The following is a 230074-nucleotide window of genomic DNA, read 5'->3' as shown; positions in this document are numbered from 1 at the left end:
TGGACATGTTAGTTAATATATATACATATATAATGTGTAATAAAATATAAGACAAATATATTCAAAATATATGAATATTAGATTTAAAATGTAAAAAGCATCAAATGTAAACGTGTATGTAAGCAACAATCTTCAATTTTATGTTTTAATCAATTTGTATGAAGTGAAAGGGGGTGTTGGCGGTTTAATTTAAAAAAAAAAATTGAAATTATATTAAATTCATACTAATATATTATCAAAATTTCAAGCTTCTATCTCTTCAGGGACAATTAATGCCAAAATATCGACGTTTTTTACCCATAGTGCATTGATAACATATAACAAAACATAAAACAAACTTTTCTTCTTAAAATCCGATCTAGGATATACAATACTTTATGGGGTCGCAAACGTCTCCTCCTCTACAAACATCTCAGCAATTTGAGGTATAACAAAAGTTAATGACAATATCAATCATAAGTAGTGAAATGATGAAAAAAGTCAAAGTCGCCACGATACCCTACCAACAAGGCCAATTCGCCCAACTACTGTGCAACTAGTTTTCACTTTTGAAACTAACCTTGCATTAAATGAAACATAGGGGCGCTTTACACACATTTGTCCGCGTGGCGCCACAGTGGCATTGAATAATTTTGCACACTGGCGCCAGTTCACCAACACGAATTTTTCTGGGCTTTCTATTACTCGCACCCTTAGGACTATTACTCGCACCCTTAGCACTATTACTCGCACCCTTAGGACTATTACTCGCACCCTTAGCACTATTACTCGCACCCTTAGGACTATTACTCGCACCCTTAGCACTATTACTCGCACCTTTGCGGCGAGAGGGCAAAAAGTTGCGGCGAGAGGCGAATTGGGCTCGCCGAGCGAATTGATTTCGCCATGTTGTTGATTCACCTGTTGCGCCCGCGTTTGTTTGTTTGTTGTTGCTTTTTTTTCTTCAGAATTTTTTTGGTATTCATGGTGAACGGTTGTGCGGTCGGTCGATGTCGGCGAGATTGTTGTTTAAAAATTTGTTAAAAATATTCTAAAATCTTGGGAGATAACAATAAACGGAATTTTCGGGATTTGTTAAAAAAAATGCACACACGTGTGTGTATGTGAATGTGTTTGTGTGGATTGTGAAATACCGTTTTATTTATTAATAATAAATAATAATAAAAAGTGTTTTTGTGTGTGTCCATGTGTGGGAAAAATGTGAAAAAGAAGAAATAGAAGCAACAAATAAGCCAAGAAAGAGCGTGCAAAGCAAGAACGAGAAGCGGTCGCGTCGGCGCAGCGTAGGTAAATAATTTAATGTGTGTGTGTGTGTAAGTGTTTGAGTGTTTGCTGTGTGTGTGTTTGGTGGTTTTTTGGAATAAAGCAACAATTTAATTACGAATCAAATCAGTTCAATTACAAACAATTACAAATATGTGTAATTTGCTTTCAATTGCCGTTTGCCATTTGCATTGTAACTGTAATTACATTTCCAAATGGAAGAACCAAAGAGACACACTCTGAATGTGTGGGCCAGAAAGAGATGAAGATAGAGAAAGAGAAGAAAAAAGTTGTTGTGCCATATTCTGCTCTCCTCTAGCTAAATGGCGTAATCGTAATCTTTTGTGCCCTCTTTTAATGATTTAATTAAAAGTGTAAAATTGCAAGCCGAAATTCAATTTAGATCCATTGACTCGTAGTTTGTGTGTGGGTAAAAGAGAGAACGAGATAGAGAGAGAGAGTGAGTGCTATGCAATGCTGTGGGTGTTGGGGGTCATTCTCATATACACACACACATACACATATTTGTACGGCTGACATTGAAGGCTTTTTACATGTTTATTTTGTACGTGCAACGCGTGCCGACCCAGAGTATTCATTTTATTTTTTATGCTTCATCAATTTAAATTTAAAAAACAAAAAACAAAAAACCAAAATGTTGACCATCTGCATTTGTGTTTGTTTTGATTTCATTGTTAAAAATGTGAAAGAGTTTTTTTTTTTTTTTTTTTGCTGCGTTTTGCCCTTCATAAGTTAAATGGCAATTTACTTATTTATTTATTTGCAGTCGAAAAGAAAGAGAGAGGAGAGAGAGAGATAGAGTGAGACAGACAGGTGATAGAGATTCAGCAAAAATCACTGTTAAAACGATTGCGTCGGCGTTTGGATCACATTCCGAAAGAGGCGACCTTTAAGGCGACCAATAGTCTCAGTGGTCCTGTGGCCACTGCCAATGAGCTAGAGCAACCCGCTCACATTATGGTTGGCAGTTAGTATCAGTTTTAGTAGGCAACAACAACAACAACAACGACAACAACAACAAAAGCGAAGCGCTGGTCGCGACGCCCCTACAAAAACTGATTACCAAAAAAGTCTTAAAAATCTAAACACAAAAAAAAAACGAAAAAACTATTAAGAACAATTCCAAGCAGTATTCAAAATGAGAGAAACAAACAAAATAAAAAAAAATGTGGAGGAGATTGAAACATAATTTCGAATTATGCTCAGGTTGTGAACGTAAATGTGTGCATGAAAAATCATCCCAGAATATGGATATATCCATACATATACATACATATATGTATGTATATTCGATTCAAGCAATATCCACTAAAAAACAAAAAAAAAAAAATCATCGCCCCAAATACAAAAACAAAACAAACAAAAACCAATTGCAATTTTTGTCGTCTAAAATATTAACGACAAGACAAGAAATGTAGTAGAAAAAGAAGCATTAAACACGTAATGAAAATCGTAAACTATTAGCAAATTTTTTAAGTGTAAATATTGTAATAATAAAAAAAACAGACAGAAAAATAAAACAAGATACATGAACTCTTAGTCAATAAGTTGAAAAATTAAAAACAAAAATAGAATTATATATAAATATATATATATAACTTTAGCTTTGTTAGTTGCAATTGTTGCAGTGTTTTTCGATCAACCCCAACAACAATTTAGACAGATCAATTAATGCAGAATACAAACAAAAGCAAAAACTAAACAAATTACATTAAAAAAAGTGTTTGGCATAACAACAACAACAAGAACAACAACTACAAAATTAAAGCAAAGTCGAAAAACGTTTACTATAAATATTATTAGCCATAAGTATTATTATTTATATACAAAACAAGAAAAAGAAAAAAACAAGAAAAACAAAGAACAACTTAAAACAAAGTTTTATAAAAAAAAAAAAATGAAAAAAATTAAAAAAAAATCTAAAAAAATCATAAAAAATCCAAGCAAATATAAAGAATTTGTTGAAAAAAAAAACACTCACTTGATTTTGTTATTAACAAGAGATTTGAAAGGTTTGGAATCGGCCATCAAAGATCGTAACAAGGAAGAAATTTATGAAATCCTGGAAAATTTAACGGATTTTGATAGATGAACATTGCACTGTGGTTAAAAACACCAATATTTTGGCATTAATTAAAATATTCCAAACAGGATAATTAGAGTGCCCTTAATGACTTACGCTTTGCCAAAGTCAGCTGCTTCAGGTTTGCACTTAGTTATTGAAAAAAGGCACGAAAGCTTCTTCGATTTTCAGCGTTCATTAAACTTTATATTTTGCAATTGTGACAAAGTTTAATTATGGAAAACATTCAAGAAGGTATGTCAAATAAGGTATTTACATGGGTTTTGTGGTCATTGTGATTTAGTGCCCAATGTGTTGCTATGTGAATTTCTAAATCAAAACTAAAACTTATTTCTGCGTTTCGTGAATTGTAACTTTAGAGTCGAGAAAGGTATTTAAAATGTCTTCGCTAAATCCAATATTGAAAAGACTTCTTGCTCATTTTTGCCCCTTTACGAAATAATCGACATGTTGCACGAGTTCTGCAACTCCATTCTGCTAAAAGTGCGGAGCAGCAACAGTCGCCAAGACAACGCATCGGAAGATCAACTTAAAGTAATTGAGCTTAAAGTCAAATAATTTGTTAGATTTATTAATTATAATTTGCCAAAATGCAATCGAGTGCTGGAACGGCTTAAAGATAAGCACCCACGTATAGTGGTTCAACCGAAAGCCTAGAAAAGGAAGACGATTCTGAAGTCACTGATGAAGACTCTTATGATTCGAATTGTATTGAATTGGAAGGAGAAGAAAGTGATGACTAAATTAACATTTTTGTCCAGATCTTGAAAGCAAATCGAGAAAAATAAAATTATCTGTGATAGCCTATGCTTATCTGTTACATTTTTTAATGTTTCCTGCAGCAAATAAGATGGATCAAAACTAACGTTATTGTGGACATGTTAGTTAATATATATACATATATAATGTGTAATAAAATATAAGACAAATATATTCAAAATATATGAATATTAGATTTAAAATGTAAAAAGCATCAAATGTAAACGTGTATGTAAGCAACAATCTTCAATTTTATGTTTTAATCAATTTGTATGAAGTGAAAGGGGGTGTTGGCGGTTTAATTTAAAAAAAAAAAATTGAAATTATATTAAATTCATACTAATATATTATCAAAATTTCAAGCTTCTATCTCTTCAGGGACAATTAATGCCAAAATATCGACGTTTTTTACCCATAGTGCATTGATAACATATAACAAAACATAAAACAAACTTTTCTTCTTAAAATCCGATCTAGGATATACAATACTTTATGGGGTCGCAAACGTCTCCTCCTCTACAAACATCTCAGCAATTTGAGGTATAACAAAAGTTAATGACAATATCAATCATAAGTAGTGAAATGATGAAAAAAGTCAAAGTCGCCACGATACCCTACCAACAAGGCCAATTCGCCCAACTACTGTGCAACTAGTTTTCACTTTTGAAACTAACCTTGCATTAAATGAAACATAGGGGCGCTTTACACACATTTGTCCGCGTGGCGCCACAGTGGCATTGAATAATTTTGCACACTGGCGCCAGTTCACCAACACGAATTTTTCTGGGCTTTCTATTACTCGCACCCTTAGGACTATTACTCGCACCCTTAGCACTATTACTCGCACCCTTAGGACTATTACTCGCACCCTTAGCACTATTACTCGCACCCTTAGGACTATTACTCGCACCCTTAGCACTATTACTCGCACCTTTGCGGCGAGAGGGCAAAAAGTTGCGGCGAGAGGCGAATTGGGCTCGCCGAGCGAATTGATTTCGCCATGTTGTTGATTCACCTGTTGCGCCCGCGTTTGTTTGTTTGTTGTTGCTTTTTTTTCTTCAGAATTTTTTTGGTATTCATGGTGAACGGTTGTGCGGTCGGTCGATGTCGGCGAGATTGTTGTTTAAAAATTTGTTAAAAATATTCTAAAATCTTGGGAGATAACAATAAACGGAATTTTCGGGATTTGTTAAAAAAAATGCACACACGTGTGTGTATGTGAATGTGTTTGTGTGGATTGTGAAATACCGTTTTATTTATTAATAATAAATAATAATAAAAAGTGTTTTTGTGTGTGTCCATGTGTGGGAAAAATGTGAAAAAGAAGAAATAGAAGCAACAAATAAGCCAAGAAAGAGCGTGCAAAGCAAGAACGAGAAGCGGTCGCGTCGGCGCAGCGTAGGTAAATAATTTAATGTGTGTGTGTGTGTAAGTGTTTGAGTGTTTGCTGTGTGTGTGTTTGGTGGTTTTTTGGAATAAAGCAACAATTTAATTACGAATCAAATCAGTTCAATTACAAACAATTACAAATATGTGTAATTTGCTTTCAATTGCCGTTTGCCATTTGCATTGTAACTGTAATTACATTTCCAAATGGAAGAACCAAAGAGACACACTCTGAATGTGTGGGCCAGAAAGAGATGAAGATAGAGAAAGAGAAGAAAAAAGTTGTTGTGCCATATTCTGCTCTCCTCTAGCTAAATGGCGTAATCGTAATCTTTTGTGCCCTCTTTTAATGATTTAATTAAAAGTGTAAAATTGCAAGCCGAAATTCAATTTAGATCCATTGACTCGTAGTTTGTGTGTGGGTAAAAGAGAGAACGAGATAGAGAGAGAGAGTGAGTGCTATGCAATGCTGTGGGTGTTGGGGGTCATTCTCATATACACACACACATACACATATTTGTACGGCTGACATTGAAGGCTTTTTACATGTTTATTTTGTACGTGCAACGCGTGCCGACCCAGAGTATTCATTTTATTTTTTATGCTTCATCAATTTAAATTTAAAAAACAAAAAACAAAAAACCAAAATGTTGACCATCTGCATTTGTGTTTGTTTTGATTTCATTGTTAAAAATGTGAAAGAGTTTTTTTTTTTTTTTTTTTTTTGCTGCGGTTTGCCCTTCATAAGTTAAATGGCAATTTACTTATTTATTTATTTGCAGTCGAAAAGAAAGAGAGAGGAGAGAGAGAGATAGAGTGAGACAGACAGGTGATAGAGATTCAGCAAAAATCACTGTTAAAACGATTGCGTCGGCGTTTGGATCACATTCCGAAAGAGGCGACCTTTAAGGCGACCAATAGTCTCAGTGGTCCTGTGGCCACTGCCAATGAGCTAGAGCAACCCGCTCACATTATGGTTGGCAGTTAGTATCAGTTTTAGTAGGCAACAACAACAACAACAACGACAACAACAACAAAAGCGAAGCGCTGGTCGCGACGCCCCTACAAAAACTGATTACCAAAAAAGTCTTAAAAATCTAAACACAAAAAAAAAAAAAAAAACTATTAAGAACAATTCCAAGCAGTATTCAAAATGAGAGAAACAAACAAAATAACAAAAAATGTGGAGGAGATTGAAACATAATTTCGAATTATGCTCAGGTTGTGAACGTAAATGTGTGCATGAAAAATCATCCCAGAATATGGATATATCCATACATATACATACATATATGTATGTATATTCGATTCAAGCAATATCCACTAAAAAACAAAAAAAAAACAAAATCATCGCCCCAAATACAAAAACAAAACAAACAAAAACCAATTGCAATTTTTGTCGTCTAAAATATTAACGACAAGACAAGAAATGTAGTAGAAAAAGAAGCATTAAACACGTAATGAAAATCGTAAACTATTAGCAAATTTTTTAAGTGTAAATATTGTAATAATAAAAAAACAGACAGAAAAATAAAACAAGATACATGAACTCTTAGTCAATAAGTTGAAAAATTAAAAACAAAAATAGAATTATATATAAATATATATATATAACTTTAGCTTTGTTAGTTGCAATTGTTGCAGTGTTTTTCGATCAACCCCAACAACAATTTAGACAGATCAATTAATGCAGAATACAAACAAAAGCAAAAACTAAACAAATTACATTAAAAAAAGTGTTTGGCATAACAACAACAACAAGAACAACAACTACAAAATTAAAGCAAAGTCGAAAAACGTTTACTATAAATATTATTAGCCATAAGTATTATTATTTATATACAAAACAAGAAAAAGAAAAAAAACAAGAAAAACAAAGAACAACTTAAAACAAAGTTTTATAAAAAAAAAAAAGAAAAAAAAATTAAAAAAAATCTAAAAAAATCATAAAAAATCCAAGCAAATATAAAGAATTTGTTGAAAAAAAAAAACACTCACTTGATTTTGTTATTAACAAGAGATTTGAAAGGTTTGGAATCGGCCATCAAAGATCGTAACAAGGAAGAAATTTATGAAATCCTGGAAAATTTAACGGATTTTGATAGATGAACATTGCACTGTGGTTAAAAACACCAATATTTTGGCATTAATTAAAATATTCCAAACAGGATAATTAGAGTGCCCTTAATGACTTACGCTTTGCCAAAGTCAGCTGCTTCAGGTTTGCACTTAGTTATTGAAAAAAGGCACGAAAGCTTCTTCGATTTTCAGCGTTCATTAAACTTTATATTTTGCAATTGTGACAAAGTTTAATTATGGAAAACATTCAAGAAGGTATGTCAAATAAGGTATTTACATGGGTTTTGTGGTCATTGTGATTTAGTGCCCAATGTGTTGCTATGTGAATTTCTAAATCAAAACTAAAACTTATTTCTGCGTTTCGTGAATTGTAACTTTAGAGTCGAGAAAGGTATTTAAAATGTCTTCGCTAAATCCAATATTGAAAAGACTTCTTGCTCATTTTTGCCCCTTTACGAAATAATCGACATGTTGCACGAGTTCTGCAACTCCATTCTGCTAAAAGTGCGGAGCAGCAACAGTCGCCAAGACAACGCATCGGAAGATCAACTTAAAGTAATTGAGCTTAAAGTCAAATAATTTGTTAGATTTATTAATTATAATTTGCCAAAATGCAATCGAGTGCTGGAACGGCTTAAAGATAAGCACCCACGTATAGTGGTTCAACCGAAAGCCTAGAAAAGGAAGACGATTCTGAAGTCACTGATGAAGACTCTTATGATTCGAATTGTATTGAATTGGAAGGAGAAGAAAGTGATGACTAAATTAACATTTTTGTCCAGATCTTGAAAGCAAATCGAGAAAAATAAAATTATCTGTGATAGCCTATGCTTATCTGTTACATTTTTTAATGTTTCCTGCAGCAAATAAGATGGATCAAAACTAACGTTATTGTGGACATGTTAGTTAATATATATACATATATAATGTGTAATAAAATATAAGACAAATATATTCAAAATATATGAATATTAGATTTAAAATGTAAAAAGCATCAAATGTAAACGTGTATGTAAGCAACAATCTTCAATTTTATGTTTTAATCAATTTGTATGAAGTGAAAGGGGGTGTTGGCGGTTTAATTTAAAAAAAAAAATTGAAATTATATTAAATTCATACTAATATATTATCAAAATTTCAAGCTTCTATCTCTTCAGGGACAATTAATGCCAAAATATCGACGTTTTTTACCCATAGTGCATTGATAACATATAACAAAACATAAAACAAACTTTTCTTCTTAAAATCCGATCTAGGATATACAATACTTTATGGGGTCGCAAACGTCTCCTCCTCTACAAACATCTCAGCAATTTGAGGTATAACAAAAGTTAATGACAATATCAATCATAAGTAGTGAAATGATGAAAAAAGTCAAAGTCGCCACGATACCCTACCAACAAGGCCAATTCGCCCAACTACTGTGCAACTAGTTTTCACTTTTGAAACTAACCTTGCATTAAATGAAACATAGGGGCGCTTTACACACATTTGTCCGCGTGGCGCCACAGTGGCATTGAATAATTTTGCACACTGGCGCCAGTTCACCAACACGAATTTTTCTGGGCTTTCTATTACTCGCACCCTTAGGACTATTACTCGCACCCTTAGCACTATTACTCGCACCCTTAGGACTATTACTCGCACCCTTAGCACTATTACTCGCACCCTTAGGACTATTACTCGCACCCTTAGCACTATTACTCGCACCTTTGCGGCGAGAGGGCAAAAAGTTGCGGCGAGAGGCGAATTGGGCTCGCCGAGCGAATTGATTTCGCCATGTTGTTGATTCACCTGTTGCGCCCGCGTTTGTTTGTTTGTTGTTGCTTTTTTTTTCTTCAGAATTTTTTTGGTATTCATGGTGAACGGTTGTGCGGTCGGTCGATGTCGGCGAGATTGTTGTTTAAAAATTTGTTAAAAATATTCTAAAATCTTGGGAGATAACAATAAACGGAATTTTCGGGATTTGTTAAAAAAAATGCACACACGTGTGTGTATGTGAATGTGTTTGTGTGGATTGTGAAATACCGTTTTATTTATTAATAATAAATAATAATAAAAAGTGTTTTTGTGTGTGTCCATGTGTGGGAAAAATGTGAAAAAGAAGAAATAGAAGCAACAAATAAGCCAAGAAAGAGCGTGCAAAGCAAGAACGAGAAGCGGTCGCGTCGGCGCAGCGTAGGTAAATAATTTAATGTGTGTGTGTGTGTAAGTGTTTGAGTGTTTGCTGTGTGTGTGTTTGGTGGTTTTTTGGAATAAAGCAACAATTTAATTACGAATCAAATCAGTTCAATTACAAACAATTACAAATATGTGTAATTTGCTTTCAATTGCCGTTTGCCATTTGCATTGTAACTGTAATTACATTTCCAAATGGAAGAACCAAAGAGACACACTCTGAATGTGTGGGCCAGAAAGAGATGAAGATAGAGAAAGAGAAGAAAAAAGTTGTTGTGCCATATTCTGCTCTCCTCTAGCTAAATGGCGTAATCGTAATCTTTTGTGCCCTCTTTTAATGATTTAATTAAAAGTGTAAAATTGCAAGCCGAAATTCAATTTAGATCCATTGACTCGTAGTTTGTGTGTGGGTAAAAGAGAGAACGAGATAGAGAGAGAGAGTGAGTGCTATGCAATGCTGTGGGTGTTGGGGGTCATTCTCATATACACACACACATACACATATTTGTACGGCTGACATTGAAGGCTTTTTACATGTTTATTTTGTACGTGCAACGCGTGCCGACCCAGAGTATTCATTTTATTTTTTATGCTTCATCAATTTAAATTTAAAAAACAAAAAACAAAAAACCAAAATGTTGACCATCTGCATTTGTGTTTGTTTTGATTTCATTGTTAAAAATGTGAAAGAGTTTTTTTTTTTTTTTTTTTTGCTGCGGTTTGCCCTTCATAAGTTAAATGGCAATTTACTTATTTATTTATTTGCAGTCGAAAAGAAAGAGAGAGGAGAGAGAGAGATAGAGTGAGACAGACAGGTGATAGAGATTCAGCAAAAATCACTGTTAAAACGATTGCGTCGGCGTTTGGATCACATTCCGAAAGAGGCGACCTTTAAGGCGACCAATAGTCTCAGTGGTCCTGTGGCCACTGCCAATGAGCTAGAGCAACCCGCTCACATTATGGTTGGCAGTTAGTATCAGTTTTAGTAGGCAACAACAACAACAACAACGACAACAACAACAAAAGCGAAGCGCTGGTCGCGACGCCCCTACAAAAACTGATTACCAAAAAAGTCTTAAAAATCTAAACACAAAAAAAAAAACGAAAAAACTATTAAGAACAATTCCAAGCAGTATTCAAAATGAGAGAAACAAACAAAATAACAAAAAATGTGGAGGAGATTGAAACATAATTTCGAATTATGCTCAGGTTGTGAACGTAAATGTGTGCATGAAAAATCATCCCAGAATATGGATATATCCATACATATACATACATATATGTATGTATATTCGATTCAAGCAATATCCACTAAAAAACAAAAAAAAACAAAATCATCGCCCCAAATACAAAAACAAAACAAACAAAAACCAATTGCAATTTTTGTCGTCTAAAATATTAACGACAAGACAAGAAATGTAGTAGAAAAAGAAGCATTAAACACGTAATGAAAATCGTAAACTATTAGCAAATTTTTTAAGTGTAAATATTGTAATAATAAAAAAACAGACAGAAAAATAAAACAAGATACATGAACTCTTAGTCAATAAGTTGAAAAATTAAAAACAAAAATAGAATTATATATAAATATATATATATAACTTTAGCTTTGTTAGTTGCAATTGTTGCAGTGTTTTTCGATCAACCCCAACAACAATTTAGACAGATCAATTAATGCAGAATACAAACAAAAGCAAAAACTAAACAAATTACATTAAAAAAAGTGTTTGGCATAACAACAACAACAAGAACAACAACTAGCCATAAGTATTATTATTTATATACAAAACAAGAAAAAGAAAAAAACAAGAAAAACAAAGAACAACTTAAAACAAAGTTTTATAAAAAAAAAAAAAATGAAAAAAATTAAAAAAAAATCTAAAAAAATCATAAAAAATCCAAGCAAATATAAAGAATTTGTTGAAAAAAAAAAACACTCACTTGATTTTGTTATTAACAAGAGATTTGAAAGGTTTGGAATCGGCCATCAAAGATCGTAACAAGGAAGAAATTTATGAAATCCTGGAAAATTTAACGGATTTTGATAGATGAACATTGCACTGTGGTTAAAAACACCAATATTTTGGCATTAATTAAAATATTCCAAACAGGATAATTAGAGTGCCCTTAATGACTTACGCTTTGCCAAAGTCAGCTGCTTCAGGTTTGCACTTAGTTATTGAAAAAAGGCACGAAAGCTTCTTCGATTTTCAGCGTTCATTAAACTTTATATTTTGCAATTGTGACAAAGTTTAATTATGGAAAACATTCAAGAAGGTATGTCAAATAAGGTATTTACATGGGTTTTGTGGTCATTGTGATTTAGTGCCCAATGTGTTGCTATGTGAATTTCTAAATCAAAACTAAAACTTATTTCTGCGTTTCGTGAATTGTAACTTTAGAGTCGAGAAAGGTATTTAAAATGTCTTCGCTAAATCCAATATTGAAAAGACTTCTTGCTCATTTTTGCCCCTTTACGAAATAATCGACATGTTGCACGAGTTCTGCAACTCCATTCTGCTAAAAGTGCGGAGCAGCAACAGTCGCCAAGACAACGCATCGGAAGATCAACTTAAAGTAATTGAGCTTAAAGTCAAATAATTTGTTAGATTTATTAATTATAATTTGCCAAAATGCAATCGAGTGCTGGAACGGCTTAAAGATAAGCACCCACGTATAGTGGTTCAACCGAAAGCCTAGAAAAGGAAGACGATTCTGAAGTCACTGATGAAGACTCTTATGATTCGAATTGTATTGAATTGGAAGGAGAAGAAAGTGATGACTAAATTAACATTTTTGTCCAGATCTTGAAAGCAAATCGAGAAAAATAAAATTATCTGTGATAGCCTATGCTTATCTGTTACATTTTTTAATGTTTCCTGCAGCAAATAAGATGGATCAAAACTAACGTTATTGTGGACATGTTAGTTAATATATATACATATATAATGTGTAATAAAATATAAGACAAATATATTCAAAATATATGAATATTAGATTTAAAATGTAAAAAGCATCAAATGTAAACGTGTATGTAAGCAACAATCTTCAATTTTATGTTTTAATCAATTTGTATGAAGTGAAAGGGGGTGTTGGCGGTTTAATTTAAAAAAAAAAAATTGAAATTATATTAAATTCATACTAATATATTATCAAAATTTCAAGCTTCTATCTCTTCAGGGACAATTAATGCCAAAATATCGACGTTTTTTACCCATAGTGCATTGATAACATATAACAAAACATAAAACAAACTTTTCTTCTTAAAATCCGATCTAGGATATACAATACTTTATGGGGTCGCAAACGTCTCCTCCTCTACAAACATCTCAGCAATTTGAGGTATAACAAAAGTTAATGACAATATCAATCATAAGTAGTGAAATGATGAAAAAAGTCAAAGTCGCCACGATACCCTACCAACAAGGCCAATTCGCCCAACTACTGTGCAACTAGTTTTCACTTTTGAAACTAACCTTGCATTAAATGAAACATAGGGGCGCTTTACACACATTTGTCCGCGTGGCGCCACAGTGGCATTGAATAATTTTGCACACTGGCGCCAGTTCACCAACACGAATTTTTCTGGGCTTTCTATTACTCGCACCCTTAGGACTATTACTCGCACCCTTAGCACTATTACTCGCACCCTTAGGACTATTACTCGCACCCTTAGCACTATTACTCGCACCCTTAGGACTATTACTCGCACCCTTAGCACTATTACTCGCACCTTTGCGGCGAGAGGGCAAAAAGTTGCGGCGAGAGGCGAATTGGGCTCGCCGAGCGAATTGATTTCGCCATGTTGTTGATTCACCTGTTGCGCCCGCGTTTGTTTGTTTGTTGTTGCTTTTTTTTCTTCAGAATTTTTTTGGTATTCATGGTGAACGGTTGTGCGGTCGGTCGATGTCGGCGAGATTGTTGTTTAAAAATTTGTTAAAAATATTCTAAAATCTTGGGAGATAACAATAAACGGAATTTTCGGGATTTGTTAAAAAAAATGCACACACGTGTGTGTATGTGAATGTGTTTGTGTGGATTGTGAAATACCGTTTTATTTATTAATAATAAATAATAATAAAAAGTGTTTTTGTGTGTGTCCATGTGTGGGAAAAATGTGAAAAAGAAGAAATAGAAGCAACAAATAAGCCAAGAAAGAGCGTGCAAAGCAAGAACGAGAAGCGGTCGCGTCGGCGCAGCGTAGGTAAATAATTTAATGTGTGTGTGTGTGTAAGTGTTTGAGTGTTTGCTGTGTGTGTGTTTGGTGGTTTTTTGGAATAAAGCAACAATTTAATTACGAATCAAATCAGTTCAATTACAAACAATTACAAATATGTGTAATTTGCTTTCAATTGCCGTTTGCCATTTGCATTGTAACTGTAATTACATTTCCAAATGGAAGAACCAAAGAGACACACTCTGAATGTGTGGGCCAGAAAGAGATGAAGATAGAGAAAGAGAAGAAAAAAGTTGTTGTGCCATATTCTGCTCTCCTCTAGCTAAATGGCGTAATCGTAATCTTTTGTGCCCTCTTTTAATGATTTAATTAAAAGTGTAAAATTGCAAGCCGAAATTCAATTTAGATCCATTGACTCGTAGTTTGTGTGTGGGTAAAAGAGAGAACGAGATAGAGAGAGAGAGTGAGTGCTATGCAATGCTGTGGGTGTTGGGGGTCATTCTCATATACACACACACATACACATATTTGTACGGCTGACATTGAAGGCTTTTTACATGTTTATTTTGTACGTGCAACGCGTGCCGACCCAGAGTATTCATTTTATTTTTTATGCTTCATCAATTTAAATTTAAAAAACAAAAAACAAAAAACCAAAATGTTGACCATCTGCATTTGTGTTTGTTTTGATTTCATTGTTAAAAATGTGAAAGAGTTTTTTTTTTTTTTTTTTTTGCTGCGGTTTGCCCTTCATAAGTTAAATGGCAATTTACTTATTTATTTATTTGCAGTCGAAAAGAAAGAGAGAGGAGAGAGAGAGATAGAGTGAGACAGACAGGTGATAGAGATTCAGCAAAAATCACTGTTAAAACGATTGCGTCGGCGTTTGGATCACATTCCGAAAGAGGCGACCTTTAAGGCGACCAATAGTCTCAGTGGTCCTGTGGCCACTGCCAATGAGCTAGAGCAACCCGCTCACATTATGGTTGGCAGTTAGTATCAGTTTTAGTAGGCAACAACAACAACAACAACGACAACAACAACAAAAGCGAAGCGCTGGTCGCGACGCCCCTACAAAAACTGATTACCAAAAAAGTCTTAAAAATCTAAACACAAAAAAAAAAACGAAAAAACTATTAAGAACAATTCCAAGCAGTATTCAAAATGAGAGAAACAAACAAAATAACAAAAAATGTGGAGGAGATTGAAACATAATTTCGAATTATGCTCAGGTTGTGAACGTAAATGTGTGCATGAAAAATCATCCCAGAATATGGATATATCCATACATATACATACATATATGTATGTATATTCGATTCAAGCAATATCCACTAAAAAACAAAAAAAAACAAAATCATCGCCCCAAATACAAAAACAAAACAAACAAAAACCAATTGCAATTTTTGTCGTCTAAAATATTAACGACAAGACAAGAAATGTAGTAGAAAAAGAAGCATTAAACACGTAATGAAAATCGTAAACTATTAGCAAATTTTTTAAGTGTAAATATTGTAATAATAAAAAAACAGACAGAAAAATAAAACAAGATACATGAACTCTTAGTCAATAAGTTGAAAAATTAAAAACAAAAATAGAATTATATATAAATATATATATATAACTTTAGCTTTGTTAGTTGCAATTGTTGCAGTGTTTTTCGATCAACCCCAACAACAATTTAGACAGATCAATTAATGCAGAATACAAACAAAAGCAAAAACTAAACAAATTACATTAAAAAAAGTGTTTGGCATAACAACAACAACAAGAACAACAACTACAAAATTAAAGCAAAGTCGAAAAACGTTTACTATAAATATTATTAGCCATAAGTATTATTATTTATATACAAAACAAGAAAAAGAAAAAAACAAGAAAAACAAAGAACAACTTAAAACAAAGTTTTATAAAAAAAAAAAAAAAAAAAAAATTAAAAAAAATCTAAAAAAATCATAAAAAATCCAAGCAAATATAAAGAATTTGTTGAAAAAAAAAACACTCACTTGATTTTGTTATTAACAAGAGATTTGAAAGGTTTGGAATCGGCCATCAAAGATCGTAACAAGGAAGAAATTTATGAAATCCTGGAAAATTTAACGGATTTTGATAGATGAACATTGCACTGTGGTTAAAAACACCAATATTTTGGCATTAATTAAAATATTCCAAACAGGATAATTAGAGTGCCCTTAATGACTTACGCTTTGCCAAAGTCAGCTGCTTCAGGTTTGCACTTAGTTATTGAAAAAAGGCACGAAAGCTTCTTCGATTTTCAGCGTTCATTAAACTTTATATTTTGCAATTGTGACAAAGTTTAATTATGGAAAACATTCAAGAAGGTATGTCAAATAAGGTATTTACATGGGTTTTGTGGTCATTGTGATTTAGTGCCCAATGTGTTGCTATGTGAATTTCTAAATCAAAACTAAAACTTATTTCTGCGTTTCGTGAATTGTAACTTTAGAGTCGAGAAAGGTATTTAAAATGTCTTCGCTAAATCCAATATTGAAAAGACTTCTTGCTCATTTTTGCCCCTTTACGAAATAATCGACATGTTGCACGAGTTCTGCAACTCCATTCTGCTAAAAGTGCGGAGCAGCAACAGTCGCCAAGACAACGCATCGGAAGATCAACTTAAAGTAATTGAGCTTAAAGTCAAATAATTTGTTAGATTTATTAATTATAATTTGCCAAAATGCAATCGAGTGCTGGAACGGCTTAAAGATAAGCACCCACGTATAGTGGTTCAACCGAAAGCCTAGAAAAGGAAGACGATTCTGAAGTCACTGATGAAGACTCTTATGATTCGAATTGTATTGAATTGGAAGGAGAAGAAAGTGATGACTAAATTAACATTTTTGTCCAGATCTTGAAAGCAAATCGAGAAAAATAAAATTATCTGTGATAGCCTATGCTTATCTGTTACATTTTTTAATGTTTCCTGCAGCAAATAAGATGGATCAAAACTAACGTTATTGTGGACATGTTAGTTAATATATATACATATATAATGTGTAATAAAATATAAGACAAATATATTCAAAATATATGAATATTAGATTTAAAATGTAAAAAGCATCAAATGTAAACGTGTATGTAAGCAACAATCTTCAATTTTATGTTTTAATCAATTTGTATGAAGTGAAAGGGGGTGTTGGCGGTTTAATTTAAAAAAAAAAAATTGAAATTATATTAAATTCATACTAATATATTATCAAAATTTCAAGCTTCTATCTCTTCAGGGACAATTAATGCCAAAATATCGACGTTTTTTACCCATAGTGCATTGATAACATATAACAAAACATAAAACAAACTTTTCTTCTTAAAATCCGATCTAGGATATACAATACTTTATGGGGTCGCAAACGTCTCCTCCTCTACAAACATCTCAGCAATTTGAGGTATAACAAAAGTTAATGACAATATCAATCATAAGTAGTGAAATGATGAAAAAAAGTCAAAGTCGCCACGATACCCTACCAACAAGGCCAATTCGCCCAACTACTGTGCAACTAGTTTTCACTTTTGAAACTAACCTTGCATTAAATGAAACATAGGGGCGCTTTACACACATTTGTCCGCGTGGCGCCACAGTGGCATTGAATAATTTTGCACACTGGCGCCAGTTCACCAACACGAATTTTTCTGGGCTTTCTATTACTCGCACCCTTAGGACTATTACTCGCACCCTTAGCACTATTACTCGCACCCTTAGGACTATTACTCGCACCCTTAGCACTATTACTCGCACCCTTAGGACTATTACTCGCACCCTTAGCACTATTACTCGCACCTTTGCGGCGAGAGGGCAAAAAGTTGCGGCGAGAGGCGAATTGGGCTCGCCGAGCGAATTGATTTCGCCATGTTGTTGATTCACCTGTTGCGCCCGCGTTTGTTTGTTTGTTGTTGCTTTTTTTTCTTCAGAATTTTTTTGGTATTCATGGTGAACGGTTGTGCGGTCGGTCGATGTCGGCGAGATTGTTGTTTAAAAATTTGTTAAAAATATTCTAAAATCTTGGGAGATAACAATAAACGGAATTTTCGGGATTTGTTAAAAAAAATGCACACACGTGTGTGTATGTGAATGTGTTTGTGTGGATTGTGAAATACCGTTTTATTTATTAATAATAAATAATAATAAAAAGTGTTTTTGTGTGTGTCCATGTGTGGGAAAAATGTGAAAAAGAAGAAATAGAAGCAACAAATAAGCCAAGAAAGAGCGTGCAAAGCAAGAACGAGAAGCGGTCGCGTCGGCGCAGCGTAGGTAAATAATTTAATGTGTGTGTGTGTGTAAGTGTTTGAGTGTTTGCTGTGTGTGTGTTTGGTGGTTTTTTGGAATAAAGCAACAATTTAATTACGAATCAAATCAGTTCAATTACAAACAATTACAAATATGTGTAATTTGCTTTCAATTGCCGTTTGCCATTTGCATTGTAACTGTAATTACATTTCCAAATGGAAGAACCAAAGAGACACACTCTGAATGTGTGGGCCAGAAAGAGATGAAGATAGAGAAAGAGAAGAAAAAAGTTGTTGTGCCATATTCTGCTCTCCTCTAGCTAAATGGCGTAATCGTAATCTTTTGTGCCCTCTTTTAATGATTTAATTAAAAGTGTAAAATTGCAAGCCGAAATTCAATTTAGATCCATTGACTCGTAGTTTGTGTGTGGGTAAAAGAGAGAACGAGATAGAGAGAGAGAGTGAGTGCTATGCAATGCTGTGGGTGTTGGGGGTCATTCTCATATACACACACACATACACATATTTGTACGGCTGACATTGAAGGCTTTTTACATGTTTATTTTGTACGTGCAACGCGTGCCGACCCAGAGTATTCATTTTATTTTTTATGCTTCATCAATTTAAATTTAAAAAACAAAAAACAAAAAACCAAAATGTTGACCATCTGCATTTGTGTTTGTTTTGATTTCATTGTTAAAAATGTGAAAGAGTTTTTTTTTTTTTTTTTTTTTGCTGCGGTTTGCCCTTCATAAGTTAAATGGCAATTTACTTATTTATTTATTTGCAGTCGAAAAGAAAGAGAGAGGAGAGAGAGAGATAGAGTGAGACAGACAGGTGATAGAGATTCAGCAAAAATCACTGTTAAAACGATTGCGTCGGCGTTTGGATCACATTCCGAAAGAGGCGACCTTTAAGGCGACCAATAGCAGCAGCAACAACAAGAACAACAAATTCAACTGCAACAGCCACTAGGGGTGGTGCGGTACGGTGGTGCCGGCGGGGTAAGTGAATTTCCAATTTCTTTTACCTTGTGATAATGATGACACGCCTCCCCCAGTCCAAACGGCACTCATGTGAAAACATTTTTGCGTAGAAATTACATATTGTTGCCGTTCCTGCTTATTTTATGGGTCGCCGCTGTCGTCTTCGTCTTCGTCATCATCAGCAGCAGCAGCAGCAATAACGCTTTTTTTATTTTTTTTACTCATCAAAGCACAAAAACATCCAAGGCGGGCCTCAATTATGTTAATTATGAAAAAGAAAAAAGAGGCCCTCGAAAAGAAAATAAAAATCAACAACAACAACAAAAACAAGTCAGCCGCTAAAGTGGAACGCGTACAGGTTGCCTTGGTAGTGATTGCTAATTGCAAAAGAACACATACACTCACACATTCATGTGTCTGCTTAGAATTTCATATAACGTATTTACCATCCTCCCAAATCATATGATTTCCCATATAAATTCAAGCCAATCTGATATATTTATTTTTGGACTTTTGCTCTCCCATAATGATCATAATGATCTTTTAATGGGGCGCCGCCATTCACTCTATCGATTTAACATTTTTAGATCTTCTCTTCGCTCTGTATTTGATTTCCTTTAATGATGTGTGTCTTATGGTTTTGAACATCAACATTAAATTACATAGACGAAGAGTAAGACAAAAGTTTACGAAAACAAATGTGATTATGATGGAGGAATTGGTGTTAATTATGATTGGACGAATATTGTGTGACCCAGTTTCCATTCGAAAGAAACCTCTCAATATGGGAATTTGTATACAATGTATGTATGTATGTATGTATGTATGTGTATGTAACTTTGTAGATGGGCAATATTTTGACGATGCTGGAACGTGATCAAATGAAAATCGAAGAAAACACTTACTAAATCATCTTATACTTCCGTTCTGTAACAAACACACTCATTTGAAATTCTTCCGGTTTCGAAAGTGATGAATAATTGACTTACAATGTCATAATTTCTCATCATTAAAACATTTTGGTTAGACAAATTCTGCACAAAATTTCCAATTCCCCACTAATTCTTATGAAAAAGATATTTTAGAGTTTATATCTTTATTTGTATTTATTTACCGATCTTATATTTGCAATTTAAAAAACATTTTATAAAGATACATATGTTAGTCTGTTAGTTCCCTTTTAGAATTTTGGACAGGAAGGTTTGTTTGTGTTGGGATAATGAATGATGTATGTATAGTGTGTTTCAAATAGTTCGCAACATATCTTATAGCACCCCAGTAATGGAAACCCATGTACCCTGGAACTTAAAGGAGTTTTATAATGTTAGGGTGGCGAATTTCATCACTGGGCTGTCCTGTCCACATCGAATAAAGTTGATGATTGCAGATGACAAACTTCCGCCATACTTGAGTGGTGTATTGGATTGCTCTAAGTATGGCAAAAGTGTGTGGGGAGTAATCCATTGTAATATTATGAAAATTCTGACATTACTGATATCCATCCAACCTGGCTCATGTCTTTATTACTAACCATCAATACAAAAACCTAAATTCTTGTTTGACCGATGATCACTGCAGATTTCTGCTCAGTTTTGAAATATTTTTTATAGTTTAATGGAGAAAATTGAACAATTATTTAATTTAGGCCTTTTTGATTTTTAAGTTTCGCTTACATGGCTTTTTTCTTCTTTCTTCTTTTTGCATGATTTCCAAATCTACATCATATTTTTTTCAGTTTTCCAATAAAAGGAGACTCTAAAAGATAAAGTTACTACACAAGAGAGTGTGTATGTATGTGTAGTAAATTGTTTGTTTGTTTCATAAATAAATAAGTGTATGGGCCAGACTATGGGAAAATAAATTGAAATATCTCAATCCACAGTGTTTTTTTTTTTTTTTTATATTCAACACTTTACATTCAACAAAATATAAACGACCATTCCAACAGACCAGCCCACAAACAAACACACGCCCACCAGTCCAAAAAGACAGCCGCCTCCATGGCATATCAGATTTCTTTATTTCTTTTCATCCTTCTCTCGTTTTAACCCATTTTGAAAATGTGGTTTGGGGCCAGACTGGGCTGGACCGGCCTGAAATGGGCTGAAAGAAAAGCGTTAAGTTTCACAAAATGAACTTCCTTCCTGCTTTTGCTGCTGGCTGTGTCTTCTTCCTGTCGCGACTGACCAGACCCAGTTCCACTTTCTTTCTTATAGCTTATCCTTCGGGCCCGCCGCCAAAAATGTTTGGTTTGAAAACTTTTTGCTAACGTACCTAGAGAGAGCGGTCCGTGCAAACTTTAAGCGCATTTTTGGCTTTTTTCACACATACCCATACACACATACTACATACATACACATATACGTATGTATGTATGTACATGTGTATATAAAGTTGTCTAGGCGCCATCGAACAATACAGTTGGGCGGTGGGTCGGTAGGTAGGTTCTTCGTATGGGCGGACATGCAGCCAAAACAACCAGTTAATTTTCAAATTGTGCAGAGTACCAAAAAGTGCAACAACACCGTAGGAGGTGCAGAAGGGTGGTATGAGGTGGGTGACTTGATTTGATATGCCACAACTAGTTCAAAACTATAGCCAGGGCCTGCGCTGAAGCACTCTGGGGAGTTTTCGATCTGGTTTGTTCGCCTGGCCAAGAACCAACAACAACAATATCGAAACAACAACAGCTGGCCACAAAACTGGACGGTCGACTAGAGAGAAAAAGAGAGAGAGACTCTAGAGAGACCTCCACCAAATGTGTTAGCTTCGTCATTGCAAAAGGCATAAAACTTGTTTCTGTCTAAACATGGAGGCTCGCAGAGGCCCCGTCACCCACTCTTCTCCACCTCAAAGCGCCCCACTGCAATGGAAGCCAGTCTGAACTATCTTCCGGCTAAGCGCGACTATAATAAAAACAACAACCAGCAGCAGCAGCAGCAACCAGCAGAGTTTCAACGCAGTTCCGTCGACGGTTTGTGTAGATTTTCTATTGTTAAGGCGTTTCCCAAAAAAACAGAGAAAAGAAGAAAAACAGCCGACGTCGCCGTCTTCTTGCTCTTGTTGTAACAGCGTCGCCGTCGTCGTTGTCGGCAATTGCCATTGTTTGGTTGCATTAATGTGGTGATTTCGAAATTACGAAATTCTCCAGTATTTCAGTGGGTCTGAGAGGCGAGTGATGGGAAACAACAGAGAAAGATATGGGTGGGGAGAGATTACTGTTCCTGATCCATTGTGGCATTCGTTGCGATAAAATTGATTGTAAAAGCGCGGTCAGACATGCTGAGGAAATGAACACGGCCAGCAGAATTGCTTTATACCCTAGTCAAATTGGCACTATCGAAAACTATATCAGATTATATACAGAGTTACATCAAGAACGTCAATTGGGACAACTAGTTAAAAACTTAGTAAATCAGATTATATATAGTTTGACTAAGTTTTTAACTATTTGTCCTTATTCAAGTTCAAGTCAATTTGATAATGATATGTACATATGTATATACTAAGATGGTCTTGGCTTGGCTTGGCTAAGTCATTAACTTAAAGTAAGAATATACAATAATTTCTTATTTGTCATTATTCTGTTTGAGTCCTCTTCATGTATCTTTTACATGGAGAATTGAATGGTATCTAGTGGACATAGTCGCCTTAAATTGTATGTCAACTAACGACAAACTATTCAACTAAATAACTACATGTGTTAATCACTTACTCTAATTATTTCAAACTGCATAATAATTCTTAACGAAAAGGAACTTTGTCCCAATTAATTTCATTCCCATTCAGAGAAGCACTTCCAAACGTTGTGATTTATTGGTCATAGTTTATCTTGAAACATAAATCAAAAACCCGTAAACTATAAACTATAGACATGTGATGCAGCAGTTATAGTCGTTCCGGTATGTCCACCATTTGGCAATTGTTTTTTTGTGTCTTCCTTCCTTAACGCTTCCTTCCGCTGGTTGTTGCTTCTGGTTAATGGCCAAAAACTGAAAGAGCAAGTGGGCAAACTGCACACACACCCACACACAGAGAAATTTTTAATCAAGCAGCCACCCACCCTAAAACAGCGGACCGTAACCATGCATCAGTAACAGGAATATCTGAAGCAGCATCTGCAGCAGCTGTGATTCCACTGAAGGGGAAAGGGCCACGCAGCCCAGAGCAAGTGTTTCGGGAGCCCTGGCAAAAAATGCAATCAACGTCAAATGTGCTTGGAAACTTTGTGCAAAATAATAGAAAAGCCATTAATTTCACTTCTCGTCGAAGAATCCAATGCCGCTCCAGCTCCACTAGTTGGGACATATGGCGGATAGAAAGGATAATGAAGAGAAAAGATGGGGGAAGAAAGCAAAGCAAAGAAGACAAAATAAAAGTAAAGTAATTTTTAATTATGCGCATAACGTGAGAAAACTTTGATTTGATTGGAATTACACTTAATGCGATTATTGGCTGGACCCATCACAATTAACGTTTTTTTCTGTTTAGTTTCCAGCAAATTCTCATTAGTATAAAAAAAGTAAAAACCCCCAAAAAACTCGTGAAAAGTTTTGCAACATATGCAAAGCACTTTTCATTAGTAACAACCGCTAATTTCACTTAGCGGTATACCAACAGCAGGCAGTGGAGAGGGACTAGACTTTGCCCCTTTCACCCATAACAAGTTTAAAATTTAATTTCATATTAAAAACATTCAAAAAATTGAAAACAGGTTGGAAAAATACACAAACAGAAAAAATACCAATTCCAATTCCATTTTGATTTAAGAAACCAAGCACGTTAAAGAACTAATTGATAACTCATTGAACTAAATGTTTAATTAACAATTATCTACCACTTTCCTGAAAAGTTTTCTCAACTTTTGATCATGTCGTTGTTGTTGATCATAATTAAATGTCTCTGGAATCGATTTACTTTACATTTATGAATGACAATGACCTCTTCCCCTCATCCTCCTATCCACCAACTATTGGCCCCATCGTCGTCCATGGGTCATCGTTCACTGACTTTTTGCAGAGTTAGAAAAAAGTTTAACTAGCCAGCTCAGCCAGCAGCTAATGCAATAAACAACTTTACTTTTTTTGCTGTTGTTAGTTAGTCGGTTAGTTGGTGTACTGCATTAAACTTGTCAAATGAAGTCGCTTTTGAAGTTAGATTGGCAACTGATGATGACCCAGGGATGATGAGTTGCCTCCGGGGCAAACAGATCCCAGACCCTAGACCCTAGACAGACACGTGTCCCCATTGTAGACATGGATTAGAGTCAAATGTTGTGGAAAATGTTTTTCCAGTAAATGCTGTCGAAAAAGTATTTATAATTGCCAGCCTTAGGGGTCTCAGACTAAAGCTAAATCCGGTTCAGTGTTGATATTTCGTCCTTAAATTGTTTGAATAGTGAAACGAGAGGTGGTTGATAAGTTGAGTGAAGTATAAAATAAAAGTGAGTTAACTAAAACATAATTTAGCAAGTATTTTAATTGTTTCAAAGATACCCATAAACTTTTCAGTTAACCCACTGACATTCGTTCATGTTGCCCTCACACACAAAATGCCATCATATTTTGCTCCAACGGTGTCTAACAAAGCAATTAGAGCCACGGATACGCCAACACCGTTGAGTTTGTTAAGTAAACGACACACACACAGACAGAGACAGAGGCGGAGAGGCGAAGGATGCGATGAAGAGGAGGTAGAGCCCTTGGGGTATATTCATTAGGCCGGGGTTGGAACGGAAGTAAGTTGGGTTTGGAGTCCGTTGCTGGCAGGCAACTTATGGGTCACTTGTTCAAGGAGAAGAATATTTTCAAAAAGTTTTTTACCTCCTCCAACTTGTTGTTGTTATTCGCTGTGTCCAAAAGTTGTCCGTTGGCATTCGGTGGGTGGAGCGGTGTGCGAGGGGTCCTAATGAGCGCTCGCTTCTTTTACAATGAATATAATTAAATGCGTCCAAGGTGTAAACTAGCGAATTGTTTGATCCCATTCAGTCAAGCTTCGTCACTTTTGCTTTTTCAACAGTTTTTTCCACGTCCATTTATTCTCCGCTGCTCCTTTTTAGGTAGCCCTTCATCTTTTTTCTCCTTTTGTGCTTGCTCAGCATAGAATATTGTGAAAGTTTTCTTTTGGGCTCAGCAGTTTTTGTTTTTGTTTGTGTAGTTGTCTATCTTTTGCATTCGTGGGTTGCTTGGTGAGTATTAACAAGTTGATTTGGTTTAGGGTTAACAAATTGTTGTTTTTTTTTTTCACTTAGAGAGATTATGATACACAAAATAATCAGAAAGAAAAAAGAAGAATACAAATTTGAACTCTGTTCTTCACATTAAACTCTTGCAGCGTTTCTTTAAAAATAGCTCAAGTTAAAATAGATTACAAATTGCTTGTAAGAACAATGAACTTGAAAACAGAAATTTTGAATACATTTTTGTATATGGTTGTTAAACTTTTGTATTAACCCCCTTACCTTTCTCGAGGGCATTCTTGAATGCGTTCTCCTACTCTAGTTTCAACAGGAACTTGATCGGTACAAAACATGACATGGATGAGTCCTGTTTCGCCTGAAGAGAGAGCCGAACTGAATTACTTAAAATTGCGAGTTGATTTGCTTAATGGGTTAGTCTATTACTCAGTGTGTTTTTTGTTTGAAAACTTCTTATGCAACTTGATAATGATTTTAGGTGGAAGGGAAAGAAAGAAGGGAAATGTCATGGCATCCAATTACTTTCACCTTTTGGCTAGGATGTTGTTGCACTATTGCTGATGTTGCATCAACTGCAGCTGCTTCTTAATCAGCGGGATAATGAGTCTGGCAAAAAAAAAAGAGAGAACAAAAAGGAAAAGGACTATGTCCTACTGACTGCTGACTACTGACTGTGTTGTCGCTGTGTGCCTAATTAAAAGAGTTGTTGCCGGTGTCAAAGAAGTGAGCTCGAGCAGCAGCGTTGGCCGCACTGAATCAACTTTCTATGGCACCACTTTCGCTGTCCCCCTTACCCCTCTGCTGCCGTCAACACCATCCTCTTCATGTCACATTCCACTCCTCGATGAATATTCTTGTTCTGCATTAGCATTGAATGAGAGACACAGAAACCAGTTTCTTTGACTTTGGTGATGCTGGTGAGACACAAAAACAAAAAAAAAAAAAAAAAAAAAAACAAAAAATGAAGAAACAACAACAATTTTGTTTGCTTTTTTATTTAACCAATGCTTTAACCATAAAAACAAATAAAAACCACTTGGTAGATAAACAAACGACTGACACTGTGCCACAATGGCACAAATACTTCATTTCACTCCTTGTTGTCTTCCTCTTCTATCACCCATTTCTTAATTTGTTTTGCAGGTGTGTCTTTAGATGATATTATATTTCTTACTTTTTACTTGCAATAGCCCTGCAACCACCCACCCACTCACCTGCCTCACCTGCCCCTTTTCCTGCTGCACTTTGTGGCTTTCACTTCAATTTCAGATTCTGCTTGCCGCTTTTTATTTTATTCCTTTTCATTTCTCGGCATTTCTTTTGTGTCAGAGTCAGAGGAAATATATTTAATATTTTGTCTGTATATTGACGATTGTTTATGACAGTCAAGTAGAAGATTCGAATACTAGAAACACCAAAAATTGAGTTTTTTTTTAAGTTTTAGGACAAAGATTAAAAGAGAAAATGAAGAAATTACCCAAGTAGTTAAAAAGGGCTGTAACATTATTTGAAAAATTATGAAATTATAATTATTATTTTGAATGTTAATTGAATAATTAATCATAACAATATTCAATAATTTAAACCAAGAATAAATTAAAGCTTAAAAAATGAAAGAGCAAAGAAATTAAAGATCAAAATGGTTATTATTCATCTAACTACATTTTTTCTTAAAGTATTGCCAAATGAAATTGAAATTCAGGAACAACTTTTTTTTCATCATCAACAACTATATAATTATGTAAATATTTAAAGCACCTTTCTGGCAGAGATTACTAAAGCTTATTGAAGAGGTAGAAATGTAGGTTTGTGTGTTGACTCTTTTTTTCTTAACCTGTGGTTCCGTTTTGTTGACCATTGAGAATGACGTTTTTTTTGCTTCGTGACGGCGTTAACTTTTGCACACGCATTGATGACGAATGGCCAACGGAAAATGATGAATGTTTAATGGGCCAATGCGACAGCAAACATGCGGGTTGAGAGAGTGGGGAGCGGAGAGCTGGAGCAGAAATGGGAAAAACATGTGCATCTCAGAAAGGGGGTTACATGAAAAGTTTGTCAAGAAATAAAGTTGGCAAAAATTAAATAAAAATAACTAATTTTATAAAAAATTCATTGTTTTCTGGAATTTATTTATTGTCCATGATGTTAGTTTGATATTCAGTTTTAAAAACTATTAAAGTAGTAGTGTAGAATATACATTAAATACTTTATGTCAGACTTATTAATAAACTACAATATCGTCTATGGTTTTTAGAACCTGTCTAGACAACTTTGGAATGTGAAATTTAGCAACTTTTTAAATGAGCCTCGTCGAGTTATAGTATTTATTACATTTTGTATAAAGTAAACCACATTTTGTTTTGCTTTAGAGCAACTCGTTTATCACCCGCCACACCAAATGGACCCACTGAACACTACATATATGTATGTGTTCATAATTGTGGCACACACACACACACGCGTATCAGTCATGTAGATGAGACGTGGGGCAAGTGTATTTTTTTTCATTCTTTCCTCACAGAGGTTTTTCTTGTGTGGAAAAAGTGACATTGCGTGGTGGCTGTCGAATGATGTCATGTTGACTATCAGTCTGTCTGAATGTCTCTTTGGCTGTCCGTGGCTGTCTCTGTAGTTGTCTGTCAGACTGTCTATTTGGCCATTTCTCTCTCACACACACATTTACTTGCTTGGCTGCTAACCCGCCTTTATAAATCAGTTACCAAGGCGCTGATGCTGCAATAAAAAGGTGCGATTTATCATAATGGCTGACGCATGTTGTAGCTCTCCTCCATAGAGTTTCCTCACTCTTTCTCTGTCTCTCTCGCTTTTCCCACATCTCCAACAACTTTCTGGAGAGGGGGTTGGTGTTGGGAGAGTTGTGAATTCCTAGCTATGTACATTTATATTTCGCAATATACGCAATGGATGCTGCTGTCGTTGTGAATCCATCGATTTCATTTTTGCCATTTTCCGCATTTTTCACAAATCTGTTTTCTACACACACACTCCCAAAGTTAGAAAGAGATGTAGATAGTGTGTGTGTGTGTGTCTGTATGTGAAAATATGTGAGGCAGCCTTGCGTCGCCAGTTCATATTGATTACAACAAATTTTCCTTTACTTCACTTCACTTTACCGTCGCCGTTTTGTCGTCAACGATAAACTGCGAGCAGGGAGAGGAGTGCTGGGGGCGAAAAAGACATAGAGTGAAAGAAAATTTATGCTTATGTAACTCGTATTTATTTCAAGAATTCCATCTATGTATTGTAAGATGAAAATCATTAAAGAAAATTGCTAAAATACATATCTCCATCTATCTATGTCTATCTCTCTCTAATATTTACTCTATCAACTATATTCAATTCGAAACGAAATTCAAATGCAAATGTAAAAGTCAAATAAAGATTTTTGCAATGTAAATTAACAGTGAGAAAAGTGAGAGAAAAAAAAATGATGCCAAAAATATGCACAAACAACAATGAACCAACAACCAACCATCCAACCTTCCTTTGTATCTCTTCTCTATCCCAGTCCTGGCCCCAGTTCCAGTTGGGAGGAATTGGAGGCTATGAAATAATCCAAAACGACAAATATGCGCGCTGTTTTATCCATTGAAAGGTCCGTCCGCCGTTGTCCCCATGTTTATGTGTGTTGTTTGTGTGTCTGTGTGTGTGTGTGTGTGGCCAGTTGGTTAGCCAAGCTTCACACAAAGCCGTTTTCTGTGTGTGTGTGGTGGTAACTGTTGGTATTGTTGCTGATGTTGTTGTAATTCTTTTTTATTTTGGAGCCAGTTACCCCGACAGACGCCAACAACAATGGCAACAACTGAGCAAAACCACATACATAAACCGGTTCAACGAAATTCCAGACACAGCAGCCACAACATCAGCAGCCGGCATACCCTACATCCCCTCAACCTCCCTGTTCCCTTGCCAACAAGATCAAGTCTCCATCGAAGACTCGAATACGACAGGCAACAGCAGCCGGCACTAAATGTCAAGCGAGTGAACGGTTTTTGGTACAGCAGAAAAAAAAAAAACAAACTGAGTAAGAGTGAGGGAGAGGCAGAAGAAACACACCAAGACCGAGACTGAGTAGGAGATGGTGAGGCAACCTCCCATATATGATATGAGACGGCGATGCGATGCGATGCTGTGGCCCCCAAACGGTGCAGAAAAGTAAAGAAAAACGGCTACAACTATAAGAACGCGACCCGCTGGTTCTGTTCTTCTGGCCTTTTGCTATATATGTATGTATGTATGTGTATATACATTAGTACTCCACTCGTAACTTGAAGGCAAAGAAATGTGAGCAAATTGGTAGTGCGATTAGTAAAGGAGAAAGAGAGAAAGAAAGAGTTCGTACACACTCACAGTAGTGCAACAAAGGAGCTGAGGAGAGAGGAATGATCTGGGGACGACTTGCATCAAAGGGAAGACAACACATTATATTAGGATGCGGGAAATTCAAAGTGAAACTCTTGTGAAAGAAGATAAATTTGAAGCGAAGAAATTGTCGAAGAATAATACGCAAAACAAAAACTACAAGTAATTTAGATTTTCTTGAAAAATACCCACATATTAATGTGTTTGATTGAAAAAAAGTCTTAAGAATTCAGGATGGAATTCATTAAGGAAACAAACGAAGTTTCGAATAAATATAGGCATTATAAAGCAGCTATAAAATCTACTATAATCTCTCTTAAATCAAATTTAGTGTAATATACCAACTATCTAAGAGTGTAATGTAATTTTATTTTAAATTTTATTGATGCAATCATCAAATGGATTTTGCAAAAACAAACAACAAACAATAAATGGTTAGAAAAGTTGGCATTGCCAAAAGGCAAAGAGACAGAGGCAGATAGAGAGAGAGGTAGAACTTTCCAATTCCCAAGATGCACACTGGCTTGACCATTATTAGAACCAATCATTCAATAAATCTAATCAGTGGAAATGCATTCTCGACTCGAATTTTGTAGAAAGGATTTGCGCAATACGAATGACGATGACGTTGACGCTGAGGACGAGGCATGACGATGCCCGCAGCGGGGCTAACACACAACAACCAACCAAAACGAAAACCAATTGGTTTTTCCGTAGGGCAAACCCTTTCTCTCACTCGCCCGTCCCCCGCCCACTCCAGACCAGAAATGGTCATTTGAAAATTCATTTTAATCCAAATTGATAATGAAATATGGTGATGGAAAATGCATGTGCCAGTTAAACGGATCCATTGACATTGGTCATTGGCTGCCACCAAATAGTTCAATAGGAACAATTAGCGGAATCTGACTATTGTGGTTGATTTCGTTATGAAGGAAAATGGGAAAATTATTATGGCAAAATTTAAAGACTTTTTGTCAAATAATATAAAGCAAAGTTATTTTTTGAAAAAAAAAACTTTATTTTCTACTTAAACAAATTCCAAATTCTATTTTACTGACCCATGACATATTTGTTGTCTATTTGCAACTTCCTATGAATAAATTATGCAAATAAAATAGCAAAGAAATACCAAACAAAACAGGAAGATATGAAAATGACAACAGAAAGAAGAAGAAGAAGAATAAATGTAAATCAATGACATATTTTCATCTTTCAGTATTTATTATTATGTTTGGCTTGAGTACTTTAAATTTGTTCTCAATAGACCATAATTGCTATTAATTTGTACATCTTGACATTTTGCCACATTCTGAAACGCACATTTCGCTGCAAATCAAATTTGCTAAACATAAATTTGGCAATTACTTTCAAGAGAGTGAGAGAGAGAGAGAGAGACAGAAAAAGAGCGAATGACGGAGCGAGAGAGTTTGAAAGTTTTTTGTTGTTGCCTAATTTATTTCCATTGTGGAAAATTGTTACAAGGTTGAATAAGTTTTGTATTTATTGTTGTTCAATGGCCACAAGTAAACATTTAAATTATAACAAGACCACAAACAATAGAGAGCAAGTGCCATTAACAATTGCCCATTGCCCAAAAAGCTAAGAGTCAAACCGAAATCAACCGCATCGAGTCTGGAAATCAAAATTGGCCAAAATTACATTTCTGTTTGTTGTGTTTTTGGTCCAAATGAATAATTTGCCGGCCCTAGTTAGACAAACAAAATCAATGTCCTGCAAATGGGTAAACTTTACTTCACCCCATGCCTACCATTCTCTTCTTTCGTCCGGCACCCAAAAAGCGAATTGGCAACAGCTGCTGGCGTCTCCCTATATATATGTGTGTGTGTGTGTGTCTCTATGGAAACTGGTTACTTGTTATTGAATTAAAGCGACTTGATTTACGATGGGAATGCATTTGCCAACTGCTCTTAATGGCATTGGGAATCGGCATCAGCATGGACATCGACATAGCCAACTATGACGTCGAAGAGAGGAAAAGAGATCTATGGCAAGGTTATATCTAAACGTATGCGTAATATCACGCATACGCAGCGTTCAACTCGATAATTTAAGTTATCATTCAACTTGTTGTTGTTGTTGCAGTTGTTAAACTAAACTAAACCCACTAAATGACAACAGATAGTGATAATAATTTATGCATGTCTCTCATGTTATGTGTTGCAATATCAGCTACGCCCCAACCCCCCGCCAAACAATCTAACCATCTATCTAAACTACTCCCTCTGTCTCTATTTGTCTCTATTTCGCTCTCTCTCTGTCTTTCGACCCCAACACATTGGCCACATATAATTTAATTAAAATGAAATCTCACACGGGCGCTGAACAGCAAACTGTGAATGCAAATTATTATTAATTACAGCAGAGAGGCAAAGCTATGACTACAAATGTTCATCTATGTAAGTGTATGTAGGTGTGAACATGGGCGTAGTCAATGTCTAAGTCTAAGGATGAGAACAAAAGCCATCCTGTTTCATTATTGTTAACTTGAAATCCAACAATTATCTCACAGACTATTAACAAAGCCCACCAATATCTAGAATAATGAATCCTAATTAATAATAAATAATGAATTACTTTTGTCAAATGCAAAACAAGAATCTCAAACAAAAATTAAGCTGCTGTTTTTTTTGCCATGACCCATGATAATTTTATATGGAAAACCTTTATCGACATAAGGTTTCTTATCTTTGGTTACGCCCATGTGTGTTTTGAGTTGGTCTCTGTTTGTGTGTGTGTGTGTGTTCTTGTAAGTGAAGACATAACGACGCCAACTGCTGACAGTTTATTGCTTAACAGCTTAATGTGTGTGTGTGTTTTTGTGAGTGTGTATGAGTGCCAGTGTGCGATTGTCTCCCTGTGTTTGTTTGTTCTAACTGTTGAAGCTTTTAAATCAAATTAAAAGAAATCTAAGCTTATTTTGCACTCTAACCCATCTTTCTCCTTCTCTTTTACTCTCTCTGGTAGTGGTTTATCTTCCTATTAGCATAGTTTGCAGTTGTCGTTGCAAAGCTCAACTTCCTTTTTCTTCTACTTTTGTGTCATCAAAATGAGACAATAGCAATAATAACACCCCAGATAATAACGCAGATGATGACGATAATAATGTCTGTATGGCATGCCTGGAATGTATTTGATTGTTCTACTTGAGTTATAATTAGGCCAAACATAATCTCGAAGTACATATTTGTAAGCTTTGGCTAAAACATTTAATTAAAGTGGTTCCCAGTAATCAAAGTTCAAAGTTAATGGAAAGGAAACTGGCATTTCTTATGGATCATTTCTAAGAAAAAGCTTCAGTTTATTGCACAGCAATTTCAGTTTATTTGACAAAGCTCTAAAACTTATAAATCGGCAATTATTCTGAAAATTCTATATCTCAGATGCTGTAAGCATGTACATGTAATCCATAATCATTTAAAGTTGGAACTTGTTTCATTTTATATTTAAAATATTTAGAATAAGGCTAATAACAGAACATAATCATCTTATTTGGTTTGATTTTAATTGAGTCTTAAAATAAAGACAGTTAAAAGTAAAAGAAACATTTAATATGCCAATTACCTAACCGTGTCATCTGGCTTTTTAAGGCATTACAACATTTATTTTATGTAACCGGATCCATGCTACTTTTCCTACATAGAAACAGCGAGAGCGAGAGGGAGAGAGTGTCAAAAGGAGGATCAAATTTCCATTCCTCCTCATGCCAGTCAGGGGCCTTTGGTATACTCATCCGTTTTACTCTCACATTATTTTTTGGTATGATGTATTTTAACGCTTTCCGTATGTGATTTCGTTTGGTGTTTTGTTTTCTTTAATTTTCCGCATACAGGCAAAGTGGCGACTTCCTGGCATCCACCCACAATACAAAGTCACCACATGCCCCCCTCCTTCTCTCTGTCTTTCTGTATTTTGCTCCAACATCCTGTGTAAGAGATATGCATACATTTATTCCCATACATTACAGCATTACAATATTGCATTTGCAGAAACATTTTTTCTGTCGGGTTTATATTCATTTTCTTTTTTTTTTTTTTTTTTGGTATTTTTTACATTCTGTGTGTTGTTTCTGTCTTGTTATACATGAATCTCGCGAATCTTGTGAATCCTGCAAATCCTAGAGCGTTTCGCGCACACCTTCGTTAGCTTTTAGCTATGAATACGGCTACATAAGGAGGCCAGGTTGAAGGAGTGGAAATTCAGTTTTTGGTTTTAGCTACGGTTTACCTTCGTTTACTTGGCGGTAACATCCTTTGCACCAGTTTCCCTTGTCCTCGGCTTAAAAGCTGCTCCAATTACTGTTTGCATAGTTGAGTGTCGTCTGCGGAAATTTGTTTATTTTACGCGCGCTGCGTTTTGCCGTGCTACGTTTTGGCTTTTCTTCCTTTTCCCTTTTTTATTGAAGCCCATCAGCAAAACGGTAGATAGCAGCAACACGACGTGGCGGCAACGAGGCAAGGATACTTCTGCTTGTCAGTCCTAAGACAAACTGACAGCTAAATGCGTCACAGTCGTTGCAGATTTCATTTCATTTTATTTGGTGCAAATATTTCGATGTGTTTTCCATTTTGTGCATTCGGCTTGAAACTTTCGTCGTCTTTAGGTTTCCAGTTTCCACCAACTTCCTGTTCTTTTCCATTTCTCCCACTTACCTCTTCTCTTATCACATGTACATCGGATCGGGTAGGTATGAAAAGTAGCAGTCGGTAACATAAAACAACAACTACAAAATTGAAAGACCGTAAAAGGTAAAGGTAAAGGCAAAGGCAAAGGCAAAGAGCTCTCTACACTCAACAAATGTCATCTGCACCCGTTTCCCAAGCTGGCCAGCAGGCAAGAATGCAGATTTTCTACTTTCCTGTAAAAAATCAAACTTAATGCTCTTTCTCTGACATGTGGAAATTGAGGATGGGAGGGGTGGCCTGGACGGGTAGAACAGACTTCCATTTGGTAATTATATAAATTATTTATTTTTCAAGCCAACATTTGTTAACCCAGGTATTGGTTTTGTTGGCAGGTATTGGATCTTCATTGATCTTAAGATCATAAAGATTCTTTATCCAGAAATTTATGAAAAAGTATTCAAAAAACAAACTCTTACCTTCATCAATTAGGCCACGTGGATAACTTTCACTAATTTTGCCTATTCTCGCAAGTCCAACTAAAGAATCGATGCTGAGACAATTCAATTAGTGCTTAAAATGTGCAATTTCTGTAGCTAGGTGAATTAATCCAGTAATTGGTTTCGATTGCCGGTCAGTAAATTGAAAAATACAAGTCAAGAGTAGTAGTCGTAGGAGTTAGTAAGTATCCCACCCAGTAATTGGGTAGAGATGGATACACTCAGTGTTCAAGCAAAACACAGAGACTCAAGTCAAGTATTGCAAAAGAGGAGGAAGAGTGGTTTGGGGGGGATGTTGATTCGACTTTTAGCCATGCCAACTATGCCAAGTTTTGCAGACATGTTGCAAAATCCTTTTCCCACTGGCCGCCAGGTATGCCTTTGTGAGAGACTGACATGAGGATGGGCCTTAGTCCTGCTCCTGCTATCCATTGTCCATTCTCAACTATGCGTTGACAGGGTAGCCCGGGAAACCAAGTACAACCACTTGAACAGTTAGGGAGAGGGGCAGAGAGGCCAACAGAGAGGAGCAGCAGTTAACAAGCCGTAGAGCAACTCATGTGGTCAGCTTTCTCTGGGTCTTCTCTAGGCAGGAACAGTAGGTGGGTTTTTGTTGTTTACTCTCGGACACAATATTACTGGACTCGGTGTTTATGCGTGTGTGTTGATGGCTATTTGTTGTTTGCGCTTTTTGTGAGGGGTGTGTGTGTGTATGTGTGCGAAAACTGGGGATAGAAGACTTCTAGCTAGTAGCTAGTTGCCAATAACTCAACTAATTTTCGCTGCGAGGGGCCCCAAAAATGACTTACTACACGGATTGTTAATTTCGTGCTGTCGTTGCTATTGACGAACGACGCAAGTGGCAACATTATTAAAGCCTAGTCAGCAACAGCAACGGCTCTGGCACTGGCAACGGCATCGGCATCGGCAACACGTGGAGCAAATTGTGGCATAAAACGGTGGCAAAAGACACCTGCTGGCTGCTCTGCATATTAATAAGCAGGTTGCCTCTCCAACCATAATAAATATATTTTAGCCAACCTAGGCGATAGCGAGAGAGAGACAGAGAGAGAGAGAGAGAGTCCTGGTCAGGACTATTTTAGTTGGTTATCCGGACAGGGCGGAGATTGGAGGAGGCGGTAACATCTGCAGCTGTCAGTGGCCAGGTTTGGCACAGAATGTTGCGCATATTCATTAGCAGGCTTTTTGTGATAGGATCACAGTGCGTATACGCTATATACATAGGACATGGTTAGGGCAACCCGATAGCGTTTTTAAGCCTTAAACACGCGTTTAACACAAAGGGTTAAGTGACATTTAATGAAACTTTTTGCCAACCGCATGATAGCTGAACCCAACTATGTCAATTCTTTAACCATAGACACAAAGCAGGCTAGCATCATAATTGAGTTAACTTTAGACTGTCGTTTTCTCTTAGCCATTTCTAGGCCATATTAACCTATCTTAGTCCATAATTTCAACAACAAATATTAGAAATATTTATATGTCAGAGATGTCCCTAACAAATATGTTCCCAAACTCAATTTTTTGGATGCCTCTCTTTTTCGAAGTGAATAAATTGCATTTTTGAATGAGTTTTAATGTTTCTGATTACTTTGCCTAAATAAAATTGATGTACTTTTTGCTAAAAACCAATTGCTCGTTGATTTTATTGTTGATTAACTTTCATGCCAATCGATTGAATTTTTCCGGAATCTATGAATCTTTCAATTAAATTCCATAAAAATGAATGTTAAAAAATGTATTTTATCACTTTTATTTTTGGCTTTGCCTATTTTTTGTTTCCTGAATTGAACAAAAGATTTATGCAGTAAATCAATATGTATTTGACAGAGACATGAAAGAGACCAAAAACAAGTGAAGTATGACACTTGTGTGTCCCAAACCCAAAACCAATCTCATACTCCTTTTCCCGCCACTTAGTTCCAGTAGTTCTGCAGTATTTTATTTTTGCTGAGACAAAAAACGACAAACTAATTCAATCTCTGCCGCTTGTCCACGTTTATCACTGATTTTTCTTCTCACTCACCCCTCTTCATCACTTTATCTCCAGCCATGCCGAAAAAAGTCCATTTTGTGTGAATTGCATTTTCATTTGTATAGAATTTTCATTGCCAGGACGAGTCGAGCCCTTCTGGTACTTCACACATGTCCCCGATGGGCAGAGTTTTGACTTTTTGGAGAATGGGAATGTATAGCAACGTACCCCGACAATATAATGGCGGGCAGGGTAAGAGACAGAGCGACAGGCTAACAACGAGGCATTGTCTCGTGTTGCTTTGACAGTTTTTTGGCAAACTGCCAACCAACCATCCAGCGAGCATTTTACAGAGTGCTGCACTACTCGTTGTCTGTCTGGGCTATGGAAATGGAGAGGAGAATGGTGATGTACTGGTGATACAATCGGAGGAGATAGAAGAATGCGTGCGGAAAATTTAGCACGCTCTACGTGCCATGGCGGCAAATAAAAAATTGAAGTAAATTTGGCAACTGGCTACACACATACACAGTCGTTAAGGATATCAGCATCAGGACCCGAAACAGAATAGAACTAGGACCAAACGTATTGGAAAAGAGAAAGAGGAAATCATGGCGTCAGCATTCGGTGTCGTCAACGGAAAAAAAAAGAACAAACCAAACAAAGAACAAAAAAAAAAAAAAAATAGCCAAAATGAGAAATAAAAAAGCAAAGTGCAGCAGTGCGGCAATGCATTTAGACAGACAGTCGACAGGCAAGAGTCGACACTAGACAGCAGGTCGCCAGTTGCCACTTGCCACAAGGCACTAGCAGAAGCAGCAGCAGCAGCAACAGCCACTCAATAAAATATTTAACTCTCTTTAACCCATTAACCGTCTACACACATTGCCGATGTGTGCGAAATGGCATAAACGGAAAAACACATTTTCCACTCATACAAATTCGTTCAGAATCGTAAACGATTGCAAAAGCTTCTCTTTAAGAGAACTTCGACTGCTTTTAGTTTGGGTTATAAAATTACGAAGAGATCAACTCAAAGTCCATGCTATAAAGACTTTTGGCCTTGTATTCAAGCCACTCATATTCCAACTACATACATCACGCTAATAGAGTCGAACAAAAATAGAGTTTATTGCAAAAGTTTTTAACTACAGAACAGCAGTCCATAGAGACAAGAGACCTAATTGAATTTAAAATGTTTAGATTTGTTGGTCTCTCTTGACTTTTAAACTGGCATCATGAAATGAGGCTAATTTAAATCAATTGAAAATCTCAAATCACTACTTCCATTTCAATGTTTGTTTGACTCTTGGTCCGTTTTTGGGACGCACCCCAATTCACTCGCTTTCAGGTTTTTGGCCAGACTTAATTGCTATTCAGGCAGGCAGGAAAAAAAACCCCGTGACCATGTCCATGGCCATCAATGTTTTAGCATTGCAGATTTAATTTCATGAAAGTGGAAAAGTCAACAGAAAAGGTCATCTAACTGACGACGCACCAAACGAATCGTCGACACCCTCAATTCAAACAGTAGATAGACAGAAACCGGAGACAGATATGAAGAAGAACTCAACTCAACTCATATGAGACACAGAGTGACCCAAACAGATGGCAAATATCTACAAACCTGAATGCTAATGACGTTTCGTATCTCAGCTTTTCTCCCATTTTTTTTCCACTTTTTTTCGTTTCGTTGCTGTTAGGGACGTCAAAAGGGTTAAGCGGTAACTTTACCAATGCTTTTTCGGTTAACTAACCGTACTCGACACGTTCCACTTGGCTGGGTCAATATGCGAGACATCGTCGTCGTGGTCGTCGTCGAGGGTCTCAACGTTTTTGCTTTGCTTTGCTTCATTTCTTTGGCTGGGCGCAAAAGCTTTGTAATTAAACATTTTTGGTTTTCGGGGTTTTGGAGTATCTGGTGGTGGATAAAGGTGAAGGCGATTTAGTTGAAAATTAATGAGTATCTTTCGTTGTCGCTGTCTGTCATCGCCTGCGGCGGGCCAAGTTCATTCCACTTCAAGGCGTCTTCATTGTTTGGGAACTTAAAGACCAATTAGACTTAACGTTAGTTTGGACAAGAAAAAAGCAGTTTCCAAATTTAATTGACAACTGTAAGCTATTTTAGACTAATTGATGACTTAATACGTCTGCTCAGTTTCTCAAACAATTTATTTGCCTAGAACAAATAAACCAAAAAATACATACATACTTATTATATGAAAAGGCTTCTCTATTGTTTTTCCTCGCTTGACCTCTTTCAATCCGATACACTCTCAACTTTCCAGCAGCCAAGAAGAAAAAACACCATAAAAAAAGGAAAATTGCATTTTGCAGACTTGCCAGTTCCCACTTCACACACATCCACATACACACAACAAAGTCTCGTGTGTGTAATACATAAATTTTATAAATAAATTTTCAACAGCCCATCAGTCATGGACTTCACTCTTCATGTGGTACTTCTCGACGTCCTTCTGCTACAGTTCCCCTCGGCCTTTTCCATGATGATGGGCACACACATATGTGTATATGAAAAATCATAGTGTCATTTCTCTGTAAATGCAATGAATTTATATAACAGGCATTACCAAGGCTTTTTTGGGATGCCCAAAAGAGAGATAGAGAGATAGAGGGGGAGAGACAGAGTGCAAGACTGTATCCAACATCAACGTCATGTTATATGTGCGAAAATTTGAATATTTATGAAAAACTACTCTGCTGATGATTCCTTATTTTTGCTTTTTGCCTCTGTGTTACATAGTTCAGGGCAAATCGAATGCAAAATCAACATGTAATGCACAGAGCGTGTTTGTGGAATGGCATTAAAAACAAGCCCAAAAATATCTACGCCTGTCTCTGTGTTCTGGCTTAAGGGCAAACATAAAATGAAGAATGAGATTGTTTTCAAATGAACTGACTAACTTGCAAAGTTTGAACGAGAATTCTACAAATATGACTGAGGGCAGCAATATTAATGTATTTCTCTATTCCTTTTGCTGTTGTGGTATATTCAATTTATTTGCAATAACAAAACTTTGTGCGTGTTCAACTGTAAATTGTAAGGATTATAATATTGACAAACAAAACGAGAGAAAGTAAAGTTTGAAAAATCGAATCGAAACGAACGTATTTCCTACATTTTCCTAAGCTTAATAGTTTGAAGATTTAATTCACTTTCTTTTCATGTTTCTAAAAACATAAATTCTTTTTATAGTTAATTCGCACGCGTTTCTTTCATTTCTGACGATTTTAAGCTAATTAGTGTGTGTGTGTGTGTGAGTGAGAATATTTCCATCATGATGTTCTCTGATTTTTCACAGAAATCCGCTTTGAGTTGCTTTTAAAACTCAGAGCACACAGCTTACCTAACATTTGGTTTGAATGCACATTCTCATCTCTCTTCTCTGAGCTCACATCTAGTCAGCCCTTTGGATTGGTTGGACTGTCTATCTTTCAGTTTTTTAAACAAACTAATATCAACCGCTTGGCATTTACTTAATGTGCAAGTCCGGCAAGCAACTTGCTTTTGGCTTTAGAGTTGGGAAACACTTTAGTAATTGGTAGCTTATTTCCATCAGCGAGTGTTCATTCAAACTTTGTTGGTGGAATGAATACAAGTTACAAAAAGGGAGGCGTTTGGGGGGCATTAGGCAAAGCCATGGCTAACAGCATCACGATTATGCACAAAAGCTCGACTGTCATGGCTTAATGTGAAATGTCGCACACAAATGAAACAAATGCAAAATGTGGAGAGTGTAGGAGGTGGGCAGGCAGGAGGCAGGCGGAGGAGGTCTAGGGTTTTAGGAGAATAAGGTACATATACATATAGGTGGGTTAGTGGGTGGTTGGATAGGTAGGAGGTCGACTCTCTGTTCAGGGATAAAAAGGTCCTCCTAGTCCCTTTAGCTTTGACATAATTAAACGCATTTCCAAGATGAAGATGTCATCTTCCAGTCTCTATTCACCAACCTCCTGCTGCTGCTCCTGATTAAATGTCTCTCTCTATATATATATATAGGCTATGGCAAAGGCAAAGGTATCGGCATCGGCAAAGGCAAAGGTATGGCCATGTCGCCATCGCACTGATGATGAGGCTGATTATATTACGACCCTGTTCTTTCCGTGTTCGATGATGATGCTGATGATGAAGATAAAGTGCCTGGATTTATCAATATATATATATACCTTACATACATATGTATATATAGTAGAAAAGTAGAAGACAGACAACTTAAAAAGATTTGTGCGGCATCTCAGGTATTTCATTTGAGTTATTTAGTTGGAAGACCTCATCATGATGATAATGATGATGGTTGGAGGATGCTGTCCATTTTTCTGTTGCCTTTAAAGTGTGTGTGTGTGTGTGCGTGTCTTAGATTCGTTGTTCTGCTTACTGTTGTTGTTGTTGTAATAATAAATTATGCAGACATTTAGCAGGCGGCATTTGATGCTAGCGGCATTTTCATTTGGTCACGGTGACCGCATTACGTATACGCCGCATGTGCTCTCAATTCTTTCTCATAGTCTCCCTCTCACATTTCTTGTTTGTCAACATGGCCCAGGGTGTTGGCAGCCCAGCGACTAGTCATAGTCCGGAGAGAGTCTCTTTGCCTATGAAACGGTATGGCAGTTGTCATTGTTGTTGCTGTTCTTGGCCTTGGTGTTGTTATTCTTGTTGTAGTTTTGCCGCCTGTGGGCATGTTGATAACTCGCCTGATGACGTTGATGAAAAACTTTTGATTGATGTGGTGGCAAAAACTTTATGTTTGTCATTAGGCGCACACACACACACACACACACATAAACAAAAACACTCTGCAGGAGAAGTGTTGGCAGACAAGCTACAGGAAAAGGGTTTTTGGAGGCTAAGGCAAACATAATGTATTGTACATACAGACATACATACCAACATATGTATGTATATTATTGAAGGAAACACCAAGTTTTTGGCGTAACAAACAACACACGGGCCACAAAACTTCTCTGTTTGCCATTTTCCATACCCTCCCTCTTTCTCTCTCTCTCTCTTTCTCTTCATATCTTGTCTCACCCTTACCACTTGAGAGTGCCTAAAAGTTTTGTTTATTAATTAATTGAAGACTCCACTTGGTTATAGAGGAGCCGCCAGATTGTGCTGAGAATAGTTGGCCGTATCCCAAAACTCTCCAGGGTTGTCATGTTTTAGTCAGATTAACAATACGAAAGTTCGATATCTGCCAAAATGATTGTCGAAAGTTTATTAAAGCAATTTATTCAAGCCTAAAATAAAGAAAATGAAATCGGCACCGATAGTAAACTGAGATTTGAGAAGTTTTAGGTTGGCGTAGAGAAGAGAAAAAGGTGTTCTCCACTTAATCTTTTAAAAACGTTTAGATATTACATTCAATTACATTATAAAACGCCCCAGTTCTAAATAATAATAAATAAATGGGTCCCATTGATATATTCGACAACTCTGCAGTACTGGCCACTCTCTTACTTACTCTGTTTAGCAGGCAGAACTTTTGCTTCTGGTACTCTTATACTTTTCCAACAGCCCTCTTCCGTCTCTCACCTGTTATGGTAGGATTGTCGCCCCCGTTCAAGCCTTTTTCTGAGGCCATTCATTACAACGTGTTTGCCTAGTTGCAACCAACAATGCCACACAGTTTTCCTTTTCTTTTTTTTTTTGCCACTCTCCATCCACTCTGCATCCTTCTGCAGCCATGCATCCTTTTCCTGTGCTCTTCTTTCGCATTTTGCTTGGCACTTTTTAAACTTTTCTCGTTATTTTTGCACATTCGCTTGGTTTTTATGGGCACTGCTACACTAATTACCTTGTTTTTCGGAGAATTAACTTTTCGATTACTGTTGCTGCTTGTTTGCCGCTGTAGCAAAACTACTCTCAAGTGCAGTTTGGCCAAAAGTTCCAGACCATCATCGACTAAAAATGGTAGGAAAGCATCCAGCAACTACACACAACTATATATATATGTTATTTTCTTCTTTTTTTATGAAAAAGCAAAAGAGAGAGAGTAGGAATTATGAAAATGTGTGAAAAATGCGAGCACAAATCACTACACAACATACTCATAGAGTTGAACTTGTATCCTTGTAGTGCCAGTTCATTGTAGCCTTGTAATGGGAAATGTGTGAAAAGCAGTCATTATCAATTCATAGGCTCAAGTTGGAAGTTGCCTAAGCATTGGTTAGTATAAGCAACTTAAGGGCTTATGTACTTTAACTGTTGCAACTGTTGCCGCTGCTGCTGATGGCTTTCTGACCAAGTTGTTTAGTTTCGAACAATCTTGTAAACTTCATTTTTAAGCTTCTCCTTTTCTTCTCTTCTCTCCTTGTTTGGTTTCCCTATTTTGGATTCATAAAGTTGATTTTTCCTAAATTTTGTGGTAATTGAATAAAAATTTAATGAAAAGACATTCAATTTGAAGAATCCTACAATGAAAAACAGTTGCATTTATTATTTATAGAAAAAAAGAGAGAGTTAACAAAAACAACAAATTAAAATGTCTTCCTTCAAAATAAGAAACTGAAGATTCAGAAAAATAAACAAGGACATTTTCTTTAAAGATTACTTTCCTTCATTTTCAGTCTGCAAAGACTTTATTAAGAACATCTGTAATTTAACTTTTATTTCTATTTTTCAGAATCATTTGCTCGACTGGCTAAAACCTTAGGGGTTAACGAGGTATGCTTTTACTGCAAATAATTGTATTTAGTTTAATCTGTAAAACACATTTATGATACATATGTTGTCGGTGTTAGCATTTTCCGGCCATTTTCCAGGCTGTCACAAATCTGAACATTTTCATTTTAGCTAATTACATAGCACATTTTTGGCAGTGATTTTTGTGAAACTCCGGCAAAGTGCTCAACAATTCTAGACGTATGTATAAAACATACACACACACACACACACACACTCTGATACACACAACACATTTCTGCAGTTTTCAAATGTAATTACATTTCATTTTTCTCTCCCATCTTTATTCCTTTTTTCATTTTCTTCTGTTTTTGCTCCGTTGGCCCTAGTGGCCGGCATCCATTATCCAGAGCTGTCCATAACATTTTGTTGCACAGTCGTCGCTAATCTTGGTCGACAAGCTTTCGGGCTCCCTTTCATACTCTCTCTTTCATTCTTTCTTTTTGCTCTCTTTAGTGTTACTTGGCGACTGTTTAAATGTCAGTTAAAATCCCATAAATTCTCCTTAAATGACTTCTGTCTGCCGCAATTTTGTAGCCAAAGCAAGAAAGAGAGAAACGACTCGAGAAAGCGAGAGCGGACCCTATCCGAGAGGACAAGGACACTAAAGCGGATATGGAAAAGGCTAAGACAGTCAAGGAAATAAAAGAATTACAGTAGCCAAAGCCAGAGAATTAACTATTAGTAAAGTAGGCAAAAACCCAAAAGAGGGTGAAATACTGAACCGCTCAGTCGCTCAGTCTGCGTTCCTTTGTCGTAAATAAAATTTCATTTTTCTTCTCCCTTAACTTTTCATGCCGGAAGATAAGAATATTTCCTGTTGTTGTCCTGTTGCCAAGAATTTGTTGCAAACCGAAAAAAAGAAATTGCCCTTATGTGCGAATTGCATTGCACTGCATAAAAAGCAGGACATGCCAGGACAATGCCAACTTGCTAGATGTTTGGCAAATGACGCAACTTTCAGTAACTTGTGCAATTGGTTCAATAAACTCATTAAATGCTCTCGAACCTTTTTCAATGCTTTCACCCATTTCTTTACCCTTACATTACTTGTCTTTTCCAAAGACAAAACTTTCTTTTTTCTCAAATCTGTCACACCAGAAGAAAAAGAAAAGAAAAAATATCCAAAATCAAACAAAAAAGAACAAAAAAATATAACCGTCATTTGGTCGACTTTTGCCTCGTTTTCAACTTGTCGCATTATCCTTTTTATTGTCGCTGACATTTGCAACGCATTAGCGCTGGGATTTTTTGTCAGCTTTTGTCGAGTTTGTATACCCTACTGCTGACAGAGCTTGTCCCTTTTTAGATAGGACTATCAGAAAAATATAAAAAAATATAATTATTTTATTATTCAGAGCTTTAGCTTATTGTCGGTCAATTAACACTCACCCTGAGGGTGATATCATAGCTTTTTTTTATAACGTTCAATCTCATCAAAGGAAGCGTAAATTAAATTGAAAATAAAGCTGATGGAATCGTGTGACTATTTAAACTGAAATAAAGTCTCTCTTTAAGTGCTCAAAAGGCAATCTTTTTTATTAACAATTTAAATCATTAAAGTTTATGTTCTATATAGATTATTTACATAAGGTAGATTCCGTTGCCTTTTCTATAATTCTTTGTTGTCGTTTTAAATCATTTCTGAATAGAAGTAGAGTTAAAAATTTTAATGAAAAACAATTGAAAATTCTCATATTGATTTATCAACAATTTTGCATCATTTGTCTGCTTGAGAAAGTGTATCTTTATTTGTTTAACATTTATTTTATATAATCATCTTTTGTTTCTCGTAGCCAAATATTTGGCCATTAAATGGCATTTAACTTATTTCCTTGGGGGATTATTGCTATTTATTGATGTTGATGTTGTTGTTGGTGTTGGTGTTGTCGTTGCTGTTCTCGCGACCAAAACAATAAATTTTGTGAAAATTTCAATGTGGCCAAAATTTTAATTTGTGGCTGTTATACCCGCCCATTCCACCCTGCCAGCCAACCAGTCTTTGCAGTCAAACACTTTTCTTTGCCTACGCTTGGGCCTAGGGCCTGGACTCATGGCATGTTAAGTCTAACCGCAGAATTCATCTCCGTTTATGGTTACCCAGGCAACCAGCCAGCTCCCAGGCAGAATCATGGAGCAGTAGTAGAAAGCCGCAGCATTACATTCCTCAAATTGCACATAGCAAAAACCCCTGCCACAATTACAACAAAGACTAGAAACGAGTATCTGTGGCTTTGCCTGGTTTTGTATGTGTCTCTGTTGGGTGTGTGTGTGTAGAAATTGTCAATTTATATTTTATGCCTTCTTGAAAATTTACTGCGATTTTCCCATCTTTCCATTCCCTTCCTTGAAGCTCTTGCCACTGCTCTAGTTTATTGTGCAACCGCATCCTTGCCACAGCTGCTTGTGATTCGGTTTCTCGGCTTCTCGGTTTTTTTTTTTTTTCGAGGTTGCCAATTTGTCAGTTGGCAGTTTTTCTGTTGCTGCGAAAAATTTCTTTATGAAAACTTTGTTTACAACAATCAACTGAACTGAGAGTCAGCAAGTGAGAGAAAGAGTCTTGTGGGAGAAAAGGAAAACTAGAGTGAGACTATGAGCGAGTTAGTTCTGCCTGCCATTTCTGGCCTGGTTGGTGTATTGAGTTGACAATATTTTTAATAGAAACTCTCCAACGTTCACAACGCTAGAAAACTTTTCTTTTAGCAAATTTCCCTCAAGCCGGTTGGCATTGTCCTTGTAACGAACGCCAAACCAAACGACGACTACGTAGAAGTTGAGCAGAAATGAATACGAAGAGTTTGGGGTTTGTTTTTTTCTTCTTTTTTTTTTTATTCCTGTCTTGTGTTTGTGTTTCAATTTGTGTGGCTTTTTATAAAATTATGCACTTTTGTCAGTTTTTGCGCATTTTCTTTCTCTTCTTCCAAGAAACTATGTACGCCTAACAATTTTAGCCAATTGAGTTGAACTTTTGTTTGGGAAATGTGCATAAATATTTATAAAAAACCAAGATCAATGGAAAAGTGTTGTGAAAAATTTAAATGAAATTAAATTGAATGTAAGAATACAACGATCTATTCTTTATTTCCAATAAGATGTTCAGGCGAGTAACCAGAAAAACTCTAGATATAAGAAACTTGCAACTTCCTGTACATAAGCATATACATAGTTAGGATATCTATCTGCACCTATCCATCTAAGGGAGGTCTCAAAAGTGAAAATGTGAAGGTCTAAAGCCAATCTAAAGTTTTTGAATGTACTTCAATTCAATGAAATCCAGAGAACGAAGGCACGACCATTGGCCTGGTCTCTGAGCACCATTGATCGCACAGTTTTTGCCACATTACAATATATCATCTGTACTTTATTTTCCACACTTCTGTTCCCTGCAATGCTCCCATTTTTCACACACACACACACACTCAAAAGGTGTTTGCCGTAGTTGCCTTTCTTTTTTGCCTCCCATGCTGCAATAAAATGAGCACCAGGAGTGGAAAGTACAAATTGCCGAAAGGGAAACAAAGCGAATAAAGAGAATAATAAGAAAGAAGTGTAAAAGAGTAGTAAGTTTTATTGTCGTCGCACAAGTGAATTGCAGTAGAAGGAGCAGGAGAAATCGCAGAGGTCGAAGAGATGGGAGTTGGGAAAGAAGGGCGAAAAGAAGCTTTAATTCGAAACCACTAGCAAATGGATTTTTATTTTATGCACCACCATGGAAGACTCTTTCCCTTTGTGACCACACACAGACACAAGCGCACACACATGGTAAATGGTGTATATTTAACTGTATGTTAGGAGCGAATCCCTCCTGGTTAAGGAGCTTGGTTGTAAATTACAATGAGAAACAATTGACAGGTTTTAATGAGAGTGGCAAACAGGAATTACGAGAGTAAAATACTCACAATGCTCAAGCATATTGAAATTGCCAAGTGGCGCGTATTCAAGTTTTTATTGCTGTTGCTGCTAGCGGTAAGGGATCGCTACCATCCTCCACATCCGCAGCCTCCTGGCTCCGCGGCAGAAAGCTGAGGAGGCTTAAGGAAATTAATGGGTGGATGAGCATTTTACTGTTTACGCAAAGATTAAAGCAAAAGTACATATACACAAGCATACTCTATATGTAGGGCAATATTCATTTTTTTCTCATTTTTAATGCCCAATGGAAGTGGAAAAGCTAGTTAAAATTGCAAAAATTGTAAATGGAAAATTAAATGAAATTACAAAACTCGTTAACTGGTAATGCTGCCAAGGAAAGTAACCACCAGGATTTGTTCTCTTGCACAATTTGCTTTTGCCTGATTTACTTTGAAATTTGCATAGCTGCTAACCATTTATTGCTTTATTGTGTGTTTATCTTATCTTATCGCAAATGGCAAATTTTACAGGGTCACAAATTTGATCAAAGAGATTATTAAGCCCAGTCCCACCATTTACTTATTTAATAGATACTAAAGCAGATAACTTAAGACCAAATAACATGGCAACTAGAGGGGGAGTTGAGGTAAAACGGCAACGATCGAAAACCTACATCTGTCAATGAAGATGATAAGCTAAATCGTTATAAGAATATCCATGACAAAATTGCCCTATGCACTTAAACATTATAAGCTTTTTGCCTTTTGCTTGTGTGTGTGAATGTGGTGGGGGGTGTGTGTGATGTATCCTTATAGTAAGTCAGTAAGTAGTGGCTGCTTTTCCACTTCAATTGTGCCAATCCTTAAGCTTAGTGTTGCCACAGATACACACAGTCACAGGCAGAGGAGCACACACACACACACACAAACTCATATGAAGTTCGATGCCCAAGCCCAATCCATTGAAACCACACACACACACACACACTGAATCAGACTTATTGTGAAGTATCCCTAAAAGTCATTAGACTTAAAGTTTTCTTTTTAGCATCTATGTAAAAAAGGTTGGCAGACAATGACTTGAGGTTAACCTGAAGTGATTTAGAACATGCTTCCAGCATCAGGCAAGTTGCAGCTCGGCCCCCTTTTATTTTTTACTCCGAATAAAAAAAAAAAAGGAAGAGCAGGACACAGACTGGGCAAGAACCCAAGAGGGTGGCACATACATATGAGCAACTCAATAAATCAATATTTGAGCATCTTTCGCTCTCGAAGTGAAGCCAAGCCAAGCAAACCAAACGGAACCAATTTAACCAAGCAACAACAAATGCAATTGTCTAAAAGATATTAAATGGGAGTCGAAATCAAGTGGAGTTACTACTGGATCCTGGTTCCGTTTAAGGAAATGACAAATAAATTTGTTTTTAAAGCGCTTTAACTGTGCTCTGCCAATATGTCTGTACAATATAAGGAAGAGGGGCTGGCCTTATCTCCACTGTACTCCTCCCTGGGAGAAAAAAAAAAACAATCAGTGGCTGGGTTGACAAAATCCGGAAAAGGACGTTACGCGAGCTTCGTCTGACATCCATCTATACAGACACACACACACACACACAAACACACAGATAGATATAATATATACATATGTATTTGTGCCAGATTGGCCTGGTCCTGTGGACTGAGAATATTTTGGCAGATTGTGAGGGTGTAGGCCAAGAGAGTTGAGTTGAGGGGGCGGTGATGGGGGGTTAAGGACATTGTGGACGGCGTCATGCGTTTTTTTGTGCTCTCATAAAATATTTCAATATTGTAACAGATTTTCCAGTGGCCTCATGGCTGTGGCATGTGTCATTATTTGCGTATTTGCCAAAAAATAAGTTGAAACATCAACACCAACAACAACAAGAGCAACAAAAATAAAATGAAAATCTTTAAAGGCTTAGCGAACAATTCTTTCAGTTGATTCTTTTATTTGTTGTTTTGCTTTTTTGACATAATTCAGCGCTTTTGCCGCCCACTTTGTGTAAATTGAATCGAATGAAAAACAAAAACCAAACCCAAAAACCAAAAAAAGTATAAAAAAACATCAAACGAAAAAACAACATACGATAATGCCACGCCTCCAGCATGCTAGGGCCCTCAAATGTATGCTACACATATTATTTTTACACACAGCCAAACGCATTTTGAATTTGCATTAAATTTCAATTTCAAATATTTTTACATGATTATTTTTCTCTCCTTTTTTTATATTTTTGTTCTTGTTGGGTTTTTCTTTTTTTTTTTTTTTTTTTTTTTTTTGGATTCCTGCACCTCCTTCTACTCGAGCATTTATAACTAAATCCCCGACATAAGCAGTTGGAAATCCAATGGCATTTGCAATAACCGGCATCCTGCTTTTTAGTCCCCTTTAGCTTCCTCTGTATCCCTGTATTCGCTCTAACCATTCAGCCAGCCGGCCATATGTTGAATGCCAGCTAAATCCCTCGTAATTTGAATAGAATTTGCGCAACAAATAAAATTTAAACGAACGCTAACGCCAACGCATATAGCTAAAGCCTATACCAATGCCAATGCCGTTGCGATGGATTTATCCAGAATCTGTTTAATGACATCCACAGAACATATTATCCATGCTCGGTCTCGTTATGTATGTATGTTTGTATTTATGCATGTGTATTCCTTTTTATGCTCTTCAAATGGTTTAGAAATGGTGTAAAAACTCAGTAAATAAAGAATTCCTTTCAATCTCCAATCAAGCAAATTGCTTATTAAATTAATCGTCAATAAATAAGCTTAACCTAATGTATAATGATATCATTTTCCTTTGACTTGAACAACTATTGTCCTTAATCCTTAATACTTATTATTATTTTTCATTTTAGCTGTTGATTTAATCTTAAAATGTTTTTAATAGTACTTATTTGTGGAGAGTGTATACAAAAATGTTTTTACCATCTTTTTGGCAGATTATATTGACAATTTGTTTTTTGCATTTATTTCCGTTGCATTTCCGTATCGTATTTAAGCTATTGTTTATATGCTTTTTAGTTATGCGTGTGTGTGTTTTTTTTTTCACTAAGCCTTCGATTTGTTGGGCTATACTAGGAAATATATGCATCTGTTCGCCATGCAATTTGGTTTGACAAATGCACTTTAACTTTATGTTGATTGTTAGAACGTGTCTCCATTTCCGGTTGCCTTTTACCATACATATAAATAAGTATATGCCACTTACAAATATATATTTATCTTGTGTATATAAATATAAATAGTAAGCAGTAAAATGGTTGTGGCATAAGTGCTTCCTAAAATCACTTCAAAGCTTTCGAAATCTTTCCAACAGCAGCAGAAGAACTCGTCTCAGTTGCCCACCAAGTGCAAGTAATTTTTTTCTCTTGGTGACTTTGTCGTTGAGGAGGGTCATCATCATCATCATCATCATGATGGTCTTTTCTTCTGTTTCGTCTTCGGTTTTTGTTATTGTTTGTTAATATATACTATATGTATATACTCTATACTAAAGTTCCCCAGTTTTTGTTGATGTTGTTATTGTTGCTGTTGCTGTTGTCTTGGTTGTTGTTCTTGCTACTTACTTTCGTTGGCTATTTTGCTCACGTAATAACGATAATAGCGCTTATTTCTTTCATTTCTCTATATATTTTGTGAACCACTTCCGAGCTGCTTCTTCTGCTTCTTCTTCTACTACTTATTCTTCTTTGTCATTGCTGTTATTGTAGCTGTCATGTAATTCTCTTAGGGCTTTGCCAGACAAAAATTATATGTTCACATTTTCTCAAATTTCAGCTGGAGGGGAATGGAGTAATAGTTACCACTTTCTCACATCAGTTCAGCTTGTTTCAGTGATTTTGTTTAGGGTATCTCTCAAGTCGATCTCATCGTTGAGTCTCTTGTTGTCTGCATTAAATGTTCTCAACTGATTCGCGTTTGCTCCCCTTTCACTCAAGTTGAGTGTGGGCAAAACAAGCAACCGGGAAAATTGATAAAAAGTCACAAAATGAAGTCAAATCTCAAGCAAAGCTTTGTGCAATTTGTGGTATATATATATATATGTACATATAGATATAAATAATAAAATCACGCGCCATCTCGCAGTATCAACGGAATATAAGTATATATTTGTATATCTACGTGATTGTTTTGTCTTGGCTCAATGATATGGGTCAGATCATATTTCATGATAAATTTATAATTTTCTATTAACCAACAAACAAAACAATGTGAAAATAATGTCTGTACTTACTAAATGGGTCGAAAAGTAGCCTAAAATTTAGATATTTCTAGCATCCTTTAATCTCTCTTGCTGGGAGGGGAGAGGGAGGTCCCCACGATTTTCTTTTAATAAGCCGATTATAATTGGTGTTGGATATCAAATTTAACTATTTGTAGAATGCTTTCAAATGGAATAAATATGTATTTGTCATAGTTTAGCCACGTTTGCTTTTTGCCAGTTGAGCCGCATTGGAGCCAATTAATTCTTTGACTTTTACAATGGCATTTCAGTTATTCGAGAGTGCCTGTATGTATAACTATGTAGCTCTGGTTTTTGCGGGCATACGACGTTCAATAATTTTACAAGGTAGATGAAATGAAAATACACCAGACTCGAGTCAAGGCATAATTATGTGGGTGGTATTTGGGGCACGTACAATAAACAAACAAACAAACCAACCGAAGAGCAAACGCATAAAATATTGTATACACATATACATATGTACATACATACTAACAAATACATATACAGTAGCTACATACATGTATGGATGTATGTACGAGTACTCCTCCTCAATGAACTTGTATCTTGCTTAAATTCTACACCATGCCAAGCCCCATTCCGCCTTTGCCCACTTTTCGAAAAACTCTAGCATCTGGTAGGAGGCGAGCCTCCTCCAGAGAGGTACGTAGTCCCATCATCAGTCATGCGTGCACAAATATTTTAAGTGCTTCCTGAAACGTGCCCGCTTCACTGCCTGGAACTCATGCCTGCCGTCTCCTATCGACCAGACCCGACCAAACCAGACCACCAGACCAGGCCAGGTGCGTATGGTATATGTATGTATCGAGTACATAGAAGGCTGGAATACTCCTCCATCCACACATACACATTCATTATAATATCAATGCCCTAAAGTAGATGCAACCAAAGTCTGTTTAATCTCCATGTGCACCACTCTAGATTAACAAATATAATGGCAGCAACCAAAAGGAAATCGATAGGAGGCAAAGAGGTGGCGGTCAAGCCCATAGGCTTATAAGTTTTGTGTTTGTTGTCAACTCGATAGGGTATTTCAAACAAATGCTACAGTGCTATTTTGGAAAGAATCTATTTCTATACTCATGACAAATTGTAAATACCCATAAAATGTATGAAGGGTATGCAATAGACGTCTTGGTTGGTTCTTGAATTGCATTTAGTTTGTCATGTTATTAGTGGCCGCCCACTACCACACACCTACATACATATATATGTATATAGTGTACCCTGTACCTATCCATTATCTTAAGCTCCATCTCGTTTACTCTTATGCACATTACGAATCCAATTGCATTGTTGTTAGTTGGTTAGATTTCGCTTACCACCCACAAATTCAGAGACAAAAGTGTTGAAGCGGCAATGGTTAAGCCGGCAGTTGCTGTTGTGTTGCCAGTTGCTGGTAATGGCATTGCGATTTAGGGCTGTAGTTGCCGAGACTAAAACCTGAACAAAGCTGTGAAATCTCAATGGTGCCCCCAAGAGGAATTTGCGCCACAGAACAATAGGCTTACAATGTAGTTTAAAAAAAAAAAAATGAAAGGAAAACCAAGGAAGGAAAGCGCTTGCATTAGAAATATGAGGGAGCCCGAGAGTTTGGAACATAAACAAACATTTAACCTTGCAAATGACAAGCTGGCTGAGAAAAAAAGTTACAAAATATATAAAAGAAATGTGTGAGACTGCATGGTGTGCTCGGAAAAATTTATGTTTAACCATTTTTATCAGCATTAATTTCATCATTTCGTCAATTGGATGAAATTTTAAGATACGACCAAAAGCCGAACCCCGCCTGGCCTCCTGGCTGACAGTAAGCTGGCCTAATATATAACAGTCATTTATTTTGAGCGTCACCCATCTATTTCGATGGGGCCTGCTGGGTAAGGGCTTGGCATGGGCCTCGGCCTGGGCCTGGGCCTGATCCTCATCCTCGGACAGGTTCAACTTCTGTGCCTTGGATCTAAAAGAAGGCCCTCTTAGCTCAGCCCAGCCCATCTCAACTCAGCATCGTTCAGCTTTCTTTCTCTCATATTGTCAAGTACTTGAAATATATCAAAACATTTGCTGCTGTCTTTGACAAGCAGTCAAACTTAAGCGGTCCACTCGTCAAAAGCAGTTAGCAAAGCAAAGAACAAGAATAACAACAAACAATAATAATAAAATAAAAATCAAGCAAAATATAAAGAAAATGAAGCAAGTAAGTCGACTCGTCGACTTGGGTATACCATACACCTGGTGAAACAAATATTTCAAATTTCGAAGACCAAATGTATGTCTATTAAATTGTTTTTACATGTCTTATACTATGTGCTATCTCGCTCACTCTACAAACACACGAGCACTCTAGCGCCGCTACTAGCCAACGTCCAATTCTGGCCTTGTGGACCGCGTAGTAAAATACGTTCATACGCATATTTTACATGTTTCTAGTCCGATTTCAATAAAATTTGGTAGTTTGGTAGAAATAGATAAGATAAATTAGTCTGCCAAATTTAAATGCGATAGTCAAAAAACTACAGGAGGAAATCGGTTTTTTCTAAATTATGGAGGCGGAAGTGGGCGTGGCAAAATGTGAAAATATATAAATTCTCCGCGCATACTATGCCAGTATACATACTAAATTTGGTGACTTTAGCTTTGTTAGTTTTTGATAAAATCAGTTTTGTTTAATTTACAGGGGCGGAAGTGGGCGTGGCAAAATGTTTAAATAGCCAATATCTGCGCGTCTATTAAGCTAGTCTACATACTAAATTTGATGTCGGTAGCTATCATAGTTTTTAAGGAAATCACTTTTATGTAAATTCCGGGGGCGGAAGGGGGCGCGGCAAAAAGTTTAAACAATTAGTTTCTGCGCGCTAACTAAACGAGCATATAAACTAAATTTGATGTCTCTAGCTATTATACTTTTTAAGAAAAACAGTTTTGTGTGATTCCTGGGGGCGTAAGGGGGCGTGGCAAAAAGTTTGAACAGTTAATTTCTGCGCACTAACTAATCGGGTATACAAACTAAATTTGATGTCTCTAGCTGTCATACTTTTTAAGAAAAACAGTTTTATGTGATTCCTGGGGGCGTAAGGGGGCGTGGCCGAAATTCCAATTAATGCTGAACATGTGCATACTACACGAGTATACATACCAAATTTGGTGGCTCTAGCTCTTATAGTCTCCGAGATCTGCGTGTTCATACAGACGGACGGACGGACGGACGGACGGACGGACGGACGGACGGACGGACGGACGGACGGACGGACAGACGGACATGGCTAGATCGACTCGGCTGTTGATCCTGATCAAGAATATATATACTTTATAGGGTCGGAGAAGCTTCCTTCTGCCTGTTACATACATTTTGGCGACTTTAATATACCATTTCACCCTATGGGTGTATGGTATAAAAACCCGTGCGTCGGCCTAAAATTTGGTCGTGTCGAAGTATTTATACCCTTGCAGGTTTTTAGTTGGTCTTAGTAAAGTGGTTTAGTCAAGCAATCATTAAGGAATCGTGTAGCAGTTCTTAGCCATAGCTAACTGAAGGATTGTTTCTTAATTTGTAATTTGCTCTGCAAATTTATTTACCCTCTAAGCAAGGGTATAAAAACAGCCAGTGTGAGTGTTGAGTGGGTAAAGAAGAGGCTAGGGGAGAAAAAAATAAGAATTCAGAAGAAATTTCATTTCCGGGCGCTCAACTGGCAAAAAAAAAAAAAGAATTCATCTACTCATCCTTGCCTCCCGATTGACGAAGCCGGAGGAGTCTCACTCATTTGGCTTTAACATAAAACCAATTTAAACTTCTACCAGAGAGGGCGGGGCTAAAGAAGCTGCAGGAGCAATCGACGGCCCCAACTGTTTAACGTTCTTCAATATGCAGACAGACAATAACAAACTACCCCCAGCAAGGGAAGAAGAAAACAGGAAAAAAAAAACACAAAAGAAAAAAGATAAAAAGCACCAGAGCAAGTGAAAGAAAAAAAAAAACAATTTTAATTTCATTTTGGCACAGCATTTTTAAGTTCCAGTTTGGAGTATTCAGTTGGCAGTTGCCAGTTTGGAGTTTGAGTTTCTACAGGCTGACTGACTGCTGGCCCACCTGGTAGGTGGGTTGGGTCTTTGGTTAGAGTCCTGTGCCCACTTAATACGCGTGGGAAAAACAACAATGGCTTCGGGAAGACAAAAACAGAAAACAGAAGGGGAAAGAAGTCTCTGGGAGACTGCTGAAAAAAAAACTTGATAATAACTCGCAACTCGTGGCGTTGCTTTTTTGGCTTTTCTTAAGCTTTTCCCAAACAAGCAGAAGAAAAGTTTCCGTCACGTTCTGCTTTGCTTTTGCTTTGCTTTGCCTTATAATTATGAAGAGGATTGCGAAAATTAAGCGACTGTCATAACAAACATGAGTAAAGCTCCCCAAAACTCGACGATAACGATTAACAGCTTAGATACGGCGCACACACGTACACTCAAACACTCACACACACACACACACACACACACAGATTTATGTAGATACTTAGATACCGATTCATGAAAGTTACAGATTTCAGGCCAACAGGTGCCACACACCACAGAATCAACTGAGGGGATCCTGTTTGCCTCCTAGGTAGGTAGGTAGTCTCCTCTCGCCCTCTTGTTCCTTTTGGGCTTAGTTAAGTGCAAGTGCAATTTAAATTCCGAATTTGTTAAACTGTCACAAGTGTTTTGAATGCGTAATGAGTACACTGAAAGAAATGCTTTCAAAGTACGTTCGATAATGTTTATTGTTTTGTTTTAAGCAAGTTATTCAAAAATATTATAAAACACCTTTATTCAAATGTTTGATAAATAATGTTGCACTTGTTTTCATTTCGTTTAAGTAAATAATAAACGAAATTTAAATTTTACAATAAAGGTTAAACGAAAAACTCAAAAATTTCTTCTGATGAACGCAGAATTAATTAATTTTCTGCGTGTATGTGTATTCGGAGGCTAGAAGAGGAAATGTTGCCTAGGCATAATTATGCGGCATGGTGTGAGGTGTGGCGGCAAGTGGCGCGAGCCAGAAGGAGGAGACAGGAGGACAGGCAGGAGAAGATATATGTATGTAAGGCAGTGGGCACACACCCCATAGAATTTGCTTCGGAGAAGTTGACTTGGTGGGATCCCAAACAAACAGGCGGCACAGGTTGAATTACGATGGTTGCCGCACGCACGTGGTTGCCACGACAGGACTGTGGGGGGCAGGGGCAGTCCAGGACAGCAGCATGTGTGTCTGTGTGTGTGTGTGTGTGCCCTGCATGGGTAATAGTAATGATGTTGCCCCACTCAAGAAGTGGGCCATGCCAGGCTTGCCACCAGGCTTATGAATAAATTAAGAAAAAAGCAAGCCAAACCAAAAAACAACTGAAAAAAAAAAAAAAAACAGAAAAAATGCACAAAACGTAAAGAAAGGAAGAAGGGGGGAAATGGGAACGAATAAAACAGACGGTGTAAATAAAATAAGCAACAAAAATGAAAAAAAAGAGCAATTTAAATACGAGCGAAAGAAATGTTGAAGAAGATTTCCAAGGTGTTGCCACAGGGATGAGCAAGGAGCAGCAGGACAACAACAAGCCGAGCGCTGGAGGGGTAAGAGAAAAGAGGTCGTTTTTTTTTTTTGATGATGGTGCGACTGAAGGCAAAGCTGCGATAAGGCCAAGCAGCAACTGGAGATATTTAATGCTGTTTAAATAGAATCTGGCAGAGCCATGGCTTGACGTCGCCTTCATCGGCATCGTCATCGTCGTCGTCGTCGTCGCCTTGGGTCGTCGAACAAACTGCAAGACATAAAGCAAATGACGCCACTGACACGCACAACTGAGGGGATTCTATACAGAAAGAGGCAGCGAGAGAAAGGGAGATGGGTGAGGCAGGTGATTTACATAGCATATTTAAGTGGAGCACTTTGTGAACTCGCACACGATATCATCATCAGCCATAACAAATGTTGCACACACACACACAAAAACTGCCACGCAGAATAGAGCGACGAGGAGCCCAGAGGAAATGAGCTAGGCCAGAGAGGACGGGTAAGGATGGGGACAGGACAAAGCCAGGATGCTGTAAGTGAAATAAAAGAAAGAGGGCAAAGCAGAAGAAAAAAACACATACCAAAGGACATTTTATGAATAAGATGTATTACAAGCGACAGCATAAGGAGTTTGACATTTTTATTATGCCAAAACTTGGCAAATAAAATAGCGGAAGCACCAAAAGCTACACTCCAAAGCATTCAAGATTATAAAGTTACTCTTTCTCTCTCTCTCTCTCTCTTAGTTTCTGTCTTACCTCTTACTTTCTGGCTGAGTCTGTTTATTGAGTCAACAAAAACAGAGATTTTGTGAAGGAACGAGAAACTATTATAGCTTTCTCCGACTAAAAGGTAGACTTTTTATAACTAGATGATAATACTATTGATAATTAGTTTCTTTTGTTAAACGCAAGACGCATTGGTTTTCGTAATAAATGTTGCTAAATGGTTAAATAATTATTGTGTAATGATAGAAAGTACAAGACCATCTAGGATATTATTTTAAAGGACTTTTCAAGTACACTTAATTCGCCTTTTGAGAATGAAACTCCTTTTAGCATGAAGGGGAGACAAAAGCAAATACGAGAAGTTTTTCAATGTTTTATAAAGTTTTTGACTTAACGCGACAGTCAGTCAGTCAGCCAGTCAGTCAGTGAGTTATTAAGCCAGTAAGTCAGTCAAGTGAAGTCAAGAAAAATTCTTCATGGATAAAGGACAAAACAACTTTTAAGCATTAGCCCCTTGACTTGGGGGCAATTTTTATATTTTTAAGCGTACATAATTCAATTATTATTTGAACTGGGCACAGATACACAAACACACACACACATACGAAAACAGACAAATACCAAGTGAAGGAATACAATTTACTTTAAATAAATATGATTTATTATGTTTGGCATGGCGCCCAAAGTGAGTTGAGTCAAAACCCCAAACGAAGCGAGGCCAATATGCATCAACGATTTGCCCGAGCATAAAAAAGTTTGCTCAGCACTCCTCAGCATCATCCTTGTGCTCGTCCTTATGCAAAAAGAATGAAATACACACATCTGCATAGACATATATAGATATATATGTACATATATAATATAAAAGAGAATAAATTTGACAGCGTTTTATGACTTTTTTCACCGACCCTCCTCCAACCAACCAAAAAAAGGGTTAAATTTTTACTTTGTTGAATAAAAGGGGGCAAATATCCATCAACAGGTTGCGTTGAATCGACAAACATGAGAGGCAAAGAGGAAAGATAAACAACATATACGATATATCCTCCTATATGTTTTGTGTACATGCCAAATAATTGAAATGAGGCCAAATTGATGGATGGAAATTGAACATTGACATAATAAACTTGCAAAGGAAAGTGATAATAAAGTGTGGGGAATATTATTTTGTTGCTGATTTTCAAACTTATTTATGCAGCATATGAATTACTTTTGAATCCAATTAGTTTGATGAGGTTTTCTAGACACGTTTCTACACACATAATACCCTATGGATTAACGCACACACACACATGCATACAGACACACCACAAATCTGAATATGTATATGAACAATTTATTCATGTGGCAATATGATTTAAGCTTATGTATAAATATAAATTTACTTTGCATAGTTTTAATCAACTGTCCATTGAATGTAGGTCCAGTAAACTCATGACATGGTTCATACATCAACCACACAGGGCCAGTAAACTAACCATAAACGATACATAACATACATACCCACATCCAACACACACAAACACACATGTCAGTCCCATGGAAACAACAACAGAAACTGATGCAACCAAAAACTAACAGAATTCACTAAACTCAGTGGCAACCAGTTGAATTTGTGAATTGAATCTATGCATAAAATGACCCAACTGGCAAGAATGTTAAGGGTATTTCTCTTTCTATAAAAGTCCTTACAATCAAATGGACCATAACTATAACAATAAATAGATATTAAAGAACCTCCAATGTCAGTTTTAGCATGTCTTCCAAGATATAGCAATCCGATTTTACATCCAATCTTTCACTGATCGCATACTAAATGAAAGAAAAACCTTTCTGATAGAGATTTTACATGTTGGATCTAGTTTTAGGTTTAATTCGCATTTTTAAAGATAGCACAAAACGCTTCAGATTATACTTAAGTGAATTTAAGAATTCAAAATTATTTTTTAAAATCTCTCATAAGATTATTTTTTTTTTGTGATGACCTCAAAATATGTCAGTGAATAGTATTTCATAAACGTCGCCAATGGCCAGTAAATTGTCACGTTCATAACTCTCCTAGAAAGTTTTTGCAAAAAAAGGTGAAAATATAAAAGTTTAGTGTATCAGGGTATTTGAAAATTAAATTGGGGCATTGAGCATTACTATGTAGGCAACATGTTGCCCCATGGATTCAGGTGGGGGTCATAAGTTGAGCTCTGGCATAGATAAACCGAGAGACTAAAAACAAAAACCCGTACGAACCTTAAAATCGGTTCGGTTTATGGTCACGCAACCGACTGGGAAATGGGTTATTTATGGACACACACACACACAAAAGGATATCTGTATACGTCACCCACACGCACACACACATATACAGAGACAACTGGAAAATATTTAGTCGAGCTTTTATGCATAACTAATTGGCTTGTGCTGCTCCTGTTCCTATTACCGTTTTGTTTGTGTGGTTAAATGTAGTTCGGCCTGCTGGTTGCCAGATACCAGCCAACAGCTAACAGCCAGCAGCCAGACTTGGCTCTGGTCCAGTCCCGCATGCCGGTTGCGTTTGCTCCTCTACTCCTGCTCCTTGCTGCTGCTGATGCTGTTGGCTCTTATTTTATGCTGCTGGGGGGTCATGCGTGCGTGCCGGACAAGGCGCCTTTAAGCGACGATTTACTGACCCTTCCCTCCAGTTTCTCTTAGCGACCATCCACACCATTTGCCACAATGTTGCTGTTGCTGTTGTTGGTGTTGTTGTTGCTTGTCATCATCGTCGTTATATTGTTATGGCCATCATCATCATGGTCATCATCATTGTTGTTGTTCCTGTTGTTTTGTTGTTTCTGGCCCCCCAGCATTCTATATACATTATATATTTTGTGTGTGTGTGTGTGTGTATGTGTGTGCGTTGTCAGCTAATTGAATTTTCAGCATGAAATTTAATTTATCTTTGTTGTTTGTTTACGCAACAAATGACCAACAAAACAGTAACAAAATCACATAAAGTTAACAGGATTTTTTTTTGTTTTTTAGTAATTTGTTTGTTTTTTTGAACGCCGTGCAAAAATCAACAAAGTTCTTAACACAATTTTCAAATTTCCTATTAATTTCGTTTAGCCTTCAAAATGAGGGAATCTTTGCAAATGATAAAGATTATGATCTGCATCTACATCCTGAGCTGCCTGGCCTTGGTCAGTGGAATACAAGACGAATCTCCATCCACAACATCCTCGACGCTTGGCATGACAAATTTGCCACCTGTATTTACCCAGAGACTCAATAATATTGTCCTGTACGAGAACGTTCCGGTGGGCACTGTGGTCTTTCGTCTCGAAGGCTACGATCCCGAAGGTAGTAATGTCACTTTCGGTGCCCTAGGGTCGGATCGCTTCAGCGTGGACCCAGTATCAGGAAACATTACCCTAATCAAACCCTTGGATCGCGAAGAAACTGATAGTCTATCATTTCTGGTTTCCATACGGGATCGTGTGAATCCTTCGGGGGAATCAGAACAGGATAATAAGGTGGAACAACCCATCACATTTATCATCCTCGATGAAAATGATAATCCACCAGAGTTTCAGAAAGTAAGTACACTAAATCGTGAATCGTCAATTGAATTATTGCAATTTGTCTGTGGTCACATCTCTAGACACCCTACGAAGCTGATGTTAATGAAGATGCCAAGGTGGGTACGACCATTTTCAATGGCATATTGGTTAAAGATCGCGACACCATTGGAGACAGCTTGGATTTGAAATGTTTGCCCCAGCAACAAAGTCCCGAGGCCTGCAGCAAGTGAGTCAAAATAAAATTTAAATATAATTTCTGATCTAATTTTGGAAATTTTATTAGATTCCGCTTGGAGTTGCTAACACGTGAGGCTACAGTTTTAACGGCGGCTGTGGTTCTCAATGACACCTTGAACTATAATCAACGGATGATCTATCATTTCCAAATTGAAGCTACCGACGGTGTGCATAAGACCCAGACGACCTTTGAGGCCCGTGTTAAGGATGTGCAGGACAAGCCACCAGTTTTCCAAGGATCACTGTCCACAGTGATCAATGAGGACAGTCCCATCAATACTTTGGTACTCACAGTGCATGCCAGAGATGGTGACACTGGAGAGCCACGAAAGATTGTTTTTGATTTGCTTGAAAGTAAGTTCATTGTTATTACTTTTTGTGAGCTTTAATAACTTTTGTTGTGGTTTTCCTTAGATCCAAATGATTACTTCCTATTGGATTCACACAGCGGGGAACTGCGTACGGCCAAGCCCTTGGACCGTGAGGCTTTAGAAGATTCCACTGGCCTGATATCATTACTAATTCGTGCCCGTGAAGTTGTTAATGGAGTGCCCAGCGATGATCCTCTGACAAGTGCCACAGCCAAAGCCACTGTGACCATTCGTGATGTGAATGACTCACCGCCGCAGTTTAACAAAAAGGAGTATTCAGTGTCATTGCTCGAGAACACACCGATTGGCACTCCCCTGGCCTTGGACATGAGTGTCAGTGATGCCGATGTGGGGATCAATTCGAAATTCGCTCTACGTCTCGATGATGTTTCCGGAGTGTTTGATGTGGAACCGAAACTGGTCACCGGTTACTCACAGGTCAATATACGCGTTGCCAATGGCACTCTGGACTATGAGAATCCCAATCAGAGGAAATTTATCGTTTTGGTTATTGCCGAGGAGACCGATACCAATCCAAAACTCTCATCGACAGCCACTATAACCGTCAGCGTGATGGATGCTAATGATAATAAGCCAACCTTTGACCAGGAGAGCTACTCGGCTACTGTGTCGGAAGCAGCTCTGCCGGGTCAGTACATAACAACAATAACAGCCAAGGATGTGGATTCGGGCAGCTATGGGGACGCGGGCATACACTATAGTCTCTCGGGCACTGGAGCCGAACTGTTCCACGTTAACGAGCAAACGGGCGTTATTACATTGGCCAATTGCCATGAGGAGCAGCCACAGACCAGCAACAGGCGGCAACGACGTGACCTCATAGGTGGAGATGTTGTCGGTCTTGCTGGACTGGAAATGCTTTCCATGGAAGCGGAGCCAGAGACGCGAGAGATTAACACAGAGCCCACCGTACAGTATACGTTAATCACGCAGATGCCGGAGGCAACATCGGCGTCTGCTAATGACGACAAAACCGCCAGTGGCAAGGCTATGCCACAGACGTGTCTGGACTACGAAACGGAGACCACGTACTTTTTGTCCTACAAGGTAATTCCGTGCGTGTGCGTTTTATGAGAAAAAATGTGATGAATTTCTTAGAAAAGAGAGTAGAAAAAAATATGTATCACTTGTATACTTTAAAAACCATTGCATACTTTTGAGTCACAATGTAATTTTGGAAAAGGAATTCCTTCTCTTTAATTAACATTGTCTAAAGTAATATAGAATGTGTAGGGTATTCAGATTTCATTGTTTGATTTCAATGTTTTTGCTGTTTACCTAAATCTTTTATTTTATCTTTCAGGCCACGGATGACAATGGACAGGGTCAAACATCTGTTGTCTCGCTGCGTATCTCTGTGAATGATGCCAACGATTCGCCGCCCATTTGCGAGAGTCCTTTGTACAGGGCCAGCGTAGATGAAGGCTCTGTGGTATTCGACTCACCCCTGGTGGTCAAGGCACGCGACGCAGATTCCTTATCCAGCATTAGTTACAAGATTATTGGTTCACCACAAATCGAAAGTATATTTGCCATCGACAAACAGAGCGGTCAGATTAGCATACGTCCGAACGCCAGCCTGGATGTTACCAATCTGCAGAGTGATCAACTCATTTTTATGGTGGAAGCCAATGATGGTCGTTTCACGGCCAATTGTGGCGTTAACATCACTGTGCGTGATGTCAACAACCATGCGCCCAGCTTCCAACAGCTTAACTACAGTGCTATAGTCGAGGAAAACTCCGAAATAGGTACGAGTGTGGAGCGTGTTCAGGCCACCGATTTGGATACAGGCAAGAATGCCGAACTACGCTATCGCATCCAGCAAGGTAGCTTCGATGATTTCGGTATTGATGAGCGTACTGGTGAAATTTTCGTGTCGCGGAAATTGGACTACGACAGACGGAACACTTATCAGCTGCAGGTGCAGGCCTCCGACTTGGGAACACCGAGTCTGACGGGTACCGCAACCCTGGTCATTAATGTTCAGAACAGCAATGATAAGGATCCCTACTTTGCGCCGCCTACTCAACATGCTGAGGTCCGTGCCGATGCAGCGACTGGGCAATTGGTCTACACTCTAATTGCTCTTGATCCGGATGTGCCCAATCACAACGCCTTGGAATTCGCTGCCACCGATGACATCACGGCCATCGACAAGGAGGGCAAAGAACTGCCACATAATGAACAATTCAAAGAATACTTTGCCATTGCTCGCAATGGCAAGGTGTTGGTCAACAAACAACTTGATCGGAATCTCTTTGCTGTGATGCGCATCAATGTCCTGGTCACCGACAGCACCGCGCCCAATGTGCAACAGGGCAAAGGTCTGCTGATCATTCAGATCATAGATGTCAATAAAATACCACCGGTAGGAATCATTCCACTTAATTTAATATTGCTAAAAATTTTGACTGGATATTTCAAATTCATTAATGCTGTCCCGCTCAGTACTATTCCCATCTTGATTAGGACCCGCCAGATCAATCAAACGTGTCTGCTGATCTGTATAAATATTTCTAGAAAGATATATTAGAAGGTTTGAATTATATGTAGTTCAACTTACAGGATTGATAGGCTGCCAATTATTTTGATTGACATCTTGGCAAGAAACACTATGAAGAGAGACAAGCTATAGGGATACAAATAGGTTAGACAGCCATAGCCCAAAATGACCTCATAGACGTTAAGAATAACATTATCAATGGACTGCACAATGATGGTGGGCAGAAGCATTTCAGGTTGAGCATTTGTCAATATGGGATAGCTAATTAATGAATGGTGAGATTAATTGATGCCTTTAATTGATCTCCCATTCAAAACTCACATGGCTACAATATTCGAGGCAAGGCCCACAAAGCACAAAACGAAACGTAACAGTATGAGACCCATTAACAGAAATATGAATGCCTGTCGAATCCAAAGTTCTTGCTTGGAACTGTTGATCAATGTCTTAGCTTCACGCAGATCGGCATATAGGCGGTATATATTTAGAGCGGCTGCCTTATATAACATGCAGAAGACATTGATGAATAGGATCTTTAGTTTGCTATATGAAATGTCAGGGTTCATGGCGGGGAATATCAATTGTATGGCAATTTAGTAAACTATTAAAACAAAAGAGAATTTAAAATAGAAATTAATGTTCGACAGAATTTACCAAGCTAACTATCCATCTTTGGCTTCATCTTTACAGAGATTTAATGCCCCTTGGACGCCTGAGCAGCCAGTTATTAAGCTACAAATGGTTGAGGAGCAACCAATAGGTACAATCCTCACCACTCTTCAGGCCACCGACGATGATTCTAGTATTGGAGAGTTCAATATCACAGCGAATGAATACTTTGCCATTAACCATACCACAGGAGTGATATTCACTACCGCCCGCTTGGACTACGAGGCCATCAAGGAGGTGAAATTCATGGCCACTGTTAGTGATACAGGAGTTCCGGCATTAACAGCCACAGCGGATATTGTGGTGGACATTATCAATCTGAATGACAATGAACCGCATTTCAGCCAGGCGGAATATTTCTTTAATATAACAGAGAATTCACCACAAGGGACTGTGGCCGGCAAAGTGGAAGCCCATGATGCAGATGTGGGTGCTTTTGGAGAATTGACTTATACCCTAATTGGAGAGAATAACAAATACTTTACAATCGATACCTACACTGGCAATGTGATGGTGGCCAATGCCTCGATATTGGATCGTGAGCAGTTGAAAGAGCTAACGTTGTCGGTGGTGGCACAGGATAAGGCTCCAGCAACAGTACAGAAATCAGCTACAGCAACGGTAGGTCAAACTCTCCTATACGACTTTCAAGACAATCAATTCTTCTGCTTTGCTTACAGATCCACATCAACATACTGGATGTGAATGATAATCCACCCGTTTTCACGCGTCCAGTCTACAATTCCACAGTTGCTGAGAATGCAGCTTATCAGCCACCCGCCGCTCTGTTGCAAGTGGAGGCTACCGATCTCGATGAGGGTCTTTATGGTGATGTGCGCTACATTATAACGGCAGGAAACGAGTTGGCTTTATTCAAATTGGATGCTCAATCGGGTATCATATATCCAGCTCAGAGTTTGTCTGGCAAACATGGCATCTACGAGCTAACCATCTCGGCTCGCGACACCCAGGGATCGGGCACAATGGAGAGCATTGCCAAAGCCATAATCACAGTGCTTCAGGTGAATCGTCATCGACCGGAATTTGTGATACCAGCATTGACCAATGCCACCATTGAGATACCCGGCGATATTGTTCAACCGGACTATCTGCTATTGACTGTCAAGGCTTTGGATAACGATACGGATGAAAACAATGGCAAAATCAGCTACCATCTGCAAGTCAACAATCAGAATGTACAAGAAACGTCTGAATTCAAAGTCAACGAGGTCACCGGAGAGCTGCGAGCCAGGCAGCAATTGAATCGCAAGAATCGTGCCAAGTAAGTGGAACCGAGATAGAATTCCCTTTAAAAACATTAATCAACCATTTTTTTTTTTTTTTTTTTTGGTGTAGCTATGACATAATACTGGTAGCACGAGATGCTGGTAATCCGCCCTTTGAATCTCTTCGCCTGCTCAGCGTCAGCATTGTGGATGCTAACGAGAATCGTCCCGAATTCCCCGATGCCTCTAATCCCTACAAAGTTTCTATCAATGAGAACAGCGGACGTGATGTAAAAATTGGACATATACAAGCTGGATCACGTAGCAAACACAATCGGGATATATTCTACTATATGTTGCTTGGCAATGAGGATGGGGCCTTCTATGTGGATAAATTAACTGGCGATATATACACAAACAAGAGTCTTGATCGAGAGGAGACTGATTCCTATACTTTGTATATATTGGCAAGCATTAAATCTGATTTGCATATATCGGAGGAGGAGCGTGCCTCTTTCTCCATCAAGACGCTGAACCGTGATAACACAGTGGCCAAAGTGGGCATCACTGTGCTGGATGTCAATGATAATGCTCCCGTATTCGAGAAATCAATTTACTATGCCGGCGTCAATGCCAATGCCCAAATGAATGCCGCCATAACGCTAGTCAATGCCACAGATGCCGATGCCGGGAAGAATGCTAAAATAGAATATATGATTATTGCCTCGAATCTATACAAATTTGGTGCCAGCAAGTCAACAGGTTCCATTGTGCCCAGCCCATTTGCCATTTCACAAGACGGACGGATTTCGGCAAACACCATAATGGCAGAATACAATCAGGATAGGTTCGAGCTAGAGATAATGGCACGCGAATTGGAAGCACCTCAACGTTCGGCTAGCACAAAAGTTAATGTGAGTAGATCAACATAGAATGATAGAGAATATCGAAGAAGAATTGAAAAATATTTCAAAATCCTTCATAGATTTGGGTATTTGATGGCACTCAACTGGTGCGTGTCATACTCTCTCGTCCGCCGGAGGAAGTGTACAATGAGCAGGAGGAGATTATTGCTGAATTACGTAATGCCACACAGCATCGCATCATTGTGGATGAGATTCGATTCCATTTGGATTCAATTGGACGCATACGCATGGACTGGTGTGATATGTATTTCCATGCCGTTGATCCACAGACCCAACAAATTGCCCCTGTCGATGAGATTCTCAAGGATATTGATCGAAACTACGACTATCTGAAGGTAAGTTCTTTTAACTATCTGTACTAAATGTTTTTACAAATTGAATTTGAATTGCTTTTGCACAGGATTATTATGCCGGATTTGCCATTGAGAATGTTGTGCCCGCCTATATAGCCATTGTGCAGGATGAATTCGATTTAGCTGTTGCCGGACTGGTAGCCCTGGTCATTGTGCTCTTTGTGGGTGTCATTAGCTTCATAGTGCTCTGTTGTTGTCTCAAGCACTGGAATTTATCAGTGCCCGTTGAGACACGTCGTAAGGAGGCGCTGATTAAAAAACAAATCATTGAGGATCTAAATACAACCGAAAATCCTTTGTGGATAGAACAGTAAGATTTGCATTGCTTATTTGTTGAACAGATTAAAAATCTGTATTTTTAATTATTTAGGAAACTAAAGCTCTACGAGGAACAAGAGCTGACCATGCAAGTCTTCTCAGAACCCGATCATATTTCCAATTCGGATGCACCTGGCCATTTGGATCATCGTAGCTCATTGGAGCAGGTGCATCATCATCACCATCACCATGGCCAGTCGGTGGATAATACATATGCCACTATACAGCCAAGAAACAATCAAAATCGAATTGGAGCTGGTGGCGGTCTTAGTTCAGCGGGTGGCGGTTCTCTACGGAATGGTGCCGGTGGAACTGGTGGAGTAAGCGCTGGTGGTGTTAGTGGAACTGGCCTTCTGCTGGCACGAATTGATCCGCATTCAAATGATTTCGCGGACTATGCCACATTACGCAATAATCGAGCGCCATCGGTAAGTTTACATTTATCTGTCTAAGTCAAATATTTGGATCACTAACTTTTCGCATGTTTGTTTTGTCAGCTGTACGAGTTTACTGGCTCCACATTTCAGGCTCCCATACGAGATGGAGACGACGCCGTAGCCGAGCTTATTTAAGATTATCGAAACAAAATTCCTCTAGCATCAGCAAATGTATAAATTATATAGTAGCTATTCTGTGTGTCTAGACAAATCCTGATCTAATCTATTGCATTTCCTGAGTTTGACAACATTATTATACACAAACTTACACACGTATTTAAATATAGCCTATATATACCATATATATGTATACATATATGTATAGTGGTAGTATCTTGTATGCCAACGAATATTTAGAACACAACTAACCGAGAACTTACAAAAGAAAACAAATGGAAAAATACCCCCATAGAGGAATTTGTCCCGCATCAATAATGACAATAATATATATATTATTATATATTGACAATGTCTAGCCGTAATCAATTTAAACAATATATAAGAAGTTACTAAATTGTATTGTATGTATGTATTTACATCTCCACACAGTTTAACCACTATGCGATATTAGTTTTGTATTTGCCTTTAAGTTTGCTCTACTAGAAGAAACAAGAAAAAAGAAGACTAAATTATTTGCTTTTCCAATTCCGTATTACTTTTAGTTCCCTTTTTGCTGCTAACTTAGTTTTAAGTTTATAGTATAATTAGCCAAACTTGCTCATATACCTAAGTTTATTAATTTTAGTTGAGAGAATTGGAATAGTGCAACGAATTCATTTTTTTTACAGTTGAATTGAAATTGCTCAAACGACAAACAAATAATAGCACAATCGACATTACAATTTGTGTTTGCATTTATCATAATAAATAAACGTAAATATTATATAAAACAGTATTCTCAAATGAAGACTTCTTTGATAAACATTTCTTTTGATTGATTGCTATGACTAACTCTCTTACAAAAATATTTACTCTGAAAGATCAGAAAAATATGTTCCGAAATAGAAATTCTAAGGTTATGACTTTTCCCAAAATAAAAGCCATTACCAATAGGACGAGGGTGAAATTGCTTAACAACCTGTTGATATTTGTTGCTCAGCTCTCTTTCGGCGTTTCCCAGACTATGTAGTCTGTTGCTACCTTGGGAGAATAACAATATCAACCCTATTTGACTTTTTGTTTGAATTTCCCTAACATAGGCATTTCCAATATTTCAATCAAATCAAATACTAAATTATTAAACACACAAACACAATAAGATTTGCAATTGTTTTAGTTCGCCGATTGGCAATTAATTAATATTAGTCAAATCAAGATGGAAGATATGGAGATAACCAGTGTGGGCCAGTTTCAAACCCTGGTCCGCTACAATAATCCCGTCCTGGTGGTAAAACACCCTGAAAAGAAGGGAGCTCCGCTAACGGAGCTGGAAATGAAAAGGCCCCAAACTGCTGGCGCTTTACTAGATACCAAAAAAGAAACTGAAGAGATATTAAATTCAATATTGCCGCCACGTTGTTGGGAGGAGGATGGACAATTGTGGCAACAATCTGTGTCTAGTACTCCAGCTACACGCCAGGATGTCATCAATTTGCAGGAAATGCTGGATACGCGTTTGCAGCAGACACAAGCCCGTGAGACGGGCATTTGTCCTGTACGTCGTGAACTGTATTCCCAATGCTTTGGTAAGATGGTCGAATCTGAAATAGTTTGAATATTATTTTATGAGACCACACTAAATTGCAGATGAAATTATACGTCAGGTGACCATTAACTGCTCTGAGCGTGGGCTTTTGCTTTTGCGAATTCGCGACGAGATCGCCATGTCAATGGAAGCTTACGAAACCCTTTACTGTAGCTCTGTAGCCTTTGGTATGCGCAAGGCTCTGCAGGCTCACGAAGAAAAGGAAATGCTTCGTGATCGTGTCAAGACTTTGGAATTAGACAAGGAGGCACTGGAAGAGATTATAGCCGATATGAAGCTTAAACAGGAACAGGCCGAACGTAGAAATGCCGAGTTGCGTGTATCCGAGGAGAAGAAATTCACCGAGGAGATCACTTTCTTAAAGAAGACAAATGCCCAGCTTAAGGCCCAATTGGAGGGCATTACAGCGCCTAAGAAGTAATTACATTGTGGTCGTAATTAAAATGTGGTAATGCATTTCTTTTGTTTCATGATTTGTCAATTGATGATTTGTTGGAAATTAAATTTAAATTATTGATTATCCTCAGCAGTTGGCTCAGTCGTTTCGTCGGCTGATTTGTCTTTTTGATGAAGTCCTTCCTTTTGCTCGATTTCAGCTTCATCTACATTGATCTCATTCTGTATGGGTGTTGGCTTAAATGTGGCAGAATTATCGCCGCCCTTCTTTTTATCCTTGGCTAACCGCTTTTGAGGTGGCTCATCGCTGGTGTTAGTCTCAACCGGAGGCACTACTTCAGGATCCTCTTCATCGTCATCCTGTGGCCGCATGGCTCTTAATTCCTCCTCGCTAGGTATTTTACCTTTCAGCTCAGACATTTTGGCCATGTAGAGTTCATACACAAACTGGGCCATATCCGACATGTTTTCTATGCTTCGGCAAGATTCCTCGGGTACAGCCTCACCGGCCAAGCGTTCTGTGGGATAACTGTCACTTGGCACCAGACTCAGTTGTAGAGGCCTTTGTGTAAGCTGCAATAAAACAAATTATTATCACCCTTTTTTCTCTCCTCTCCGTACTTACCACTTTGAATGTTTGCTGCAATTCTAGACAATTCTTAAAGAGCGAAACACGTCCAAACACATAGAGACCAAGTCGAGCTCGACTCATGGCCACTACCAAACGACGTACATCCCGCAAATGACCCACAGCTTTGGTGCGCACCAGCGAGATCAGAATGTAATCATTTTGCTGACCCTGATACTTGTCCACTGTGGTGATTTTGTGGGGCCAGCCGATAAGTGGATTATTGCCGCAGCGCGCATTTATAACGTCGCGGATCAGATGCTTTTGACCATTGTAGGTTGTGAGAATGGATATTTTGCTGGCCGGATATCCCAAAAGACGCATGTACATAAACATGGCCACAATGTATTCGGCTTCGGCCAGATTCTGATAGAAATATGGATTCGGTTCGCTTTCGCCCACTCCCTTGAAATCCTCCACATTAATTAGCTGATAGTCATGAACGATGCCGGCATTTGCCCTCTTATACTCATCGCGCTCAAATATGTGCTGAAGATCCTCTAGTTTCTTGTATCGCCATTTGTACAATGAACAGATGCTCGCACGGGCACGACCCTGACCATCCAAGTCTACAGTGGGCACACCTAGACGCACCAAGCGCGTAAACAGACTTTGCTCCATATTCGAGTACTTCTGAAAGGCCATGTTCTTAATGACAGGCGGCAGCTGATGATGATCTCCGATCATAATCCAACGTTTGAGACGGTTCAGACCGTCCAGAGGATTCTGCAATAGCAGGGGAATAAATGTCTCAATCTCTAGGATCTGGGCGGATTCCTCCATTAGGATATTGTCGTAGCGGAAGCCCAAATTCACCAGCTCTTTGCGCTTGAGGGCGGCATGTGTACAGGTCATGGCAATAATTTTTGCCTCCTTTACCAGCAAATACTTTGAGCGATCCAAGCCCGTGCGTAATAGTTCAAAGGCCCGAAACTCTTCCAGTTCCGTAAATATATCGGATATATAACGGAAATTTGACTGGGCAATGGTCATCAGTTCATCAAAGGGTTTGCCAACTTTGAAAAGGGGCTGCGGTGCATCGGCAAAGAACTTACTAAAGGGGAATCCCGTTTCAAATAGTTCACTCAGTTTGTTCAGATCCGATTCGTCCCTGTGTGCATTAATTTGGCTCTGGAACTTCTCCCAACGGGCCATCACATTGTAAAGATAAAAGTAGCCAGCTGTCTCACACGTATAAGCATTGTCCCCGCTCACTCCGAGGGCTTCTTGCAGCTGTTGCACTTGATTCAGCAGATCCATTCGCTTGGCTAAAACATAATTCACTCGCCCATAACGACTGTAGTCCTTTTCGGTCTCCAACGCTTCCTCGCCATGACCGAGACGCAGTAGATGCCGCTCATCAATGTCCAAGGCCATAATCTTTTCGAATAATTGATTCAGAGCCTGATTGGAATGGGTAACAATAAGCGTACGCTGCTGAGGTTGATTGTGATAGATATTCGATATGATTTGAACGGCGACATCGGTCTTGCCGGTGCCTGGAGGACCAACAACCAGTGTCAAGCCAGGTTGCATGCCCGCCCGTATAGCCTCCACTTGTGTAGGCGTGAAGCGTATAGAATTCCTGTCAAAAACAGAGATTAGAAAAGAGATTGCATTCAATAACTAATTTAATTCTTACTCTTTGGGCTTATCGCTGGGATATGGGCCTCTCGCTTCATATTTGTATGGTTGCACTTGAATCGATTTGCTAATAGCCGATATCATCTGCTTATCTCCATTGTCATCTTCCTCTAAATCGCTGTCCCGTTGCTCGGGCACGTCTTCAAAGATCAGACGATACGGGGGCAATGGACTTTCTTCATCACACTTTAGCTCATAGTTGGGAAAACTGTCCTTTAGGTGTTGATAATCCAAGAACGTGTCATTGAACTCCAGACTGCGCTCCTGATTGGGCATATTGCTGTAGTGGGCTGCAGCGGGATCACCATATCCCAGGAGAATGTCATGCAGCCAAGGCGGCACCACACATTCGGTGTTCATCAGATGACGTATGGTCTCCAGCACTGCCTTAAAATTGTTTTCCTTGGGCTTGCGACGCATCAGAATGTTGAAACTTTCATAGACATCGTCGGCCCCCTATGAAAAAAAAAGAAGGGAATCAATTAGCTAACCCCATCTAAATCAATGGCTACTTACATCCTGCAACTCATCCATGTCGAGACGATACTGATTCGAATCCAACCACACACGATAGGATCGCTGCTCGCCCGGCAATGGCTGACGTGGTTCGGGTCCATCTTCAATTACACGACCGTTGGCATCTAACATGCCTTCCACTTCGCATCCTCGCACACTGACCAAGCCCACTTGCGGGATGAACGGCTCACGAGAATTGTATTTGGTTCCAAAGGGTTGAGTTGGCTTAACAGTGATAAGGAAGCAGACATCGTGTTTCCTCAAATTCTCCCACTCTTCCTTGATCTCGCGACGCACTGACAATGTTACGCCGACATCTGCTCTAACCCGCGAAGGCTTCTTCTCGCCCAGATGCGGTTTGGCCACCTCGACAACGGCAAAGCTAGCTATAGGCAAAGCCATCCGTGCCCAGCCACCAAATACAACATCTCCATCTTCAGATTGCCATGGTAACATGCGACTTACTGCATCCTCAATATCCTGACGTATTTCATAGGTGGACTCTAGGCGGAACAGGTTAAAATTACGGAGCAAATAGTCGTGCAGTGTCAGAAACTGCAAATTGAGTTTGGGCAGAGCCAGACAACTGTCGCCGGTGTAATAGTCCGAGGGTACAATATTCTCATCCCAAATGATTTGCTCTGTGGGATACAAGGGCATCTCGTTGAGGGCCTCCAGTTGTGAGCAACGTTTCTCATGGCGCGTTATCAACAATTCCCGCAGAAATTGTTCATCTAGGCGATGCCATTGAAAGGGCTCCACTATTTCATCGGGCACCAAGTTCAGGAAAGTGGCAATTTGCTTCAAACCCTCCGCATCCAGGGCACCAAAATGTTTCTCCAGTGACACACGGTTATCCACGGTGGCCACATTCGATAGAGCAAAGACCCGAAGACTGGGAAACTTGGCAAAGACCGCTCGCTGCAGTGAGGTGATCTTCTTATAGTGCAATTGGGTCATGTCGTGATCTGTGAGGGAATTGCCAGTGACGTCGTTGATCTCGAAGCGAGTGTAGAAATTTAACATGTCCAAGAGCTGCAAAAGGATCGTAAAATACATATAAAATCCACATTTTCTACAAATTGACTGAACCGCTCCTGTCTAGTTCCGCATTGGCGTGCAACGAATGGAACGTGTTTGTTTGTTTTTTCCTACCTGTCGAGAATTCTACAATATTCTCTCCCATTCTCTCTCTCTCTCTCTCTCAGATCTTCTCTTTTTTGAGCCGGTTTATCTCTTTAAGTTGAATACGTCATCATTTTTGGTAAGTTTACCTTGTTTCGTGCGTGAGTTAGTATTTCTAGTAAGTCTACAAGCTGGCAACCTCTAACTTGAACCTCCAAGTCAAGAGTAATGCAGGTAAACGTGTGAGAGAGAGAGAGAAATAAGTAACAGGCTAATTTAGCGAGAGAGCGTAACAAATGTCCTTATTGGACAAGCAGAGAGAATGAGAGATATGAAACCTAATAAGGTCAGCTGGGATTGGTTTTGGTTTAAGGTTAGTTGAAGGATATACGTATAATGTAACTAACTATAAACACAATTGACAATTGTTTTGATTTTAGATATATGTATGTATATAGTTATTTTTATATACATGTTTCCTCAAACGTTTCAAAGGGTGTGATACGACAAGGGGCAGGCGTCAACATTCCCTCGGTTGAATCCCCTCGAATGTGCTGACAAGTGCCTGGTGAAAGGAACGATACTGGGCACACGCTTTGTTCCAAAACGGGGACAGCGTGGGATGGTTGGAGGAAGTCTTATCATATCATCTGCGACATCACCATCATCATCATCATCAGAGGGGCAACCAACCATTCATGCATCTCAGAAATAACAGAAAACAAACAAACAAGCCGGCTGGCTGCCTGCCTCTTGTCCCAATTGATAATTTCCGTTTGAACCACGAGAGGAACACAAAGAAAATTTAAACATTCTCAAAGCCCTGCTTTAAATTTTTCCCTTCGCTTCATCCGCCGTTGATGGTGGTGTATCTCGCATGTGTGTCTCTGTGTGTGTGAGTCAACTCTCCACTTGGTCTGCTCCCTCATTCACTTGGTTCTCCTCTCTCACACTCCCTCTCTCTCTCTCTCTCTCTCTATGGCCTTTCTCTCTGACGCCTCTCTACTGTTAGTGACTAGAAGTTAAGAGCTCGTTCCCTGGACTCAGAGTCAGTTCTGTTCCGTTCAGTTGAGTATCGTCGCTTGGTTTCGCCAGTTGTGTGTTATAGCTAGTTTTAGCCGTCGAGCCAAATTATTGTGTTTAATTGAATGAAATCAAGTGAAATGTTTCATTTATTGAATTGAAAATTCCAAACACTAGGAGGAAAGAAAAAAGTGTTGACTTTTCTTTAGTCTCAATTCGTTTGCTATGCCAGTCATGATCTTGGCTCAAAACCGGCATCAGACTGACGCAACTAAACTGAACTACCTTGATGACGCATTTATTGGCCAGCAACAACTACAACCACAACTTTGTATCTGTATCTGTTGTGAGTGAGCGATCAAAAGATGCTCGTCATTAAAACAAAAACGCTTGGCGCGCGTTTTTCCAACTCATCATCAAAAGCAAAACTGGCGCAATGTGCAAAAAGTAGAAGCAGCTGCTCCGTCTGCTCGGTCTGGTGCATTGTATTAACACTGCTATTGTGCTGCTGTGGTCCAACAGCTGCTCATCTTGGCAATTCTGTTGGATCGCCTTCATCATCTGTGGATCCAAACAATCTGGTGCGAGTGAATAAATGCTGCGAGAAATTTGAAATCCAAGTGGAAAATGCATGTCAGCTGGTCAATGAGACGGGTAAGAAGAGTGTGAGCGGAGGAGTGTAGCTTCCTAGTTTTGGAGTTGGCATGCCAACGCAATCACAATCGAATGCCATGCGTGACACTGGCCAATTCGATGGTGTTGGCCATTGAACTCTATGGATTTTACACATATGCATATGGCCCATATTTTATGGCCCATTTATTAGCTATCGGTGGAACAAAAGTGTTCTCAACCGTTGATTATGATGCTACATATTTATGAGATTTATGAGAAAGGGATGGAAGGTACGCTACTTTCCCCTCGAAGTAGCCACTTGAAGTTATTCAAGATAAAGGAAAAAGGGGCAGCACCATTATAGTTTTCAAGATCAAAGCATTCCAACAGATTTCCTGTGATTTATTTGTTTAGTCTGTGAAACATAATAATGACTCGTTTTCTTAATCTTTAAAAGCCGCAGTGAATCAAAACAATAATAGCAACAATTCGCCATGCTAAATAAATGAAATGATTGTGAAATTCAAGTACATACAAGTGAAATGTCGATCTCCAACTTTACTCTGTGTTGATTTACTTGATTTATTTTGGTTTCAGATCAATTTCAACCGAAATTCGTTAGTTTAGATGGTAAAGATATTGCCAATGTGCAATATAAATTTGTCATTGGCTTGCCAAATTGTGGTTCTCTACAAATTTGGGATATATATGATAATGGCAAGGATGATAGCAGCGACAGATTGCAACTGTTGGACAATGGCAAACTGAGGCATTACACACGAACTCTATCAAATGTGGAGGGAGAAATCAGCGAGACTAAATATGATTTGGAGCCAGGACAATACTGTCTGGATAAGGTACATAATGGAATTCAATTTAAACCTCACACTTCAAATCTATCGTTTTGTGGTTTCTTTTGCAGGTTGAGGCAAAAAATCATAGTAAAGAGATATTATTTGCAAAGATTTGTGTGCCCAAAGCATTGGAGATGGAATGGGACGATTGGCATTTTGTTCTTATGAAAATACTTGATCCCATTTTTCATATAATCTCATTGATCATTTTGCTGGTCATAGCCATTGTCTATTTCATATTACCCACATTGAGGTGAGTCTTGGAGTTAATTTGATTATCTCATATAATAATTTGGCTTTCCTTAGCAGAGATCTGGTTGGTAACATTGTGACAACAATTGCCATGTGCCTGATGATCAGCCAGGCCTCAGACCTGGTGCGGATCTTCACCATGTTCTCCAGTCATGTGAGCTTCATTGTGGCCGACATTATCCTAAGTTCCAGCCAATTGGCAGCCTTTGTTTGGTTAAATAGTTTCGGATTCTACATTTGGAAAACATTCCGCTCGCGAAATGTATTTCTAAGAGTAACTGATGGTCGGAAATATTGTTATTACTCGGCCTACGCTTGGAGTTGTGCTGGGATCATGGCCGCATTGGCGGTCTTTGCACATTTCTTTCTTGATGTGGATCTGTATAAACAGGAGCACATGGTGGCCGAGCAGCAGACAATAGGTCTGTTGGCCATGTGCATATTCTTTGCTCCAATCGCCTGCACGATATTGATAAACATATTCTTCTTCGTGACGACAAGCAAGTTAATAAATCGGCGGACAGTCTATGGACGCATCGCCCACAAACTGAAGGCAAAGTGAGTATACAAAAGAAGCCTAAATTATTCTTATTAATGGCTATTTTTATTCTTCTCTCGTTTGACTTAGTTTCATCATGTTCTCGTTGATGTTTTTGGTCATGTCAGTGGTTTGGTTGTTTCATTTAATGACCTGGCTAGAGCTCGATGGCCTCATGTATGCCTATATTATTGTTAATGCCCTGCAGGCTCCTCTTTTGCTCTACATTTGTGTATTGCGGCAGCGTCACGTCACATTTCTGCTAAGGAAAACCTGTTGCTACAATGAGCCACCATCGGCAAATGACTGGGGTGATGAGTTGCACTATATGAACGGCAACGACTATTGACATATCTACATATAACCTAATCTATTAAACCTAGATATAAGCTTTAGCTTTGCTAAGTGTTTTAGTTTAACAATGTTAAACATTGAGAATTGTACTTAAAACTTATTTAAAAAACAAAAAATATATCGAACTAATAAGTCTGACAACACTCACTCACCTGGCCAAAGAGTTTACCCTCCTCGCGTTGCACCAGCGGCGATAGCAGAGCGCGCACAATCAAATGGCAATCATCCAGGACTGTGTTGAAGAACCGACGGGTGGGTAGCAACGCTTCCAGATCAATGATGAACTCGAGAAAACGTTCGCAATAGTGGACCACATTTGGATTGATCTCGCCCTCCAGGGGAATCGTTTCAAGTATGTGTAAAAAATCGATTATTAAATTCTGCATGAAATGGCGCTCCCAGAGAATTTCCGGTTTAAGGTCTTTATCCTTCTTTTGCAAGCGTTTCCAGTATTTTCGCCACTCTGGCACATCCTTCAGCTCTTGCTCGCGACGTTCTAAAATTTATATAGAAAATTAGTTTCCTGATGTAAATTGACTTTTATTCAAACTCACTTGGCTGAAGGCAATGCCACATGGTTAGGGAAACCAGACGCTTGGCCTGATCGCGGCACAATCCGATTTCCATGCTATTGAAGCAATGATTGAGAAACATTAGCAAGGCTGTGCGTTCCCTCAGCGTACTGCTGGCCTGCTTCTTTTTGGAGTCCACCTTGCTGGGCAGACATGACTCCAGGACATGACGAAAGAACGCCGGATATTCCTCGGGCAACTGTTCAAACACATTCCACACTTCCACACGTTCACGAAACTTCTCATTTGCCATTATTACAATCGACATGAGGTGAGCATGACTAGCTGTCTCTCGCTTGTAATTTGGCCACAAAAACTGTTCCAAATACTGACTGAATTCCAGCATGTTGATTCGTCTGGCACTGTGTTTGCTATTTGAAATTTCGTCATTGTATATGCGTTCTATTATAGATGGATTGTATGGCAAATGCTCCGACTTTGTGTCCGGTGACCAATACTGAGACGCCAGCTAAAGAAACAAGAAGAATAGAATAAGTCGAATGTAAATTGTAAACGTTTTCCCGGTCTCACCTGCCAAATGACATCCGAGCTAAACTGATCTAGTGTAAGGGATCCCGCCTTGTCCTTGAACTTCTTATTGGCCTCCTTGGACTGTGCTGCAGCTGTTTGACTTCGACGCTTCATTTTTAAGTTAAATATTTAGCAAAATAATAAGAAAAACACACAAAAATAATCCGCGAAAACAACAATTACAGCCGGTCTGTTTTTTCTAGTGATGGGCAGTTTTATAGAGATGGTAGCACTGTTAAGCGCCAATGGTAGGGATGCCACCTCGGACATCTGGCAACGCTGTTGTTTTGCAAAATTTCACAGCGTTTAAAAATTATTATTGTTTATATCACACAGAAACACAAAAAGCACGCGCCGTCAAAGAAAATGGCCCAGACAATGCCGTCGGAAAACTTAAGCGTAAGACGCATTACGGTTATTTGGTCATTTTGAAATACAATCATTTGAATCTCTGCAGAGTCGCGTCCTTATGGTGCTGGGCATGCCGCTGCTGGAAAGAGTCCATGAACTGACTATTCTCTTTGACAGCTGCACTGGGCGGCAAATACAGACAGTCTACCCGCACATAGTTCACTCCATATTTGGTATCAATGGCAATCCCATAGGCTGGGGATTGAGGACAACAACTATGGAGAATTCGGCACATTATTTCTACATTCTGCAGCAGTTCTTTGGAGTGCGTGGTCCTTGGATGCACATGTGCCACAAGATATTGAATGATGCCACCAAATTTGAATTGGATGTTAACCTATTGCCCGTAAGATACAGCCACGCCAGTGATAGCATCTTAACCATATGTCTTGCTTTCAAATTTTCAGAGGAAATTCGTTAGCATGCTACAGGCGGGCCAGAATCCCATGTTTTATGCAGATCTTATTAACATTGACACCTTCAGGCATCAAGTGGTTTCGCTGTCGCTGAATGCTTTTGACTTTTTCATTTTCCATTTTGTGTTGTATGCGTTGAATCCGCTGCACTCCATTAATCCCATTGCCATGCAGATACACAATGGACGCACCAAGACTGTTTACCATCAATTGGTGGAGGAATATTTGAATAATTTTCTAACCCCCTATCCAGACGCCATTATAGAGCCGGCCAATTTCTGTGGCCCAGTCAAGACTGTTCAACCTCTGCCGGCTCAGTCATTGCAGCCTCAGCGTCAGCCACGATATCTTAAGATACCAAGCTCCTATCGAAATGGTGGAGGCAATTCGAATGGAGGAGGAAGTGGTGTTGGAAACACTTCGCCTCAGTCAAGCAGCGGTGCAACTTCGCGTGCCTATACCTGGCGCTCCGAGTCGGTGTTGCATTTCTTTGTGGACATTTGGTTGCGGTATGACGTGGAATCGGAGCACTATCTGCCTAGCAGTGACTTTGTGCGTGGTGTGCGAACGCTTTGCAAACAAATTCATTTCTTTGCCAATGCCTCGCCACATGATCTCACCTCGTTAAACTCACTTCGAAAGGTCTCTCTGGGTATGGTTAGGTCCAGGATATATGCCTTTCTCTGTGGTCTGATTGATCGGTGGCCTTTGGATAGCTCTCTGACAGTTGTCTTGGAGCTCTGGCTAAGTTATATACAACCCTGGCGTTATACTCTGATAGCGGCCAACAACCAAGTGTAAGAGATTACTTTTAAAATCATAAACATAAACATTCTCTAACTATCTCTCTCCCCCCTTTTTACAGTGGTGGTAGGTCGTATGATCCACCCATAACCAATCTCTTTGATGGCTTTATTATAGAAAATCTAATTGTATATACACACATTTTTATGCAATTATTGCCCCGATTTGAGAGGCTGGATTATACAGTTTATCGTAATGCCCAGATGTTACTTCGTCTGGCCAAGACATTCAACCAGCCAGAGCTGGTGGAGCGTCTCCAGCGTTTTGAGCGTTTGCATTCGGGCAATGCTTATGGCTTTGATTCACCCCAACGTCAAGTGAACATAATGAAGTGAGACAATTCAAGTATTTCTTAAAAGACGATTCATAACCGAATTAATCCTTTCAGCAAATCAAACTCATTCAATGCCCAATGGAACCCGATGTGCAGTTCAAATATACCAAAACTGTTTAGCGAGTCAATGATAATGCAAATCGAGGGTTTCCTCTTTGTTATAAGTATGGCCAGAAATTCGGTACTTAGTAATATTTGTTCACTGCGCAAAGAGATTAGCGAACGACAACGTTCCGAAGGATTTCTCAAGAATTTTTTCAACAAATTGATGGGCGAGTCTACGCAAGATGAACTAATGCTACGTGAACTTAGCCGTATTCCCGAGATGTTGCGACAGAGCATCGATGCCTTTTGTCGAACTTTTGGTGTAAGATGACAAATCAATGATCCATTTCACGTTATTCTGAATTATATTTTTTTTTTTCACAGATAAATCCTTCTAATTTGTCAATGCAAGAAACATTGCCAGTGGAGCAGCCTAGAAGTCCACCACCTTTGGAATCGCCCAAGAAGTTTAGCTTCTTCGATAGCAGCGATTCGTTAGATACCTCAAAATTAACGCCTCATCAAATGTCATTGAATGCTTCTAATTTTGAGCAAGTTGTTGATCCTGCCCTCTTACCCATACAGAAAAATGAGATAAAGCCAGTGGTTAGACTGCTGCATATGATATCGGAAAAAATGAATGAAAAGGTAAGCGGCATAGATTTCTAACCGAAGTGGATTTTGGAGTATACTACATCCTCTTCTCTTTTTCCGCAGTATGGAACTCAATTTCAAGCATATTACTTACGAAAGGATTACTTTGGAAAATTGACACGTAAATTACTGTATGCGCCCATGACTGAGCAATGGTTTGCTAAGCAGTGTGGAAATGTAGAGATTTGTAAAAAGGACTTGCCTCCTCGACTTTGTCTGCGACCCTTGGCCTCAGTACAAATGGGTTTCCTGGTGGGCTTTGCCATGCTTGTGGGAAAATTTTACTGGGGCTCATCGCTGATTGGATTCTTTTGCTTGTGCTTGATTTTTGTAGTTTCCAACTTGTTCCTTGCTTTGATTTCATAACATTTTAAGGAAAGAATCTATTTTTTAATAATTGTGAAATTTATATTGTTTTTTGTATAAAACTAAAAAAAGGACTACAAATACGTCTAAGCAAAGTCTATCGTTATGTGTATTAGCTTGATCGCGACTGTACGGATATGCGCAGTTGCTGATCGGGCACAGTGACCATGCGCAGTATACAGTCCACGGGTTGTTCGTTGAGGCAGTGCATCTGAAATTGATTTGCACATTTTCCGAGCAACGAGTGCAACTGCTTGAGGGCCACACGTCGCCCTATGCAGGACCGTTGACCAATTGCAAATGGCAAACTGGCATGAGCCTGATGCACTTGCTCCGACTTACCTAGGAACCATCGTTCGGGTAGAATTAGCTGCGGCTGCTCAAAATGTGATGCATCGCGTCCGGCGGTATATAAAGAGAGCAGCACCATGGTCTGTAATAGGATAAGGTTAAATCTTATTTTAAATAACCCGAGATTTCGTTGAATCCTACTCACATCCTTTTCTATGAAATAACAACCCAATTGGGAATCCTGCGGTAAATACCGTCCTATAAAGGGGGCTACAGGATAAAGACGCAGCGACTCTTTAATAAGGCCATGCAATAGCTGGGATTCACTGGCCGACTGCTCCTGAGCTAGACGTTTCTGCAACTCCGGCTCCGTAGATAGGACGTACAAGGCCCATTGGCTGCTAAAGGCGGTCTATTGGCAAATGCATAAACAGAAAAGGAGAATTACAGCCGATTGCTGATAATCAAGATGGTTTAGATGTTTTACTGCTGCCACACCGTGTCACCTGCTGCTATCACCAGATCTACAAATATACGTTTGATCATCTCGCCCGGGACATCAGCGGACTGTAGCTTGTGGAAAAGTGTCTCCTCTTGCTCATCCAGATCGCGCATACAGAGCTCAATTATTAAGGACGCTTGTCGTAGAACCTCGTCTACATTTCGCTCAAAGTCTCGCCAGATTCGCAATCGAAGGATCTGGGCCAATCTAGGTGGAAATGTCATCAGTCTAGAGCTATGCTCGAAGACTTTGTGTACGATTTGAGTGAACTCATCCAAGATTGATTGAATTTTGGGACAACGAAGAACATTAGTGCCGAACATGATGCAGCAGAGGACTGCAATGAGAGGAGCGATGTTACTTCTATATATAATCTGTGGCCTTTCATCTTACCTTCAATGGACCAGCGATATAATTGTTGCTCCAGCTGGGGCAATTCATAGATGACGTTGGGCTGCGTATTGGCTCTCCACTTTTCCACTAATTGATGCGTACAGCTCTCAATATGCACATCCATCCAGTTCAAATTGCCGTTGAGAAGCAGACGATTGAGTATACGCCTATTGTGCAGCCATTCAACGCCCTCCCTGTCTCATTTGATATGGATTAATACAACGAATTTACAATGCAAAATACTCTCTGCTTACATAAAGAACAAACCACGTTGACAATCATGAAGCTGATTGTATAATGTCCAAGCATCTGGCAGCGGATGCTGTGGATATTGACCCTCGTGAAGAAAGACACTTCGCATGAGATTTGCTGAAGCGACAAATACAGCATCCTGAGAGCCGCCGCCCAATCGTTCGCGAAAGATCGGACCATATTGACGATGTCGGGCATCGATGTACTTATGCAGACTATGAAATGGAAATCGATCTGCTAAAGTGTTGTGCCACTACAATTTAAACAAATCTACTCACTGTGGAGCTCCACCAGCGGCTATTAAATCCAAAAGTGTGCCCACTAAGGGCAACTCCTTGACTCTGGGTATGTCCACATATTTTGTTTCACCTGTTTCCCCTATGTTGCTGCTGCCATTCTTAAATTCTATGTGAAAAATCCTTAATAACCAGACCTTGAGCAGGTGCGTTAGCCATCGCACTAGGCCGCACGGCTGTTGCCTAACTATCTCGGGCAGTCTCTGCATCCCAGCGTGAAGCCACAAAAACCTACGTCCCTACAAGGGTAACTTCAGCGTCAAACTGATTCGACATTGTGTTCGGGTAGCGCCTTTTAACCATCGATTCGATTGTTCGAAATGAAAATTAAAGGCGTTCGTATTTTTTTGTTTTGTGGGAGTTTGAGTCTACCGATAAGATCGAGATTTCGAACAGCACCTTGGGTCAAAGCAGTTGGCAAAAATGTGCAGCTACCTGGCACAGTTGCTCCATTGTTTATTCCGTATATCTCAGCCCTTGCGCCAATGTGTATATGCCTTAATTGATATGCGCTGAGTGGACACTTAAAATATGCTGGCCCATGCAAATTACGTCTCGTTTCCCCTGGCGGAATCGGAAGGTTTCTTAGTCTAGAAATTATTGAACGAACAATTTGGCTGATGGTTGGTTTTGTTGGTAGTCCGAATTCGTAATTCCAAATTATGATGTAAGTCAAAACAAAACAAAACATTAATGGCGCAAAATTCGAGATATTATTAATGAAACTGCAAGAACTAAAACCAGTTGCCATCTAAAATATGTATTTAAATAAATTTTGTTATTCATTAAATATATTCAATTATTTTCCTCCCATATGTGTTTGTTTGGTTTCAATTTTTGGGTTTTTCAAATCATTTAGATTCCTATTGTGAAAATTCTCATTAGCACCATCTGTCGTTGGGTAGTTGTCAGACAGAGGGAAAAATCTCTGACTCTAGGCAAGTATGTGGAAAAACAGGGAAAATTTATTTTGGAAAATTTGAAATTGCCGCCAATTGTGAGCGTTATTAATACTCCTTCATGAATTTATCAATCAAAGTTAATAATGGCATAACATCAAGTGACAAAAGGCACACCATAATCTATTCACCAGAAGCCAATAAAAACTAGTTTATTCATTTAGCAGTCACTCCTCTCTTGTAATTAAATTTAAGCCTCATCTGGGAACATTAAAGTACTGTGTTATGTATCACATCGTTGACAGCATAAAACTGAATGACAGACACAGAAACATATATTTTTTATGTTTCTTTTACCAACTCGACCAACAAATTGCTTTCGTTTCGGTTTATTTCTATGTGTCGAACAAAAAGCAAAGAAACCAAAGCATTAATGCCGCCATATTTCGCATGCCAGTTTGGTTTGGCACTAAAAATAAATCAAAATTCATGATAAACCAGAACAGACAGCTCTTCACATTGACGACTATGAAATACCCGGTGATAAAAACTTCTACTTGATTTGCCTAGAAGATTATAAAAAGATAGAATTTGTGGACTTTTACTGATAAAAACTTTTCAAGATTTTTCTTCCCAACTCTTGCCAAATATTTAGACAGTCTTAGTATACCCTCTTAACCCTTGTTGTACGAGGTATACAAAACTTTTTGACGGCAGGGAATAAAAAATGAATCGTGTGATTTAGGCATTAGTTATATTTTGTTTTGGTTGGTTTGGTTTTTGTTTTGTTTTATTAATGTCAAGTTTTTAAATAGTTTCGTGTCTCGAAGTTCGGTTTGCCACTTCTTGATGGGGGTTTGGTGTTTCCCTTTTTAAGGACAAGATGTCACAAGGCCAAGAAAATTGCTTCGATATTTATGGCATATTAAACAGCAGGCTCCATGGAGCACAAAGGGTTGCGAATAAATAAATATTGTTTTTGCTTTGTTGCCCTTTGTACTTTTTCTTGTTGTTCTTTTTCTAGTTCCCTTCTAATGGGGGGTACATTCGCTTTGGTAAATCAGTTTGCAATGCTTAGAAGAAAGTAACTTGCATTAACTTTGGTATCAAAAAGTCGAGTTTTTGTTTACTGCTTAAAATTTTAAATGTTTTGTAATGTTTTATATATTTTAAATTTAGTTGAAGTTTCTACCTAATTGTTTTGTTTTCATTTCATTGTTAAATATGGGTATTAGCCATAAAATGCAATGTGTAATATCATAATTTCGTGTTAGGAACGACTTAGTTAGAAAATGTCAAGAATGTTAGAACCTTCTGAAATTTATATATTAGGGCGATCTAGAGGGAGAGAAATTAGGGAAATGTGTCCCAAAAGTATGCAATAAACAGTCAAAGAATCTGTTTTTCTGAAACTTATAAAGAAGTTTTGGAATTTTCTGTGAATCATTATAAAAAAGCTTGAAACATACATTATTTTTAGACGATATTGAAGTTATAAGGTTAAAAAGTTAAAAATTTCCAGCCAAGTGCACACTTTAAGGAGTAAAGTTCATCTTATTGGGTAGTCGTATGTTAAATGTGATATCTACAAACATAAATCTCTGTAACTGGGTAGAAAGAAATGTCCAAACAGTTTCATAGAAAAGGTAAAAAATAGTAAGGGAACTCAATGGTCGGCACTTTGGAAGCTAGTAGGCCTTCTGATTTTTTGATTATTTTTATGCCCTGCAACGCGGCAGTACACACGACATGCATAATAATATATATGAGTATAAGAAAACAACAATTCATACATATAATAATAAAATGAAGAATAACAAGAAAAAAATGTAATACAAAATGAGTCCACCAATATACCGACATATGTACATACACACAAATATATATATGTGTGTGTGTGTGTGTGCCATATGGAGGAAACTGCCGGAAGAGAGGGAAAAGCGGAAGCTAATGCAATAATAAGAGCAGCGAGAAAGGAGCATAAATAATAAAAAGTAAAGGGAGAAAGTCGAACAAATCTCAAAACAGCATGACGCCATTTTGAAAGTGACGCCTTCCGCCCTTTATTGCCAAGACGGTAGCAGTAGGAGAATCAAGAGCTGGAACCAAATGTAAGTAGTGCGAAGCCACTTGGTGGTCGACCCAGCTGAGATGATGATGAGCCACTTACTTATGTGGCACAAGATATCCCCCGCACAATAAAGAAGATATTCCATCACTTATTAGTAGTTTTCATTTAATTTGCAAGGCAAAAACCTCAAATTATCCCAAATGATGACATTGAGTTAGGACAAAGCAGTAAACCATAACAGATTGGACTGTCCTTTTTGTAACTTATGCGTAACATAAACAACTTAAACCGAAACTTCCCCATCATTATTGTGGACCAGACACCAAATTGCCAATATAAATTCAAGTTTATTGGTTAGGTAACAGAAAACCGTTTAAACAAGCATTTGAGATTAATGCCAATAAAAAGAAAACACATTATGTACCTTAAAATATACCTAAAGAGGTAAATTATATGCATAAATGGGTAATAGAAATTCTAAACTTCCTCAGTGTATACATAAATTTAAATTGAATAATTTGGGACAAGCTACTGCAAGGCCAAATCTGATTATTGATGACACAATTGAAAACCTGAATCGCCCAACTATCTCACACTCTGCCTACTGACAATAGTTCACACAACACACACACTCACATATCGATTCTACGGATGTTCTTGTCGTATCTCATATACTTCAACCTCCTAACTGTCTATGTCTGTCTTCCTCTCCCTCGATCTCTTTCTCTCTCTGGTATGCGGAAGTGCTCAAAGCTTTTGCATATCCTCAAGTGCTACTAAGTGGAGCTATCATTTTATAAAGTAGAATGTTTGTGATGCTTATCACACTCACACTTTTCACCATCCTATCTCCAACTCCCCTCGGCATTCCTCACTTCTACCGTGTCCTGTGTCAAGTGCACATGTATTTTGTTGGTATATGTTAGTTCATCCTATTCTTCTCCTGCTCCTAAAATTGCTCTAACGGTTGCTGCGGTTGTTGTTGCTGTTGTTGTTGTTGTTGTATCACTGACCATGACAGTTTTTTCCACACTAAGGGTTCTCATGTTTCCTTCCTTTTGGCCTCCTCTCGCTCGCTTCGCTTCAAACGAAAAAAGTGTCCGAAACATAAATGACATTTATATTGGTTATAGTATTAGAAGAAATTGCTATTGCTGGGGTTGTTCTTGTTGTTGTGGATGGTACGTGCCAACATTTTGGGGTCATAAAAATATATGTAACAATAACAACAACAGAAATCCAACAATTTTTACGACACACAGCACAACAAAACAAAACACAACAAAAAAAAGGTCAAGTTGTGGAAAAATGAAAAATTATAAATAGATTTGAGTCAAAAAAAAGACCAAAAAAGAAGGAGAAAAATCCAAAAACAACATCCAGTCAAATGGTCAAAGCTCAAAGACTTTAAAAGTCTAAAATTGCGTATACGCCGCTTTAGCCCAACAGCAAATGTCAAACAACCTAACCGATGGTTGAGTTGAGCCAAATGTGAGTGGCTTAGGCGGCATATGCGTGGCTTTGGCATATTGGTGTGCCATGCCATCTCTTCATGTCTCTACATCCCTCCCACCACCCACTTTGGAGGAGCATGGCACTGCACGGCATTCAAAGGATCGAGTTCAACGGCTTCGGCCATAAATCCCTCACCGCAGCAAATACAAATAAACAAGACGGACAAGTCGGTGTGATATAGTGTGAACGGGATGGAGAGTTGGGTGCTGGGAGAAATGAGCGAGCTGGTCATGGCAGGCAATAGTTGGCCCAATAGATAGCTGCACACACACACACACACACACACACACATAAATATACCACAATAACACACGTTTGTAAAACTTGCGGTCTAGTTTCTGGTGGATGGCCGTTTGGCATGTGCCGAAAATTGTTTTTACCCCCCATTGATGAGAATTTTTGCTATCTATCTGCATCTCTGTCCCTAAGGTTAACACGTAATAATATTATAATTAAATGTGTATTTAAATTTAATATTAAAGAAGATGAGATAAGCTAATATTAGCACACTCAACAAAGAGAGAACGATATAAACTGAGTAATAAATAAAGTTTATAAGAAAAATAAATTTATAATTTCAAATATCCGTTGTATTATCATAACACGAAACGATAGGTACTTGTTTGCATTATGAATCCACAAGATTTATGCCACATCAATTTTGACCCACTGTCAAGGACAAAACTTTGTTAAAGTTTGTGTTCTTTTTTGCCTTGTTTGTTTCACACTCCTTTTGGCGAAAAAGGGTTTTCCTCCATGCCTTTTTATTTCGGTTTTCTCTTTCGAATATACAAAAAAAATCAGTCATGCATGGCCTAAGCGACCCAAACAAACACATAAACAAGTTGGCTTGGGTATATCCAGTTGCCATTGCCCATCTTGGGTTGTTGTTATTGTTATTTTTGTACTCTGCCCGAGGGGCCTAAATCATATTAATGAATTTTCTTTCGGTCATGTTTATTTGTTGTAGCTGTTTTTGTGCGCTACTTTCGCCCTGCGACATTAATTACGCAAAATTAAATTTTATATTGTCGCATTAACTGGGCATATACAAAAAAAAAATAGCAAAAATAAAAAATAAAAACTTTTCAATTGCATTGAATCGACGAATTGAGAATACCCTGTATGCTGGTCTTGCTACTCCGGCTGAGAATTCGATTGTTCAAACTTCTATCTGTTGACTTGAGTTATAAGTCCATTATCTATATTAACAACGACTTGACCAATAAGTCAAATCAGAAATGCACATTAAACGCTTTCTCTGTCACTTTAATATACCCTTTGACTTAATTTGTAAGTGGTATAAAAAAGGTTGCTCAAACGACTTTTTTAGGGGTTTATTTTCTTTTTCATTTTTATTTGGCGCAGCTTTGTTGTTATTTATGATTGAGCAAGAATTGTACAAACCTATATATATATATATATATATACATACTCTTTTGTAAATATATTTATAAAGAGAGAGAGAAAGGGAAAGAAATGCCAGCGCATTGCGAAATCCGCTTTTGGTCATTAGCCTGTGGCATCACAGCCACATGAGGCTGGTTCGGATCGGTTTCGCTTGGTCCTTGTGTTGACCCTCATTAGCCCGATAATAGTTTTTGGTTTTGTTTGTTTAATGTTTGCTTATCGAGGAGAACGAAGATAATAAATCATTTACATTGTGCACTGACAACGCCGGCGTCGATGATGCGGCTCGCGGCTGATGTCGCTATGCCATTTTTTTGTTGTTGTGTTTAGGACAGGTCCTGGTGCTTTATCAGGACCCAAACACCAGTGTACTGACTAAGTTAGGCAACTGAACTAAACAGACTAATTAGCCCGCAAATGGACGACGCCCTGACCAATAAATCTCTATAAATGTGCATAAATAATGGTTTCAATGTGGTAACGGGAATTGGATATGCAATTGGGACAATGGGGCGTATGGAAATTGTCCGAGCGCACCACTCATTTGGTAGCTGATGGAATGCTGACTTAATTAAGTATACTAAAAAATTAATGAATTTTTAATTTGCTAAATAGAAAATTTCGTTTTTGCTAAGTTGTTTAATGACATTTTAAGCTAGAATTAAATTTAACCAACAAAAGATTTTGCTCAATACTAAACAAAGCACATGAAATTTTAATCCACAAAGTTAATAATTTCAACTTGAAACATTGAAAATTGGACCACAACTTTAATGCAACTTAATACAAATACTTGTTTAACTTTAAAGGCTTCAAGTTATTCCATTTCCCAGAATATATTCTACTTTCAGAATGAGACAAACTTTTCCAGCATAAAAAAGGCTAATTTATGTTGAGTTTCTTCCGCATATATCTTGTTTTTTGTTTCAATACAAAGTGCAATGTTTAACACCTGTGTACACCTCACAAGTTTTTGCTCAGCTTCGAGAAGAGTTTTTATCATCTTCATTATGAACCCCCTAACACCCATTTGTAACTCAATGAGCTATCTGATTTGGTCACAGATAAATGCGGGTGTTCAAAGCAAAGTTAAGGGGTGAAACCGATGTGTGGCAAACACATTGAGCTGAAGCTTTTGTACGATTTGACCCCCATTACGACCACCCACACAAAACTCACTGACCTGGTGTGCACCTGAACCTCTGCTATCTAAGCCCGTTTGCTTCTTTTTGCCCTTGGATGGCGTGTTAGCCCATTTTGTCTTACTAAACGCTTGACAAGAGGTAAAGACTACAAGGAGAAACGTTCTTCTGTTTCACCTTTTTGGGTTTTGTCATTGGAAATGGAAACGGGATTGCGTTGTGGGCCAATCAACCTGCATGAGTGCATCCATTTCTTCTGTCTGTGTGTGTGTCTGTGCGTATGTGTGCTTGCATCTGTGGCATCATCATTAACGGTGCGGCTGCATCCTTAGCCTGGTTGTTGTAGTTTTTTGTTGATTGTCCTGGAAGTTTTGAAGTTTTAATCTTCTGAGAGATTGCATGACAAGATATTTGAGATCTTAAAGCTTCATAGTTGAAACTGAGGTTTCAGCAGAGATACATACATGTATCATATCATTAGATGAATTGATTATTTTAATGTTTTCAAGTGCTGTCTGAAATTAGTTTGAATATATGTATGTACAGATTTACATATGACAAGGGCAATTATTGAATATTGGCATTATCTGCTGCTATGGTTTTTATTAAATTTATGGTAATTTCAATTGAAGCATAACATAATACGATTTGGCTTTGTAGCCAAACATATTCAACATATTCTAGCATATGCATTTATGTATTTGGATGTGTGGTAATTGCATATTGGCTCATTGGCAGTGGAAAATCACTTTATCCTTGGCCAAAATGCTAATGCAATTGTTTGTTTAGTTTGTGTGCCTGCATATGTGTGTGTGTGTGTGTGTGTTCAACAGAGCATGTATAATTCAAATGAAAATTAATTTGTTATTAGTTTGGCCAAACACAGCCAACAGCCAGGAAGAACAGCAATAAACCCAAGCAACAGGCAAAAATCTAAAAACAAGAGCTCAATAAATCGAAAACATAGACGTGAAAATACCTTGTTAAAGAGTTACAAATTATATACTTGAATCTTTTACAAACTCCTAACCTACAGATCCTTAAAACTGGCTAACGGTTTAGGGAGTAAATTATTGACTTAACTGAAGATTACGCCTTATATATTCTAATCAAAACTTCCTCAGCCTCTGATAGCTTGATAACAGCAACGTCTATCCGATTAGAGAGTACAAAAAGTCTGTTCCAGCATAAAGCCAAGCTTATTAGCCTTAGGGGCGTAGAGACGACAAAAAATAAATTTACATAAAACACTAAAAAATAATAGCAACAACAAAATCGAAGAAAAGCAACCAACAGCCAACAAAAACCAAAAGAGAAAGATAGAAAAAAAAACATGAAATTCAAATAAACCTTAAAATTGACTTAACGACAAACGTTAGCAGCAACGCTGACTTCGACGTTGACGTTGTCGTCGTCATCGTCATCGTGACAGCCGGCAGCACAAGAAATTAACACAAAATCAGAGAACATGAAAAAGGAAAAAAAAATTGGGGGGATAAAAAAAGTTATAAGAAAAAACCATCAACAACAACAAAAACACGCGGCAATCGTTTTGGACTTGAATTTACATTCAGTTTTTCACTTGCAACGCAAACTTGTTGCAAGAAAACAAATGGACGAGGGTTGATCGACTAGTTGCTCTTATCTATGTATTTATCACTTTTAGATTGGATTCTCTTAGATTCCCATTCTGGCCTGACCTAATAGGTCTAAAACTTAATGATGGACGTGAAAGAACCTTCCAAACAAACGACAAAAGAAAAACGTTTCCTACCACTTTTTAGTGTCACCTTTGAGATCATTTTTTATCCATAGAATATCACAACTCTTTTTTATATGTTTTACAAGGCGAATTCTTTGACTGCTTATTGCATACTTTTGGGGGCAAATTTCCCTATATTCTATCATTTAGATTAGACAAACTCAAGTTATGATAAGCAGAAACACAATTTTTTGACAACATTTCTTATTTATCTCTATAAAACGAAGAGATATTGCTTTATTTTTGCTCCATGTTTTAAAGATTTTACTTAGATATTATAGTTAGCATTAAGATTCAACCTTTTTTAGTCTGAGAGAGAACGGAATTTGAATTTACCATTGAAATTTAACTTTTTAAAGAGAGAAAAGAACTTTAAGTAAAAAGCAATCAAATAACGTGACCTATCCAAGGCATAGAGGTTTGTTCCAGTAATTTTCAACCACTGTACAAAAAGACGCCTGCCGCCCACTCACACACACACATACATACGCACCGAGACTACCAAAGCAGGCAACTGAGACAAGCTTCGAACAAGTTCTACTGGCCCCAACGCAACTTGTTCCGAAGTGTCGTTGGCTGCCGGCTGTTGGCTGGCTCCCCATTGAAGTTGACTTTGGACATTGACGTTGGCGTTGTCGTTGGCGTCGACGTTGTCGTTGCCATTCCCGCTGCTGTTGCTGCTGCCGCCGCCGCGCTCAATTTCAGTTTGTTTATAAACGTTAAGCGAAGCGGACGTGTGTGTCATTTGTTAAGTGTTCTCTCAGCCACCAACTAACAAACTAAGTAAACTCGTTGCCATTTTTTGTCGCGTTAACCATAGCCGCTGTCTGGGACCCCCCGCTGGCCCGTCTGTGTCCGCCGTTAACTGTCCCTCCCTCCCCCCACCGGGCCAACCGATAACGACGCCTACGCCTAGTTGGTAGAAGTCGCCGCGTCAAGTGAAGCGCACAGGTTATTTGTGTTTGTATTGGAATTTTTTTGTCGCTATTAACTTTACCTCGTCCCCTGGCATCGGCATTCGATACGTTCCACCACCCCGCGGTCAGCTATCGGAGAAGATTATTTGTGTGAGCGTGTGTGTTTGGTTGTGTGCAACGTTAAGTCCATTTGTTGTTATTGTTGTTTATTTTGGCCAATTGTTGAGGGCTTAATTGAAAGCCGAGAGAAAGAGTCGCCAGTTGCCAAACGATACGAATATTTCGCAACGCCATAAAAAAAAGTTATTGAAATACAAAACCAATACCAAGGCAAAACCCTAAAGAAGAGAAGCAGCCAAGAAAAGACGAAACCAGTTTCATAGCAGCGCAGTCGCAGCGGCTGACTGAGGTAAGAGTGTGTTTGTGTGTATCTGTACATGTATACGTGAGCGTGTGTGTGTGTGTCTGAGTCTGAGACATTGTCTGAGCAACGCTAACCCGCCCACATGCCGCCCGGGTCCCATACGTTTAAGTGTTCTTCAAACTGGCTTTTCAATATGTGAAAAAGTATCTTTAATTTAAATAAAGAATCGCCAGCGTTTCCCCAGGCTCCCTCACCTCCACCAAACCCTTTGTTACTAAAGCAAAGCAACAACAATGAACAAGAAATGTCATTTGACAACTTGTTGAAGTAATTTTCTGTGTTTTAATTTGCAAAACTTCTCTAATTTCTTCGTCTCTCCATTTTGCTGTTTTTCATTGAAATCATTTCGAAAGTAAACTAATTTAGCACTGACAAACTTTGCCTCTATCTCTGTTGACGAAAAACAACTGACAAAAACTGCAAAAAGAAAGAAATTCAAATTTAAAAGGCCCTGCTAAGTTTCATTCTAACTATGCCACTACTTGTATACCCTTAAAACACTAGTTTATGGCCAAAACTATTGAAAAGTTAGCTTAGAATAAAAAGACAACTCAATTTTACTTTAAATAAGAATAATTCATCATTTGTCGAGAACCTTTATAAGAACAATCATAAATGCAACTCCACCATGGATTAATTTAAATTTAAAGCTTCAACTATTTCTAGAACAGTCTCCGTGGTTGCTCGCCAAATGCCATCAGTCGCATATAGGAATCGAAATTTATAGATTCCAGTTGGAAGCGGCAGCTTTTCAAACATGTTATCACTTAAGACCAAATTTTTTAAACGCAAATCGTGCTGCAAAACGCAATTACAATAACTCGATGTTTATTTCTTAATACTGGCTACTTACCTTATATGGACAAGTGTGATTAATGTTAGTAAACTTTATGAATGCCTGTTCTACTAGATAGAAATATGAATAACGTTTCGGATGTCTTTTAAAATCACAAAAATCAAATGTGACATTAAACAAAAATGGTTTATAGCCATTGGCACGCTTATACAAAGCCATATTAACCTGGAAACAGTTTAGAGAATCTTAGAAAACTCCTCAATTCTCTTCTCTATTCATATGCAACACTAACGGTCATATTGCGCATTTTGACATCTTTCATTTTTACATCCATATTGAGTCCGATTTTGTTACGTCCCAGGACTTTCAACTCGCATTGCTCACAAAAAGATAAATTAAACCTTTGACATTGGAAATTAGTGAATTTAACAGCTCCATTTAATAAATGGAACTGCAACAAATATAACATTGAAACAATCAAAGGATAAAACTTTTTTTTACAAGTTTTGCTGAAAGTCAACGAAAGACTGAACTAAACTAAGAACTGAGTATAAAGCATTTGCGATCTGTGATCAAATGGTTATTAAGTATTTAAATTTGAATGACTCTTGAAACCATTAAATTGCATATTAAAAGTTTTTAAACGGCAATGTCATTATTTGACTAATATGGACGATGCGGTTGGCCAAGCAGATCATTCAAAAGAGGATTACAATTATTGATTAACTTGTTATTGTTCTATGAACAAGTGGAAAGCAACTTTAGCTTTAAGAAAAATGCTTGTATTATTTGATCAAGGGAGGGTTTTGTGTTTAAAACTCTCAACATCATGATAGACGGACACTCGATTGACACATTTTAGATTATGATATAAAATGACCATCTGTATTTGAAACTTATCACAATGAACAGGAAAAAAACTTAATATACCCTTGTGACAAGGGTATAAAAAGGCAAAGCTCCCCTACAAAAACTTTTTTAATTGTCAACTTTAAGCCGAGTTAAGCTCGCCCAGCAGCAGTCAAGAACTATGTAGCTTCGGAAAGGCCAAAGGAGGAGAGTGACAACAACTGGGAGTTGTTCTTTTTTTGTTCCTTGGGACATTTACTAATTGAAATTTAGTTTTCACTCTCGTTTCGACAAGTAATGTTTAATGTTCTACTCGAAACATTGATCAATACACAATTTTTTGTCATTTGCAAGTAAAGTTTACTCTCTGTTGAGCGGTTTTTCACTTAAAAATCTAATCGATAATGTCATTTCGGTTGATTGATTGACTGCAGGATCCAATCTCTTCTAAAGATTTGAGCACTTAAAATCATTTAGTTTCCTATTTCCGCACTTAGCACCTTTTCATGTTGCCTGCATAACTTTTAACTATCTTTCAAAGTTTGCTAAAGTTCGCCATTTTCTTTGGCAACTCTCGTGTATCTTTTCCTAATTATAATTTGCCTTGTGCACACACTGACACACACACACAAAACCTTTCACTCTCTTTTGGCATATATTTCATAGTTTAGTTAGTTTGCCTCAATTACATAGACCCTGTGCAGTCTGGCGTCTTCTGGGCTCTGGCAACGCGGGCTATTTGCTGGTAACTTTTGTTTATGTGCCATTTTTCATTTACTTTCGCTACGCACAAATTAAAAGTTTTTTTTTTTCTCCCTCTGCTAACTACGAATATCCCTACAAAACTTTAGACTTAATGCGACAACAAACTGCCAACGGAACGAGAAGATATTTTTATACCCTATACCCTATAAAGTTAGTCAAGCAGCTATGTGCATTGTTTTCAGTATGAAGTATTAAAAGAACCCATTTATATTCCTCTTCAGCAAATAAACAAAGTTTCTTCTTTGTGTCTTCACTACTAAAGGGTATCTTAAAGTCGGCAAGGCTATTTCTTACACAATTTTTAACGTTTTCAGCAAGAACAAACTCCTAGAAAAACTTTACCTTGGCCTAAAAAAAAAAAAAAAAACAAAAAATACTTGGCCTTTCACCTTTCTCCCAGTCGTCGGCCTTCCTTCTCTACCTTCTTCATCCATTCCATTTCCATTTTGTTCTCCAGCTCGATTTTGAGCCAAGGGACACATAAACATTCAACACTTTCACCGGCCAAATATTTGGCATAAATTTCCATGAACCCAAAGCGAGAAAGGAAGGGAGAAAGGGGGAAGAGGGAAGAGGGAAAGGATATCAAAGTTTTGCATAATTTATATACAAACTATTCAAATAACATATGCGAATATATCCTTAGATATCCTTTTATCGTTTTAGAGTTTTAGTAATTTCTCAATCAGTGTCACATATTTGTCAGTTTTGTCAGCTTGGAAATGTTTTATTGCCCCAACTCAATTAAATTTTGTCAAGAATTTCCAAGCACAAATCCGGCAGAATATTTTCCTTAATTATTTTTCCTTGTTCAAAGGGAATTGCTTGAAAATGTTTACCCCAATGGTTGACAACAGCAAAAAAAAATATATAATAAATAAATAAGTAAAGGAAAATGTTTTACATTTTAAAAATTTATCTTCTAAACAGGTGCCAAGCTGAGTAAAAGTGAACATTTTTCTCAGTTTTGCTTCATTTACTGTTCAAAATTTTGTTGTAGATCCTTTTTAATTCTTCTCCTTTGGTTTGAGTTTGTCCTTTTGGGGCTTTTTGAATTTTATAGAAATTTTCTCACTTCTACCATGAATTTTTGCTTGAAATTTGTAACTAAATATGGCAAATGCTTTACATAACAAAACTCAAATAGAGAATGGCTAAAATAAATGGTTGACCAAACCAGAGAAAGGCAGAGAGAAAACAGAATATTATTGTGGTGTTAAGCAAAATGTGAGTAAATTTGCTAAATGATAAGTTTAGCTGAAACAAGATAGCAATCGAAACACAATTCAAAAAGGATTTCGAGACTTTCTCTTTAGTTGAATATGTTAAGCAATGCCAATTGGCATTTATTTCATATAAATCACATATCAGCACATACGAAGGACAATATACCTGTGCCCCTAAAAGTATGCTGTATATGGGAAAATCTTGCATCTTTCGACAAATCAAACATGTATAACTAATATAGAATCTAAGCAACCAGCAAACTCTGCCCAATGGCTCAGCACAACCTTGTAATATTTTAGTAGCTTCCTGTCATAGATTTATTTTCATAAAATAAAGCATCTTAAATATAAATTCAATGCTTATTTTGACGAGAAATGTGAAGCATCTTGCATAGTTTATATAAAAGGAAATAGTGTAAATTTTGCATAGCAACCGCAAGGATAACAATTTGTTTGGCGTAGTCCTTGCCTTCCGCTTCCCTCGTTTTGCCACAAATATTTGATTGCAACAAAAACAAAATTCCCAAATTTAATATCTAAAAGCGAAATCACATGATTGGCGGGGGTGGAACGGAAAGACGAACAGCTTTTAAATACATATAAATATTTTATAAATGGCAGAATACACACTAAAAAGAGAGAAATATTTTGAAAGAAAACTCTGCGGAAATTGAATTTAAATAAAATATATTAAAGGTTAAAGTTTTTTTTTTTTTTGGCATTCAACAAAATCAATTGCGTTTGGATTTAGAGTCATTTAATTGTTCTGTATCTTAAAGATACGTTTTTGGGCATAAAATGATGTGTATCTTTTGCATGTCTTCTCTGCTGTGCCTGATCTGTGCGGCAATGAAGCAAATTTATGACTCATGACGATGCCCTTTTCCATTGCTTTTCTTTTTCAGCAGCAGCAGCTGCAACAACAACAAATAGAATTTAATTGGTGTGCGTGTTAAAGAGGTGAGTACTTCAGTCCGAGACATGGGGCATGAAAATCAGAGAGGGTGGCCCACTATGTGGGGTTGACTTTGAGGCATGCCACAAGTTGCCAACTCCAGGTGCTGATGCCATTTCATTTGCCATCATCATTATCATCATGCTCCTCCCCAGGAGTTTTACATACATACATACATATGGATGTATGTATGTGTGCATCTGTCCAATGTGTCTGATGGAACGTGCCACAAGCTGCCAAGTCCAGAATTTATTTTTTGTTTTTCTTTTCTTCTTTTCTCATTTATACCCATTTTTTTTTTCTTTTTATGTGTGTCTCCATGTAATTATTTCACAGGGTATGCATGCAAAACTTAGTCTCGTAAAGCCATACAAATTTTATGGTTAATGCAATGAAGTTAAAGTTTATTTGTACTTTAGTTAAAACATGTGTAAGTTCTGTAAGAATAAATGCTTATCAATAAAATACTTTTTATAGTACTTAATTAAGTTTTTCTTTTGTATGAAAACACCTCTTCTCGTAGACTCTGGGATGTGGAAAAGCGCACCCTTAAAGTATGCAACAGTCGAAAAATTCGATAATAAGATATTTCTTTGGCTGCCTATTGCATACTTTAGGGTTAAATATTCTACAAATTACAAGCCCAGTCAACCTTTGGATAATAAGATTTTATTTAAGCTCATATTTCATCATCATGAATAAGAAACTAGTTACCGATATAAACTTAGACATTTTCAAAGACACTAAAGGACTTTCAAGTAGTGACACAGTGTCAGTTAGTCGAGTAATTGTTAAATGTATTTCTAGGTTTTCCTCCCCTCAACAAGATAGTACATTTCATTTTCCTTATTTTTAGCCTAACTGTCTGCGGCTTATTGTGTAAATTACTGCAGGCTCTTTTGGCTCTTTTCTTGTGCTGTCGGTAAGGCAGACTTCTCCTGTGAAGTGTAAGCTGGCGGGGATTAGGGCTATCAGCTGCTTTTGTTTCTCCTACCTTTCACATTTCGTTGTTGTTTTTGTTGTGGACTTGGCTGATGTGGACGAGGGGTAAAGTTCATGATGAAATTTACATTTAATTAGATAAAATTATTGCAATTTATATAGCAATTTGTTGTGACATTAGAATTTAATTGGATTTTTATGTGAAATACGGATGGAAGCATAACGAATCGGATATATCGATCCGAATTTAAAACTTTTTTTTTAACATAAGGGCAAGGCAATGTGCTCAAGTGTAATTTTGCCTGCCATTCAAGTGTAATATTACCTGCCATTATTCATTAAAGTTTGTCTTCCTTGTTCTCTCTTGTTCGATTTCAGCTGCAGAGCCCCGAAACTATTTTAGGCCAGCTCACAACTTTTGGCCCCAAGTAAAATTAACAACAAGTCATGGCCAATGTATGCCCCGAGAACTGGCTGCATTTAATTGCATTTCGATTTCAGTTTTAAAAAATAAATTCATAGATAGAAACCCAAAATCCATTCCAAAGAAAACTTTATAGTCGATCTGGTAGAAATTGCAGAATTTTCCAGTAGATTTTCATGTTTGTTAGCACCTGCATAGCTACCAATTTGGCAGCCAAATGTAAATAACCAAATACCAAAACGAAAATGGTGAATGTGTGTGTGTGTACACTTGTGTGTGTATTTTGGCATGTTTGGTATTTTCATTGGCCATTTCCATAGCATCCAGTACATAGTTAGCTAAAGCGAACTACAGCTCGATGATGACTCAAACTAGGTTAGTTTAATTTGTAGCGAAATGTCAATTGCGTCGTTTATATACCATTTACCTTAGAAATTTCTATATTTCCAATTATGAATAGCCATGGGATATTCAGTGTGTTAGAGGAAAATAAATGGCTTTTGCAAATTCTAAAAACGTTCTGTACGTGTCTACGTATGTTTGTGTGAGTGCGTGGTGAGGAAAGTCAAATCTGGAAAATGTTAATGAAAATTCAGTTAGATTGATGGGGCCATTTAACAGGCCTATTTGGAGAATTTTAATATATGAATTGGTTCTAAAAGAAATTAAATTAATGGAAATTCACTAAGGTTTAAAATAAGCATAGAAGGAAGGACTTCTAGAACATTGAAATCCTAGAAAGAATCCATTAAAGTTAATGCCAGTTGAGAAAAATCTACCCATGTTGATCGGATTCTTTAGGTACTTTAATATTTCCATCAATATTTAATCGAAAATTGCTCTCTTTTCTTTTTTGTGTCTTAAATTTTGTGTAAATCATTACAACATCAATTTTCTAGCTAACATTGGTTTGGCATCAAAAGTGCAACTATCACTCAGTTGCTAGCAGTTTTCATTGCCCTATTTTCAGTCAGTAGCAGCAGCCGTTCCAAACCAGGGCCCATTTGCTTCCGTTCTTCCTCCCCCATCCCCTCCCCCCTCCTGCCAGGTAATGGCAAACATATTTGAAATGTGAAGTTCTTGCAGCTTTGCTTACAATCAATTGAGAAAGCTGCAGTTCTCGTTGAGAACTTGAGCGATTTATTTACTTTAACATTGGGCCAAGCGAGTCTTACTCTAATGGCTCCGCCCACCTATCGAAGTCAAACTTAACTCCTACATAGACATACATATACATATATATATAAAACAAACTCCAAGTCAATAGGAAAAAGCAAAGCGAATGATTGAGAGAGAGAGAGAATTGTAAAATAAAAATCATTACTTATTTATTTGCGCATTTGAGCGCGAAATGAAAAATTGCGTAAGAACCGAAATTACATTTTTTTTTTTGCACTCCTTCATGGTTTCAATGATCCTTAGTAGAGAAAATGTTAAAGTGCAAGAAGTATTTGTTTAAACGTAATGAGTATTTTGCTTGAATGAGATAATTTAACCTAACATGACCAATATGGTAGATGAAAGATGTTTGCAGTTTTCGTGTGTTTGCCAAAACAAAAGAGGGAAAACAAAGCCGATTTTGTGGCCAAAGTAACGCAACCTCCTCCTACAAAACCCACAGGAGTTTGATAAGAGTTCCGACCGTTTGTCCCACTATCTTGTTCCGAACTCTGTGCTTTCCTCTTGGTCTCTTACATGTGGTCCTCAATTCTCTTCATCGTTTTCTTTTCATTGTCCCTTAGCCGGAGCCAAGTCAGACATGGAGCAGCTCATGTGCGTTCCTTATATCGGGTATGAAATGAAAGAGTTTTCCCACCGAACACTCCCCCACCACCATATGTGTTTTCTTTTTTTACGAGTAAGGGTTTCGTGGGGGAAATGAAGGCGGAGATGATGACTAGCATTGTCTGGCAGCTGTTGTCCACCCACCACAAAAAAAAAGAAAACAAAGTATATAACCTCAGTTATGAGCTTTTTGCCCTATCTTCCTTGTTACTTTCTGTGTTTTTTTTTTTTGGTTTCCTTTATTTTCGGCCCGTAATACTCTGTATGTTGGAGTGATAAGTATCTGAGGACTGAAGGCATATGGATGTTTCTTCTAAACTTGGTTTTAAATTTCCAGGTTTTATTTAATTTAAGTAACCAAACTGTATGACCATTTTCCTATTTAATAGATTTCATATTAACTTTATTTTAAAGAAAATCTCTTGCGATTACATGGCCCGAATTGTAGGTCAGTACATTATATGAAATGGGTTTAAGTTGGTGTGATTAACATAGATTCTTTGATGGTAGATAAAGTATACATTATTTGATATTAAATTTATATTTAGAGTCATCTTACTCCATACAGTATCAGCAGTATCTAATGTGTATAGATACATATATGTATATGTAAATGTATGTATGTATGTATGTATGTGCTTGGTGCAATACATTAACAATTTACGCTTTTTATCGCATTTTGGCTGGCTGAGCTGTTTGCATTATTTTCGCCTGATTAATTTCAGGAGTCGAGCTCAAGACAAAGCGAGAGAAAAGAAGTTCAGTTCAAAAGTTTCGTTCTCAGTTCTCAGGGCTTTTCTCACGCGCCATGTCTTTATCTCATCTCTTGCCTTATTCTCGACTCTTTTTGTTTTCTTTTCTCGTTTTCTGGTTGTACGCCTTAATTGCATACTTTGCGCCTTAAACGTTGAGGTTATTATGTGAAACAGTTGTTGCTGCTGCTGCCGTTGTTGTTGTTGTTTGGTCGTTGCTAAACTTATTAATTGTGTAATTTAGTTTCGGTGTTTCTTGCTAGCTGGGTCAATTTCAAAGGCTGTCTTATAATAACCAGATAATTCATAGCCCAATGCATTTTGCGAGCGACTAAAGCCAACATGAAAACAGACAAAAGGATCAAGTTGGGTTGGGTCATCAGTTTGGATGGGTCTATCTGCCGTTCCCTCGAGGCAGGCAGGGCTTAAGTCGCGGTTGGCTGTGATTAAGTTAAATTGGCTTTAACGCGGCTTTTAAGAGATTAACCGAGTGAATGAGTTTTATGTGAACTTAGCAACATAATTTACTTGAATTTCATCCGAAAGATATCTAGTTTAAAGTCTTACTTGAAGTGCTTAAACCGCAATTACTCAGCTCCCTTTCTAGCCCTCACATTTTGCTCAGCTCAAATTATTGAATTTTTCGCCTAATTTAGTACGTTGGTTTTATTTTTTTATTTTTCCTACTTACATACATATGTATATCGTATGTGTGAGCTTCCTCTTCGGGTTCTTCTGTATATTCATAAACGAATATTTTATGTGCTTACCCACATTGCGTATACGTAACCTAATGTAATTTATAACACACGATGCTCGGCGAGCATGATGGCAATGATGAAAAGTAAGATGGGGAAGTTAGAACGAGAAAGACGACCGCCTCTACTTGGCCATAAAACTTTGCCAAATATCAACATCATCAACAGCAGCAGCCGACTCTCTGACTCCCGATGTCGACGCCGCGCCGTCTCCCTGCCGTCTCCTGGTCTCCCCCACTCTTTTATCTGATTTCTATTTGACTTTGCTTGGTCCATGTCTCAAATTCAATTTGTGCAAAACTTTGCCACTTTATTTTTGTATGTATGAGTGTGATTTTGTGTATGTGTGTGTGCCTCAAACTGATGAGAGTTATGCGAGGACATTATGCATATACAAGTTTTAATTTAGCTACATTGATCAAAGAAGTTGAAGCTGTCGTTAAGCTCTGCAAACATGGTCACAAACATGGCCAATAAAGGAATAGCCAATTTAATTGAAAATATAAATTTCTTATCCCGACTCTTGCTTTAGATTTCAATTTTAAATTCTAAACAATATTAAAGCTTTTAATACAGATTTAAAACTTGGTATTATCTAAAAGTTCAGTATGTGTCAGAAACCCCCCAAGCTAATAGGGCAAACTTGTAAATGTTTAAACACAAGTCTGGTTTTCTGTATTAATTTTATGACTCTATCTGTATATGGACTCGCCAATCGATTGGGTTGAAAAATGCTGCTTTTAGGCGAGGTCTTCTCCCTTTTATTTTTAATTTTAGGGTATAGGCTCAAGTGTGGGAACCAGCAAAGTAAACCAGAGATGCCTAACATACATAAGCACGCAAAACCAAATGAAACGAAACAAAACGAAACTTGTTTAACAGGATTTTTGGTCTCTGTCTGGATCCTTGTCCTCGCTTAATGAAAATAAAAACGAAAAAAGTAGATGACGAACTGCGAGTTGAAGTAAGCAACAACCAGGGCAAAGATCGACTTTTCAGATGACCTATAGAGCCATAAGGACTGACGTACTGAATAATCCATTTCAATATAGTTGGCATACGCTTTATGCTACCCAGCTTAAGCATAACATTTTTTAAACATACATAAATGCAAATGCAACTGAAACAGAACAGAAACAGAAAACAACACGAAAACATGGCACATAACAAGCCCTCATATGAGTTATAAAGCGCAGATTATGAAGCTCCCGAGATCTCCAGAACACTTCTCATTCTCCATGTTTCTCCTCTCCCTGTTTTTGGTCTCGGTTTCTCTGCTGTTTCCTCCATTGCAGTTGAGCAAACTGTTTTCGGTTTCAGTTTCGGTTTCTGTTGCATTGTGTTTACCCAAATGTTTTCCACTCATAAAAATGCTCCATGCATGGGATGCTGCCACAGTTGTCCGATTATTTCAACCCACTCGCCGAACAAATACAACAGAAATTGTCTGACCAACAACAACAACAGCGCAAAAGGGGGACAAAAAGCAAAAAAAAAAAAAAACACTCAGCTTCTCTGTAGACAAAAGAGATTATTCGCCTTTTTTGGCCATATTGAATTTTTTCAGTTAAATTTTGTTATCTGATTGCAAATGATCATCCGTTTATATTTGCTTAATGTAATTTCAATTTCCGAATTAATTTTTTAATGGTTCTGCGACATCACATCAGATTTCTGTAGATTATCTTAAACGTTTCCATTAGCCCATATTTTATTCTTAATGTTTGACCTCATTTAGTTAAGAAAAGTTTTTTATACTAGCTTTAAATTTATGCTTTTCATCTAAATATATTTTTAGATTTTATGGCCTGATTTTCGGATTTAACTAAAATATATTTTTAAGGTAAGTGGATATCTTTGTTTTATGCTTAAAGTGCTTTAAATAGTTCGAGATGAAGATTCATTAAATTATTATTGTTATTGTCTTTCTCACCTTTAACCCAATTTAATGTCCCATTTCTTTTTTAGCTCATTCCCCAGTCAGTCATGACATCTGTAGACATGACGACCATTTTGTTTTATTCATTTAACCATAACTCTAGTTCCGCTCACTTGAATTTCACAGTTTATAATTACCTTTTTGTTATTTGCTGAATATAAACATTATTTTTAATTGTTCCCAATGGCAATATTCACGTTTAAAGGAATAAACGTGAAAGCTTAGACATAAAGTTGAACACGAGAATGTTTGTGATAGGCTTGGTAATTAAACGGGCCCACACACACACACACACACACACACAGACACACACACACACTGTCAGAATATTCAGTTGACAGCTGTCAGGACTTTGACATTTGTATCTTACCATTATGCAGTTTTTCATGGTTTTGCGGTTTCTTTTGGCCTTTTTTTATATGCTATTCACTTATTAGAGAGAAACACAGTCTAGAGGGTTGCATGAGAAATTTCAATTTTATTTAAGCAACCACAGCAGACAAAACCCCTTCCCCTGGTGTCCCTTCCCCTTACCATCCTTTGATTGGGAAACTTTTTGCAAAAGATTTGTCCCAAAAATGTAATTACTCCAAGTTTTTTCCTTTCGGTTTTGCTTCTTTTTTTTTTGCTGTATGACTGAAAGAGAGTGTGTTTGTGTGTGTGGGGGCGAGTTCTTGTATTGTCTTGTGTTTTCCCTTTTGTGGGAAAACTTTAACTTTTGCAATTAATTTAATTTATGGTATATCAAATTTAATTTTGTACTTTAAAATGTATATTCTGTTTGCACTTTGTAAGCTTTATGAGGCGCAAATTTGTTTTGGGTCTCGGGAATGTGAAATGTGTGATAAATACATACAAATATTTGGGGAATACGCCCACATTTTGGCCCACACGCGAAGTGCCGGAAGAGCCAGACAGCCAGTCAGTTGCCCACTTACCCAGGCATTCAGTCAAGAGTCAAGGTAATTGGGTTTATGACTAATTAAAAAGGGACTAGAATTTGATTTTATCTTCATAAAGTAAACAATTTGTTTTGCCTTCACTTCATAATAATTCATATCTTAATAAATTTAAGAGTTATTGAAAGACTTTTTCCTTGTGAGTTTAGTTGGAGAGATTTAAAGTATAAATATATACATTCTTAGAGCTCGATAAGTTTTCAAGATATCAAAATGTTTCGAAATGGCATAAATAAAGTGTAAAAGTAATAATTGAACTTTTGTTTCCAATCGGAATCAGTTTATACATAGATCATTGCAGTTTAAGAAAATGTTGTCTGAATAGAAAATCATTAATATTGTCCAAGTATTCTGTTCTATTTTCCCTCGAGTGCTGCATAATATTTCAATTCGTTCAAGTCATAAATTCACTTGCTATTTCCTTGTAATTTTGTCTTGCCCAGTTTTTTGTATATGAAATATTTGAATTCCTACATCGTTTCCGTTCTCATTATGTCGCTGAGAAATTGCATGACAAGGATTATGCGAGGATAATACAAGAACGTGCCATACATATACTTCATAACTGAAGACATTAATCATTTGCCCAACTTTATAATTTTGGCAAGGCTTAACCATTTCCTCATGATGAACACAAAAGTGAATGAAGCTCTCATGTCCGCTATCCGCAGCTCCCTTGCCAGAGTCACACCTCGCATATGCAGCTACAATTTTTCATATAAAATGATGTCATTAAACAGAAGAGAAAGAGGCAGAGAGAGAGAGAGACAGATAGATAGAAAGAGTAGAGAAGAGAAACAAACTGACGACTACAATAATGAGCCGGCACCGGCAGTCAGGCTGGGATTGGCTAGGGTTGGGCTGGGGAGACTAAAACAGAGAGAAAAAAAAATGTTGTGTGCGACAAAATCCCAAAACAATTTATATGAACCAAGCGAAATGACATGCCAACAACGTGGATAGGGAATGGCGGGGGAGGGGGCAGTAAGGGCGCGTCCGGGTGTAGGTGACTGAGCCAGAAGCCATTGAGAGAAAGAGAGAAAATGTGACATAAACTTGATTATATTCAAGGAGAGGCCATATAATGAAACGAAAGAGATAAAGAGCAACACAAAGACATTGAGGGAAAAGGAAACAAGTAGTGGGAGAAAGAAAAGAGAATCGGAGAACTCCTAAAGTTCGGCTTCATTATGGAAGTTTCGCGAGAATCTTGAAATTTCACTTTTTTCTTACCTTCTTCTGTCTGCGGATTTCCTTTATCTTTTGTCTATCTCTAGTATGTATGTTTCTCTCTTTGTTTTCATTTCTCTTTCATCAAAAAAGAGACCTACCACTAGCGTTCAGTCGGGGTTAAGTTCCATTCAAATTGTGGCCAGAAAAAGTTGGCCAAAACGGTTGACGCATCCGCTGAATAGCTATAAAAGCATTGAATGAAATCTTGCTAACAGAGGATGAGAGCGCGAGGGTGAGGGTGAGGGAGGGGAGAGTCTAAAAGAGGGTAAGTGTCCACTGGGGAGAGGGGTGTGTTGTTGGAGAGATATGGTCGCATTATGTATGCAAGTCGTCTACGCAAAACAAATACAGACACACACCGCTTCACACGTACAAACATATACTATACATATACATGAGGCTCTGCCATCATCCGCCCCACCCCTTGTCACGGTTCCCCTCCCCAACACTTCCCCCCATTCACATTCACATCCTATCTTTGCCAACATTTAGTCAGAGATTCCCTACTACCCATGAATGACGACAAATTTTGAATACGAATTTCATTATACGCAGCACTCAATTATTCAGTAATCAAGCTGCAGCAAGAAGCAGAACGGAACCGAAAAGCAATGGAAGAGGGTTTAGATGGGTTGTGTGTGTGGGGGGGTGGGGGGAGGTAACAAAATGTTGCAGTTACACACAGTACACTCCCCCAAGCCCACAAACCCACTTTTAGCCAAGCTTGCTGCTGCTGCTGCTAATTAACGTTTGCTGATTATTATTGTTGCTCCTGGTTTTTAGTTGGCAACGCGACGCAAGTTCCGCACAAATTGCCAATTCGTTTGAATTTTGATGAAGTTTTTCTTTATTGTTGGCATTTGTGATGTCACACAGTTGACTCTGGGCTTACACAATCCAAGAGACCAACAGAGTGTGCGAGTGAGAGGGAGTGCCATAAAGCTAACTAGTAATTATAATTATGCATGTGTATATTAATTAATTATGCATGATTAAGTTCTGTTTACTGCTATTTGGAGTACACAATTTTGTGAGTGGCTCTTTGTCACACAGTTGATGGGCTTGAAACTTGATTTCAAAATCTAATATTTATGTTTATACACTTATCAGTTGATCAAATCAAAAGCTATGCAACTGAAAACTTCCAACTTAGCTTGTGATTGTTTATAATCCAAAATAAATGAAAATCACAGAAACTTTAAAAATAAATTGAAATACGATCTTCCATGCGTGACAAACTTCTGATCAAAGTACATACATATATCTTTTATATATATATATCCATAACTAAGCCGAAAAGTTGCAAATTGTATTACTAGATTGCTTAATCTATTGGAAACTTTGGAAATTTGAAACAATTTTCTTCTTTTTTTTTTCAAGAAGTTTGCATAAATTTTCATTTCCTAGTGTGGAAATCTTTGTTGGCCACTTTTTAAGAACTCTCTTTAAACGCATTTGCATAATTTGACCCTTTATTGTAATAGTTTTCACCTTTCATCCGGTTTTCTTTTTCCACGCAGCAACTGAATCTTCTTATTTATGCACAATTAAATGGGGAAAGTCAAAACAAAAACGAAAAGCTTTAAATATATGACTTCAATTTGGTTTGACTTGTGCCCTGCAGCATGGATACCAGTGGAGGAAGGTCCTTTTTACTCTCTCTGCCATGTCCTTTGCCTCTGATATTGCAGCATTCCTGCATTCAGAGATATGCAAATGTATATAAATGATTGTAAATAATACAATGCTGACTGACAGTTATATTATAATAAAGAGCCAGATAAACTGAGTGTATTAAGCAGTTGTGGGGGAGATGGAAAATTAAAGTAAACCATTTGCGAAAAGTTTTTCATATTATTACAACTAATTCTGAAAAGTCAGAGACCAGCAACTAAGAATAACTTGTTAACTTTTACTTTAATCTATGCTTTGTGCTGTCTCTTTCTCTCTCTTTCACTGATTTCGTTTTTCATTTGGTTTTTCTGGTTTTTTCATTTCATTTCGTTTATATATTTTTTTCGGGTTCTGGTTCTGGTCCATTCATCTGGACTTTCTCGACTGTCACGTCGTTGCCTTGTCGGCTGTCAGTTAGTTACCCAGTTTCTGTCTTTTCCTCGTCCCATAGAAATAATGTATAAGCAGCAGCATGTTTAAATAAACACAAGACAGACGACGACGAGAAAACCAAAAAGACAGAGAGAAATAGGAAAACACAAAATAAGAATATTTCAGAACAAACGGAAAAAACAGAAACTTCTCTGGGATTTCGGCCTCTAGAATGAAACTTTCCTCCATTTCGTCGCCTCACTGACAAGTGTGACGAATGACATTGGTAATTGGTGCTAAAAATTGTCAAATTGCATTTCTGTGTGTTTGTGTGTGTGTGAGGGAAAGTGGAAAATTTCCCTATTAAAGCTTTAACTGCTTCAAGTAAAAGCCAACTTCTGAGTGTATGTGTGTGTGTGTGTTGTGAAATTACCAATTAAATAGTCAGGGAAATGTCATCAACAGAAGGTTGTACTTGTTATTTTTGTGTGTATCCAGCAAATTCGATGTGGAAAACTGAAGGATGTACTCGACTCTGTGTGAAAGGAAAACTCATGCTCATGGATTTTAAATTTAAATGAAGCTCTTCGAGATGATGTTGATTCACCATAAAAATAAAATCAATACACAAGTAGCATTACTTTTATTCCACGAATTGCAATCATATAAATTGCTTTCAAATATTGCCAACTCATTGAATTTTAAGCATTTATTTTTGTTTTTTCCATAAGCTTCAATAGGATATTCGACGAATCGAGTTTCCGTTTTTCGTTTGCCTTTTGGTTTGTTGGTTTATTTCCATTTAAAATGCCGCCTGTTGATTAGCGAACTTTGCATATATTTGCATTTCATTTATTGCAAATGCAATTTCATTTATTGTTTTTCGTTGTTATTTTTTATTTATTTTTTGACTTTGACACAGTGATAATTTCCATAAACAGTCTGTGGATAAAGTTGACGTTGACGTGGGCCAAAACTGATATCCATAATGGAATTATATATATACCACAAAACTGGGCTCAATATGTAACAACAAGAACAATGCCCGAAACCTAGGCATATGTAGTTTTTAATTACAATTTCCGCAAAAGACAATGGCATACAAAGAAAACAACAGCAACAACAACAAAGAAGAAGAAAAACTTTTGCGTTTAAAATCCATATAAAACCATTTTGTGTTTTTTGTTTTTGCCAATCCTTTCGATTCTCGGTTTTGTTGTATTTTGTTGATTTTCCTGGCTTTTGGCTTCAAATTGAAGAGGTGGTTGAGTGGTTGTGGCGGTTAAGTGGGTGGCTGACCAGCCAGTTAGTGGCGACGATGGTAAAAACCGCTGCGGTCAGCCAAAACGAATATGAACAGCAAACAAAATGAAAGCTTGCCGGGTATTCAAAATGCTCTAACAAAAAATTATTTATGCTAACAAATGTGAAAAATGCAATCCACCAGATGATGGTATGATGGTTTGACTCAGAACTCACTCTCAATATTAGTTGCATAGCGAAAAAAATGAAATGAACAAAAACATTAAATTGAAATTGCTGCGCAAATTGACAGAGCATGAAATGAATAGCATAGAATGTTAATTGTTTGCAAATTAAATTATGTAAATTTAACTAGATAAATAAAGCCAATGGTTGAGACTACCCATAGGATATATGTACATATAACAATAATATGCTTACATCAAGTCATTTTGTAACTAGTTATCAATTTACAATAATTTTTAATTAACTTTGATCAATGAACGAAATGAAACGATTCTATGTAATTATATTCCCATCAGGTAAACTAAAATTTAAGTTAGAGAAGTCCCCATTACAATTATTGAATTTGTTAAATTTGAATACATTTCAAGAGAATTTATATTAAATTTCAGTATGGCCAAATGAAACACAATTCTATATTCTTGTCCCAATTTCTTGACAACTTGCAGATTATCATTAATCTTAAATGCCACTTACAAAAAAAAAGTTGGTAGAACTTTCGCTGTCTCTTTGTGTTTATTTTACCGTTACATGCATATATCACATGCCGCAGAACATTATCTACATACATATATCTACAATACAATGCTTAACCCTAAACTCACCTCAATCACATCGGCGACGACACCCAACATCAGCATAATGACCCCAAAAAGCATTCGCTATTAATAGAAGCAGCAGCAACCACAAAGCAAAGTTGTAAATTGTGTTCCTACAACAGTTTTTCTTTTCTCCCTCTGTCACCCTTCCCCAGTCCCCTTATCACAATCATACCCTTGTGGCGCCCTACCTACCTGAAATGAAAGAAAAGAAAAACCCATCGCGTATACGCCCACTTATACCATAAGGTTAGAGAGAGAGAGAGAAGAACTTGTTTTTGTTGTTGTAGTTCTATTTGTTGTTGTTGTAGCTGTTGACTGTGAAGCAATTTTCTTGTATCGGTTGTTTTTTTCTTTTATTTTTCTTGAACGTTTCTTTGTGACTTGTTGTCTTTTCTTATATTTTCCATCACCATGTCTCCCTCTCTCTCTGTCGCTCACTCTGTCGCTGTCTCGTGTATGTCGCTCATGCCGCTTGTCACCAAATGTCATTGACACGATTTGCTTTATGCTGCAGTTTTTCTTCATTTTGTTTTTCCTCCTCGTATAGAAGCATTCTATATGTATGTATGAGAGACTCTGACTCCGACTATATATCTGTGCCGACGTTTACTTTGACTGAGCTTCTTGGCCTACGGTTAGGGGGCCACCTCAGCGTTTTTTAATACCCTTTACTTACATGTCATTAAAGTGTACATTGAGACATGGAAAGTAAGTTATGGGCATATTAAAGGTGCTTTTCCATAAGTTATTACTCTTAGATTACAATCATTGAGATTCTGAGAATATGTGATCATAGCAGCAAGAGTCTTAGGCACATTGAGACACTTATTAACTATAAAATTTATAAATAAATTAAGGATTTCCATTTCAAGCTTATAATGATTTACCATGGGTTCATTATAACATTCCTAAAAACGATTCCCAATGAATTGCATGTGTTTGACAACAAATTGCTCAGTTTTCAGAAGTATAGAGAGAAAAATATATATAAAGAGATAAAGTTTACTATATTATTTTCTAATGTTTGTTCATTATTATTGTATGCCTTATTTTACAAGGTATCTCATGGTCAGTTACTCAAAGGAATGAAAAAATCTTTTCGGTTTTTATACCTTTAATGTTTGACTTTTTGTATTTGCCTCTTTTCATTTAGAGATAGCGCTGCCACTGCCTTTGCCTCTGTGTGACGTGTGTAGATAGATACTTACATAGATGGTTATCAGCATTTATTTTATCTTTGCCTTTATCCACATTCCACATTCAACAAATTGTGGCTTGGAGCTTTGAAAATTTATTGAACCGAATTCTAGGCCAGAATGGGAGAATATGAAAAACGAATGGGGGCAACAGAAGGTTGCAGCAGGTGCAGTGCTTAATGAGCATCGAAAGTGCAGCCAAACAAATTATTGCCAATGGGCCTCATTAAAATTCAACAATCAATCAATTAGCCACTCAGGCATTTACTTGATTGAATGAATCAATGAATCAATGGAATGAAGAACGAATGGAAACTGTTTGGTTTAAAAATATATTCATTTTTTATTTTCACTCTCAATAATTATTTAATTGTCAAGACTAACATGACAAATTATTATTGTTCATCCTCACGGATTGCGTAACTATTCTACCTTGTCTTAATTACTTGACATTATGCAATTTTATTATAAATATTTCAGTGCAGTCAAATCATTGAGTAATTGACCCATAAACATAAATATTTTGTAGGTAGCGTGGACATATTGTTTAACAATATAAAGTAAATATAAAAAAAATTAATTTATTATTAGTTACAGATATTGTTCAATTAAAATAACTTGATTTAATTTAACCTCTGCCAATTAGAGTTTTAATTACTGTTCATTCAACAGTGGATATCATCTTCCACATACAGACATTTTATATATGTTCATATGTACATATATCAGTTATAGATTTTAGTGAAACTAATATGTAATCATGGAAGAGACATTTCCCAATGAATGGCTATAAATAAAAGTTTAGAAATGTAATAATTTACATAATCGGATTGCACCATAAATATCTTCAAATAAATATCTTTAGCGAAATAGAAATAAAAACAAAATATTGTCGACAATCTTCAGTCGTGTGGAGTTTATATCAAGAACGTGGACATTCGTTGCTAGAATGGGCAAACAGAATGAACCGCAGCATGTCACTAGCTGCTGTAGAACTATGCATATAGGTATATATATATATATATATATGTATATGTATCTGTAGCATCGTCGTGACATGTTTTGCATGTTTACTCATGTATTTGCATTTTGTGTGACATAAATCACGCACAGAAACACACGGCGCACGCCGCCCAATGGCACAAAAGACAGAATTGCCAAACGGAAGAGGAGTAGGAGGAAGAGTAGCTTGGTTGGGTGGCTGGTGCCAGAAGAAATAATAAAGAAGAGAAGAACAAAATGGGGAACTGTTATGTGGGAGAGACACCTTCAGGGCACCTTCATCCGCCACCAGCATCAGCATCAGCATCAGCATCAACATCTTCCCATCTCAGAACGGCAGCGGAAATGTCACGCTGCATTTTTCAATGAATGCGTTGATTATATGGCATCCCTTTTCTGCCTCCCACTCCATCAATTTTACAGTGTCAGGTCACATGAACGGAAAACGGGGAAAACCCCTTCAATAAGGCATAAGAAATTAATTAAATTCTTTTTGTCATACAGTTACAGTAATCAGTTACAGTAATCATTCTGTAGTAATATCTTTTGGAAACATTTAAATTAAAAAAAAAATGATTAAAACCATAAAGAAATTTGAGGAAATCTATTTAGGTTAAATGTTGAATTAAAGCTATTTATAATATAAGTTTATTTTTACAATCTATCAAAGTCGTCTTGTCGTTTTCCAATCATCATTTCTAGAGTATTAGAATTGTCTTAAATGAGACATAGGAATCGAAATTAAATTTTATAGTTGTCTGCATTTCATTTCTTTATGCAATTTATATTAATTTTGCATTTATTTTTTTTCTTTAGTTTGTGTCCCTGCTATTGACATTTTCCTTTCCTTTTTGATTCTTAATTTTCTTTTCTCTGACTTCTCTCTGTCTCTATGATTTGGCATTGATTGATGCAAAAGCAATCAGTTAAGCCAATGGGCATTTGCGAAGAAGTAAGGATCGAAGTCAATTGAGTAACTCGGTTCAATTAGTTCAACTCGAAGTTATACGGAAATCCATTACCTTACTGAAATGGCTAAAACCATTCGAAGGCCAATTTTATGCAGATTTCAGCCCATTTCAATGAGTGAGCTGATCCGACTAAATCGGGCCTAAGGCACTTGAAATTTAATTACATCCGATGCTCAATTGAAAGGAATCAGCTGCAGGCCGCAACCATTTCTCTCTCTCTCTCTCTCTCTTTCTCTTTACGTACCCCCCCACTGTTCAGCACTCAAAGTGTCATATAAGCCCCAGACTTCAGACTCCAGATCCCAGACATCAGCCACCAGACATCGTCATCATCAGCATCAACCATAGCAGTCGGAACTCTCGTTGAATGAGACATTTCTACTTTCACATTTTGTTTTTTATGGATGGCCTAAGCCATTAACTCGTACACTTGAGTGGTAAATCACATCATCGAATCACATGTAAAGCCCCATGGGGAGTGGTGAGAGGGTTAGTACTCTGGAAGGACTTGCTAATTCAATTAGCGCCGAAAATGGTTATCACAGTGGAGACACAAATGTAGGTAGATACATGGGGTATGCAAGGAGGGGAGGGGAAGAGGAAAGGATTGGTATAGTAGTTGCCGCCTGTCGGCTCATGTAATTGCTTATTATGTGTGCATAAATCGAGAGAAGAGGGTCTAAATTGGGGGAAAAGCAGAGGTCGTTGGGTTTCTGGTTTCGGGATCATGAGCGTGGGAGTCTGCGGCTGCTACTGGCAATTGCAATTGGCCCAGCTGACACGCATCTCCGCCAAATTAACTGAAAGACTAGACTACAAAATATGGGATAATGAAAATTTAACGAGAAATTTTAGACGCAAGTAGAAATAGCTATAAAACCAAAAAATTAACGAAAACAAAGCAAAATTAATAAAATATCATTTTGTTAATTGGAATAGAATGAATTTGAAGAATTTTGGGTTAGGCATATATACAGCTTGGATACATTGTATCCCATCTCCTTATCATGTTGTTCTGTGTAATGAGTTCGTGGCAGGAAAATGCAAATTCAAATGCATGCACAAGCTTTGGCTCTGCTAATAATGGGCATTATCATGATGTGAATGCTTCACCAACACCAGCACCACCCATGGATGATGGTGGAGGAGGGAGGAGAAATCCGATAGTTATTCCAGACAGGCAACTAACCTAGCAAACAGAGGGGTCTACTGATGGCTGGCAGGCGATGGCAATGGAAATAGCGGGAGCACACACTTAGCTGAGATCTACACATTTGGTCTTTCCCATGGAGACTTTTGACTCGTTGATTCTCTAGTTCTGGCTCTGCCTCTGCCTCTGACGCCGTGTCATGCATTTCTCATGATGCGAAATTTTGTTTCACTTGACATTTTGACATTTGACAGTTGGCGCAAAATTAACGCAGCTGGTAAGCGGATAGGGATGCATATATACTATAGGTTGAGTGTGGGGATAAGTGTTAAAAATGCAATAACATGGCGAACTAACCAGCTAACAAAAAGCAAAAAAAAAAAAACACACACACACCATCAGATGAGTTTGCAACTTTGCAAGAGAAATTTTTGCTCTAATTTATCATGTTCGACAAGGACATAGTAATACAGAGAAGGAGAGAGAGAGAGAGAGAGAAAGAATGCGAGGGACAGAGGGGGAAACTGGCTGTAGGTAGGTGATTGAAGTGGGTATTCTGGTTCTGGTCTTCTGGGAGTGGCATGCCAGTCGGTTGTGGCTCACAGTTTCATGACACTGTCAAGGCTATATGATGACTTAATTGAAACTGATTCATCTAAACCCCATATGAATAATGATGAGCTGGCAAATTTTATCATAAAACAAAATGTAAAACTAGAACGACACATTATTTTAGTATTTCTCGCAGTGTATGCCCCAGTGAAATATCATTAACTTTGGCAATTTAAACATATAAATATTTAAGAAGGCTTCCACGATTTTAAACATGAAAATGAAAACCCTCTGTGGTTGAGTGTCAAAATCAGACTTGAAGAGTGCATACAAGTCTCATTCTCTCTGACTCTCTTGCTGTGTCTCTCTAGAGACATAAATGGAAAACATGGTCTATGTCAACGCGTAGACAACAATGGAAAATGCACATGACATATGTATGACAAAGGAACGCAAACATGTTTCATGCAGCCAGCAAACACCCAGCATCTAGCAAAAGCCACAAAAGGTCTACCTCCACCATCTTAACGTATTGTCCTTCAGGCCACTTCTAGATGGGCAATAGCCACAGTTTATGACGCTGGCAGGCAAATGCACACATAGATACAAGGAAAATGCAAATGTCTTGTGCATTTGGATCAACTGCAGAGTTGATTTTATTAAGAATTAAGAACTTTTAAGCATATGATTTGCAGAATCAAGATATACTCTCTGCAGCAATTTATTTGGATTTTGAGTTCCTTAAAAGGAAAATCTTCAAAAAACCCAAAAAAAAAAAAGACAAATCGTAATCATAAACTTAAAAATAGTCAAAAACAAATTGACATAAAGGATTAGATTTGAAAAACAATACTATGAGTAAAGTTTTTGTCTTTTATGTTAACCAATTTCAAAGTTGACTTTATTTAGCTGTCCCACTACCACACACACACACACACATACACGCATACGAGGACAAAATGTCATGTGATAAATATCATAAAAATAAATATAAAACAACTGACCAACGAGTTATTTTGAGGGTAAACTGAATTCTCAACTACTACACTTGGCAAACAAATATTATGAAAAGGACAGAATGACAGAAACTAAGTGAGGGGGAGGGCGTAGATGGAAGAAGAAGTTTTATCTTGGCCAGAAGCAACAATGGAAGAAAGCTAGAAATAAACGAGACGAGACACAACACACACTCACACACACACATGGCAATTGATAAAAGGGTAGAAGAAGGCGAAATAAAGTTAACAAGAGACACACCGATATGGAGAGAGAGAGAGTGAGGGAGATAGAAAGGATATACCAGGATATGCCAACAAACTACTACAGGAGTGCAAAATGATTGGGCAAAGATACAAATATTTCTTGGTTTTTCTTCGTCTTCTTCTTCTTCAGTGGGTTAAATGGCAATTGGTTTGGGGTTTTTAGTTTTTCGTAGGAGTTCTTGTTGGGCCGCCTCATCCTCGTTCCTCTCTGCGTGTGTGTGTGTGTGCCACAAATATTTATGTAAACAAGCCAAGTGCATTACATGGAGAGCGGTACAAACCAAATGGCGTATGCGAAGAACAACAAAAGCAAGCAGCTGAAACATATGGCCAAAGGAGGATCTGAGACCAGCAGCTGCCAGGGCAAAAACAGCATTCAAATTGAAAGTCAAAACAAACGAGGTTGCCCTTTGCCACTTTATGCTTCTAGCATCTCCTTCATATCCCCTCTCCATCTTCTCCCGCTGGTGTGGTACCAACCTTTGCATTGTCTTTGGGCTAGTGCATAAAGTTTTGCCCATTATGCCATTATATCTGTCTTTCTCTAAGTGTGTGTGTGTGTGTGTGTGTGTGTGTATAAGAGCGGCAACCGGAAACGGAAATGAAGCACAAAAGTTCCTATGGCATAAGTTCAGGCTCGGCTCATAGTTAACTACACATGTGTGCCAGCTATAGTGACTTCCTACAGCTCCACCTAGTAGCAATCTAACCACCACTTTCCCCCCCCCCCATCCTTTTACCACTTCCCATGCATTCTTCATTTTTATTGTCCGCATTTTCATTTTTATTTCTTTTGAAACCATTTTATGACCCTGACTCTGACTCTGACTCTGACCATGATTTAGTTTGGCCAACAGAGTTGTATAATTCAGGGGCTGGCCGCCTTTATTTGGCTTCAACTAATTGTTGTCTGGCTCTGGGCAAAAGCTTTTTGAAGCTTAATTAAATGCAGGCAGACAGGACACAACAAAAGGGTCAGACAGCCGTAAGGATTAGGCCAATTTAGAAATGCATTTTCATTTTCCATATTTGAGTTGATTGCTTTGAGTATTATGCCATTTTTTTTTGTTTTCGTCTCTTGGTTCTTGTTTTTGTTGTTGTTTTGTTTAATCTGTTTATGAAAGCAGCTTTAAATTAAGTCCTTGCCTCACATTGCTCATACGTCATGTTGTCTCTCTTTTGTTTTTTCGTCTCATCTAAACCATCCCTAGACCATGTCAAAAATTTGTCCCCAGCATGGGCAGTTGAAGGGTTTTACCAGCAGATTTATGAAGTGAATTGTAAAGTCGCCTCAAACTGAGAGTGCCAACTGACTGTAAGTGAGTGAGTGAGTCAGTGAGTGTGAGAGTGAATAAGTGGAATGAATGAATGGCCTGACAGAGAATGAAGTTCTGAGCAGATTGAAAGGCTTTTTTGCCCCAAAGTTTAGCTATGTTCTCTTTTTTTTCATTGAAGACTTAGAAAATAAAGAGTAGGTATTGACTAGAGGAATTTGGATAATGGAAAAGTTTTAATCAAAGCTCAGACAAGCTCATCCTGATAACTCACTAGTTTTTTTGTTGAAAAGACATTTTAATTGTTTTCATCAAAATTAAGTCTTTACTTTTTCACTTTTTTGTTGGGAATTCACACAATCTGAATAACAAGTTTGCTTTTTCTTTTCTTTATTGTATATTCTAAACATTTATCTTTAATTTTCTATAATTTTAGCTTCCATCCAAGCAACTAGCTCAGAAGGTCACATATTAAAGGATAAGGGTAAGTTGTAAATGTGAAATAAAAAATAAACCAATAAAATAAAGAAAATTTTGTAACTTGCATCCTATAACATTACAAAGACGGTCCGCTTATAAATAAATAAATAGTATGGAAAACTAAATTGTTTGTCTTCAAGTTCCTCAAGCTTTATTCCTCTTGTTTTTCTGCCAATTATCATTGGCAATTTTAATTACCAATTTCTAAGAATTTACCCGCAAAAAGCTTTCTTCTTTAAAGCCAAAATACAACCACAACCACTTCAATGATATTAAGGCTCAAGAGCAGAAGCTCCACCAGAGAGCAAAGTCCCAGCCTCAATGATTTAATTAAACGAAATTCAAGTTGAACTCACAACAAAAGAAGAACAGACACAATTGGCCATACCGAAGGGGAAGGGGACGAGTGAGTTAGTAAGGAAAAGTTGTCATAACAAACATAAAATTGCAACTTTTGTCAGACGAAACTCAAGTGCAAGTTGCTCATGCCAGAAGGAGCACCAACATCAACTCAAGTGCTTGGGCTAACCAAGCTTGACGTCCTCTTTCTCACTCCATCTCTTCATATCGCTCACTTTCCCTATTCTCCCTTCAAATGTCTATAGCTCTCACTGTCTCATTCTTTTCTTCTTTTTTATTTTGGCCTTTTTCTACGCGTTAAGCGAAAAATGCAATTTAAGCAATTTTCAATTTTCATTTTTTCTCATTCACCAAGGACCTATACTTATAAATCTACATATAAACCAACAACTACCCCCATTTTCCCTTTACCCCTCTGCCCTGTTAACCGGGCCCCCCTTTGGCATTCTGCTTACATCAAATTGAAAAAGCAAACTTGTCGCGCTAAAAAATTTTTATCATTCCTCAGGACAAATCCAAATTTTTCTCTTCTTTCTTTTTCATTTTTTCCATTTTTTTATACCCTTGCAGAGGGTATTATAAAATTGGTCAGATGTTTGTAACGCACAGAAGGAGACGTTTCCGACCCCATAAAGTATATATATTCTTGATCAGCATGAGAAGCTAAGTCGATATAGCCATGTCCGTCTGTCCGTCTGTCCGTCGGTGCGTACGCGTTTTACTCAGCCATCTTAAGAGCTATCGGGATGAAATTTTTTTTGGGAGCTTTTTTTTACCCGGGTGAGATAAAGTATGAAAATCTTTGGGATCGGACTACTATATCATATAGCTCTGGAACAAAAATTTTTGCAAAAATTGGAGTATCCCCATGAAATTTACCAATATAATAGAATTTGATATAAAATCTCAGATCCCAAAATTTGACCCTGATCGGATAAATAGAACACAAGTTACAGTCTATATAAATCGGTTCAATCGCTGCCGGCAGCTCTGCTTGCTGCCTACTACGTCATCATCAAATCAACAGAGCACATGCATACACACACAGACGCAACGCTACATAAACTGTATGTGTATGCGTGCGTTGCTTTGCTTAGGGAATGAGGGAAGAAGAAGAACAAATTGTACATAGTATGAAGAGTAAAATTGTTTTGTTTGTATATTAATGAATTGAGTTGCAGAAAACAAATTTTGAACATGTGAAATTATTATTGTCAAGGACTGCAAGGGTATATAAACTTCGGCATAGCCGAATTTAACTTCTTTGATATTTTTTTGTATCCTTTTTGGCCTCTGGCAAATTGCAGTTGGCGTTAGGCCATGTCCCCATCCTCCCCTTTTGGCCTCCCCCCTCTTCCCCTTTTGGCGGGACTTTTATAGCTTAAGCAGAGCTTTACGAATCGCGAAAAAGTAAAAAAAATGTAAAGAAAACTTTTACGCAAAGATTTTTTCTTTGCACTTTGGATGAAGTTTTTCCTTTTTTCCCCCAACCATACTTCCCTTTCAACCCTCCTCATCTCTCTTGATTCTATCATCATTACTTGGCAACTTTCACTGTTGAGCACAAAATTAAGGCATTAATGTTAGTTTTATGGATTTCTCATCTTGCTTTCTCTCTTCGCCTCTCACACCCATCCTTTCTCCATTCTTTGCATTGCATTTCCCCGTTGGTAAACGCATTTAAACCCCAGGAATAAATTGATGGAACTTAGCACCAGCTGGCAAATAAGCTTTTGGCCATACTAACTGTGCATTCGCATAATGCCAAGTAAACTCCTTTAGTTAATCTCTTTTAAAGGTTGTTTCCTCAGGCATTACAATTGAAATGAAAAATAAATGCGCGTTTATAGCAATTTATTAAATTGATGTATTCATAAAGATCATATTAAGTTACATATATTTAAACACAGTTTAAAATGAAAGTAAATGTCGTTTCAAAAAATATTAAAATGAATGACTTGATTTGAAATAAAAAACTGAACAATAGAATCTATTTAATCCATAGTGATTGTTTTCTAGTTACTGATATTGATAGATACATGATTTGGTGGTTGAAACCTCCTTTATTCTAACCGTCTTGCTGAGTTACTTGTTTAAGAAATTGCATTAGTTTCTATTTGCTATTAATAATCCCCCCCTGTCGCCCAACCATCTATAGATCATGAGGAGAGCTTTTGCTTCAAAAAAAATGTTCGTAAACCAAACACTATTAATAACTGACCCACTCGACTGGCCCTTTTCAGCTCTAACAATACTCTGACAAATTCTTACAATTAAAGACCAGACGGTCATGTTGTCTCTCTTCTATGTTCCCGTTCTTTATCTCCTGCTGGCTTTTGTCTATTTGCCTGCCTTTTTGCAAGCTTTACAAATATTTGCGCGCAATTTTTCATATTAAACGACAGCCAAAGCAGTTGAAGGGAGGAACTCGGGCGAAAGGGGGACGAGGCAGGAAATAAAAATTGCAGCAAGGCTGCAAAAACTACGCTTACAACTTGCAGCAACTGTGATCAATCTTCACAGTTTTGTTATGGGCAACGGAGAGAGCGGTAAGGTTGAGGCAGTTGCAACATATTTTTGGAGGCCCTCAGGCCACGGCACTCAAGCATGTCCTTGTCAAAAGAGAGAGGCAGGCAGCACAAAAAAAAAAAAAAAAGAAAACGAAGGGGCAAACAGAGAACAAAGTGAGAGAGCAGGGTGGATAGAGACAAACAAGCAACAGGAAATACTCGCCGGCAAATGGCAAAACTGGAAAATTGCAACATATTTGCAAATTGTCGTTAAAGGTCCCAAAAACAGAAAGGACCAAGAACCAACAGCAACAGCAATAGCGACAGCGGCAGCGAAATGAATGAAGATGAAGTGAGACATCAGTGAACTGGCTGAACTGCCTGCCTGTTCATCCACGTCCGTAACCAGGGTGCACTTTCATCCTGAACGAAAGATTGATTGGCTCGAGCCGCTGGCTAGGTCGAGTGCCGCGTTCTACTTAGTTTCTTCTTTCCCTTGTCGTCTTTCTTGCACCCTTCTCACTTTGAAATTAGTTGGTCTCCTGTCAAAAAGTTTACATTGCCCCCTAAGGTCTCTCTTTCCCCGCCTTCCCCAATCACAAAAGTGGAAATCATGAGGCAATAACAACTGTAAGAAAATGGCCAGCACAGCGAAATGGAAGAACATAGTTGGAGAAAACTTCTTGGCAAATTGTTCGAATTATTGTGGGAAATTCTTAACCTTTATACTTTATATACAATTTTTTTCCTTCCCAATTCCCTGTTGGCAAAAGCTTTCCCTTTTCTTGACGACCTTGTGACTTGAAAGGAAAAGGTATTACAATGGACTATTGTATATCTGATATATTTTGTCCACATAATTTATCTTTATTAGATCTATTTAGTACCTCGTTTGCAAGGGTTTTCTTTGTGATTGAAATGGGAAATGAGTTTGATAATGTTTTCTAAAGTTTCTCAAAGAAAAGAAAGTTAATAAAGATATGAAAATAATAAAAAATTATTGGTTTTTAAGAAGCCCAACAAATATTCATGTATATTTTGGTGAAACTCTATAACCCAGATAAAACTATAAGAATTTGCTTTATAGTCGAAGTGTGTCCTTCAAATGGCAAAACAAAATGACTTTGGAAGAATTGTCTTTCTCTTTTAACGTCGTTATTTAAAATGTTATAATCATTGAGATGTTGTTTTTACATTTCTGCAGGGCCTTTTTTGTTTGACATTGCAGTTGTGCATCATATTTCAACGAGTGGAGAAGAGTCATAGAGAGCGGCAGCAATGTGAAATGCTTTTATTTGTTTTTGTTAGAATGTTGGCTAAGAATAAAGCTGTTGGCTTTCATTCATTTAAATACCGTTGGGTATATGACAAAAGCATCCAAATACAAAGAGGAGACAGGAAACAGTGGGACAAGAGAATAGACAATTGAAATATGCATCCAAACCATTAAAATGCATTAATAATGCAAAGTGAGCAAGAAATGTTTTACAGAGAGGCGGATATGTTGGCCAAGCAAACTGCAAAGGGGTGGTGACTTCTCTCTATGTGGTTACAGTGTTTCAAAGACCAGCATAAACCAACTGTTGCCCAATGACCTCGCCAGACTCTTGCCTTCTGTCCCCGTGATGGTTTAAAGTGCCGTTGGCATAGTTTAAACGCAGCACCCAAGGCGCCTGCAACTATTTATAGTCCCTGTCTCTGCCTCGATTTGTTGTTTTTTCTGTTCGCCTACTGCTCCTTTGACACTCATTGCACACTTTTTTGCTTTTGCTCGTAAAAGTATGCTACAGTTTTTGAGACGCTTCCTTTACCTTCTTCTGCTTGGGAGCCACTTGTCAACTGTTGACGTTTCTTTGTTGCTAGGCTACTTATTGTTGTTGATTTTTCATTCTCTGTCTGCTGCCCTCCTACGGTGTCAAGGGGCCAGTCCATTTATCTGTGAGTGAAAAAAGCGGCCAGGAAAGAAAAAGGTATGGCACAGCCGTGTCCATGCATGGCAATCCAATTATCATACGCTTCTTGGTGCCTACCTGCCCTAACATATTCATTTCACAACCACCTCTGGCATCTCCAGCACAGTCTAATTGGAAACAAACAGCTTGACTCTTGACTTGGTCGCTCTCTAACGTCCACCGTACTCCCGTGTCAAAAGGAACCGTAAAAACATTTTCACTAGATTTACATTTCTCCCTTTTGCTCTTCGCCCGCTAAGCCAAATTCAAAGCCCAAAATATTTCGAGTGAAAGAAAGAAACAGAGAGAAAAAGAGAAAAGCTTTCGGCATTTATTTAAAATTCATGCATTCACAGTTTTTATAGCGCCTCCCCCCTCCAGCCACACCGACAGCCCATCAAATATAGCCGACCTCTCTAGACCAGAAAAAAAATTTAAAAATGAGAAAAAAGATGAACCCCATTTCCTGCCAACGATGAAATCGAAAATATTGTGTTGTTGAGTAACAAAAATTCCCCCAACCCTCTCCGCCGGGACGCGCTTGAGTAACGAGTAACAGAAAAAGCAACAAATAAGTTAACAAAAACATTGCAAAAAAGCAAAACACTAAAAACAGTTTATAAATTTTTAGCGGTTTTTCTGAGCAACAACAAAAATCTCACAGCAAACAAAAAAACAAACAAACTTTTCATGAGCAAGCAGATGGGTTTTGAGTTTGGATTTGTGACGTAAATTGCGGGGAGGGGAGCCCACAGTTGGTGGGACGAGGCAAAACCAACTCAATGAAGCGAGGCGTTGCCCTCGAGCCTTAAACGAATGAATTTTGTTTGTATAGAAAGTGATTTCAAATTGATTGCGCCATGAGCGTATCCAGAGAGAACTATTCGAAGAGAACCTCCAGATGAATATTTGAATAAGTGCCAACAAAATAGACCAAATCAACAACAAATAGAAATTGATGCTATAAAACGTAACGTGGCCCGATCAAAGAACAAGTTTAACTTTTTATCGATCCCTTTTTCGCTTTGTAAAAAAGTTTAAATATTCCCTTTGAACTTTAAACAACTCATTCCTATGCTTAATCCATGATCAAATATATGCAAAGGCAAACTTTTTGGCCAGCGCTTGCAACAAGAAACAAAATGAATAACACACAATTTTGGCATGCTAACTGCCACGCCCATTCTGTCCATTTACAACGAGGGCGAAATTTCATGATGCGCATTTTTAATTCATCGCGCGAACGTTGCGGCCCCTTTTAATGCAATTTGTAAGTGTCGCCGGAGTGTTGCCTCTCCCGTCTCCTCTGCCTCCTTTTGACGCTGTTGTTCGCGTTTCCAGCATAAATTTTTCGGGAGGCCAATACAAAAGATAGTTGGCAATTCCAAAAGGAATGGGGGAAGTCAACGTGAAAGCGAGACAGAAGGATGTTTTGCATGTTTATTTCGATCTGGCAACGCCATACAATTTGAAATTGTCAACTCAGCCGCTCAAACAAGGACTCACCAACAATCCCCCCCCGCCCCTACGTGGGATTGTGGGAGGATGCTATAAATGCTATTCAAAAACGGATTGCAAATGCTGCTGCTTGGATTTTCGTTGTTGCTATAGCTGTTGGGCAACACGTGCAATTCTCTGTTTGGTTATACAATGTATGTGTGTATGTACGTATGTATGTATATGTATGCGTATATGTGTACCTGCCAGAGTGTCGAGTTTTAGTGAGTGTGTGTATGAGTCTGGCTGTTGTTTGTATTCGAACGAGACGGAGACTCGTTTTTTGCGTTTTTATTCCAATTACCAATCTGAATTCGATTTACGCTTTAAAACGTGAAACTTTTTTATTACAGGAAAATGTACTTTAAATCGAAATTGCTCAATTCGATTGAACAGTTTAATCTCAAAATAAATAAACTAAAGAGAATTCAATGCGAATTTATTAAGTGTTAATTGAACTTTTGTTTTTATTTAACCTTTTTAAAGAGCATTGAAAACAAATTGGTTAGTTGCTTGCTTAAAAAAGAAAACTTACTCAGTTAATAATTAAATTATAATTTTATTATTTCCCTTATTGGAACTCATTCATGTTCATGGCTATTAAAAAATTGGTTATCAACAAATTGTTATTAAATCTTTAAGTCACTCAATGGTCACTTACCTTATATTGCATATTTTTTAACTCGAGACACACACAAAGGAGAAAGCAAAAAGCAGGACGATCTGAAAAAAAACAGCAACAGCCTCATAAATTTTGTTCAATCTCTTTCCAGAACATAAACTCTTGAACAGTCTTTGGACGATTTTTTTGAGAATTAAAACAATTGAACACTGTCTTCAATTTACTAATGCAGTTAAAATTGACCGAAATTAGTATACCCTATTTGCAGATATCAAAATACGATTTACACTCAAAATCTACTAACATTTAGCATATTGCCAGGAACATAAATTGGCTTATTGTTAGATCTTCTATGATAAATCTGCTAGACTTAGGCAAGACTGGCAGCATTTATATATTTACTTTAATATTAATACACATGTCCTTGGTTGTTGAAATCAATGTTTACCGACAAAACCAAGTGTATGTTGCGTTCCCCTTTTGATTATGTCCATTGCAATCCAATCTTCAGAGTTTCACTTACCTTTATTACAACTTGCACTTATCTTTCCCGAGTAAATTTTCAAGCAAAACTGTTTTAGCCACATCATAAAGTGCAACACAGTTTCGGACTCCATGTTGCAGAAACTTTTTTTTAAACTTTCCACGTCTGAACATTATTTCTCACAACTTTCATTTTGCGTGAGAAAAACTTTGCCGTCACAAAGTCATCCAGAGGCAGAGATGAGTAGAGAGAAAAAGGAGTAGGCGATATACATGCATACAACATACATACATACATACGTAGATACAACTAAAGAAAGGGAGTGTGAAAGTAAGAGCAACATTTACGTGGTCATTCAAGTGCAATTAGTTGTCTTCTAATTACATGAGACTAAGCGGAACAACGTTGTCTCCCTCTTGAGAGTGTTGAGTCTTCGTCTCTTCCAACCATTGCTGATACTTGATGCGGCAGCTGAGTCTCCTCCTGTGTCTGTCTCGTATTTTTCCTGGCCACTCATAATGAAATTATGAAACCAACGTGCGCCAATTTTATATTGCGGCCATGTCCGGGTACTATAAAAAAGAATATACACTCCGAGCAGCGTGCCAAAGTGGAAGCAACTTTGCTAATTGAGTTTCAGGCAGCGGTCAGAGAGGCCAACAGGCAGAGAGAGACAGACAGATGGAGAAAGATAGTAAGAGTGATAGAGAGATAAAGGAATGGAGTAAACTGCAGTCACGTTTAATTGCATTTCTCACGCGTACAAAAAGTGTTGCCTACATTTCTGCGCCCCTTTCAATGCGATCCACAACAAAGCGTATATCATGCATTCATCATACATATGTGCATTTGTATGCGTCTGAGGGAACCTTTTTCATCCCATCCCTTCCAGCACTCTCTTACTTAACATTTTAACTCTTTTTTCACCGCTATATAAAATTTATGGCCAGCGAAAAGGACCGTTATGTAGTGGCCCGGTTTTTGGCGCAACTTCTTTGCAACGTCGTCTATTTTTATTCCTTTTTTTTTTACTTAATGACTCTGGCGCAGTGCAAGGCGAGGCATTAAACGCTTGTTGGCCGCATTAGTTATCCTCTTAATGGAGTTGGCAAGACTGTAGCGCGAAACTTTCAACTGTTTGGCAACGATTTCAACAGAAAACTGTGTGAAATCATTTAGGCTAAAATGCAACTAAGCGAAGCAAAGCAATGTGAGCGAAACAAATTGTTTTAACAATTGAAATTCCTAAAAGGCTGCCAAATCGTCAAGTGGAAGAGATTAAGTTGCTTTTTGAAAATTATTCTAATTTAACGCCTCAACAATTCAGATATGTGCATATGATAGTAAATGAAGAAATCATAAACTCAGGCAACAACTTTTGAATTGCAATAAATATGAAAAAAAGTATAGACAAAGAACGCTTTCAAAAGAAACAACCAAGCTCATTTAATAAAAGATCTCGGCTTAATGGTGCTATAGTGAGAAATAAAAGGATTGCCATGTATGTATACCTAGGTCAAAGTTACGACTTTTTGTTGTCAAGAATTCGCAAACGCGAATTTCTGCATAACTTGTTGAGGAGCAAGCCAAGTGTAAACGCTATTTTCTTTATTCCTTTTGACAAACAAAGGAAAAGCTCCATGTGAGTGTGAGTGTATTGTTTGTGTAACTGTATGTATGTATGTACACACTTATGTAGGTATATATGTAGGTGTGTGTCATTTCCGGTTTAGCAGGCGCAGCCTCTTTTTTGGCTCTTTCAGCTGCAGTTTTTAACTTTAATTTCAGTACTTGTGTGTGTTTGTGAGTGTGTGTGTTGGTACGTTTGTTTGTTTGTTGTTATTTGCTTTGGGTGTACTTGCCCCGCTTCATCCTTCTGTGACTTTGCCACTTGCTTTATACCTCGTACCTCTCACCAATCCCCACATAATAAGGACGATGTTTTTCTTTCTTTACTGCATAAATTTGTTGGTGTTTTTTTATATTTTTTGTTGTTGCTTCAAAATGTATGCAAGCGCGTAAAATAATAATAATAACACACGAGAGCAAAGAGAAATAAGAATAAAGGTAAATTTCCATGGAACCCCCCAACGCTCCCCCCCTCATTTCAGTGTGTATTTTGCATTCACAAATATTCTCTCATTCTTATTTGGTTTTTATTTCTTTCCTTTTTTGGTGTGTGAGTGTTTTATTTTTTTGTTTTGTGTTTGTTAATTTGTTAGTTTGTGAAGTGGCACGTTGGCATGTTGCATTACGACAACTAAATAGAAGGGGAGAGGGGTGTGGGGTTAACATATCTACACACACACACACACACCCCATCCAAATTTTATAGCACGCCATAAGAGAGCAGTTTGTGTACTATGTGTGTGTCTGTGGTCTAATTAGAGCTGCCAAGTGGTAAAAAGGTAAAAACAGACGCACCGAAAGTAGGAAAAGGGGAAGGAGAGGCAGGGAGAGAAAAAGAAATGCATTTAAGAGCTATGTGTTTTACTAGATAAGGCACAAACGTTTGGTTATAGCAGCAACAGCAAAACATTAACCTGGCAAATAGAGTTACCACAATTGCTTTCACCTACATACATACATACTTCTGCTGACCCAGTCTAATGGTGATTAATACGGAGTTCAACCCCTCAACATAATCAGTATTACATACTAACATGACGAAATAATTGCAAATATATGTATAATCTGTTGTATTCTTCAAAATTTGCAGTATTATATAAATTCTTTATATCAAGTATACGACTCGTTGTGTCAGCGTCTCAGATTGTTAGATTAGATTTCCCATCATTGCCTCATAGAAGACTCAGGGTCAGCTAAGAGAATGTTCAAACGGAACAAAGATGAAAAGTGTGAGATAAAAAGATGGCAGACATAAAGCGAGGAGGCTATTAAAGGGCCGTTAGTTTTCAATTTTGCAGTCTGGCATTTCATGTACATTCATTAGCATTGAATGACCCTTGACCCAGCAGCTACAGCGTCTAATTGACCCATCCAGTTAGAATGCGAAATCAATGTAATACGAGAGCGAAGCAAGGTCGGATGTACATGGACAGGTAATAAAAATGTTTATGCTTTAAAGCAATCAGGATTGCAAGTTCAAGTAACGACTTTTAAATACCCTTTCCCAAGAGGGGAACTTAAGTAAATAGAAATTAGTAAGTTAAAAACAACGAGCTAAAAGAAAAACTTATAATGAGAATAACTATAAATATTTATCGAACTTTAGTTTCCCTGCCATTTCCCATGCCAATTCAATTTGTACTTCGAGAAGAAGAGCTGCAAATCGCATTGATTTTAAGTATTTAATTGGATATAGTTTAATAGTGAGGCAATTACTGAGGTAATTTATTTAGTTGTACTAACATTACAAGCTTAATACAAGTCAGAGGTAAGCTAAGACGGGATGACACCTTCTAATTGGATCAAAGAGCCCGTGAAATTATTGTCTGGGCAAGAATTCTAAATAGTCTGCCATTCCTGAATGATTCTCCGTCCATTTACTTTTTTATAACTCCATTAAAGACATGATTAAATTCTAAAAAATTGAAATTTAAACTTAACTGAGTCTTTACTTTTTTGAATGTTTCGTAATTGGCACTGTATAACCATCCCTGGATTCCGCACACAAGCCCAGCGAGAGGCAAACCGGCTAAACAAATAGCAATAAAAGCCGAAAAATAATCAGGTTTACGGCTTGGCCCAAGTTCGGGCCATGGTAACTCGCTCGAGTGCCCTTCTGGCTGCTTTTTGTTGTGGTTACCACGAAAACCACCGCCAGCCCACTGGATCCCAAATATTATACGAAAAAAACAACGAAAAAAACTTTGGCACTAAACAGAAATTACCCATACGCCGCGTGTACCGTTGATTGGTGAAGGTGCATGGGTAAGTGTGGGGATGGGAATAGGTTTGGAGCTTTTTCATAAGCTCATAAATCTGCAACTTGTAGAGCATAAATATCAGAGAAGATAAAAGGGGAGATGTAAAGGGAAATAGCGGGGCATTGAAAACCAAAACCAGGTGGTTTTATATTTTGTGGCTCTGGGGCCACTTTAAAATGCACTTGCCAAGAACAAAGTATGTAATAATAAATGAAAAAAAAAAAACATATATTTTTCCCTTTTTGGCTATTAATTACAGAAGACTAGAACGGAGATTCCATCACAGAAACGCCATGACCACCGAAACGACTCATCTACATAACCTGGCCATGACCATGGTTCTACTGCTGCTCGGCATTAGTTTAAGTGGCGGCGAACAGAGCTCATCATCGAGTTGTGGACCAAATTTTCCTACCAGCTGCTCCTGCGGCCGGGAGATGTACGAAAGTGAAGTCCAATTCATTGTGAACTGCACAAATGCTGGCTTAAGAAACACCAGTGTCCTTGAGTACATGCCCGACGAGGTGGAGATTTTGATTTTCACCGGAAACCGGATTACGGAACTACCGTGGAATGTCTTTGGCAGCATCAATGACTATAAAAATCTAAAAATTGTCGATATGAGCAACAATCACATACGCGAGATACGGGGAAAGAGTTATCATCATGTGCCCAGGGTGGAGCGATTAATATTGAATCATAATAACCTGAGCATTTCACGATTCGATGATGAGGTAATTGAATTATTGAATTCCGTCACCTCTTATAAGGATTTAATTTATGTTTGGTTTTTTTGTTGTTTTTGTTTCAGGTTAATCATCATCATCCTCGAGTCTTCTCCAACTTTGTGAACCTGCAAAGCCTTCATCTGACCGATGCATTCGAAGACAACAGCTCACCACAGTTGAGCGAGGATCTGCATGACATTTTCGTTAACAGTCAATTGGTTAAATTGCAGAAACTTCATTTGGAGCAGAACGAGATTACACATTTCAAGGATCGCAATGTGTTTTGCGATTTGCCATCCTTGCGGGACCTGCACTTGGGTGATAATCTTCTAAAGGATATCAATTTTGAAGTGCGTTGCCTGAAGAATTTACGTTTCCTTGACTTGGAACGCAATAAATTTGAATTTGTTAAACCCAGCGATATGCGTGTCATGAACGAACTAGAGGACCGGGTGAATCGTACAGTGAATTTGATTGTGGACTTTAATCTGAATCCCTTTGTGTGCGATTGCAAGATATCGCCATTTCGTACGTGGATTCAATCGACTCGAGTGACTGTGCGCAACAAGGACAGTCTCATTTGCTTCCATGACCCTCATCGTGTGGATCCCATGCCTGCTCACATTGTCCAGCTGGACATGGAGGCGTGCCGCGACGCAATAGCGGCGGCAGCTACAATCCTAAATGCCGCCGAGGATGAGCAACGCTATGGGGAATTGCAAGCGCCGCATATGAGCGGACATACAGCCACCTTGATCTTTCTTCTAATAGTGCTTAGCATGATTCTGCTCGGACTTTTGGTGGCTTTGGTTTATGTCAGTCGTGACAAATTGAAATATATGATAACACCCGTGTTCGATAATGTGGCCAAGAAGGTTCAGTATACGTCAATTAAGGATGAGGATTGCCCGGAGGTGCATGTCTAGGCTATAGATTAAGTCCTAGCTATAGGTTTTTCGCGTACAGAGTTTCGTTTTTGCCATTAAACAGCAAAATGTGCCATTCACAGGAAAAAAAAAAAAAAACAAGTAAAACAAAATGAACAACAAAATCCAGCCCAATTTTAGGCATATCATTTAAATCCTTAATATATCATTTCTTACACAACTTTAAACTATTATTTCCTAGTATTTAAGCATACAAATTGTTGCATTTAACAAAGAATAACAAAAAACAAGAAAATGTTCATAATTAAACGATTTTTCAATTATCTCCCAAGTCCAAATATCTGTTATGATTTCAATTAAAAGAACTATGGACCTATAACAACCAATTGCTTAATATCATACATATATACCATACATATATCGTATATATATACATACATATACATACATATATCGTAACAAACACTTTAGTGTTATCTGTGATTTAAGTTTAGTAGCTTTACTTTGTTAAAAAAATAAAAAATTAAAAACACAAACACACAACAATTAAAAGAGCAAACATATTAAATTTGTTCAAACCGACAAATACATTTCTATCGAATATGTTTCATTTACTTAAGTTAATTAAAAAACCTTTTGTCAATTTCACTTTTCATTTATAATATTGTACTTAACAAGCATTTTTTATAAATAAAAAACTTGAAAATGGAAGTCTACAATTTAATTTTTGAAATTTTCAAAGTCCTTAATGAGGACATGCTTTCATTCGATCATATTGCAAGTGACCCAGCAGCACCAAATCTAGTTAAGTAAATCAATCCTAGTTGATAGAGTCACCCGATCTTCAAAAAAATTTTGCCGTGTTTAAATTCCACCAACCAGCGCCGGCGTCACCAGTTCAAATTAATAATTTATTGTGTATGCATCGATATCTCAGGTTTACATGATTATCGGTGACATTAACTTGAGAGGTGTTTTTAACTAATACGGGTACGCTTATTCAGACTACATACTTGGTTTTTGTCCATCACATCAAAATTTTGTGAAATCAGGGTATCTGTGGTTGGAAAATATGCACCCAAAAGTATACTATAGATTATAGAGTGTGTAAGAAAAATATCTAATGTTTGCAAACATTACATTAATAAACAATTTGTCAGACGCATAAGAGTCTCATAATTCTTTAAAATTAAAAAGCAGACAATTTTTGGTTCAAATTTTACTCATTATAGAACCATATCCAAAGTGTAGGATAGTATGCATTATAACAAAGAAATTACTCCTTGATATCTTTTAATTTCTTTTAAATCATACCTAATATATTAATAGGTTGAAACAATAATGTTTTTAAAATAATATTATGTTGATTTTATTCAAAAAAATTGCAATGAGGTTATTTTTAATAATTTCAACTCATGTGTTTCGAAATCCTGACATGATAGACAAGAATTAAGTGCAAGTGATCAGCACCCACTCACGTTACTATAGGAGACCTATTGTACTTAAAACACATTTTAATGACCTCAAAAGTGTCGGTCTGTGTATTTATTGTTGGAAAATAATTATTAAATTAAGAGGATGTCCCAGGCACTCTCTATTTCCGAACCCTCACAGCCACTAATGATAACATTAAATAATAAAAACAATAATATAAATAATAAGTACATAAATGCTTTAAATAAGCAAACCTCTTCTCGAATACCCTACCATCGACTGAGTTCTCAAAATGAACTAGTGCAGTCGGTACACATACAAACGATAACTCATCGAATGCAATCGCACATAATCGATTATTTATACTGAAAGTTTAGTATTTTGTCGATAACTTTTCGTTACCTCTCGCTCGCACCCCCAAAGTGCACGACACGTCAGATTTTTTTTTTTTTTGTACTTGTGTTTAAAGCGGTTGCGGTTTACTATTTAATCGAAATTCGCAACAGCAATAATGGGAAATAGAAGATAGTACAAAATTTGCAATTTATTTAAAAGTTTAACATTAAAAAAAGTCGAAAATTCGGCCATAGGAAATAAATCTGTATCGCAACCACCGCCGACACGAGGAGACCAAAAAAGTTGACCAAAAACGGACATAAAATCTATAACAAGCGCAACAACAAACACCAAAGATTCTGGAGAGAGGGGAGGTAGGAAGATAGAGAGGCAGCAGATAAGCAGCTGTGCTGGGGTGTGTGCGTGTCGTTTTGAAATAATCTTCAAAATCACAACTGGCTCACACGCCCACTATACCAAGAAATTGACAATACGCCCACATCTTGCAGGCGCATAACCACGTCATGGCGTTACCTTTAAGTGATTTGCTGATGCTTGGCCATGGGGATAAGAAATTGGCTGCTTGTGTCCTGATATTGCTCTTGGAGCTTTTCATGGAAGGTAAACTCTCAAATTGTTTAACATTGAAAACTAGTTAAATAGCAACAACCACAGCAACAATAATAACAACTGTTTAAATACACGTCATGCTGTTTAGGTGCTGAGGCAGTCCCCAATCAAGCTGATATCGACAATCACCTGGAGTTGGGAAAAGAGTTTCTGGCTCGCGGTCAACTGTCTGATGCCCTGACGCATTATCATGCAGCTGTAGGTGGGTATTTTTGCAGGACTACGATATGTTTGACCTTGACTTATCCTATGAACTTATCGTATGAACTTTTCAGAGGGCGATCCTAGCAATTATTTGACTTTGTTTAAACGTGGTACAGTCTATCTAGCCTTGGGAAAGACACGCTTTGCCATTCAGGACTTCAGCCGTGTCCTGGAACTGAAACCAGATTTTATAGCGGCGCGTACTCAACGCGGTGTTGTCTATATGAAGAGTGGTGAATACGAATTGGCCCTCACAGATTTCGAGGAAGTACTGCAGGATGAGCCGAATAATCCAATGATTCATGAGCATTATGGCCGTATTCAACCGGCAATAGAACAATGGCAGTTGGTACAGCAGCTAATCGGACATGCGGACTACCAGAATGCCATACCAATGGTCACACAGCTCTTGGAGATTTCGCCATGGTCAGTCGGATTCCGACAGGCACGCTCTGATCTCTATGTGGAGGTAAATGATCCTCTGGCGGCTATTGCTGATATGCGACAAGTCAACCGCCTCAGTCAGGACAGCACTGAAGGTCACTATAATATAGCCAAGATGCTTTACAAGATTGGTCACGCCACCAATGCTTTGAAGGAAATACGCGAATGCCTCAAATTTGATCCCGAGCACAAGCTTTGCTTTCCCTTCTACAAGAAACTGCGAAAGGTGGAGAAGCAGCTGACGAACGCTGAACAGGCTCGTGAGGAAAAACAATTCCAGGATTGCATTACAGCTGGCGAGGCAGTACTAAAGCACGAGCCGGAGGAACCTATGATCCGCTATGAAGCACACAAGGCTCTCTGCGCCTGTTACACTGGGGACGAGCAATATGGCAAAGCCCTCACTCAATGCAAGGATGCACTGGACATTATGAAGGATGCTCAGGTGTACTGTGATCGTGCCGAAGCTATGCTTGGCACCGAAATGTATGATGATGCCATACACGCCTATCAGGCAGCCCTCGATCTCGATGAGAACAACTCACGTGCGAAAGAGGGCATTCAGCGGGCCAAAAAGCTCCAGAAACAATCGGAACGCAGGGATTACTATAAGATTCTCGGAGTCAAGCGAAATGCGAACAAACAGGAAATCGTAAAGGCCTATCGGAAGGCGGCCCAAAAGTGGCATCCCGATAACTTCAGGGACGAGGACAAGAAAGTGGCTGAGAAGAAATTCATCGACATTGCCGCCGCCAAGGAAGTGCTAACAGACCCAGAGAAGCGGCAACAGTTTGACAATGGGCAAGATCCCCTTGATCCGGAGAGTGGTAGACAGAACGGCTTCCATGGCGAACATCCGTTCGCACACTTCCGACATGATTCGCCCTTCCAGTTCAAGTTCCATTTCAATTAGTCATACCCAAAATTCGATCCCATCTGCCCGCTCCCACAACAGCGTGTAAATATTAGCCTAAAATTTTGGATTACTGAAACGCAAGCAAATTAACAAAACAAAAACACACACAAAATGCAAACGAAGAAAGAGGAAAAACAACACTGAAAGTTTATATTTAATTAGTTTATTTAATTAACAATAATTATAATGTAGTACATTTTTCTAATTATATGTATAAAGAGAAAAAAGAAAAACAAAAGAAAGCCGAGAATCCAGTAATTTTGTTTTTATTGTTTTTTTTTTTTAACCGCAACCGAAAAGTTAAACGACGTTTTATGATTGTTGTCCAAAAATGCTAAAGATATGGTCTTTTGAAAAAAATCGAGTTTGTTCTTAGGGCTTTTCATAAAATAGTCAGTTAAAGATGAGCGGACCAACGGACACGCAAGTATATGTCGGCAATTACTTAAGAATCAAATTGCCGAAACTAAATAAATAAATATTGAAATGCATAATCAATGTCAGTAGCAAAGAAAAAAATCCGTATGGGCGTTAGAGTCAGTTCTTCAGGAAGGGGTGACCACGACGTAAATCATTGTGGCTACCATCACGAGGACTGTCAAAAGCAGATAGTATCTTAGGTGATACTGCCGATCCAGGGTCCTAACTAATTCACCGAATTGTTGCATGGGACCATTTTGCGGATTTTGTCGGACTAGTGGTCGACGCATTTGTGGCCTGGTGTTGGACGACAATCTGGAGCTTGAAGTCAATTTTGGCTCATCCGTTTCCGAATCAGTGTCTAGGTCCATTGGCCTGTGGGAGCCCGTGGAATACGATGTTTGACGATGTTGTCTGTCATATAAGTTATCCAATTTAGGATATAAAGTGTCCACTTTAGTAGTTGGATGAATAAGACGACCTGCAGGCCATGAGGGACTGCTTTCACTGACGGGTTGTCGCTGCCTTGGCTGAGATGATTCAGGTTGACTACTAAAAGGGCTACGTGGCGTTGGAATTGTAGTTGTTCTGAGCGGCGATTCGTAAGTTTTTGGTGTCGAATATTGATTATAATCAGCATCCAGATAGCTTGTGGAGTTCAGCTGAGTCTGCGTGAGATGCGGCCTGGACTGATTCAAGTCTGTGGCGAAAGTTCGGCGAAAATCCGGTTCATAGCTCGTTGGAGGCGAATGTACAGGAGCGTGGGTCACACGTGGACGCTCGTAAGTGAATGATGTTGGTTCATTAACTTCATCGGATTCATCAAAACGAGGAGCATCTACTTCACGTGTGTAAGATGTGGTCAATACTCCAGACTTTGTCAATGACACTGAACGTCGCAAGCGACGTTCATCCTCCCGGTTTGGTGGTGTTTGTGTGGGCTTCGAGTAACCCACATCTGGCACCTGAACCATGTAGTAGTCATCATCCTCCGACTGGGAGCCCACGTCGGAGACAGTTGTTGTGGTCTGAACAGAGCGCCCAGAAAGCGATACATTGTCCAGCCCATAGGCAATGGTGCGTCGATTCTGATTCTGTCTCTCACGCGTATTGTTGCTCACCTTTTCAGCGTGTAGGGTTTCACGTCTAGGAGCTGACTTCTTGGCTGTTGCTGAATTCGCATTTTTTTGCGTCTGACTTTTGTTCAGAGGAGTTCCTAGCATAGCAGCACGCAAACGACGGGTGATCACATTACGTGTGCTGTCCGTTACTGGGATAACTGGCAGTCCATATTGCCGGCATCTAACCAGCAATTCCTTGTTTGAGAGCGCATCCAAGCCATCCGACATGATTGAAAAAATTAATGAAATAAAAATAAAACAAAAATAGCGATGTCGTCACGGTTTTGTTGTTTTTCTTTTTAGCCGCTGATTCACACTGGCCGTCGCCAGGGTTGTTTAGTTAAAAGCAAAAACCAAAAGCGCCTCGATAACAACGTGACTGCACCTTACATCTCTAATGAATCAGATGTTTGAATATTTCTGTTACAATTTATATTTATTTTTAGTTTCGTTAGAAAAATACAATTTATTTACAGATTTTAAATAATGAGTGAGATGTTGTTAACAAATTTATTTGAAAAAACCATTGGCCAAAAAATCGCAACTTGACTTTAAAGCAATATATGTGTTCATTTAGAACGCCAATAAGTTTTCTGGTGATTCGTTATATCCAAATCACTGTCTGTATCCATTGGCTCGCCTCTGAAGGAGTTTGAAAAAGATTGCTGCTTATAAAAGTGATCCAACTTCGGATAAAGACTGCTACCCGTAGCTGTGGGTTGAATTGAACCTTCACTTCTAGTGGGCCAGGAATTGTTGTCATTGACCTGACATTTCCTAACTGAAAATGTAGATTCCTCGCGAAGTGACCTGGCTGATCCACTTAAAGTACTCCTTGGCGCATATAGAGCGGTGGGTGAAGTAGTAAGAGTTTGGGTGTCACTTGGTTTTACCGCATTCAAGTTAGATGCAAAAGTTGAACCGAAACCGGACTCATAGATGGGTGGGGGACAACTGACGGGTGAAGTGCAGATCCTACGTCTTTTGCAAGAGCTAGTTTCCTTATCTTCCTCCGAAGTCTCAACTTGGTGTATGTAGGAGGTGGTCACAACTTCTGTTCTGGTTAATAGCTTTGAACGCCTAGCACGCGCATCATCTTGACTTGATAAAGACTTCTGAGGCTTCAAGTAATCACTTTTGTCCGTCTGGGAGCCCAGGTTTGGAACGAATGTTGTGGGTTTCCGTGTATTCAGAGTGTAGCTTTCCTCTTTGCGAAAAATAGTTTCGCGTTCAGAACTAGGCATATCTGCCTGACAACCGGCATCTGAAACACTTGGTGCAAACTGAACGGAGCGTCCTTTGGTATGTAATGTGCGACGCTTTAAATCTGTGTTCTGCCCAGCTTCTTTTCTTCCGCATGCTGTTTTACGTTTCAGAGTTGCTGTATCCTCTTCGGAAGATGTCTGCTCCTCATGTATATAGGCTGTCACCGACACGCTTGTCTTAGTCAATGGCAACACTTCTCGTTCGTTTAGTTTATTGCCCAAGTTGAGACGCTTTGGAGTGAGCTTTGCCGGACCGTCACTGGCTTGTGAACCCGATTCCGAAACAGTTTTTGTAGAGCTACATGTGGCTGGAAGAGTACGACGCTTCAAATTCGGTGGTTGATTGGTTCGAATGTGGCTCTCCTTTCTGCCACGTCCCATTTTACTTTGGGGTCTAGGTTCTTCAATGTCTTCATTATCATCTTCATTTGGGGCCTCATCCAAGGCTTTTCCTTTGGTGACTGTTCTACGTTCGAGATTCACAGTGTTCTTGGTTGTGCTTTTGCCATGTGTTACCTTGACAGCCTCTATAGTTTTACGACTGGGCTTAACATTTTTTGCAACCACTGTCTTCGAACTTTTTGTGTTCTTCTTTGAATTGTTCAATGGCGATCCTGAAATTGCACTTTGTAATCTTCGAATAATGACGTTGCGTGTAGTGTCAGTGATGGGAACAACTGGCAGTCCGTGTTCCCGACACTTGGCTAACAGTTCCTTGTTAGAAAGCTTGTCTAATTCAGACATTCTGTACAATTTAGCAAAACGAACTAATGTAAATATTGCGATGTCGTCACTCTATTATTATTATTCATAGTGACGGTATATTTGCTGAAGTCCAACACTGGCTGCAACCTATCAGTCAGGGTACACTTATCGATAACACGTTGACAGTAGAGACCCATCGCTAAATCAAAACACTGGTTTGTTGTTTTACCGAAGACCTGAATTAACAACAAAATTCCAAAGCTGTGGGCCGTCAACATGTCGCTTACAATGCGAATTTTCAATGCATCGCGCAATGGTTAGTGCTTTAAACAATTGATCACCCTCATTGTCCATTTAATCGAATACAATTGGCAAAAAAGTAACAATGAGTGAGGTTATGTAAGCTTATGTCATAGAAAAACAACTTGGCAGTCTATAAAAAACAGTACTATTGTTGCAAAATAATAACAAAATATCGTTTTCTCGTTTCCATCAGGTCAGCGCATGTTTGGGTCCCAAGGAGCTCGCATGCTAGCCGCTAAACGGACCGAGCCCAAAGACATTGTCGAGGTGCAGAAGGGCTATGTGTACGTTAACAACAAGGAGCTGAGCATGGAATTTGAGGATATCACAGATCGTGCAGCCACCACCATGTTCTTTGGTGAACTCTTCCGTGGCTTTGGCGTCACTCTGGCCCACATCTTTAAAGAACCGGCTACTATTAATTATCCATTTGAAAAAGGTCCACTAAGTCCCCGATTCCGTGGCGAGCATGCCCTTCGTCGCTATCCCAGCGGTGAGGAGCGTTGCATTGCCTGTAAGTTGTGCGAAGCTATTTGCCCCGCCCAGGCTATTACCATTGAGGCAGAAGAGCGTGCTGATGGCAGCAGGCGTACCACACGCTACGATATTGATATGACAAAATGCATCTACTGCGGATTCTGTCAGGTGAGTGCGACTGAAATTCCAATGCAGCAGAATTAAACTATATTATATTTTCTGCCCCTGCAGGAGGCTTGCCCTGTGGACGCAATTGTCGAAGGACCCAATTTTGAATTCTCCACCGAGACTCACGAGGAGCTGCTGTACAACAAGGAGAAATTACTGTGCAATGGGGACAAATGGGAATCGGAAATAGCCTCCAATCTGCAGGCTGATCATTTGTATCGTTAAAATTAGAAAGATTATTTGTTTAGAACGTTTTTCCAATTAAAAAGAAAACCCCAGAATGGGTCTTAAGTGAAGCAAAGTGATATATTCAGTGATTATTCTAAAAATCTAACAAAAAGAAAACAGTTCAAATTATTTGAAAAATTGGCATCTATGGACTTCTAGTTGGAAACTTGTTTTTTTTTTTTTTAAATAATTGAAAGTGATTTTTAATTATTATGTTTATATGCACTTATTCGAAGCTTCAGTAGAAACGTATTTAACAACATTGAAGTGGGCTTTGAGATAAACCACTGATCAAATCTACGCTATGGAAATCGATTCTCGCCTTGAATTATGCCAAGAATAATAATTTGATTATAACTTATGTAGACTTTTATGGGACTTGCAAATAAGAGTGAAGCGAAGGTTTTTGTCAAATTTGCTGAGAAATACCTGTCTTTCACTGTCCTGGACCAGCAAGACTTTTTTCCATGAACTTTTTCTTGGCAAAGCAAGTCCACCATTTGTTCGGCTTGCCGTCATCCGTACTAAAGACCTTCTCCAATACCCGATTGCCCGTCTCATGTCGCAATTGCAGCAAATATTGCCGCATGAGATCCGCATCTTGTGCAGCCTGCGGCTTGGCATAGACTGCATTTAAGGGAAATCCTGCCTCGCCGGGTATATCGAACTTCGATATGGCCAAACTATACATCTCCTGTTGACCCTGCGCTTTACTAGTGCAACGAGTTAGCCGTTTTAGACACTCCGTTATATAGAGAGTAACATAGATCAGTACACGATCCACTTCGGATTTAATCTCGTAGGTGCGGAAGAATACATTGGCTTTAAAAAAGTAAAGTGACTCATCAATGATGTCGCTTTCAGCATTATTAGCAATGGGCGCTGGTCCACGAACTTGCGTACGTAATGGTAGGATGGCAATGTTGCCCACCTGTTGGCGGAACTCTTTGATCTGAGAGTGGTAGGCCTGCAACAAGTAAAAACATGTAGTTATAAACAATTGAAAACAAACTTATAAAAAAAAAAAACTTTGCATGGGGTTGCTTTGGGGCTCGCAACAATGATACAAATGGGAAGATTCTATATGTATATCTTTGGTGAAATCTTTCAACCCCTTGATGCACATTTACACACCGGCATTGTAATGTAATGAAATCAACGGCTTTTATCAAAGATTTATTGTTTTTCTTAATAAATTCCTTTTTTGTTTTCTTCCACAATGTGTACAGAGATGAGCAAGATTAAAGAAACTGTGATTAGTCACTGTCACCTGCGATATAGCCGATAGTTCACTCGATAAACATACATTCGATTATTCAATTTATGAGCTTGCAGTTAAAAAATATTGAAGTGAGCGCGCACTGACAAGTTCGTGGGCTTCGGCTCATCTGCAGCTTCAAAACAAATCTTAGCTTAGGAATTTGATTACAAGAAAATGCATTACAATTCCAATGTACACTTTTTGGCTGGCACCGCCAAGAAGCGCACAAATTCATTGACTGCACATAAACGACGTACATCTTCGTTGGCAACATCTAGGCAGATTCTTCGTGTCAATGCCTTAGAGTTTGTTCCCCACTCTGATACACAAGATTCGCCATCGACAGAAGAAAGCGAGAACGACCATTACGATGTAAGTATAAAAATATGATGTATCACCTTAAAACTATGGCGATCCATAACCATATCCGGACTCAGTCCGATGTTTGTGACTACAGGAATACCACCAGTGCCGACAGACAACGATTGGATGTCAAAAAAATTGGACATACTGGGCTTACTGCAAAAGTGCCTCTGCAGTTGGCCAATGGTAAGCATAATGACGGGAATTGAGCTTTTCCCAATGATTGGTAATTCTTTTCCAGGTTTGCCACATTTTAAAGGTCCTTACATGCCCCTTCTGCGCCACCGCCTGATTAACGCAGAAGCTTACGGCCTCATCAGGGATGCCAATAATTTTAATTATAATAATTTATTGATGCAGGATTTGGTTCAACAGTTGTCAAAACTTAACAATTTGAAGGAACTGGAAGATCTTATCAAATATCGGGCAGATTAAAACACATTTCTGAAATTGAATAACAAAAAATGTTCATGTTTTCTGAATGCAAAGTAAGCTCTGACTTCTCTGCTGCTTCTTAAGAAATAAATAACTCTATTGTTCAATGAGAAACTACGATTAAAATTCTTGAAAAAAAAAAACATGGGAAAGAAAAATAAAATAAAAAGTTCCAAAAAGAAGAAGGTGGGTATTACGAGATATGGCTAATAATAACAATACTAATAATACTTACTCAGTTGGAGGAGAAGGCCAAGAGATCGGTGGACATGAGCCCCACCATTGATCTGAAGGACATCGATCTTGCAAATCAGTCAGAGCATATGGCGAATATAATAAGCTTGCCCTCACGTGTGGATAAACACATTGAATCGCTAACTGCACTCCAGGAGCAGTTGAGTAATTTGCAGTTAGAGCAAATACGCCTTCTCGACGGCTGCATCGACTTCATTCACGAGCTTCAGTGCGTTAACCCGCAGACCGATGCGGAGGGGAAAATTGTGTCGGAAACTTTTACTCTGGTCAAGGCTAAGATCAAGAAAGTCTTCGAAGACTATTTGCCCAAGCACCTCGAGATGCTAGAAACAAATCTGCAGTCTTTGACACTGAAGTAGTAAACAAAATGTTGATTTTTAAATAAATAATTTAAATCATCTGACTTTCGATAACCAATCGATTGGCACAGTTATTTACATAGAAATTTGTCTAAAGAGAACCGGAGGAGCGCCAAAGTTAATGAAATTATGAATCCTACTCCCGCAGTGGGTCGTGGACAAGCGCGCGGACGTTTCATACGGGGTCGGGCTCGCGGTGGTGGCGCCTATCGTCCGTATTTCTATTTCCGGAGAAATGGGCGTGTTATTCCGGCTCGCGGTCAATCTCATTCAAATACAAATCGTGGTAGGTCGGTTTCAAATATTGATGGAGAATCTGCTCCAGCTCCAGGTCCTGCTCGCCCCAAACCCAGGGGCTGGAACGCCAAAGCCACTTCCCTTGACTGTAGCTTCCTGCGTCCTGAGAACTATGTGGCTCCCGAGGATGGTTTTGGCCTGCAAGTGCAAAGCTTTCTTGTAGACAGTCCACCAACTCATCCCGGGTGGAGACTCTACTTTCTAAAGGATTCATAAAAACCAAAAAGGGGAGGGGGTGATCGCCTTTTTGCCGTGGAAGCTCATTATCAGCGTAATCCAATGAAATATAAATATGCGGAGGCAGGAAAATGCGGTTTCTTTTCCTTCAATGTCTCAGCCATTGTCGATGATGAGCAGCTGAAGAAAGATTGGCCCACTCTTATGGATGACCTGCGTATGCATCCGATGCGGACTTTGGGCACTTTGGGGCTGGCTATGCATACGGTGGTGGTTAATCACGAGCTAGATACTAAGGAGAGCAACGAGTCACAGGAAAGTTCCGAACTGGACATAGTTCTTCAAATCATTGAGGAGCCCATGCCCACGCGTAAGATCTATGCGCGTCCAGAGAATTTCGTTCCGGTGGAACTTATCAGTGGCATCGACAATAGTCGAGTGGACACACTGGTCTCAGTGCGTGGCATTGTGCGTAGTGTGGGTGAGCCAACCTATGGCCTGGCTTGGCAATCCTTTAGATGCACCCGCTGCCAAAGCGAACAGGCAATGCGTCAGCGCGGCACCTTTGCTCCTCGTCCCTATCACTGCAAAAAGGCACTCTGTGGGGCCAAAGATGATTTTCTTGCTCTACGGAGTTCCCCGCACACGCGATTGCTGGTCAGACAAATAATACGGATACAGGAGTCGAGTCTCTTACAAATTTGCGACATTGAGCACAATACTCCAACAGAATCAGATGTCGAGTTGCGTCAAGACTTGGTCGATTCCGTTGTTGTTGGCCAGGAAATCGTCATCTGTGGAGTACTAAAGCTGAGGGAGTTAAGCGAACTCCCTAGCACATCGTCAGGAGCCACTTCAGGAGATATGCAGTCGTATATCAAGGCAGTTGGCATACAGGATGCTTGCCACGTGAAGCGTGAATTCAGTGAACGTGATTTGGGAGCCATTGCCGCAATAAATGCCGAACCTAACAGCTTTAAATTGCTAGTGCAGTCTCTTGCTCCAGAGGTTCATGGACATGAGATACCAAAGGCTGCCTGTCTGCTGTCCCTTTTTGGTGCATCTGGCTCTTCGATATCAGAGTTCAACAACAAATCGTCCAATGTCCTGCTTGTGGGTGATCCTGGTGTCGGCAAGTCAAAGATTGTCCATAACTGTGTCCAGCTGTCCGACAGAGTTGCTCACATAAGTGGCAAGAGAGGAGCTCAATCTGCTCAACAGTTGGGCGTTTCGTTTGGTTGGCGGAACAAGCGAGTGATGGAGTCTGGAGCCCTCTGCGTGGCCAATAAGTACGGCCATTGTGTAATAGATGATGTGGATAAAATTGCATCCAAACAATTGGTACTCCTGCAGTCAATGCAATCGGGCGAATACAATATACCATTATCAGGACTTTTCGCTAGCTTAGCGGCCCAACCTTCGATCATTGCCAGCGCCAATCCTCAACGGGGTCAATACGATCCGGGAAGATATCTTTTACAGAACATACGAATCACGGCGGGTTTACTGAAAGAGTTTCATTTAGTATATATCTTGCTTGATAATCCTTCAGAAGAAAGAGACCAATCGTTGGCTGCCCATGTGCGCGCACTGCACGCAGGATTCAAGAATCGGAAAAAAATCTCTGCTCGCTATGCCCTTAAGCCCAAACCCAATGATTCCATGGGTGAGTCGACTTTCTATCAGAATCAGTCGTCGATGGATAATGCAGACTTATCCGTTATACAATTGGACTATGATTTAAATCGGCAACTCCAACTGACTGAGGAAGACGACGAACTGGACCTGCTGCCGCCTATCCTAATGAAGAAATTTATAGCCTATACTCGACAATCACTCCATCCCTTGCTAAATGATCAGGCCATTGAGTCGATTAGCGAATTCTTCTTGAAGCTGCGCGAGCTCAGTGAGTCCGAGCATGGCCAAAGCCAGATTGGAACTGGGTAAGTATAGATTAGAAGATTTATTTAAATTACCTATGACTAATATTGTAAGTTAGAATAATATTTAGTTGCCTAACGCATTAGCTTAAGACAAGACGAGACGGGAAGCTCCAGAAATATAGCCAGAACCAAGGAGCACAAGTACGAAACTGTCACAGTGAAAAAAATGAAAGCAAACTGCAAAGGAAAATTTCCAAAAATGATTAGGTAACTGGTAATAGAAATCGTAAATCAACCAACCATCATGCCAGTTCCAAAATAAATGGGATTCCTCACAGTGGCCAGCACAATGCGCGCCACGAGTAGATGTATTATGAATGCTCCATAAGTCAGACGTCCCAGTATACGGAAAATGGGCAAGCAGGCAAACTTACGAAAGATCCCTTAAAAAAGAGCACGTCAAGATATTTATGGGTCACACAAGTGAAATAGGTAATACTTACAGCCGACCTTGCTGGCCATGCCTATAATAAAGATGCCCAAACCGAAGGCCCAGAGATTTCTTTGAACGCCTGCATAGATGGCACCCCAAATTGCCGATGGCGCAACATAATAATGCTGGAATATGGGATGAGCCGAGAATAGCCACAAAATGCCCACTGGAATGAGGGAGAACCAGAAAATCTGAAAGCTACGCAACTCCCGTAGCTTATATTGCCTCGAAGACAATTCATCGTAGACCAAAGCAGCCAAAACACCGCAGAAATATGCCCCGAAATTCATATGGGATGATGTATAGAACTCTGTAAACTGTCTATCACCAATAAACGAATCCTTTTGTGTCCTAGACGAAGAAGGAAGAAACGCTACAATTTCCAACCCATTTTTATCCCTCACATTTCTACTTACTGTGGCGATGGTATGAATATTGGATAATAATCTGCAGCATAAGTGATAACAGCTGGAAGAATCATAAAAATTGCCAAGATGACTGAATACAAATGCTTGCTCCATTGGGCAAAGCGATGGGCCAGCATAAGCACGACCAAACTGAGGACAAAAGAGTGCGTATCGGCGGCCAGGTACCAACCCTGGAGTAGGCACTGCAAAAGGAAGGAAATTATATGGTTCATATCTTCGGTCTTCCTCCTGCGTTGCTTCTACTTACACGCTGATCCGTGTGCACAAAATTATTAATATACAGGAGATTGACCCACCAATTGCGACGACAGGACAACTGTTCCCGCTCATAGATGTGCCTCCAGAGTGGGCCGCCAGCATTGTCAAAATAAACGCCACTTACAAGCAGAACAAAGGCATAAGGCACAGTCAATCGAATATAGCGAAATACATTAAATTTGACAAAGAGCAGGAAATATTGGCCAGAACTCCAGACTTCCTTGGACTTGGACTGCATTGAACGGACAACAGCCAGCCAATTGATGGTCAATAGTAATCCGCTAATAACAAAAAAGGTGACTGTGATGAGAGAACCAGAGACTAGCAATGTGCCAGCCGCCGTGTGAAGCAGGCGCTCTGGATCCTGAGGATTACTGATAGCGCTCTCATAGATCACCCAATTGGTGTGGGCAAAAATCACCATGAACATGGCAAAAAACTTAAAGCAGTCGAGGAAACGCAACTCACGACCAATTTTACCACTTGGCTCCTGATTGAGACGATACCAATTACGGGCCACCGAGAATGTGAGTAGCAATTGTTGTGCACGGCTTTTTGGCGGTGTTTTGTAGTGATCTCGCTCCTTGAGCATCTTATCGTGACGTCTATACTTTAGATGCAGATCAACGAGACTGCCAAGGCAGGCAAGGATGAGCAGGGCGCATATAATTGTGTAGAAGGTGAAGTTCCATACATCTGTTGGAAAATCAAAAGAATAATGCCATACTCCACAGACAAGTGCATACACCCACCATCCTCGACAGATTTCCCAGCCTCATCGCAGTATTCCACAACGCTTTTGGCTTGCAAACCATAGCCCCGTTGCTGAAGACGCCAATTGAGACAGATATTGGTCAGCCTTTGGTGTCGCTCGCGATTATCGGCCTCCATGGCGAATAGATCCAGATAGACATTAACCTGCAAACAAGTTGAGGATCAATAAAATTTATTAGCCAAGTCCCAGCTCCATAGCGATGCCCTTGGCCTTGGGGAGAATGCGTGTGATTTTATGTGTTTGTTTGTAGTTCGCTTTCCATACAATCAAAATCGGAATTTTGTGTAATCTGTAATCGTAAATGCATTTTAATGGCGACTGCATCAATGGGATCGGCCACACCATCAACCACCGTCAGCCAACAATCAACAGCAGCCCATCAGCAATCTGTTAATCAGCGGATTTTCCTACCCATGCGATGCGTTTTATTTACTCAGCAAACTCTCGGATTAGTTAACCACTGGGCGTTGGTTTCAATTATTTGAAGGGGGTTAACTAGTTTCTTTAACTAAAAATCAAAACACTCTTCTTTGCGAGGCTAATGGATTTTGCTTACGACGCCTCTGACTTGCTTAGCTCTGGGCAAGTCAATAATTTGAGTTGAATAAACTCTTCCACTTGTTATCACTATTTGTTGACGCTTTTGTTTTTATACCACGTTTTTTGTTATGGCCCATTGTGTTTTGAAATCTGGCAGCAATCAGTTTTAGTTTATTGAATCAAATCGTGTATTTGGTGGCTAAAAGTGTTGGTGTCTCACCTTGCAGCAAGTTAATCATTTTCGTACCTTTTGATTGTCTGTCAATAGGCCCGCTTGTAGGGCTTTCAATTCATTTGCATCCAGTTGGGCCAATGATGCTTCGCATTCTCTCAGACAAAGTCCAAAATATAATTGCCGATGATCGAAGTGATGACGATCGAAGCGAGAGATCTCTGCAATGGCTTGCCATGCGGCTACTGTTTCATTTGGCTGCACCTCGGCCCTCACAAAGCAGTAGGTGGATGTTTCCTGATCGAATTCCTGCATACAGCGATCATAGTCATCCAAGTCATATAACTGAGGCATCTCATAGAATTGCGTCACTGCGGTCAGAGCGGAAATAAAAGGTAGAATAAGAAAAGCCCATCAATGTGGATACATATGTACATACATATGTATATAAATTACATATGTAAATACGACATAAAAAACCAGATGAATCAGCTAATCAGCTAAAGACCAAACTCGTTTTGCCTGGCAATTACATCCTTTTTCTCTAGAACAAGTTCATTGCCATCTTCATTCGAGCGAAAGGAGTCTTAAACTGGTTTCACATGTCCAGTTGAAGATTCTCGAATTGATTTCAAATGCATTCGGTATGAAATAATTGCTCATTATAAAGTGCTAAATACAAATACCTACGAGTAGGATGAGTCCATCTTAATCGTCTTCTTCTTTACTGATGTTTACTTGTTTTTGTGTTCTTCTTCAGTACCCCAAAGTACATAAGCAAATAATGCTACATCATCTGTAACCTGTCTCAAGTGACCGAGACTTATTCGAGTTGGTTTTTTTTTTTGTATTTATAATATCGAAAGGGGGAATTTTTGATCACAGAACACGCAAATGGAAAATTATTGACTAGCTCAAAATATCTAATCAATTGAACTGTCACAATCAACGAAATGGAGTTGATAATTGATTATGTGATGATAGAAATCATTAACTATTTCCCACACACTCATTACATGAAAACTTCGGAAAAAGTTTTGTATAAATAAATAAGTACATATATCTACATATTATATGCTGTAATTATCCGCAATATTTGTTTAATTTTTGTTTGTTTTTTATTCGATTTTGAATTCTACGATTCATCATTCGCCCAAGTACCGATGAGTATTTAGAATATTTAACAAAAAAGACCCTACCCCACCCTAAGGAAATAGATATTGTTATGTGAATCAATAGAACATCATTTAGTGAACATTAAATTAGCATTCGAGTTTCCTAATGATTTGGACTTACGGTTCAATTGAAAGCATTGTGCTGCAGTTAAAAACGAGCCTAGGGCCAATAAGATCCGATGCCACAGCATATTGCCAAATCGTTGATTTCCGTAATATTTCACTCTAATTTAATATGTTTTCGGGAATAAGTCTTTGAACTTTCGACACACGCACTAATAATCGCCGAGTAGCTGTGGGCAGTGCACAGAAAATGCAATGAACACACACACACACTCAGACGCAGAGAGAAAAAGAGGGAATGAAAATATATTTCATCAACGCGTCACGAATGAAAATACAAAAGACAAAAAACAAAAAGACGGGGGCTGCGCTTCCAATGCCAAATTTTCGTTGATTAGGAAATGCACTCCACACTGCACTCTTTGCTAGCTTCCGATCGCTATTCGAATGATCTGTGCGCGCCAACGTTCAGGCCGAGAATGAATATCATTTGAGTTAGAGTCTCGCGAAGATGCGTGCCAGTGGATAGCTAATGGGACTGTTTCAGGTTCGATGTCAGTGTCGTTGTAATTATGATGTGATGTGATGAACTTGCACTGAGATGTTTCAAAACTTTCGAGTGCGTTGGTTTTCACAAAAACAAAAAACAGGAAAAACAACAATAAAAACAAAAATAAATGAAATGCGTTGGAACATGTTTGATACCGCCGGAGCCCTACGCTATCGCCCACATGCAGCTGATTTATGGATTTTGGCTCTATGGAAATTATTATGATTACCTCACATTGAAGTTGGGTCAAACAGCAGAAGTTCTGGCGTGTTATAGAACACGTTTTGGCCATAATGTCTATATATGTATGAATATACCTTTGTATGATTACATATCTCAGAACCGCGAAAATGTGCGTAGCAAAAAATAAACAAATACATACATACATATATGAATATTTGTCTTTAGGCAAGGGTCATAGCGGACACCTTAATTAGCTAACTATAATTATTAATGCCCAAAAGAGAGAGAGAAAAAGGAAAAAACAAATTTTTGTCATACACAATCGAAAGACTTAGACAACAAACTTGATTCTTAATCTTGCTCTTTTGCGTCTTCTTTGCAGACAGCTTTTAGGCCTAATTCATCTGTCACAGGCACGTGCACGTCTAGATCTATCCAATACGGTTACAAATCTTCACGTACGCGATATCATCGCTCTGGTAAGCGAAAGCATCGCCCAAACTAGCCTAATTACTGAAGGTGGAGGCATGGCTCAGGGTCGTGGTCAGCCAATGGTTGCACCAAGTGCAGGCGGTAGTCGCAGTTCTCAGCTCCGAAATTTCATTCATATGCTGCACTTACGTTCGGATGCCCTTTGTCGCAGAATCTTCGACTTTGATGAGCTAAAGGAAATTGCTAAACGTGCTGGCATCCTGACGGGCATTAGCCAACTTGTCGAAATCGCCAACATGGGCGGTCACATACTCAAAAAGGGACCTGACATTTATGAATTGGTTCCAGAATAAATTAATTTAAAACACCAAATCATAAAAATATACATACAACAATTTATACATTGTATTAGAGTATTAATTAGTGGGGCTAAGAAAGTACACAGAAATTGTTTATAATTTTCAATATGTTCATAAGTTAATCTCATATTCTATCATACTATTGCCTCTTTCATTCATACTTTCTTACCTTTAATTGCGACAAAAACAATTGGCACCCAAAAGTATGTGAAATAAAATATTGTTAAACATTTTGGTTTCATTTAATACTTTATTATGTATGTTGAATTCATTAAATGTACTCTAATTTGTTATAAATAAATACTCAACTAAAAAATTGTAAAATCGTTACATAAAACCAGTTTTGCAATGTCTTTTTTTGTGTTTCTTTACGCCTTTGTTATCAGTTGTCATAACCTATAGTTATATGTATAAATATATTATCGTCATATATATATATATATATTCATTTAGCTTGGTTTAAATGTGAGGCTTTTGTCTGTCTATCGTAAGTAGTAACTATTTTCGATTAATTCCGGTATATTTATGTATATGTAAAGGTAGAGCACTAGAATTGTATGCCTTAATAATAAGGTGAATTACATTTATATATTAGAGCTATAATTTACCGTGCTGTTGTGAGATTAACTATTTACAGTGTGTAATTGCTTTGAAACATATAATATATATATATATAAATTTTTGGCTTAACCTTTTTTATTTTTGCTATCTGTTTTTGTTTTTCTCCTAAACTTATACTACATACTTTTTGAGATTGGTTATGAACGAGAATAAATATGTAAACGGTTTGTTCGCAATTACCATATATAAAATGGAATTGGAAGTAGAACCGTTCGATAAAGAAAACTCTAATATAATTTTTGCAAAACGTTTTAGGCTAATCAGTCTAAAAAATATTCAAAAACAAAGGTAAATTGATCTAATTTGCTGGCTAAATATTTGCGTCTAAATATTTGCATGCTATTTAAATAAGAAGAAAAAAACAAGCTAAGGATATTACTTTAGGTCTAAATATTTGCATATCATATTAGGTATATGTATAATCGTCTAGTTTCCGTGGGATGTCAGAAGAAATAATTGTACAAAGTGTATCTTGGTGTGTTCGTGGGTGTGTGTGTGTGTGTGTTTGTGGATGTGGGTGTGGCGGAGAAATTGGCTAAACATGGGATGGAATGGCTATTGCATTAAGTCGTGTTTGCTGTCTGCAAGCATATGTGTTTGTACTTAATATATGTAACTAATTGAGATAGAAACGGAAACGAGCAACTAAGTAAAGCTAAGAAAATTCACTTTGCACTTTGCGCTTACAAAACTAAAAGAAAAAGCTCAAAATAAATACAATAAATATTCCACTTAAAACAAAATTCGAATAAAATTCGATGGGGTTTCGTTTGTCGGGCGTCATAGAATCGCTTTACAATTCGCCGCGAAACGTGAGATTAAAAGTGCGCAATTCCATGGGCTCCAAACTGATCTGACTGAGGGATTTAAGGCGCGAGTGGGACTGGGATTTATCCGGCTCTGTTTGTAGTCCCGTCAAACTCGTAGCTTCAATGCTCTCCAAACGCAGTTGGCCCAATTGGACGGCGCCCAGACCTTTGACCGACAAGGGGCAGAGAGTGGAGAGGTCCGACTCATGTCCAGCACTCACACTACAATCGAATCCCTGCCGATGCAAGACCAGCAGAGCCGAAGCGGACGGAAATAGTTGCAACTCTGGATCGGACAGAGTTCGCAGGGTGGTCAAGTGAACATCGCAGGGCAGCTGTCCCTGGGGCAAAAGGCGCACGTGGCTGTGCAATGCCGCCTGCGGCTGTTCGTAATTGCTAATGAAGTAGATATTCGGCGGGTAACGCAAGCCATTGGCCAAATGCTGAGCTTGTAAACTGGGAATCTTGTAGTTCGGTGGCTTGACCTCATGCTGTCCCGCTGGCATGTCCTCCACCAGTAGCCAAAACTTGTGCCGGGTTAGATGACTATCCACAACACCCTCGCCCATGCCACGATAATCGTCGTAGAGTGTGCGTCGATCTAACATGACCTCCAGTTGGCCAGGTTCATAACTAGCTGCACCCTGAGCATGGGTGGTCAGCAGCGTAAGACGCAGATGAGAATCCTGCATAAAGGCTCCAGATGTAATGGGGAAGTAGTTGCCTTCAATTCCAATGGCGGGTACTTTAATGCGTCTGCAAAACAAGCGTCATTTAGTTAAAGTGAGTAAGAAATTTATACAGTGACTTACTCATGATATTGGAAGCCATTCTGATCGCTATAGAAAACAGGTAGCTCCGGCATAGTGCCAGCTTCGGCAGCCTCTTTTAACACATCTCGTTGCTGTGGCGTTGCAGCAATATTGTCTATGTTCGTAACTAGACGCATAAACAACTCTGTCTCACGATTCTTGGGTGGCGGTTCAAAGTCAATGTCATTCTCAATATAAATTCCTGTATCCAGATGGGTGCGGGTATTGAAAATGCGCACCGTATGGGCCAAGAATGGACCATAGATCACTGTGACATCGCTGGCAATGGGACCAGAAGTGATTATAATCCGGACATCCGTATATTGCTCAAGGACATCTTTCTCGGCCTCGCTCTGTTCGGGATCTGTCTTAAATAGATATGCACCAGAATGGAATTGAGCACTGCGATAGGCGGCAAATTTAATACTGCATTGCATTGGCTTGAGCAATTGTTTCTTTTGATTCTTTCTCGTGATGGTCTTGAGGAAACCGCTTTTCTCATCGAACAGAAGCCGCATATGCGGGTTCTCCAGTTGTATATCACCTGAAATATGAGGAATTGTTTTAAAAAGGTTAAGTTGACTCACAGTTAGAATGTCATTAAGTAGGATTATTAAGTAGAAAGTAAATAAAATGCAAGGCAGGTCGATGCAAAAACTAGTTTTTAGATCACGACATTTTTTTGTTTTTCTATTCATTCATTCAATTCATTTGAAATCGAATTCAGTGTGGACAGTCAACAATTGGAGATCATGGTGTACACTTGCGTTTATCTAATTCTCGTTTCTCACACATTGTTGGCCTTTGCCAATCAATTACGTAAGTCGATTCAATAGAATTTCCATAATTGTTATTACCTTACTAAATATAATATGTATGATGTTTGTATGTATATACAGCTACTGATATCGAGAAATGTCACTATGGAGATACAAAATGCTTAGCCAGGAGCATGAATTATGTTATCAAACATTACGGCAAAACAGGAATTCCGGCATTGAAATGGCCATCTCTGAGTTTAATAAATGTATCGACTGTCAGCTTTATACAGGACGACCATAATAGACCCATCTGGTATGAGGGTGATATTTTTTATACTTTAGTTAAAGGACTTGAGAATTCAACTGTTACCAAAGTACGAGGTTTTGGAGAGGATCCAAGTGCTGGTGATAGTGAGATATATATCAGTATTCCTAGTACGATTACAACCAGCAAATTTAAGTTCAAAGTTAATATATTAAATATACCCATTATGCTTTCGGGATTTTCCACATTGGATACGCAAAACATTCGAATAAAATTAAAAATGTCATTTGTGCGTGATAATCGAGGATATGTAAAAGTTTATAAAGTGATTATAAACGCCAAATGGGATCGGTAAGTTCCAGCATGATCGAATTGATAAACAAATTGTTATCGCTTATAAATTTCTATTCTTCAAGATGGATAATTGATTTGAAAAATATTGATTCAGAGAATACAGATCTTATTAATCTGGTCACTGAATGGATCAATGAGAACTGGGCGGAACTATTCCAAGATGCTGAACCATTAACAGCCAAAAAAAGTAATGAAATTGTGACAAAACTATTAAATGACAGGTTTTCTACCATACGCTATGAAGATATGTTTCTAAAACCCAACAATTAATGTTAAGAGAACTATTTTTAAAAATAAAAAAAATAAGCAAAATCTGATTTACTCACCCCCTGGTTTGGCCCGCGTTTCAAAATCTGGCAATGCAGTGACATTTGCCGTGACAGGACGTTCAGGAGTAGACGTCGATCCTGTACCTGTATTCGTCTCCGTACAGTCATCACAGTAAACTGTTGCAATGCTCCGCTTATAGTTTACCTCGTCAGGATGGACACGGAAAGTGGTTAGAGATAGAGGCTCCAGCTCGGCCACAAACATCACCTCATAGCGTCGCGTCGAGATTCGGATATTTCCAGCTGTTCCTGTAGTACCTCCAAAGCCCATATTATAGGCTTCCTCGGTGATATTCCATACTGGGTTGATTTGTATATGTTTCATTTCCTCGCCCAAATCGTTGAGAATTTTCACATTGGGCTGCGGAACTCGAAGTGTGATAATTTCCATACGCTTTTGGGCCAGAGAATTGTAGATGACAAAGGTGCCAACTGGCTCTCCAGCTCCGTTGCCGGCAGATGATGGAACAGTGGTTTCATCACCCGCACTTACCATCTGGATGGACATCTTGCGAGGCATCCTATTAAAATAATCGCGCTCAAATTCGCTAAGCAAAAAACCATGCTGATGAGGCGCATCTTTCTGCAGGAGCAATTCCAAGCAGGATTCCTGCATCTTTACCATACTCTGAATACTCTCGAACAGTCGCATGGCATAGTCACGCATTACGGAGGCCCTCGAAGTGCCCGTGATGGCATCGTGATGCTGGAAGAGACCCAAGTTGCGTCGAGCCACGATAATGTGCTCGTAATTCTTTTCGTATACCTTGATGGCATTCTCATGTCTACCCTGGCGGGCTGTATTATAGGCCAAGGTGAATAGAATTTCAGCCGCGCGAAGATTGTGTTCCAATTCGGAGCTCAGAAGCTTATAAAATGGACGTGTGGTGAAGTAACCGGACCAATAGGCTGGTCTTCCCTCAGAGAAAATATCAGAGTAGACAAAGAAATCTCCCTTGAAGGAGGGAAAACTAAGAGATCTCTCCTTCATGCGCTCGCGTATGGCTTTAAAATAGTCACTTGGTGTACCAAATTTAATGTCCACATTGTATAATCGCTTGTTGTTCATAATGTGATCGATTAACTTCTTGTAGTTCGTATATTGCTGTTCCACCTCGCGTTCTTTGTTGTATCGGAAGTCATCACCCACGGGAATCAGAGCCACGTTGTGTGGAAAGAGGGAAGCAGTGCGAGCATATTGCTCTAGCAAAAGCTGAGCCTTCTCTTCGATATTTTCGTCGGTGATGAACTGAGCTTTCACCGAATACTCGGTGTATTCGCCGGGAATTTTTCGAAAATCAAAGTTCAAACATATAAACGGATGCGGGCCACATGAGCCCTTGATGGAGTAGATATCGAAGGGCATATTGTGAGTCAGCATGTGACCCTTTTGAGTACGCCAATACGGTGTCCAGATAAAATCACCGCTCTCCTGCCGAGCAAACCATTGTTTCCACGCATAGTGTATCCTCTGGATGATGGTTCCCTCAAAATTCGAACCGGAAAGCAGATACGGCACTGTACTGCCATGCCCGAAGGGGTCAATCGACCAGCCCACTTTCGGTGTAACATTCAAGTTATTCTTTAGCCACTGATGTCCTTCGATAAGTTGATCCAACATTGGATAGATGTGTACATTGGCCTCGTCCGTCATTACCCAACCGCCGGTAGTGATTTCGATTCGTCCGGAGTTAATCAAACGCTTCAACGCTCTCTGCTTGGTCGGATGGGCCTGATCCCACCACAATTGCAGAAAACTAATCTCCGACCAGATGAATGTCATGTCCTTGTATTCCTGCATTTTGGTGACCAACAAATTGAGAATCTGTCGCGAATCCGATTGAAAGTAATTTGTAAATGTCTTCAACCATCCGGGATCGTTGTGAGAATGTGGCACCACGATAACCTTTAACGGTGGTCGCTGTTTATCTTTCTTTTGGTTTTCAAATCGCTCCTCAAACCCTCGATCCCAATACTCTTTGGAGCGCATCCATTCTGGCTGGAAATCAAATTTGCTATGCTCCTCCGTGGCAGTAATATTCGTATTGCTTTGCAGGAGTACATAACATTTATCACCCCAGTCGGGATTATCATGTTCCACCTCGTTTTGGATACTCTGTTCCTGTTGCTTGGCCGTGGGGAACTCTGACAATCTCTTCTGGTTGGCAAATGTTGACAGGTGCTGCTGCTGCTTATGGGCTTGCTGCTGACGCGTGGCACCGACGCCGCCCACACCACCAAAGCCACCAAATTGACTATTGGGCAATTGAACACGACCTGCTGCAGTGGCTGAACCCACTTCCGTAGCAGGCGCTGGATTGGGCTGTCCAATTGAGATATAATACAGGCACAATAGGATGGTCACAAATGCCGACAGCAGTCCAATACAGCGGGCCGAACCGCGTCGAAATAATTTGAAAGACATCCCAACCCAGGACCCAGAGCCAACTCTTCTCCTTCAGCAACTGATCGATTGTTCGGGACTGGGTATCTTTAGGTTATCCTACTTGGAATCTTCTAATGAAATTCGTTCTACATCTGCAACAAAACAAATTGAAAATACATAATTACAATTAGATCAAGCTATACACTGTTAAATTATATTATATACCGTCTTGTATAGTCTAATAGGATTAGTCAACGTCGAAGAATTAAACAAATTATAAGCGAATCTAATCGCTAAGACCTTTCCAATTAAGAGAACTCAAAGGAGTGTTACTACTAACCTGTTTCAATTGTCCAAACAATCAACAAAATATATTTTCAGAATTAAAGCTCATTTTCATTAGACTTTAAATATTTGCTTGTTAAGTTCAATATTGCATTTTAAAGTCAAATTAAGTCCTTCCGCAGCAATTTTGTGCACAAATAAACCAATACTTGTATGTATGTGTACATATATGCATTGATAGATATGCATGTATGTATATTTATAAGTTAAAAAGTCAAGTCAAGCTAACGAAGCGAACAAACCGAAAACTCAATCAAAAACTCTTCACATGCTGTCAGAAAAGTTTCCTGTGCAAATGATGAAATTAATGCATAGTTTTGCAAAAAGTTGTTATCCATTCACGATGCCACCCACCCACACCACCCAACCCACTCCCAGTTCGCAGTCTTCAGCTGTCCTACAGTGCGTATGCGTACTTTATACTATGTATTTATATGAGGCAAACAATTTAATGGGAAAATGTGAAACTTTTATGTGCATATTTACACCAGCAAGACTCACGAGAGGGGGGGAAAGTAAGCAAACAATTGAAAATTTAACGCTTAATGTAAAATTTATTTGTTGCATTATTCAATTTTAGTGTAATTTATTTAATTTGCACGCGAAAGTGTTTGTTTAGCACAACGTGGATAGTGAGAGAGGAATAAAGTGAGTGGGTGAGATACACATATATATGTATGTATATCCATATCTTGCATTTTGAGAGCGATTTCATTATAATTTTCAAGCATTATGCATAAATTTAAAAGAGGAGCCTCTCCTCCAGCCTTTCAAATGTTTCAATTACGAGAAGCCGATTCCCCCTAGCGTATGTACATATATAGCCCTGAAATCGGCGGCTTTAGTTTGCATGCTAATCAGCGGTCCATTAAGTGACACCCCGATACCCGCACCTGTCACCAGAAGCAAGCCACATGCAAATATCTACCCCTTCATTCTCTCGTTCTTTCTTTCCTCTTCTACTCGACACGCTCGCATGCTAATTTAAAACGTTTTCCCGCTTGTGTTTCCTACATCGCACAACACCGCACAGAGAGAAAAAAGAGTGAAACTAATGCCTAAATTCATTAGGACAGCCATCCAAAGCGAGGGGAAGAGGTAGTCACATTGCATGACAGATTCAAATGTAAAAACATTTGTCTGGCAACATTTTAAAGTCACGCCATTGCCATAGTCAAATCAAGGAAGAGGGAGAGAACGATTAAATCGCATTTTAAATATTAACAATTTCTATCAATCCTGCAAATGATTGCATGTTTCATTCTAGTCAAATTTAGATGCTATAGAGGGCTTAGATTAATAAATTGAAGCTTTTATGACCAAATTAGATGTTCATTTGTTTTAGATAATTGCACTCCATTCGATTAGAATCAAATAATTATATCCTATAGCTTCACTTATTTAGAAAAATACACAATTAGGCAATACAGTAAACCCTTAAACTTTATCAGGCATTATTTTCTTACAACTAGCCAAGCTGCCGATCCTTGATTGATTAATTCTGAAACGGTTACCAAGTCGCCAAAATGTATGAAACAGGCAGTAGGAAGCTTTTCCGACTGCATGAAGTGAATATATATTTTTGATCAGCATCGATATGCATGCACCTATTAAGATACATATCAGAGACTTTTAGAGCTAGACTAGTTGGCTGACTTCTAAAATGATAAAATGATTGTGGTAAAATTAAAATTGTTTTTTTTTTTTCATCCGCAATTTGTCAAAATATTCGTTAGCTTCCGACTTCAGAGAACATTCTAATATCCTCCGGATGTTAAATACACTGTAAAGGGATTTGCATGCATACATACATACATATCTAACAAGCAGTCAGTCGTTGTCCTTAGTCCAGGTGACAACATTTTTTTGACAGAAACACTTTATGTAGTTTACAAATTATTTAAATTTTAAATATTTGAATGAAAGAGCTGTGCTCCATCAGCTGTCGACAAATTTGCGCAAAAAGTTTCTCTCCTTTCTTTTTTTTTTTTTTTTTTTTTTTGGCAAATTTGATTTCATCGCAAAACGTTCTCTCCACATCTCACAATGCTGCTGCAGCTGTTCCCATAGGAACCTGACTCGGTTTGGTCTTTTGACATGTTGCCTACATCGTCGTCGGGTTTCCCTCCTTTCATGACATGGTTCATTTTTGCTGTTTTGCCTCTTTGATTTGCCTTTGCTTTATATTCCGGCATCGTAACAAACCCCAACTCAAAATGTTTGGGTCTCTCGCCTTATCCTTCCGCTCAATCCCCCAGGAAGTTCCACACTTTAAGCTGACTCGACTTCAGGCTGTTCTTGTCAGATCTTACACCAGCAAAAAGGTTATATTTATTTAGCACAAAAGTTTGCCGACCCTCAAGCTTAAGTTTTTTTTTCATATTTTTTTTATCAATATCTAAATGTGGAAATTTTTGTATAATTTTAGCCATTATGTTATATTAACAAATACGCAGCTGCAGTCAATTTCCCTGCCCTAGAAAATCTTTATATATAAATTTTGATTCTTGTTATTTTTAGAATTATTGTTGCTAAACAATCTTTGATAAATATAGAAGGATTACAACATTTTTACAATATTTTCGATAGAGTATTCATATTTCGTTGTCTAAATGTGTTAACTTCCGGTTAACTTTTCCATTGGCAACAAAGTCATGAAGTACTGCAGCTCCAAAATAAATTGATCAATGTTTGTTGTTGTTGTTGTTCTTGTTCCTTTGTTTGTGTCTTGATTGTACAAAGAGTTCACATGCTAACGCAACAGAAAAAAACAGCAGTTCGAGTTTTGCTAAAACTTTTTTGAAAGCCGTCTAAATCAATTGTAAACTTTTTTTGTTTTCTATTAACGCACTAATACAATACTTTTCAAGTATATTTCAATAAAGAGAAGGAAAAATTCAATTTAAGTTCACCTTTTGGAAAGAGTCAAGTATAAGATTGACAGTCAGTAATTATGGGGGAGCCCCTCTTGGGCTCGTTTAAGAACCACAAGAAGCGTCTCTGGGCCAAGCCACAACAATTTGCATTAATGACGCGGAAATTGCAGCTGCAGTTGGCAAGAAGTTTTGAACGCTTTAAAACTGTTTTCTGTTTTGGCCAGTGCGGAAGGAAGTTGCCCAACGTTTGCCGAAAACGAGAAAAAAAGAAAGAAAGAAGTTTCAACTCTGACACCAGAATGGCAGCTGGTTCAATGTCCGCTCTCTTCTTAGTCCCTCCCTCTCCTCTCTCCTTGACTTCAAGAGGTGACAAAGCACAACAACAAGTTCCCGGAAATTTTGAGGAAGAGTTTCAAGTTTTTTCTAGCTTTTTTTCGCTTTTAATTAAGGAAACTAGCGAAGCACCAAATGAAATAACGGAGAGAGAACGCCCTATGGCCGCTATGTTGGTTTGGGGCAATTTTCTAGAGCAGATGAGCATGAGTAATGCGACGGTTAAGCTGCCAGTGGAGCGTGTGGGTTTTGGCATGTGCTCGACATATCGTCAAAGCCAGCAAAACAGAGGCTAAAAAAAAGAACAACTCAAAAAGGCACAACAACAAATCATAAATAAAAACCATAATATGCTGAGCCTAGGCCATTAGCATAGGCAGCCGAGCAATAAACAAGCCAGCATATAACAACTAACAAAAAAACAAAACAACAACTGGACCCAACCTATATATGGAATACAGAATTTAAAGAAAAAAGTAACTTCAACTTTAATTTTGTCTGAATAAAATGAAAGTCTAGACTCGGTTCCGTTTTAAAATATGCCAACTTGATTTGCCTTTTGGATATTTGAAAAATGAATAGTAAACAAAATAAGGCCCATGTAAAACTTACTTTGTTTTAATATTAAAAAGTATTTCTAGTTAATCATGGACCGAACTCTTTCAAATTTAAAACAATTGAAAAGTCTTTAGTTTCTTAGAGAAAAATGTCATATTTTCATGTAAATTTTGTCAAAAATCTCAGCACAGCCAAAGTTAGTTCGTTTTGTGTGATTTTCATTTAGTTAGTTGGTAAATTTTCCATTAGCTGGGGCAGCAGATGGCAAAATATGTTTATAGTATAATTGCATTTTATAGCAATTTTATGTTGATAGAAGCAATAAAGCTGAAAAGCACTCGTCCCCATTGACATAAGCCACCCACATTAAACAACTGGTAGAGCAAATACTATTTGGTTACACTTCCCCACCCCTCTTGGATCGGGCGGCATCATAGTTGTATGTATTTGACAAACATAGAACATTGGTAGCCGTTAGATAAAACATATTACAAAACGAGTCCAGCAACCAGATAGTTTATTTGCACACACACAAATCATGTAGAAGCATAGAGACGCATCATAGACCATAAAAAAATGCGATGCCAAATAAAGTAGAATGAATGGAAGTGCACCACCCCCTTCCCACCATCACCACCCCGCACGTATTGTTGATTAAATGTCAGCAAACCAAATTGGATATGTCAAACCATATTTCTACATGTACATACATTTATTCAGCTAGTTGGGGAAACATTTGCCTATTGTTTTTGCCATAGTGAAAGTTTTCTTCCTTCCATACTCTTGAAGTCTTGCGGTTTTACTTATTAGCCTTCATTATAAAGCACTAAGAGTTATTATCATTATCGTTTGATAAAATCATTAACTTGGAAGTGGAAGTACAATTTATCGTCAATTCATTGAAATTGCATGTACTTAATTTGCGACCATTTAACTGCTAATGAAATTGAGTTTAATTAAATGGAAAGTCTATGATTCTTTCTACTTTAATGACGGTCGAGTGATAAGTATTTGCGGTATTTTAATTTGTCATTTAATCATATAACAATAATTATGATTCGCGTAGACTCTCTTTTAACAATTTATAGAGACTTGATTTGAGGGTTAAAATGTATTTATTCTTTTACTTAAGAATAAATACTTTCAGCAGAAAAATTTATAAACTTATTTAGCTTTGTGTGTAATAAGTTTCTACTAAATCTTACAAGTTAGTAGCTCTGTTTATTAACAATATTTCTACAAGTTATTAATACTACTTCTTTGCCCTCTGTGTCAAATATAATAAAGGCGAAAAACGCTGATAAAGCTCCAAATGACAGGTCATAAAAATTTGGAACGTGGGACTAAGTAATGTTTTTCTTTTCTCTATGATGGCGGAGGGGGGAGGAGGGAAAGCTCTTTTCCAGTTGGCGGAAAAGAAACAGAGAGAGATATCATATTTTTCTGCGTTGAGACACATGTATGTACGGGACTTGAGGGGTATTGGGGCAGTCCACATAAGCAACAACAATGGGAGCACTTATTGCATTGATTATGAAATGTGTTTTTTTTTTTCGTTTCAATTTCATGCAGTTAAATAGTGGGAAAGCAGTAGACACAATGTTTATGGTTGGTTATACTACATGTATATACATATATAGATGTGGAACAGGTTTACAGTTACCAACCATGGCATAATTATGAAGAACACATCTGTTTAGCTGTGTGGACCCAAAATGAAATTTCATTAAGAAATGGTTTTACCCCAACTTTGGCTTCCCTTTTATTAATTAATTTAAATCTATTTATTTTCATTGTTATTTATAGGAATAAATGAAGCAATAAGTCGAATATATGTATTTCTGTAAAAACTTGTTTGCTGGATTACCACAGATTTTTGCTTACACTTGGACCGAATTCAGTTCATTAACAATCATAACAAACATAGATTTTTGGGAATACATATGTATATGTATGTATGTATATGTACATATGTATGTATATGTATGTAGTAGACGTTCTGGTCTATTTATAAGTCACTAATGTGTAACTAAATAAGCATTACTAACTCCAATAATTGCCATGGTAGCAGTCTATCAAAACATTTGCCACATCATAGGTTTTGGTCAACTTATTGTCCCTCTTTTCCTCTTGCTATGCTTTTGTTCTGCCTCATTAGTCGTTGCCAACAATTGTGTGTATGTGTATGGGGGAGGTGGAGGAGGGGCATGGGGATCGATCGGGAGTTGGGTAAACTGATCTCTGATGATTGTACAAATATTGTGCAAGTAAAGTTTGTGTGGTAAATCGCTTTGATTGCATGATGTCATGATAGGGAAACAAGCGCCACCGTATAAATTGACAGCACGCCAAGCCAATAAATGAGACACACAGACACACACAGCATATGTCTGAAGTCGAGGTATTAAATGTCTTGTGTGACAATTAAATGCTAGAGGAACTCTAATTTTAGTCACACGAATCAAAAAATACACTTCTAGAGGTAATCGATAGCAAAGCAACAACATGCGGCATGTGGCATGTGGCAGGCAACCAAACTGGGGCGAGAAATTAATAATAAAGTTTTAAATAAAACCCTTACTGAGAGAGACAATGAAAATTCCTGTTAACTTACATACAAATAGCTTCAATGCAATTTTCTGGCCGTGTGTCCTTAAAGGACACGGCACCGGACCCAGGACACGTATCCGGCAAAATGTTTAGGTGACTGAGGGGGCGAAAAGTTTTTCGTTTATTTCACACACCGTTACGGAACGGGAGAATAGAAATTAACGAAACAATGCAACACTCCGGCACGTTGTGCTGAAAGGGTTTCCTTAATGAATGGAATGAATCCTTTAATTGCATTGCCAGGATACAAGTAATTAGAAACAACGCCCGCAGAAGAGAGAAACAGAACTAGCGAGACCTTTTCACTTTGATTTCTATTTTGTCTCCCTTACACTCTGTTCGTTTACTTGGTTTTCTTCTTATTTTTGGGATTTTTCCACTCGCGTCCAGGACTTCTGAGCGTGTGTGTGAGCGAATTCAGGAGCTTAGTCAGTCCCTCTCAGCGCGCGGCAGTTTCGTTACTAAAACACAACTGTGCGCCGCTTTGTCAGCCGAAACCATTGTTGGAGGAACCAGCAAAAACCTTAACGCGCTCGCTCGCTCGTCATCGTTGTTGGAGTCGTCGTAGTGCATTCGGCTTTAAATACAGCTGCTCATTCGGGGGAGTTTGTTTCTACTTTGATTCAAGTGCAAAGAGAGAGGGACTAAGAGTGGGGATAAGAGAAGCAGCCCGTTGTGGAGGTCTGTGGTTGGGGCTTTGTTTTGATTCTTTTCGTTTTGGTTTTTCACTTTGTCGGCGCCGTCAACATCATCGACACACTCACACACACACACGGGCACAAGGAATGCGGAGGTGTTTGAGTATTCTCTTCACTGTTTGCACTTCTTTCTCATCTCAACGTACTGTGCTTGGTTTTTATTTTTAGTGGCTGCACTAGTAAAGATACGAATCTGTCGTCGGTCGCCTCTGTATTAGCTTTTGTTTTACAACCATGTCAAAGTTGGTTAATTTGTTGTTTTCGCAAAGTGTTTGACAACAATAATGATTGTTCGTGCAATAGGATATTCATCACAATACAGATCCTTAACTAAGAAGAAGAATTATGGCCTCAACCTTTGAAGCCTTGATTTATTAAAGAGAAGAGCAAAACCTGACAGCGTAAAAAATTGCCATTTATAAGAACTACTATTTACTAGACGTTGTTCGACTTTTCGAACACCAAATTTTAAATGTTTTTAAAAATTCTGTATATTATTAGAAAATATTTTAATCAAAGAAGAGTATACAGTTAGTTTGAATTGTTGACTATTTAGATAATAAATTATTTTCGCAAAAATTTGTTAACTACAAATACCAAATTTGATGTCTCTAGCTATTATAGTCTTTAAGAAAATCGAATTCGTTAAAATTTCGGGGTCTGAAGGGGGCGTGCAAAAAATTTGAAATAAACTTTACCACCGTAGGCTTTTATAGTCTCTGAGATCTGTGTACGTGCTCATACGGACAGACGGGCGGACATGTCTAGATCGTCTCGGCTGTTGATCCTGATCAACAATATATATTCTTTATGGTCGGAAAAGCTTCCTTCTGCCTGTGTCATACATTTTGGCGACTTTTATATACCATTTCACCCTATGGGTGTATGGTATAAAAATATGGCACAATATCATTTTAGTTCAAAAGTGAGTGTTATTTATTGAAAATAGTGCAAAATATTCCAATATAGTCTAAAGATTTAAAAAAGAATAACCAACCGGTTCTGACCAAACTAAGATAGGTTTTACCACAGATTTGGATTCCTTGTATGTTATTCATGTGGTAAAGTTCTTGAACATTATAGCCCAAAAGTTCCCTTATAAGTTTTAAGGAAAACTGCGACAACAATGTGGAAATCTTTACCCATTTTATCTGCGAACCACAAGTGGCGCCTGCCCGTGTCTTTTGAATGTGAATTACAAGACTGGAGAGTGCGTCTAGTTCGCCTACATCTTTACCTCAATTCCGTAATTAACTGTTTGTGAATGCCTCCGACTAAAATGATAAAAAACTACAAATCGCAAGTTACAAAAAGGGATGAACCTAAACACAAACGAGGTTGCAACTCAAGTGGTTTTTGGGGAGGAAGGAGGAAGAGACTGAAGTGGCAAACAGCTTAGCCCTAAAATACTTAAACGTTGTCGTGCAAAAGACAAAGAACTGAAGCTTTAAGCAACTTTTAGTCGTATGCCAAGAGCGAGGGGTAGAAGAGAAATGGGGGGGAAAGGTCGTTGTTTATTGATTGCGAAAGAAGACAACGGAAAACACATAGAAACAGAAGGAAGAAAAGAGAACATTCACCAGAATTGGCACAGGCCCTTGAAAAAGTTGTTAAGCCCACGCAAATGCGAAGCCAGCGAAAGATGACAACGGCAATGATGATAATGATGACGTTGACGATGATGATGATTACGTTGCCCAGCGACCTTAAGTGCAAGTAAAAGGAAGACTAATTAAAAGCAGACAGACAGAACTTTAGATACACTTACTATAAGTATATATTTTAAGAGGTTTTGAATGATTTTTGTAAGAATTTGTATATAATGTTAGTTTTGACTTTTTCTCGACTTAAAGCCATCTTTATGTATTATATTAATTTGCCTTGACTGAAAAACAATTTTTGTTTACTATAAGCTTCAAGACGATTGTAAAAATGTAATTTCCATTAAAAACATTTTTCTAAATGAGTCGAGCAATTTGGGTATATTGAGTTCCAGTACCGATTACGTAATATTTGTAGATTTATTTAAGCTTTCTGAAACTTTGACACTTGTTTGATTTGTTTTGTTTAGGATTAATCATACTCTCCTCAACAAAATACCCTTTCGTTTGCCACTGCTTATTCAATGATGGAGGCGTCGGGAATGACTTCTGGTTGAATAAACGATGCAAAACGTTGTCAAGTAGCAGACGGGGCAGATGTGCCCCAAATGTGCTGCACTTGCCATGGTTTGGGTTTCTTCTTTTTTTTGTTTGAATTGAGAGTTAAAAGAAGAAAAAAAGATGGCACACAAAGATGCCAAATCAACTTGTCCAAAACTTCTGCAGCATCATCAGCATTTTGATGTCGAGACCAAAGATCCCTTCTCTCCACCCTCTCTCTTCCTCCCTCCTCCGTCCTCTCTGCATCGGCCTCGTTCTTTTGCCTGTATATACTACTCTTGGGTCAATTGCATTCGAAAAGGTACTTGAGAGGCAAAAGCGACATTTGAGTTGGCACTCAAACGTAAATGTAACGGTAGAAAAGTCGGTTATAGTCGTCAGTTGAGTGCGTGCAATGTTTGTCAAATTGCCAGTCCCCCCAGTTACTGGTTCCCCAGTTCCAGTCCCATTTGGAGAGTCTCCTCCAGTTGCCAGTTGACAAAATCCATCCAACCATCGCCAAAAGCATCCACTCTGTGTTGCATTTGTAATGGTAATGGAAATGGAAATGAAAATGGAAATTCCTGCATTGAAATCTCGTTTCGTTTAGTTAGTTTCAGTTTTCCTCTTATTTGTTTTTGTTGTTGTTTTGTAGGTATTTTATGTCGTTTTTTGCGGTTATTGTTATTGTTTTTTCGCCTGCAAGTGACATTGTCGTTTGTAACTGTTGCGGTTTTGTTCCCTTCGTCATCATCATCACCATTCGTGTCTCCACTTTTGGTTTTGGTTTGGATACATACATACACAGAAACAAGTCAATGAACCGACTTGGCCACTTGTCCACTTGACCAAACGCTCAACCCATTGGCCAGACAAAGCCAAAAAAAATACAAACAGAGAATAGGAAACATTAACATGCCACAATTTGGGGTCATTACGTTTTATTACATATTAATCAATTGTTATGGTTAAACATTTCATGGAACTTTTATTGATCCAAAAAGGCAAAAAATTCTAAATCATTGCGTATGTATTCGTATGTATTAGTAAATTTAAGAAACACAAGACTGTGGAATTTCAAATTAAGAGAAGAGGAAGCTCTAACATGCCATAATCACTATAGATTTATCAAATATTTAGCATTCAAAATTCAAAAATTCGAGCATAAAATGTACCACTTAAAAAAGAGTATTCGGATTGCCAATTGGAGGGAAAAACAAATGAAATCTATGTCCATTTACGAACTCTTATCAGCTAGCTAAAAACGTTATTCTATATTTAGTATACACATTTGACCAATTAGACTGTGCTTATCACCTACTTTGGTCAATTTGTTATTGGTGCTATGCTAATTATCCATATGGATGTTAAATAAAAACAAAACACAGTGATCACTCGCTAAAAGAATGACCATATTAAGTAGATACCTCGTTTGGGGGGACAATTGCTGGCAGACCGCAAAAGACGTGCAACTTCAATCACCTAAAATTTGTAATTAAAGTTCAAGAAAAGACTTTGTGGTATTGATAACCTAATAGGCGAGTGTTCACTGTACACAATAGTCATAAATGAGGCCACCCAAGTGTATGATTTTCTTTATTGTTTGAAAGAAAATTCTTTCCGAATCTCAGCCAAAAACAAAACTGCTGATTTATAAGGTTAACATTTGTCTGGAATTGCTGGAGCCGCCTTCTTTGTAAATATTCTTGGCTATTCAAACTGGCCAAAGAACGCTGAAAGATTAACACGCAATCTATGAGGTATGCACATGCATATACAAACACATGTACATAAATAAGTTGTCTCCTATTTAGTATGCATAGTAACGTAAAAAAAAAGAAACCAAAAAAATAAATACAAACTTAAAAAAGAAATAACAGCAAACTTAATAACAGGCATGCGAACATGTAGTAAGATGTACACAAATAGATTACAACCACGAATTCTAACCGATCTGTAAATACTCTTGCCCTGGGTACTTTGAATACCAATAGAAGGAAAAGAAGAATTATAATTAAATTGAAAGACTGAGATTATTTCTCCATTGTGGCATAGTTCTTGACCAACTAACTTAAGTAACTAACTTAATTACCCGTTTACTTTGTGCATTAAGAGTATACACTAAAGAAGGTTTAGAAAATAGAAATTGAGGTTCAAGAGCAAACAGACGACCCCAACAGCAACAACAACAGTGTGTGAAACGGCCAAATGAAAGCTCACGAATGAAAAGTGAAACAAAGGCAAATAACACACACACACAGAGAAAGAAAGAGATATATGTATGAGAGAAGAAAATCAATTTAAACAACAAATAAAAAAATTGCATGGGATTGGAATTGGAGGCAAACGGGTTTGTACACTTAAGAAAAGAACTTTTGGCTGGGGCAAGAAGGGAAGACAACGATGTTGATGAAAAGGGAGACGGAGACCGAGATGAAAAGAATCTCAATGAAAGCGCAGTCAGAGGAGACGAGCTAAATAAAGATGAGCTGCATAATTTATAGGAAACAAGACTTTCAACCGGAGGGCAAGAGGAGAGGCACCACCACAATGTTGTAACAATTTGTTTTCTAAGTTTGCGCTTTTATTTTTGGCCAGCGATGGGGAATTGACACTCTCAGGTGCGGGCTCTCGCTCCCTTTGTCTGCACAGTTTCCTCTTCTTTGTTTTGTTCTTGATTAGCTTGAAATCAAAATTGGGCAACGATAATATGCAACCACCCCCGTCTCCGAAACACGCATTAACACCACCATAACTACCATTACCTCATCCCTCCTCCGACGCACTGTGGACAAACAAAATCCGGTTTTTGAGCACTGCACACAGTGTGAGAAGGGGGGAGCGGGATGATTTCTATTGATTTACGCAGATGCAAGATTCTTTTACTTTTATGTCTGTGTTTTCGTACCTTAATCCTTATCCTTAGGCCAAGAGTCCTTTCGCCTCCACTTGCATTCACTCGCACTTCACTTCACTTGTTCGTTTTGCTTAATTAAAAGTTGTCACACAATTCCTTCTTAAATTTAGCAAATAAGGAAGGTTAATTCGATTCCTTTTTCTTTATAACAAATTGCATTTAATCTTAATTGAATAAAATCAATATAAAAATTATGAGCGCCCGATGTAATGTTCATGTAACTGGTGAATAGAAACCGACAAGCCAATCAATAACGAATAAAATAAACAACTGTAAATTATTAATGCACTAGTTAAACACTTCTTTGCTGTTACTTTGTTACAAAATATTTGAATATTCAAAATCTCGTCATTTAAACGACCGCATAGAACAACAACAATGCTTAGTTTTATTAATATTTTATTATACTATTTTGTATTTAGTCTGATTTTTGTATTTAACGCGCACAATTTTCGAAAATTATCAAATCAAAAACACCCGACACACACCCACACAACCGAACCATTCAACTTTTAGTTTTTTTGTGTCTCTTTCGGTCAGCGTTGCTGTTTTGGCTTGTTTTCCTCCAGATCTGGCCGAATAGGGGCGATTGCGGATAAAATTCAGAAATGCGGATAGCTAAAAATCTGGCTTATTTAAGAATAGATGCAGCTAATTTCTAGCTTATATAATATTTCGATTTAGTTGTCAGAATAAAGATTTTTAAATACTGATTGATTGACAAAGTATCAGTCTGTCAACTATTAAAGTCTTGAAAATGTTTTAAAAATTAAAAAAACACCACCGAATTTAATAAAAAGTAAAATATGAAATATGATACGTTAAATTCAAAATTAACCATAAGAAACAAGAACTAATATTTTTAAATTCTAGATCCTGCTTGCGCCGACCTACATATATTGCGCAAATCTATAAACTGAGGAACATTCGTCGACAATCTAATAGCAGTTTTGGTAAATGTTTACTATTACTACTCGGGCCCAAAACGCCCTTAAACTACATAATTTTGGTATGAAACGAAAGAGAAAAATTCCACGAGTACGACCTCAGGTGCGCCTTGGCGATTTATTTCGTAGTTTTTGAGTAATTAACAAAAGAAAATTAATATTTTTGGCGGGACTATAGTTAAAAGTAGCTGTTTCCGGCTAAAAAAAGCTGTTCAATTTTGAGATGGTGTTGCCAAATGCCGAATTTTGGACACTCGAATACGCGGGCATTTTGAATCTTTTGTTCGCACTATTCTCAACAAACGAAAATATTGTTGAGTTTTCAATATTTCTTGATTTAATAGAACAAATATAGTTTAGAATACAATATTCGGCTGCCAGAGCAGCCGAATATTCCTCGACTTTAGAGTTTAGATTAAAATATTTGGCTACCAGGGCAGTCAAACAGTGCGCCAAATAAAAAATAGCGTTTGACAACACTGAAATCTAGCTTTACCCGATTTTTCCACTTTTCAACACTGAAATCTCGAGTAGTAATAGTAAACATTTACCGCAGTTTTTTTCTGTAACTTAGATTATTTTGGCTTTTTTTGGCTATCTCAGCCTATATATCTCCGGAAAAAACGCCAACACCGCTTTCCGCCACTCCGTCGCTTTTTTCCTCCACTCATTTGTTTCTTTCCCACCACCGCGAGAGAACTCACTAGAGCTGCAAAACTATCGATGGTTGCAACATTCAATAGTTTCGATGGTTTGGCAACAAATATTCAATAGTATCGATAGTACTATCGAAAATATTTTTAAATTCAAAAACTTAATAAACGCATACTTAACAATAAAAATTAACATTTTAATAAACATTTCATATGTTTCATATGTTTAACATAATGAGATCATTCATGGACATAGTAAATCAAAACAAATTTGAATAAAATTAAAATTAAGGATCAGTCTTCTGCCAAGATCCGAGAATTGTGACTAAGAAAAAGGAGCATGTCCACATGCTTAGCTTTTAAGGCAGCTCTTCGTTCCGTTATAATTTGTCCAGCTTTGCTGAACAATCGCTCCGACTCTGTCGATGAAGCAGGAATGCAAAAATATTTCGTAGTAAGGTCTTTTATACTACTTTCGTTATGCTGTAAATACAGAAACATTAAACATTTTTGAAAAATTTTTGTAAAGCTACATACCTGCCAATATTTGAGGGGATCAACATCGCTTAAGGTGTGATGTTTCCCAATATATTGGTGTAAATCAATTATTGCATCGGAGCGCTTGGTCCTAGGCAAATTTTCTATGTTGATTTTTACAAATTCATAAAGAGGATGTCATGTTGGTTTTGGTTGATCAATTGGTGTTGGTGGCTCTGAGGTGGGAGCTGAAGACTTGCTCGGATGAATGAGTTCTTCAATTAAAAGTCTTTTAAGTCTTGATTTCGTCAGCTGTGAGAGGCTGTGGCGCTTTCGACAAACTTAGAAGTGTTATATTGATTGCTTCATGTGTTTTTAAGATTCTTTAAATCATTAGGAATGCACCATAGCTCGCAAATAACTGTCGACCGTTTCTCGTTGTCTGTAAATAAGTGTCTTTTCCCGACATTCTACGAAAAGACTCAGCGAGCAACCGATTTTTCGGTTCTTAAATGAGCTCGCTCGCGCTCGGAGCGAAACCGTTTTTTTCTGTACTGTTTTGTTCTGGTTGTTCCAAGACCGTTTCGTCGTGTTCAATCAAGCAAAAAGTCTTTTGCGTATGTATTGGTATACATTCACACGCATAGGCAAGCAAATGGAATATGAAATCAAAATGAAATAAAATATGGTTTTCTAAAAAAAATATGAAAAAAAGACCAAAAAATTTTAAAATAAATTTAAGTTAAAAATTTAAATTGAAAAAATCAAAAAATTATGTTTATTTTTCACAACAACAAAAATAAATGTGAAGACCGTTTGCGTTGAGTTTTTCGGTCAATCGGTCTTTTGTTGACTCACATCGTGCGAGCGTTTCTCGTTTCGCTCTTTATGCACTGCTCATTGAAAGACCGATATACAAAGCGCTCAACGAAAAGAGCTCAACAGAAAATATAAATCAAGACAGCAAGAGTCTCTTGTTCAGAGCGAGAGCGAGAGAGTATGAACTTTTTCGGTTGTGTTCGCAACGAGAACGCAAGAAGGAAAACGGTCGACAGTTATGTTCCATCTGGTGGCAACTTCCTGTATTAGACTATATTTAGTTTCCGTCAATTGAGAATCTTTAAATTTCTTGTAAGCAATCGTGCTACATTTAAAAAACGACACAATGGACTTGCATTTTTTAAGTAATTCTTTTGTGCAATCCAGCTTAAGGCAATCTTGCACCACCAAATTAAGTGAGTGTGCATAGCAGGGTAAATTCCTTTTTTTAAGCACCTCACACGCTTTGATCATTGAGCTTGCATTATCGGTCACAATTGCAGTTATTTTATCAAAAATTCCCTATTCGTTGCAAACAGCCTGCAGGGTATCTGCTATATTCTTAGCAGTATGATTTGTTTCATCAATTAGCTTATTTGTTGATAAAACAGCAGAGCGAAGACAGTAACTATCTGGTAATAAACGAGCATGTGACTGTCATATAAGATTCATTTGCCAGGGACGTCCACATATCAGTTGTGATGGCACAGTGATTTATTTTGCTGAGCAAATTTTTTAATATAGGTTTCTGCTCATCAAATAAATTTGTCATCATGACATTAGAGAGGGTAATCCGCGACGATAGTTTGTAGCGTGGGTCGAATAGTTTGATAAAGTCGCGAAACTCAGGATCCTCAACTGTAGAAAAAGGTTGCATGCCTTGAGCTACAAATTTTATGAGTCCTAAATCAAGCTCTTGTTTGCGCTTTGACGTAGATTCATATGTTGTGTTTAAATATGTATGTATCTTTTTTACCAGAAGTGATTGGCATATCGTTAACACGCTGACCGGGATGCGCACGCTTCAGGTGGTCAAACAAATTTGAGGTATTTCCGCTCGTCTTATACATTTTGCCGCAAGAGCGACAATTGCAGACATACCGATGATGTTCCGAATCGCTGCCTTTTAGCTAGCTGGTTCTCTTCCTCAATTGCCTCAATGCTGCTGTCTTGTCCATCTTAACAAAGCACATGCAAACATAACATAAATTAGTTACTTGCGTTGCTGAGCAGTAAATGGAACTTACCCTGTGAGTTTTTCAAGAGAAATTTGTCCATCCTTCCGCCACCAACACCAACGAAAATTTACCTACAAATAAACACTTATTTTAATATTTAAATACCTTTTACATATAAATATATTTCAAATGTTGCGCCAAAACAAGTAATGCGCAATGTATATGCCACAATCGATAGTGAACAATAACCATTTTACAGCTCTAGAACTCACCTCGATAATTTGCCCGATGACGGCCGGTAAAAATTACTTATCGATTCACAGGGCTGCAGTAATATAACGGTCAATGCACACAATTTCAAATTTGAAATTTTTAAAACATATTTTCTGGTGGTTAAAATGATGCACACAAATTTAGTTTTTATAGAAGAAAGAATCATACACAACATGTAAAGAGTATCTTAAAAGAATTAAAGATAGAACTCTATCTAGAACTAATTAGAACTCTATCACCCATTAGGAAGTCCCGATTATTCATCCATGTTTTTCACGGAAGTTCAATGCCGTCAATATTGTAAACAATAATAGAATCACCGAAAAAAAAAACCCAGCGTATCGACAATGCCTAATTACACAGCTTGCAGCTTCTACTTCTATAGAAATATTAACAAGAAGAGATAACAGCGTCAACTGATAACGAATCGACGGCCAAGTGCAAAACTCTTCAAGAATATATCAAGTTTTATGTGAAACAAAGTGTTTAGTTTTGAAGAGTCAGCGGAGTCATGCAGCAGCTTCTATTACTCCTCCTTTTTGCACTGGTATTAACATGTCAGGCGGCGTCGGTTAAACGTCAGCCAGACAGTCGCATTGTCAATGGCCGAGATGCTGGGGACGGAGAGTTTCCATATCAATTATCGTTACGTCGCCAGTCGGTACACATATGTGGGGCTTCTGTAATAAGCGGAAACTGGGCCATAACAGCGGCTCATTGCATCGATGGACACGAACGAAGTCCACAGGAATTTACTCTGCGGTTGGGAAGTGTTTTACGATCCGTGGGTGGAGATGTCCAACAAGTTTTGGCCATATACAAACATCCATCATACGATGCAAAGGACATGAACTTTGATGTTGCTCTTCTTCGGACTGCAGCTGAAACCCTAACCTCCAACAATGGCAAAGTGGCTCCCATTCAGCTGCCCTCAATAGGAGAAGCAATTAATGATAGTATGCCTGCCATTGTCTCCGGATGGGGACATATGAGCACAACAGATCCGATACTGTCTTCCGTTTTAAAAAGTACCACTGTCCTAACTGTGAATCAGCAGAAATGCCACAACGACCTGAAATTTCATGGAGGCGTGACTGAAGCGTAAGCGAAACGAGAAGCACAATTACTAATTAATATCCCAAAATGATAACGTTTATAATTTTAGCATGTTCTGTGCGGCAGCTCGTAACACGGATGCTTGTCAGGGTGAGAATAATAACTAGTTTTTACTTATCAAATGGAATTTTTAAGAAACGTCACGTTAACGTTCTAGGCGACAGTGGTGGTCCAATCAGTGCTCAAAATACCCTTATCGGCATTGTGTCCTGGGGTGTGGGATGTGCGGATCCGTATTACCCGGGAGTCTACACTCGCTTGGCTCATCCCACAATTAGACGTTGGATTCGTTTATTAACAAAATTGTGAAACTAAACTAATAGTCAATAAACAAATTGCGTGATAAAATCAAGGAAACAAAAGCTTCACTAGCAAAAAGGAAGTGGAAAAAATTACCTAGAAGAAAAATTACCATAATGAGGAAGTCTATTGTAATACCTCAAAACTTATCTGAGTCCAGCGGTAAAACATGCATCGGGCGTGTTCCCTCTTGGACGCGTTTCCTGGTCCCTAGTACATATGGGATGCCATTGAGGCAACGTTGCATGTTCCTTCTACTCCTGTTTGGTCAGGTTCGTCAGATTGGTTTTCGATTTCTGACCATTTAGTTATGTTATTATGTCTGTGTCGGGAACCTTCCAGACAAGTGCAATTCATGACCGTGTTGGTTTGTGTGGAGTACCTTCATTTATTTATTTATTGTGGCGTTTGTAAGGGGTGGGTTTTTGTGTTCACGACCCAAGTCGATAACTCGCCGGGGCTAGCCCGTCGATAGCTCACGCGGGACCAGGGATACAGATTTATATTTGTCTATTTGATCCATAACAAATAATTATTTATTTATTTCAAGTGTCCGTCCGTTAAGAGTTAAACTACATTAACAAAACCAAATCAATTATTAAACAATTTAAATCAGGAAGATATTAAATATAAAAGATAAGACAATCTTTACGAAGGAGAGAAAACTAGGTGTGGGAGTGGCAAGGAAATAATATTGTGTGCTAAGCCAAAAAAGGGAAGAAGGAAAGGGGGTTGTGTATTTGGGGCAATTGCAAAAGGCAAAGAATCACCTACTAAAACCAAATAGTTGGTTTAAAAATAGACTACACAACAGACACCTATCATCAACGCGGATTTGGATCTTAGGAGTGTCATAGTTGTCTGTTACTGAATGTACTGGCGCTGGTTGTGGTTAGGCATAAAGATGATCTATCAGCTGCTTTGCTGTTCCATGAGCCTGATCTTCTTCTGCTTCAATGTGTTATGGTTCTTCTGCAATTTGGCCATACCTTGGTGCACCCTGACATTGCTCATCGTGTGTGTGGCCTCAAAATTTGTGAAACTGCAACGGAGTCCCAACGAGAAACGTTTGCTCAGCCTGTTGAGTACGCCGGATGATTGGCCCAGCTATTGGCCGATAGCTAATCGTGGAGCTGGTTATGATGCACCCGAAAACTCTAAGGCAGCCATCAAAAAGGTGACGTCAGCGGGCTATTACCGGCGATTATTAGCAAAAAAAAATAATCAATAACATCCCCTTTGTATATCTATTTCTCCCGCCCCCTTATTCCTGACACATGTGTAGTGCCTTGCACGTGGTTATCGAAATTTGCTATTAGATGCCGGTTTAACATCTTGCGGTGAAATTGTCATAGCTAATCCTCAAAAACTAGATGTTGCTCATCGTACATTAAATGATCTACAGCAGCAAAGCATCACAGAGCAGCATCCCATGGGGTTAGTGTACTGTAAATGTATAAAAATTTATAGAATTCTATTCTAAACTTTGCGCTATTCGCAGATGCCAGTTTGAGACCGAATATGTAGCCACTCTGAAGCAGCTATCTGAATTTCTGGAAGCTGAAGCTCCTTCAGCCACATTATTTCTTCGCCTGCACGACAACAGTCCACGTATGATCGATCAGATGCAAAAGTTCATGTCATCCAATGAGGCACTGACACAGCGCACAATTGTCATAAGCCGTTCGCCCCTGGCCATTTATCAGTTACGTAAACTGCAGCCAGACATCATTTGTGGACTGTGGCATGAGACCTACTTGTCCCTAAGCATACTTAAATCCTCTACACTGATTACCTCGATCTATGGTGCAATCTTTCGCAACATTATTGCCCCCGTAATAGGCATTAGTGTTGTGTTTCTTAGCAAGGATGAGTTTAATTTGTAAGTGCTATCGCTTAACCTATGAGATAAAGTCATTTAAATGCATTTTAATTTCACAGGCACATTGCTGATTTGTGGCGTAATGTTGGCGTACGTCCAATTGTTTATATGGTCAATTCGCCCAACGAAAAGCGTTATTTTCAGAAAACCATGAAAACACAATATCTTACGGACTCATTACGCTCCGAACCGCATCTACTGATGAAGGCCTAATGAGCGACACATGGCCAAAGAATTAGAATGAACAAAACTCAGATGCGCACACAGAAAAAAAGAAACAAATCGCATGCATTTAACCAATATGCTTTAGTTTTAAGGTATACACTTAAGATGTGTATGTTTTGTAAATCTTTGCAAATTGGGCTATAAGGAAATTCTATTCAAAATACCTCCCATATATGTACCTACTACACATACTCACATGTAGCTCTTGCTTCATTTCTACCAACCTTGTCTATATAGAAACCTTAGAATTTGCAAAGGTATACCAACAATTTCGGCACGTTCGAAATTGTCCCGATCCTCAGTTTTATTTTACATTTTTTTTAACTTTTGTAGAAGCTTTACAAAGTATTAATCCACCATGTGTACCAGTGCGATCCGAAACCAGATCGAAGTTTTACGTATAAGTTTTGTGCTTTATTTATTCATACTTATTTTGACGTCCTATCTATACTGCGTATTATGATTTTTATGATATTTATTTGTTATCCCTTTATAGCTTTATTTTACCCAAGAAAAGTTCTCAAAGTTTGTATACATCCGCACATATATACATATACACTCTACGATATTTTTATTATAATAATGGGGTTTCTTTTGAAGCGAGTATACATATACACAAAAAAGCTTTTATACCTTACCTATTATTATTAATCTGCCAAGAAGCGGTTTTGTAATTATTTTCAAATAAAGAAAACAAAAAATGTAAGCTGAAGGATCCAAGGATCCAGTCTTTAAAGAGCATACGAACTATCTAAACGAACATTATGTATATGAACAAAAATTACCAAAAACTATATAATGTATGGTTAAAGAATTTGAGTAAATAAAAGATATTGACAGAAAGTCAAGCAATAAACTATGTCTTTTTGTCTTTGAAAAACATGCATTGAAAAATGTTCATGAAATACATTTTCTATAGCTTTCAAAAGTCCCATATTTGGCTAGTTATGTATGTATTTGAAAATTTCTTTATTAGTGGGAGTAATTATTGATAGACAGACTTACAGAGTTAACTAAAAATATGCCATATATGTATAAATCGATCTTAAGGTAAAATTTTTAATATATTTTCAATTCATTACTGAGCGTTCATCTCTTTATGGATAATTTTCTCTTAAATATAACGATATTTGTGTGTTTTGTTCAATTATTCCTGTTCCGGCAGTCGCATGGTATTTATTCAATTGAGATAGATAATAACAAAGTGGGTCAAGGCAATATAAAATAATGCCGTGAACAATGTTTATACATAAGAATAAGAAAACTGAAAACATTTCATTCAATTTCAAACAGAAAACATATTCTAATTTATATATATAATTGTTAAGGTAGTTCTTTGAGTAGTTCGTTATGTAGTTATAAAATTTGTAAAACAAAAAAAAAGAAAGAAAAGTAGAACGAAAATAAACAAAATTATTTGCGACGGGAGCGCGTCGCCCGCTTGGGTGCTGGAGCACCATCTTCATTTGTGGTCGGTTCGGCTTCAAAATGAACCTTTCTGGCTCGTCCACTGCGCACGGGTGCGGTGTGAGTCTGAGAAGAGGAGGAGGTGGACGCACTCGTTTCGGCTTCTACAACATGTGCCACAATAATTTCGGGTTCTTTGGCTGCTGCTGCTCTAGCGCCACGTCCACGGGCTGGAGGTTTCTTCGCGTCTGGCTCAGCTTCGAGTTGAGGTGTTGTCTCTTCAGCGAATGCCGGGGTCTTCGCACGGCCTCCGCGACGGGATTTGACCGGTTGATCCGCTACCGGTTCAGTCTCTTCCGTTTTACGTTTGCGTGCCCGTGCATTCCTCTTGGGTGCCGCCGCTGGTATTGGCTCTTCTGTTACGACGTCTGGAACTTTCACATCGTTTACTTTACGACGTGTTCCTCGTGCTTTGGATGAAACGGACGCTGCCTCTGCAGTGATGCTTGTTGGGATTTCTGGTGAAAGTGCAGACTCCTTTGTGACAGCCTTCTTCTCCGGCGGCTCTTCCGATTCTTCGGCTATAGCCTTTGCAACTTTGCGCCGTTTCGGTGTGCCAGGTCTTGGGCTGGAGTCTACAATTAATTCTAATGCTTTTGGTGTGGGATTTCTTACACGACGTGTACGGGAAGTGGCAGGTTTTTCGTCATCGGATGCCTCTTTATAATCCTTGCGCGGCGTGTTCCGCACTTGTCGCTTCTTTGAAGTTGATGGCTCAACAGGAGGTTTCGCGTTGACTGGTGTTAACGGCTCTTCGGCGGTAGATGCTTGCTTGGGCTGCGGTGTACTTAACAAAAGCTCCCGTTCCGCTTCCAAGGGTTTCGATGCCGATTTGCTGACCGCCGGCTTTCGGGTCTTACGTGAGCTTGGCTTATCCTCATCTGATGTCTCATTGTAGTTCTTCGGCATTAAATTGCGCCGCTCCCGGCGACGTGGAGTTAACTCATCTTCAGATGATATCTGATTACCATCACTGACGATAGTCTGAGGTTTCTCCAACGGTGGCTCAGTAATGAGAATAGCAGGTGAGACTACGATGGCGTTTGATGACTCATACACCTGCTTATTGGGAGTGCGTCCACGTCGAGTGGTTGTCTTTTTGAGGGGTGCTTCCTCCACACTTACTGAAGGATTTCGAGCTCGACGTGTTGGCCTTGTCTCTACTTCTACACTTGGCGTTTGAGGTAAAGGTTCTACTTGGGTAGCTTCGGTGCGGACTTCTTCGGCGGATTCTTTGCGTCCACGACGTTTTGGTTTGCTTTCCTCTTGTTCCTCTTTACTCTGGTTTCCACGGCGGCGTATGCTGCTTGTAGTTTCCTTTTCAACTACTAATTTCCTCTTTGCCTCTGGCTCATCGATCTCCTGAATTTCATCCAAATGTTTGGCCTCATCTGCATGACGCTTTGCTGTCTCCTTGATGACACCCCGTTTACTGATTGTATCTTTAGGCGGGATCATTTCATCAATGTCTGCAGATGCTTTGCGTCCACGTCTCAGTTTGGGTACGGGTAAGTCCTGTGAATCTTTTTCTTCAACTTCAGCCGATGGTTTGCGTCCTCGTCGTGTCCTTGCCTTTTCTGGATGTGCATCTGATTTCACGTTCTTTTCGCTGACTGGTTCATCTCTAGCTTCTGCTATCGCTGACATCTTATCATTATCATTTGGTTTGTGATGTTCTGAAATATCTTCAACTGCATCAGAGATTTCGGCTGACGGTTTGCGTCCTCGTCGTGTTTTTGCCTTCTCTGGGTGTCTATCCGGTTCCGAGTTCATTACATCACCATCTTCTGCTATTGCTGATAACTTCTTATCATCCTTTAGTTTGGGATGTTCTGAAATATCTTCAACTGCCTCAGAGATTTCGGCTGATGGTTTGCGTCCTCGACGTGTCTTTGCCTTCTCTGGGTGTCTATCCGCATCCGAATTCTTTACGTTGACTGGTTCTTCTGTAACCTCTGCTATCGCTGATAGTTTCTCACTTTCGTTGGGGTTAGCATCTTCTTGAATAAGATCAACTGATTCAGAGGCCTCAGCCGATGGTTTGCGTCCTCGTCGTGTTTTTGCTTTCTCTGGGTGTCTATCCAGTTCCGAGTCCTTTGCGTCCCCATCTTCTGCTATCGCTGCAAGCTTATCATCATCCTTTGGTTTAGGATGTTCCGAAATATCTTCAACTGATTCAGAGGCTTCAGCTGATGGCTTGCGTCCTTGACGTGTCTTTGCCTTCTCTGCGTGTCTATATGCATCTGAATTCTTAACGTTGACTGGATCTTCCGTATCCTCTGCTATCGCTGATAGTTTCTCACTTTCGTTGGGATTAACATCTTCTTGAGTAAGATCAACTGATTCAGGGGCCTCAGACGATGGTTTGCGTCCTCGTCGTGATTTTGCCTTCTCTGTGTGTCTATCCGGTTCCGAATTCTTCGCGTTGATTGGTTCATCCGTATCCTCGGCTATCGCTGATAGCTTCTCATCATCGTTAAGATTAGAATCTTCTTGAATAGGTTCAGAGACTTCAGTCGATGGTTTACGTCCCCGTCTTTTAGTAGGGGTAACAACACTTTTAACATTCGCTATTTCCGCAACTCGTTGTATGGCCTTTTGTGTTGGCTCATTATCGCATTCTGGTACATCCGATGAGGGTTTTCTTCCGCGTCTTTTTGGCACATCAGAAAGAGGATGTGCTGGCTCACGCACTTCTGAAGACGCCTTTCTTACCCGTCTCTTAGGCTTATCCTCGCTTTGAACAGACCCTGCTGCCTCTTCGCCTGCCACAATTGTGTCTGGTTTTTTGCTCTCAACTTCTGATGATTTTAGGACACGCCGCTTAGATGTCGCCACAAAATCTTTTTCGGTTGCCTCTTCGGAAATTTCTGGCATTGCTTCCATGGCTGTTTTTTCATTTGTTTGTGCTGTATCTTCTGAAGGTTTCCTTGCATGTCTCTTGGGCTCTGCCTCAACTATTTCTGGGCTTGTACACGTTGGCTCTAAACCGGATTCCTTTTCATAGTCACGAATATTCTTTGAAGGCTTCCTTTCTCGTCGCTTAGGCCTGTCGTTTTCAGGAGGCACTGGTGCCTCATCTGCTTTGCTTTTTTCCGCTTTATGCGTTGTTAATGGAAACACTTCTCTATCAGATTCATTTGCCGTTGGTTCCGTTACTATTTCTGCATGTACTTTTCGCTTTTTAGCAGGCCCAGCAACTTCTTCGTCGACTGCTTTTGTTTCAACCTTTTGTTTAAATTCCTCCTCTGTAATATTAACCACTTCTTCCAGAATTCCAGATTTAGTTTGCTCTTTAATTTCATTCGCCTGTTTTCCTTCAAGCCCTTTGGGTTGTTCCTCACTTTCAATGTGAATAGATTGCAGAGCCACCGACGATTCTCCATCTGCTTTAAGTTCGGCGACATTTTCTGTTTTAATTTCCCTTGAAGGTTCTTCTTCTTTGGCATTTTGTTCTCCATGCAGAGTATCCTTTCTTTCGGTTGCGGACTTTGGTCTAGGTCTTGTGCGTTTTTCCGCCATAGCGGCAGATACTCGCTCTGTTATATCCTTGGATTCTGTGTCTGATTGTTCAGTTTCCGAATTACTTTTATCTTCCGTAGGACCTGCTTCTTTTTGAGTTTTCTCCACCGATTCATGTAATATTTCGCTTTCAGTCACAGCTTTATCTGAGGATGTCTCTCTTTCGTGCTCTTTTTCTTTTTCCGAATTAGAATTAGATTTATTTTTACCTTCTGTTGGAGGTGCTTCTATTTGAGTTTGCTCCACCGATTCAAGTAATGTTTCCCTTTCAGACATTATCTTTTCTGAAGATGTCTTTCTGTTTGGCTCTTCAATAATTATCGACTCATCAGTTTTCTCCTCAGTTGTTGGTACTTTGACGTTGTTTAACGATGCATGGCTTTCAGTTTCCTCTACCTTTGATATCTCATCTAATTTGGCTATAGGTTTTTCTTCTGCTAGCGGCTCATCTATTTTAGATTTAGTTTCTTCTTCTGCAATTTCCTTTGCAGGTTCATGTGTGGGTTCAGTTTTAGTTTCAGCCATTTCTGTTGATATGACATTGAGTGTTAGCTCTTTTTCTTCGTCTGCTACTTGCCGTAGCTTTTCCTTCTCAATGTTTTCTTCGACATGTTCTGGTGTTGCGTCCAGAACAGCCATCTCCAACTCCTTTTCGGTCGAAGACACATCTGTTTTTTCTGTCTCTTCAGCTTTGTCAATTATCTCTTGTATCTCATTTTCCGTCGCCTGGATTGACGTTTGCTCGCTGTTCATTTTAAATTTATCCAAACTGTCTTGCTTTTCGTTTACACAATTAGATTTGTTTTCCAAGTCAGGTTTTTCGGTGACCTTTTTATCCTCCTCTAAAGTGGCAATTTTAATTTCATTACTGGCTTCGGAGTCAACTGTTGCTGCTGCGGACTCTTCAACTGGCAATTCGCTTTCTATAGCAACTTCGTCATCTTGAATAACTTCACCATTTACTGCTTGGAGTTGGGCAAGAGGCGCTTGAATTGGTTTATTCACAAATGAATCTTCTACTTCTGCTTTTGTTTTATTATTCTCTGAGGCTTCCGATGATTGGCCATCTTCGCCAGGATATAGCTGGGTTGAAGAATTGTCTTTTATGACTACAGAATCGTTGTCTGTCGGCGACGCTCCCATTGAGGCTTCGTTACATATGCTTGAAGCATCCAAATCAATTACTTCATCTACAGAGGACACATTTTTTGAGTCAGCTACCGATTCATTAATGACACATTCCTTTGATAATGGACGTGGTGGAGTCTTCTGAACGATTTGACTACTGCAGACCGAGACATTTTCGCTTATAGCAGAAGTCTCCATAATGGATATATCAAAAATTGACGTCACGGACCTTCGCTTGTCGTCCGAAGCATCTTTGTCGATCACATCATATGGTATTGACGAATCCAGTGGCCCAACAGTTTTTTCAGCAATTGATTCCTGTCTCTCCTCTTGCTCTTGACAACTAGTGACTGGTCCTTCCAAAACGTTTTCCGCAATATCGTTAGATGAAATTAGTTTAATTGCAGATTTGTCCAATGTCAGTTCTCCTGTTAAACTATCTGCAACTTTCTCGTTTGTTTCTTCCATCATCTTCCTCTCTTTTGTCACATCCTGCAGCAAATTGATTGAAGTTTCTATGCTTTCTTTGGTGCTATTTATTGATGCTTTTTCAAGCGCTATATCGTCCAATGTTTCCTCAGGCGTCTTTTTCTCTTCTTCGACTATAGAATCATCGAAACAAATTGAGTCTGCATCCCTTGGCAGATCTTTAGCATCATCGGCAGATGGCAAGTTCGCAGCCTTTAGGGCTGGATATATGGTTGTGGTAACGATTTCTTCTGATGGGTGTACAGATTCATCATTTGGCTGATCCGTCAAAGTGGAAACATCTAGAGATGCAACTGAAGCACTTAATTTCTCCTTGGCCATTTCCTCTTTCTGTTTATCCAAAGACACAGTTTCTTCGTTTGATGATTCTGGAAACAGATCGGTTTCGACTTGATTGGATTCTACTTTGGCTTCACTTGCAACTGACTCATCTAAGTCAATAACGATAGAACCTTCAAGATCTGCATTAGACGACGTTACTTGTGCAATTTCTTGATCTTCAGCCTTACGTTCAGCAGAGGCAAGTTTCATGACTACTGGTTTCTTATCAATTAATTCAAACGATGCGTTCGCCGTACTAGCTGGAATCATCTGGTTGTCATTTGCGCCATTCAATGCAATTGCCTCATCAGAATTTGACATTTCATTTGGCGCAATAATTTCGCTTTTCGGAGATTCCTCGTTAACTTCTTCGTCAGACCCTTTTTCAAGTTGGTCCGGTTCCCACATTGATGATGTCTCAGCAGGCTGTGTCTTTGATTCGGACACTGTTTCCATTGTCTCGAGTTTTAAGTCATCGGCTAACACTGGTGATGCAAATGATTCTTTCTCCTCTTCTGTGTCTTTTTTCAAAGTCTCTTTGGCTGGTGATAATGTGGATAATTCTGAAAGGGCAGAACCTGCAGCAGTTGAAATATTTTTGGTGTTGTCTTCCAATATCGATAAGTCTTCTGTTTCTTTAGAAGCGGTATACACAGTATGCGAAATATTTTCAGTACCCTCTTGAAATATGCTTTCCGAGATCGACTTTCTTTCGGTTGAGGGTGGTGATGACGATAATTCTCTGGAAGTTGCATCTACAGGAGGTGAAACAGTTTGAATGCCGTCCTTTGCAGCCAATATGTCAGTAGTTTTTATATCTTTCGTCGTCTCCTTCAGGCTCTCTTCGGCTGACGGCATAGACGTCGATAGTTCTGTGGAAGCAGTATCTATAATAGCTGAAGTATCTTGAGACGCGTCTTCTAATACCGATAAATTATCAGTTTCCAAGGTCTGCGGCTTTGTCTTCTCATCGATTGAGGTTGTGGGTAATTCATTTGATTCTTTTTCTACAGTAACATTTATATCTTTTGAAACTTCTTTTATAAGGGATTCCTCGGACGATTCACTAGCCACTTTGATAACCGCTGAAGATAGGTTCGTTTCCTGACATTGCGCATTTACTTCACTAGTTGAATGTGTTGACTCATTGAGAACAGAAACTGACAACTGTTCTTCCACACCATTACCATGATGAGACAAATCCGAATTTTTTTCATTCTGCGATTTTAATGCAGATTGACTATTATTGAAAGCGTCGTTCTCCCTTTGAGGTGCACTCTTTATTTCTAAATCGATGTCATTTTCTGTAGCTTTGTCTAACGTTGCATCCTCTGAAATGACAATAGCTGGCGATGGTTTAGTTGTTGATGTAGACGATGTTTGACGCTCTCCAGCAGATTGTATTTCTCTTTCGCTATCAATTGTTGAATCCAATGCACAAATGGAACTATCGTCCTTAATTTGGTCCAGTGGTTGCGATGTTGACTGGTCGCTTTCTGTGGGTAGTTTGACAGCTGATAAGTCACTCTCACTGCAGTCATCCAATTCAATCACAACTTCTTTTTCATCTAAAGGCAAACTCTCAAGAGATGTATCCAAATCAATTGGAGATTTATCTTTTGTATTAGAGGAATCATTAATTACAGTCTTTTCGTCTAATGGAAAGATGATTGATTCCTCTGCAGGCAAGACTTTTCCATTTGCTGTCTTATTAACCTCTTCATCTTCATCATCACTCACCACCAAAGGTTCTGACAAGCCGATCGTAGATTCTGTATCAGAGTCAACGTGAATAGAATCATCAGACTTCACATTGATCGTCGTATTCCTTCTTGTCACCCCCTCTGTGTCCACGTCGGAAACCATTAATGGCTCTGAAAACGTCGAACCAGTGGTCTCATCTAAGCAATGTACGCCACTTACATTGGCAGACTCAAGTCTAGAGGATCCTTTCTCCTTAACACAAGTATTGTTTCTTGTCTCTTCCACTGTGTCCGCGCAGGAAACCATCAAGGGCTCTGAAAACATTGAGCCAGTGGTCTCATCTAAATAATGTATGCCACTAACATTGGGCGACTGAGGTCTAGAGGGTTCTCGCTCGTTGGGATCTTGTTCGTCGCGTCCAGATGTCGACTTGTATGCGGTACTAGTAAGCGGATCCTTTAATGAATTACCAACAGGTGGCACGCTAATGTTCATCAGAATCTCCGATGAGACAGTCTCATTTGTATTTTTTTGGGAAGTCCCCAAGGGATCAGCTCCTGCAGTCACTGCACTCAGTCCAGCCAAACTCAACTCATTCTCACTGTCCTCCGGACATTGGATCGACGACTTTGTTGGAATGTCCTCAAAGATTTTATCCAGATGTAAAGTTGTGTTTGTCACATTTAAGTCGTATTCGGTTGCTGTTGCTAAAGAATCTTCACGTGATTTTAGTATGGCACTAGCTGGATCATTGGGAATCATTATGTTCTTTGCGCTGGGAGTCTTGAGGATTTTATCCAAGTCCTTGCCCTCAGCAGTTACTTCAAGTCGTATGTTCCTCACAATAGTTGCGGACGATTTCTCTTCCATAAGTTCATTGATATTGTCCAAAATTGGTGAGGCAGGCATTCGCGGAGTTTTCATCATCTCTCGCAATCCCTTATACCGAGGTGTACTGCACATCTTCGGGGTCTTAAGTAAGTCCTTGAGTCCATGGTAATCAACTTTGTCCATTTCGTCTGATGCGGTACTCATTGGCACCTCTGTTCCGTAATCTTCATCAGCTATGGCTGGCGTATTACCCTCACCTAAAGATATGCAATTTAGATATAAACATATCCGAATGGAATGCATTCAACTTACCCTCATCCTGGGCCTCGACAATGACCGCCATGTCGCCAACAGCATCATCCACAGGAAGGTTTCGTTTTGGTGTGCTCAAAAGACGTTTGGATTGTCGCTTTGGTGTTGAGAATTCCTCGCTAACACGACGCTGCCGTTTTGGTGTTGGGACTGATTGAATTTCGGGATCCATTGCTGAGCATGAAGCCCGACGTTTTGGCTGTGATAGTTTTTGGCTAGCCTCCATTGAGGCACGACGAACACTCCGCCTAGGGGTCAAAGGCGCAGTCAGTTCACTAGAAAAACGACGAGAACTTCGTCTTGGCATGGGAGTTTCACCTGGAGGGGCTGGCTCCTCCACATTATTCAGCTCTACAGTTTTATACGAATTAAAGAAATAAATTTAATAATTAAATATTTTACAAAAAACTTACCATCTTCTGAGGCTATGTGCTCCACTTCATCACAAATGGTGTCCTCAATAATGTTCATTGAATTGAGACTCTTATTAATTTCATCTAAAAACATAAATTGTTTTTTTTTTACGTTTGTTTGTCTTTTTATTTTTTTGCGTTAAACTCACCGCCTTTGTGATCATGGTTTGTTTCAATTGGCATTAGAACTTCATCTGCCATGTTGTCTTCAATAATTCCTTCTTTGTTATTGGTTTCTGTTGATTCCTCATTTGTCGTTGGAGCTTCATCATGTTCGTCAGCGTTGAATGTTTCATTTAATTTGTTGCTTTGACTTTGTTCCAATCCTCCATTTCCTTCAATCGGATTGGCAGTTGGAGCTGCGTCGTCTTCGTCAGCGTTGAATGTATTATTTGATATCTTGCTTCGACTTTGTTCTCCTCCTCCATTTTCTTCAATTGGATTGGCAGTAGAATTGTTTGGATTTAAATCTTTTCTAACTGTTTTCGCTGTTAAGAAGGACAGTCTTTCCTTTCCTCTCGAATCGCTCATTGATTCATCCTCATCATCATCAATAGTGAATGTCCGACTCAACTCAGCTGCAGAAGAATCTTTTTGTTCTGGAGTCGAGCATACGACGTTTGCTCTACTCGGCGTTTGTGATGTCCTTACTTTAGGTGAAGTCGGTGTCCGGGAGCTAAGAGAACGTCTTGCCTTAGCTACTAATTTATTGCTCAGGCACGTGGTTGAATTACGTTTGGATTCTGCCAGAGATTTCCTTTGCTGCGAGAGTTTATTATCGCGGGGGCAGGACATGGACAAGGATAGAGATGGTTTACGTTTTCGAGGGGATGTTTGGCACTGGCTTCTTCTTTCTACAAATGGCACTCGCTTTTCAGGTGTACATTTGCGCTGCTCATCAAAAGGCAATCGTCGGGGCGTTGTCCCCAATAATGATGAACGGTTAGACAAGCTAGGGTTAATGGGAGTTCTCTCCAATATTTTCTTCTTTGCACTTGTAAGTAATGCTCTCTTCATTAAAGATTGTGGGGTACGTTTCGGTGTTGCACCAGAGCCAACAGCTGCCAGCAGCTTGGAATTCTTGCCTATTCTGGACTTGGCCACAGATGGAGGCGTTGATGCACTGCTTACTTCAATTACTTCAGAGGAGTCAGAGGACGTGCTGGGTGTCGTCTGCCTGGGCGTAGATTTCAGTCTTTGCGGAGTGGTCAGATCAATTAGATACATAGATGACATACGTCGGACACCGGCATTTTTTGATGTGGACGGTGTACTAAAGTCCACTAGATCACGACTGCAGCTATCCTCATTGACCTCGGAGAGTACACTCTTCGGTGTGCCGTATACACTCTTAGGTGTTTGAGGCTTCATCACGCAAGTGAACGACTTCTCAATTCGAACTCCAGTTGTTCGAGGAGAAAACGAAGTTACCACCACATCTGAGCGAGAACAAAGCTGCAGAAGCTTCTTATGGCTGCCCGGTGGGCTACTTGTATTCTCCTTATTTTGTGTAGATTCCAAGAGATCCACTTTAGGTGTATCGTCATCAATTATTGAGGAATCTGTTTCATTTGAGGGTGAAACGCAACGTTCTGATACATCTGACAAATCTTTGAGTCCAAGCGAAGTGTTCCCCTCATCATCGGATTTAATTGCATATTTAAAGCTGAAAAACATTTAAACATAGTTTCGATCAGTTAGACTCAAAAAATGCATTAGTTCAATTAGTAGAATCATATTGAAGGCTATGATAGTTGGAAGTTGCTTACTTATGGACTGTGAAACGCTTCTCGATTGGTTCTTGGTCAGTCTGTGAAGAAGAAACAATTAAATAATTACATTTTTACATAGTTACAAAAGTAATAGCTTACCCTCAACGATGGACACGAGTTGGGAGCTTGCTCGACAAGAGGAGCATTGCGGTTAGGAGTCCCACTCGGCTCTACTCCATTGTCAGGCTCCGCTTCCAATGAATTGGGAAACTCCCAGGTGTAGACTATATCCAAAATGGTAAGACGCGTCCCATGCAAGAGAGGACGTTTACCTTCCAACTTTTCTTCATTGAACTGAACGGTGTGCTTTTTGGAATGATTATGAATGGTCACCTGTTCGAATAAGATATAGTAGATATAGATCCAATCATCAGTAATATTAATCTAAGGCCAATCGATAAAGAAAAAAAATTACCCTGCCAAAGGCGTCGCAATTTATTTCACAGAGCAGCCTGTCCACATAGTCCTCTGTGAGTAGAAGATCGCATCCCATGCTCGAGCCAATTTGGAAAGTGCGTCCTTTGGCGGCAACAGACACAGCAACTCCATCTTTGTCCACGTAGCACAGTTGGGCGCCATCCAAAAACATTTTTGCCACCAAAAGATGAAAAGTGTGAGTGGTGCAAAATGTTCGCTTGGGTGCCGAAACACAAAAGAGAAAACGAGAGAGGACAGAGAAAGGGAACGAAAAAGGGACGCGAAGCCGCAAAGCAAAAGAAAAACAAATCCGGCTTTTTTGTGTCCAGCCCGAAATTATAATGAAACAAAATGTTTTTCACTACACTACACTTTCCACTTATCTATATTTTAGTGCTTTAATCGCTTATCTTTTTGTATAATTTAGACTTTTCGGCAAATCTTTCAACTTTAATTGTATCTGTACAGGCATTTTTTCGCAATGGACGCGCAATTTGGTCATGCCAACCTCCTTCTCTCCTGCCTTCTTTTAAGCGTTAATTCAAATTTTGGGCCTGCCACTTGCTAAAACGTTCCGACTACTAAGGAACCAGTTCTACCGTTATTTTCAGAGTCCATCCGAATTTGGTTCAGAATGTTCAGTGTTGCATAATTTTCAATTGCGGCTTTATCATCAGTGTTGTTGTTCTTTGTATAAAATTGGCATTTAATAAATAAAATAAAAGGCAACAAAAGATAGAAAAGCAATTAATAAACATAACCACAAATCAAGAAGAAAAATTTAGAAACTTCCTCGGCATTTCCATAGTTGTATACAAGTACGCCCTCGAATTGGGCTGTGGCTAGATAAAAATGGACGTCGATGCCGCACAGAAGACTTGGGAGCTGGAGAACAATATACAAACCTTGCCCAGCTGCGATGAAATTTTCCGCTACGACGCGGAGCAACAACGTCAAATTATCGATGCCAAACCATGGGAGAAGGACCCCCATTTCTTTAAGGACATTAAGATATCAGCATTGGCTCTGCTCAAAATGGTTATGCATGCCCGCTCAGGTGGCACGCTCGAAGTGATGGGTCTGATGCTCGGCAAAGTTGAAGACAACACCATGGTGAGTTGAACATTCTGTGTGTGTGACCAATACGCAATTAAATGACATGCAAATTTTAGATTGTTATGGATGCTTTTGCTCTACCCGTTGAGGGAACTGAGACACGAGTTAATGCTCAGGCCCAAGCTTACGAGTACATGACAGCCTACATGGAAGCCGCCAAGGAGGTGGGACGAATGGAGCATGCAGTTGGCTGGTATCACAGCCATCCAGGTTACGGCTGTTGGTTGTCTGGCATCGATGTGTCCACTCAAATGCTCAATCAGACCTATCAAGAGCCGTTCGTGGCCATTGTGGTTGATCCCGTGCGCACTGTGTCCGCCGGAAAAGTTTGTCTCGGTGCTTTCCGCACTTATCCCAAAGGCTATAAGCCACCCAACGAAGAGCCTTCCGAGTATCAGACTATACCACTAAATAAAATAGAGGATTTCGGCGTTCACTGCAAGCAGTACTATCCGCTCGAAATTAGTTATTTCAAATCAGCTCTCGATCGCAAGCTGCTCGATTCCTTGTGGAACAAGTATTGGGTTAATACATTGGGCAGCTCAGGGCTTTTAACCAACACCGAGTACACTACCGGACAAATTATGGATCTATCGGAGAAGTTGGAGCAAAGTGAAAACTTTTTAGGTCGCGGTACATTATGAAAAACTTTTATATTTTGTATTGTATCTTATAATTTACAATTTTATTCTATTCAACAGGCACCGATGTTAATGAGAAACGTTCGGAGGATAAACTATCCAAAGCTACACGTGATTGCAGTCGTTCTACCATTGAGCTTATACATGGCCTAATGGCGCAAATTGTCAAAGACAAGCTCTTCAATAAGGTCGGTTTGGGCAAGTAAGCCTGTCGCTTCGATTGAATCATTCAATTTTTATATAAATTATAAAATAGTGCTTGTAAAATCTGAAAATGAAACTGCGGAAGGAATAAATGAAATTGATCTTTATTTTTATTGGAGAAATTATGAAAAGACAGAAAATAAGACAAATCTAAAGCTACAAACAGAAATAAGTTATTAACGTTATGGGAAACTTCATCACAGTCGATATTCTAGCACTTAAATGGAAAGAAAATTAAGCAGTTTATTGAACTTACCAATTAAATGAAGAACCAAAGTGGTGTTTTATTCTTATTGGGTTGACAACAAGCTTCTTCTAATTAAATAATGCCGGCTCATCAATCAATGGACAACCTTTCATCATTTATAACGATAAACGTGTTTTTATAACTTTTATCATTTGATTGCGTGACAGGACCAAAAACATAGCATACTTTTTGGGAATGAATAAGCCACAAGTGAAATGTCAAAGCTCCCCAGCTCGTGAGGCTATTAATTGTTATGAAAAGAGGGGGAGAGGAGTGAAATGAGGGAGGGATTCAATGTGGAAGCGCTAATTAACTGCGATGTCACGTTTATATATCCGAAAACGAGCGGGTGCTAATGCAAATAACAATTGTGGCAATTCTAACCTTAAATTTGTCACTTCTTGACAGAATTTATTTAAATTGTCCACATCTGAGTGTATGTATTTGTGTGAGTGTGGTTGTTTGTTTGCACAAAAATCCTTTTGCACATATAGAATTTGCAAAGGAATTTATTTACAATCCGCTTAAATGTTTGGGTAACAAACATGCTTTCTTGAATAATGGTCTAAATATGTCAAATGATACCACATAAAAGGGTTAAACACCAACAGAAACTAGGGTTGCTGACTCACTGTAACTTCGCTCAACTGAATTTGTTTAAAATTCAAAATATCATATTATCATGCCATTAAAAAGTATATACTCTTGGCCAAAATACAAGGAAGTAAGAATATCAGTTAGCCTCCAACCCTTATCATTTATCTTGGGACTGCCGAAAGAAACGCATTATGTGCGTGTGAGTTGTTGTTATTGTTGTTGTTGCTATTATAAAAGCAATAAAGAAGAATAGAAAAATATACTTCAATATTTTTATATTTTTATCGAAAAGTAACCGTCAATTGGCATCAACAAGGAGCAATGACATGAAATGAAACATTGTCAGCAGGGAAGGAGAGTTGGGGCAATTGGTTTGCTCTATTGAAAGGGGGGGTGCGGTGATGAAAAGAGGGTTCGTTCTTCGACTATAAAAGACCTGGCCGACAGCTACAGCCACTTCATTCGCAAAACGTAAACGAAAGCCACCTAACAAGCAACAACGACGACGCACAAAGCCCGGAAATCATGGAACTAAATCTCATCTCCACGCATCCTCGGGCAACATAAGGCAACAACAAAATTAGTGTAATAATAACAGGCAGCCAAGAAACTGTGGGAAACCCCACAGTGTATGTGTGTGCGTTTGTGTGTGTGTGTGAAATTGAATTTCCTTGGAATTATAAATAAATAAGGTTCAACTAGGAACAAGAAAAGTGAACCACAAGAGCAAAGGACTAAAAAAAGATTCAAATTTAAATAGTTACCACCTGTAGCTTTTGCATAAGAACTAGGTTAAATATATCTCACCCAACATGTATGGAATGCTTTATGAGAGTGTCCAGCACTATGTGCAAGAGGAATATGGAGTTGAGATTTGGAAGAAAGTCTGCCAAATTGTCGACTGCAAGCACAATAGCTTCAAGACACATCAAATCTATCCGGATAAACTAATGCCGGATATCGCAGCCGCACTATCTGCCTGTACGGGACAGTCTTTTGACTTTTGCATGAATTTTTTTGGTCGTTGCTTCGTGCGATTTTTCAGCAATTTCGGCTACGACAAGATGATTCGTTCAACGGGACGGTATTTCTGTGACTTTCTACAGTCCATAGATAATATCCATTTGATTATGCGTTTTACATATCCCAAGATGAAATCGCCAAGCATGCAGTTGACCAATATGGACGACAATGGAGCTGTTATTCTCTATCGCAGTGGTCGGACGGGTATGTCCAAGTATTTGATTGGACAGATGACAGAGGTGGCCCGGGAGTTCTATGGTCTGGAGATAAAAGCCTATGTCGTTGAGAGTCAAAATGATATTAGCGGCGGCACAGCCGGTCCCATTAAATTGACTGATGGTCCGTTGACTGTAATAGTAAAGTATCGCCTTGATTTTGACAATCGAGAGTATATGGCCAAGCGTGTGAATACCGCTGCGCATCCCTCACAGCTTAGGATGCCCACTGTCAATATGAATGTGTTCCTGGAACTGTTTCCCTTTACCTTTGTACTTGACCACAATATGAAGATAACCCATGCAGGCGAAAAGATTGTAGAAACGTGGATTATGCACAATCCTGGAGCAAATCCAAAAAGCTTCATCGGCAGCTATGTTATGGATAAATTTCATTGCCGTCGTCCAAAGGATACCACCATTAACTGGGACACTTTGATTCAAATGCGTGCTGTGCTCTTTGAATTCGAACTTATACGGACGGGTCACAACAGAGCAGCATATGATGCTGTTCTGAACATGGACTTTGAGAACTATGACGAGATGACGCTCAACGAGGCACAGACCATGGCCCTGACAAAGGCCCAGGAGTTTAGCGAACAGCAACAGGCCACAAATGCAGACGATGAAGATGAAATCGATCCGGCAACTGGTGAGCGAAGGTCATCGCAAGGTCTTCGCTCCATTCTGCTGAAGGGTCAAATGTTCTACATCAAAGATGTGGACTCGCTTATTTTCCTGTGTAGTCCGTTGATAGAGAATCTGGATGAGTTGCATGGCATCGGCCTGTATTTAAATGATCTCAATCCCCATGGTCTGAGTCGAGAATTAGTTATGGCCGGTTGGCAACATTGCTCCAAGCTGGAGATAATGTTCGAGAAGGAAGAGCAGCGTTCAGATGAGCTGGAGAAATCTTTGGAATTGGCTGATTCATGGAAACGTCAGGGGGATGAGTTGTTATACTCCATGATTCCACGGCCCATTGCTGAGCGCATGCGAAAGAGTGAGGAACATGTGTGCCAGAGCTTCGAAGAGGTCTCTGTGATCTTTATTGAGGTATTAAATGTCTACGATAGTGGCTCGAATAGCATTCAGGATGCCATGCAAGCGGTGACCACATTAAACAAGGTTTTCTCTGCATTGGATGAAGAAATCATTTCACCATTTGTCTACAAAGTAGAAACTGTGGGCATGGTCTATATGGCCGTCTCCGGGGCTCCCGATATCAATCCTCTGCATGCAGAGCATTCTTGCGATCTGGCGCTTCGTGTAATTAAGAAACTAAAAACCGATGAACTGGAGGATGTTGCCATTAGAGTGGGTATCAACTCTGGCCCTGTGGTAGCTGGCGTTGTGGGTCTAAAGGTTCCAAGATACTGTCTCTTTGGGGACACAGTAAACACAGCTTCCCGCATGGAGAGCAGCTGTGAGCCGTGGAAAATCCAATTGTCCCAGTAAGCATTTCAAATCTATCTCACTTATTTTTCCAGATTTATTGAAGTTTTTTCTGTGCTTTTGTGTTAAAGGTATACGGCGGAAAAGGTTCGCAGTGTTGGCTATAAAGTTGAAAGCCGTGGCACTGTTAAGGTTAAAGGCAAAGGTGAAATGGAAACCTATTGGCTGCTCGACGGTCCAGAGAATTAAACGAGCTGTGTATTTCAAATAAATTTTTAATATTCCTTTGTTAAAATTGAGAGCACCGTGCACTGAATTTGTTTATAACTTGAACACGTAGTAATTGCAATAATAAAAAAAAAAAACAAAATAAAAGATTTTTCCCATTTTCTCGAGTTTTATTCTTGTTGTTTTTCTCATGGAGTGGTGGAGCACTTGTGATAAGGGAAACTCCGTTGAAGCCTAACGTCTACTTCCCCTAAATGTAAGAAACTGAAACCCAAGCCAAGTCGTGGCTTCCCTCAAATATCCTTTTTTAATAGCTTTTATGAGCTGATAGCATGTCACACACCAAAGACTCATCAAAATAAAGGGGAAGTCCCCCCTCATAAGGTCGTAGAATTCACTCATTAAATTACGCATTTGCGCGTGTCCTTAAGATGGCTCAAGAAAACCGCATCAAGTACTGGCACATTGTCAATTAATTTCAGAACCCAAAAACTAATTAAGTTGTTCGTTTTACTTGCGTGTGTCCTTGCCATAGGACACTAGCACTTAAAGTCCATTACAAGTTATCCTTCCCGTTAGTTTTTTGCATAAATTCCCATTGTACTTGCGCTTGTCATAGCTGTTATTGATGGCATTTTGAGTGGCTTTTAAGCGTACCCGCACATAGAAATATCCTTTTAGGTGTCCTTTCCCTCCGTCTCCGTCTCCATTTCTCTGCCTCGCTCCGTGTGTCCTAGCCCATTATCATCAGTTTGGCAATTCATGCGCTGTCCCATAAAATTGTCAACGTTTATTTCAAAAGCTTGCCAAACGAAAATCCGTTACGCTAAAAGGGAACTTTTGCTTTCATATATTTTGGAATCTTCTTTAAATTGCTTTAAAAACATCACATAAAGTATGTAAGCTATAAAGAGCACAAATACCCAGGAGAAATATACACACACACACACAAGCACACAAAATCACACACACACACATACACACAACATACATACATATACACATTCCCATGGACAAAGTATGCGTGAAAATGGAGTGGCATTAAATACGGAAGTCGCCCCCTCTTTACCCCACCCCATCACTCATTCGAACTGTTGCCCGCCCACAAGTTGAGGAAAAAGGCAAAAGCGAAAGGCTACGACAATGATACATTTGACGAGCAGCAACTAGGGATGCAGAGTTTATGGTCCTAGAACTGGAACCAGTTCGTAGTTTATTTTTGGAATGGCTTAATAGTAGTAAAAATAACGGAAAATTAGAAATGTGAAAAATGCTAATGAAATGAACCTGAAAGAAGGCATCGTAAATATATTTTAGAAACAGAATTTGCCAACCCTATTAAGGCAAATGGAAAGCAATAAGTTCCAAAGGACAATATTTCGCACGGAAAGCAAAGAAAACAAACACGTTCATATGATTGTATGTATGTATGTGTAAGCGCCATAAAACGAATGAAAAGAAGGACAAAAAATTTACTCCTTTTTGGCTTGCGTGAAACAGCAGGGACAAATGCACTCGCATTAACTGACTGACATCGATGAAGATACTGACAATGATGATGATGATGACTCTCTGATGATAATGATGGCCGTGGTCAAACAAAAGTGCGTGTCGAAGCGCAAACACGGAAGGCATGAAGGCATAAAGAACGCTCAATGCTGGTTGGGTGACTATAAAAGACCTGACCGCCAACAAGATACGTCCATTCGAACGACAAGTGCCTGCCGGAAAGGAAAACAAAAAAAGCTCCGCACGACTCTAACTAAACGAGCACCGAGACACCAAGACACCGAAGCACGAAGTTCCGACAGATGTGAAAATCATGTTACCAATCCAATACGGCCAGAAGCCATCGTCAGGCGGTAAAGCAAAATTAGTGTAACAATAGCAACAGACGACACCGCGTCGGATTCGGAGTTGCCAAAAGAGAGACTGTGTGCCCCCCGCATCAAGAATTAAGTGTTAACGAAATAACGAAAATCCGGGACACACGGCAACTGTGTGTATATGTAGCATATGCTGTTGCTGCTTCATGTTGCTGCTGATGCTGCTGCTGCTGGTTGCCACGCGAAACCAAAGAAAATTATAAATAAATAAAGTACAAATGCCGCGCGGATAAAATTAAAACTTCAATTCTGAAAGCAAAAGAGTAAATTTAATGCCCAAGTGTGCCTTCCGGGCATACATTCATTCGAGTCAACAACAGATGTAAGCCAAAATAACAAAGCATTATGCTAATTTGAGTTTTATGTTTGATTCAGATTATATAGTCGGAATAAATCAAATTTAATCCGAGAGTATTCTATAATCCAATCTAGTAGGCCAAAGCGTTTCTTATTTTTAGATTGAATTTTTTCCATTTTTCGAATATGCTTCGACAATAAAAAGGTTTTATTTATTTTGATCAGTATTTATTTAGTATTGGACACCCGTAAGGTGGAAAGTAAAGGACGCCAAAACTTCTTTCTGGTCTAAATAGATCCCTTTTATACAAATATCTAGTGTTAAAACATATAAAATTCAAGAAAATCCTATTTGAAATGGCCAAGTTATATAGGAAATAAAAAGTGCTCCTGAAATGCTCCTATTCTTATAGAGGTAAATGGGATAGCCTCTGTTTTTAGTGGTCTTGCTTTTAATCCTATACGAAGAGCTTTATAAGACTCAACGAGATAGCTTTTATTTTCAATGGACATGTGAAAAGAAATTATTAAAATAATTTTTCGTTATGAATTGAAAAAAAATGTTTCCTAAGACTTGCTTACTTCATTTATGTAATTAAGACAAATATGTATTTGAGTATACATTCTTTCATACATTTTGTGTATACAACGTGTTGTAATTACCCAACTCTCCTTTCTTTTTTTTTTTTGACATGCCAAACATTAATCACACTCACCCAGTCCTGGACCTGTGAATTCTGTGTAGAAGTGTATCCGGAATACTTAGTATATATCCTTCGGCTTTTGTCCTTGTCTATTTTTTATTTTTGTGGCTTATACTTTACGACTTGGGGAAACGAGAAACAACAAAAAATATGCATGTTTAGGACTTGTTTTGGTCAAAATTCAATAATCCTCGGAGCGAAATATTAAATTTGGAAACAAATTTATTGTGCACCGCCACAGTTTGTTAGTTGCTTTCACTGGCAAGGAAATTGAAAAGTATCCACCGCAACTCGAACCGCAATCTAACAAATTAACAAGAGAAAACTGGTGAAACAAATTCTGTTTAGGATGGGGCAAAAATGAGTCCGGGAACATAACGCACGACTGTTATTTCGGGGACGTGACAAGCAGCCTCTAAGGGAGGCGCGTGCCGGTCCCCAGAAAGCCAAATTAAACTGTCGAGGCAATAAATCAAAAGACAAGCCATCTCAGGCCAAAGAGGGGAAGTTAACGTAGGCGAGTGTCTATGCCAAGTTTAGTCCTGACTGTATATACTTAGCCAGATAGATATACATATGGAACATGTCACAAATCTAACTTAATTTTACGCTTGACGAATTGATTTGATGGTTGTTAGTTAAAGGAGTGGAAACAGTTCAGTTCCTTAAATGTTAATCAATCACTTTAGTAGCTCTGTCAATCCGTAGAAAGATACACCCACACACACATAGAGGGAGAGTAAACCTAATTACTGTGGGAATAAATGGAAAAACTTTGTTATATCGTTCCAGCCTAATTATGTCGACTGTCAATTTTCTCGTTTCAGAGAGAAACTTTTTTGAAAGTAATTTGAACTTGACCTCGGATCTGACCTGACCTCACCCTCAGCTACTAACAACATCCGGTCATCATCATGTATGGCATGCTGTATGAAAGTGTCCAGCATTACATACAACAGGAATATGGCATGGAGACATGGAAGAAAATTTGCAAAATTGTTGATTGCAAGCACAACAGTTTTAAGACCCATCAGATTTATCCGGATAAGCTTATGCCGGACTTTGCCGCCGCATTGGCAGCATGTACCGGAGAGACCTTTGACTTTTGTATGAACTTTTTTGGCCACTGTTTCGTTAGATTCTTTAGTAATTTTGGCTACGACAAGATGATACGTTCGACAGGTCGTTACTTTTGTGACTTTTTGCAATCCATTGATAATATCCATCTCCAGATGAAGTTCACATATCCGAAAATGAAGTCACCAAGCATGCAGCTGACAGCTGTGGATGACAATGGAGCAGTTCTGCTTTATCGTAGCGGACGGACGGGCATGTCGAAGTATCTAATTGGCCAAATGACCGAGGTGGCCAAAGAGTTTTACGGCCTAGACCTGAAAGCCAATGTCCTGGAGAGCCAGAATGATATATGCGGCGGTACAACAGGTCCCATTAAGCTGTCCGATGGTCCATTGACAGTAATTGTCAAGTATCGATTTGATTTCGATAATCGGGACTACATGGCCCAGCGGGTGAATGTGGTGGCTCATCCCACACAGCTAAAGATGCCATCGGTGGATTTGGATATATTTCTGGAATTGTTTCCCTTCACAATTGTGCTAAATCATGATATGAAGATTACATTGGCTGGGGAGAAAATTATTGAGACATGGATATTACACAATCCAGGGGCGAATCCAAAGGCTTTCATAGGCAGCTACATCATGGATTTGTTCAAGTGCAGACGTCCAAAAGACACAAGCATTAATTGGGATACCATCCTTCAGATGCGCACAGTGCTCTTTGAATTCGAACTCATAAGAACGGGACACAATCGGGCTGCCTATGATGCAGCCTTAAATATAGATCTCGAAAGTTACGATGAAATTAGTCTGAATGAGGCCCAGTCCATGGCACTTGCCAAGGCCCAAGAGTTCAATGATGAGCCCAAAAAGGTAGAGGAGAAAGAGGAAATCGATCCGGCCACTGGAAAACAGCGTCGTCCTTCTGATGGATTGCGTTCCATTCTGCTGAAGGGACAAATGTTTTACATCAAAGATGTGGACTCGCTTATTTTCCTGTGTAGTCCGTTGATAGAGAATCTGGATGAGTTGCATGGCATCGGCCTGTATTTAAATGATCTCAATCCCCATGGTCTGAGTCGAGAATTAGTTATGGCCGGTTGGCAACATTGCTCCAAACTGGAGATAATGTTCGAAAAGGAAGAGCAGCGTTCAGATGAGCTGGAGAAATCTTTGGAATTGGCTGACTCATGGAAACGCCAGGGCGATGAGTTGTTATACTCCATGATTCCACGGCCCATTGCTGAGCGTATGCGAAAGAGTGAAGAACATGTGTGTCAGAGCTTCGAAGAGGTCTCCGTGATCTTTATTGAGGTATTAAATGTCTACGATAGTGGCTCGAATAGCATTCAGGATGCCATGCAAGCGGTGACCACATTAAACAAGGTTTTCTCTGCATTGGATGAAGAAATCATTTCCCCATTTGTCTACAAAGTGGAAACTGTGGGCATGGTCTATATGGCCGTCTCCGGGGCTCCTGATATCAATCCTCTGCATGCGGAACATGCCTGCGATTTGGCTCTTCGGGTAATGAAAAAGGTAAAGGATCATGGATTACCTGATGTGGCCATAAGAGTGGGCATCAACTCGGGTCCCGTAGTGGCGGGCGTTGTGGGTCAAAAGGTGCCGAGATATTGTCTGTTTGGCGATACCGTAAACACAGCTTCCCGTATGGAGAGCAGCTGTGACCCATGGAAAATACAATTATCCAATTACACGGCTATGAAGGTGAACAAATTGGGCTATGAAGTCGAAAAGCGAGGATTTGTCAAAGTCAAGGGTAAAGGTGAAATGGAAACCTATTGGTTAATAGATGGACCGAAATAAAATCGTACAATCTCAACAAAAAGCATGTACAAATTAATTAAATAAATTAATCAATTGTTATTGATTCCTTAATAGTTTAACAATTTTTCTTATGTATTACTTTTGACAAGATAGTTGTTTCTAAATTATTCTATAATATATCTTTCGCTAAAATTTGCACAAAGGTCTGACGTGATAAGTTTCTATAAAGCCAGAATGTGTAATAATATTTTAAACATTTAATATGTTGAATGTTTACGTAGGTAATAACAATTATAATGGAGAATGACTTGTGGAGAAATAACAAAAGTAGGGCGACATGTTTGTAATAATAATTAACAAAGAGATTTACTCATTTTTAAAATGGAATTTAAACCCAAGTGTCTGACCATCGCTCCGAAAGATGCGTACATAGGCTGCCTTGACGCCAAATTTCCAAATGGCTACGTATGGCAAGTAATAGGTCAGCAGATCCATTAGCCATACACGAAAGTTTAAATATAAACGGATTATTGTATATTTGTGCAGATAGGTTACTATAAATAATCCATAGCTAACAACAAAACGATCCCACCAACTCAGATCATAATAATACAATCGCTGCTGTGGATTCCTTTTCTCACCTGGGCGATAGTCAAAGCTAAAGTACTCATAGCCTGGTACATAGGCCAAACGTTTGGCAAAAAAGAGCTGAGCATTGACGGAAAGAATAGTATTTATATGCCACAATCCATTGATAAGAGCCTCCGCCATGCGATCAAACTCTTCGCTGGTTTTCTCCAATGCCGGAACATAAACTCGTCGTTGTACTATATCCAGACGCTGACGGGTCTCGGCCCAGTTCCGTCCACAAATGTTGTACTCATCCTTGATACCCAGCAAATAGCCGAGTACCCGCCACATGTGAGCGGTGGCTTCCAAAAAATCCTCATCATATAGCTGAATTCGATGGGCTCCTAAGGTAATGAAGCCAATGAATCCAAACTGGGTCAATGCCAAATCTTTTTGGTTAATTTGGCCTGCACCAAGTCGGCTGCATGCACGACTTGATGTTAAATGGACCTGCCTCACAGCTTTTATGCTTTTCCAGAATTTGCTCGACTTGTCTTCGACCGGATAGGTATACCAGGAAATGGCATGAAAAATTGTGCGAACATAGCGACGATAAGCATCCAAAGGAGTTGATGATTGGTGAGAGCAGCTAAGCACTCGCAGGATAGAAGGCACAGCAAGCACAGAAATCAATCCATACAGCATGCCAGTGTACATTACAAAGCGATATTTGTAAAAGTAATTTTGACCCCTGAGAACAAATAAATTAAAAAGAAAAATTAGTTTTCGATGCTAAGAGCGTCAATTTCGTAAAATCGTTTTCCATTCAGAAGGTTTAGTTTAGCAGTTAACTAACGGTGTCGGGGACTTTTTAGCAGGTATGTCTTGTGTACATATTAATTATGGGTAGGTTTCACTATCGCAATTTACCTTTTAAATAACTGTTCATTGTACCATGACGGTAATTCCAATTCGGTCCCGCTATCGCCTTCTTGGCTACCATTATTGAGCAAATGATTTAAATAATTCTTTGCCGCATCCAATTCATCCTTATCAGAATGGTCTACGTCCGCTGCAAAAGATATTTGTATATAATTAATGTTAATCAGCAAGTAAATAAGAAACATACAAAGAAACTCCGCAAATAAGTAAAAGGGCTTAAGTGAAAGTTTTTCTTCGGGGGGATTTCACTTGCGCTTACCTGTTTCGGCCTTGGCTGTTACAGCACCAAGAGACATCTTCACAATTCAATGTTTGACTGCTGCAATTATTGGAAAACTTCACCAGTTTGATTGTAAACAAACAAGGCAGTTAATTTAGCTCTTCCGTTTGTTGTGGCATCACTGCAACCGTTAAAACTTCAACTGATGTTGACAGCAAAAGCTCTATTTTGTTGGCGCCCACAACAGGTTTTGAAACATCTAAAATCTATTTTTATACCCTTGCAATGAGGGTATATTTCTTTTTGGTCAAAAGTGTGCAAGGCATCTCCGACTATATAAAGTATACATATTCTTGATCCTTCTAGAAAGCTACAGGGGGTGCGACTTTGAATGTGGGCTTGTTTATACTGCTTTGTAATAACTTGGATTCAGCCGGATCGGGCCACTATACTATACAAATGGAAATGGCAACAGTGATTTTTCCTAATAACTTTCTTAAAAACATTTAAACGATCGGTGGTAAACAGTGACTTTGATCAATAAATAAAACGTTTTTCCACTTCGACGGCTATTGGTAAGAAATGAGTAACAAAAAACTTGCAAGGGTATACAAACTTCGGCGCGCTCGAATTGTACCGATAAAACCAAAAGTGGCAGTTATCGGTGGCTAATGGTGCAGTGTTGGTAAACCTGTATCGATATCGATAACACTTTTAGTGCAACTCTGAACCGATTGTTTCAGCTCTAGTCAGCACCATGTTTTTCAGATTTCAGTGTTGAAAAATTTCCATCGATGTATCGATAGTACATTCGATGTTTTTTCCAGCTCTAATTGTCGGAGTCTGACTCCTTTGCTCGACAGCGTGGTTGGGTCTGACTCCTTTGCTCGACAGCGTGGTTGGGTCTGACTCCTTTGCTCGACAGCGTGGTTGGGTCTGACTCCTTTGCTCGACAGCGGGGTTGGGTCTGACTCCTTTGCTCGACAGCGTGGTCGGAGTCTGACTCCTTTGCTCGATTCCAACCATTTCTCACGATTTTTACTCTCTTTTTACTCTCTTTTGCATGAACAGCGCTCTTTTGTTGGATGGAGTTGCATGTTGGATCGAGCTGCGAATCGAGTTGTGACCCCCCCCCCTTTGCAGTGGCGCCATCAAACATAAACAACCCCTTCTAAATTAACTTTTTGAAATTTGTTAATATTTATATTATGAATGAATGACATTTCGACAAAATTAATTAAACTAAATTGTTCAAAGATCGAAGTAAATTTTATAAAGATTAATAAAGTTCAAATTAGTATTTTATATACTTTTTATATATTTTTTAACAATTTGTTATAAAATTAATTGTTCATGCATGTTTTTGCATTTTGTTAAAGAAGATTCCAGTTAAAAACCTTTTCGACTTCAAAAAGATTTCATTTTATGAAAATTTTTGACGTTTTTTAAACAATTTAATATCATTTCTCGCAAAAAAAGGTTCCAGATTTTGAACGAAGATTTTGAGGAATTTTGCTGAAATTTATACCTTAATTCTGGCATTCAATCTTCATTGAGCCGTTGCAATATTTTGGAGCTATACGAAAACGAAAAAAGGACATTTTCGTGAAGAAATTGTCAATACATGGAATGCTCAAAAACCCTCAAAACTGAATTAAAACAAAAATTTAATCTATTCTTAATAATTTAAGGCTTTATTTGTTTCAAAAAATTTAATAAATAGCTGAAAATTTAAAAAAAGAGGGCGTCTAACGGTTAGACACGATAGAAGTGAAACCTTCCGTAAAACAAACTGAGAGAGAATGAGACGAAAGCAGCATCGGGATAATTATAGGTTCATTATAATATTGCTATAAAGGTCATATTTTATTTTCTTCATTTTATTATTATTCATCCTCAATGTTTTCAATTTCAACAAATGATACGAGTGGCTTATGATAGCTAAAATATGATACAAATGCTTTGGTTTCGATGTTGTCAACATATCTTTGAAATACCGCGTCAATTGTTGTTTTTGATCGTGTTGTTGATTCAGTACGATTGTTACACATTTTTAAACTGAATGTTGTATTGAGAAAGTCAATTAAAGGAACCGCTGTGTCCAATGAAAAATTTACGTTAAAATCGCCACTTAAAATCATTGGAACTTTATCGTATTCTTTTCTAAGTATCCGCGATACTTCTGGTGTATACTTTCTTAAATTTTCATGAATGAATTCCGTGATGCTATTTATTGATTGATTCGGTGAAATATAAATTGCCACAATTAAAACTGTTTTTCCATTGCTCAATCTGGTTTCGCATGCACATATTTCTCCCACTTTAGAGGTTGCTGTGCATTCATTCATTATATACTTTGTGATACAGTTTTTATTTACTTTTTATACCCTTGCAGAGGGTATTATAAAATTGATCAGATGTTTGTAACGCACAGAAGGAGGCGTTTACGACCCCATAAAGTATATATATTCTTGATCAGCATAAAAAGCTGAGTTGATATAGCTATGTCCGTCGGTGAGTACTCATTTTACACAGCCATCTTAGGAGCTATCGCTATTGGGCTTTTTATTACGCGGGTAAAATAAAGTATGATAAAAGTAAAATCATTAGGATCGGACCACTATATCATATAGTTCTAGAAGAAACATAGATGAAGAAATTGGAGTATCTCTATGAAATTTACTTATTTGATAGTTTTGTATATAAAACATCAGATTCCGAAATTTCAATCAGATCGGATAAATAGAACACAAGTTACAGCCAATATAAATCGACAGCACTACAGCCAGCCTACTACATACGTCATTGCTTGAAATCCAAAAAACAGCTGAGCACGCGCATACACACACAGACGCAACGCTACATGTGTATGCGTGCCAATCGCAGCAAGCAGCATGGGGAAGAAGAAGAAATCGAAATTATATTTGGAAGAGTTTGTCTGTGCATTGATACAGAAAAAGAATTTGGAACAAGGAAAAATATTATGGCCAAGGACTGCAAGGGTAGTTAGGGGTAAAAGTTAGTATCTTTGATATTTACTTCTAAGGCACGCCACGGATTTGGGCTCGCGTTTCAGAAAATCATTGAGGAAAAAAAAATGCGGGAACGTGGACGCCTTTGCGGTAATTTTTCTATTTTATTAATAGAATTTAATTTAGTATATTTTTTATCTTTAACTTTGAAATGGGTAAGAAAATGTTCAACAAATTAGGCAAAGACTTCGTAAGGCTTAAGCGCCACAGTGAAAGCCAAAGATCGTCAGAAACTCTGTCTCTGTGATCCGTAACGAGTCAATCATACCCAAGAAGCTTTCTAGGACAGGATGACTGTCTGTGGGCGTCAGTGCAGAAGAAACTTTATACGTAAACAGACTCAGAACTCCGTGACCAATTCGTCCCCCGAGGTGAAGTTGGCCTAGATCAGCGGACAAATTGAAAATCTCCGTCTAACTTCTTTTGCCCTGCCCTTTTTTCCCGCCTCTTTTAAATGTGCGTGTGTGGCCTTTGATATTTTTAAGACTTATTATTTGTTAACAATTAATAATTTGTTCAATTGCATAAGCTTAAATGTTATGCAGATTCGAAACAAAGAGGAGAAAAATATAAAATATCAAAGATGCTATTGGATGGTCCTTCCCTGTAAAAAAATGTAAGGAATTCAATAAAATCGTGCATGTACATACATATGTATGTACATACATATATCCACAGATATAACCCGTTCTTTGCCAATGGTAAACAAAAAATTAACTATTTCGGAGACGTCATGGTCAATTTAGGTTATTATCACTTTCCATGCTACTTCAATTTGGCACCCTAGAAATGTTTTTGTATCTAACATGGTGGACTTAGACATTTTGAGTTTCTTTACATGAGGAACCTAAATAAACCAATTCATTTCTTCCTTCTATTCCTGTGGATTTGGTATTCTCCTTTTTTTTCTCTCTCTCTTACACTCACGCCTTGCAAATTGAATGACAGCTTTGCCGCGATGCACATAACGGCAACACATTGAAAGAACCGAAATTTGTTGTCTTCCTTCCTCTTTCTTATGACATCTGTTCACCGTTTCATTTTAAATTAAATTAAAGAATCGCTTAGAATTAACGGCATTGAAAAAACCCTTGAAATTTAAAGCGTTTTAAACATTTAGAAGCCGAAACTCTTCACTTTAAATTTAAGACTTTTTGATATTTAAAATCTTAAATTTTTTCTCCAGCTGGGTAGCTGGGTTTGTTATGGGCCACATAACATGTTTATCGTTTTTGGGATTCCAATGTTCCATTATTACAATAGTACTAACATCTGTGAAACGTGCATTGGCAATTAGAAATCTGTGGACTGTCGTACTGTCAACATCTCCCTTTAAATTTAAAGCGCTTTTACATTTAATGTCCAAATCTGTTCATTTTAAATTTAAAGCGTTTTTTAATTCAACGTCTCAATTTACTCGCATTAAATTTTAAACGTTTTTTGCATTTTAAAACTGATTCTGCTAACTTTCAATCTGAAGTGTTTTTTTTTTCGCATTTAAACGCCGAATTTTGCTGACTTTATTTAACTTTTGAGAAATTTCTCCATTTTATCGCAATTTGCGTATAGTCTGAGGATAACAAATTCGTTAATGTTTTGCTGTGCTCATTACGAGGCCGCCTGTAGATTAATTTTGTTCTTTTATTGCAAAGGATTGATATGCCAAAGAACAAATTCTTTTCAGTCTATTTTATTTGAAAATCAAAGTACCTTAAGTGGCTGAGGCTTCCATTGGACGTAGAAATAGGAGATGAAAATTCTTCAAATGTCGTAGGTCTATGACAGGTCTATGACACGCATATGATCGTTTTTCCGTCGTGGCAATTTGGGAAGGAATTTCCAACCCGGAAAACAAAAGTGCCAGGTGACTTAATCATGTATATATTTTCTTTATACTAAATTTCTTTAAATTTTTCATCGAAATTGGAAAACGGCCACTAGTTGCCCACTTCTTGTCAAATACATAAGAGAGTGCATTTTAATTGGTTAATTTGTTGGTTGGTATTCATTTTCTTTTTTCCCCACGAAGATTCGTGACAATGTAGCCCTACTTAAACTTAGATGGTCAAATGCAGAACCGAAAACGTAAAATTTAGTGTGATAAATGTCCGCAGGAAATCCTTTCAATCTGTGTGCGAATGTCCGCAGATAATTTTGAAGACCAAATGTAGTTTGCTAAAATTTTTAACATGTCTCATCATAACATATGCTATCTCACTCTTACAAGCCCACGTGCCTACGGCTAACTCATGCCTTTTGGACCGCCTAGTGAATTTCGCGTGTTTCTCGTCTGATTTTAATACAATTTCGGTTTGTTTTAAACTATGGAGGCGTGTCAAAAATTTTAAATGTTAGTCATTGAGAAAATCAGTTTTATTTTTAACGTATGGGACGTGGCAATTGAATTCGAAAGTAACTGTTTTCTACCGATCGTTTCTATGGGAACTATATGATATAGTCATCCGATCTTGATCAAATTTGACACAATTTAAGGCGTTTTTATATCCTTGCAGAGGGTATTATAAAATTGGTCAGATGTTTGTAACGCACAGAAGGAGACGTTTCCGACCCCATAAAGTATATATATTCTTGATCAGCATGAGAAGCTAAGTCGATATAGCCATGTCCGTCTGCCCGTCTGTCCGTCGGTGCGTACGCGTTTTACTCAGCCATCTTAAGAGCTATCGGGATGAAATTTTTTTTTGGGAGCTTTTTTTTACCCGGGTGAGATAAAGTATGAAAATCTTTGGGATCGGACTACTATATCATATAGCTCTGGAACAAAAATTTTTGCAAAAATTGGAGTATCCCCATGAAATTTACCAATATAATAGAATTTGATATAAAATCTCAGATCCCAAAATTTGACCCTGATCGGATAAATAGAACACAAGTTACAGTCTATATAAATCGGTTCAATCGCTGCCGGCAGCTCTGCTTGCTGCCTACTACGTCATCATCAAATCAACAGAGCACATGCATACACACACAGACGCAAGGCTACATAAACTGTATGTGTATGCGTGCGTTGCTTTGCTTAGGGAATGAGGGAAGAAGAAGAACAAATTGTACATAGTATGAAGAGTAAAATTGTTTTGTTTGTATATTAATGAATTGAGTTGCAGAAAACAAATTTTGAACATGTAATATTATTATTACCAAGGACTGCAAGGGTATTTAAACTTCGGCATAGCCGATGTTAGCTTCTTTGATATTTTTGTAAAAAGATCGATATATTTTACATTGATATATTATCAACAACCCTAACGCCACCGCCGCCATTGTTGGCAGAAATTTAGAGTCACCATAAGCTAGATTTAAGGAAAAAATAAGCTAGAATAGGCTAAACATTTAAAAAAAAAAGCTTAAAAATAAGCTAACTATGAAAACACTTGGTGTATAACAGTTAATATAAATTTTATTTTATTGATATATATCAAATTATATTAGTGAAGCTATGTCATCAATTTCATTATTTGTTTCTTCATATTTGTCAGAGCCTTTAATTAAAGATAAGTACTTTACAGGTACATTATAATTGACACAACATTTGCCATGAAGTCGTAATCCATATCTGTAAAATTAAAAGGAATCTCTTAAATATACACTAAATACGTAAAATTGCGTAAAATTGTGTTCAAACCTTTAACATTTAATTGATTTCGCAATTTACTTTTTAACGATGTTAACTTGGCTAAATACGCGCTCAACAGAAGCATTGTTTCTGCCAGCATCCTTATAATTATGGACCTCGGTCCAAGACTGGGAAGTATTTTCTCTTTCCTCCCAATTTATGAAATGAAGTCTTGCAAATTGAGCAACAATTTAATTAAAATTTTGGTAAATGTTTACTATTACTACTCGGGCCCAAAACGCGCTTAAACTACATAATTTTGGTATCAAACGAAAGAGAAAAATTGCACGAGCACGACCTCAGGTGCGCCTTGGCGATTTATTTCGTAGTTTTTGAGTAATTATCAAAAGAAAATTAATATTTTTAGCGGGACTATAGCTAAAAGTAGCTTTTTCCGGCTAAAAAAAGCTGTTCAATTTTGAGATGGTGTTGCCGAATGCCGAATTTTGGATACTCGAATACGCGGGCTTTTTGAATCTTTTGTTAGCACTATTCTCAACAAACGAAAATATTGTTGAGTTTACAATATTTCTTGATTTTATGGAACAAATATAGTATAGAATACAATATTCGGCTGCCAGAGCAGCCGAATATTCCTCGACTTTTGAGTTTAGATTAAAATATTTGGCTACCAGGGCAGTCAAACAGCGCGCCAAATAAAAAATAGCGTTTGACAACACTGAAATCTAGCTTTACCCGATTTTCCCACTTTTCAACACTGAAATCTCGAGTAGTAATAGTAAACATTTACCAAAATTTTGAAATAAGCTAGATTTCAAGCTATAAGCATTTAAACCACTTTCCAAGCTATTTCATTTTAAAATAATCCAGATCTAGTTTAAAACAAGCTAAGTGGCAACACTGGCTTCGGTATAAAAGGCATTTTCGGGTTTTTTTTTTTTATTTGGCGCGTTTTTTGACCGCCCTGGTAGCCAAATATTTTAATCTAAACGGTAAATGTTTACTATTACTACTCGAGATTTCAGTGTTGAAAAGTGGAAAAATCGGGTAAAGCTAGATTTCAGTGTTGTCAAACGCTATTTTTTATTTGGCGCGCTGTTTGACTGCCCTGGTAGCCAAATATTTTAATCTAAACTCAAAAGTCGAGGAATATTCGGCTGCTCTGGCAGACGAATATTGTATTCTAAACTATATTTGTTCTATAAAATCAAGAAATATTGTAAACTCAACAATATTTTCGTTTGTTGAGAATAGTGCTAACAAAAGATTCAAAAAGCCCGCGTATTCGAGTATCCAAAATTCGGCATTCGGCAACACCATATCAAAATTGAACAGCTTTTTTTAGCCGGAAAAAGCTACTTTTAACTATAGTCCCGCTAAAAATATTAATTTTCTTTTGTTAATTACTCAAGAACTACGAAATAAATCGCCAAGGCGCACCTGAGGTCGTGCTCGTGGAATTTTTCTCTTTCGTTTGATACCAAAATTATGTAGTTTAAGCGCGTTTTGGGCCCGAGTAGTAATAGTAAACATTTACCATCTAAACTCTAAAGTCGAGGAATATTGTATTCTGAACTATATTTGTTCTATAAAATCAAGAAATATTGTAAACTCAACAATATTTTCGTTTGTTGAGAACAGTGCGAACAAAATAGTATCCAAAATTCAGCAATTGGCAACACCATCTCAAAATTGAACAGCTTTTTTTTAGCCGGAAACAGCTACTTTTAGCTATAGTCCCGCTAAAAATATAATTTTTTATTTTGTTAATTACTCAAAAACTACGAAATAAATCGCCAAGGCGCACCTGAGATCGTACTCGTGGAATTTTTCTCTTTCGTTTGATACCAAAATTATGTAGTTTAAGCGCGTTTTGGGACCGAGTAGTAATAGTAAACATTCTCAACAAACGAAAATATTGTTGAGTTTACAATATTTCTTGATTTTATGGAACAAATATAGTTTAGAATACAATATTCGGCTGCCAGAGCAGCCAAATATTCCTCGACTTTAAAAATTAGATTAAAATATTTGGCTACCAGGGCGGTCAAACAGCGCGCCAAATAAAAAATAGCGTTTGACAACACTGAAATCTAGCTTTACCCGATTTTTCCACTTTTAAACACTGAAATCTCGAGTAGTAACAGTAAACATTTACCGTGGAAAATTTTCGATAGGTCGTCATCGAAAAATTTCCATCGATCTATCGCACTTTTTAATTCCCATCTCTATTCGTTAAGAAGCCGACGCTGCATATAAAAAAAGATTGAAAATTTTGCAAATTTGCGCTGGCAGTACGCTTGCTAAAAGTGTGAGTTTACGAGAAAAGTATTTGTTCATTGTTTTCGAATTGGTTAACTGTATTTATATTAATATTGCGGTTTGATTCCGTTAGTTGTAGGCTTTATAAGTTTTTTCGCCGATTCTGCTGTGCACGCGCTTTGCCGCCGCCGACTTGGCTTTTATTGTTTTGGCGCCCGAATTTTTTTCTGCTGCCAATTACTACGACGCTTTGATCGAGAACTGCCAAAAGAGTCCAAGATGGTGGATCGCAGTGATAATGGTAAGTAAATGCATTTTTCTAAGTAAACTAATTATTTTAACCTGAAATTTAATATATGTATGTATTTTTTTTTCTTTTATATGAAATTCAGCCGAATCGTTTGACGATGCCGTAGAGGAGCGGGTAATCAACGAGGAGTACAAGATTTGGAAGAAAAACACGCCGTTTCTGTACGATTTAGTCATGACGCATGCCTTGGAATGGCCCTCTCTAACGGCACAATGGCTTCCCGATGTAACAAAGCAAGATGGAAAGGATTATTCGGTGCATCGCCTCATCTTAGGAACTCACACGTCCGACGAACAGAATCACTTGCTTATTGCCAGCGTTCAACTTCCCAGTGAGGATGCCCAGTTTGATGGATCCCACTATGACAATGAGAAGGGCGAATTTGGTGGCTTTGGGTCGGTGTGTGGCAAAATCGAGATCGAGATCAAAATCAATCACGAAGGCGAGGTGAACAGGGCCAGATATATGCCGCAGAATGCATGCGTTATTGCTACTAAGACCCCATCTAGCGATGTGCTTGTATTTGATTATACTAAACATCCCAGCAAACCGGAACCTTCAGGTGAATGCCAACCGGACCTACGCCTGCGTGGCCACCAAAAAGAAGGTTATGGCCTTTCTTGGAATCCAAATCTAAATGGTATGTGTAAAAGTATGCCATTCTGTTTTTTTTATTTTTAACCTGTCTCATTTTTAGGCTACTTACTTTCGGCTTCTGATGATCATACTATCTGCTTATGGGATATCAACGCTACTCCCAAAGAACATCGAGTGATCGATGCCAAAAACATTTTCACTGGCCACACCGCCGTTGTTGAGGATGTGGCCTGGCATTTGCTGCATGAATCTCTCTTCGGTTCTGTAGCAGATGATCAGAAGCTAATGATCTGGGATACGCGAAACAATAACACATCCAAGCCATCGCATACTGTAGACGCCCACACAGCTGAAGTCAATTGTCTGAGCTTCAATCCTTATTCAGAGTTTATTCTAGCCACGGGATCGGCGGATAAGACCGTGGCCCTGTGGGATTTACGTAATTTAAAATTAAAACTACATTCCTTTGAGTCGCACAAGGATGAAATTTTCCAAGTACAATGGTCGCCGCATAATGAGACAATCCTTGCCTCATCTGGAACAGATCGTCGCCTACATGTCTGGGACTTGTCCAAAATTGGTGAAGAGCAGAGCTCCGAAGATGCTGAAGATGGCCCACCCGAATTGCTGTTCATCCATGGTGGTCACACGGCAAAGATCAGTGACTTCTCATGGAACCCCAACGAGCCGTGGATTATTTGCTCTGTATCAGAGGACAACATCATGCAGGTATGGCAAATGGCCGAAAATGTCTACAACGATGAGGAACCCGAGATACCCGCCTCCGAGTTGGAGACCAACACCGCTTAAAGCATCCGACACCAATCGCGAAATGTTTTCGGCCACGCATCCGTGTCAAGGTTATCCACAAATGTGCGGACTCATTTTAATTTATATATATATATAACATAATATTTTTAAAGGTCAATAATTAAGTTCATACTTGTCAGCCCCTCCCCAACACGAATCTTTAATTAAAAACGATTTCGGAAACAATGTTGTAGTATCACAAACGGTTTAAAAAAGGTTCTGTGTATATTTCAAATATCGCATGGTTATGACATCCATAGTTAATTTACATTATACTTGTTTGATTTGCCAAACGCTTTGATTTCTACGTTAAGTGATCTGATGTCCTCTAAATTCCGACGCGTGTGGATAGTGCCCGTTATTACATCGCCCTCGTTAACCGCCTGCGGCGCTTCTAAAAAAGAAGATAGTTTGCTTCCAGTGAGTAGATTTATGAACAGGAGAAGTGCTAAACATTACGGAATGAGGCAGGTCAAAGAATGTGTCAAAATAACCCACAAAGGCAGATAGTTTGCCCGATTGTGTGCACTTCAGATTGAAGTTATATGTAAAATTGGGGTATCCCAAGTCCACAGTCATCATGTCAAAGCTGGCGATTTCCTCCGGTTCAGTTAGCATACACTTCTTTTGTACAACTTCCATAAGGGGCTCCTGTATGGATCGACCACGCAGAGCAGTCATATCAACGCCATACACATCAGACCAAAATTCAACCTGTTCTCCATAGAGCTTATCGTCGCCATGACCAAATAAGCTAAGTGTACAGCGATTTGGAAGTATAAGGCCACCGGACTTAAGGTGATTCTCTCGGGCATAAATAATACTATCAAGCATGGACTCATAAAGAAGAAAGTAACCCATCCATTCGGATATTATAATATCGTACTTGTCGTCGGGTAAAACTGTATCCTCCAAACGTCCTTTGACTAGATGAATATTTGTGAGTTTATTTTTTCTACAGTAATTGAATGAAAGTAAATTAGTTAAATGGTATTTATTAACTTTAGAGAGACTTACCGAACAATATCCATAGCAGTGTAGACAATCTCTGAATCATCTACACCTACCACTTTGGCTGCTCCTGCTTGTGATGCAAATATCGAGAGGATGCTGGTGCCACATCCCACATCCAGAACAGTCTTGCCGCTTACAATGTCGGAGTTGTCGATCAGGGCACGCCGATAGCTGCTTGTGCGCACGGTATCGCTAAGCATTTCGTGATGAATTCCGAAATATGAATAGCTGTTGAAGTATTCCTTATCGAATTTTGGATTGTTTCGCAAGGACGAAGCGTTACTTTTGCTGTTCCTATCCGCATCCCCACCACTATCATCGGTATGCACTTTTGCCAATAGAGCCTTGAAATCCTGACGCATGCGTTCCATGTCATCATTGGCCTGTTGTAATAACTTGCCCTGTTCCACAAGACGTTGCCTCATCTCCGCCACTGTCATTTCTCCGACTTGACCTTCCGGCTTAAGCGAGTCAAAATCAATGCACAGCCATGGTTCATATTCCTGTGGTTTCAAGTACTTCTCATCGTCCCAATTAGACTTTTCGCTCTTGAGCAAATCATCTGGACTAATCTTCTCCGCTCGTATATAGTTAATCAACTTGATAAAGTCATACTCATCCATTTGGAACTTTTGCTGTAGCTCAGGTAATTTGATTTTGTGTTCGGAGTCCAAATGCTTAATGGCTTGCGGCAGACTCGAAAAAACTAACGGGCAGAAGAGGCATGTGGTAGGTTCTTCCTCGGCACCCATGTCCTCATCATCTTCGTCCTCATTGTCAGCAATATCCTCGTACTCATCTTCACCAGAGCTGGCGTCACTATTTACTATTCATAAACAGATGAAATGCAAAAGTCGCTTTTGTTGTCTTGTTCTTTGTTTTTTTAGTATCTGATACTTACTTTTGATATCGGTTTCCTTCATTTTTAAGTTGAATACAGCTCCTTGCCAATCTATGCCTACAATAAGAGCTTCAGGGCGAAATAAAATTGAAGTAAAAATTTGAATTTATTTACGTCAAGTCTAGCACGTGCAAACCGGTACTCCTAGTGGACGCGTTAGGTATTTGCCTATTTAATTTGGTATTTCGTATTATCTTGGGTCACACAGCAATCTAAGTGTGGCCAAATTCAAATAATTGCATAATTGTAAATAAAAACATGTTGCAGGTAATTTTAAATGAATTTATGAAAGAAAGTCCAAACATTTATAACTTATCTAATATCTAAGGTGTGGAAAGCATTACGCGGCTCTCAGCCGGCAAGGGCGCTGTCAGCCTTGACTAGTAATAACACAAAACTGGAGTTGGAACCCGAGACAGACAAACTCTATAGCAAACTGGAAATAGAGCTGCGCGGCATTGATCCTGCAGTTCTTAAAAGCTATAGCTGGTTTGCAACAACAGCAGCAGGTCATTTAAACATTGAGACCGGCAAGTGGTAAGTAAAGGATTCCTCTGATACAGCAGTCAATAATAATATCTAAATGTTGATAGCTGGTCACCACGTAAAGCCCACCATGATCGCATGACCCTTTTGAAGTCGGTGCACATTTACAAGAAACATCGAGTCCAGTATGAAGTGCGTACACATTTTCGTTATATGAATTTTCACAAGCTGACTGGATCCACTTTGGATACGTTTTTGGAATACATTGAACGTAATCTGCCCGAAGGAGTCGCAATGCAAGTCGCAAAAACAGAGCTACAACAAATACCAGATCACTTGCGACAACCACCGGAACAAGTGTAGGAGCAGAGGTTGGAACGGAAGATAAGATGTTGTTGACAACGGACAATCGAATTCAGATTAGTCGCTTTGTCGTTAGCTAGCGAAAATAAAAGAGTTATTGTAAAGCTAATCGAATGTAGTAGCTAAATTGATAGCTGAAAGTTATTCAAGCCCCACAACAGTGCTTGACTGGTGGGCGATAAGCGTTTTTGGGGTAAAACATTAAAATTAAATTGTTTACGCGTATCTTGACACACAGAATGGGACCTGGAAGTGAAGCCACTTGAGTTTCTGACAAACAAAACACGTTGGCGAATGGTTTGAGTCTTCAGTCGCTTAAGCGTTGGCAAGCAGAACGCACTAGAGATCCAAGTCAAGATGTCGAGCCATGGATACACTCAGAAGGCTCTTTTGGTTATAGCCTTAATATACAGTTGCCTGGCACCGGCAGAGTGCAGATATGAGGAAGAAGTTCAGGCATTTCTAGAAGAACTTCGTCTACGTATGTGTCATCCCATACCAAATTTAGGTTTACCTCAATTAGACCCACTAGAGCTTGGACCGGCATCGACCTCAGCGGATAATAAATACCTTGTGGAGTAAGCAAAATAGTATATGCAGCTATTGCCAAGACAAAAACTTTATCCCTAGGATTAATATGTTCACAGCTTTACTGGATCCATTGATGGATTTCAGTTACATGGTCTCTCTAAATTCGATGTACCTGAAGATGTGTTAAAACTTGAAACGGGTTACCTTCGAAGCAGTAGCATTAATGTCACATTACCCTACACATATTTCCAATCACTGTATACAGCAAAGGGTTCGTTGGCATATATATTGAATCTATCAGGCGATGGCAATGCTGAGTAAGTATATTTCAGTTAAATTCATTTCCGTTTTTATTCATTTCCCATGATTTTCTTTTTCCCAGAACTTCAATAAAGGACTTTTCAGTGTTGATTAAATTCAGGCTAAAACCTGGACTCAATCTTGGAATCACTGCACTGAATATTGAGTTTCGTTTGGGTGACCTGTACATTAATTTTGACAATTTATTAGCGGAAAAACGTGTCAATGACTTTTTTCACGATTTGATCAATCAAATGGGAGTGGAATTGCTGGGTGATATATGGAGTTATGAACAAGGCACTGTTATTGATACAATTCAGACGGTAGGTGGACATTTTTTCTTTTATTTTTTAATTTAATTATACTTACCTATTCATTGCAGGCCCTTAATAATTTCCTTGGCAATTATACCTTGTTGGATGTTATAAAAATTATAAGTGGATCAGGGGGCGAAGGCACGCCCATATTTGATGGCGTTGAGCGTAATTGTAAAGACTGAACTTTGTGAACATTGCACATAAAGGAATTTTTAAAGTACTTAGTTTGTATAATATTTTATACATACATATATGTATATATATAAAATTGATAGGAATCTTGATGCTACAATTAATATGAATTTATGAACCGTTTGACGTGTTAGTCGTGTTTATCCCTATCATTTTGATAAGTTGAGCGAAAAACAATTATATTTATATGGCTTTATACTTTTTTAGCCACTAATCTGACACCTTTTTTGCTGATAACCAATCAACTTATTTGTCGAGCAGCTATGAAAAACCAATTTGCATTCAAGTCCTTATCTGGACGAATGTATGTGCACACGCTGACGATACCGATAACGTCCCAGATCGCACACTCTCAAACCGTTTCAATGTGGGGGTCCTGATATCGTTGTTATTTTTATAACAATTTATTGATTTATTGCCTCTAACTCGTATAAGCTACTAAATAACCTTGCGAAATAGATTTGATTAATAATTGGGCTTTAAAAGGAAGTTTCACAATTATTTCAATGACAAAATCAAATACAATTGTAATGCGAAGTAGAAACATTCGTTTAATTTTAAATCTTACAAACATATATAACTGGTGTGATGTATTTTGTATGGTGATGCAATTGAAATCACAAATACGGATCCCATCCGGGAAATAGCATACACAAGTTGCTGGGAAGTGTGGCTTCATTTATCAAACGTTCTACTTGGGCCTCTACATTCGAGTTTCCAAGAGTGCCAGCCTCGCGCCCTTCCAACTTGTTTTGTACTAAAAGTAGAGCTCTTTGTGCCACAAGATTGACCGATTCCTCACCAAATGGCTGGTTTGAATTCTTCCTACTAAGTATGCCCCATATAAACAGGGGATCATATAAAAGAACCTCGAGTATGGTTATAAGAACAGACTTGTAACGCCTCAAAATTTGCATTGTAGCCTCACATGATTTTGCAAATACGCCGTTTGTACCACAAACACCCATGGGTGCCACAAAATCTCTGGTCAATCGAAACGGAACCGTCTCCGGGGTGGCCTGAATTTTGCCCTGTTCGAATGCAATTCCTATTTAAATGAAAAAGGTAAATATTAATAAGTTATAAATAAATATAAACATTCAAATCTAGTCTACCAAAATCGATATGTATCACTTCAGCGGTTTGCTCATCAATTAGGATATTTTGAGTATGTCTGTCACCCAATCCTAGGATGTAACCAACAATAGAAGTGGTGGCCACACTATTGGTATAAGCTAGGCGTCGCTCAAACCATATACCCGGAATGGGAAACTTTTCCAGCAAAAAGTAATGGAAAACAGGTTTAACATGCTCACAGATCTGTTTATAGATCTCAAATCGTTTATCCTTAGGCGCCCGCAGATGAGTCTGGAAAATGCATAAGCAAATACTTCAAATTTCGAAATCATATTGTTCGATCTATTTGCTTTATCTTACATGCGATAGAGTTCGACATTTGTTATTGTTCCAATCATTCGGTCGATATTTCATATGGGCGCCACTTTTGCCCTCGCCAACTAGATAGCGACCCACAGGTATGGAATTGGAGCACCACTCCAAGATGCCGCTGCGCATCGATAGCGGCGTCACTTTATATGTGCGCACATGCAAATTACGCTCAATAAATTCCGAATCCTGCTGAAGAAGTTCGTTAACAATGCCAAACACCTGCTGCATAACAGCATCCTGTCGCAAATCGTCCTTGCCTTTGATCAGTTGCGATCGCATCTGTCCATCGGAGCAGAGACAAATCACTTTAGTGGGTGCATTTAATCCACCGCAAGCACTAAACTCATTTGTCCACTTGACAATGCCTATGGAGGAAGAAACATAGAAAAATTGAAATAAATTAAATTATTTAGATCATAAGTAATACCCACTGGTTATATTATACTCCTTGCTAGGCATCACAGGGAGCTCCAATGTGGGGCAATGTACGGCATTAAGTTTCTTTAAACGGAGAATATAATCGCGCAACTTATTGCGCTCTGATATTGACTTTGCTGTGGGCTTATTGTTCTCAGATTCAGTATCATGGTTAGCATATGCAATTAGAACTGCAAATTATAAGTATGAATTAAGTTGTTACTTTTATAAAAGTATTCTGAAATACCTGGAAACATTGTCTCTAGCTGCTTGCTAGTCTCAAAAATACTTGGATTCTTCTCACGGATCTTAGCAATTATCTTACTGGCAATACCCTCACGTTCTGTGTTACTATTTACACCATCCAATTTGGCAAAGACCAAAGGATATAATTGATAGAAGGTGTGATGAGGATGCTCCTGACCGCAGCGTACCAACAGATCGACAAGTATTTTAAGCAGTTCGCGATTTTTTGAATTTAAACGGCCAATCAACTGATTAACCGCACATATAAACTTATAGCTGGGTACAGTTTGGATTTCACTCTCGAGTTTTGATAGAAGGACCTGATTACGGGCATTGGTGAACCACAGGGAAATAATACGATAAATGGCTGCGCTAGAAAGGCCGCTATCCAATTTGCAATAGGCCATGTAGTTCTGCACAGCTGTGCATAAATGCTTGGTGATATTATCGTCAATACGTTGGAGCTCCTGCTCATCGAGATTAGCGAAACGTTTCATGTGTACAGCAATTATGCGATGGTCGCGATCTTCCCGAGTAGTCACTTTATCAGCCACTTGGCGATTTTGCGCAATAATTTCGGCAAGCGTCTGGTAGTCCTGCGATTCACGATAGTCATGCAACTGTTGATATTCTCGATCCGCATATTTGGCTATTACCGCATAGGCAGCCTTACGATTCTCATTCTCGAAAGAAGAAAACTCTTGCCATTTAAAAATATGTGGATATTTTTCCTGCAACGTATCCTTGTGTTCGACAAAATCGTTAAGCAATTTGAGAGACCCATTAAATTTTGAATGAAGCACAGATGATAGACTTTCTGCGTTGGAGTCCATGAGAAATTCGCCCTGCATGCGCAACGCTGGAACACGTTGTAAGCAATAGTCAAACTCATTGTTTGTGGCCATATTGTTTAGAATGGCCTTGGCTATCCTATGATTACCAGTCCTTATATTCACATCAGCATCTTCTAACAACATGCTTATCTACAAGGGCATCGACTAAGTTACTCAGAATATAAACTAATATAACTTAGACTTACCTTGGACGATTCATTTATTCCAGTTAGATCGCGTAGCATGGCTATATATTTGCTGGCAAGATTTAATCTCCCAGCACTCTTACATTCGGCAATTCCTTTTAGCAGATACATATCTATGGGATTCTCCTTGTAAAACCCTTGCATCCTACGACTAGCCCGCGTCCCGGCCATCTTGAATAAGGCAATTTGATGTGAGATTATGTACTCTTTGCAAGCGAAATTACCATATTTCAGATCCAGTTCCGCTTGCCATTTGTTAAACAGTTGCTCCGAACTGGACTTGGATAATTGAGTTGCAAACTGAATCTGTATGCAGGATAAATATTGAATTAAAATTAAAAGAAGCCATATTCCAAAATTGAGTCGCATGCCAACCTGACAAAAATCTTCTGCTTGTGTCAGTGTGCATAGCCATGTCATGTATTTGTACACAATTTGTAGACACTCCATACTGATGTCCTGCAAAATGTCCAATATGCATTGATAGGCACTTCCAATGGCCGACCGACTATTCTCCTCTTCACGATTGTGGATGCTCTTAAGAGCCAAGTAGTGATACTTCTTGAACTCTTGCTCCAGATTAACAGATGCTCGTCCAATATCCCCTAGACTATTGTGATGATCGACCAATTCATTCCACTGTCCTAGCCGCCAGAATATCTCATAGTCTTGCTCTGTCTCTTTATTATGATGCTGTCGTAAGTGGGCCCAAGACCACATGCCATTGCTTTTCATAATATCTACACAGAGCTGCCTATGGGAATTATCAGACTCCAGCAATATACCACACAAGTTATTGTCATGGTTAAGAAAGTCTACGCGGGAACTAAGTGGATTTAGAAAACCAGGAATGGCATCCAGACAACCAATTGATTCATAACTCTGAAAAAAATCTTGATTTATCGACAATAAACTTTTTATCATCGTTCTTGGGACTACTACCTTCTTTGCACATGCCTGAAAGGTTTCATTAGCTACTATTTCGGCAGTTGACTTCTCGCTGATTGAGCAGGCCCACAATTCCAAATAAAGAACGCTCAAGAAATAGGCCTGGCAATGATTACTGGCCAACACAACATTACTAAGTTCGATGGGAATGCACCTAAAAAGATCGAAAGATAATTAAATAAATCTCCCTAGCAATCGATTATAATTTCTTACCAATTGTTTGTAGTTCTGATGCATTCACAGATATTCAGCAGCTTTTTAATAGCCCGCTTTTCTTGGAATATTACATGATTAGATTGTTGACTAACAAAACTCTGGAAAAAATGGTCTAGCATCTGGCACAAACTGTCCAAGTGTTGCTCTTTGTTGTCTAGCAACAACTTTACGAATGGTTGCATACAGATTTCTGCAAAAGTGTATGATCCTGCAGCCAAGTTATCAAATCCTTGCCAACCGCATTCTCTGAAAACTCGGGACATGAATGCAGAAATCCATGATTCATAGGACAAATGTTTAGTGGCCTCTAAAGCAGCTAACCAATCAATGGTACTTATTGGTCTATTTAAGAAGTTGACATACTTGGATTTGCCAACAAAGATCTGAAGATTACTATAGAAACCTGAAAATGAAACAACACAGTCTATAGTCATCAATCAAGAATTGAGGTCTAGGGAGTTAGTTAACTTGCCTTTTATTTTGGTCCCTGCTTTGCTATTTATTACATTTTGAGCCACAGTGATAAGCGCTTCTTGGGTTTTGGGATCAAATTGAAATAAATATTTTTCTAACGATTCACAGATGATGGTAAGAAACTGTTCCATTGGCAATTTTTCTGACTGAAATCGGTTCAAGTGGTTAGAGTGATTTATTTCCAGCTTTAATAAAGCATTCTAATCTCACCTCTTGGAGTGTATCAAATTCGGTTTGAAAATAATAAGAGACCTGCTTTAAATTCATGGGTCCAATCTCAGCGAGACATTTAACAGCATCCAGACTTGTGTTTTTATTGTGACAGTCTCTTGCTAATCGCAAAAGGCGATTAATTAAATCAAAAAGAAGACTTTCATTAGACTGCAGCTTATCCTTGTGCTCAGAAATCTGAAATAAGTGTTAGCTTTAAAGGACGATCGAGGGTTTAGTGTAAGCTACAATCACTTACATACTCCCTGAGATCATTTAAGCGTTCCACACTGGTATTCGTTAGGAATGATTGAATATATTCGGTTACATTGTCCTTGTCTATTTTTGGAAGACTTCCATTAAATTGCTCTCGTAGCGATTTCAAAAATTCACATTCTGTTGACTCCTCCAGCAGGGACTGTGTATTGATCTGAGTTTTATATGTCTCTAGTACATGTTCCAAAATGACCACGGCCTTGTCAGTCACATGTTTCTGTTTGCTCTGTACTATAAAATTAACCAATAGTTTGGCAATTTCACCCATGTGTGAGGAAAACCTTTCCGTTCGAAACATTGGTTTTTCTAGCAACACTTTCAAAAAGTCCAGCGTGGTTATCTGACATTGAGCTGCATTTGTGGATAAATCTGTATGCATGTAGGCATGCCCTGGTAAATTTTAGAAGCCGTTTTTCTTAGGTTTCTTTGATAGCAATTTCATCTGAATCATACTCACTATGTTTAAGAAATCTGACAAGAAAGTACCAAATGTCTCGTACAAAATACGAGCTTTGCATATGATAACTATTATCCTTGGTAGTTTGCTGCTCTAGCATTCGGGCCGAGTCGTAGACGGCATTTGCAATGAGACAATAATGAAATAAGGAATGTAAAGCTTGACTGGTGAAAACTGCAGTATAACAATTCGTTTTCAATATGCCAAAAAGTTCAATTAATACAAGGGAATGTTTGGTCTGAAGCGTGGCCATAACTTGGACACGTAGATCCTCAATGTTATTATTGAGACTATTACTCTTTAGACTCTGAAAAAAAGTAAAGGAAATAATTTATATCATTAAAAAGCTTTTTCAAAAATTACAAGGACAGATTTAAAGTATTACTTACAATGTGCCAATCTAGGCATTGGAACATGGAATCTGTTGTCAGGTTATACCATTCCCGACTGTTGATCCAGGGTACCGAATCACCAAATAATTTAACCATTTGCTCAGCGTCAAATAGCAAACTGATTAAATAATAAATTGTAATAGCATTACATTCAATATCCTTGGCATTGAGTCCAAGCTCATTCAGATTGTTAACTAGATTCCGATGATGTTGGCGATATGCAGAAGTTTCAAATTCCTCACACTTACTGCATTCAGGAATAACATATGCAGCGAGAAGGGGAAGAGCTTCCTAAGAAGTATGAATTTTAATGACAAAGATCGTTTGATAATGACAAATCAAATTTACTTCTTCTTTAATTATTTTACTATATCTCTGAATATCATCAGGCTTGGCATATAAAAATGTGTATGCCATGATGCTCTTGGCGTTTGCTTTGCGAAAATCCGTTTTTGTATCGTAACATAAAAAATAGGGGAATCTTAAAATAAATAGTTATAAATAATTCCAATTAATTATGTATATTCAAGTAACTTACTTGGATACAGGCCATCCTTTTGAGCACCACCTATGAAGCAGCATATTTGCATAGGTTCGTAAAAGATCCCGCATTGTTTGGTTATGGCAAGGTACAAGAGAATTTAGGGCACAGAATTCAGCTTTTAGAATTTAAAAATAATCATTAGTTTTCACGTTTAAATTAAATGTTCTCGTAACACATACTTTCGGTTAATTTTCTCAGAGCACAAAAATGTAATAGTTGCTTTAAAGCCGTTTCCTGATGAAACGAACTAAATGCAAAGGTGGCTAACAGAATTTGAAACATGGCCGAGTGGCTGTTTTGCATCATATCCTCGTCGTCAAACTGGATTAAAAAAAAATGTCAATTATTTGCAATTAGTTAGACAAATCTCATTTGTTATAATTCACCGAGAACTTTTTAAATTCAATGCTTGTGTACAGTTCGTCGCAGAATGTCCAATGATCTTGGGCATCATTGATGGCATCGCTAGCTATGCATTCTGTATTCAGCAATATGGTTAAAGTACAGAGAGTTGCGTAGCGCACATCCAGCGTTGGCATTGTAATAAATTTCGCTGCCGATTTGCAAATAACACCAAAATTTTCCATGGCATATATATTGCGACAACGCTGTGCAATTTGTCCAACACAACACAAGATTTTGGCTGTCAGTTGACTTGTATAGGACTTCTTTAGAGCAATTTTTAACAAGGAATTTAACGCCATTAACATATCATCCAATTGATGCTCCATGTTATACACAAAATAAAAAATTTCTAGCATAGAAAATTACCAAAGAATGAAGCAATGAGTTAAGAAAACTTGTGGTTTTGTAGAAAATTAAACTCACTTGGCAAATAATCAACAACTTCACTTATAATATCCAAGTCTTGGTAATGATGCTGAAAGACAGGTTTCAGTTTATCCACCAGCCAAATACAGGAAGCTTCAGATAAGCTGTTACAACTGCAAAACATCTGCATAAAGAATAATCAATGCAATTATAAATAAATCTCTATTGCCTTTCTTTCCCACCTTGGTGACAATTAAAACATCCTTTGGCCGCCAACGCATTGTTACTCTTTCTAAATGATCAAAGGCTTCGTCATGATGCGAGTTGGATGCACATAAACCACTTAAAATTTGTAGGCATAGCCCTGTTATGGTGTCAAAGTCGTGATTCTCAGCTCGCTCCCTTTTAATTGCTAAGGAAACATAATAAATGTATTACCAATCAAATGCGCAATCAAAGTCAGACAGTCTTACAATTCTGTTTTAGCGTGGCACCAACGAACTCAATTAACATTTCTATTGGCTGATTCTCCAGATAGTTGAGTAGTACATGACTTGATTGAAAAACATCCAATACAGCAATCTGCAGTCGCAGAATATCACGTAGATCTACATCGCTTATCGATTCTGGCGTATTAGCTTTGTATTGGAACTAAAGAAATTAGATTTAACTTTAATCCAATAGTAATTAAAATACGAAACACCTACTTCAATATGGCTAAGGAACAAGCCAATTCTCTTGATCAATGGACATGTGGTAAAGTTTGCATCATCGAACACTTTATAATTTAAAAGACGTTCCATTGTACAGAGAAGCTTATATAGGCTAATCAAGTTCTTGAGCATGGATCTTGGTTGATTATCGTTAGCATTTTGAAAATTGAGAGTCCGCATCAGGAATTCATAATTGTTTTGGTAAAGACAGTTTTTTGCCGCTCCATTCAATTCAGTTGCTGAATTGTTCTTTGCTTTAAAATTCTGAAGAAAATCTTTATCCAGGCAAACTAGTTTTCTGTTGTATTTGTAAGATAACATCTTTAGATCTGTTTCGGAGTCATTTTCAATACCGTCTGCATTCTGATTGCAAAGTTGCTGCAGCTGCTGCTCATCCAGAAAGTTAATTATACTGATGCTAAACGTATCCGCTAAAAGTTTTGCGTCAATGGCAGCAATATTGTGTATCGCCTGGGTGGCGCTGCTTCTCTCCCCACTGGCATAGGCCCACTCAACAATGGGTTCAAACACTACAGACGAGGCTTTGTCCAGACCACATTGTCGCGAATGAATAAAAATCTCTCGTATGGTGGCTATACATTCGTTGCGTTTCAGAACATCATTCGAGGTGATTGTCTGCAATAAGTTTCTGACCACTTTGGGATCCAATTTGCCATGCCTGATTAGCATTTGCAATATGATTTGTTTCTCCCGAATCTCGTCACCATTGGACGTGGTATCAGATATTAGATTGGTTGTTATCTGAGTCCACAAATCACCAAATGTGTTTGGTTGTAATGATTGTGTGTCGAGCCAATGTTGCTCCTTCTTAAGTAAGCTTACAATGCAAAGGCGTATATTTTTCAAATTTCTGGCATTACCGTACATTTGCAAGACATCCAGTGTTGTTGTCAGAGCCTGTTGGTAATTGGCCAAATTTAAAATACCACCGCTTAGCTGCAATAACTCGGCAAAAATGGCGAACCTATAAAGACAAAATTGTTACCATAAGGACTCTGCACTTGGCTTAACTTATTTTTACTTACCAAATATCACTAAAAGTCGCCTCTTTTTTATCTATCAATTTAAATATCGTCTCCATTTGGTCATTTTGCCGTTGAATTTTTTTAGGCACATCTCCTCGCTCAGGGGCAGTACCTTTAATGACCTCAACATGCCAGAGAACCTAAAAATTATAGGGATTTAGCAATAGTGCAATGGCTAAACTATTTAAAACTTACAATAAACATTATCATTGCAGACATTTTAATAAAGGATTCGCTAAATTTGTCATTATTTAATTGCGCCGTTTTGTAGCGCTGCAACGAGTTCATTCTAATCTCCATATAAACGATTGACTTTAATTTACACATAGTTTGCCTCCAAGTTTCAATGATGGGCACTTGAAATGTGGTAAAATCGCAAATATTTAGCTTTGGATACATTGAATGCAACGAATGGATGATAGATTTGAAGAATATGTTTTTTGTATCATCGCGAAAAACATCATCATTATGAAATTCACAGAGTTTTGGTAAAATTTCTTGTATATGCAGGCACAAACGATGATGATAGTTCACAGAAAGCTAAACAAATAATCAAAATATATATTAAACTCGTCAATATCATTGTTATAGTTGCTGGGACTCACCTCCGATACAAAAATAGAATATAGACGAAGGATTTCTATCTTCCTTTCAGAGTTTATTGCTGTCTGTGCAAAGTATGCTAGTCCTGGCAGATATTCTACTAAATCATTGTGCAATTGCACTCGATCCTTGGCCAAGTGTAAGGTCTTTGTGATGCACTTTAACAGCTTTGAGCGGAGAAACTCATCGTTCTCAATGTTGAGCTCAAACAAATAAGAGAGTATTCCTTAATGTAAAAATCATGAGATTTTGTAAATACATTTGTTAATTAAAGAATCAGCTTTGCTTGTGTCACCTACGACTATATTCGTTGACCCTCAGCTCACGGACATAGCTGGGGGAGAGGTAAATTCCTCTGTCCAAAATATTTAGAATGCGTTCACCAAAATGTCTCACCACAATGCGTGTCTTGATGAACTCCTCGAAGGCATTGAAAACTGTCGTCTTGGCTAGAAAGTGTCCGCCACTGGTTCTGCCGACTGAGGGGGATTATTATGTGCGGGGATTGTTAAAAAACAAAGAAGATAATGAATTTGGTGGTCTTACCTTCCAAATTAAAGTCAATTATCTTTCCCAGCACATTTCCATACAAATAGTTCTTGTCTGCCAGAGACTTAAAGGTCTTTTCCTTAGCATCTTGTAAATTGGCTGCATGCTACAATAAAAATACGTCGTATTGGTATTGCAAATAAATGGCGCCTTTAAGAATTCATTCATTACCTTGAATATTGCCTCTTTGGTCGACTCGAACAAAGAAGTCCAAGTCAAATCAGTTTTTTTGTCCTGCAACAGTGTATTTAGGGCTTCTTTGGAGCTATTTAGTTTTTGATCAAATTGATCAATGGCCTTATTACGGGCGGGTGCCTTATCTGAACGTATTTCAGCGGCAATGCGATGTATTTCACTTAAAAGGCCGCTCATTTTGGCAAACTCTTTCTTAGATGTTGTTAAAGCCGGTTTCCAAACAAATTTCTCATCTTTAAAACATCAGCTGTTCCACTTTTATCTGAGGGCCACCGTCCCTTCTGCCGTTGGAGCAGTTAAATCAATTGCGTTTTATTTTCATTTACTAGTTGCGCGATGGCACGTGCTATTAAGAGTTTCTGGATTTTTATTCTTTACTTTAGCAACTTGGTAGCTGGCATTTGTGAATTTTTGAATTCAATTTTTAAAGAAATTCATACAGTGTGACCAGGGTGACGTTGAACCCAGTGAACATATTATATGATATATTGATATTTGTGATGCACCTTATTGTTATGAATTATATTATTATATAGGTAAATATTTACTTACGGTACTCGGGCCCAAAACGCGCTTAAACTACATAAATTTGATATCAAACGAAAGAGAAAATTTCCACGAGCACTACCTCAGGTGCGTCTTGGCTATTTATTTCGTAGTTTTTGAGTAATTAACAAAAGAAAATTAATATTTTTAGCGGGACTATACCTAAAAGTAGCTGTTTCCGGCTGAAAAAAGCTGTCAAATTTGCGAAAGTGTTGCCAAATGCCGAATTTTGGAAACTCGAATACGCGGGCTTTTTGAATCTTTTGTTCGCACTATTCTCAACAAACGAAAGTATTGTTGAGTTTACAATATTACTTGATTTTATAGAACAAATATAGTTTAGAA

The 230074-nt window shown here is 38.4% G+C and overlaps 30 protein-coding genes and 4 long non-coding RNA genes across 45 annotated transcripts; 21 read left to right on the top strand and 13 right to left on the bottom strand.

Moving 5' to 3' along the window:
• Positions 1-913: 913 nt before the first annotated feature.
• On the top strand, positions 914-2724 carry LOC137582296 (uncharacterized). Its single transcript, XR_011033269.1, has 2 exons — positions 914-1287; positions 2051-2724. It is a non-coding gene; the product is annotated as an uncharacterized lncRNA (long non-coding RNA).
• A 2425-nt stretch (positions 2725-5149) lies between these two features.
• Positions 5150-7188, top strand: LOC137582261 (uncharacterized). The gene is made up of 2 exons (XR_011033266.1): positions 5150-5528; positions 6295-7188. It is a non-coding gene; the product is annotated as an uncharacterized lncRNA (long non-coding RNA).
• Positions 7189-9399: 2211 nt separating this feature from the next.
• LOC137582254 (uncharacterized) lies at positions 9400-11432 on the top strand. Its single transcript, XR_011033265.1, has 2 exons — positions 9400-9773; positions 10538-11432. It is a non-coding gene; the product is annotated as an uncharacterized lncRNA (long non-coding RNA).
• A 2161-nt stretch (positions 11433-13593) lies between these two features.
• On the top strand, positions 13594-15632 carry LOC137582159 (uncharacterized). The gene is made up of 2 exons (XR_011033262.1): positions 13594-13973; positions 14738-15632. It is a non-coding gene; the product is annotated as an uncharacterized lncRNA (long non-coding RNA).
• Positions 15633-17843: 2211 nt separating this feature from the next.
• Cad87A (cadherin-87A) lies at positions 17844-69511 on the top strand. Of its 3 annotated transcripts, none has more exons than XM_068296188.1 (15): positions 17844-18212; positions 18982-19195; positions 43549-43589; positions 61098-61567; positions 61633-61778; positions 61836-62143; positions 62204-63228; positions 63485-64552; positions 65378-65977; positions 66037-66638; positions 66713-67496; positions 67568-67843; positions 67909-68171; positions 68232-68607; positions 68677-69511. In XM_068296188.1, exons 4-15 carry the CDS (start codon positions 61106-61108, stop codon positions 68749-68751), a joined length of 5985 nt encoding a protein of 1994 aa, XP_068152289.1. In that variant the 5' UTR covers positions 17844-18212; positions 18982-19195; positions 43549-43589; positions 61098-61105; the 3' UTR covers positions 68752-69511. The 3 variants fall into 3 exon arrangements, with proteins under 3 accessions (XP_068152289.1, XP_068152287.1, XP_068152288.1); XM_068296186.1 differs by having other exon boundaries at positions 17846-18216; XM_068296187.1 differs by lacking the exon at positions 43549-43589 and having other exon boundaries at positions 17846-18216.
• LOC137581831 (uncharacterized) lies at positions 63491-65355 on the bottom strand. Its single transcript, XM_068296189.1, has 3 exons — positions 65009-65355; positions 64748-64948; positions 63491-64700 (listed from the first exon to the last, which is right to left on the bottom strand). The coding sequence occupies exons 1-3, from the start codon at positions 65251-65253 to the stop codon at positions 64583-64585; spliced, it is 564 nt and encodes a 187-aa protein (XP_068152290.1). The 5' UTR covers positions 65254-65355; the 3' UTR covers positions 63491-64582.
• A 300-nt stretch (positions 69512-69811) lies between the features above and the next one.
• On the top strand, positions 69812-70850 carry Dnali1 (Putative inner dynein arm light chain, axonemal Dnali1). Its single transcript, XM_068298236.1, has 2 exons — positions 69812-70301; positions 70363-70850. The coding sequence occupies exons 1-2, from the start codon at positions 69932-69934 to the stop codon at positions 70740-70742; spliced, it is 750 nt and encodes a 249-aa protein (XP_068154337.1). The 5' UTR covers positions 69812-69931; the 3' UTR covers positions 70743-70850.
• LOC137583266 (RNA helicase aquarius) lies at positions 70754-79583 on the bottom strand. Its single transcript, XM_068298229.1, has 7 exons — positions 79370-79583; positions 78821-79307; positions 78419-78762; positions 73506-74540; positions 72988-73445; positions 71343-72930; positions 70754-71290 (listed from the first exon to the last, which is right to left on the bottom strand). Exons 1-7 carry the CDS (start codon positions 79481-79483, stop codon positions 70832-70834), a joined length of 4485 nt encoding a protein of 1494 aa, XP_068154330.1. The 5' UTR covers positions 79484-79583; the 3' UTR covers positions 70754-70831.
• Positions 75716-78407, top strand: mthl5 (G-protein coupled receptor Mth-like 5). Of its 2 annotated transcripts, none has more exons than XM_068298235.1 (5): positions 75716-76307; positions 76866-77125; positions 77191-77375; positions 77432-77932; positions 78003-78407. In XM_068298235.1, the coding sequence occupies exons 1-5, from the start codon at positions 76019-76021 to the stop codon at positions 78259-78261; spliced, it is 1494 nt and encodes a 497-aa protein (XP_068154336.1). In that variant the 5' UTR covers positions 75716-76018; the 3' UTR covers positions 78262-78407. The 2 variants fall into 2 exon arrangements, with proteins under 2 accessions (XP_068154336.1, XP_068154335.1); XM_068298234.1 differs by having other exon boundaries at positions 77429-77932.
• A 43-nt stretch (positions 79584-79626) lies between the features above and the next one.
• On the top strand, positions 79627-82438 carry LOC137583267 (sphingomyelin phosphodiesterase 4). Its single transcript, XM_068298230.1, has 7 exons — positions 79627-79768; positions 79827-80126; positions 80188-80993; positions 81062-81331; positions 81389-81701; positions 81764-82027; positions 82097-82438. Exons 1-7 carry the CDS (start codon positions 79736-79738, stop codon positions 82397-82399), a joined length of 2289 nt encoding a protein of 762 aa, XP_068154331.1. The 5' UTR covers positions 79627-79735; the 3' UTR covers positions 82400-82438.
• Positions 82439-82482: 44 nt separating this feature from the next.
• Positions 82483-84386, bottom strand: sad (Cytochrome P450 family protein sad). 2 transcript variants are annotated; one of them, XM_068298231.1, is made up of 6 exons: positions 84116-84386; positions 83840-84052; positions 83586-83779; positions 83189-83529; positions 82896-83102; positions 82483-82832 (listed from the first exon to the last, which is right to left on the bottom strand). In XM_068298231.1, exons 1-6 carry the CDS (start codon positions 84340-84342, stop codon positions 82512-82514), a joined length of 1503 nt encoding a protein of 500 aa, XP_068154332.1. In that variant the 5' UTR covers positions 84343-84386; the 3' UTR covers positions 82483-82511. The 2 variants fall into 2 exon arrangements, with proteins under 2 accessions (XP_068154332.1, XP_068154333.1); XM_068298232.1 differs by lacking the exon at positions 82483-82832 and having other exon boundaries at positions 82962-83102; positions 83197-83529.
• A 9257-nt stretch (positions 84387-93643) lies between these two features.
• On the top strand, positions 93644-133171 carry LOC137582224 (trophoblast glycoprotein). 2 transcript variants are annotated; one of them, XM_068296684.1, is made up of 5 exons: positions 93644-94258; positions 105324-105368; positions 119633-119680; positions 131251-131725; positions 131803-133170. In XM_068296684.1, the coding sequence occupies exons 4-5, from the start codon at positions 131285-131287 to the stop codon at positions 132643-132645; spliced, it is 1284 nt and encodes a 427-aa protein (XP_068152785.1). In that variant the 5' UTR covers positions 93644-94258; positions 105324-105368; positions 119633-119680; positions 131251-131284; the 3' UTR covers positions 132646-133170. The 2 variants fall into 2 exon arrangements, with proteins under 2 accessions (XP_068152785.1, XP_068152784.1); XM_068296683.1 differs by lacking the exons at positions 93644-94258; positions 105324-105368; positions 119633-119680 and adding an exon at positions 130750-131187 and having other exon boundaries at positions 131254-131725; positions 131803-133171.
• LOC137582135 (uncharacterized) lies at positions 94907-114306 on the bottom strand. Its single transcript, XM_068296579.1, has 3 exons — positions 114253-114306; positions 95362-95448; positions 94907-95071 (listed from the first exon to the last, which is right to left on the bottom strand). Exons 1-3 carry the CDS (start codon positions 114304-114306, stop codon positions 94907-94909), a joined length of 306 nt encoding a protein of 101 aa, XP_068152680.1.
• A 1287-nt stretch (positions 133172-134458) lies between the features above and the next one.
• On the top strand, positions 134459-136824 carry P58IPK (dnaJ homolog subfamily C member P58IPK). Of its 2 annotated transcripts, XM_068296846.1 has the most exons (4): positions 134459-134750; positions 134886-134997; positions 135095-135208; positions 135282-136824. In XM_068296846.1, the coding sequence occupies exons 2-4, from the start codon at positions 134901-134903 to the stop codon at positions 136565-136567; spliced, it is 1497 nt and encodes a 498-aa protein (XP_068152947.1). In that variant the 5' UTR covers positions 134459-134750; positions 134886-134900; the 3' UTR covers positions 136568-136824. The 2 variants fall into 2 exon arrangements, with proteins under 2 accessions (XP_068152947.1, XP_068152946.1); XM_068296845.1 differs by having other exon boundaries at positions 134459-134997.
• Positions 136825-137115: 291 nt separating this feature from the next.
• On the bottom strand, positions 137116-138339 carry LOC137582134 (LEM domain-containing protein Bocksbeutel-like). Its single transcript, XM_068296578.1, has one exon. The coding sequence runs from the start codon at positions 138337-138339 to the stop codon at positions 137116-137118; it is 1224 nt and encodes a 407-aa protein (XP_068152679.1).
• Positions 138340-138528: 189 nt separating this feature from the next.
• LOC137582345 (LEM domain-containing protein Bocksbeutel-like) lies at positions 138529-140195 on the bottom strand. The gene has a single exon (XM_068296847.1). It carries the CDS (start codon positions 140118-140120, stop codon positions 138681-138683), a length of 1440 nt encoding a protein of 479 aa, XP_068152948.1. The 5' UTR covers positions 140121-140195; the 3' UTR covers positions 138529-138680.
• Positions 140196-140239: 44 nt separating this feature from the next.
• ND-23 (NADH dehydrogenase (ubiquinone) 23 kDa subunit) lies at positions 140240-141330 on the top strand. The gene is made up of 3 exons (XM_068296849.1): positions 140240-140397; positions 140578-141029; positions 141093-141330. The coding sequence occupies exons 1-3, from the start codon at positions 140358-140360 to the stop codon at positions 141252-141254; spliced, it is 654 nt and encodes a 217-aa protein (XP_068152950.1). The 5' UTR covers positions 140240-140357; the 3' UTR covers positions 141255-141330.
• A 65-nt stretch (positions 141331-141395) lies between these two features.
• Arpc3A (Actin-related protein 2/3 complex, subunit 3A) lies at positions 141396-142549 on the bottom strand. The gene is made up of 2 exons (XM_068296850.1): positions 142392-142549; positions 141396-142224 (listed from the first exon to the last, which is right to left on the bottom strand). Exons 1-2 carry the CDS (start codon positions 142395-142397, stop codon positions 141694-141696), a joined length of 537 nt encoding a protein of 178 aa, XP_068152951.1. The 5' UTR covers positions 142398-142549; the 3' UTR covers positions 141396-141693.
• A 64-nt stretch (positions 142550-142613) lies between these two features.
• LOC137582348 (uncharacterized) lies at positions 142614-143939 on the top strand. Of its 2 annotated transcripts, XM_068296852.1 has the most exons (4): positions 142614-142890; positions 142956-143067; positions 143123-143502; positions 143556-143939. In XM_068296852.1, exons 3-4 carry the CDS (start codon positions 143461-143463, stop codon positions 143928-143930), a joined length of 417 nt encoding a protein of 138 aa, XP_068152953.1. In that variant the 5' UTR covers positions 142614-142890; positions 142956-143067; positions 143123-143460; the 3' UTR covers positions 143931-143939. The 2 variants fall into 2 exon arrangements, with proteins under 2 accessions (XP_068152953.1, XP_068152952.1); XM_068296851.1 differs by lacking the exon at positions 143556-143939 and having other exon boundaries at positions 143123-143430.
• Positions 143940-143982: 43 nt separating this feature from the next.
• rec (recombination-defective) lies at positions 143983-151937 on the top strand. The gene is given in 2 exon segments (XM_068296843.1): positions 143983-146347; positions 151307-151937. Coding segments are annotated over 2 exon segments (2691 nt in total). The 5' UTR covers positions 143983-144059; the 3' UTR covers positions 151710-151937.
• Positions 146353-150652, bottom strand: LOC137582342 (nose resistant to fluoxetine protein 6). Its single transcript, XM_068296844.1, has 8 exons — positions 150250-150652; positions 149029-149324; positions 148219-148384; positions 147456-148162; positions 147197-147390; positions 146791-147131; positions 146588-146730; positions 146353-146524 (listed from the first exon to the last, which is right to left on the bottom strand). The coding sequence occupies exons 1-8, from the start codon at positions 150317-150319 to the stop codon at positions 146420-146422; spliced, it is 2022 nt and encodes a 673-aa protein (XP_068152945.1). The 5' UTR covers positions 150320-150652; the 3' UTR covers positions 146353-146419.
• Positions 151938-152187: 250 nt separating the features above from the next.
• alpha-Man-IIb (alpha-Mannosidase class II b) lies at positions 152188-171037 on the bottom strand. Its single transcript, XM_068296842.1, has 4 exons — positions 170522-171037; positions 155664-158204; positions 153958-154501; positions 152188-153901 (listed from the first exon to the last, which is right to left on the bottom strand). Exons 2-4 carry the CDS (start codon positions 158089-158091, stop codon positions 153130-153132), a joined length of 3744 nt encoding a protein of 1247 aa, XP_068152943.1. The 5' UTR covers positions 158092-158204; positions 170522-171037; the 3' UTR covers positions 152188-153129.
• Positions 171038-175356: 4319 nt separating this feature from the next.
• LOC137582548 (trypsin-4) lies at positions 175357-176334 on the top strand. The gene is made up of 3 exons (XM_068297126.1): positions 175357-175978; positions 176043-176083; positions 176151-176334. The coding sequence occupies exons 1-3, from the start codon at positions 175389-175391 to the stop codon at positions 176300-176302; spliced, it is 783 nt and encodes a 260-aa protein (XP_068153227.1). The 5' UTR covers positions 175357-175388; the 3' UTR covers positions 176303-176334.
• A 447-nt stretch (positions 176335-176781) lies between these two features.
• LOC137582044 (glycerophosphodiester phosphodiesterase 1) lies at positions 176782-179256 on the top strand. The gene is made up of 4 exons (XM_068296475.1): positions 176782-177470; positions 177579-177730; positions 177795-178175; positions 178235-179256. Exons 1-4 carry the CDS (start codon positions 177165-177167, stop codon positions 178386-178388), a joined length of 993 nt encoding a protein of 330 aa, XP_068152576.1. The 5' UTR covers positions 176782-177164; the 3' UTR covers positions 178389-179256.
• A 445-nt stretch (positions 179257-179701) lies between these two features.
• LOC137583035 (fap1 adhesin) lies at positions 179702-191283 on the bottom strand. The gene is made up of 7 exons (XM_068297913.1): positions 190775-191283; positions 190459-190692; positions 190357-190397; positions 188737-190253; positions 188588-188671; positions 188175-188525; positions 179702-188119 (listed from the first exon to the last, which is right to left on the bottom strand). The coding sequence occupies exons 1-7, from the start codon at positions 190946-190948 to the stop codon at positions 179814-179816; spliced, it is 10707 nt and encodes a 3568-aa protein (XP_068154014.1). The 5' UTR covers positions 190949-191283; the 3' UTR covers positions 179702-179813.
• A 135-nt stretch (positions 191284-191418) lies between these two features.
• On the top strand, positions 191419-192844 carry CSN5 (COP9 signalosome subunit 5). Of its 3 annotated transcripts, none has more exons than XM_068297916.1 (3): positions 191419-191889; positions 191949-192519; positions 192594-192844. In XM_068297916.1, exons 1-3 carry the CDS (start codon positions 191629-191631, stop codon positions 192737-192739), a joined length of 978 nt encoding a protein of 325 aa, XP_068154017.1. In that variant the 5' UTR covers positions 191419-191628; the 3' UTR covers positions 192740-192844. The 3 variants fall into 3 exon arrangements, with proteins under 3 accessions (XP_068154017.1, XP_068154016.1, XP_068154015.1); XM_068297915.1 differs by having other exon boundaries at positions 191949-192522; XM_068297914.1 differs by having other exon boundaries at positions 191949-192525.
• Positions 192845-194373: 1529 nt separating this feature from the next.
• Positions 194374-196515, top strand: LOC137582954 (soluble guanylate cyclase 89Da). The gene is made up of 2 exons (XM_068297759.1): positions 194374-196273; positions 196346-196515. The coding sequence occupies exons 1-2, from the start codon at positions 194394-194396 to the stop codon at positions 196461-196463; spliced, it is 1998 nt and encodes a 665-aa protein (XP_068153860.1). The 5' UTR covers positions 194374-194393; the 3' UTR covers positions 196464-196515.
• Positions 196516-198041: 1526 nt separating this feature from the next.
• LOC137582297 (soluble guanylate cyclase 89Db) lies at positions 198042-202312 on the top strand. The gene is made up of 2 exons (XM_068296776.1): positions 198042-198650; positions 200157-202312. Exon 2 carries the CDS (start codon positions 200244-200246, stop codon positions 202233-202235), a length of 1992 nt encoding a protein of 663 aa, XP_068152877.1. The 5' UTR covers positions 198042-198650; positions 200157-200243; the 3' UTR covers positions 202236-202312.
• LOC137582298 (uncharacterized) lies at positions 202269-204196 on the bottom strand. Its single transcript, XM_068296777.1, has 3 exons — positions 203968-204196; positions 203697-203838; positions 202269-203517 (listed from the first exon to the last, which is right to left on the bottom strand). Exons 1-3 carry the CDS (start codon positions 204002-204004, stop codon positions 202563-202565), a joined length of 1134 nt encoding a protein of 377 aa, XP_068152878.1. The 5' UTR covers positions 204005-204196; the 3' UTR covers positions 202269-202562.
• An 8545-nt stretch (positions 204197-212741) lies between these two features.
• On the top strand, positions 212742-214720 carry Caf1-55 (chromatin assembly factor 1 p55 subunit). Of its 3 annotated transcripts, none has more exons than XM_068298043.1 (4): positions 212742-212866; positions 212951-213118; positions 213210-213767; positions 213825-214720. In XM_068298043.1, exons 2-4 carry the CDS (start codon positions 213097-213099, stop codon positions 214532-214534), a joined length of 1290 nt encoding a protein of 429 aa, XP_068154144.1. In that variant the 5' UTR covers positions 212742-212866; positions 212951-213096; the 3' UTR covers positions 214535-214720. The 3 variants fall into 3 exon arrangements, with proteins under 3 accessions (XP_068154144.1, XP_068154146.1, XP_068154145.1); XM_068298045.1 differs by having other exon boundaries at positions 212849-212866; positions 212957-213118; XM_068298044.1 differs by lacking the exon at positions 212742-212866 and having other exon boundaries at positions 212901-213118.
• A 2-nt stretch (positions 214721-214722) lies between these two features.
• Art3 (arginine methyltransferase 3) lies at positions 214723-216619 on the bottom strand. Its single transcript, XM_068298042.1, is given in 4 exon segments — positions 214723-214935; positions 214937-215489; positions 215552-216374; positions 216450-216619. Coding segments are annotated over 4 exon segments (1539 nt in total). The 5' UTR covers positions 216472-216619; the 3' UTR covers positions 214723-214794.
• A 35-nt stretch (positions 216620-216654) lies between these two features.
• mRpS10 (mitochondrial ribosomal protein S10) lies at positions 216655-217407 on the top strand. The gene is made up of 3 exons (XM_068298047.1): positions 216655-216716; positions 216778-216986; positions 217043-217407. The coding sequence occupies exons 1-3, from the start codon at positions 216708-216710 to the stop codon at positions 217296-217298; spliced, it is 474 nt and encodes a 157-aa protein (XP_068154148.1). The 5' UTR covers positions 216655-216707; the 3' UTR covers positions 217299-217407.
• A 90-nt stretch (positions 217408-217497) lies between these two features.
• Positions 217498-219182, top strand: LOC137583150 (uncharacterized). Its single transcript, XM_068298046.1, has 4 exons — positions 217498-217876; positions 217946-218146; positions 218212-218452; positions 218512-219182. Exons 1-4 carry the CDS (start codon positions 217656-217658, stop codon positions 218626-218628), a joined length of 780 nt encoding a protein of 259 aa, XP_068154147.1. The 5' UTR covers positions 217498-217655; the 3' UTR covers positions 218629-219182.
• On the bottom strand, positions 219111-229645 carry tefu (Serine/threonine-protein kinase tefu). The gene is made up of 28 exons (XM_068298040.1): positions 229160-229645; positions 228986-229094; positions 228739-228918; positions 228442-228665; positions 228032-228376; positions 227837-227976; positions 226785-227775; positions 226551-226728; positions 226320-226489; positions 226135-226261; positions 225693-226060; positions 225486-225627; positions 225301-225421; positions 225111-225243; positions 224760-225053; positions 224371-224677; positions 223897-224303; positions 223638-223835; positions 223426-223573; positions 222951-223356; positions 222732-222891; positions 222165-222671; positions 221790-222095; positions 220752-221733; positions 220519-220695; positions 220076-220452; positions 219754-220006; positions 219111-219686 (listed from the first exon to the last, which is right to left on the bottom strand). The coding sequence occupies exons 1-28, from the start codon at positions 229358-229360 to the stop codon at positions 219256-219258; spliced, it is 8382 nt and encodes a 2793-aa protein (XP_068154141.1). The 5' UTR covers positions 229361-229645; the 3' UTR covers positions 219111-219255.
• Between the last annotated feature and the right edge of the window lie 429 nt (positions 229646-230074).

The sequence above is a fragment of the Drosophila tropicalis genome, unplaced genomic scaffold, assembly GCF_018151085.1.
Source record: "Drosophila tropicalis isolate 14030-0801.00 unplaced genomic scaffold, ASM1815108v1 contig_859, whole genome shotgun sequence".
Lineage (NCBI taxonomy): Eukaryota > Metazoa > Arthropoda > Insecta > Diptera > Drosophilidae > Drosophila > Drosophila tropicalis.
The sequence above is the reverse complement of the archived record's forward strand: the minus strand, read 5'-3'. Positions and strand labels throughout refer to the sequence as shown.

Coding starts and splice junctions, on each gene's coding strand:
- Cad87A (XM_068296188.1), top strand. CDS start 61,106: ATGAGGGAATCTTTGCAAATGATAAAGATTATGATCTGCATCTACATC. Junction 62,144..62,203: donor TGTTTTTGATTTGCTTGAAA/GTAAGTTCATTG, acceptor GGTTTTCCTTAG/ATCCAAATGATTACTTCCTA. Junction 66,639..66,712: donor AATCGCAAGAATCGTGCCAA/GTAAGTGGAACC, acceptor TTTTTGGTGTAG/CTATGACATAATACTGGTAG.
- LOC137581831 (XM_068296189.1), bottom strand. CDS start 65,253: ATGAACCCTGACATTTCATATAGCAAACTAAAGATCCTATTCATCAAT. Junction 64,949..65,008: donor GCCTCGAATATTGTAGCCAT/GTGAGTTTTGAA, acceptor TTCATTAATTAG/CTATCCCATATTGACAAATG. Junction 64,701..64,747: donor ATTGGCAGCCTATCAATCCT/GTAAGTTGAACT, acceptor ATATCTTTCTAG/AAATATTTATACAGATCAGC.
- Dnali1 (XM_068298236.1), top strand. CDS start 69,932: ATGGAAGATATGGAGATAACCAGTGTGGGCCAGTTTCAAACCCTGGTC. Junction 70,302..70,362: donor ACTGTATTCCCAATGCTTTG/GTAAGATGGTCG, acceptor ACTAAATTGCAG/ATGAAATTATACGTCAGGTG.
- mthl5 (XM_068298234.1), top strand. CDS start 76,019: ATGCTCGTCATTAAAACAAAAACGCTTGGCGCGCGTTTTTCCAACTCA. Junction 76,308..76,865: donor TCAGCTGGTCAATGAGACGG/GTAAGAAGAGTG, acceptor TTTTGGTTTCAG/ATCAATTTCAACCGAAATTC. Junction 77,126..77,190: donor GACAATACTGTCTGGATAAG/GTACATAATGGA, acceptor TTTCTTTTGCAG/GTTGAGGCAAAAAATCATAG.
- LOC137583266 (XM_068298229.1), bottom strand. CDS start 79,483: ATGAAGCGTCGAAGTCAAACAGCTGCAGCACAGTCCAAGGAGGCCAAT. Junction 79,308..79,369: donor GCTCGGATGTCATTTGGCAG/GTGAGACCGGGA, acceptor TTGTTTCTTTAG/CTGGCGTCTCAGTATTGGTC. Junction 73,446..73,505: donor ACATGGATGAGTTGCAGGAT/GTAAGTAGCCAT, acceptor TTTTTTTCATAG/GGGGCCGACGATGTCTATGA.
- LOC137583267 (XM_068298230.1), top strand. CDS start 79,736: ATGGCCCAGACAATGCCGTCGGAAAACTTAAGC. Junction 80,127..80,187: donor TGGATGTTAACCTATTGCCC/GTAAGATACAGC, acceptor TCAAATTTTCAG/AGGAAATTCGTTAGCATGCT. Junction 81,702..81,763: donor CCTTTTGTCGAACTTTTGGT/GTAAGATGACAA, acceptor TTTTTTTCACAG/ATAAATCCTTCTAATTTGTC.
- sad (XM_068298231.1), bottom strand. CDS start 84,342: ATGCAGAGACTGCCCGAGATAGTTAGGCAACAGCCGTGCGGCCTAGTG. Junction 84,053..84,115: donor GCCGCTGGTGGAGCTCCACA/GTGAGTAGATTT, acceptor TCCATTTCATAG/TCTGCATAAGTACATCGATG. Junction 82,833..82,895: donor GTTATTTCATAGAAAAGGAT/GTGAGTAGGATT, acceptor ATCCTATTACAG/ACCATGGTGCTGCTCTCTTT.
- LOC137582135 (XM_068296579.1), bottom strand. CDS start 114,306: ATGTTGATGCTGATGCTGATGCTGATGCTGGTGGCGGATGAAGGTGCC. Junction 95,449..114,252: donor CGGATGAAGGTGCCCTGAAG/GTGTCTCTCCCA, acceptor TCTTTTTGTGAG/CAATGCGAGTTGAAAGTCCT. Junction 95,072..95,361: donor TCAAAATGCGCAATATGACC/GTTAGTGTTGCA, acceptor TGCGTTTTGCAG/CACGATTTGCGTTTAAAAAA.
- LOC137582224 (XM_068296683.1), top strand. CDS start 131,168: ATGCACTTGCCAAGAACAAA. Junction 131,188..131,253: donor ATGCACTTGCCAAGAACAAA/GTATGTAATAAT, acceptor TAATTACAGAAG/ACTAGAACGGAGATTCCATC. Junction 131,726..131,802: donor TTTCACGATTCGATGATGAG/GTAATTGAATTA, acceptor TTTTTGTTTCAG/GTTAATCATCATCATCCTCG.
- P58IPK (XM_068296846.1), top strand. CDS start 134,901: ATGGCGTTACCTTTAAGTGATTTGCTGATGCTTGGCCATGGGGATAAG. Junction 134,998..135,094: donor CTTGGAGCTTTTCATGGAAG/GTAAACTCTCAA, acceptor CATGCTGTTTAG/GTGCTGAGGCAGTCCCCAAT. Junction 135,209..135,281: donor GCATTATCATGCAGCTGTAG/GTGGGTATTTTT, acceptor TGAACTTTTCAG/AGGGCGATCCTAGCAATTAT.
- LOC137582134 (XM_068296578.1), bottom strand. CDS start 138,339: ATGTCGGATGGCTTGGATGCGCTCTCAAACAAGGAATTGCTGGTTAGA.
- LOC137582345 (XM_068296847.1), bottom strand. CDS start 140,120: ATGTCTGAATTAGACAAGCTTTCTAACAAGGAACTGTTAGCCAAGTGT.
- ND-23 (XM_068296849.1), top strand. CDS start 140,358: ATGTCGCTTACAATGCGAATTTTCAATGCATCGCGCAATG. Junction 140,398..140,577: donor TTTCAATGCATCGCGCAATG/GTTAGTGCTTTA, acceptor CGTTTCCATCAG/GTCAGCGCATGTTTGGGTCC. Junction 141,030..141,092: donor TCTACTGCGGATTCTGTCAG/GTGAGTGCGACT, acceptor CTGCCCCTGCAG/GAGGCTTGCCCTGTGGACGC.
- LOC137582348 (XM_068296851.1), top strand. CDS start 142,693: ATGCATTACAATTCCAATGTACACTTTTTGGCTGGCACCGCCAAGAAG. Junction 142,891..142,955: donor GCGAGAACGACCATTACGAT/GTAAGTATAAAA, acceptor ATCCGGACTCAG/TCCGATGTTTGTGACTACAG. Junction 143,068..143,122: donor GCCTCTGCAGTTGGCCAATG/GTAAGCATAATG, acceptor ATTCTTTTCCAG/GTTTGCCACATTTTAAAGGT.
- LOC137582342 (XM_068296844.1), bottom strand. CDS start 150,319: ATGCTGTGGCATCGGATCTTATTGGCCCTAGGCTCGTTTTTAACTGCA. Junction 148,385..149,028: donor TATTGACAGACAATCAAAAG/GTACGAAAATGA, acceptor ACTTGTTTGCAG/GTTAATGTCTATCTGGATCT. Junction 148,163..148,218: donor TGGGAAATCTGTCGAGGATG/GTGGGTGTATGC, acceptor ATTTTCCAACAG/ATGTATGGAACTTCACCTTC.
- alpha-Man-IIb (XM_068296842.1), bottom strand. CDS start 158,091: ATGTCTTTCAAATTATTTCGACGCGGTTCGGCCCGCTGTATTGGACTG. Junction 154,502..155,663: donor AACGCGGGCCAAACCAGGGG/GTGAGTAAATCA, acceptor CTCATATTTCAG/GTGATATACAACTGGAGAAC. Junction 153,902..153,957: donor AATGGCTTCCAATATCATGA/GTAAGTCACTGT, acceptor CTTGTTTTGCAG/ACGCATTAAAGTACCCGCCA.
- LOC137582548 (XM_068297126.1), top strand. CDS start 175,389: ATGCAGCAGCTTCTATTACTCCTCCTTTTTGCACTGGTATTAACATGT. Junction 175,979..176,042: donor CATGGAGGCGTGACTGAAGC/GTAAGCGAAACG, acceptor TTATAATTTTAG/CATGTTCTGTGCGGCAGCTC. Junction 176,084..176,150: donor TAACACGGATGCTTGTCAGG/GTGAGAATAATA, acceptor TTAACGTTCTAG/GCGACAGTGGTGGTCCAATC.
- LOC137582044 (XM_068296475.1), top strand. CDS start 177,165: ATGTACTGGCGCTGGTTGTGGTTAGGCATAAAGATGATCTATCAGCTG. Junction 177,731..177,794: donor ACAGAGCAGCATCCCATGGG/GTTAGTGTACTG, acceptor CGCTATTCGCAG/ATGCCAGTTTGAGACCGAAT. Junction 178,176..178,234: donor AGCAAGGATGAGTTTAATTT/GTAAGTGCTATC, acceptor TTAATTTCACAG/GCACATTGCTGATTTGTGGC.
- LOC137583035 (XM_068297913.1), bottom strand. CDS start 190,948: ATGTTTTTGGATGGCGCCCAACTGTGCTACGTGGACAAAGATGGAGTT. Junction 190,254..190,356: donor AAGCGTTTCACAGTCCATAA/GTAAGCAACTTC, acceptor AATGTTTTTCAG/CTTTAAATATGCAATTAAAT. Junction 188,672..188,736: donor AAACCATGATCACAAAGGCG/GTGAGTTTAACG, acceptor TTATGTTTTTAG/ATGAAATTAATAAGAGTCTC.
- CSN5 (XM_068297914.1), top strand. CDS start 191,629: ATGGACGTCGATGCCGCACAGAAGACTTGGGAGCTGGAGAACAATATA. Junction 191,890..191,948: donor AAGTTGAAGACAACACCATG/GTGAGTTGAACA, acceptor TGCAAATTTTAG/ATTGTTATGGATGCTTTTGC. Junction 192,526..192,593: donor TGAAAACTTTTTAGGTCGCG/GTACATTATGAA, acceptor TCTATTCAACAG/GCACCGATGTTAATGAGAAA.
- LOC137582954 (XM_068297759.1), top strand. CDS start 194,394: ATGTATGGAATGCTTTATGAGAGTGTCCAGCACTATGTGCAAGAGGAA. Junction 196,274..196,345: donor TGGAAAATCCAATTGTCCCA/GTAAGCATTTCA, acceptor TTTGTGTTAAAG/GTATACGGCGGAAAAGGTTC.
- LOC137582297 (XM_068296776.1), top strand. CDS start 200,244: ATGTATGGCATGCTGTATGAAAGTGTCCAGCATTACATACAACAGGAA.
- LOC137582298 (XM_068296777.1), bottom strand. CDS start 204,004: ATGTCTCTTGGTGCTGTAACAGCCAAGGCCGAAACAG. Junction 203,839..203,967: donor AACAGCCAAGGCCGAAACAG/GTAAGCGCAAGT, acceptor TATCTTTTGCAG/CGGACGTAGACCATTCTGAT. Junction 203,518..203,696: donor AATGAACAGTTATTTAAAAG/GTAAATTGCGAT, acceptor ATTTGTTCTCAG/GGGTCAAAATTACTTTTACA.
- Caf1-55 (XM_068298043.1), top strand. CDS start 213,097: ATGGTGGATCGCAGTGATAATG. Junction 213,119..213,209: donor GGTGGATCGCAGTGATAATG/GTAAGTAAATGC, acceptor TATGAAATTCAG/CCGAATCGTTTGACGATGCC. Junction 213,768..213,824: donor TTGGAATCCAAATCTAAATG/GTATGTGTAAAA, acceptor TCTCATTTTTAG/GCTACTTACTTTCGGCTTCT.
- mRpS10 (XM_068298047.1), top strand. Junction 216,987..217,042: donor AACATTGAGACCGGCAAGTG/GTAAGTAAAGGA, acceptor AAATGTTGATAG/CTGGTCACCACGTAAAGCCC.
- LOC137583150 (XM_068298046.1), top strand. CDS start 217,656: ATGTCGAGCCATGGATACACTCAGAAGGCTCTTTTGGTTATAGCCTTA. Junction 217,877..217,945: donor GATAATAAATACCTTGTGGA/GTAAGCAAAATA, acceptor ATATGTTCACAG/CTTTACTGGATCCATTGATG. Junction 218,147..218,211: donor TCAGGCGATGGCAATGCTGA/GTAAGTATATTT, acceptor TCTTTTTCCCAG/AACTTCAATAAAGGACTTTT.
- tefu (XM_068298040.1), bottom strand. CDS start 229,360: ATGAGCGGCCTTTTAAGTGAAATACATCGCATTGCCGCTGAAATACGT. Junction 223,357..223,425: donor AGCAGGGACCAAAATAAAAG/GCAAGTTAACTA, acceptor TTTCATTTTCAG/GTTTCTATAGTAATCTTCAG. Junction 220,453..220,518: donor CAAGGAGTATAATATAACCA/GTGGGTATTACT, acceptor CTTCCTCCATAG/GCATTGTCAAGTGGACAAAT.